Source organism: Bubalus kerabau, chromosome 15 (genome assembly GCF_029407905.1).
Source record: "Bubalus kerabau isolate K-KA32 ecotype Philippines breed swamp buffalo chromosome 15, PCC_UOA_SB_1v2, whole genome shotgun sequence".
In the NCBI taxonomy this organism is placed as follows: domain Eukaryota; kingdom Metazoa; phylum Chordata; class Mammalia; order Artiodactyla; family Bovidae; genus Bubalus; species Bubalus kerabau.
This window is the reverse complement of record NC_073638.1, coordinates 65371585-65597122: the sequence shown is the minus strand read 5'-3', so window position 1 is coordinate 65597122 and position 225538 is coordinate 65371585. Positions and strand designations below refer to the sequence as shown.

Below are 225538 nucleotides of genomic sequence, written 5' to 3'. Positions count from 1 at the left end.
AATTTCTGTTATTTTATGTGTTTCAGAGAAGTCCCGTCAACATTTACCTTGAATAAACAGGTACTGTTCAAGTTGGCATTTCAGATTTCCAAAAAGATGTGGCATAACTTTTGTAATAGAGATGTTTTTAAAGATGTACTTTTAATGAAACAAGTAATTCAGGAGTACTTTATTGTGTTAAAACATTCAAAACTTACAGAGATAACTAGTTTACAAAGTGACTTACAAGACAGTATGTAATAGTGATTTTTTTTTTTAATACGATAGACTAAGGAGAAGTTGTGAAATGTCAATATATTTAGGAGTGGAAAGGCAGAATAAAGTTTCCTGTTTCTTTTTTCTCCTTTCAGGCATCCAGTGGGCTCAATGTCCTTTGGCTTAGTGTACCAGCTAGAGTAGGTGACAACCGTTCATGAGAAAACTGTCGAGTAATTAATGTTCTAGTCATCACTCAAAAAAATACCTTTAAAAAAGAAGGGAAAACACCATCCATACAAAGTACTGAATGCTCGTGTGGAATCCAGGCAACACTCAGAAAGTGTATTTTGCAGGGGTAAAGGGGTTGGAGGGAGCAAAGCGAGAGAAGTGGGGAGACAGGGAAGAAGTGAAGGGTGAGGGGATCTGGCAGAAGCACAGCACCGGCGTTACTTCTACCGGCTGTCGAGCCAGTTACAGAGGAGACTTATAACACTCCTCAGTCAGGGATAAGGAGAACAAACTTTACTTTTGTCACTTGCCCAAGGTCACATGAACCAGAAGCACAAAGCCTGGTCTGATGTTATTCTCTTTATTATGAATCCCACGTGTTGGACTTGCCGGGTGGTCCAGTGGTCATGGCTCCTCGCTTCCACTGCAGGAGGTGCGGGTTCTGTCCCTGGTTGGCGAAGATTCTACATGCCACATGGCATGGCCAAAAAAAAAATTTACCCTGGCATTACTGCTCTATCATCGTTCCAGGCATGGCATAGCTATGTTTAATTCCAACAGCCCCATGAGACACATGCTGTTCTCAATTTCAAAGTTAAGGAATTGCCTCAGACAGGTTAGGCCATTTGGCCCAAGACCCCACAGTAAAAGAGAGAGCGCTGAGTAAACACGTGAGTGCAAACCTCTGCCCTAATATTTCAGTGTTTCTCGAACAGACCCTCAGAGTCTGTGAACCTGTTTTTAGAGGCCTGAACATCTTCTTCGAGAACTTTAAATTTTTTTTTCATTTTCAAGATAATATTTAAGATGTAATAGAAGCATATTTTAGATAGCTTCTAGGTTTAGATAGATAGAGATCCTTCTTAGGTTCTTTGGCTAATGTATTGACTTAGATGAACAGGAGAAGAACAGATTTAATTTCATACATACAAGAACCCCCCCAAATACAAGACTCTTCCCCTGCAGCCCGGGAATAGAGGCTTATAGGCCATCCTTGAGCTTAGGAGAGGAGTGTAGGGGTCTGGCACTTGAAAGGGAAGGATGGCAATTCGCAGAAAGATGGGAAGAGCAAATGTTTGGTAGACAAACATTTGTTGAATCATGCAGATAAGCCTCCCAATGAAAAAATTAGTGTTGCTAATGTCTCTCTTTCTCTGGTACAAGCCCCCTATCTAAATTCTCTAATGCAGCAGAGGAAGGGATAAAAAGCTCTTCTTGAGTCTGTTGAGCCTTGATTGTTTTCAACTGGAAATCATCCACATGCCAAAGTGACAATTCGGGGTAGCCTGCCAGAGGCCCCATCAAGTCATGCAGTGACATTTCAGTGCAGGCACTTGTGTTCACATTTATAATCATCATAACCTTCAAAGTCTTGGCAAACGTGGATTTGCCCCTGGATTGGTGTGTCCTCATGTCAAATGACAACTCTCCTTCACTTGTACCGAGAGTTTATTACCAATTATAAGACCATACTTCTATTCTGCAATGATAATTCCAACTGAAAAACTATGAACATTATTTGATATATCAAGACAGTTGCAGCTTTGGAGTTTCTATGTAGGAGAGACTTTAATGGCTCTGCTGAGTGCTAAGTTGCTTCAGTCATGTCTGAATCTTTGCAACCCCGTGGACAATATAGCCTGCTAGGCTCCTCTGTCCATGGATTTCTCCAGGCAAGAATACTGGAGGGCTTGTCATGCCTTCCTCCATGAGATCTTCCCGACCCAGAGATTGAAACTGCATCCCTTACATCTCCTGCATTGGCAGGAGGGTTCTGTACCACTAACACAGCCTGGGAAGCCCTTTAATGACTCTAGTGGATTGGCATTAGGAGCAACAGGAGCTGTCCTAAAGCTTTATTGACAAGGAAATGGTTTTCTAAAAATAAAATTGAGTCCTCTACAGAGCATAGCTCTCTCCAGGAAACTCTTTTAACATTTTCATAAAATGGTCATTTTTCGATTACTATGTAATGTCTTTCACTCCTGCATTTGTTTAAAATAAAGTTCATTTCCCCCTTAGCCTGATGTAATTCCTTTGCTCTAGTAACTTTGTGTCTTTTCTGATTGCTTAATTTAAATGTAAGAAACTCTGGAAATTCTTAACCAGATGCCATGTATATGGCGCTGATCACAGCTTTGCTCTCAGGAGTTAAACCAGCATTGAGTCTGGACTGCCAAATGACTTAGAAATAGTATAGATTTTTAATAGCTAAAATCACAGTTAGCTATGTAGACCTTTTGATTTCAGAGCTATAACATACAAGGTTCCCCTTGTTATCCAAATTCATTCACCAGACTCTCTGAACCCAGGAACTGAGTTCATTTGGATAGCAAAGGATAATTTTATAAAGAATAAAACATGTCCCCCAAAGTTCTTTGTCCTTAGAAGAAGTCTCACCCATGGAACCAAGAAACAATACTGACCGATGCTATTCATTCCATGAGAAAACAGAGATCAACATTTCCTCCACAGTTTCTTTTTGTTTCTCTTTAACTTGTCTTGAAAACAGAGTCATTTGGTCCTGAAGTGAGAGAAGAAACCATTTATACCAATGGCATTTAAATATAGTATATCTAGAAATGCAATTAAAATTAAGGATGATAGTGGGAAACCATATACATATTGAGATTCAAAAGGGGAATATTTCTCCAATACAAAGAGGAGATTTTAGCAATTAGGTGAACCTTTAATGGTGAATGATTGCATGAAAAAAAAATTGCAAGCTATGAAGACGCAGTCAATTTGAAGAAGTCTACTCAGCCTTGGGCTCTCCAGGTGTCTCACTAGGAAATAATCCACTTGCCAATGCAGGAGTAATGGGTTTGAGCCCTGGGTTGGGAAGATCCCCTGGAGAAGGAAATAGCAACCCACTCCACTGTTCTTGCCTGGGAAATCCCCCAGACAGAGGAGCCTGGTAGGCTACACAAGCCCATGGGGTCTCAAAAGAGTCAGACACAACTTAGTGACTAGACGACAACAATTACTTAGCCTTACCTGGTAAAGGGAAAAACAATTAGTATTTAAGAACTTAACTGTCCTCTCTTTCATCTGTAAGATTGTTTGGGGGGAGGCATAACTTGTATCCATGAATTATAAAATACAAATATCTTTATACTATACCCACCCCTTTGCAGAGAGTTACAGGGAAATTAAGTCCAGGGTTTAGCAAAAATATCATCAAGTCCTTAACTAAGTAAAGGGATCCTGAAGCTGAGTTTGGGGGCAAGAGAGTGAGCTGCATGGTAAAGCAAAAGAGATTTTAAGCTGTTGAGATCCAGTAATATGGAGGTCGGAAGGGAAGAGACCTAGAAATCACCAAGGAAATTTTGAAGAACAAGAGAATCTGATTCCGTTTTGTTATAGGCTTGGATAGCACTGCTGCATAATCCTCCTTGGCCCTTTCTCCAAATCCTCATCACACATTTGATTCCACAAATAACATTTTTTTTCTCATGGGGGATAATAGGAATCAAGAAAAACATGACCGAGTCACATGCCGGGGTCATAACCGAGGGAGAGGTAACAGCAAAAGGCAGTATTCTCCTTAAACTTGGGCCAGAGGGATCCAGCTTCAGACTCCAAGCCCCATTCTACAGCAGAGCTAATCCCACTGCGATGTGAATGCATCCCCAAATGGGGCTTGTTAGGTTTTCAAGCAAGGCTGAGATTCTACAGTTCCAACAAGCTTCTAATATTGATGCAGCTGGTCTGAGAACCACACCCTCCACCTTCCCAGACCATGCTCCGGTACCCTGCCCAAAGGACCCCAGCCCACGCTTAGGACCTGCACAAGCTTTATCGCTGGGTCCATCCTCCTAATGATAGCCCATCTTGCTGCTGTGCATGTCAATAGGACTAAGGTTTGCCCCACAGAGTTGCTATTTGAGGACCAGCACACAGAACTTAGACATGCTGGAATGTCCATGGCTACACATGAAACCTTTTCATGGTGTGAGATAGTGGAGGAGGGGGCACAGGAAAAAAAAAACTGGAGGATGGACAGGGAGCAGAGGGATTCAGTTGGCAGGGTTCAACTCTCCCTACACTGCCAAATTCCAGGGGTGAATCAGAAGTCCAAGAATTCTAAATTGTAATTCCAAATGGCAACCTGAGATTTCCCTGATGGGGAAGAATAAGTGGGTAAGAATCTGCCTGCCAATGCAAGGGACATGAGTTCGATACTGGTCTAGGAAGATTCCACATGCCGCAGAGCTGTTAAGCCTGTGTCCCACAACTCCTGAGCCCACACTCTGGAGACCCCCCAGCCACAACTACTGAGCCAGAGTGCTACAACTGCTGAAGCTCGTGTGCCTAGAGCCCGTGCTCGCAACAAGAGACGCCACCACAGTGAGAAGCCCCTGCACTGCAACGAAGAGCAGCCCCTGCTCGCTGCAACTAGAGAAAGCCTGCGTGCAGCCACAAAGACCCAGCATGGCCAAGATAAATGAATAAATTGCAACCTGGCCTTCTGTGTTGTTATGAAGACATATTTGTCAAGGTAGGAGGACAGTATTTTACTTAATAGTTTAGTATTTAATAGTTCATTAAATATGTAGACAACTGCCGTGTGAGCTTTTCTTATTATTTCTGCCCTGCCCTGGGCTTTGCAAATGTTAGGGGCAGGTTCCTGCAAAGGCACAGGCCTCAAGCCAAAACAAGAGTGGTGTGGGAGCTGGATCCAGCGCGATGGAAATTTCATCAGAAAAGTGCCCATCTTGGCAAGGAGGGGCCTTGGGAGGCTTGTGGTAACATCTGGGTTACATTAAAATGTTTGGAAGTTATCACAATACGATAAGGCTGTTCTCAATAAAAAGGTGGGGACCTCATTCCCAGAAAACTTACAAGAACCTTAGAGAACGTGTGAAAAAGGCAAGTAAGACCTTGGCCAGCTTATTTCATCTGTTGAAGTATGAGAGAAGCCAGTGACCACTCAATGAATTAAATTATATCTAAAACATTGAGAGTATTGCAGCATTTTTAGTTTTCCAGCTAACAGAGAAACGGCAAAAGCTAGAGAGAATTACCAAATATATTTCAGTGGTTCTGTACATGAACTTTCCACGTGAAGGGTTACAGTCAGTACAAAATTACAGGCACACTTCTATGGACACAGAAAATCACCGTGCTAACATTCTTTTCTTCACACGGCCATAGGAGGTCCTGACCAGTCAAATTCAGAGCATACTTGCATTTTCTGACTTAAATTATTTTGTACTGGAAAATAGTTGGTTCACAGAGTTGTTCTAGTTTATGGTGTGCAGCAAGTTCATCTACAGAACACGCGTGCTCTTAATACCCATCAGATTTCCTTTCCTGTTGGCTAAACTCAGTGTTATTAGAGACCAAGATCAGCAAGTTGGCTAGGGGCAGCGTGAAGTATAAACAGCATGGACCTAGGAATTGGAGATCTCTGGATTTTAGTCTCAACTCTAGACTCTTAGAGCTTGTAGAACCCGGGGAAGCCATTAAGCCTCTCTGTGACTCATCTTTAATTTGATTCTGTAGGCTTCAGCACACATTCTAGGGCATCTCTGAATGCATTCTTTATTTTTCCTCTTACAGTACTGCTCTTGATATTATTTTCTGCCTCTGGAAGAACCAACATATCACAAAGAATTACAGAGGAGACTACACATCAAATCTCATTTTTACTGGTGAGAACACTGAAACTAAATTTCAGAAAGAATGTATATCAGTTAAGGTCACTTAAACAAAAAGGGGGAATTTCCTGACTTGGAATCAGAAAGTCCAGGGCTAGGCAACATTTTCAGGGATACCTCTTCCCAGGTTCAAATTCAATGAAAGGAAATTGCAGGATGTCTCAATTGCCCACTCAGCTTTCTAGGATCTTCTTTTAATTTCCCAAGAATCCCTTGAGGCCGGTATTATTATTCACAGTAAATACAAATATCTACTTCATGAAGTTATGACTTTAAAAGAAAACCATGCATTTAAAAAGCCCTCAGGAGAAAAAAAAAAAAAAAAAGAAACCTCAGCACAATCCCTGGCACGGAGTCAGAACAAGAGATGTCAGCTACTTAATATATATTTACATATTTCATACTTTACTATACATAATAGATTACATATATTCTATTATCTACACTGGTCAGTTTTAAATTGTACTCCAAGGAAATAAAAGGTTGCACAAACAATGAAATATTTGCCACCAATAATGAGAATTACTGAATGAGGAGCTCGTTTCTTGATTTCTTAAAATGTATTTTGTATATTTATATGTTCCATGCAAGACTTTGCTTGAAAAATGGATTTCACTGCTAAAGATAGATTAAATGACCTCTGACATATTCCAATCCATTAATGTTACTGATGATAAAAATAAGCACAGAGAGATAAAATTCTTAAATTCTCATCTTAGAACATCTTAATATATCTGTTAGGATATATTCAGCTGCACATATGTAACACAAAATACATGTTAACTGGTCTAAATAATAAAAGGAAACAATCAGTCACATAATAACAGGAAGGCCCATAAATAAGCAGGGCCTATTTCAGGGCTGGTTTGATTCCACAGCTCAGTGGTCAAAAAAAGAGTAAAAAGACCAACACCTCAAAACAAAAAACTATGCACTTGCGAAGTTTGTTCTAGCAAACCTAAACTAAACCAGTTTCCCATCATTCTAGGTATAGAGAATAACAGAAGCAATGAGTTGGAGACAGGAAATATAGCAGACTGACGTGTAGTCTATTTTAATTGGAGCCCAGCTATTTTTAATGTAAGATTATTTTGAAGAAAGAAGCAATGTACTGATAACTGGACAGCAATAGAATTTCATTCTCCAATTATAATGGTTATCAAAGCATCTCTGCAGAAGGTGACAACCAGAGACTAGAGAAGGTGGGTCACCCCGGAACACACAGAGATCCCACCCTTGGGTGTCCACAAGGCACTAGAGACTCCAAGGTTTAGCACTTCACTCAGCAGCATGGAAAGCACAACAAGAACATTTTATGTGACCTCAGGGACCTGTATCCTCATTATGCCATGATTACCAGCCAGACAGCTTCCTTAGTGTTTCAACTTCCCTAATGTGAAACTCTGGGATTAGGCAGCCAATGCACAGGCAACCTAAATTCAGAAATGGCCCCATGCTATGCAACAAGTCAAGCTAGCACTAACCCATGTTTCATATAGCTCTCTGGTTGATGTCCATCCTATGTGATGAATTGTGTAACATTCCGCTTGTATGTTCCTCTGGGGTTATGTTAAATTACAAGACATTGTTCATGGATGATGTTTCAAAGTTCTGTAGAAATGAGGTAAAGGGTCTTGAAGGGTCTTACATCTAGAAAACTAGATTCGCCACTTCAGTATCGTTATAATTTAGAGTTAGATGATCAGAGAAACAGTGCTAAGGAATATAAAAAAATCCAAACCTGGAGATAAATATATATGAGTTCCAATCTCAGCTCTGTCCCTTCAACTGTGTCACTTGGGCTACATTTTATAAATGTAATATTTGGACTTGCTTCCTAGGGTTGTTGTGAGAATTATAGAAGCAATTTATCTGTAACACTTACACGATGCCTAGCACTTAATAAATTAAATTACATAAGCCAAATAAAATCATCAAATTAAGATGTAGCAGGGTACCGGTAGCAGTAAAGATCTAGGTTATTGAAGGAGACATCCTTTTATGCTAATTCTGGTAGCCATCCAGTTTTCCTCTGAGGAATCCCCTATATCCTGCCCTTGCCCCCATCCACATGCTTCAGGATAACTTGATGTCATCCCAGCTGCAGGACTGGACTCATGACTAAAACCTAAGCAATCAGGTCACTGTATTCCACTGGCTTAGTAATGGCTTTAGGGATGGGAACATGACCCAGTCACGTATAATGACAGTTTTGCTGGGAAAACGGAAAGAAAGAAGTCTAACCTTATTCTGGTAGGTCTTAAGCTTGAAGAAGATGCCTTGTAGCTTTTGGCAGTCATCCTGCCCCAGATAAGGGGGTGGGGCATGGGAAGCAGGGGAGCCAGTACAGAGGAAAGCAGACACAGTGGCAGCAAGAAACAGAGGCCTAATGACATAAGTGGACGCCTAAATTCACCTGTGCTAAAATTATCATTAAATCAAACAATAAGTTCCCTTGTTGGCTTACACTACTTTTGCAATCAAAAGAGCCTAAACTGATATACCTGGAGATACATATTTTAAGATATTTGTATTAGGAAATAGACTGGCAACTCATCCCGATGGCACTAGTGGTAAAGAACCCGCCTGCCAATACAGGAGACATGAGAGACGCAGGTTCAATCCCTGGGTCAGGAAGATTCCCTGGAGGAGGGCATAGCAACCCACTCCAGTGTTCTTGCCTGGAAAATCCCATGGACAGAGGAGCTTGGCGGGCTACAGTTCACAGTGTCTCAAAGAGTCAGACACAACTGAAGCAACTTAGTATACACACACCATATAAATGAATTAGAGGGGGGAAGGCCTAAGATCATTTCCATGGATGCAACAAAAGGAGGGACTTGATAAAATTCAATATCCATTGATGATTTTTAAAAAATAATAATAAGGAATGCTTTAAAATAGGAATAGAAGAAATCTTCCTTATTCAGATAAAAGGTATCGGGGGAAGAAGGCAAATAATTAACTGAGTGAATCAGTTAAATCTTTCCTCTGGAGGTTGCAAAGACAAAGACATTTCCAATCATAGCCTTTGCTTAACTTTGTTGGGTATGCTGGAGGCCCTAGATTGTGCAATAAAGGAAGAAAGGAAATACAAGATACAGCAATTGAAAAAAGAAGGGAAAAAAATGTCATTTTCAGATTATACAATAATGGAAAAAATCCAAAAGAATCTATTCATACATTATTAGGGCAGTAGGAGATCTTAGCAAGGTTCCTAGGATACAAAGTCCATACAGAAAAATCAATAGCATTTTCACACTCCTCCCAAAATTAGAAAATGAAATTTGAAAAGTGATACTACAGACAACAGCATTAATAATATTGAGTACCTAGAAATAAATTGTTTTTAAAAGGCATAAGAGACTTCTATCAGATCAGATCAGTCACTCAGTCGTGTCCAACTCTTTGTGACCCCATGAATCGCAGCACGCCAGGCCTCCCTGTCCATCACCAACTCCCGGAGTTCACTCAGACTCACGTCCATCCAGTCAGTGATGCCATCCAGCCATCTCATCCTCTGTCGTCCCCTTCTCCTCTTGCCCCCAATCCCTCCCAGCATCAGAGTCTTTTCCAATGAGTCAACTCTTCTCATGAGGTGGCCAAAGTACTGGAGTTTCAGCTTTAGCATCATTCCTTCCAAAGAAATCCCAGGGCTGATCTCCTTTAGAATGGACTGGTTGGATCTCCTTGCAGTCCAGGGGACTCTCAAGAGTCTTCCCCAACGCCACAGTTCAGAAGCATCAATTCTTCAGTGCTCAGCCTTCTTCACAGTCCAACTCTCACATCCATACATGACCACAGGAAAAAGAGACTTCTATAGGCAAAATGATAAAATAATATTGAGATACATTGAAGAAAGTCTGATTAAATGAGGAGTTATACTATATTCATTAACCAAAACTTTCAATGGAATTTGGGCAGTTTCGTGTTGTTTTGTTTTTAGAACTTGACAAGCTAATTTTAAAACATATGTGGTAATGCAAAGGGCCAAAAATCCCTAAGACATTCTTAAATAAGAAAAATGAACAAGGATTTATTTCAACAGATATCAAGATATCAAAGCTATGATAATTAAAACAGTGTGGAATTGATACAGTCATAGACAAAGAAACCAATAGATAAGAAAAGGATATCCTAAAAAAAAAATAGCACCCACATATATGTGGAACTTGATTGGACAGAAGTGGCAATACAGAGCATAGAAGAAGGACTGTATTTTTTAATAATGATGCTGAGACACTTAACTATATATAGGGGAAAAAATGAAATTGAAAAATACTGACCTCATTGGTAAACAGGAAAATGCAGTTTAAAAATCACAAGGAGATACTACTCCATACTCATCAGGATGCCTGAAATGCAAACATCTGAAGTACCAAGTGCTAGAGAGGGAGTGAAGTAACAGATATTTTCCTACACTGTTTGTGGGAGCATGAATTGGTTCAATTACATTGGAAAACAGATTGGAATGATCCATTAAAGGCAAACAAATGCACACCCTATGACCCAAACATTCAATTCCACTCCAGGAATGTGTCCATGTTCTCAAGCATCCAGCAACAGTAGAAGAGATGGGTTTTTTCCCAAGTGTGATGTATTTGTACAATGGAAAGTTGTCATTGTTCAGTCACTCAGTTGTGTCCGACTCTTTGCAACCCCATGGACTGCAGCATGCCATCCTTCACTATCTCCCTATATAGCAAGGAGAATGAACAAGCATTAGCTATCTACCACACAAGCGGGTGTTCAAAATAGTCAAGAAGCCAGACAACAAAAATACATGCTGTAAAATTACATTTTAAAGTTGAAACTAGGCAAAACCCAAAATGTATTGTTTAAAAAGTTTACAAAGGTTGTAAAATTATAAGGAAAAGCAAGGGTGGAATAAAAGAAGTATGATGGAGAAAGAGCCTCTGGGGACTCTGGGGACTGTCAATATTCTGTTGGTGCCATTCAGCAGGACTTCCTGGGATGACAGAAATTCTCTACATCTGAGCTGGCCAATACCATAGTCTTTAGTCATGTGTTGCTATCCAGCACTTGAACTGTGGCTAGTGTAATCGAAGAGCTGAATTTTAATTTTATTTCGTTTTAGAATCTAAAACTATTTCATTTAAAATTTAAATAGCTACTTGGGGGAGAATGGGTACATGTATATGTATGGCTGAAACTACCACAACATTGTTAAAAGTGGCTTTGTGTGTATGTTTGTGTGTGTTAGTTGCTCAGTCATGTCTGACTCTGCAACCCCATGGACTGTAGCCCACCAGGCTCCTCTGTACATGGGATTCTCCAGGCAAGAATACTGGAGTGGGTTGCTATTTCCTTCTACAGTTGGAGTGGGTAGCCATTCCCTTCTCCAAGGGATCTTTCCTACCCAGGGATTGAACCCGGGTCTTCTGCATTCCAGGCAGATTCTTTACCATCTGAGTCAACAGGGAAGCCCTGATTGGCTATACCCCAATACAAAATAAAAAAGTGTAAAAATGGCAAGCCCCTAAAAATAAAATAAACTTTAAATAGTTACAAGCTGTCAGTAGTCACTGTACTGGATCAAGTTTTCATTGGAAAACAGAGGGTTTACTCAAAACAGCATAATTTGAAGAGGGCTCATTAAAAAGACGATAATTACAAAGGGGCAGGTATAGGGAAGCACAGGAGATGCTTTCGCAACTGGAGTTAGTGGCAGCCACGCTGTTACCACCCTGAGCCTGAAGGGACAAGGGGAGGGCATAATCCCTGGGGCTGAAGGGGTAGAAAATTAAGTAGAGTCTACCAAGTTAAAAGGAGTGGAAAGACACAGCCAGCCTGAGATGACCTCCCATTAGGAGCCAAAGGAATAGAGGCCCAACTCCCAGTGTCTCTCCGAAGGGTTTCCTGCCATGGCTTCCCCTCGGGCAGACCCAAGAGACAGCCAAGAAGGCCAAATTGCTCACTGGTAACACAGGTCAGCCTCCAGGCAAACAGCAGATAGAAAGTGGATCTGTGGGGATAAACAAAAGATCTCCACCAGGTGACTCTTAAAAACAAACAAACAAACAAACAACTTTTTATTTTATACTGGAGTATAGCTGATTAACAATGTTGTGATAGTTTCAGGTGGACAGAAAAGGGACTCAACCATCCATATACATCATCCATTCTCCCCCAAACTCCCCTCCCGTCCAAGCTGCCAGATACCACTGAGCAGAGTTCTATGTGCTATACAATAGGTCTTTATTGATTATCCATTTTAAATATAGCACTGAGTACCTATCCATCCCAAACTATCTCGTCCCCCCATCCTTCCGCCTCAGCAACCATAAGTTCATTCTCTAAGTCTGTTCAGCACCTCAATCTTGACCTGTTTGCTTCGTTATTATTTATTACACTGTACCTTTATTTTATTTATTTATTTAGGCTACGCTTGTGGGATCTTTGCTCCTCGACCAGAGGTTGAACCCAGCCCTCGGCAGTGAAAGCTCAGAGTTCTAACCACTGAATTGACAGGGAATTTCCTGTATTTTTATATGCTATACTTTTTTTTTTCTGGTATGGGAATACAGTTTACCAAAAAAATTAAAAGAGGAAGAGAAGGAGGTGGGGAGGGGAAGAAATGAGGAAAGATAAACGAAAGATGAGTAAGAAAGAAAAGAACCAGGCCTGACCAGCTAGCACCTGTGTTATGCACTGGATTTAACTAAACTGAAAAATAGTAATCAAATATCTGAGTAAATTCACTTTATCAAATATTTTTATCAAGTCAGTAAAACAGCAGAATTTTTAAAGCTGTGTATAGTATTTCTGAACCCATGATGAGCCTTAGACAGTAGCTTCGATCTTTAAACATTAATATCTTTCTGTTTAAAGTAACCGCAAATTAAATAGACATGTAACATGCCCAGAAATGTTGTGGACAAACCCCACAATTGTGTGGAATTTTTATTCTGTTTGTCTTCCTACAATAGTGGGACTGCCCTTCAAGGTTCTGGGTAAAACTAGAGCTGTGAAATGGAACTGCGGTCTGTTTTTAAAGATGTGTGGATCAGTTAGGAATGCTTTGGCTGACAGAGAAAGACAACTGGTTAACTGTGGTTTAAACACATAGAGATTGTATTTCACACATTTAGACAAAAGTCTGGACTTGAGCAGCTGCTGGTGACGGTTCAGTGACTCAGTCATTTCTAGACTGGCATCTTCTGACCTTTTCCTTCCCATCACAAATGAGTAAAAAAAAGCTCCAGGTATCAAGTTGAAGGTACTTGTTGAGGGGTGAGAGGAGGCTTTGGAGCACACAAACATTAACCTTTTGCTTTTATCATAAATGCAAAATCTGGGACTTCCCTGGTGACCCAGTGGTTAAGAATCTGCCTTGCAATGCAGGGGACGTGGGTTCAATCCCTAGCTGGACAACCAAAGATCCCACAAGACCCAATAAAGATCTGCACTCAAAGAGAACTTGAAAGAAAGAAAAGAAAAATCTTTCCAAACCCCCAACAGACTATCACCTACAACTTACTGGCTAGCACTGTGCTGCCTGGCCACCCCTGGATGGAAAGAGGTTGGGAACAGGAGTTTTTCGCTTTTGCAAACTTTATAGGGAAGCTGACGGGGATGAGGGAACCGGAAACAGCTGTTAGCTCAGCCTGCTGAACTCTTAATGCCTGAGTTATGTCTCCTGCAATGTCCAAAATACCTACCAAGAAAATGAGAATTCTTTGGTTGCAGGAATAATTTCTAGAAGGCCTGTGTATGTACATGTTGCCTGGAAGGGTGACGTATCATCAACACATTATGTCCCTTATCCTATTAGCAATAATTGGTTTCTGAAGATTTGCTAGGAGTTGCTGAGTATGCCACCAAGTGCTAAAAGACTAGGGAAAGTAGGCTTTTCATAGGAGAAATCTATCAGGAAAACTCTTGACACTGAGAGTGAATCTTTTGTATCAATAATCAGGAGTAGGCACTACACCTAACCAGTGCGGCAAATAGGGCAAGAGGCAGTGAGAAAGTTTACCCATTGTTCCTTGCCTAGAGTCATTCTCAAAGTCAATTCCTAAAAGCAAGGCAGATCCTCTCCAGTATGTGCTCCTTCCAAGCTGCCAAGAATCAATGAGACATGAAAAACAGACATCATTAAGGTATGTCAGAAGAGAGACAGACACAGACCTAGATTTGTTCCCTCGTGGTAGGGTGTTCATTAGGAGGACAGACTCCAGAGTTAGGCTCGCAGGGACCAGATCCTAGCTCTATTAGCTCTGTGACTAATCATAGGGTGTTCAGGAGGATTAAACAGTTAATACATGTAACTTTCTTGAAATCATGAGTTGTGTATAGTAAGTGCTATATAAGAGCTGGCTTCAAAAAATAAAAATAAACCCTTTGTCCTTTGATCTTATTTGTATGATGCTTTAATATATGTATATTTTTTTCTGAAGTCTTTTTCTTTTTTTCTTATAAGAGCTGCTGCTGCTGCTAAGTCATGTCAGTCGTGTCCGACTCTTTGTGACCCCGTAGACGGCACCCAACAGGCTCCTCTGTCCCTGGGATTCACTAGGCAAGAATACTAGAGTGGGCTGCCATTTCCTTCTCCAATGCATGAAAGTGAAAAGTGAAAGTAAAGTCGCTCAGTCATGTCCGACTCTAAGCGACCCCATGGACTGCAGCCTACCAGGCTCCTCCGTCCATGGGATTTTCCAGGCAAGAGCACTGGAGTGGGGTGCCATTGCCTTCTCTGAGGTTTACTCCAAAAAACTTAGAAAAGAGAAAAAAAAGAAAATTTTGAGTCAGTAATCTCCCTCCTTCAGAGAAAACCATTACCAATTATATTTGATATACTTGTATATTTTCACTTATAAAAATTAGGTCTGCTTTGCATACTGCCCTATAATATGACTTATTTTTAAAATGTAATAACATACTAGACACATTTTTTCATACCTAGAAATACATTTGTACAGCATCTAGTATCTTTTTAGTTGTCATGAGTTATTCTTAACAGAATGCTAATGGGTGTTCCATGATTATTATCCTTGCCAGTTCTCTGCCATTGGGCACTGATACAGTTTGTTTTGTTGATTTTTTCCTGTTATAGATGGCACTGTGTTGAACATCCTTACAGCTACTTTTTTGTGCACATCCACGATAATTTCTGTAGGATAAATCCTCAGAAGTGAAATAGCCAGGTCAAAAGTTGTGCTTATTTGTAAGGCTTTTGATGGGTATGCTTTGGTTATCTCCAGAAAAAAAAATGCATCCAAGTATATTTTCATTTCCTTACCCTTTGGGGGGAGGTGTCAGTGCATAGTGAAGCATGCGGGATCTTACTTCCTTAACCAGGGATGGAACCTGCACGCCCTGCAGAGGAAGCTCCGAGGCTTAACCACTGGACCACCAGGGAAATCCCGCCTTTCCTTACCCTTGAAAGCACTGAGTATTATTATTGTTTGGTTTGCCATTTTCCAGCAATACTTCCTAAGATCCCCAAACCTGATATTCTTTGCTGTAGTACCCACAACACATATGTGTGATTTCTATGAATTATTTACCTTTAGCCCATGGCCCCTGACCCTTTCTGTTAACTTTGCCTCGAGGACTTCTGTGGTGGGCTAGATTTTTGCCTTGGTGATATTTACAGTTCTTTATGTCAAGCTCTGATTTGTTTGTTTGGGAATAGAGCTCCCACATATTTTTGATCATCATCTAAGTGTGAGAACCACTGCTTTTTTCAATGTTCTAATATAAATAAATACATTGACTACATTCCTAGGTTAAAGCAAGACAGATGGTGTGATCATCAACACCATGTCTTGGATCTAAAACTGAAATCTCTCAACACTCCTCAGTGTGCTGTTTACTCAATTATTCAACATTTACTCATCACATAATAGATTCCTGACCTATGTGCTAGGCACACAGTGATAAATAATAATAATCCCAGCTCTCGAGAAGCTTGGGCTGAAGCAGAGGCAGATAGGCGAACAGACAAATCACAAAGGGATGTGCAATATGCTGTTGAAACATATTCATTACATCTCAGCAGGGCACAAATTGCCATGTGGGGGAAAACTGAACATTCTATAACTTTTGGTTCATCTATTTACTTCCATAATACTTCCTAGAGTTCTGCCTTGTACTTTTTTAAAAAAACATCTTTTGGCCGCACTACAAGCATGTGGGATCTTAATAATAGCTCCCCATCCAGGGATCAAGTCTGTATCTCTTGCACTGGCAGCTCGGAGTCTTAACTCCTGGACTGCCAGGGAAGTTCAGGCCCCATACCTTCATTTTCCAAATGTATTGCTTTTATTGTAACAAAGTAATACATACTGATTTTGGAAGGATCAAATAATATAGACAAGGGCCCCTCCCAAAAAGATACTTTGAAACTGTAATTTCATCTACCTTTTTTTTGTTGTTGTTGTTTTTTGCCACAAAGCTTGTGGAATCTTCGTTCCCTGACCAGGGATAGAACCTAGGCCCCGGCAGTGAATGCCCCAAGTCCTAACCACTGGGATGCCAGGGAATTCCCAAACTTTAGTGTTCTAGGTTGCTTTCTGTTCTTTTTAAACAAAAGTAGGATCAAAACATTATAAACGTTTTTCATTGAATATATGGTAAACATATTTCAAGATAAAAGATATATTTCTACAGCACTATTTAAAATGGCTCCATATTCTACTATATGCATAGTCTATTATTTTAGCAATCTGCTTCTGTTAGACATTTATAGTGTTTCTATCTTTTCACAATCACTAACAGTACTACAACACACCTCATCCATAAGGTGGTTGGATGGCATCACCAGCTCGACGGACATGAGTTTGAGTAAGCTCCAGGAATTGGTGCTGGAAGGGAAGCCTGGTGTGCTGCAGTCCATGGGGTTGCAAAGAGTTAGACACGACTGAGTGACTGAACTGACTGAACAATACTATGATGAATTTTTTTTGTTCCTAATATCTGTGCTCATTCCTATTTCCTCAGCACAAACTTAAGAAGTAAAGTCACATAATATTTGAAATGCTTCACCTGTAGTCACATTTAGAGACAAACGGCCACATTAGATATCTCCCAGCTCAGTTGCTTTTTGCCCTCTTGGATTTTAGTCCTAGCTGCTGTAAATTAAACACGATCAAAGAGGCATGTACCATGGGCCAAAGTTCAGTGGCATTTACTGCCGCAGCAGGCTGGAGGGCATCACGTTGCTACAAAACATAGGAAGATGATTAGTTCTGAATGTAATGTTTTCCTGAAGCCTGATTGGCAAGTTGCCTAGGATAACTTGAAGGCTACCACCCCATTTGTTTGGGTTTCTTTTTTCCCAAGGTATCTTTTTTCTGATGTCAGTGTTTGTATCTCAAACTACCTAAGTGCACCCTTGGCAAGATTCTGCTTGGGCTACATTAAACTGTGGCTTGCCAAAACCATGGGTATATTTCCTGCTGTAAACTTGTATGCGATCTTGGTCCACTCCAAGCTGACTGTCAGCATGTTAACTTTGCTCAAATAAAGAGCAGCTTGCTCTCTGGGGCTCATCTTTTTATTAAAAGAAAATGAGAAGCAGAATAATGAGGTAGGAGATTCCTTCATTGAGAAGCATTGAGCCAGGAACTCTGTAGCGGGCACAATGTGGGCATGAGGGTGAAGTGAAGTGAAGGGAAGTGAGAGTAGCTCAGTCACGTCCAACTCTTTGTGACCCCATATACAGTCCACAGAATTCTCCAGGCCACAGTACTGGAGAGGGTAGCCGTTCCCTTCTCCAGGGGATCTTCCCAACCCAGGAACTGAACCCAGGTCTCCCACATTGTAGGAAGATTCTTTACCAAATGAGCCCCCAGGGCATGAGGTAGGATGATTCCAACACAGCTTATCTGGCTCTTCTAGTTTCCAGGGTATCTGAGGTGTTATTACTAGATGTAACACAAGACCCCAGTTATAAACTATGAGAAACAACCGAGGAGTCAGATTACAGAGAACTAAAAGACACGATCCCCAAGATTATGCCCCAAGAGTTCCACTGGGTCCTCCTAAGCCACCAGTTTCCAGACTAAGTCTGAACAAGAGCAAATTGTATTCCCTCTCCAACACTCCAAAAAGGCAGATGAATTTCAACTGCACAGCATTCTGGAAAAGGCAAACCTGTGGAGATAATAAAAAAAAAATCAGTGGCTGCTAGAGACTGGGGAAGGAGAATAAAGAACGAACAGGTGGAGAACAGAGAACTTTCAGGGCAGTGAAACTATTCTGTGTGATACTAAAGTGGTGGATACATGTGGGTTTATCCAAACCCACAGAACGTGCACCACCAAGAGTGAACTTGGATGTAAACTATGAACTCTGGGGGACGATGCTGTGTCAGCATTGTTGCTGCTCAGTCACTCAGTCATGTGGACTGCAGCACACCAGGCTCCCCTGTCCTTCACCATCTCCCAGAGTTTGCTCAAACTCATGTCCATTGAGTTGGTGATGCCATCCAACCATCTCATCCTCTGTCGTCTCCTTCTCCTCCTGCCTTCAGTCTTTCCCAGCATCAGGGCCTTTTCGAATGAGTCGGCTCTTTGCATCAGGTGACCTAAGTATTGGAGCTTCAGCATCAGTCCTTCCAAGGAGTATTCAGGGTTGATTTCCTTTAGGATTGACTAGTTGGATCTTCTGGCAGTCCAAGGGACTCTCAAGAGTCTTCTCCAGCACCACAGTTCAAAAGCATCAATTCTTTGGCACTCAGCCTTCTTTCCAGTAGCTATGTATGGATGTGAGAGTTGGACCATGAAGAAGGCTGAGCAAGGAAGAACTGATGTGTAAGTTCATTAATTGTAACATATACGCCTCTGGGGTGCAGGACATTGATAATGGGGAAGGAAGGCTGTGTATGCACAGGGGCAGGGAGTCTGCAGGAAACCTCTGTACCTTCCTGTCAGTTCTGCTGTGAACCTAAAACACCTCTTAAAAAAAAATTCTAAAAAGCAAAAGTGGATGATAGCAAAAACAGAGTCCCTAATCAAAATTATCAAATCAATTGTTCCTACAGAGATTTGGAAAGGTTGTAACAGATTTGTATATGAGTGGAAGAGTCGAATGATGTTGACTCTTGTTATTAAACTGCCAGAATGGATGCTAAGACAGTCACAATCTGAGTCATCACTTTATAAATTGTCACTTCAACAATAAGGAAGAATAAGGAATATTGATTCTATCTCATCTGCTCCCTGTAAGTGCAGATTTTGTGTGGGGTTGTAAGGTAATCGGAAGAGCTATTTCACTAAACTATTTTTCAGTTGTTGACTAAGAGTTTGTGGTAATTCATCCCAGCCACTGGCCTAAATGATGTTTCTTGTTATGATCCTGGTTTCTTTCTAGCTAATCCATCCTATCTTGAATCTTCTTTGCCTGAGAGAGAGTGTTTTAAATGTCCTACACTGTAGCATTTTGTAACTATTTACAAATCCTTTGCCATACAGTCTTAACAAGCAAAATGTGTTACAAGGAGATAGAACTTTCTGGTTTTGAGCAATGTGTGTTACATAATTCAGTGTAACTCAACTGAGTTTAATGCAACAAATATTTATTGAGTGCCTATTCGGGATTTAAACTTTGCTCTTGGGTGGAAGGGGAAGGGTTTGGAGATATAAATCAGAGTTCTTTATTTCCAGAAATAGGCAATGTAGTTGGAAAGAAATAGGCAATGTAGTTGGAAAGAAAAGACATACACCCATGAAACAATTCAATCACATTATTGGGCATACATGATGAGTGCCATTCATCAATCTGTTCAAAACAAAAATGTTGAATGTTTTCCATGTGACTAAGTAGTTACCCTGCTTATTTAACTTCTATGCAGAGTACATCATGAGAAATGCTGGGCTGGAAGAAGCACAAGCTGGAATCAAGATTGCCGGGAGAAATATCAATAACCTCAGATATGTAGATGACACCACCCTTATGGCAGAAAGTGAAGAGGAACTAAAAAGCCTCTTGATGAAAGTGAAAGAGGAGAGTCAAAAAGTTGGCTTAAAGCTCAACATTCAGAAAATGAAGATCATGGCATCTGGTCCCATCACTTCATGGGAAATAGATGGGGAGACAGTGGAAACAGTGTCAGACTTTATTTTTCTGGGGCTCCAAAATCACTGCAGTGGTGACTGCAGCCATGAAATTAAAAGACGCTTACTCCTTGGAAGGAAAGTTATGACCAACCTAGATAGCATATTCAAAAGCAGAGACATTACTTTGCCAACAAAGGTCCGTCTAGTCAAGGCTATGGTTTTTCCAGTGGTCATGTATGGATGTGAGAGATGGACTGTGAAGAGAGCTGAGCACCAAAGAATTGATCCTTTTGAACTGTGGTGTTGGAGAAGACTCTTGAGAGTCCCTTGGACTGCAAGGAGATCCAACCAGTCCATTCTGAAGGAGACCAGCCCTGGGATTTCTTTGGAGGGAATGATGCTGCAGCTGAAACTCCAGTACTTTGGCCACCTCGTGCGAAGAGTTGACTCATTGGAAAGACTCTGATGCTGGGAGGGATTGGGGGCAGGAGGAGAAGGGGACGACAGAGGATGAGATGGCTGGATGGCATCACTGACTCGATGGACGTGAGTCTGAATGAACTCCAGGAGTTGGTGATGGACAGGGAGGCCTGGCGTGCTGCTATTCATGGGGTTGCAAACAGTCAGACACGACTGAGTGACTGAACTGAACTGAAGTATTTACTGGGGATACACAGTTAAATGAAATAATCTCTGCCTTCAAGGTGCTGATAATAAAATGGGAAAACCGGATGAGTAAATAAGAGCTGCACTGCTTAGAGGAAAGATGGTTGCAGCAGAAATGGGATCAAAGAGTGTGTGGGGTCTGGAAAGTGATGGAAAGCTTCATGAAAGACATGGTTCCAGGAGACCCCACTAAAAGGCACTGGGGATCTGTGGAGAAATGGCTGAGCCAGGCCTGGAGCAGGGAAAGTATGAGGTGAGCCTGGGGGTGAGGGTATCAGGTCTGTTCATTAGCTACCTCCAACAAAGTATTGGGTTGGCCAAAAAGTTCATTCCGGTTTTTCTATAAGATGTAAAACCTGAATGGACTTTTTGGCCAACCCAATACATTGTTTTAAGAACTGTCACCTATGAAACAGGTAAGAGCACTATGTGGGAAATTAAAATAGGCTAGACTACCAGGGACAGTTTTATGGAGAAGCGGGGAGTAGGGACTCTGGTGAAAGATTTAGGTGGGAAAGTTCCTCGCAGCATTGTCTGTACAGCAAATAGACAAGGAGAAACAAAGAAAAGAAGAAAAGAAAGAAGGAAGGAAGGAAGGAAAGAAAAAGACAAGAGGGAGGGAGGGAAGAAAGGGGGAAATAAAGGAGAAAAAAAGAAAAAGTGAGAAAGGAAAAAAGAAAGGAGGAAGGAATGAAGAAAGAAAGAACACAATAAAAAGCCTCAATAAAGAAAAAACACAATAGAAAGCCTTAATAAAGGGCTAGCTGAATAAAGTAAGGCACACCATGCAATGGATGGTATTCAGTCATTTTAAAAGACTGCAGTAAAATGCACGACTAACTTGTAAAGATGACCATGATATTTTGCAGAACTTACTTATTACATAAGCCCATTTCTGTGAAAAGAGAAAAAGTAGTGAGTGTGCGTAGAGAGGTGTGTGTTAAGCTTAAGGAAAAATTCTGAATGTCCAACAGTTAAGAGGCATGAGCTTGAAAGAATAAACAAAGGACTTTCACTTCCTACTTTGTAAACTTTATGTAATGGTTTTACGGTTGTTACTTTCATTTTATTTTTCTAAATACAAATTTTACATATAGAAAAATATGTTAATATTTAAAAAGGCACTATCCTAAATTGCTAATATAAACTTTTAAGGCATCTTGCTTCTAGCTTTGCTTGGGGTGGTGATGACTTAAAAACCAAAACCCATGCACAGGAAAAAGAATTACTAGAGAGTGGCTCCCTTCAATATCCTATTGATAAATGTTTGGGTGTATTGGCTTTATATCAGAAATTAAGAAAACAGAGTAACAGTAATTGTTCATCCTGATACCATGGAGATTTTCATATCGGAGAGGAAGCGAGTACATAATAAAGTGTACTCTGAACCCCATAACCTAAGGAGAGCCCACATGTGAAAGTGTCTTTTTGGCATCAGAGATGTATTTTGTGACCCCAGGGGATATTTCTCAATGTGAAACTAGCAAGACTCCTAAGAATGGTCCCATTAGCACAGGGGATAAGAATCTGCCTGCCAGGGCAGGGGATACGCAGGTTCAGTCCCTAGTCTGGGAAGATTCCACATGCTGAGGAGCAGCTAAGCCCGTATGCCGCAGCCGCAGAGCTCTGGAGCCTGTGCTGCCAAGAGAAGCCACGACAAGGAGAAGCCTGCGCGTCACAACTAGAGAGCGGCCCCTGCTCTCTGCAACTAGAGAAAGTCTTTGTGCGGCAATGAAGACCCAGCGTAGCCAAAACTAAATAAATAAATAAATGGAGCAGCGTGAACATGTGAAGAAAAGAATGGTCCCTTTAGTGCTGTCCGAAACCACTGTGTCAGCCCAGCAAAGACTTAGATGAACATTACTCAGTGTCATGACACTTGAGATTTGCTTAAAAAGTACTGGAGATGGGGAAGTAGGTGACAGTGTAAACAAGGTTGATCATAAATGGAAAATTATTAAAGTTGGATAATGAGTACATGGGGGTTCATTATAAAATTGTATTTTTAATATATTTGGGATTTTCAATAACGAAAAGGTTCTTTAAAGTGTTTAAAGAAGATCACTCAAGTAGAGGTCACAAATCTGGGTTATTAATCTTGGTTATTCATCAGGTTTTTGATCCCGATTTGTTGACCAAATTGAGGCAAGAAATTTTATGTGCTTCTGGGTTCATCTATAATACAGGGGTCATCCCTAAAATCCAATAACCTCTTCAATTCTAAGTTGGTTTCTTACTTTGGTTCAGAGTGCTTTTAAGAGGACTCAAAAAGGGGATTCCCTGGCTGTGATTAGGCAATTTCACTGTCAAGGCCTGAATTCAATCTCTGGTTGGGGAACTAAGATCCTGCAAGTTGAGCGGTGAGGCCAAAAAATAAATAAAACAGACTAAAATAGAGGCTCAATTTTTTAACCCTTTGGTGTTAAGATATATTCCCATCATATTTGTAGCCTTAATTGTCTTAAAATGAATTCAGCATTAAAAAGCCTAAGGAGACCAGTCTGAACTCTGAAAATCATTTATTCCAGTCCCACCTACAAATCAGCTATCCCTGGGCTTGGAGTTGCCCTTTCTTAAGGGCAAACAGAGACATCTTCAAACTTTGGAAGAAATTCATCAGTAGGAATAGCTGTTTGGTCCCAGATCTACTCACTCAGGAGATTTTAAACTTAAAAAAATAAAATTAAGATCCAGTTCATGATTAAAGAACCAGACTTTTTAAGTGAAAGCTTTTACCAAAATGAACGAGAGTGCCACCTGCTGGGAACAGGAGAACTTCCTAACACGTATTGAAGAGTGAGTTTCCTGGGCCCCACCCTGTTTGAATCACCTGAGAGCCACTGGTTAAAATGGAATGTTCCTAGGCTCTAGACCTGTTGTATCAGAGTCCCTGAAGGTGGGGCTCAAACTTTTATATTTTATACAAGAGACAAATGCCTTAGTTTCCAAACTTGCCTGATAAGAATCATCTGGGGATGCTTGTTTAAAATACTTTCACCTGAATCACACTCCAGGCTTATGGAATCAGGACACGCAAAACAGGCCCTGATAAGAATCATCTGGGGTGGGAGGGTGAGAGCAATAGGTGGGGGAGATTAGGTGGTACAAGCATCCAGTTACAAAATAAATGAGTCAAGGGGGTGACATGCACAGCATAGAGAATACAGTCGATAATATTGTAACAACTTTGTATGGTGACAGGTGGCAACTAGACTTATCATGGTGATGGTTTGGTGATGTATAGAAATATTGAGTCACTAGATTGTGAACTCAGGACTAATAGAGTGTTATGGCAGGTCAATATACTTCAATTCAAATACATACCTACCTACACAGTATGGGGAATGGGAAATCACCTGAGAAAGCTTGTTTCAAATCACTCCAGGCTAACTGAATCAGGAACTCCGGGAAAGGCGACTGAGACTTTTAATGTGTAGTAAGAATGCCAGATGAATCTTAAGAGATGAATGTTTAGTAAATATCGCAAATTTAAGCATCATTTTCATACTGTTCATGGGAAAGAAAAGCTATGACCTAGACAGCATATTAAAAAACAGAGACATTACTTCACCAATGAAGGTCTGTCTAGTCAGAGCTATGGTTTTTCCAGTAGTCATGTATGAATGTGAGAGTTGGACTATAAAGAAAGCTGAGCGCCAAAGAGTTGATGCTTTTGAACTGTGGTGTTGGAGAAGACTCTTGAGAGTCCCTTGGACTGCAAGGAGATCCAACCAGTCCATCCTAGAGGAAATTAGTCCTGAATATTCATTGGAAGGACTGATGTTGAAGCTGAAACTCCAATACTTTGGCCGCCTGATGTGAAGAGCTGACTCATTAGAAAAGACCCTGCTGCTGGGAAAGATTGAGGGCAGGAGGAGAAGGGGACGGCAGAGGATGAGATGGTTGGATGACATCACCGACTCAATGGACATGAGTTTGAGTAAGCTCTAGGAGTTGGTGATGGACAGGGAGGCCTGGAATGCTGCAGTCCATGGGATCGCAAAGAGTCGGACACGACTGAGCGACTGAACTTACTGAAAAGTCCTACTTAACTGTAGATATTTTCCATGCCAAGACAGAAGGGCACGATTGCAGTTCATTGATAACTGGTGTATACAACATCCAGATGGGGATTTGGCAACAGTTCCTGGGTTTTCTGTTCTGTAGCTATAATTCAGCCTTGTAGCTTTAAGTTTCAGCCCATCCCTTAAAATTCTTGCCTTTAACATCTTAATGGCTGCGTCTCTAATAACAGCTATCACATCTAAGATACCAGCTGCCTAACAGGCAGAACTCCCTCTTGGAGAGATACCTCCCCGCATCTTGTTTACTCTGTGCACTTCTTACTCGCACCTGCACGCTCACGCACACCACCTCCTTTCCCTCCCTGTGGACCAGTGCCCCAGGTTTATATTTACCTTTGGAACAGTACTTGCGTCCAACAGAATCATCAAATTCCAGCTTTGTGCAGGGGTCAGATGAACACTGACCTGTTCTGGGATTTATCTGGATTCATTCCAAGGGCCTTGCCCTACCACCACTGCCTGAGCAGATACATAAACAATGGAGCTGTCTTTTCTGCTTCAAGTTAAATAAAAAAAAGTCCCAGTCCATTTAGAGCAACTCTGTAGGCAGGCTGGAGGTCTCTGCCCAGTTAAGCCCGGGATATACTAGGTCAAAACCATATAAACAGAGTCTTAAACAAAATATTGCATCATGAATATAGTAGAGGGAGAAACAGAGTGCAATATTTCCCAAGCTTAACCACTGAATCCTTTTTCACAGACCATCTCATGAGGCTCTTCAGCAGAACATGCTTTGGAAAAGTGTATTATTTTTCCCCTTCCTTAGTCAACTTGGGGTTCTTCATTTCAAATGATCTGTTTGTCTCTCTGTTTTTTGTCTATTTTATTTTTTACAAGTAGAACTTTTTATTTGGAAAATTTGGGCAATATCATGTACAAAAACACAAACTTTTTCTTAAATTGAAATACAGTTGATTTGTCAAGTTATGTCAGTTTCAGGTATACAGCAAAGTGGTTCATTTATATACACTTACATATCTATTCTTTTTCAGATCCTTTTCCCTTATAGGTTATACAAAATATTGAATATCCTTCCCCGTGATGTACAGTAGGTCCTTGTTGGTTACCTGTTTTATATAGAGTAGTATGTATGTATTAATCCCAAACTCTTTATTTACGCCTCCCTCACCTCTCCTTTGGTAACCATGATTGTTTCCTATGTCTGTGGGTCTGTTTCTGTGTTGCCTGTCTGTCTCTTTAGTACTGAGGTCCAGAAAAATGATACCTGAGTCAGGAATGGGCTACCTTGGGTCTCAAGAAATGGAAGGGTTACCTCACGGTTTCTACACCATCCGTGCTTTCTGAGTAACTGAGTGCTCTGCTTGAAATCCAGCTACCATAAGCTGTTCTGCTAACCATGGCACACTCATCTGTCTACCAGCATCTTTTTCAGCTCTTCTGGCATTCCGTGGGGGTATTTCCTTCCTTGTGGTTGTCCCATTCCTCCTTTAGACACATCAGTCCATGTGGTGAGTCATAAACTGGCAATGGCCCTTGGTGAGTGGCTTTTGAGAAGCACCGCAAAGCTTGTTATGCAGGAGAGTTATTCTCATGCGCCCATTTCTACATGTTAGCCATGTGTTTTTTTAATGGCAAGGACCTTGTCTAACGTAACTTCATGGTACTTAACACATGTCCAACTCTTTTGTGACCCTGTGGACTGTAGCCCACCAGGGTCCTCTGTCCATGGGATTTCCCAGGCAAGAACACTGGAGGAGGTTGCCACTTCCTTCTCCAGGGGATTTTCCAAACCCAGGGATTAAACCCAAATTTCCTGCAGTGGCAGGCAGATTTTTTTTTTTTTTTTACCACTGAGCCACCAGGGAAGCCCAAGAGAGTTCTCTCTGTATTTAAATAATATTAACCTCTTCTCTTTCAAGATAAATTCTACCGTATTTTGTCCCCTTGACCAAATTCCAGAAGATAATGAAGGACAGGGAAGCCTGGTGTGCTGCAATCCATGGGGTCACAAAGAGCTGGACACAGTGTAGCTACTGAGCAACAACAACCTTCACATTGTTTTTTTATTTTGTAAGAAATTGTGTAACAAATATGAGAGATTGCCCAAGGTAAAGTTTGCACACTTTATTTCAAGCTCTTGCCTTGTATAACTTTTGCATAGGTAATCCCAAATCTGTTTTCGAAGTGCTCACTCCACTGGAAATTCTCCCAATATTTGCTTTGGTTTCATCATGTTCTTTTTAACTTGTCCAGCCACATGACAGTTGTTTTTCTTTGAAGATTATGTTTAGGCCAGGCCTGAGTTAAGAACGTGGGTTTGCTTTCTCTTTTTCTGATATAATTTGCATTCCTAAGATTAAGCACATTACTACCAGATTGCCTTCATTAAACACACACGCATATATAAGAAGCCACATCCATTCTTTCCTTAGTCTGAAGTTTTGTACTTTATCTGGCTTGCCAACTCCCCGAAAGATTAACTGCAGTCAGTTGGTTCGTTTTTCAGAGGGTTCCGTGTACTTGTTCTCTATCAGTATCTTTCTTCCTCTTTTTCTTTCTCCTCCATCACATAGAACACAAACACAGACAGGGCTTAGTTTGTATCTCCAGTCCTCAAGAGGACTATAGAACTCCTTGGGGAATATATCAAAGACAAGAGATCTACGGTCTTAATCGTCTGTCCTGGCTTTCTAGCCCCTTTACCAGATGTTTCCAGAAAGATCTTTCTTTTTTGTCTTTGCTGCCCTGTGCAGACTTCGTTGCCCCTCAGCATGTGGGATCTTACTTCCCCAACCAGGGATAGAACTCACATCCCCTACATGGGAAGGTAGATTCTTACTCACTGGACCACCAGAGAAGTCTCTCTCTCTTTTTTTTAAAGGTGAAAATTACAAAACACATTTCAGTGTGTGTCTCTAAAAGATAAAAACATTTAATAAATATAACCATGCTACCATTACCACATCAAAAAACTAACAATGATTTCATAATAGCAAATATCCAGACAGTGTTTCTGATTTCCAATTGTTTCATAAGGTCAAATGTTTATTGATTTTTTAAAAATTACAAATAAATTCCACACATTGTGATTGGCTGATTGATATGTCTTCTAAGTCTCTTTCAGTATACAGGTTTCCTATCCATCTGTTCCTTTTAATTGACTAATGAAATTCAGTTGTTTGTCCAGTATCATTTCCCACCACTGAATTTTGCTGAACAAATCCTTGCAGTGCAATTTAACATTCACAGGATTCTGAAATTTACTGGTAGGCATGCAGTTTCCCTGGTGGCTCAGACTGTTAAGTATCTGCCTACCATGTAAGAGACCTGGGTTCAATCCCTGGGACAGGAAAATCCCCTGGAGAAGGGTCTGGCTACCCACTCCAGTATTCTTGCCTGGAGAACCTCATGGACAGCCTGGCAGCTACAATCCGTAGGGTAGCAAAGAGTCAGACACGACTGAGCGGCTAACACTTTCACTTTCATGCAGAGTTCTAGAGAATAGCAAGGAGAGGTAAGAAGGCCTTCCTAAATGAACAATGCAGAGAAATAGGGGGAAACAACAGAATGGGAAAGATAGAGATCTCAAGAAAATTGGAGATATAAAGGGAATATTTCATGCAAGGATCAGATCAGATCATATCAGTCACTCAGTTGTGTCCGACTCTTTGCGACCCCATGAATCGCAGCACGCCAGGCCTCCCTGTCCATCACCAACTCCCGGAGTTCACTCAGACTCACGTCCATCAAGTCAGTGATGCCATCCAGCCATCTCATCCTCTGTCATCCCCTTCTCCTCCTGCTCCCAATCCCTCCCAGCATCAGAGTCTTTTCCAGTGAGTCAACTCTTCGCACGAAGTGGCCAAAGTACTGGAGTTTCAGCTTTAACATCATTCCTTCCAAAAAATCCCAGGGCTGGTCTCCTTCAGAATGGACTGGTTGGATCTCCTTGCAGTCCAAGGGACTCTCAAGAGTCTTCTCCAACACCACAGTTCAAAAGCATCTATTCTTTGGCGCTCAGCCTTCTTCACAGTCCAACTCTCACATCCATACATGACCACAGGAAAAACCATAGCCTTGACTAGATGGACCTTTGTTGGCAAAGTAATGTCTCTGCTTTTCAATATGCTATCTAGGTTGGTCTTAAGTTTCCTTCCAAGGAGTAAGTGTCTTTTAATTTCATGGCTGCAGTCACCATCTGCAGTGATTTTGGAGCCCAGAAAAATAAAGTCTGACACTGTTTCCACTGTTTCCCCATCTATTTCCCATGAAGTGGTGGGACCAGATGCCATGATCTTCATTTTCTGAATGTTGAGCTTTAAGCCAACTTTTTGACTCTCCACTTTCACTTTCATCAAGAGGCTTTTTAGTTCCTCTTCACTTTCTGCCGTAAGGGTGGTGTCATCTGCATATCTGAGGTTATTGATATTTCTCTTGGCAATCTTGATTCCAGCTTCTGTTTCTTCCAGTCCAGCATTTCTCATGATGTACTCTGCATGCAAGGATAGGCACAATAAAAGACAGAAATGGTAAGGACCTAACAGAAGCAGAAGAGATTAAAAAGAGGTGGCAAGAATACACAGGAAAATTATACAAAAAAGGTCTTAATGACCCAGATTACCATGATGGTGTCATCACTCTCCTAGAGTGAGACATCCTGCAGTATGAAATCAAGTGGGCCTTAGAAAGCATTATAACAAACAAAGCTAGTGGAGGTGATTGAATTCCAGCTGAGCTATTTAAATCCTAAAAGATGATGCTAGTAAAGTGCTGCACTCAATATGCCAACAAATTTGGAAAATTCAGCAGTGGCCATAGGACTGGAAAAGGTCAGTTTTCATTCCAATTCCAAAGAAAGACAATGCCAAAGAATGTTCAAACTACTGTACAATTGCACTCATTTCACATGCTAGCAAGGTAATGCTCAAAATCCCTCAAGCTAGGCTTCAGCAGTAAATGAACCAAGAACTTTCAGATGTACAAGCTGGATTTAGAAAACAGAGAGGAACCAGAGATCAAATTGCCAGCATTCATTGAATCATAAAGAAAAGCAAGGAAATCAAGAAAAATATCTATATGGTTCAACTCTCACATCCATCCATGAATGCTGGAAAAACCATAGCTTTGGTTATATGGACCTTTGACTGCAAAGTAATGTCTCTGCTTTTTAATATGCTGTCTAGGTTGGCACCCCACTCCAGTACTCTTGCCTGGAAAATCCCATGGATGGAGGAGCCTTGTGGGCTGCAGTCCATGGGGTCACTAAGAGTCAGACACGACTGAGAGACTTCACTTTCACTCTTCACTTTCATGCATTGGAGAAGGAAATGGCGACCCACTCCAGTGTTCTTGCCTGGAGAATCCTAGGGACGGGGGAGCCTGGTGGGCTGCTGTCTATGGGGTCGCGCAGAGTCAGACACGACTGAAGCGACTTAGCAGCAGCAGCAGGTTTGTTATAGCTTTGACATCTTTTGAACCATAAAGAAGGCTGAGTGCCAAAAAATTGATGTTTTTGAATCGTGGTGTTAGAGAAGACTCTTGAGAGACCCTTGGACAGCAAGGAGATCAAACCAGTCAATCCCAAAGGAAATCAACCCTGAATATTCACTAGAAGGACTGATGCTGAAGTTGAAGCTCCAATACTTTGGCCACTTGTTGCAAAGAGCTGACTGATTGGAAAAGACCCTGATGCTGGGAAAGATTGAAGGCAAAAGGAGGGAGGTGGGGAGCATCAGAGGATGAGATGGTTAGATGGTATCACTGACTCAATGGACATGAATCTGAACAAACTCTGGGAGAGAGAGAAGGACAGGTGAGTCTGGCATGCTGTATTCCATGTGGTCGCACAGTCGGACACAACTTAGCGACTGAACAACAGCAACAAATGTTTTATTCTTTTTACACTTCAAATCATCAAGTAACTTGAATATATTAAGATAAATCCATTTGCTCTTTTCCTCCAAGATACATTCCAGATAGTTTCCTAGATAACCCTTCCATTCAGTAAGTTCCCTGTGTCAAATTTCCAGTTGTCATATTTGTTACTTTTTAAATTTAAAAAAATTTTTGTTTAATTTACAATGTTGTGCTGGTTTCTGCCATACAACAAGGAGAATCAGTGATAAATAAATATATACACATGTGTGTGTTTTCAGTCGTGACTGACTCTTTGCAATCCCATGGACTATATCCATGGAATTTTCCAGGCAAGAATACTGGAGTGGGTTGCCATTTCTTTCTCCAGGGAATCTTCTCTACCCAGGGATTGAACCCCTGTCTCCTGCATTGGCAGGCAGATACTTTACCACTGAGCCACCTAGGAAGCCCTTTAGCTTCATACAGGTAATGCATATTTGTTGAAAATTTTCTTCACCAACAATGTTGAAATCAAGACCCAAACTACAAAACATGATGGCAACTGATGCTTATAAAAAAATAATGCAAAGGGTTATGTTTCACAGATTTGTGCAAACGTCTTTCAAATCTCAGTCTGTCCTTTTATCAAAGAGGAGATTGAAGCATCTGTTATTCCTTGTGATTTAATAGTTAAAAAAAAAAAAAAAACACCGCATTCCATTGACAAAAAAGAAAAAGCTTTGCTTCCAAACAGCACTAGTCTTTAAAGTGACTTTTCCCCAACATAAATATAGAAAATAGCCTTTTTATGGAGCACATTCGGCTTGGTCAGAACCCCTTCCTCCCCAACAACATTTAGATGTCGCCTGAGTCTTCGGTGCATGCGCAGCCTGGGAGGTCTGAATATATACATATGCCCCCTCCCTCTTGATCCTCCCTCCCCCACTCTCCATCCCACCCCTCTAGGTCCTCACAGAGTTCCAGGCTGGGCTCCTTGTGTTATATAGCCGCTTCCCAGTCGTTACCTATTTTAGGGTTAACTTTTTATGGAGGAGCACAACAAAATGATTAAAAAAAAAAAAAAAAAAGAAAACCCGAAAAAAAAAAAAACTTGGCCGATTTTATTTCCTCTAAATGTCCATTAGAGGGAGACATTTGCTTTACTATTATATGACCTGCCTCTTGAGAAATTTGTATGCAGGTCAGGAAGCAACAGTTAGAACTGGACATGGAACAACAGACTGGTTCAAAATAGGAAAAGGAGTACGTCAAGGCTGTATATTGTCACCCTGCTTATTTAACTTATATGCAGAGTACATCATGAGAAATGCTGGGCTGGAAGAAGCACAAGCTGGAATCAAGATTGCCAGGAGAAATATCAATAACTATAGATATGCAGATGAAACCACCCTTATGACAGAAAGTGAAGAGGAACTAAAAAGGCTCTTGATGAAGGTGAAAGAGGAGAGTGAAAAAGTTGGCTTAAAACTCAACATTCAGAAAACGAAGATCATGACATCTGGTCCCATCACTTCATGGGAAATAGATGGGGAAACAGTGGAAACAGTGTCAGACTTTATTTTTTGGGGCTCCAAAATCACTGCAGATGGTAACTGCAGCCATGAAATTAAAAGACTCTTACTCCTTGGAAGGAAAGTTATGACCAACCTAGATAGCATATTGAAAAGCAGAGACATTACTTTGCCAACAAACGTCTGTCTAGTCAAGGCTATGGTTTTTCCAGTAGTCATGTATGGATGTGAGACTTGGACTGTGAAGAAAGCTGAGCACCGAAGAATTGATGCTTTTGAACTGTGGTGTTGGAGAAGACCCTTGAGAGTCCCTTGGACTGTAAGGAGATCCAACCAGTCCATTCTGAAGGAGATCAGGCCTGGGTGTTCTTTGGAAGGAATGATGTTAAAGCTGAAACTCCAGTACTTTGGCCACTTCATGCGAAGAGTTGACTCATTGGAAAAGACTCTGATGCTGGGAGGGACTGGGGGCAAGAGGAGAAGGGGATGACAGAGGATGAGATGGCTGGATGGCATCACCGACTCGATGGACGTGGGTCTGAGTGAACTCCGGGAGTTGGTGATGGACAGGGAGGCCTGGCATGCTGCGATTCATGGGGTCGCAAAGAGTCGGACACGACTGAGAGACTGAACTGAGTAAGATTTAAATCGTATCAAATTTCTTTTCACATTTTTAAGCAAATTGAATATCCTTACCTACTTTGACTTCCTATCTCTGTTATAGAAGATGTAGTCACATCTTGCGTCCTCTTTTGATTTGGTTCCTGCGGACTTAACATCGTTCATTAGTATCAATACTTCCAGCCTTGACGCCATTCCCAGTTGTAACCACCAGGCGGCGGTATTGCATAAATAAAGATGCGCTGGAAGGCAAAATTAAGTTAAAACCGCCAAAGCAAAAGGAGTTTCACCGGGAAAGGGCAATTAATTTAAGAAGGAGAGAGAGAAACCAGACATTTCTAGTTCATATGCAACTCACGGCCCAAGGTCAAAACCCTGTGAGATATAGTACAAAGCAGCTATTCAAGAGCGCAGGAGGAGGCTGACCTGGGGGAAATGCTTGCACAATCTCCTCCTTGCTTTTGTGGCTCCACAGGAGGAGGCGTGTCCACGTTCGTGCACGTGTCTGTGAATAGTTACAGGACAGCTGCCGGCCTGGGTAGGACAGGGCATGGATCTGCTGGATATACCGCCTCTGGACAAGTGCATGAGACAGGTTTACAACGGTGCTGCTTGGAGGTCAGCTCTCATTTTACCCCTGAAGGAAAGCGGGTCCTGAGCCGGGCAGAGAGCTCGCCTGAGGGCACACCGTTACGAAGAGGAGCGTTCAGCCAGATGTTCCAAGCGCAGGCCACAACTAGGGACGTTTTTCGTTTTCGCACACCCATTACGCACGTGTGTAATACCCGCCCCCCACCCCCACACCGCCCCCCCGCCCCCAGCACACACACTCGGACACTGAGGCACAAGAAGGATCCAACACAGCAAGCGGCGTTGTACAGTTTAACAGGAAAGTCACCGACTCCTGCAAATCTGATCAGTTACGGCCTTCTCCCTGGAGTAGTACTCAGACTACTGCGTGTGTTATATTTCAAGTGGCGGGGAGAGGTGAGGGAGGAATCGCAGCCCTCTGGAGGCTGTCCATTTATCAGATGCCAGATTAAGAATTTCTATTCTGATTGGAGCCTAGAAAACAACGTAAAGAAAACCGGACGGATTTGGGAAGAGAAGAAAACACGAGCAAACTCCTCCCTCCAAATACAACTGGAGTTTCGTCTCGGGAAAGGGGGAGGGGCTTAGCAGAAAGTCTTGAGAGAGAGGTGGGGCGTCTGACTTGGGTCCCCTCCCCCAGGCCTCGGTTCCCTCCTCTAGTCCCAACCCCTCCTGCTTCCCTACCCATACTCGCCTCGCTGGCTTTGGTGTTCGACACCAAAAGGGTTTGAAAAGGAGCTGCGGACGCCCAAAGCCTGGACGGCGGGAAGGTGGCAACGCACAGTGGCTTTTCCTTTACCTCTTTCTTTAATTCGTCAGCTTCCGAGCCTAACGTTTCGATCCCCGCTTTCCCACCCGCCAGGTCGCTCACTCGCCATCTCTTTCCCCCTCCTCCACCGCTCCCTCGGCGGCTCCTCCAGACCCTCCGCCTCCAGCCCCGCCTCTGCCTGCGCCGGGTTTCACCCGCGGCGGAGTGAAATCAGCAAAGTGACCGCCCCTCTGGGAGATCATTGGTGTAGCCCCTGCCCGTCGCGGCCGATGATTGGTGGGCCGCCCGGGTTATTTGCATGCTGGCGGCAGCCGAGTACCCAGCTGTGCAGGCGGCTGGCTCCGCGCAGAAGTTTGCAGAGAGCTTTCTCGCAGGTCGGTCCCGGACTCGCGCAACGCCGGGAGCCGCCTCCCTCGATCGCCGCCGCCCTGTTCTCTCGGGATCCCTTCTCTGCGGAGAATAGACGCTCTGCTTCAGGAAAGTTGAGGTGGACCAGGGGGGTTGCGGAGGAGGAGCAGCGGAGGATCGTTCCAGTGACAGCTCAGAGTCGGGACGCCGGGAGCGTGGGGCTCTGGCCGCCGCGAATCTCGCCCACCTTCCTGCGGCCGCCGGGTAGGCGGGCAGGCGATGCGGCCGCCGAGCCCCGCGGTGCCGAGAGAAAGGAGGGCGCCCCGGAGAGCCTAGAGCTTGTTTCTGCCCACTTGGGGAAGGGCGCATGGAGTTGTGAGCGCCCCTCGCTCGGCGAGGCCGCCCCGGGCAGGCTCCCCATGGCCGGGACGTACAGCTCCACTTTGAAGACGCTGGAGGACTTGACCTTGGACTCCGGGTATGGGGCCGGGGACTCGTGCCGCTCGCTCAGCCTCTCGTCCTCCAAGTCCAACTCGCAGGCGCTCAACTCTTCGGCGCAGCAACACCGCGGGGCGGCCTGGTGGTGCTACTCCGGCTCCATGAATAGCCGCCACAACAGCTGGGACACGGTGAACACGGTGCTGCCCGAGGACCCCGAAGTGGCAGACCTCTTCTCGCGCTGCCCGCGCCTGCCCGAACTGGAGGAGTTCCCCTGGACCGAGGGAGACGTGGCCCGGGTCCTTCGCAAAGGTGCCAGCGGCCGGCGGCAGCCCCTGTTCTCCGCCGAAGCGGTCAGGCGCCTGGCGGGGCTGCTCCGCCGGGCGCTCATCCGGGTGGCCCGCGAGGCGCAGCGCCTGAGCGTGCTGCACGCCAAGTGCACCCGCTTCGAGGTGCAAAGCGCCGTGCGCCTGGTGCACAGCTGGGCACTGGCCGAGAGCTGCGCGCTGGCCGCGGTCAAGGCCCTGTCCCTATACAGCATGAGCGCGGGCGACGGGCTGCGCCGGGGCAAGTCGGCGCGCTGCGGCCTCACCTTCTCAGTGGGCCGCTTCTTTCGCTGGATGGTGGACACCCGCATCTCCGTGCGAATCCACGAGTACGCGGCCATCTCGCTCACCGCCTGCATGGAGAATCTGGTGGAAGAGATCCGGGCCAGGGTGCTCGCCAGCCAGAGCCCCGACGGCGGAGGGGCCGGAGGCGGGGACGTGTCCGCTGAGGCCCTGGAGATGGTCATCAACAATGACGCCGAGCTCTGGGGCGTCCTGCAGCCCTATGAGCATCTCATCTGCGGCAAGAACGCCAATGGTAAGCTCGCGGGCTCCGGGCCCGTGGACCGGGTTGGGGGGGGAGTCCAACCTGGGCTACGCAGGGGGTGAATTTCCTAGGACCAAGGAGATTCAAGACCTGAGAAAAAGCGTTTGGTCGTTGGGTAGAGGAGTTCATTAAGGAGTCTTTCCCGAGGTGGTTCTTTCGGCGACTGACTTTCGGAGGGCAAAGTAGTGGTTGATCTTCTGCTTCCTGTTCTGCGTCGTGTTGTCGCTGTTGGGGGCCATTCACTGATTGAACCTCTTGATGAAGCCATCCCTGAACCTCTCTTGGCGCGAAGCGGACTGCCTTGTGGCCCTCTGCCTTGATGGGTCTGTAGTTGGCCTCTTTCCCCGACCACTGGGTAGATCAACTACGGTTCGGTCCTAATTCTGTCGAGTACAGTAGCAGCAGCCAGAGGGTCTGGGCTGCGAAGTCTTGGCTAAGTGGGATGGAAGGAGGGGAAGTGGATGCCCGGGACCTGGCCCTGCCACCTTGAGCTTTGCTGGGTTGAAGGATGCCTTTCAGGGCCCTCTGGGGAAAGGTGGAGAGGTAGTGGTGGGTTCTTGACTCTGAGCCCAGGGTGATGGAACATGGTGACTTCTGAACCCCCTTCCCGGTAAAGGGAATCACATGCCAGTTCCCAGACCTGACTTTCCAAGCTGTCGCCAACCAAGTGAGCAATTAATTAAAACCCTATGTTGGTATTAAGTGCATGACCTTCTAGACTTTGCTGAAAGAAAGTATGACCCCATAGTCATCAACCAAGCTAGGGGGAACTGGGGTGGGGGATGGGCAGACAGCACTGTGTCAAGTGCCAGAAAGAAACCTTTGGGTAGTTGCCTTTCTCTGAAAGAGGACATAGCTTCAGTGCAGAGTGATAGGGAAGCAAAGCACTTGACCTTTTCACTAGAAAGGTTACGGTGTGACCTGGGTTCAACAGTAAACTGCCTACCAGACTCCAACTTCGGGAGTCAGCAAACCATCAGTTCTCTAGAATGATACTTTGGCTAAACATCCTTACAGTCTGATCGGAGGGCGATTTTAGGGGCTGCATTCAGTGGCAAGTAAGTGGTACAGAGGAAGAGGCCAGGGGGTATGGAAAAGGCATAAAGGGAGTCATATTTAAGTGTGGTTCTACATAATCGTAATAGCGAAAATCTTAAATTAGCACTCAACAGTGTGTCAGTCTCTGTTTCTAGCACTTTAATATATAAACTTAAGTAATCCCAGCCCCCCTATTAGGTAGGTACCTATAGTATTATCCCCATTAGATAGATGGGGAAACTGAGGTACCCAGCAGTCAAGTAATTAACCCAAGCTTACACGGATATTAAGTGACAAGAATTCGAACCCAGTCAGGCTCCAGAGGTCAAGCTTTTAGCCACCGGAGGAGAGGAAGCAGCTTTGTTTTCATTGATCCAATTTCCAAGGGGAGCGGTTGACAACTAAAGACTTCATTTTGAAGACAGTCTGTCTCTACCAGCATGGCTGACTTTGACTTTCTTGGGTTTTGTTTTTAATTCTGGCACAACTGAAAGGAGATGCCAGGAATGGCAAGAAGAGCACTTGCCTTTTAATTTTCCTCCTCTTAGGTCAGAGTTGAGGTCAGTCCAGAATCTCAGCTGATGATGTCACAGCTGATAATTGTGCTTTGCCCTGCAGGTTTGTGGCATCAGCAGGGGGAACACAGGCTCCAGGAGAGGAAGTGGAGGGCAGGGGGATTTCCATACGGTTGTCAGAGCCCAGGGGAAGCAGCCTGAACTTTTGGCTGAGGGGAGGCCCAGTCTGAACTCAAAGAAGGAAGACTCCTAGGAGAAAAAAACAAGGCCCTAAGGTGGATAATAGGTGACAAACAAACAAAACATGCCCTTCACACAGAACTGGTGCCCCTCAGGTTGAGAGGCTTCTCGGTTTTTCTAACTGTGAATTGAAGCTGTTAAGAGCAGCTGCCTCCTCGGGGCCCTCTGAAAATTCAGAATGTGAGAAGTGGCTAGAACACAGGTGTTTTCCGTGAACGGGCTTATTTCCTATCTAGGGTCATCACTCCTTGGGATTTTCTTTACAGGGTGGGGTTTTGACCCCGTGATTTGACCTCTTCCCCTCCATCCGACACCCCAAACAATCCTTCTTAAGCCATGGTAGTTGAGACGGCAGGGCTCTTGTGTGACAGACGACACATGTCCAGGATGCCCCGAGCAAGCGTGTCCCTCGACTCACTCCTCAGTCTCCAGGGAGCTCTCCAGTGAGACAGGTGACCATTTGCTTCCCCTGAGTAATATGGATGCTCATTTTTTATACATGAAAACCTGAGGGTGGCCCCAGGAAACAATAACCAGGCTCATTTATTAAGTCCCTTTAGACAAAGTGAAATGAATGTCTAGTAGAGAGGCAATGAATTACTTATGCCTGAGAGCTGACTTCAGAGGGAAGCACAAACTGCTTAGGAAGGAAGTGGAGAGAACCTAAACCTTTGTTGTACCAAAATAAGCCAAGGCCAGCAAGGTTACCATCTACACAGCTGAAGTCTAATTGGCAGATGGCCGCACATGGGAGAGTTGCTGGCTCACAGTCTTGTCTTGCAGGTCTTCCCTTCAAATTATATATTTATTGTTGTTATGCCTGCTAATTATACAGCAAGGGCACACGCATTTGAGTCAGGTATATAGGGCTCTTAAACTTTTAATGTCTTCCAGCTGGGAATTCAAGAACCCTAATCCATCTAGTCCAGTCCATTACTCAGAGTACTGGGCAAATATGGTTTTGCTCAACCCCAGATGGATGATAAAAGTTCTATGGTGTTTATAAAACATGATCTCAGCTTCATAGCTCACCACGAGTTATATCTCGCTTGCTCATTTGGTATCGATGTGCCTGTTCCCAGGGCAGTGTCATTAAGTGATGCTATCTTCGTGGCTTCCTTAAGAGAGGTAGAGAAACCACTTTAATAGAGTGGTATTTATAAACAGGGAGCTGGCAGAAAATAGAAGCTTCTCTCATCCACACCTCCCTTCTTCCCTCCCTCGCTCATTGTTGTATGTCAGTTTGATGCTGAGTATCGCTTGGGGTTTCTCACTGGCCATTTTTCTTACTAAATGTTCACGAATGTCCATGGCCTTGGAGATAATTTCCTTCCATTCGGAGATGCTAGGTTAAATGATAGGGTTTTGATGAGAATATTCCTACTCCAAAGCAGTAACCAGGATGTACATGAAAGGAGCTCCATCATAATGGTAAGGAGCGAAAACTTTGGAATCGCAGTAAGGATTTGAAGCTCACCTCTGCTATTTCTATGAGTGACCTGGGCCATATTTCTTAACCATTCTAAGCCTCAATTTTGTTATCTGTAAAATGGGGGATAATAACAGCACTTAACTCCTCAGGTTGGTGTGAGGACTGGATGATATCATAGATGTAAATATTGAATCACATAGTAAATGCTTAATAAATAGTTGTGGTTCATTCAACAAATATTTATTGACCACGGACCCTGCACCACTATTAAAAGTACTGTGGATTAATTGGGGGAGGGGGAGGGTCCTCCTCTCATGAAGTGAACTAATGGAGGAGACAAGGAAAAAGTGAACAAATAGGGATTTACTTTTAGCAGTAACTGTTATTAACAACCACCAAAAGCAAAGTAATGGGATAGTATGACTGGGACTAATTTAAATGATGGCCAAGGAAGGCCTTTCTGAAATTTCATTAGGAATAGATAATATATCAATACCGCTGCTGTCTAAGGATCTCAAAGGAAAAAAAAAAAAAGTGAGGACCTTTCTGAATTATTTGCTTATTTATCAGGTGAGGCAAATCCCAACAATCTCATTTGCAGCGGAGAAATGAAAGGGCTGCATCTAGAAAGCTCTTCTAGTTGTGGAACTCATTTAACACCGAGCTTCTAGGATGGGTTTCCGTCGTGATAATCAACTCCAGGAGCAAGGGTTAATTGAGCCACTAGTTGCTGTTTAATCAGTTTCCACACCTGCGTAGTTTGGGGAGGGGGAGCAGCTACCCTCCTTTTTAACTGTTTTATTGAAGCCAAGAGAGCTAGTAAAACTGAAACAAAGCAAGCTTGTGGAAACACAGACTTTTTTTTACTCCCCCTTGAATGCCTGAGAAATGCAGCCCAGCTTTAAGTTGTTAGAAGAACAAAGTGGGGTTGTTCGGCCTCCTCCAGGAGGTTTACCTGCCTCCACACCAGTGGAAGGGCCACCTTTCTGTGAATTTCCCCACACCCAGGGCAGGTTCCTGAGTCGTTTCCTGCGCGTGTCACCCCATCACTCTGTGGGCTCATGGGCATCCGTGCCTCCCCTGTGCCTCCCACGGGGTCTGGCACACAGCGACACTCCAGGAGTGGCAGTCAGACAAATGATTGATCCCACCATGCAAAATGTTTAATTCCAGAACTTCATTTGAAATCCTTTGACGCCCTCAGAAGACTCTTCCCCGCTTTCTACCGTGGTGGAGAAATTCAAGTTCTCGGTGAAGAGAGGCAGCATTTTGGAGGGTACCCAAACCATGGGGACATCATTCAATCTTTTGATCCTCTAATCATGAGCAGGGTTCCCTACACTGTGATGAGTCAGTGTAAATAAGGATTTCGCGTCACAGGGGCTTCCTTCAGTGTGCAGCACCCACAGTGGGGGTTTCACAGCAGCCGTCTAACTGGCCACAGACAGATCCACAGGAAGACCGAGTTCAAAGAGGCACTCAGTTCCCCTAAGAATAGCAATACCAATCCCATCTTGCCTGCAGAGCTGCCCTAGAGGGCTGTCTGTGGATGGCTATTGCTCAAAGGGCTTCCCGGATGGCTCAGTGGTAAAGCACCCACCTGCTAATGCAGGAGACCCAGGTTCGATCCCTGGATCAGGAAGATCCCCTGGAGAAGGAAATGGCGACCCCATTCAGTATGCTTGCCTGGAGAATCCCATGGACAGAGGAGCCTGGTGGGCTATAGGCTATGGGGTCACAAAGAATCGTTCACAACTGAGTGAGCATAGCGCAGCACTGCTCAGAAGAGGTTGCTTCTGTGTTGCACCTCATCTGCCTCCAGTCTGAGGATGGCACTAAGGCATTCAACTACCTCCTCATCCAGGGATGCATGGACAATGTCTCAGGTCTGAAATAAGCCAGGGACACTGGGCTGCAAATCCTCAGGCTGGTCCTTACCCCATTTCCCCATCAGTACCTGTCCTTCCCCCAGCTGGGGCTGTGGGCGAGTGCTCTGTCTCTGTTGCCACACTCCTCCAGCTGTAATAACAGGCCTGACCTCTGCACAGCTCAGAAACCTTTTCATCTGGGATCTTGCCCACTGCCTATAAAAACCCATCGAGTGGGATGCTCTTTCACAGGAGGGTCTCTGGGAACACAGGATTCACAGCTTGGTGACGGCTGAGCCAGGGCCAAGCCCCATGTCACTCACGCCCTAGGCCTGTGAAGAGTCCCAGAAACAAAGGTAGAGAGGGACAGGGCAGTATTTGCCCCTCTGCCAGTGGAGGCGAGGGTCAGACTCACAGACTCAGTGGTCCCTATCGTAGATCTTGCTTGTTAATGGCCTGCTGTGTCCAGGCACTTTACATCCTTTAGGCCAGAGAATCTTCACAACCAAGGTGAAAACCAGGCATCAAGGCCCAAGAATGGATCTCCCTCCAGAAGATGTGTTATGCTGTTTAAACGCTGCTTGCTGGTGGGCCCAGAGTGTCCCGCAGGTGGCATCTATTTTAAGGCGCCTTTATTGCTACTCCTGAGGGGCAGGGAACTCTGCTGCCCAGGGAGGGCTTTACAAGTGTCAGCTGCTGAGTGATCAACAAGTTTAGCCGAATGGAAAAGCTGCTGCCTCCATCTTCCAAGAGCAGGCAGAGCCAGCTTGGAGGAGGACACCCAGCGGGAGAGAACCCAAAGGGAGCCCATGTTTAGGCCACTGGCCTCAGGACACGCAACTCATTTGCTCTGGAGCCGGCAGAAAGTCTTCTGTGAAGGGGCCTTTGATTTCCTCTGAGTCCCCTACAGTGTTGGGCCGTTGGTGAAACGTCAGAGCCGGGAGCACAGGGAGAGAAGGAATCGGCGTAGCAAGCGCGGAGATGCTCCGGCTTTGAAGTCTGAGCTGGGTCCCAAATTGCCTTGCCTCTTACCAGGGCCTGGAGCAAGTCACTTCAAGTCCCCGACTATAAAGCGTGGGGCCGGCTCTCATCCACAGGCGGTTATGCCCCGTGAATACTCACTGCTCCCAGGACGTCAGAGCTGACGCTGGGTTGAGCATTGAGAACTTGCCCAGGGTGGGGCGGCCTGGGTGTCATTCCTGGCTCCCTCCCTTGTGAGTTGCGTGATCCCAGGCAGGGTCACTGCTATGCTTTGGTTTCTTCCTCCATAACAGGATTTGGACCGCATCGCTTTTTTTTTTTTTTTTTTTTAATTTTGGCCTCACTGAATCTTGGTTGTGGTGCACGAGCTTTTCTCTAGTTGCCACACGTGGGGGTTTCTCTAGTTGTGACACAAGGGCTTTGTTACTGTGCAACATTTGGGATCTTTGTTCCCCAACCAGGGATCAAGCCTGCATACCCTGCCTTGGGAGGCGGATTCTTAACTGCTGGACCACCAGGGAAGTCCCTGGACTGGGTACATTGTGTTGCAGGGCTGTCTTGTGCCCTGAAGTATACTTAGCAGCATCCCAGCCCCCACCCACTAGATGCCAAGTAGCATCCTCCCTGCCCCACTCTCCCCACCCCAGCTGGCCAGTTGTGACAATCAAAAATGTCTCTAGACACTGACAGATGTCTGTTAGGGGGTGCAGAATTGCCCCTGGTTGAGAAATACTGCTCTGTAGTAGAGCTGAAAAGAGTACACAACTCGTAGGATGTTTGGGAGGATTTACTAAAGGTCTCTGCAAGGGACTTTGCACTGGGCCTGCACATAAAATAATCATTCTAATCACTGTTACATTTTTTTGCAAACTGTATTGCATGCACCCGTCGAGTTCACTTTTTGCCGAAGTGGACATTGGTAGTGCAGGGGAGGACCGTGACCCAAATCCCAGGGTGACGAGGATGAGTCACACAGCTTTCCTGGGTGACTAATTGGGAGGAGGAAGTCACGGAATCTGGAAAAGGCACCTTTGCACCCTGCTTGGTTATGGCTCCTCTTGGCCTCAAGATGAAGAGGGCTGGCAGTGAGAGCCGACCCTCCTTCCTGAGCTCCAGGCTGACCCTGCCGGAGGACAGTGATGGCGCAGGCTCAAAGCTGCGCGCGTTCTGCTGGGGAGTCACTCTGCTGTGCGCGCATTCTGCTGGGGAGTCACTCTGCTGTGTCTGGGACCCCGCCTCGTGCAGCTGCCAAGCCCTGAGCCACAGGACAGCAGGTGTTTTGTGTTTGCCGGCCTGTCATGTAAACATACTTTGTGGTCTTCTTGCTTGTTTTAAAAAAGGCCTAAATGGTTTTGCAACTTTGGCGGTAGGCTTGGAGCAGCTTCCCGAATTGGGAGGAGAAGCTTCAGAAACACCACCCGAGTAAGCCTGAGGAATGCCACGCCGGCCTCGTTAATCAGCTGCTTGCCGAGCGCCAGCTACATCCAAGGCCACGGAGACAGATGGGAGGAGGACGGGAATGGATCTTGCCCATCAAGAAGTTTAGAATCTAGTAGAGATGGCAAGGGGCTTCCCTGGTGGTCCATACGGTAAAGAATCCTCCTGCAATGCAGGAGACCTGGGTTCGTCCCTTGGGTTGAGAAGATCCCCTGGAGAAGGGTATGGCTACCCACTCCAGTTTCCCTGCCTGGGAAATCCCAGGGACAGGGGAGCCTAGCAGGTTACAGCCCATGGGGTCGCAAAGAGTCAGGCATGACAGAGTGACCATGCACACACGCCGGGAAAGCAAAGCATGTCTATGGATCCTTCCAAGGATGTTTAGGGTCCTTACATTCAAATGACAGGTGATGCTAAAGCCACATCTTCCCCACTTCCCATTAGGGGTGTTTTTCATAAGCCATTTTACTTAATCCTCCCAAGCCACTCTGTAAGACAGATATACTGTCCACCCCATAGATGGGGACCTTGAAGCTTTGGGTGACTGCAGAGCTCAAAGGGGAGAGGTGAGCCCTGGCTGGGTGGGAGGGAGGGAGTCGGGGCTGCTTTGTGGAGGATGTAGCATGTGGTCCAGGGGCACTTGGGCGGGCCGGGCTGTGATGGGGAAGGGGAAGTGGTGCTGAGAGCATGCAGGCTTCCAGGCAGAGGGAACAGTGTGAGCAAAGACCTGGAAGCCAGTGTGTGTGTGTTGGAAAAGTGACCCTCTTTGGCTGGAAGGTTCAGACGCATGACGAGGAGGAGCAGGGCAGATAACACAGCAGAGAGGAAAACTTTCCCACATCTTCTATCCAGATGTTAAGGAGCCTGCCAGAGCTCAGGAAGAGAGTTTTCCAAAACTCATTTTTATAATTCAGAAATGGAGTGTGTCTGCTCCCCAGCGCATCGTAACCACAGCCTCAGACCTCCCATTACCCTTCTTGTTGATTGAAAGCTTGACCTCAGAAATGCCCCCCGGCCTCTGTCCTAAGACTACAAGTAAGGAAAGAAGATGTTTACCCCAGCAGACCTGGTCTGAGAGGGCCTGAAGAGCAAGGCTGCCATCAACTTTACTTCCCTCATGCAATTTGACTTCTGACCTGGCATTTCTTGCAAGGCCCTGAATGTAGCATTTCAAGCCAAAGCAGTCCCAATAGGGAATGAAGATTGGGGCTGGCACACCTGTTAAATGAGGCTGTTGGCCTGACTCTTGCCAAGGCAGGATTCTCAAACATAGAGGCAGAGAGGGACAGAAAACAGGATAAGAGGGTCCCAGAACTTTAGATTTGTGCTTGGTATGTTCAGCTTCCAGATTGGAGCATATCATTTTGAAAACAACAGCTCAATTCTGAGAGATTTAGTCACCTTCTCATTCTTGCTGAAGGTGTTTCCAGAGCACTGATAATCAAGATTTCAGTCCTGTTAACTGTTTGATACTGTAGAAACCACCTTCGAGCTCAGTGCCACCTGGACTGAACTCCTAGAGTCCACCTGAAGTCCTCTGACAGTAGTGAAATGAGATAGATCAATGGCTTAGCCCATGACTCGGGTGTTAGACCTTTTCCTGACCCCAGTGTTACAAAGGAATTTGTCACTTGAAAGAGAATTCTCTTGAATATTTTGCGCACTCTCTCTGTGTATATATATATATACATACACACAATATATATATATACACACACACATACAATCATTTATGGTTAATGGTTTTAGTCCATTGTTTTCTAAAATTGAGTTAGGCAAGAGGTTAGGGGTAGGGGGTGGTCAGTTTCATGATGAAAAAATTACATAGGAGAGCTGAATTTGGAAGTACCAGAGGTAGAAGGTTAGGGGTGGGGAGAGATTAAAGAGGACCACGAGGAGAGTGAAACAGGTCTTTTAGTGCATGAAAATTGTCCCTAAAATTGAGGCAGCAAAGTTTTGTTGAAATTTTTACAACTTTTCTCCTGTGTCTTTTAAGATAGTGAAAGCATTATTTGCAGTGAGAGCTGTTCATGAACACACGTTTCACAGACCAAGCAAGTGTATACGCACAAGCATTGTGGACCATCCGGTTCAGAGAGTGAAGGCTGTGGATCCAGAATATTCTGGGTTGGAGCTTGGCCTCTCCATGACCTGGAGTGAATCACTCCATCTTCTTGGCTCTCTGTTACTTATCTGTGGCCTGAAGAGGTTGGACTAGATTCTCCAAGGGCCCCTCTGTCTCCGACAATGTTTCTAGACCCCACGTGGATATTGTGAAGTCACTTTCCTAAGGTCGAGCCCTGTAATTAGTATCCTTGGAAAAGAAATGGCCCGGGATGAGGCTGGCCAAGCTCTCGAAAAGACGGCCCGGGTAGTAGGACCAAACACCATCCTTTGTATATTAGGATTAACTGTGATTACTCTGCTTAGAGTTTTCTTCCCCCACTTTCTTCAGAAGGTGAGTTCTGTCTACTCTTGGCTGACCCACCCCTCCAGCGCTCGGCAGCTGCGTCCAGGTCCTGGCTGGCCTGCTGGGTGGTGGGATCAGCCCCGAGGTGACTTCATGCAGCTGGTGTCTGCAGCCTGCCTACCCGGCCTCAGATATTTATAGCAGGGAGCAGCTAGGGAAAAAAAATTAAATATGGTACACCCTTCTTTATACTGTGTGGGACAGAGACAGGCATTGTGAGGAATTTAGAAGGCAGGGCAGTATAATCCAGCAAGATATTTTTAAATGCTGTTTGTTGCCGTTGGCAGGGCCGGTTCTTCAAAGGCAGGGAAAGTGAGAGTAAGTGAGGATGACAGGCTGCCAGGAATTCTGAAATTGAGACGGGCAGCTCGGCAGCCCAAGGGGTACGGGTTCTGAACCCCAATTTCCTTCAGTCGCAGAGTTTGAGCAGGGCTTGGGGAGGTCCCCACCAGAGCCGGGTGAGCGGGGCGGCTTGTCCCTCTCCCCACCCCGGCCCGTCTACTCTATGAATTCCCAAGTTCAAGGTGAATCAAATGTGCTGGAGAAGCAGCAGTCATGACTGAAAAAAAGTGGCTCCTGTGAAAAGAGAGACCCGGTGCTGCTGCTTTAACTCATTTCAGCAGCCGGGAAAACACGTTGTATGTGGGGACACCATTTGGAAGCAAGTTGCTCACAGCTGTTCTCCTGGATGTGCGATCTCTCCAGGACAAGCCAGGCAGGCCAGGGCTGTGCCGAGACCCAGTTCAGTAGCAGGTGAGAGGGCCTCCGGGGTAGAGCTACCCCTGGAAAGATGACAGAGACGCCCCACCCCCCTGCCGCCACCACCTGTCCCACGGATGCTTGTAACTATCCTGGGAGAAGCTGCAATGGTTTCTACCGTGTTGGTCTTGCAGGACACAGGGTGGTTACGGTGGGAGGGTCTGGGGATTGGGATCCAGGAAGACGCTAAGAGTTCGGTTTCGAGTGCATCAACTTTTTTGTTCAGCATGTATGTATTGAGGATTTCCTGTGTGCAGTGTTAGAACAAATGAATATGAGAGACTCGAAGGAGGGGAGGGTGCAGGCCCAGAGGATCATGAGGAGGAAGAAAGCCTGCTGGAGGAGACCCAGTGAGGCCTGCCAGGCTGGGAAAGGCAGTTCTGGGCCGAGGGAGCAGCAAGTGTGGGGTGAGGCCCTGGAGGCCAGGGGACACGTGACAGGAGCTGGGTATATACGTATTAAGGAGATGTGATCAGAGATGGGAGGGAGGGAGTGGTCAGCCAGGTAGGGCCTTGGAGGCCACTGCGTGGCACCTTGGCTTCCAATTCTAAGTCTGCTGGGAGCCCCTGGAGGGGCCGAGGCCCAGGAATGACATGGTCTGATGTATATTTTAACAAGATCACGCTCTCTGCCATGTTGGAAATGAACTGGAGCATCAAGCAGGGGCGCAGCATGACTGCTCAGGACCCTTTGGTGGTGATCCAGGTGAGAGGATGGTGGCTTGGGTGTCAGTGGAGGAGGTTATTGATGTATGTTTTGTTTGTTTGTTTAAGATGTTTTTCATGTGGGCCGTTTTCAAAGTCTGTATTGAATTTGTTTCGATACTGCTTCTGTTTTATGTTTTGGGTGTTTGGCTGCAAGGCATGCGGGATCCTAGCTCCCTGACCAGGGACTGAACCCGCACCGCCTGTATTGGAAGGCGAAGTCTTAACCCTCGGACCTCCAGGGAAGTCCCTAGTGGTGCATTTTGAAGTCCGAGCCAGCGGGACTTGCCAATAGCTTGGATGTGAGGGATGAGTGAGGAATCCGTGTGACCCCCAAGGTGTATGGTCTGAGCAACTGAAAGGAGAGAGTGGCCGTGGATTGAAAGGGGAGCAGCTCTATACGGAAAAAGCAGGGCTGAGCCAGAGACCCAGGTGTGGTTTTGGTTGCTTGTCTCAAACTTGATACAGAGAGAGATCAAGCAGGAGGGTGGCCGCCTGTCCCCTTGACTGGGAGGAAAGGCCACGGCAAACATCTATAGTCACTGTGGATTGACTCGCTGCCCTCCTTTGCCTTCCCGGAGGATAGGCACTGCGCAGCAGGGCCGGTTAGGACGTCAGGCAGTGCAGATTTAATTTTCAGTCTTATCATTCTTTGGTTGATGGCTTTAAGAGCCCCCCTAAATTTTGTCTTCTAGCGTCTTCACAGGCAGCCAGCAGCCTTTAATGAAGATCGTCAGATCCATTGTTTCCTGTCATTAGTGTGAAGTCTGTTTAATTAGGCCCAGTTGTTCTATGGATTGTTGTGACTTTGAACATGTGTCCTTCGGTTCTGGGAAAGCGAGTTTCCATTTCCAAGCAGCTTTGGATTCCTGGAGGTCAAGTCTGGGTCAGAAATTTAGCCGGAAAGAGAATCACTGGGGGTGATTTGAGAGGGCACAGGGGCCCAGAGGGGTCTCAGAAAGACCTTGGGAGTAACCAGGTGTCAGTGAGATGACTTGACCCCTGCTGCTCAGGTGACATCGGTGGCTAAGAGATGGAATCTGAGAGTCACCATTGCCTGATAGCCAACTGGTTACTTCGTCTCTGAACCTCAGTCTTCCTCTTCTGTTTAATGGGTATACCATGGTTCCTAACTTAGAGTTGTTTCAGGGACTCTTAACCCTGGATTCACACTAGAATCACCTGAAGAGCTTTTAATAAGAAAAAGTGTGTGTGTGTGTGAAGGCCCCATCTCCAGAAATTCTGACATAAATGATCTGGAATAGGAACCAGACTGTGTGGGTGGTAGTTCTTGGGAGAGTCTGATGCTCTATGAGCACTCAGACATTACCTATTATTCGTGGTAAAACAAAATCATTGTTCTAGAGCATTCGAGTCTGCCCCACCCAGGATGGTGACTTCCCTTCACTTCCCAGCCATGCTGATTTGGCTTGCTCCTCTGGCGGGATCACCAAAACACACCCAAGAGAAGCTTGAGCTGTGAGGTCCGCATGAAAAGAGCACGGTTAGATCTAGAATGGCAGTGGCACCATGTAATGACGTTACCCAGCCCGCTGCTGAAAGAGGGAGATTAATCCCATCTTTCAGAGGAGGAAACCAAGGCTCAGGGAATTTCAGTCTCTTGTTCAAAGTCATACAGCTAATGACAGGTAGGAACGATAATCAAACGCCAGCATCCTCACCCCTGATTCCCCACTCAGTCACACCCTGTTGCCTCCCAACCCAGAGAAGCTGAGAAACTCAATGCTCAGCTCCGATCTCCAGCACATGCCTGCTACGTGTTGAGCCTTTACAAAGTCCCAGCCCTTGCCACATGCTTCACGTGTATGGTGTTGAGTAGTCTATGATTGCCCAGTGAGGTTTGTAGTCTTCTTAATCTCATTTGGGGCTTCCCTGGTGGCTCAGAGGTTAAAGCGTCTGCCTGCAATGCGGGAGACCTGGGTTCGATCCCTGGGTCGGAAAGATCCCCTGGAGAAGGAAATGGCAACCCACTCCAGTATTCTTGCCTAGAGAATCCCATGGACGGAGGAGTCTAGTGGGCTACAGTCCATGGGGTCGCAAAGAGTTGGACACGACTGAGCAACTTCACTTCACTTCACTAATCTCATTTGACAGCTGAAGAGACTGGGGCTCAGAGAGGTCAAGATAGCATAGCTGGCAGATCAGCTGGGCTCGGAGGTCTTCATTCACCAGACTGCCTCTGTCCTCAGCGGCAGCCCGGGTAGGGGTGAAGCACATGCAGAGATTTCCTGAGCCAAGAAATGAATGGGTTGGTCCACGAGGGCTAGAGGAAAAGCATCCCTCATGGCTTCCGAAGGACCGAGCCATTTAGGTGCCTTAAAATAGCAACATCGCTCAGAGGGGTGACCAGCCTGACCCGCCTGAGGGCTGTGGTGGAGATACTTGTTTCTCTGGGAGTTTAAAGCCATATTCTGCGAGGCACGGTACTTCTCTTCTGTTGCTGTGAATGAAATAACCTCTGAGAGATTGTGTGGGTTGCTTAAAATAGTTTCAGAGGAAGAGAGTTTGGAAGCGGTTAGCTTCTCAAGTCTATTTCCTCCTGATTTATGACACCTTAGAGAGTGCTGGGCCTCTTCTTGTTTACCCTCTGGTTTTTTCTTTCTACCATATTTTAGCTCTTGTGTCATCATAAGATGAAAGAGTTTGTCACCCAAAAAAGTGACAACCTTTCCTAAGTAATTTAATTAGAGGCTCAATACAGGTTTTTTTTTTTCTTTTAAAAGGAAAAAAATAAAAAATGAGGCGAGGCCATTTGTTTTCCAGTCCGTCATTTCTCTCTTCCAGCTGCAGAGGTTCCAAAATCATAGCGATGATGTTTATTCTGGGGCAGGAAGAATTTGTTTTATTCCTTCACACTAAGGTCTGCCCTGGGAAGCGCATGTTTTCTTACAGTCTTCCCAGCGTGGGGGCCAGGACACCTGACATACTGAGAGGGAGAGGAATTGCTCTACTCAACACAGCAGCCAGTAGACTTGTGAAGCTATTGAAATTTAATAAAATTCAATATGGTTAAAACATCGTGCACGTGACATTTCCAGTGATCACTGGTCATGGGAGGCAGGTGGCTATCGGATTAGACAAAGCAGGTATGGACCATCTCCATCACCGCAGACATTCCATGGGGCATGTGGCCACCAAAGTGGCCATTGGTTGGTCACTTGCGGCCAGCTGAGTTTTTACAGGTCTCAAAATTTTTACCATTATCCAGCCTCTCTGAAGCCATCTGTGTGCAGAAACAAGATTCATAGATGTGGAGAGTAAGGCCATGGAGTTGTGTGGCTCTAACCTCTAGACCCTTGACCACAGGGTCAGCTTTTATGATTTCCAAGCTGCCTGGCCTGGAGCAAGTTAGCCTCTGAAGTTATCACTGTCCCTTATCAGTGAACTGGTGATCTTAAAGTACCCTGTAGGGGTTTTGTGAGGGTTAAACAAAATTAAAAAGTACACATACAACCCTTAGCAGAATGCTTGACACATGGTAACAACTTACATGTGTTACAAAGTTGTTCATAGGTTTTCTCATTTGAGTCGTTGTTGTCATTTTCAACGACTCAAATGAGTTGTTGACTTCCCTGGTGGCTCAGATGGTAAAGCGACTGCCTACAGTGCCGAAGACCCGGGTTCAATCCCTGAGTCAGGAAGATCCCCTGGAGAAGGAAATGGCAACCCACTCCAGTATTCTTGCCTGAAAAATCCCATGGACGGAGGAGCCTGGTAGGCTACAGTCCATGAGGTCCCAAAGAGTCGGACACAACTGAGCGACTTCACTGTTATTTTCAAGACAACGAAACAGGCTTGGGGGAACACTATTGCTGCTGGCCCTGCTGGTGCTCCTAGTACCAAGCAGTGGGACTTGAACTTGAGGTCTGCTTTTTCTCCTCCAAGTCTCTTCTTTGCTCCAGGGCTGGTTGGGTAACCCTTTGTCATCAGTCAGAAGAGGTCTGTCTGAACTAGAACCTCTCATTCAGGAACTGCCTATTCCTTCTACCATTTGAGGTGAGCTCTTTTCAGAGGTGTTTTGCCTAAAGCCCACCCGTCATGTCCACTTGGAGAACTGCCACCAGGTGAGCTCCTCCCAGAGTCTTTGGCTTCTTGGAGGTTGACGTTTATCCAAGAGATTAAGGCTGTTAGTGCTCTACCTGCCCTGTGGTCCTTTTGTGCCCTTTGCTATATGAGGACTGGGCCTGAGAGAGCCCTCAGTGGAATTCTGGCCGAGGATGACTTTGAAAGGAACATCCCCTGTAAAGAGTAGGACCAGGAGAGGCCTCTCCGATGTGATGAATAGAACGGGTCTGAGAGGATGTTTGCTCACCTCTGAAGCCTGGGTTCAACCCCTGACTCTACTACTCACTTGCGCAAATCATATAGTGTTGGGACCAGATGTCTTTCCATGATGTACTTTTTACTGCTCCCAGCCCTTTGCTTGGGGGTGATGAGAAAGTCATTCTTGTTTTTCAAAGAAGCCCTGTTAATTATAGTACAGGCCTGTGCATAGCATATTCCCTACAATATAGCCCGTTAGTTAACCTTTCTGCACCTCAGTTTCTGCATCCTTAAAATGGGAACAGTGTACGAGTTTACCTGGCATGGTGGTGGTGAGGATAAAGCACCTAGCCTGGTGCCTGACACTGTGCGACCTCCAGGTGCCACGGCCGATGCCGCCCATCGCCATCTCTGCCGTCCTCATCCTCGTTGAGTCCAGGCAGTGGCATTTGGTGTGCTTTCACTTTAAGGGGCTGTTCGCATTTTCTGCTTGAGGGCGTATTAGCTGTCTACTCTGAAGTGGTCTTTAGGTGAATCTTAGCTCTTTGAGTGTCTTAAGTTAAATTTGCATACCATGGGTCTCTTTGTGGTCTTTTTCTCTTTGTATTTTTCTCACTCCCTTCTTGCCTCCCTCCTTTCCTTGTCTGTCTGTCTGTCTGTCTTTCAGATGGTAGGGGTAAACAGCATGACTCTGCAATTGTCATTTCTGTACCTCAGCTGCTACCCAGCAGCCTGCTTCCTTACTGCTGGTGGTATGACCAGCACCACCAGCCAACCGGTATAATCTGAGAGAAGTGGATTCTTTCTATAGGATTAATTTGTGGTGTGAAATGCCCAGGGAGTTATGCAATTACCACTCATTTGCCCACATCCAGCATGTGCTAAATCTGCCTCTTGTAACAAAATCCAAATGGCTTGGAACCGTATGTGGGGAATCGAGTAATTTTCATCACAATTGTTACAAGAGATGGGTTTAAAATCAGGGGGATCCAGATGCCACTAGCCACGGTGACATCCCTGCTTTCCTTCTGCTCATGGCTCTACTGGGGGAGGCACCACTCTCAACCGGAAGCTTCCAAGGGAAGGAAGTTGGGGGCCAGGATATTACATCACTGTGTTGACATTTCTTTAACATGGGCCCCATCGTGGGCCCTCCCAGGCTGACCGAACCCTTGTCCTTTGTGTGACTTCCAGGCACTGATAGATCACCTCTGGTTAATGGCTAACTCAGACTCTTCTTGGCAAATAGTGGCCTTGTTTGTTATCTGTACTGTGATGTCTTCCACTGTCCACTTAGTCACTCATTTGTGTCTGACTCTTTACGATCCCATGGCCTATGGCCTGCCAAGCTCCTATGGCCATGGAATTCTCCAGGCAAGAATACTGGAGAGGGTTGCCATGCCTCCTCCAGGGGTTTTTGCTGGCTCAGGGACTGAACCTGTGTCTCCTGCATCTCCTGCATTGCAGGCAGATTCTTTACCGCTGAGTCACCAAGAAAAGCCCTCCATTAGTACTGGGGCCCCTCAAACCTCAAAAGAACCCAGTGGGGTGTGTGTACATGTGTGTAAAGCACGAGTCCACACATGCTCCCCTCCTTCCTAAGATACAGAAACCACTTAAATCAGTCATTTCCAGGCCTGGCTTATTGCTGAAATACTTTAAAAATTCACCTGGAACCCACCTTGGATGTATTAAGTAAAAATCTCTAAAAGTGGGACCAGGATGTCTGTGTTTTTAAGATGCGCCTCAGGTGAATCCCATCTTCTGTCACTTAGACTTGGGTTTTGCCTTCGAGGCTCCTTTAAGAACATCCAGTGGGCAAATGGCAACCTGAGCAACAGACTGAGCAGCTAAACAACAACAGCAGCAACTGGGCCAAAGCTCCCTTAGAGCTGGCAAGTGAGGCTGCTCCTCTGGGAGCAGTGGGATGGAGATTTAGGTCCCTGAGCAGGAGGAGGTGGGGAAGGGTGTTGCCTTGGAAAAGAGAGCCAACAGTTGTGGGATACCATCTTGTTTAATCATTATCAACTGAGCTGTGAGGTGATGGAGATAAGAACACAGGCTAATAGTCATCTTAAGCTGATATTTATTTATCTTTGGCTATGAGACAGGACAATTCTAAATGATTTGCCTGGATTATCTCATGCAATCCCTACAATAGCCTAAAGGTGTAGGTTCTATTACTTATTTCCACTCTACAGATAAGGAAAACTGAGGCCTGGAGACAGTTTACATGACTTGGGCTTCCCTCTTTGGTAGCTCAGTTGGTAGAATCTGCTGCCATGCAGGAGTCCACCTGCAATGCAGGAGACCCGAATTCGATTCCTGCGTCTGGAAGATCCCCTGGAGAAGGAAATGGCAACACACTCCAGTTTTCTTGCCTGGATGATTCCATGGACAGAGGAGCCTGGTAGGCTGCAGTCCATGGCTACAGTTGCAAAGAGTCGGACATGATTGAGAAACTTTCAATTCACTTCACTTGACTTCCAGGGTCACACACAGCATGTGACAGAACTGGAGGTTGAGGTTAGTGTGACCAGACCTCAGAGCCTATAATTTCCATTTCTGAAAGCTGGCTAGAGTTTTAAACATAATCCTTAGGTTATTGAGAGTATATCGAATAAGAATCTTATAAGTAGAATGTCAGGTTTTCCATAGGGATTCTCTGTGCCATCTCTTTAAGACCCTGTCCTTTGGCCTTGCTAGCCCTGGTTTTCAGAGGTTGGTCATCAGCTGCCACCCCCTCCCCGCCACTCCCCCACCCCCATTTCCTTCTTCCCTACTTGGCCCCTGCATGCAGCTCTTTTGGGAAGGCGGCCTGGGGTCAGGGCCTGCCTCCATAGACAAGTCAGTCAGGTCTGGGTGTGCCATACTTACCACCCAGATGCAGACTCAGCACAGGCCCCTCTTTGCCAGCATCCTTCCTAGTCACTTGTACTCAGATGGCCATCCTCCTGTCTAGACTGAGAAGCATACAGCTTTGTGATTGAGGGCTTGGATGTACAGCTGGGCCGCCTGGATTCAAATCCTAGATCCACTGCTTCCTTGACAAATTGCTTCACATCTCTTTGCCTCAGTTTACTTGTCTGTAAAATGGAAATAATACTACCTACCTCGTGTGATAGGTGCAGGAATTAAAGGAATTCTACCTTCTAAGATGCCTGAAATCAGTGCCTGGCATGGAAGTGCCCAGTGCAGTGGCCATTATAATGCTGATGGCAGTGACTGTTTGGGTGAGACGTCTTTGGTGCCCCTTTCTGTACTGTGATGGGGAGCCCGCTCACCCATGAGCACATGCTGAGCATTATGGTGGAAAGATCAAGGGCTTGGGAGACAAATCTGGGTTTAATCTCAACTAAGCTGATTTTTTTTTTTTAATGTGAAGCCCCTCTTCCTGTTTATTTTGCTTTTTAATCTATAAAGTAGAGACTACAGTAGCTGCCTTGTGCTGTTGTAAAGGTGAAATGCAAAAATGTAAGCAAAGCTTCTGACAAGGTGCATGGGCTTAGCTGACAATAGGGGGAAACTCGGAGCTGAATGAACCTTAGAAATATAATAAGTGAAGATAAAAATTAGCCTCAAAAGATTACATACAGTCCGGTACACGTTTTACAAAGTTAAATTTTTAAAATGTAGTGGAGAAGGTCATCACAGCTATATAAATACTGCATAAAGCAGAAGTTGGTGCGTGCATACTTAGTCACTTCTGTCATGCCAGGCTCTTTGAGACGCTGTGGACTGTAGCCTGCTACATCCTCTGTCCATGGGATTCTCCAGGCAAGAATACTGGAGTGGGTTGCCATTCCCTCCTCCAGGGGATCTACATGACCCAGAGTGCAAACCTGCGGCTCCTGTGAGCCACCGGGGAAGCCCCAAAGGAGGAAGTGAGGAATGGAAAACACAGGTGATAGAATGATGGTCACACTGGGTCTAGAGAAGGAAAGGGATGAACTGATGGTGAGGGGGAGGGAAGCGATTGTTAAGGCTCTAGCTTTTGTTTTAGAGGTGAATTCACATTATTGTACCTCACTAAAAATGGTCATGAGCCAAGCATTAGAATACACTCAATTTGTGTAACTGAGGCTAAAATAATAGTGGGTTCTCAATAGGTGGTAACTATTATCCTGACCCTGTGAAGCACCTCATGGCACAGACCACCATTAATACCACCTGAGATTGCCTGTCATCTGTGCAAAATACCCCGAGAACCATGCTTTTCCGCCTCCAGCCACAGTGGCTTCCACATGGTGACACGGAACAGAGTGGGTATTTAAGCTGCCTTGCTTCTTAGGTTTTCTGGGCCGGTCTTGGACATGAGCTCCCATGTGTGTCTAAAGCAGCTGGACAAAGACAGGTTTGTTTCTGCCCATGCTATGCTAGATACAGAGGCTTTCACTGGAACCACTTGAGCACTCATGCTAGCCAGGAGATTTTCTTTCCGAGGGAAGGAAATGTTTGGGTTGGACCTCATGGTATTTGCCTTGGTATGATCTGAGACCTCTCTGCTTCCATTGCCACCCCTGAGCATCATGACCTTTGCCTGTGGCTTTTCTTTGCCTGTGGCTCCCTCTCTTAAGGGAAAGGGGAAGCATTGTCGGGGGGGCTTGTGAGACACCCCAGTCATGTGCTTGTAAGTCCCTGGCCTCTGGGCATTAAAGATCCTACGTCTTACCCCTCTCCTCTGAATCTGTGAAAGTGGAGGAGATGAGAGCGTAGGCTTTGGAGGTAAAGACACCTGGCTTCAATGTGGGGATCTTCACTGTGTGATTTGAGATTGAGGCATTCTGTTTTTCTCCCTAGTTTTAAATGGAGGTACATGAAGGGTAGAATCTTAGTGTACAATTTGATGAAATCTTTGCCAGGCACACACCTGTGTAGCCCATTCCAGGTCAAGATCAAGATTCAAGATGCTCCCACCCCAGGAGGTGCCTCTGGGACTCTTCCCTGTCAGTTTCTATTCCCTTCCCCGTAAGTATCCATTATTTGGACTTTTGTCACCATCCATGAGCTTGCCTGTTCTTGAACTTCTGGGGGGCTATGTACGTTAAGAAATCTTTCTGAGCCCCAGCTCAGTCTCTTCATTTTTAAAACTGAAATTGTAGAATTTGTGTTGTTGTTTTGAGTTTAAAGAATTAAATGAGGCAACATGTGTAAAGCCATTAGTGAAACATTTGTAAAACAGTGGACAGTCAGGTAGAGCTGGTGATGGTGGATTATTGTGTGGCTGACTTAAGCCTTTGCCTGTTCTTCACCCAGGGACATAGGCCCTTCCCTGGGTCTCACTGCAATTCCCGTGCTCCTTCTGCCCTCTGATCCATCACACCCTGGGACCACCCCCCACCCCCCCCCAACACACTTCTGAGATTGTGCCCTCTGCAGCTTTCAGCATTTCATAGTAAAACAAGTCCTTCTCGCTTAATAAGCAGAGGAAATGGGCAAGAAAGGGGAGTTCTGCTGCTTCTGCCTCTTTTTAAAAGAGGGTCTGTTTGCTCTATTAGCAAAATCAACAGAGGTGTTACTGGCAAGGGCTGCACTGGACAGATGTCCTTGGGTCCCCGGATGCCAGGCTCACCCAAGTGCCGGGAGTCAGGGGTCATCGGTAAGGTTTCAGAAGCAAGAGGAAGAGCCACCTTTTCCAGCTCATCTGTTAAAGAGCAAAGCACCCCAAACAATCTACCACTGTGACTACCTGAAATTCAACAATTATAATTTATTTCCTTAGTTCTAGGGTGGGGGACATGGAGGGAAGCAGAGGTGTCAAGGTCTGGGGGTGGGGAGTTGCGTGTTGTGGGGGTCATAACTTTAATGACGTATGATTCCATTTGATCTGAATGGTTTTTATTGTGTCATTTCCTCAGGGGAGGTCTTTATGAAGGAGGAGGTAGCACTGTGCAGTTGGTGGGTGCAGTGATGACACAGGAGGCAAAGAGAGCTTTGAGGGCAAATTCCCTGTACTTACGATGTGGTCTAGGGCTCAGTCTGGCCACAGGAACCTGTACACACATTTACAGGATACCTACATCACATCAAGTGTTGTGTCAGAAGGCAGGTGAAAAGTTACAGTCCCTGCCCTTCAGGGAGAAGCTTTGAGTTGGGTAGAAAGAATTAAAGGGGCATTTGTAACAGTTTGTTATGTACTATACTTGGAAGACCCTGGCCCCTAATCCAGATGGGGGTGGGGGAGCCACAGGGTTATTGCAGTTCTGGAGGTGGTGTCATTTGCATTGAGATCTGAAAGATAAACAGAAGTTAGCCCTCAAAACGCTTGACCCACATCAGTGCATCCTTGGGACTCTCAGGAAATACATTTCTAAGGGTAACTTGTGCCTACCCGATGAATGAGATTTTGTTTTTACTGAACTGTTTGACTCTTTTGCTGGTGGCCAGGCCATTGATTTTCTTTTTCCTGTCAGCAATCTTATAGCCCCTCTCTTCTGTGCTATAGAATTTTGCATCCACAGGTCTTCTGATTCTGCACAAGATTTTCATTTCCCTTCGAGGTGAGTGAGAAAGTCTGGGTGGGGAGATCCATCTGCAAACTGAAGACTTTATTAGTAAGGTTTTATGAGTAAGAGAGTAACCCTGCCACAGAACCAGATGAGAGATGTGTTTGTTATGGAAGAAGATACCCACTTGGCATCCCTCGAGGGGCCAGTCCTTGCGAACGGAGCCAACACGCCAAATTTCTCCAGTTACCATGGGACCCAGACTTAGACAGGAAATCATGGCAGGGTGGGAAAGAGTCCAAAATACACACGGCGGGTATACAGGCTGCAGTTAGAAAAGAGAGTCAGAGAACAATCTATCTATTTTCCTGAACGCGTACTGCAAAATCAAATGAGGTTGTTTTTCTAAGACTCCTTAACATTTTATGGACCTGATTTTCAAGCTTTAATTTTTTCCACATTAAGCAATACTTAGGTTATTTGCAGTGACTCTTTTGTATGTTCCTAGTGAGTACTTCTTAGGCTTGTTGTGTGTGTGTGTGTGTGTGTGTGTGTGTGTGTGTTTGAAGCTCCCAAACTGCAAAAGAACCAGCGTCCCTTTGGTCTAGGGGGGGAACTTGTTCCTCTAACACCTGAAAGGAATATCTTTCTGGTTTTACCAGGGCTGTCTCTTTTCTGTGAGCAGCCCTGGTATACCCAGCCCTCACTTGCTTTATGGGATGTGCCAGTGGAAAATGGGAGGGGTCCTCTGTAAGGAAGCCCTCCTCACGGTTGGGATTCTTGGAAATCAGTGCTGCCAAGACCAGCAACTGAAATTTCTCATTCATAAAGAAGCACATTTTCATCCCGCCCGTGAAGCTGTTAAATTGAAAAATCAGGAAGGGGATCTTGTTCTTTTTGCAGATGTAGTTCTGGAAAAGTTCAGCACAGGCCAGACTGTTTCTAGCCCGGGAACAGTTCCAGGCCTCCAGAGGAACGTTTAACAGGTCGCTATTGATTGCATTTTCCATGAACTGCCCCCATGTGTTTCTTGGGGAGTGTGCTACCCTGTTGACAAAATGACAGAGCAAGCAGTTGGCACCCTCAGGCCCCACTGACAGCACGCTCGCTCTCCCTCTCTTTCCTGGATCGGGTATAATTTATCAGTTGAATTCATTTTATTGAGTTTATTGCTTTTATCCCACACTGTGACCTTATAACCATGACTAGTTTAGGAGTGAGGGGACGTGATGATGATAATCCCTAACATGGGTATAGCGCTTAATGGTTTTTACAAAGTACTTCGCAGTCTTTCTCATTTGGTCTTACAGCTATTATAGCTAACACTTATTGAGTCTTTATACCAGGCACATTGCTAAACATTTCACAAACTTTATCTTGTTGTTATTCAGTTGCTAAGTTGTGTCTGACTCTTTGCGGCCCCATGGACTGCAGCACACCAGGCTTCCCTGTCCTCCACTATCTCCCGGAGTTTGCTTAAGCTTGTGTCCACTGAGTCAGTGATGCTATCTAAGCATCACCTTTTGCCTTCAATAGTCTCCAGCATCAGGGTCTTTTCTAATGAATCGGCTCTTCATATCAGGTGGCCAAAGTATTAGAGCTTCAGCTTTAGCATCAGTCCTTCCAAAGAACATTCAGGGTTGATTTCCTTTAGGAGTGACTGGTTTGATCTCCTTGCAGTCCAAGGGACCCTCAAGAGTCTTCTCCACATCACAGTTCAAAAGCATTTTACCTTATTTAATCCTAAAATGACCCTGCATAATAATACTGATTGTTTCCCTTTCACAGATAAAGAAACATCTTACCTGAGATCACTTAGTTAGTTGAGAGTGGACTGGGGATTTGAACCCCAAGCTTCCTGACTTAAAGCCCATGTTGTTAAGTACCAGGTAGCACTGCCTCCCATTCTCCTGGTGTTAGAGGCAGATGGCTTCATTCTCCATAGAAAAGGCTTGTTTGAGATCCTAGAGCCAAAAGCAACCCAGTGGGGACCAGAAGTCAGGTTTCCTGAGAGACCAGTGCTTTGTCATTACCCAAGGCCTGGTAACCTGAAATATATTATCCAATTGAGACGATCCTATTTCCAAGTCAGCCACCACTTGGTCAGAAATGGCCAGTCCTATATTCATTCTTCAGGGCAGGCAGATGGGAAGGAATTCTGGGAATCTAGTGGATTATGCTTGCATTCTAAGTAATTTCACTGATGCTAAGAAGTCATAACGCTGCTACTTATAAGTGCGCTTCCATTTAAAATTTCTACATCGGGACTCTGCAGGTTGCAGACACATTTCAAACCGATTAAAGCAAGAAAACATTTGCTGGCTTTTTTGAAAGTTCTGAAGGTAGCGTTGGCCACATGGGTGTGATTCAGGGCCTCAGTGGTGTCTTTGGGACCCTGTTTGCTCTTGCTGGCTGGCTCCTCTGGATTCTGCTCCTGGGTTGGCTCCATTATCCAGTCTCTTTTCTCTTGTGATTATAAACGGTCTGCAGCAGCTTAAGCTTCAAAGCCTAATAGCAAAGGGGACAGGGCAGCTTCCCCAACAGCTCAGACAAAACTGTATGAGCTTTGATTGGCCTGATTTAGGTCACATGCCCACCATTGAACCAATCACTGTAGTCCTGCCCCATGCTGGGCGCCGCCCCCGCCTCCCCGCCGCGGTCCAAGAACTCTAAGTGGGCTCTAGAGGAGGGAAGGTGGAGAAGGCAATGGCAACCCACTCCAGTACTCTTGCCTAGAAAATGGACGGAGGAAATGAAAATGCTTCTCCTGCCATGGACGGAGGAGCCTGGTAGGCTGCAGTCCATGGGGTTGCTAAGAGTCAAACACGACTGAGCGACTTCACTTGCACTTTTCACTTTCATGCATTGGAGGAGGAAATGGCAACCCACTCGACTATTCTTGCCTGGAGGATCCCAGGGACAGCGGGGCCTGGTGGGCTGCCGTCTATGGGGTTGCACAGAGTTGGACACGACTGAAGCGACTTAGCAGCAGCAGCAGAGGAGTGAAGAGTGGATGTAGTGGAGATGAGACATTGGGAGACCTGGGGGTACAGCAGGGGGAAGATGAGCAGTGAGATCCGGAGGGAAAAGTATAATGGAAAAAACCAGTTTTAGAGAGAAAGACATCTGCCACTTAAGGCTGGGAAGGGTAAATTTTTTATTTGGTGAGTTTCAACAGACCATTAATGAGAACGGGAAGCTTACAAGTAGCTTTTTGTTGCAGCTATTAGGGCAATTATTATTTATTATATCCACTGACTTCAGTATATATTTGTTCTAATGTAACCTTTCCTCTCTGGAAGAAAAGTGCTTCTTTGGAGTACCTCTTAAATATTCAGATTATAGCTTTGGGGGAGAGAGCCATTTAGGTCCTGAGTAGCTGGTGACTAGGCTTGTTTCTGTCTTAATGGTATCTTCAAATCATGCCAAATGAGTTGAGTGCCACTTGTCTGCTTCAGTCTGTCTCCAACTTGATGCCACCTTGCTGTGCTTCAAGGTCTAGTGAGAATGTTTGGTCTGAGTGGCTTGTTGTCAAGTGTTACAGATGGGTTCATCTCACAGATTGTTTTTAATCAGCTGCGGATGCAAATGGAAGGTGTGATAATATGAGAGACCACATGCTTTCAGGATCCTAGATGGCTTGGTGGCTCACTTGCTTTTCATTTCAGAACTAAACCAGACAAGTAGTAAAGGCGCTCAGTCGTGTCTGACTCGTTGTGACCCCATGGACTGTAGCCTACAGTGCTCCGTCCATGGGATTTTCCAGGCAAGGGTACCAGAGTGGGTTGCCATTTCCTTCTCCAGAGTATCTTCCCAACCCAGGGATCAAACCTGGGTCTCCCGCATTGTAGGCAGATGCTTTACCATCTGAGCCACCAGGGAAGACCAGACAAGGAGAGGTGTTATCAAATGTTCCTTTGGAAGTACCTACAGCTAACTGGATCCAGATAGTGGGAACGTTTAGCTGATGAGCGTTGCCTGAGTGCCTGTCCCTTGGCAGGCATCCTGTAGCCATCATGGTGGACACAGAAGGAGTGGTCTCTGCCCTGGAGGAATGAATGAGCCTGCTGCTGTTTATTCAACAGTTACTCTGAGAAGGCCCCATGCTAAGGATTTTGCATACATCATTTCTTTCAATCCTCATAACACCAATAGGAGAGCAGATGCTAAGTCCTTGGTTTGCAGAGGAAGCAACGTAGGCTTGGAGAGGTTAAGCCACCAGCCCCAAGTCACACAGCAAGCAAACTGCAAAGCCAGACTCACACTCCAGCTCTCTCCAGCTGCAAATCACACATCCCTCACCCAGTACTGTGGACGGAGACTGTCATTGCAGGATTTCTCACAGTCAAAAAACTGAGTTCTCCCCCGATAGCAGATTTCATCACTCGTGAAACTGCAGGCCTGGAAAGACAGAAGATTGCCTCACGACTGAGACCAGTGCCTTTCCAGAAGGAAGATACTGGGTGGGCCTCCTGCCAGCCTGTCTGACTCACGTGACACTTCCATCTGTCTGACTTTTGACTCTGAGCTGCCAGTCCAGCCTGTCTGCAGCCAGGACAGCAAGACCAGTCTGAGTACAAACTAAATCTCTATTTCTGGAATCGGGCGGAATCAGAGTTCTCCAGAGTGGCAGAGGCCCCCGTGATCTTCGGATTTTCGCACACGGGTGGATGACACATCTGAGGTCTCAAGCAGTCTGGGGATTGAAGGTGTTAAACAGACTGCAAGGGGTTGGGTCTGGAAGCCAGACGGCAGACAGAGCACACCCTGCCCGTGCAGCACGCTGCCGGGGGCTTGTTGAAACTAACCCTGCCAAGGTCTTGGAAGCAGAAAACATAATCCAGAACCCTTTCTCCTGGGCTGGATCAGTTGAGTTTTGAAGGTTTTTTTTTTTTCTTTCTTTCTTTTTTGCCCCCTGTCTAGTTTCACTTGGGAGAAATATATCTGGGAGGGGGGAAGAGTAGAAGTGAGGGAATTTTTTTGCCCCCCCCCCCCCCATTGTTATCAATAGGGATGCAGAGCCCTGTGAATAATATGATGCTATAGAGTTGAGAATTTACCGCTAGGAATGAGGGGATAGATAATTCTGGGAATGGGATGACTTTTTCAACAAAGCCACTGACTCCTATCCCTTTTGGCATTGCTTTCTCTCTAAAGGTGGGCTTCCTAGGTGGCTTAGTGGTAAAGAACCCATCTGCCAATGCAGGAGACAAAGAGGTTCAATCCCTGGATCGGGAAAATCCCCTGGAGGAGGAAATGGCAACCCACTCCAGGATTCTTGCCTGGAAAATTTCATGGATAGGGGAGCCTGGCAGGCTACAGCCCATGGGTTGCAAAGAGTCAGACATGACTGAGCACACATGCATGCATCCCTCTAAAGGTAATTGAGTTTGGAAGGGAATCTGGGGCAAGTGAAGATGAGTGAATGTGCCGGAGGCCGCAGAGGGAGAGCTGGCGTCTCTGCTCCTGGGTCCTCGGGGGGCTGGGAGTGTCCAATGGGGAGAAGAGGACCTTTCTGCATGCTCCCACCCCATTCTGTAGAAACTTCATCTTCTCTGATGCTTTATATAAACGCTAGAGCTGTCGTGTCCATCTCTGTCCCTAATAATTGTCTTTGCCCTGGTCTACTTTATCTGGTATTATAGCCACTCCCCTTTGCTCTTGGTACATGTTTCCCTAGTGTATTTTTCCATACATTTAATATTATTCGTTTATATAATTTACAAAGTGAGTTTCTGGTAAACAACGTAGAGTTGCATATTCTTTTTTTATCTACTCTTATAATCTCTTTCTTAATTGGTGCATTTAGGCTATTTAACATAACTTTTGATATATTTGGATCTAGCTTCTACCATTTTTTGTTTGTTCTGTTTTTCCTCTTTGATTGTATTGTGTAGGTTTTTTTTTTTCTTTTTAATTAGGTGCTCTAAGGTTTAAGAAGTATGTTTTCACAATCAACTTGGAATTAATATTTTCCTACTTTAAGAGTGGTGTGGAATGCTTACCACCATGTAGGTTGCTCCATATAAAATCTGTTTGGGAGGAAACTGTCCTAACCCATCAGACAGTGTAGAGAGGGGAGGCAAACCTGGAAGGAATGAAGTTTGTTTTTATCTCATTCATTCATTCATTTATCCAGCAGGCAACAGAATCTTCTCCCTTCTGGGTTGGGTAGTCTAGTATGTAGTTGGACTAGTATTAACAGTGAGAGTATTAATAATGTTGAAGAAAAAACTAATCAGTCAATCTAAGAAAGAAATGGAAAATGTTACTCAAGCCAAACTGAGGATTAAAACCCTGGAACAGCCTTTCAGAAAGCTTTGAGAACTGTTCTGCCTATTAGAGGTCAAAGCAATTATATAAGTTTTTGAAAGAGGGGAAGGTACATTAAATGACATGTTATTGACAGATTACACAATCCAGATCTACACGTACAGAGAGTAGTGGGTCATGGCCCCTTACAAAATTAAGAAGGAAGGTTATCTCTTAAAGGGTGGTGACCCCGGATGGGATTAAGAGGCAAGGTTATCTCCTAAGAAGGTCTGGTTAATACAGATGCACAATACATGCCGAAGGGGAGGGAGGAGGCCCAAACAGGCAGGGAAAAATTTTTTCTTGTCTTGCCATAAAATATGAATTTTATTTCATCAGTAGTAATAGCTAGCTTTGAGCACTTACTGTGAGTCATCAGTTCAGTTCAGTTCAGTCGCTCAGTAGTGTCCGACCCCATGACTCGCAACATGCCAGGCCTCCCTGTCCATCACCAACTCCCGGAGTTCACCCAGACTCACGTCCATCGAGTCAGTGATGCCATCCAGCCATCTCATCCTCTGTCATCCCCTTCTCCTCCTGCCCCCAATCCCTCCCAGCATCAGAGTCTTTTTCAATGAGTCAACTCTTTGCATGAGGTGGCCAAAGTACTGGAGTTTCAGCTTTAGCATCATTCCTTCCAAAGAAATCCCAGGGCTGATCACCTTCAGAATGGACTGGTTGGATCTCCTTGCAGTCCAAGGGACTCTCAAGAGTCTTTTCCAATACCACAGTTCAAAAGCATCAATTCTTCGGCGCTCAGCCTTCTTCACAGTCCAACTCTCACATCCATTCATGACCACAGGAAAAACCATAGCCTTGACTAGACAAATCTTTGTTGGCAAAGTAATGTCTCTACTTTTGAATATGCTATCTAGGTTGGTCATAACTTTCCTTCCAAGGAGTAAGCGTCTTTTAATTTCATGGCTGCAGTCACCATCTGCAGTGATTTTGGAGCCCAAAAAAATAAAGTCTGACTCTGTTTCCACTGTTTCCCCATCTATTTCCCATGAAGTGATGGGACCGGATGCCATGATCTTCGTTTTCTGAATGTTACTGTTCTAAATAAGTTCTTTACAGGCATTATGTTATATTCCAACCACCATATACTGTCGGTACTATAATTATTTGCATCTTATAAATGAGGAAACTAGGGCATCGAGAGTTTAATTTGCCCAGGGTCACCTAGCCAGTAAATAGCAGATTTTGGACCCATTGGTTTTATCCCATTATCAGAAGGTCTCATGGGGGAAGAACATAGCAGAAGGTATAGGAGCTCCTAATCTGTCTTGAGGATCCTGTACTCTCCACCATCTTCAGTCCTTCTGCTGGAGCCCACTAATGGTCCACTTCAGAGCCTCCTTTGTTTCCAGCCTGGTCCACTTCCCCATCCTCCTGTGAATGCTGATAGGAGACCTTCTCTTTGCCAGGATGCATGCCCATAATACCAAAGCTCTGAAAATGGACCTTGAATCTGAGGTTAGAACTATAAGGGTCTCCGACTATGGCCTAAGCAGTGCACTTTTCAGACATGGAATCCGAGGTGGGAGGTGGTGAAGCGGGCTCCCCGCGGGCACGCCAGTAAAAGCAGAGCCTGGGCTGGATGTAGGCCTCCTGACTCCAGCTTTTGGTCTTTGTGCCTCCGTGTGCTTTCTTGGCAGGAGGGTGTGGGAAGCCGAAGAGCAGCAGAGCTGGAAATTCTGATCTGTAACTGACAGGGACAGCCAGCGGTCCCCACGGGGAGCCCTTCCCTGCATGCCAAGCCTCAGAAGACTTTGGCAGCTGGGCTCTGCTATTTAATAACCTTCTGGAAGCTGATCCAGTGGTCTGGCAGTATTGCTTACCAAGGCTGAGGTTTAATTGGAGCCTTAGGTTTTGCATTTCCTGAATAGGCAGGAATGGACCCCAGGAAGAACTATTGGAGGGGCAACTCTGTCACACTGGCACCTGCTTTTTAATAGTGAAACCTAGCATGAGAGTGACAAGTAGATACCACTTCATGGGCCACACCTAATCAAAAGATAATCACTTCCTGGAGCCCTTGATGAATCCAGGCTCAGTGGAAAGAAAGTTCAGTGTATTCTTAGGAGAATTTGAGTACCTACTCTATGCCAGGTGCTGGTTTGGCACTGGGGAAAGATTATATAAGATATACAAGGTCACTCTTCTCATGGAGATTGTTCTATATGGAAGAAATAGACAATAACTAATAAATAGACAAGTGGGACGATTTCAAGTAGTGGTAAGAGTGTTGAAACACAGTGACTACAAAATCAGACTAAGGTAGAGAAGGAATGCAGAGCTGGTAAAATCAGAAGATGGTAAGTGGACCAAGTCCTGAATCTGAGGAGGAAGCAGTACAGTCATCCCTCGGGGTGTGCAGGGGACTGGTTCCGGGATCCGATTGGACACCAGAATCGGAGGATGCTCTGGATGACTGTAACGCCTAATACAATGTAAATGCTATGTAAATAGTTACCCATGTGGCAAATTCAAGTTTCGCTTTTTGGAACTTTCTGGAATTTTTCTTAATATTTTTGATCCATGGATACTGAGGGCTGACTAATGAAAAGATCTGGGCAAAAACATTCTAGGAAGATGGAAGAAAATGTGTAAAGGGTCTCAAGGACGAACAACGTAAAGGCTTGGTAAGCTTTCAGGAGGCAAGCTCAGAGATATCTTTCCTTACTTATGAAATACTTTAAAATTTTTTATTATGAAAAATTTTCAAACATTAAAAAGAGTAGAGGGATTTCCCTGGTGGCTCAGTGGTAAAGAATCTGGTTGCCCGTGCAGGAGACATGGGGTCCCTGATCTCACATGCGTCAGAGCAACTGTGCCCTAGAGACCTTGCTCCACAACAAGAGAAGCCAGCACAATGAGAAGCCCACTCACCACAACTAGAGAAAGCCCAAAGACCCAGCACAGCCAAAAATAAATAAGTTTAAAAAAAAGAGTAGAGATGTAAGTAATGAACAACTGTATATCCATCACTCAGATGCAACAGTTACTACCATTTTGATGCTTTCTTCATTGTTTCCTTTCTTTGTCTGAAATAGGTTAAAGCAAATCCTAGACGTTGTGGTATTTTTATCCCTAAATACGTCAGTATGCATCCTTTTTTTTTTTTTTAACTGGGTAAAGAAATTGTATTCATTCACTTTAACAGAGTAGGAAATTTATTGGAATATAGATATATTATCTATATAGATGTATGATATAAATATAATATGAAAGTGAAAGTATTAGTCACTCAATCATGTTTGACTCTCTGTGACCCCATAGAGTATAAGTTGCCAGGCTCCTTTGTCCATGGAATTCTCCAGGCAAGAATTCTGGAGTGGGCAGCCATTCCCTTCTCCAGGGGACCTTGCCAACCCAGGGATCAAACCCAGGTCTCCTGCAGTATGCATCCTTTAAAACAAGATTTGTTTATGTGCTAATGTAATTTCTCATGTTTAATTCTCACAATGCCATTGTCATACTAGTAATAATTCCTTCATATAATCTATAGGACCTAGTCCATATTAACATTTACCTGCTTGCCTCAGAAATATCTTAGATGAGTTGATTAGTTTGAATCAGATTCCAAAAATGTTCTTCACATTGTAAATCGTTGTTCATTTAGATGTGTTTTCATGATGAGCACAAAGGGAAAGGTATTTGACATCAGACCTGCAGGAGTGGGATGGTTTTTGCATGTCTTACTGGCTCAATATGTACTTTAAATTGTGAGGAGCCCCAGAGGACCTTGAACTACTGTAGATATCGTTGGATTGTCTCCAAAACCGGCATCAGAAGCCCCTGCTCCATCCTTTGTTCTTGCTAATGGAGCCGTGGCTCTGCTCCGGAATGAGAAGCCATGCGCCTTATGAGTCTGGGCCTTTGCTCCTGACCCAGTCGTGAGACCTGACTACCTTGGCAGCTGTGGCTCTTGTGCCCTTGATAGTGACTGACTGAAGAATGGGCCCGTGACCCTTGATAGTGACTGACTGAAGAATGGGCCTGTGACCCAGCTCAGGCCGTTGAGGGACGTCTGCTAGGTGGGGCTTCTTGGAGGACTTTCCTCTCTTAAAGGGGTGACCCGAGTTTGAGGTCATCTTTTCAGACTTCTGGTGTCGTGTGGGGCTGTCTAGAGCCGTGGCAGCAGTCATCTGATGACTGTGCAGGGGAGTTGGAGAAGCCATCATCCTGGGGCCTCCCTGGGGGCTCAGGCGGTAAAGAATCTGCCTCCGATGTGGGGGACCCAGGTTCAGTCCTGGGGTCGGGAAGATCCCCTGGAGAAGGGATGGCTACCCTCTCCAGTATTCTTGCCTGGAGAATTCCATGGACAGAGGAGCCTGGCAGGCTAGTCCCTGGGGTCACAAAGAGACACACCTGAGTGACTAACAGTTTCTCTTGCACTATCCTGATGCAAACTGAGGGGTCAAAAGGGGAATAACTTGAGTCCTTGATGACACAACTAACCATCTTGAAGCCACTCTTCCAGGGATGTCTTTTTATGAGACAGTAAGACCATTTTTTTGTGCTCAGAAGCATCCTATTCACAGGCATCTTTCTAGAAAAAGAAATATCATCTCCAAAATGTTTGATTTTCTTTGGATCAGAAAAGGGGGATTGACCTTCACACTCTATCTGTACCCTCCTGCTTAAGCCTATTTATTTACTATTTATTTTCAAATTGGTTGGTTAATGTTTCCCCTTTTTCTTTGAATTCCTGGCACATGGTGCTCTGTGATTTGTCCAGAAACATTTATGAAGGTTTGACTTATCTGGGAATGGGAAGTGTGTTCCTTCTCTCCTTGCAAAGACTTAACCCAAAGTGAAATATCTTTATATAGTGCAAAGTAAAACTTTATGGAAGATTTTAGCACAGATGGCTGCAAGAAAGATAAAATACCGTGTTGGAGATTGGTTAAACTAGCGTGTACCACTTGCCGATAGAGTGAGGTGTCCTCAGGAGACAGCAGGCAACAGTTAGGGCTTGTCCAGAGGAAATAAAGTTAGAATTTGGCAGCGCTCTACTGTGGACACATGGCGCTTGTGGAATAAGTACTTGGTGAAAGGAAGGTGAGTGAATGGGAAAGGCATTCAACTCAGTCTACCAAAAATGACCCCTTGGGTTTCTAGGTTGTACTCTGCTTTACAAAGAAAAGATTCTGCTGTAATGAGGCATGTCCATTCAAGTGACCTGTTGTCATAAATCTCTATATCTGTGCAGAGTTGCAATGGCCCATGGCCTTTCCAGTTGGGTAATCATCCAGGGAAAATTCATTTCTCATCATCTGCTAGAACTGCTTCAGTCACTGGGTACATTTCTATCTAAGACTCGGTCTTCTGACATGGCTTGTCCAGGAAATGCAAAATATTTAAATGTTAGCTCAAGTCTAACATCCTTAAGAAAGAAAATCTGTTCCTTCATCCAATGAAAACACCAGTGCCTTCCAAAGCTAGAACTATTAATAATTCCTGTTTGGGTCACCTATGCACACACACAGGGAGACTGAATCAGATCCAACTCTGTTGGTTAGAGATCTCCAGGAAGAAGCTAGGTATTAAGGATAAAAATAAAATAAGTAATGTGTTAAAGGCTTTCTATGTTCCAGGTAATGGATTAAATGTTTTATGCCTATTAATCCATTGTAATGTACTTGCTTTCTAAGATCAAGTGTCTCATTTTCCAGAGGACAAAACTGAGGCTTGGAGAAGTTAATTAACTTATCACAAGGTGATGAGTGATGGTGAGGGGATTCATGCCCAGGTCCAGCTAACTCCAGAACCCACCTTATTAACCACTTCCCAAAGATGGCAGCATGGCAACTACTTGGTTTGTGTTGGCCATTCCCTTCTTGCCCAAAGCCCATCTTTGGCTTGGAGCTGTCTCAAATTTAGGTTTTCCCTGCCCTACCTCCTAGACACTGACCAGCCCAGGCGTCAACTGGTCCTGATTGGACCTGCTCCTCTATGACAAGGTTGTAAGAAAGCTCAAATGAGCCTTGGCTGAGGACTCTGTGACTTTCTCCACTTGGCTGTGGAATGACCACCTGATGTCAGTGGGATGGTGAGAAAGATGGCTTGAATCAAGGCTTCCTATCTGCCGGGCCCAGGCAGTAGAGCTACACTGTACTGCCTTGCTCCTTGCTGTGTGCTCCTGGAGTTTGGGGTGATCTCTACTCCAGTGATGATCTGCTCCTCTGCGAGGCTGACAAGATGGCCCCAGCTTCAGGAGCCTTTGCTGTGCAGTGTCTGACTCTGGAATGAGAGCCTGGGAAGAGGTGCCTTTGGCAGCTGAGCTGACTCAAGACTAATAACTGGGACGGTCCTTTGAAAGGCGTGCCAGCTTTTTTCCTTGACCACAAGATACTTGGTATTCCTTCATCAAAGCATCTTGTTTCTCTAAACAGTGGGGTTTATGGATTTCTCAAGAAGACCTGAGAGCAGCTTGTTGGATCCTTATCACATTATGGGTCACCTCCCAACTCAGAACACTGAATTCTGACTCCTCAGCTGGCACTGAATGCAAAATAGTCCCCTGGGCTGTTGGACTCTCTATTTACTTGGTGACTCACAATCCAGAAAAACCACCTTCTTTCGGACTGCCCAGAAATCTAAGTTGGATTTTGATGACTGCTCCGTCCTGTTAGTGGCTGAGACTCAGAGTCATGTCCTGGCCCCACCACCAGCTGACTTGAGTGATCTCTACCAGTCCCTTGACCCCTCAGAGCCTGTGTTTCCTTCTTGGGGAAGTGTTGGGCTGTGACTTTTCTAGGTGGTCTCTGGTTACCTTTAAAATCAGCAATTCTTTTTTTTTTTTTTTTTTAATATTTATTTGACTGTGGTGGGTCTTAACTTGTGGCTCTCAGGATCTTTGATCTTCCTTCTGGCATGCAAACTCCTGTGGTATGTGGGATCTAGTTCCTGACCAGGAATCAAACCTGGGCCTCCTGCATTGGGAGCACAGAATCTTAGCCACTGGACCATGAGGGAAGTCTCAGTGATTCTTAATCTTGTTGATGAGCCCTTCTCCTTACTAGTGAGGGCTGCGTGTGTCCACCCAGTCAGCACCTCCCCATGGAGCCACCTGTGGCCAAGTGCTGTCCTGGGAAGGAAGAATACAGTATAGGGGAGAGGCCACATGTCCCAGCCCCCTTTCCCACAGGAAGACTGTAGTCTCTGGGGTAGACAGGGCTGTGAGCAATGCGGTAGTAACTCTGATGACCGTCTAAGCCGAAGGCAGCAGAATCAAAGGGTAAAGTTTCCCTGAGCTAGGCTGTGTCAAGCTGAGCTAGAATAGAAACCAATCTCATGGGTGACACATTTAACCTGCCCAAGACGGATCATGTTTTATGAAACACCTGAAAATCCACTCTGCATAATCGAGGATTCTCCCCTACACTCCTAAGTGCAGTTGCTCCAGCTCTGTTGGTTCTGGAATTGGCTGCTAGTGGCAGAGAAGCAAACAGGCCTTTATGCCTCTCGTGCCCTAAGCACCTCCTGCATAAGAATTCTGGAATTAATGCTGATTGGGTCTGGGTGTTCTGCCCAGATCTTTCTATCCCTTGTGCCTTTCTGAGCTTCTCCCAAAGAAGTCATTAGTGTATCAAGAAACTGTGGAAACTATGTCATAAGCTGCTCACCTATCCTTGGGCCCACTGCCCCATATCGGTCCTTGGTATACCCATCATAGGGGGTTCCCAGGTGGCTCAGTGGATGAAGAATCTGCCTGCAATGTAGGAGACACAGGAGACATGGGTTCAATCCCTGGGTTGGGAAGATCCCCTGGAGACGGGCATAGCAACCCACTCCAGTATTCTTGCCTGGAGAATCCTCATGGACAGAGAATCCTGGCGGGCTACAGTTCATAGGGTTGCAAAGAGTTGGACATGATGGAGCACGCTGCACATATACCCATCATATGGTCAGGTAGCAAAGGCCCAATCCAGCTTTACTTTTGGAAATGTTTTGTGTGTGGTTTTTATTGTTACAGTTTTGTCATATTTGAGCACACAGTGTGTTTGAAGAAACAAAACTACATCTGTGTCTATATATGTATATTCTGAAGCTCACAGATTATCTGTTAAGTTGGGTTTTAGCAACCCAGTACCAGTGGAGATAGTAGCTTGGCCTTGCTATTTTCACCACTCTGGCCTGCTGTGTCTGTAGTTGATGAAATATTTGTGGCAAACACATGTTTGCCCTTGGTCACTGACTTAAGCCTGTGGGTTTTAGGGGAGCAAATGAGAAGACTGTAGGAGTTAATCCAAAGAGTATCTTTGCTTCCCAAAAAGGATAAAAGGGAGCAGTTTGCAGCTTTTCGACTATTCATGTGACAAGTGGTCCTGTGAGGGGCAGGGTCTGGGGCTGACCGCAGAACACAGCCTCAAGTTCAGTGCCCTGGGTTGGTTTCACACCCTGCCCCAGGGCTCACCCTTTGGAGGCTGGAAGTCATTTCCATCCTGCTGGGCAGGTAAAACAGAATGCTGGTGACATTTTTAGCCCTGTTCTAACAAATCCGGCCACTTGGTCCCAGAGTTGGTTCTGATCATGTCAAGTTGTAGGATGAAGGAAGATTTTTTTTTTTTCCCTTCCCTTTGAACTTGAATTGCACGTGTTTACTTAGCAGCTGGACATGGGTTGGTTAGAAACTGCTGTGTAAGCTGGCCTGGGACAAATTCTCCTACGCCACTGCGAGTCCCTTCTCTGTAAAGGGGCTGAGCCCCTCGGGGGTTTGGGGGTTCTGCCTGTGTGTCAGGACCACTGAAATTCTGCCACGAAGGATGGTCTAAACCATGCAGGGGAGCTGCTCCTACCTGGAAAAGAGAAATTGAATTTGAGGATACCTGTGCACTTAAGAACTGAACTCTTGGTGAAGAAAAGTCTCTGGGCCAAGGCCAGCCAGGGAGTCAAGCCCTCACTTGGCTGTGGGAGGGCTGTGATCTGGGGTTTGGGGGAGGAGGATGGAGTAGGAGGGAGCTGGGTGGTGGAAAAAGGGGTGAACAGGAACCCAGAACTCAGCTCTGGAATCAGCCTAATTGTTTCCATTCCTCCTTCTGAATTTTGGAGCTGTGTTCCCCAGAGCTTTTTGGAGTTTATTTCAAAATTTCCCAGAGATGCATTTTTGAACCCCAGGGAGTCAAACTCCAGACCCCTCAGGGCCCGGGGTCAGGAAGGGCCCGCACACAGGTGATTTCCGATACTCATTTCTCTCCGTCAGCAGAAACCAGGCAACCCTGAACTGGGTGTGTTTACTCAGTGAACTCCAGCAACCTCAGGCCCCTGGTTTTAATCAGGACACCGCTCGCTTTGTGGTAACCGAGGCTCCTCAGGCCTCGAGGCTCTGGTCCCACTTAGGCTTCCAAATGCCAGGCAGGCTGGTTTTTACAGATAGAGTGTCTGCTGCTCACGTGGCCTCCTGTGAACGCAGACTCTCCAGAAGACAGACTCGCCCAAGTGCAAGCCTCTTCTTAATGTGGAATTTCCAAGTCTTCTGGCCGGGAATTTTCCAGTCTTCCCTTTTTCAAAGGAGGGTAAGATAATACGTGGCAGCCTTTCTGGAGAAGTCATTTGGAGAGATGGGCTGGAACTTGGCAAAATGAACGTTGGGACCATTAGGGGGTTCATTAGCCTTGTAAACTCCATGTCGCCCTCAACTTCTCAGCACCAGCACCAAGAGGCAGGGCCGGCCTCACGGGTATACAGCCTGTGGGGCCTCACAGGTCGTGCGCACTCAGCCCAGTGACCTGTCATTGCTGTCTGAGTTCTTGTGAAATACTTAATATTTGAATGAGGGGGATCCCCATTTTCATTTTGCCCTGGGCCCCACAGGCACATAGTCAGCCTTGTCAAGAGGGTTCAGGCTTCAAGGGTGGGTATCTGGGATGAAGGCTGGACTCTGCCATTCATCAGCCAGGTGTCTTGCGCTAAGGCAACCCTGATCTCTTTAGCCTCAATTCCCTCCTTTCAAATGAGAACCACCTGGCACCTCTGCCCTAGAGCTGCTGGGGGAGAGAAGAGATTGTACCCTGTAGCGCCGAGCATGGTGTGTGGCATAGTAGGCCCTGGAAAGCACATATTTGGCCTGCCTTTCTAGTTATTCCTTTCTCCATGCAACAAGTACTATTGAATACATATGCTCTAGACTGAACTGTGAGTCCCTCCACTCCCAGTGCATGTGCTGAAGCCCTAACCCTCAAAATGACTCAATGTGGAGATATGGTCTTGAGAAGGTCATTAAGGTTAAATGAGGCCATGAGGTGGGGCTCTCATCCAATAGGATTGGTGACCTTATAAGAGGAGGCGGGGGGTAGGGGGGTGAGAGAGAGCAGATGAGAGACAGATATGGAGAGAGAATGAGACGGAGGATAAGCGAGACCTGCCATGTGAGGTCACAGCAAGAAGGCAGTCATCTGCGAGGCAGGAAGAAAGCACTCATCAGAAACCAAACCCTGCTGGACTTTGATCCTGGATTTGCCAGCCTGCAGAACTGAGAGGAACTGAATTCTGTTGTCTAAGCCGCCTGATCTGTGGTGGTCTGTTATAGCAGCCCTGGCTGACTAATAAAGCACATGTGTGCCAGGCACTGGGTCAGACTCATTAAAGAAAACATACGTGGTCCTTGCCTTCATCAGGACTGAAGTATAAACTCAGACCCCACCTCCGTCTCTGAACAGATCGCAGAAGTCTCTGTTCTATCTCAATATTTCCAAGAAGAACAGCTTTGAAGTCTGATGGGACCAGCTGGTCCATGGGACCTCAGGGCATGCGGAACGGCTGTTCATCCAGCCTTCCCTAGCCCTCCAGGGTGCCCTTGCTGAGTTAGGGATGCTAGATATCCAAGAATTAAACAAAGCCATATGCGTGGGACCATTCCAGGCAGTGTTTTCCACCGTCACTCTGTCGCTGGCGTCAGTCGCCTTTGCTATTGTAGATTTGGGGTCCGCTCTGTTTCTGAGCATGTTGAGCCATTCATCCTTCCCCTTCTCCCTTTTACTCACCCTCCCCTGCACTGTGTGGCAACCAGGTCGTGCCCTTGTGATCTGCCCGCAGCTTGGAGGAGAACTTCCTGAGATGGTGCTGGGGGGAGTCCCTCTCCAAGGGCAGCAGGGGTTGCAGTTTTTCCATAGTGAATCTATAAATTCTTGCTACCCATCCCAAGGGTGATAAGAGTAGTAACAATTGCTAGCAACACTTGATGAATGTTATAGTAAACAGAGGCACTGTTCTGAGCGAGGGCTTAACACATTTTGCCACAGAGAGTGAAGCCTTACTCTTAAGCCTGTTAAAGAGGAAGAAACAGGTAGATGAGTCCTCCCAGTGGCATTGCTCTCACTTACATGGGATGGCTGATATCATCCTGTGTGTGCGGTACCAGCTCCCCTGTCTCTTTGGGTGTTTGAGATGACTTCTCCAGACATGCACCTGTCAGATGCTGCTGGTCACAATGACGAGCTTGTTTATGAGGGAAAGGAAGGGCCTTGGCTTAACCAGGAAACACTGGCCCCACTGGGGCAAGAGGTGAGTGAGTCTCCCAGTGACCCAGGCTGCCGCTCAGGTGCTGGCTCGCCTTCTGAGCCAGGTGGCCTGCAAGGAGCTACCAGACACTTGAAAGAATGTGGTCAGACCACATCCTCCCCAGGACACAGCTGGTGTGCCCAGGAGCCGGCCAACAGGGCGGTCGTCTGGGAGCCGGCCCTCGGAGCAGCGCCTGTGACGAGCGTCTGGCCATCCCTGCACTCCTTTCTCTGCCAGCTGCTTGCTCTCCAGAAGCTGAGCTCACTCCACAGAAGGCTCCAGAACCTCTTGAGCAAGAAATGCACGCGGGCTTCTATATACATTGCCCCGCTGACAATGACAAGCTGCTATTAACCCTTTTGGTTCCTGGCCTGTTTCCAAATCAAGGGTATAGATTTGACTTGATTGTGCATCTTTCACTAGGAGAGAGTTGGTTGTTTTTTTTTTTTAAGAACACGGATTTTATAATCACTTAAGCTTGTGTTTGTGGCCCCACTCTGCCACTTGCCTGCCCTGTAATCCAACACAAGTTCCATACTCTCTCAGAGGCTGTTTCCTCCCACAAAATGAAAATAATAAAAGCTATGAGACAGGGACTGTCAAGGGGACTGAATGTTATAATGCACAGAACACACCTACATAGCTAATGGCCATTGGTAAGTGCTCAGTGTACAGGAGTTGCTGCTGCTGCAAAGCATAGTCTGAGATAAAGGACTATTCTTGGGGAGGCTTATTTTTCTTAAATCAGTTGAGAGAGGAAAGGACAACAATGAGAACTCTGAGGATTGCAAACCACTTGGGAGCAGGGAGCGTTTTGGAGTGGTCTTTTTGGTCTAAAGTACCGAACACTGTACTGGAAACAAAAGCCAGAGACTTGGTTCCAATGTAGCAGATATTTGCTCAACCCTGTGCAGGCTAGAGAACCCCATGGACAGAGGAGCCTGGTGGGCTACAGTCCATGGGGTTGCAAAGGGTTGGACACACCTGAGCAACTCGGCACGCATGCATGTGCACTGTTTGTAGGTCACCACTGTCCCTTGCAGCAACCCCCTGAGGGCAGTCACTGCCCCCAGTTAGAGCTCAGCACTCTTGCCCCGTTTGCAGATTTGAACCAGAAGCTTCTGCCCCTCAAGTCCAGTGTTTCTCGCTTCCGAGCTCCTCTGAAAGTGGGTGGACAGTACAGGTTCTCCTGGGATGCCAGTGTTGAACCAAACAGGGGAGTGTTTACTGTCCATCTGGATGTGTACCGTCCATTTGAAGATGCCCTTCTGGGTGAGTCACTTTCTCTGAATGAACTGACAGAAGTCCTGTCTCAGCACAAGGTAGGGGTTGATTGTCCTTCCTTTATGCTTCCTCTCAAATGAGAAATTACCCTGAGACAGAAAGCTAGTAACTAAGGCTGCACTTGCTGAAGTTAAAGCTCCAATACTTTGACCACCTGATGCGAAGAACAACCGACTCATTGGAAAAGACTCTGATGCTAGGAAAGATTAAAGGCAAAAGGAGAAGGGGGTGGCAGAGGATGGATGGTTAGATAGCATCACTGACTCAATAGACATGAATTTGAGAAAACTCCAGGAAATAGTGGAGGACAGGGAAGCCTGGAATGCTGCATTCCATGGGATCACAAAGAGTCAGACACAACTTAGTGACTGAACAACAGTCACACCACACCTCTCAACACACCCTAAGTCATGTGTTTAAATAAATGCATCCTATTGGGAAAAAAACTTTAAAAAAATACTCAGCCCTGGAGAATGATGTCAGCTATTACCCTTAGAGAAACATTTTCTGTCCTCAGTTAAAATGTCACTGGCAGCTCCAGAATTTCTACTTAGGTGAGGTCTCGGCCTTAACTTGGTTTTAGGGTGTGATTGAGGGGTCGGTGTGAAGCTTGTGTGCATCGGGAGCCTATAGTTTTCTTTCTTGGTAAATCAGTATGGTTTGGTTTGGAGGTAAGGAGAACCATGAGGACTGAGGCCTTGTTCAAGCCACTCTGAAACTCACATGATTAAGCTTCGCCTTTGGTATTTTTAGACCTCTCAGCAGCAGATAAATTTGGGAGCACTTGCAGTGTGCCTCTCTGGGTTTGTAGCCTGGAAATACTGTGCTGCTGTCCAGCCTCACTTCACAGGTCTCCACTCTCAGGCACAAGGCAGCCCTTCTGGGGCCTGACAAACCAGGGTGTGTGTGAGGCCTGGCTGGGTCCACTGGAATGAAGACCAGGGTCCTGGAGCAAGCTGACAGGCAGAGTGAGGAAGCGATTTTTCTCGCAAGACAGGGGTGTGAGATGGGGGTGGGAGCAGCAGCTAGGGAGAGGAGCAGGTTTGGGCCATGTCCAGAGTCGGGTGTCTGTGACATATTTAAGTCAAGCTGTAACTAACAAGTTGAATCTGCAGATCATGCCTGGAAAAGCGTGAGCGTTTAGATGAGCCACATTTAAAGGTACTTCTGGAGTCCATCCTGGCTCTCAGCCCTTTCTGTGCTTTATCTCATTTCACTGACAAGCGTCAGGCACTCATTGTGCTTATCCCCCTTTTAGTAAAGAGAGTGGAGGCACAGTTCCGTGGAGGGAGGTACCTCTCACACCACATGGTCAGTCAGTCTCCGGGTCAGGCTCACGCTCTTCGACTGTCGGGCAATTCAGATTTTGTGAGATCTAAAGTTTATCCAGTTGAGAAAAAGAATCCAAAATTGCAATGCAAGGGGAGACGTAAAAGTAAATATTTATTTAGAATGAGAAAAATATTGCAACACACTTTCGGTTTTTTTTTTTTTTTTTTTTTTTGGCCTGGCCACATGCAGCATGTGGAATCTTAAGTTCTCCAGTCAGGGATCAAACCTGTGCCCCCTGCAGTGGGAGGGTGGAGGAGGGTGGAGTCTCAATTACTGATCCACCAGAAAATCCCCCAACACATTTTCAAAAGCTGACATGTGTCACAAAATCAAGAAAAATCATTTTATTAAACTGCATGGCAATTTCAACAATATTTTCCCCCTCCTTTTGGGGAGCTTTGGTCGCCTTTGTTATATGACAATGAATAGAATATACTATTGCCTAGACAATCAATAGAATTTACTGTTTTCCATGAGAATATATTAACTATACTTGGAAATGACTGCTTACTAACCACTAAACTCAACTCACTGTCTCCCCAGCTCAGCTTCCCTTCAAGCAGCTCCCAGAAACGCGTTCCTGATGTTCAGGGACATGTAAAGGAGGGTCAGTTGGAGTGGGGAGACATGGCAGCCCTAACTGATGTAGCTAACCTTATGTTACCTAAGCCCTAGTCTTACATTGGTCACAAGTTATGAAAGCACATGTTCACCTGAACACATTGCTAGACCCCCCTCAGGGTTTTGGAGGGGACTGCCACAAGTAGGTGCTGCCCGACGTTGAAGCTGCCTCAGCGTTGCAGTAAATCTTCCTCAGCTTGAAATGTCCACCCAGGAGAACATAAGCTAAGCTAAGCTAAGTCACTTCAGCCGTGTCCGACTCTATGTGACCCCATAGACGGCAGCCCACCAGGCTCCCCCGTCCCTGGGATTCTCCCGGCAAGAACACTGGAGTGGGTTGCCATTTCCTTCTCCAATGCATGAAAGTGAAAAGTGAAAGTGAAGTCGCTCAGTCGTGTCCGACCCTCAGCAACTCCATGGACTGCAGCCTTCCAGGCTCCTCCATCCATGGGATTTCCCAGGCAAGAGTACTGGAGTGGGCTGCCATTGCCTTCTCCGAGGAGACCATAGGGGTGCCCATCATCCAGGGCAACTGCACAGTCATGTCTTATAAGTGCCTGCACTTCATCGTTAATAGTAAAACTGCTTAACTCTTGAGGGCCAGAGGCTTTTTAAAGCATTTCACACAGTTTTGTTTTCTTGAACAGACTGAGCAGAGCAGATGTGAGTGTTCTCGATGACTCAAGGTTGTCGTATGAGTATTTGTACAGCCCTGTGCTTGCTGTAAGGGAGTGATTCACTCAGGCACCCCAAGATGTGACCTGGGGTTGACTCCAATACTAAACAGCCCCATATTCAGTCTTGTTTTACGTTTTTTATACTAGCTTTCTCATTTTTCAGCCTTTATAAAGCTGTTAGCTACCACTTCTGGCAGCTGTGAACAAGCTGTGGTCTGAGAAACAAAACCAGCCAGCTTCCTTTCAGTTAATAGACTCTTTTGAATATCTGCTATGTGTTGGGTGATAAGCGACTGGGAAGTGTACATGTACTGTGTACTAGTTGTTGTTTTTTAGTTGCTAAGTTGAGTCTGACTGTTTGCAACACCATGGACTGTAGCCCACCAGTCTCCTCTGTGCATGGGATTTCCCAGGCAAGAATACTAAAAAGAGTGGGTTGCCATTTCCTGTTCCTGGGGATCTCTGTGATCCAGGGATTGAACCCGCACCTCCTGCATTGGCAGGCAGATTCTTTACTGCTGCGCCTCCAGGGAAGGCCACATGTACTCACAGTGGTTAGTAATAGCATTCATTGATTGCTTGCTCTACACTAGGTGATCTCATCTCATCACATGTGTCCACTCAGGTAATCCTCATAGTCATCTATGAGGTAGGTGCTGTTATTATCCCCATCCTGCCGGAGAGGACGCTGAGGCACAGAGAAGTAAAGCGACTTGTCCAGGGTCACAGAGCAAAAGGTGCTGGGCTGATATTCAGTCCCCGGCGGGTAGTCTGGCTCCAGAACCAGTCTTAACCACAGTGCCCAGTGGCTCAGTGTATAATCTCTTATCTCACAATACCCCTAGAAGAAAGTTTTAGACTGTATTTGAAGAATAAAGAAATGAAAACTCAGAGTAGTGAAGTAACTTTCCTGACAACGTCAATTCCCAAAGACCCAGCTTTTTAATTTCACTGTGTTGTAATTCCTAGAGATTCGTCTCCTGTGGAGCCAGACTCATAACCATTGATAATCTAAGACTCAGACCCAGAGAGCATGATCTGTGTCCCCAAGGAAATCGCACTCTTGAACATATGTGAAAGGAAAGAATTGTGGTGTGAGTCTGAAGAGCTTTCTCAGAGCCATGAATGGGGGTCATGGCATTTCTAGAGTGTATGCTCAATAGTTATAGCACACAGGTTGAGTTGTCCCATGGTATGTGGAATCTTCCCAGACCAGGGATCAAACCCATGTCTGCTGCATTGGCAGGCAGATTCTTAACCACTGGACCACCAGGGAAGTCTGGTTATGGCATTTCTGTTGATAGCTTAGACTCTTTTCCATCGTTTCCTGATCATGGCTGGGTGCTGGGTGGTGAAGATTGCTGAAGAGCTGGGTTCTAGGTACGTGGGGTGTGGAGTTATGCAAGAGTTTTAGGGTGTAGAGGTAATGTGGGTCATGCACATGAGGAGATTAGGGAAGACAGAGGGATAAACGTGTGACCTGGGTGAGAGAACAGCATTAGTCATTTCTTGGTCCTGATCTTGTGGGTACTTTAGAGAAATGACCTAGTTGTTTTGAACTTCTGTTGGAGACCCTTTTGAAGCAGAGCGAGCATGGGATGCTGTACACTGTTCTGGCAGCACCAGGAGGAAGTCTGGGGGATGATACCTGCTGACTCGGGATGTCATTGTACGAGTTCTTAGGCTACCAAGCTCTGAATAAGTGGATCATTCAGGGCTGCCTACAGGAAAGTCAATCTCACTCTCAGTGGCCCCGTAGAGTCCTGATTAAAGCTTTGTTCTGCTTTTTCCTTTTTTTTAAAGTCCTCTCTCATCTTCTCATGCTATTAACATGTTAGTTGTCATTTATTGCTGTGGCTGGAAAACTAGGCACGCAAGCTGTGAGTCAGTCATGAGGCCCTTCTGAGTACTCCTATGTGTTGAGCTCATCCAAACTCTCATATAGCGAGATTTCCTAAATATTATAAAGTAATATTTATTTATGAAAAGGAAAAAAAGCAACAACTAAAGGAAACAGTTCACCTTCCAGTCTTATTTTCCCTGAAGGAGAAGTACTTTTGAACCACATGGCAAAAGGCAGGGACACAAGCAAAGGATGGAATGCCTTTTAAAAACAATCTCCCAGATGTGTGCTGGGGTCCAGGTGCGTTGAGCTTATCCCCGTGTGGGGTCTACAGTGTTGAATAATGAGAAAATTAGTTTAATATCATGCAAATATTTATCCATCGTATGAAAGTTATTTTACTCGCAGCATTGTTATACTTAGTGCGCTCTGGTACATTATAGAATTATTTTTCCCTCTAATAGTGAATCCAAGTTGTTTCGTTTTATTTAAATGAGATTTTACTGACTCTCAGAAGTAAATATAATTATATTCCAAGTACATATATTTACCTTATAACATTAATATATCATTAATTGTAATTGTATCACACGTCAACATAATGTAAAAATAAACATTAGATAACATTACTGTGTCAATATGCACTTTCTTGAGAATGGTGGTCTATTTTTCCAGCTGTACTGTGCAGCATGCGGGGATCTTAGTTTCTCAGCCAGGGTTTGAACCCATGCTTCCTGCAGTGGAAGTGCAGGTACTTAACCACTGGGCCACCAGGGAAGTCCTGGCAGTCTTATATAGAAGAATGTCTCTCATGTTAAGTGATACATGCTAAATTATCAGTAGAGGAAGCCGGGTGTCTTCACCTTTCAAATGGTTCAGCAAAAAAGGAAAAGTAAACATGGCAACCTATTAACAACTTGTGAATCTAGGTGAAGGGTATGTGGGTAAGTAACATTCTAGTCCTTTGCCCCGTCCTTTAACTGTCTCTGAAGGCAGAAATCATCATGAATGAAATATACTGAGATAGCAGGTCTTTATCATAAGCCTCATCTTCTTTTACTTCATTCATTTCCGGTGAAGCCTCAAAGCCACCAGTAGAATATTCATTTATGTGACTTGCAAGATTATTTTCTGCCAGGAAGGCAAAAAAAAAAACAAAACAACCAACTGCTCTGTTGACTCACTTTTTCAGTTTGCTGGAAAAGAGGTCCATGTGGTATTACTACTTCAGTGGTGATGCTTTTGTGAGTATCATGTCAAATGTTGCAGGGTGTTCTTTTTCGGAGAGAAGACAGCTAAGTGCGAGACAGATCAGCTTGTCTGATAAGGGCTTCCCCTCTCACATGTTTCAGGAAAACACTGCCATTAACCAATGGCCCCAGAGGTCTCTTGGGTGTGTCGCTGAGTTTAGTGTGGAGACTTAGACATTTTGATATTAACTTGCAGATGCAAGGAGCTCTTCCAGATCAAGTGCACCAAAGTCCACGTTTTCTTGAGCCTGAGATGTGTGTTCCGATATGGGTGCTCTGCAGTTAGTCCTAACTCTGCGATGGCATCCCACTCCAGTACTCTTGCCTGGAAAATCCCATGGGCGGAGGAGCGTGGTAGGCTGCAGTCCATGGGGTCGCTAAGAGTCGGACTGAGCAACTTCACTTTCACTTTTCATTTTCATGCATTGGAGAAGGCAATGGCAACCCACTCCAGTATCTTTGCCTGGAGAATCCTAGGGACAGGGCAGCCTGGTGGGCTGCCGTCCTTGGGGTCGCGCAGAGTCAGACATGACTGAAGCAACTTAGCAGCAGCAGCAGCAGCAGCAGCAGTAGATGTCTCAGATGCTCTCCCACGAGTCCTAACCTTACTCAGGGGTGAGGCTCCGATGTCAGTGGACACAGCAAAAATCATACGTGGCCAACATTTTTCTGCAGAAAATTTTTTCAGTGGCTTGGAATGTATACTACATGCTGCTGCTGCTAAGTCGCTTCAGTTGTGTCCAACTCTGTGCAACCCCATAGACGGCAGCCCACCAGGCTCCCCTATCCATGGGATTTTCCAGGCAAGAGTACTGAAGTGGGGTGCCATTGCCTTCTCTGGTATACTACCTGAGGCACCTGGAAACTGGACCAACAGGGAGCACAGGTTCATGGTCCTGTCCATGTTCACCCTGGGGCCTATGCCCTTTGAAGGGGAGGGCAGTGCAAACGCCTGTCGACAAGGGCCTCTGTGGCCATGTGGTTGGTTAAGAACCCTCTGCAATTGCATTGCTGGGTTCAAATCCTGGCCCCGCCACCTCCGATCTACGTGTCCATGGATAGGTTACTTGACCTCTATGTTGTTTTTTCATCTGTGAAATGGGAATCATGCCTACCTAATAAGTTATTAGGAAGATTAAATGAATTCACGTATAGGAAGTGCTTGGAGCAGTGCTGGCACCCCATTAGATTCATGTAAGTATTTTCCACTAGTGTTTTTTCCTTCACGTGTTTATATTTGCATTCATGTATGTTAAATGCGTTTAAAGTGCAACTCCACTGAAAAGGATAGAGTGTGCATTGGCGCTGGCAATTGAAAATGAAAGCATTTGATCTCTTCCTCCTCTCGACAGGAAGCTTGCACACCATGCCACTCACATCTTCCTTGCTGTCGATTCCTATCGCCTTGGATGTAGGGAGGCTGTTTCCAATCCTCTTATCATGGGGACAGTGCTTGACTGGTTGATAGAAAAGGAAGATGGAAACGTTTGTAAGCATCCTTGGTTGATGGTTGGCTGGCTGTGGTTGGGTGCCACTCCGAGGAAGCACTCAGCACAGGAAGTGACCTTTGTACCCCTTCCTGTGGCTCTCCCTCTTGACCAATGAAGTGAGTTGACACTGTCATATTCATAAATACCACAGTCCAGTAAGATTGTGGGAAAGGGGAGATGCTAAGTGTGTGGTCTGTCTATTTGGGAAGGACCTGAGAAAGTGTCCTGGGGTCTCTGCCTGAAATCAGAGGACAAGAATGTTGAGAGTGAAACCCATCAGGAATATATCTGCCAGAGACAGGAAATTGAATTGGAGGTGCCTTATCAGATGCCCATCTTAACCCTCAAAGAGAAGCACCAACAACCCAAGATACAGATCTGCAGATAAGGTTCCATTTACAACTGGAGGCTTGATAGCTCCAGACCCCTGGGTAGCTTAGAACCCCCTGGTGAATCTGTAATGTGTCTGGGTAATAAACCAACTGCCAGGAATGTCCCAGCTCTCCTGACTGGGGCTCTGGGTACCAGGCTTCAGTAGGTCTGGTTTCTGAGGGCTGGAGGCTCCATAGCATTAGCTGGTCACAGGGAGCATCTTGCTTTGCTTGCTGCACCCAGGTTTTTACAAACACTGGCACAAGTTGGTGACAGAAATAGCAGGCAGACCAAGTTGATTTCAGGCCTTGGTAATCTTTCTGGCTGCAGTCAGCCCCTCTCTGGGGCGTGGAGAATCAGCAGGCCTTCTCACGCCAGAGATGTTTATGCAGGAATGCCTGCTGTCAAGTTTCCCCGGTAGAATGTCCATTGACAGGTTTGAATTTATCTAGTCATGGGTTTCCGATAGGAAGGTAAGAGTTTAATTTTAGTAAAGTCAGGGAGAGATTTTGTATTTTTGTTATTGTAGTAAAACGTACATAACATAAAATTTAGCATTTTAAACATAAACATTTTCAGGTGTACAATTTGGTAGCATTAGGTGCACTCAATGATGTACAGCTGTGACCACCATCCATTAAAGATTATATTTTTGATGGACGCCGCCTGGCATAGGAAAATGCTCCCTGAATGTCCAGAGATGGGAGACAAGAGGGCAGAGACAGGACCCTGTATGCCGTGGTCCAGTTCTAGGAAATATACAAAAATATACATGAATGTCTTATGTATGAAACTAGGCCAAAGTGTTATCAGTGATTATCTCAGGATGGGGGAAACACACATAGTTTTTGTTTTCTTCCCTATACTTTCTGTGATTTGCCAAACTTTATGCTCTGAGCATACAAACATGTTGAAATGTTTTCTAATGTTAAGGGTTCCAGACTGAGGAGAAACGGAAGACTTCTGAATCCTCAGAGGTGGATCCCTCTTTGGGTTGTAGACAGAGAGATTGGTGCTAAACTTACGTGTGCAACAAAGTTCACAGGCCTTTCCCCCCTTCTCTCCCTTTCAGCTTTGAGGCTAGGCCTTCATGCTCTGCTGGTTGATGTGATTATTCCAATTTAAGCTTGTTTATGCTAACTTTTTTTCCCCTTTAGATTTTTTAAACTTGAAGTACAGTTGATATACAGTATTATATGTTACAGGTGTGCAACACGGTGATTTTCACAATTTTTAAAGTTATACTCCATTTATAGTTTTTGCAAAATACTGGCTGTATTTCCTACATTGTAAAGTATATCCTTGTAGCTTATTTTATTCTAGCTTTCTGATGGACAGGAAATGTACACAAACCAACTTGAAATGTTTATGATTCACAGTCATTTCATGAGAACGGAACATGCAAGAAAGGCAGAGCAAAGGAACGGAAACAGAAGGGTGGAAAGAAGCATTTAGTCCTCGTGGGGCTGTGGCAACCTCTTCTCGTTGGTTACCTTTGTTGAACACCCAGAGTTTGATTCCCCACCCCCAATTTTCTTTTGAAAGAAAGGATGAAAAAGCTATGAGGAGATGTATGAGCTCTGATTATGCCCAATTACATTTGGCAAGCCCAAGACCAGAATTAATGGGACCGGATTATTCTTCAACGCGAGATGCCATGTTGCCCAGCCTAACGATTTTAGCTCTGGCCATGCCGTAGATCGTCAAACAAATTAATAGCATGCTAATAGGTGCCTTTCAGGCTTCTCGTTTATATTAATGAGTTCCACTCCATCCGATAACCAGTGATTTATAGCTTTGGAACTTGGAGCCTGGCTATAAAGATTGTCTTTTTGTCACTGTTTCTGGGGTGGGGCAGCCAGCCTAACAAGCTAAATGGTAGGGTTTTGTAATTGAATTCTAAAACGCGGAACGCCTGATGCGAGAACATTTCATTCTGATCATGGCTTGGGAAATTGAAAAGCCTTGTGTCTCCCACCACCCAAAGCTGAATGCAGTCTGATTCGGGTTTCCGTGACTTGTGAAACAAGAGTGTGACATGATTCTTAATGTAGGGGTATTCATGCTGAGCTAGCCTGGCAGTTAGATTCAGTGCTCCTCTAAAGAAAACAATGTATTTTTAAGAGCCATACAGGAAACCCCTTCCTTACCTTGGAGGTGCAGGCATCCATCACCTTCAACTTCCATCCCTCCCTGCCCACCCCTCATGAATAAGAGGCAGGGAGCACTAACTGGGTGCCAGGCACTGCGTGTGCTAAGTCACTTCAGTCGTGTCTGACTCTGTGCAGCCCTATGGACTGTAGCCCACCAGGCTCCTCTGTCCATGGGATTCTCCAGGCAAGAATACTGGAGTGGATTGCGATTCCTTTCTCCAGGGGATCTCCCTGACCCAGGGATTGAACCCATGTCTCTTATGTCTCCTGCATTGGCAGCTGGGTTCTTTACTACTAGCGCCACCCAGGAAGCCCGTTGGGCACTGTACCACCTACTTTATTCTTGTCTCATTTAATCTTTCCAATGACTCTATGAAGTAGGAAGTAATATTATTCCCATTTAACAGAGACAAAGCTGAAACACAGGGGTTAAGTAGCTGACCCCAGATCTTTGAGCTGGTGAGTGGTAGAGCTAGGATGCCAACCTTGGCCATACTCTGCCACCCTGCCCAGATGGCCCTGCTTCTATCTTCCTTCTGATGGAAGAGCCATGCAGAGTGGGAGCCCCAGATGAGCCCACTCTTGACAGGAGGACCTAAAGTAGCTGCTGTCAGTTTGAGGCTGGGAAAAATAATGCCAGTTTCAAATGGAAAGGCCCATCTCCTAGGCTCAGGCAGGGTTCATTTGCTAGCCAAAAACTCCCACCAGGAGCAGTGGGCTGGCAGGTCCCTGGTGGACCTGCAGCCTCCCTGGGCTTTGCAGACTCGGCCTTCATTGTTTGCCATGAGGGTTACACTGTCAACTTCCCAAACACATGGTCCTTCTAAACCAGAGAACCCAATAATACCCTCAGAGATCTTGGCTTAAACATCACAGGAACATCTTGCTTAAAAGATTTTTTTTGACATCAATTTAGGTTCACTTTCTCTGGTCCATGGCCACTGTCTATAGCCGTGTCCTAGAAACAATCTGAAGACAGCTTCTTTTTTATAAGCAATCATCTGGAAATTTAATTGATGTGCCATTTCTGCCCCCTGGTCCAAACCCTCGCCCAATCTAGTCTCTTTACCTACTTTGATTCAAAGTCTTTTAGGTCTTCCTATTTTATAATCACCAGCCATTCCAGAAAAACATCTGCTAAAAAGATTCATCCACTGTAGTGGGAATTAAGTACATATTTTAACTTCAGACAATTTTACTTAATGTTTTCTACATTGCACAGAGCAGAGGATTAATGCAAACGTCCCTGAGAAGCTTCTATGAAACGTTAAGCTGCGTCTTCAATCACTCAAACCTTTCAAGGACCAGAATTTGAAAGAGAGTGAAGAAGCACCAAGAATAAAATTAGAACAAGGAGCTTTATTAACTTAAACATTTGTGCAGGTCCAGTTGTGTGTAGGAAACCCTATAAACTTTTTTGCTTTGGTGTACCCAAGCCGAATGCTGTGCTTTTTAATGGAAAGACCAGAAACTACAATGGTTTTTTAAAGTAATTGATTTAAAAGAGAAAAGAAGTGAGATTCCACCACCACCCCCCAATTTTTTTTTCTGTAATCTTCTGTATTTTAAAGGTAGAAATTAAGACCTGAGTTTTATGCCAAAGGTACACCGTGAGTGATTGAGTCTGATCGGTAATGTTGTGGTGAAATGTAAGCATGTGTTTTATGATGCATGTTGGGGTGGTTGGTAGCCAGGAGTCCTGGGTTCTGGTTCTATTTCTTACACACCATGTGTGATCTTGGGTAAGTCACTTAGCCTCTCTGAGTCTGAGTGAGATGATAAAAATAGGACAAATTGTCTATTTACACTCAGCTTGAAAATTCTCTAGTGTGGTTTTGTTTTCACACTAAGATATTCTTCTGCTCGACAGCACATGAGAAAAAGTTACCAGAATTTGGCCATCTGTCTTTAACTACTTAAAAGACTGGAGAGAAAGAATAAGCACAAGACACAAAAGCTTCAGAGGGGCGGGGACCTTTAAGGAAAAGCAAATATATTCCTAAATTCACAGAGCATTTGCTGTGTGCCAGGTACAAGGGTAACAAGTTGAGATATAAAATGAATGTATACACAAGTGGCTAAAGCTAAATCTTATTTTCCTTAGCTAAATACTTTTACAAAGTGCATTTTTTGTTTGCTTTTTTCTTTTCCTTCCTTTGCATAATATGCCATATACACAAAGCTAAATTGTATATATGAATAATAGCCTAACTTACTAAAAGTCTTCTTCAAACTCATTATGAATGGTGGTAAATTTTTCAAGGTCTTTGAGAAAGTTATCCAGAAATCTAGGGCTTAAAAAAAAAAAAGTTCCTTTTCCATCTTGCTGTATGGAAATCTGCATGAATCTGGAGTGCATTATTATCTCAACAGCCTTCTGAATTCATGGCTATTTCTTTCTTTCACAACCTGTATACAGAGTTTGGATACAGGTCAGGACTCTCCTTTGTTCCTTATTGTCATTTCCAGACCATTTCTCCCTTATTTTCTCCTGAAAAAGAAAAGAACATCCAGTTTCTTTGAAGCATATAGCACTTCAGGTTATGTCACCTGCTTTCCCTCCTTCAATTCTGTTCATGTCTTCAGACCCCACGCCAGCCTCACTGCCTCTCTCTTGACAGTAACTCCCGCCTCTTTGTGGGCAGCGTTAACATTCACAAAGGATGCTGGTTCCTTCACTCCCTCACTTCCAATGGTCTTGCCCTTTATCTGACTTCAGTCACCTGCTCCCAGGGTCAGACTCAGGGCTTTTTAATGACCAAGAATAACTACAACATCTTTGAAATTATCTTTTTAAGCTTCCTTCCCTCTGACCACCGCGTCCTGTCTTTCTAGCCTCATTCTCTTGGTCCCAACAACTCAAGTGATTCCTCCATTCCAGGAGGACCTCCAACCCATATTGACTGTGCTATGAACAGCCTTCACCCTTTTTCTCTCCCTACTCACCTTAGATTTCATCATCATAATTACTGCCTTTCCTTTCACTCTATCTTACACTCTCTGGAAAATTCGAACCCTGGTTGAACCCAAATTTGCCTTCTCCATGCCATCACCCAAGCAGCTGAACGTGGCTCAGAAGAACATGTACACACCATGATGATTAGATTCACGTTAAATTTATGGCCACATACTTCAGCTGAGCCTTCTGCTTTGCTTGGCACACCTACTACATTCCATAGTCAGTTCACTCTCTTATTTTCCCACACCTCCTCTTCTCTCTGAAACTTTAAACACCTGCTCTCTTTCATGTTCAACTGCTGACTTTGTTTTATACGTCACTGAGAAAATGGAAGTCATCAGGAGGAGATCTCCTTATTTTTCCTTTGCCAAATTGAAGATCCCCCTGTGTCGGAACCTCTGAACCCCCACACTCTGCCCCACCTCCAGTGGTTGACCTCTCTCTCCTCATAACTAGTGCCAACCCTCTGCTTGTAGATCAGCGCCCCACCCCCTGTAGCCTATGGAAGAGCTTTGCTTCTGTGGTTCTACCATCTCTGCTGGGTCATTCTCATCAGCAGACAAATACACCATCTTAGATAAGTACCACCTTTAATTTTTTTTCTCTGACCCCTTGCTCACTGTCCCCTTCCATTTCTATTTTCCAGTGTATAAGGAAACCTCTAGGAAGTGCTGTCTGTAGTTAGTGTTGTTAGTTTCTCAGTTCTCATTCTTTGTAGGACCCATAGCAAGCAAGATCAGAGAAGGCGATGGCACCCCACTCCAGTACTCTTGCCTGGAAGATCCCATGGATGGGGGAGCCTGGTAGGCTGCAGTCCATGGGGTCTCGAAGAATCAGACACGACTGAGCGACTTCACTTTCACTTTTCACTTTCATGCATTGGAGAAGGAAATGGCAACCCACTCCAGTGTTCTTGCCTGGAGAATCCCAGGGACGGGGGAGCCTGGTGGGCTGCCGTCTCTGGCATTGCACGGAGTCGGACACGACTGAAGTGACTTAGCAGCAGCAGCAGCAGCAGCAAGCAAGATTCCGCAGCAGCACCCCATTGGAGTTGCCTTGTTAAGGTATCAGCAACTTCTGCCTTGTCAGACTCTGATCCCTTCTTAGTCCTCATCTTACTGGCTCTCTCAGAAGCATCATTTTTTTTTTCTTTTAACTTTTATTTTGACAAAATTTCACATATAGAGAAAATGGCAAGAACAGAATTAAAAAATCCCCATACATCCTTCATCCAGATCTCCGGCTGTTAATTAATATTTTACCACGTTTCCTGTGTCCTTACCTCAGTCCATCTGTCACTGCACATGTATGTGCACGCACACACGCAGATTTCTTCCCCCACCTTTCAAGGGTGTCTCAGCAACATTTGATACAGCTGGTTACTCGTTCCTTCTTGAAACAGTTCCTTCCCATATGGCCTCTGGGGCCCCACACTCTTGCCTCACAGTCCCTTTCGTGAGTTCTTCCTCCTCCTCCCGAGGGAGCTCTCTGGCACTCAGCCCTGAGACCTGATCCCTGGGGTAATCTCATTTGGTTCTGAGATCTCATTTTATACCTGCAGCCTGGACTGCTTCCCTCACCCCGGACTCTCCTCCTTCCTCCATCAAATGTTCCACGCCCAAAACAGGTCCTGATTTCACCTTCCCAGACCCTGCTTCCAGCCCAGGGCCTCCCTGTATCAATGGCATATTCTGGTCTCACTGCCAAAACCCCAGCAGTGGTGCCCCATTCTTCTTTCTCATCGCACAGCCAGCCCATCAGCCAGCCTCTTGGCTCTGCCTTCAAAGGATCGTCTGTCTCCTCTGGTCTCTCTCAGCTACACCATGTCTTCTTCCTCCTCCGCTGCATTCTCCTAACCTGTCTCCCTGCCCCCACTCTTGCTCCCTGAAACCAGCTCAGACCATGGCCCTCCACTGGCCACAGGCCTCTCCTCACACTTTGAATAAAATCCAAAGTCCTTTGGTGACCTCTGTGCCCTTTGTGATCTGGCCCTTGCCTTCCTGGGTGACCCCTTTGTTACCACCCCTCAGGGCTGTGTACGTACTGTTACCGTCACTCAAGTGGCCCCATGCCAGGCTCCCCTTCTTGGTGGCAGGTCTTGGCTTCACTGCCACCTGCTCCAGGAAGCCTTCCTTGACCTCCCCTTAAGAGAGCTCCATGCTCTCATCCCTTCCATTCTTTGTCCGCTTAATTTTTCTTCGTTTCAGCAGCTGCTAACTGCCATATATATTTGCTTATTGTCTATCAGACCCTTGAGGTGGAATGTTGCTCTGTTTACTAGCAAATGCCCTGGCACATAGAAATATTCTGTGTTCCAGAGGAGTGAAGGCAAATGACTGACTGGTCTCTGAGAAGAGTAACGACCAGCGACCCTGGCCTGGTTGCCGTCTTCACAGACCATGACTAAAAATATCCTCAAGGAAACTGGCTGGTTTCAGTCGAGGCTAACGTTTTACCAATGCAGAGTCGGAAAGATCATCTTTGTGCCACAAGACATGTAGATTCTTGCAGCTGTTTTAAAAAGTTTCCAAGTAAGTCTTCACTAAATTGTTCCCAGTCCTCTCTCAGAACGCTGTGGCTTTCCCTGCCTTCATTACTGGGGAGGGAGTGGGGTTATTGGATGAACAGAAGGAATCCGGTGGACTTTAGATAAGGCTTCATACAGATTGAAGTATCTATTTGCTTTAAGGCCTTCTTAGATGTACCTCCCACCTTCCCCAGTTCATTAGATCTAGAAAATATATGGACTGGGGTTGGGACTCAGCAAATTAGTATTTATGGCCTAAGTTTTAGATGTATAAATCAGTCAAGCTCAGATTCCTACTGCATTCATTTCAATGTACCTTTTTGTTATTTGTGTAAGCCACTCAAAACCTTGGAAAAAACCCAACTCTAGTTACTAGTAGGGATGGTGCTGTGCAGACCATTTTGCCCAACTAAAAGCCCATTTGCATTAAATAATATTAAAAACAATTTTCGAAAGCAGATATAATCAAGATCAGCTAATGAAACAGTCTTCAGTCCAGTGTCCCCCCACAGAGAGCATGGAGCCATCTCTGTCTCAGCCTGTGATCTGACCAAGCAGATCCACCAGTTCTGCAGCCTGTGTGTTCAGCCAACAAAGGAGTCTCCAGCTCTGGCTCCCTCCAGGCTGACAGTGTGCTTACAGACCCCTCACCCGCCAGCGAAAGGCCGGCTGGGAAGCAGAAACGGGTCCACTCGGGATGAAGACATCAAAGCGGATTCTGATCCAATTAGAAAAAGATACTATTGTCCTCTGAATTCCCAAAGTTAGCAGGCTGTTATGAACACTTAGCCCGTTTCCTTGGGGATTGCTGTGGCATTGACTTAGATCCGAAGCTCATTGATATGCACACATCTCAACAGACCCCAGTCTCTGCTGTGTGCAGGGAGCCTGGGAAGCCCGGCACCACGGCTTCCTCTCCGCTCGCCAGATCAAGGTTTTCAGAGTTTGTACGGTGGCTGTAAAATGCTGTTTTTCCTCAGTTGGTCTTCGGCGAGTGTTAGTCTCTTGCGTCTTAGAAAGGAGAATATGAACACTTTATTAGAGAAAAAAATTTATAACTGTTTCCATTTATAGCACTTCAGAGAAGGAGCATGGGAAACAGTTTAAGCTGGTAATTTTAGCCGTTAGTCCTGACTGTGGAATTCCCGGAGACACTTATCCATCTGTGTTCAAGTCACAATTTTTCTGCCCTCTCTGGCACACACTTTTCTTTTGTTCTACTTTTATTTCCCCCTCTGAAGCTTTTCTGAAGGCCGCCTGTCCTTGATGATGTTTAGATGATTTTCATATCTGCCATGTGTGACTGATGAGCTGCTTAAAATATCTTTCTTTGTAATAGGCGGCCACCTATTATAGAGAAGGACTACACTCATAAAGTTTAGAAAGTGTTTTCCTGGGGTAACTTGGGTTCGTATCGATTGCTGAGGTCAGGGAGGAATTGGATATATTCTTGACAAGAGAAAGTTGAGTCTTCTCTGCTCCCAGTCCACTGTGTAACCCCTAACTCCAGCTGCCATCTTGAAAATGCAGATTATGGACCTTAAATGGGACTGAGCAAGGGAGGGTAGCTATTATATTTCCACCCAAATTCAATCTCCCTCTGCAAAGACACATGCCTCGTCCAGTCGTTTCTATACTTTAATCCTCTAATGATTTCACAATCATTTTGTCTATATCTAAATACCACATAACTACATTCTTCTACTCAATATTTCTATTGATATCAATTTTTTAAAATCCAGCTTTGTTCTGAGTAATACTATCCATAACACTGAGTTTTTGATGGGCTTATTGTTTTTTCCTAACACATTAAAATTTTCTGTTTCATGTTAATCCAAGTACCACTAAATTTCTTAGCACTGCAATTGAAGAAGTATTTCTTTAGTATATGAGCTGTTTTTCTGAAATAATGATTTATATATTACTTGGGGGAAATCAGAAAGTCTATGTTTAGACTATACCTAGATGATAATCTCCATTCTGATTTCAGAAATGCAGAAACTCAAGGAGTCATGTGCATAAACACAATATCAGTTCAGTTCAGTTCAGTCGCTCAGTCGTGTCGGACTCTTTGCAACCCCATGAATTGCAGCACGCCAGGCCTCCCTATCCATCACCAACTCCCCGAGTTCACTCAGACTCACGTCCATCGAGTCAGTGATGCCATCCAGCCATCTCATCCTCTGTCGTCCCCTTCTCCTCCTGCCCCCAATCCCTCCCAGCATCAGAGTCTTCTCCAATGAGTCAACTCTTCGCATGAGGTGGCCAAAGTACTGGAGTTTCAGCTTTAGCGTCATTCCCTCCAAAGAAATCCCAGGGCTGATCTCCTTCAGAATGGACTGATGGATCTCCTTGCAGTCCAAGGGACTCTCAAGAGTCTTCTCCAACACCACAGTTCAAAAGCATCAATTCTTTGGCACTCAGCTTTCTTCACAGTCCAACACTCACATCCATACATGACCACTGGAAAAACACAATATGGTTCTATACAAAAGTCAGGAATTTGCAGAGCCCTCTCTAAATATAAAAAACAGAGCTTTTAGAAGCATGGTTCAAGAGAGAAGCGTTTATATGGGTGTTTTTGGATCTCTCTTGCTCACACTCTGTTTCAAATAAGCATAACTTCAATGGCCAGCACCCTGGCCCAGATATCTCAGATGGAGCCTTTTTGCCAACTATTCTAGAGTAGTACATCACCCAGGTAATTCTTATTAATGAATAATCCCATATCCTATCCTTGCTGCTGCTAAGTCACTTCAGTCATGTCCGACTCTGTGCGACCCCATAGATGGCAGCCCACCAGGCTCCGCCGTCCCTGGGATCCTCCAGGCAAGAACACTGGAGTGGGTTGCCATTTCCTTCTCCAATGCATGAAAGTGAAAAGTGAAAGTGAAGTCGCTCAGTCATGTCTGACTCTTAGCGACCCCATGGACTGCAGCCTACCAGCCGCCTCCGTCCATGGGATTTTCCAGGCAAGAGTACTGGAGTGGGGTGCCTTTGCCTTCTCCGATCCTTAGAACCCTGTTAAACATGACATTCTTTCTTTTTATTTTTTTTAAAGCGTTATCTCTACTTATTTTTGTCTGATAATATCCAATCATTGTTAAAAGGAAAGAAAAAAAAATTAAACCAACCCTGAGGGTACAAATTTGGCAATAAAATGCCAAATTTGTACCCTCAGGGTTGATTTGACTGTGTGGATCACAATAAACTGTGGAAAATTCTGAAAGGGATGGGAATACCAGACCACCTGACCTGCCTCTTGAGAAACCTATATGCAGGTGAGGAAGCTACAGTTAGAACTGGACCTGGAACAACAGACTGGTTCCAAATAGGAAAAGGAATACGTCAAGGCTGTATATTGTCACTCTGCTTATTTAATTTCTATGCAGAGTACATCATGAGAAACGCTGGGCTGGGAGAAGCACAAGCTGGAATCAAGATTGCCAGGAGAAATATCAATAACCTCAGATATGCAGATGACACCACTCTTATGGCAGAAAGTGAAGAGGAATTAAAAAGCCTCTTGATGAAAGTGAAAGAGGAGAGTGAAAAAGTTGGCTTAAAGCTCAACATTTAGAAAACTAAGATCATGGCATCTGGTCCCATCACTTCATGGGAGTTAGATGGGGAAACAGTGTCAGACTTTATTTTTTGGGGCTCCAAAATCACTGCAGATGGTGACTGCAGCCATGAAATTAAAAGACACTTACTCCTTGGAAGGAAAGTTATGACCAACCTAGGTAGCATATTGAAAAGCAGAGACATTACTTTGCCAACAAAGGTCCGTCTAGTCAAGGCTATGGTTTTTCCAGTAGTCATGTATGGATGTGAGAGTTGGACTATGAAGAAAGCTGAGCACCGAAGAATTGATGTTTTTGAACTGTGGTGTTGGGGAAGACTCTTGAGAGTCCCTTGGGCTGCAAGGAGATCCAACCAGTCCATTCTAAAGGAGATCAGGCCTGGGATTTCTTTGGAAGGAATAATGCTAAACTGAAACTCCAGTACTTTGGCCACCTCATGCGAAGAGTTGACTCATTGGAGAAGACTCTGATGCTGGGAGGGATTGGGGGCAGGAGGAGAAGGGAACGACAGAGGATGAGATGGATGGATGGCATCACCGACTCGATGGACGTGAGTTTGAGTCAACTCCAGGAGTTGGTGATGGACAGGGAGGCCTGGCGTGCTGCAATTCATGGGGTTGCAAAGAGTCGGACACGACTGAGCAACTGAACTGAACTGAGGGTACAAATGGGTTCAATGATCCTACCTCCAGGGACTCCCAGACATGAGCAGTATTCATCCTTCTTATCGTCTGTAATTGCTTTTTTCATTTTTAATGTTTTTTAAAGTGTGGTAAAAACCTAGCGGAGAAGGCGATGGCACCCACTCCAGTACTCTTGCCTGGAAAATCCCATGGGTGGAGGAGCCTGGTGGGCTGCAGTCCATGGGGTCGCTAAGAGTCGGACACAACTGAGTGATTTCACTTTCTTGCCTAGAGAATCCCAGGGACGGGGGATCCTGGTGGGCTGCAGTCTCTGGGGTCGCACAGAGTCGGACACGACTGAAGCGACTTAGCAGCAGCAAAAACCTAGCATTTGCCTTCTTAACCAGTTTTAAGTGTTTAATTCAGTAGTGTTAAATATATTTGAATTGTTGTAAAACATATCCCCCCAATTTTTCATCTTGCGTATCTGAAACTCTGTACACATTAAACAAGTCCCCTTTGCCCTCCTACCTCCAGCCCCTGATACTCTACTTTCTGCTTCTATGAATTTTACTGCTTTAGATACCTCATGTAAGTGGAATCACACAGTATTTGTCTTTCTGTAACTAGATCATGTCTCTCAGCATGATGTCCTCAAGGTTCGTCCATGCTGTAGCATGTGACAGAATCCTTCCTTTTTAAGGCTGAATAACATTCCATGGACGTGAGTCTGAGTGAACTCCGGGAGTAGGTGATGGACAGGGAGGCCTGGCGTGCTGTGATTCATGGGGTGGCAAAGAGTTGGACACGACTGAGTAACTGAACTGAACTGAACATTCCATTGTATGTATGGACCATAGCTTGTTTATCCATTCATCCATCGATGCACGTTGGGTTGCATCAGTCTCTTGGCTATTGAGAATAATGCTGCTGAGAACATGGAAATGCAAATAGTCTCTTCAGACACTGCTTTCAGTTCTTTTGGCTACATACTCAGAAGTAGGATCACTGGGCCACATGGTTGTTCTGTTTTTAATATTTTGAGGCACCTCCATGCTGTTTTCCACAGTGGTTGTACCATTATACAGTCCCACCACAGTGTGCCAGGGTTGCAGTTTCCCCACATCCTCTCCAACACTTGCTATTTTCTGATTTTTGCATCAGAGCCATATTTTGATGAGTGTGAGGTGGTATGTCGTGTACCCTTCCTGTCTTTATGTGTCTGTATAGATGCACCTTTGAAACATAAACGTGATCATAATTGTATGTACTTTGTCTGTAGAAAATGGCCTCTCTCTCCCACTATATTTTTGTAGAAACCTATTAACTTACGTAAATATTTTGCGTCAAATGAATAACAGAAGCTAAAGCAGAAGACTAGGTTGGATTTTGTTTTGGTTTGTGACCAGGTATTTTTTTTAACCACAGTTATAATGGATCCATTTGAAATCATCTTTTAATTCCATTTTCAGGTATGAAATTTTTTATAATAAAAAATTTTAACACCCCAATGTTTTTATTAATTCACATTTTTTCTGACTTTAGGAGAACAAAAATTGGAGTGAGCTAGTGTCTGCTTGTTTGAGGACTTTTGTTGGTTTACTTACTTGGGGCTTCCCAGATGACTCAGTGGTAAAGAATCCACCTGCCAATGCAGGAGACACAAGAGACGTGGGTTTGATCCCTGGGTCAGGAAGATCGCCTGGAGGAGGAAATGGCAAACCGCTCCAGTATTCTTACCCAGACAGTCCCATGGAGGGAAGAGACTGTAGGGCTGTAGTCCATGGCATCACACAGAGTTGGACACGACTGAAGCAGCTAAACAGCAACAACAATTGGCTTACTAGAGAAGTGTTAGCTTGTGAGCTGACATAGAAATTGGTGTTCTGAGAAAGTCCAAGGTAGGAGCTTTGGGATATGTAGAATTCAAGACACTAAGAGGAGCATTTGGAGGCCTGTATCAGATTTCCATGGTAGGGTCAATACAGCTGATTTGCTGTGATTTAGCAGTTCCATTCAAATGTCTTTTCAGGGCTAGGACATTCATCTCTGTTGATTTGTTTTAATGAAGATGTTGGAAGTGAGGCAGTTGGGAATAGTGGGGACTGCAGTCAGTTGCAGGTCCTGCCTGAAGACTGTTCAAACTTCAGGTTTAACGAAAGCAAAGCTGTGTGGGCCAAACAATATACATCTGGTTTAAATTGGGCTCGTGGGTGCAATTTGACATCTGCTGTGGATTGTGGTTCTTTATGGGATATAGTTTGCCTTGGGGGTTGGTTCACCATCTCTCAGGTCTTAGTTACCTGCCCCCAGGCCTCCCTTGTTTAGGCCCTAGGCTGCACTCCTGGCCCATGGCCCGGGCCCCACACTGCCCCCTGCCAGAAGGACCATCTCATCAGTTGACCTTAGTAAGCCATCTGGATGGGAAGGAAGAGTTGAGGCCAGGGGTAGCTGCAAGTTATGGCCTGAGCAGAGTTGGTTTATGGGAGTCTCCAGATGCCATGAGTGTTGTGGTTCTAGAGTCAGGTTTGGGTAGGTTCCAACTCAGTCACTTACCAGTTTCTGGGGTTTGTGTACCAGTTCTACCAGTTCGTGTTTCTAGGAGGCTATTGCTTTGCCTATCTAAGCCTCATGATCTACCTCTGAGAATGATAGAATGATAAAAGATGTTCGTGAGACTGAATAAGACAATATAGGAAAAGCATCCAGCACATGGTCATATCATGCTACATTAGCCTTAACCATGACTTTGGGGATATAGAGGCCTCGCGGATGTACCATGGTGAACCCTAAAAGTAATTGCAAAATGTTGTGTTGTTGAACACTTTATTTCTCCTGGAGAGAAGATCCATTACCTTCCATCAGATTCTAAACTTCAGCCATGGTAGAATAGGGACCCCCGATGCTCAGGGATGCTGAGGAAAAGTCACAGAACTTGGATGTTGGAGAACTGGCATGCAGGTCCTCCTGGGCCTGGAAGCACAAAGTCGAGTTTGATTCGCTCTTTCCATCGCTGTCAGGCAGGGCTTGACTGATTTATGCCACTGACCCACTTTCTCCAAGGGCAGAGCCAGTTTCCAGGCAGTGCCGATGCCAAAACTGGAAAAGCAGATTCTCAGTCAGCCAACGTGACCTCGGTAAAAACGGCCGTGGGGCTGGGTTTCCATTTGAAGGCAGGGGTAGGGGTGAGGGAATGGGACGAATAACCCCAGAGGGACTGTGATGGTCACTGCTGATGTTGGGACCAGATGCAGGAGTGTCCAGCCGAGGAAGGCTGTGCTGCATGTCGGGCCAATAAGGTGGAACTTCTCGCAGTACACCCTTGCCTCAACACCTCTCTCCGCCTTCCTCATGCAGCTGGGGACAAGTTTCTGCAGCAAGATGGAAACCTGGCTTTCTAGGGTAGGGTCTTGGCTATGTGACTGGGGCCATTCTTCACTGGCACCCCTGGTGGACCTGTGAGTCCCTAACCACCCCATCCTGCACCCCCCTCACCCCCCAGCTGGAAACACCACTTAAAAGATACATGAGATAATGGGATAATGACACATCTCGTGCTCTGTCCTTCTGTCTTGTTCTTTCAGATCCAGTTCAGAGCACTCATGAAACTTGGGAGGGCTGCCCGGCTTCTAGGGGAGCCGTTATTGGAAATCTTGGATGATTCTTGCGCTTAGGATTGCCTCCAAGAGTGTCCTCCTCTCTGGTTTGTTTACTTTGATTATGCAATGGGCGTTTTTAGATGACTGAATAGAAATTGGTGGAGAAAGGATGGACAGTGAGACAGACAGATGTCTAGATAGGTGATAAATAAGAATAGCAAAATGTTAGTGATAGCCTCTAAATGGTGGCTATACAGGTGTTCACTATAAAACACTTTCAGTGTTGCAGTCTGTTTGAAGATTTTAATAGTTAAGTGTCATGGGAAATGAGATGAAGTATCTGAGTATAAAACCTTTGGAAAATGGCATAAGAGAATTCATGGATTTGGAATTCCACCTCTCCCTTTACTCCCCCGAAATGGTTTTCTAATTTTTTTCAAGCTCATTCTTCATGGCCTGTTCACTCCGTTTGGGGCGTTCAGGGGCCTGTTCTTGGTGATGTGGATTCAACAGTGAGCAAGGTGTTCCTCTGACTGTGGAACACACACCCTTTCATTCTTTCACGGGGAGGTCAGACAAGCGAGAGTAAAAAGTTCTATAAAAAGAAAAAATGTTAAAAACAGCCGTGGAAACACAGAGGAGCGAGCAGAGCTGCTGTATACTGAGGGCTCAGGAAGGCCTCTCACCTCTGAGGAGGCATCTGAGCTGAGACCCCAGTGAGCCGAAGGCTGTGCAAGGATGAAGGAAGGAGCAGTTCTGGTGGGGAGAAGCTGCCACAGGCATGGCAGTGGACAGACACTGGGTGGATGGGAGGAAAGGAAAGAAAGCCAGTGCATGAGATATGGAGTGGCTGAGAGGCAGGTGGGAGGGTGGGGCGTAGCCAAAGTCTTACAAGATAGGCCTAGAATGTTCCTCTGATTGTAAGAAGCAGTCAAGATGGGGGAGGCATCCTGTGGGGATGTCTACATCTACATTACATATGATGAAAGGGGGTCCCCAAAAGTCAAGTCATGCATGCAGAGGCCCTGGCTTGGGCAGAGAGGCTGTGCGTGTTGTATACAAGCTATCTTCAGAAACTGGAAGAGTTTTGAAGAAGTGGATCTATTTGGTGACTAGGCTCAGTTGATCATTCATAACTGCAGAATGTTCCCACCCCCATCCCAGGAATTCAGTTCTGTTGATGCATGTATATAATATATATCTGTAATTATAGTACAGTAAAATCAGCTTTGGGCTTCCTTGGTGGCTCAGCGGTAAACAATCCGCCTGCCAATGCAGGAGATGCAGGAGACATGGGTTCAGTCCGTGGGTCAGGAAGATCCCATGGAGAATGAAATGGCAACCTTCTCCAGTATTCTTGACTGGGAAAGCCCATGGACAGAGGAGCCTGGCAGGCTGCAGTCAATGGGGTCGCAAACGAGTCGGATACGACTAAACGTCTGAGCAGGCAACATCAGCTCTGCGGAATGTTTATACAGTTCTGTTGTACACATTTGAGTAACCACTGTCACAGTCAAGATATAGAGCAGTTCCATCACCCCAAAAAGCTCCCCCTGTCTATACTTAATAGTCACTCATCCCCTCCCCCACCCCCTGACAACCACTGATCTGTTCTCCATCAGTATAGTTCTGTCTTTGAGAGGATCATACACATGGAATCTTGCAGTATATAACTTTTTGAGACTGGCTTCTTTCATGTAGCATAATGCCCATGAATATGTTTTTAAGCTTCCAAGAGGACATGTTGAGAATAGTAATCAAATGGCTTTTGTTTTCCTGGGAGTGAGAGAAGGGGGAGGAAGCAGCATGAAAATGGCAATGGATGGAGAAAACTGAGGACAGAGTGGGGGACAGAAGGCGGGCTCAGGGAAAGGATGGTTAAGGAATTAACCGGGTATGTAAAGGGAGATCGTATCGAGCTATCTTCTATAAACGTGCAATGTAAATCGCCTTTGATTTTCCCCAAGAGACCTTCAGTACTGGAGGTTGGGCTATAGAGTTGAATTTATTTGGGGCTTTTTGGCTGACTCCTGCCAGGTACACATGGATCAAGGACAGACGCTGCCCACTGTGTTCCAAGCTGCAGGGGGGCAACTTTCGGCTTAAACAGGAAACAGTGGAATAAAAGGATAGGGGAGAGGGTGTCTCACTGTGTCCTGGGTCCACGTTCCTGAAGGCAGTGAGAGGCAGGCTGGCTGGACGCTGCAGTCTCAGGCAGGGAGAGGGGCTGGTGCGCTCCGCCCAGTTCTTGACAAAGCCTGCATCCCCGAATAAATGAAGCAGTTTGTGCACACGTGTGATGGGGTGAATGTAACAGGACCCAAGGGCAGGGGCATGAGCTCCTGCCTTCTCAAGCATCAACCCTTCCCTGGCTTCTCTGAGATCACCTGTGTAGAAAGACTTTGTAAACTACCAACCTATTGTGGCCTTTTCATTGTTACTGTCCATTTCTGCACCTTCATGGATAAGAGGCATGCCAGATAATTAAAGGGGGGGAAGTGGAAAAAAAGGCCAACCTGTTTTTCCATTAGCAAGGATGCATTGCCATGTTCCTCTGGTTACCGCCGGAGCAAAGCGCACACTGGGTCATGCTGCATAATGACGAGCCCCCAGAGACTCCCGATAGTGATCGATAGCGCCCGCCTAGCTCCAGGGCTCGCATAATGAGCTGCGCAGCCCCACCAGAGTCACCGGCCAGTCTCAGGGAAACCTCCCCTCCCCCAGCGTCCACTTCTACAGCAAACGTCCCCTCCCCACCCGCCACCCCGGTCGCTGTTCCCTTTGATTGGCAGAGGCCCTGTTATTTCCGCCTGGGCTGCCTGACAGACTCTCAGCCTGGTCTAATTATGCTAGGCCTATTCTCGGGCCATGGCGACCCCAGGAAGGCTTTATCAGATTGTCCAACTGACCGTGACCAGATCTCCAGCACCTGCCTTCCTTGCTGATTGAGGATGGAAGGTGTTTATACACAGGGCTGATTGACTGGCCAGGGTCCTGGGCTGGGAACAGCCTGTCTGAGTGTCAGTGATGAAAAATGGAGTCAGCCACACCACCCAGCCTCATTAACGCCCCTCGGGGTCCAGACAGTATCAAGTGGGATGTGTGCAAGCTGAGTGCCTGCTGCCATTGTACACGGCCCTTGGGGACAGGTGTCCAGCTGCAGCAGTGTTCTCGGGTCCATCTCTTAACGTTTTCATTGTCCTCGGCTTTCTCCACCTTTCCTGTTCCCATTACCCATTCTCCGCTTCCTTTTCATCCTTCTCTAATCCATCCTACCTGTGACCTTTCTCCTGCCACAGGAGAAGTTGGTCTTTCACCCCCCTACCTTCCTTCCAGTGTCAGCTCTCAGAGCAGCCAGTCAGAATTCCTATTTGGGGTTGATTCACTGGGGTCATGAGCCTTCTGTTTCTGAAGGGAACTTTGGGGTTGCCAATCTTTTTCAGGCACCCAAGCCTGTTTCTGGTTAATCACAGAGTTCCTGGAAGGCAGCCCAGACACTGGGGCTGCTCTCTCTGGTAACTGTGGTAAATGACCTGTTTTGATAGGAACATTGAATCACCAAGGTCTTTTAGGGTTCCATTTGCTAATTGATTGCTAGTATCCTGAGAAGGTAAGAGTTTTCCAAAAGCCAGGCCATTTCTCCCCTCTTGAGTGATGGGGTTTGTCGCTTAACTTCAGCTTCCCTGGGCTGAGCCAAGTTCTCCTATGTGAGAGGCACGGCGAGGGCTTTACTGCTCCAAACGTGATCTCTGGACCAGTTTCAGCCTCACCTGGGAGCTTGTTAGAAATGCAGAATCTCAGGCGCCACCCCAGACCTCCTGAGTCAGAGTCTGGGTTGTGACAAGACCCGTAGGATTGTGTACAGTGCAGTTTGAGAAACTCTGTACCAGGACATGAATCTGAGAGGGAAACCCTCCTGTGGATTTGCCAAGAAGTAAGAGAACTCAGCAACATCCATCAAGCCAGCTCGTGAAACAGTCTCCCTTCCTTCTGGCCTGGTGAAGGACCTTGTCAGGAAATAAGAAAACCAGTTTAAAGCATGTTTGCCAAGACTAAGAAACTAAGTGTGGGTCTTGGGCCCCTGGGACTAAGTTTCTTGGCAGCAGCCTCTCCTTATTCTCAAGGAAATATTTTGGTATTGAAAGACTGAAAAAGTGTCCTCTCAAGCCACCTTGGATGGTACCCTCTAGGTTGGCTAGTATTTAGTGACAGTTTTTCTGTCTTGATCTGTGCCCTAAATTAACTACTGCTTATCGTGGGTCAAATTTGAAACTTTGAAGTTTGGACTTATGAGATTTTTTTTTTTCCCTTCAGTGTATATTTTTACATTTGCTAAGTGAACACATATTGCTTGCTTCTTGAATCAAGACAAAATGTTTTTATAATTTTATTGTACAGCCAATATGTTTAATGTAGACATAATTTTTAAATATGGGTCATCAAAAAAGAAGATAAAACCGTCTGTATTCTTATTGTTTGGAGATTATATCTTCAAGATGTTGATTCACGTATTAAGAGCTTTGTTTCACATACAGAGATTTCTTTTCTTTTCCACACAATTGGGCTTCCCTGGTGGTTCAGACAGTAAAGAATCCACCTGCAACGCGGGAGACCCAGGTTCCATCCCTGGATTGAGAAGATCCCCTGTAGAAGGGAATGGCAACCCACTCCTGTATTCTTGCCTGGAGAGTCCCATGGACAGAGGAGCCTGGTGGGATACAGTCTATGGGGTCACAAAGAGTTGGACACGACTGAGCCACGAACACTTTCACTTTTTCACGCAGTTTATAACCTGCTTTCAATTCAATAGTTAGTGATATCTTTCCAAGTCAGTAAATAGAGCTTTTCTACATATTCATTTAAAATACCTTACAAATTATTTCTTATGGAATGTTCTGTATAATGAATTTATGTAATCCATCACCTATTTCTGGGCATTTTCATTTACAGTGTTTGCTGTTATATCAGCATTGCCATCTGCAGCTATTTATTTGCACATGGTGTTAATGACTTATATAGAATAACTTTTCAAATAAATATAAAAAGAAAGACAGTGCTCCAAGAATGAGAGGGTGGACTGTGAGTCTTGACTCCGTCCTGGGATGTAGCTTTGTGTCTTAATGGCGACATCGGGTGATAAGCCATCAATATGCCAAAACAATGTGGTGCAGCTTCACTGTGGAATCATCTAGCTTTTCTTTTTTTGTTTCTTGGGTATTTTGTGTGTTTTTTTGTTTTGTTTTTTTGGCCACGCACCTTGTAGCACGTGGGATCTTAGTTCCCCTAGCAGGGATCGAACCCGGGCCCTTGGCAGTAAGTGCATGGAGTCCTAACTATTGGACCACAGGGGATTCTTTGGGTTTTCTGAAGAAAACAAATTATTTGGGCTCTGCAGTGCAGTGGGCCACCTACCAGGCAGCCACAGAAGGCTGTGCTAGAATTCCGAAGTCTGGTTGGCAAGGCATTGGTGATAGTCTCAACAGAAAGACGCAGGGGAGGTATGGAGGCTCCTGCGAGTGAGTGGGAAGCATGACGCTGTATGTGTATATTGGGGCCACACCCTGGATTTTAGCAGGAGCCAGAAGAGCTTGAGGCTTGGGTGTGGGCAGCTGTGCTTAAAAGGGGAACTAGAGGTAGTTTCTAGCCAGGATGGAGCTGGGAGCCAGCACTGGAGAGGGGAGTGGCCTCAACACCAAGGGGCAGATAAGGATTTGCCAGGCAGCCTGGGTAGAACCAGGATACGCTATCTGGGGAGCAGGTGTTGGAGATCTCCTGTCAGATGAATGCGCAAGGGACATCGGAAACTTGGTGCATACTTCTGGCGTGGGAGACAGTCTGCTGGGTGTCATGCCATAGCTGAGACTGTGGTTTGGGGTGGAGGTTCTTGTTCCTGGAGTGCCAAGAACTTAGCTGTTCAACCCAGCATGTTCCCCTGTGAGAGGCAGCTGCAGCCACTTCAATGCCACCACCTCCTCCTGGCTGGAGGCAACCTCTCCAGTGTTGCTTTATCTGTGTCACTACCAGGGCCTTTCCCATTTTCTCCTTTATGGTGTAGTTAGTTTCATGCATGTCTTGGGAAAAGCAGCACCATGTGGTGGGATCTCCCAGGGATTACAAATCCCCCAAGCTTTTTACTTACCATTTTGCCTCCTGGGTCACCCTTGGGTGAGTTACTTCTCTAAGCCTAAGGGTCCTATTTATAAAATAGGGTGATTGTAAGAATTAGAAGTAATAACATAGAAAGTATCCCCCTAGTAGCTAGCTGGATAGTAAGTGCTTAAATTGCCTGTTTTTATTGAGGGCTTAACATAGTCTGTAAGGGTTGATGGATCATTGTCTGTGGGCAGATCGCACTAGACATGCCTGTTAGGTTAGTAATAGGGGCCTTGAGGTCAAAAGGCTTAGGACAGGGCTGGGGAAAAACAATCACTGCCAGCAGATGATTGAGCTGTGCCTTTCTGACAAGGCAGAGAGAGAGGAAGAGGGGCCCTGGGCCGGGTGGTTGAAGCTTGAGAAGGGCATTCTGACCTGGCACAGAGTCTCCTCTCTGACCTGGATGACTGCAGCCAGAACAGCCTAGCAGGCAGGCTGCAGAGCCACTGTCCAGGAGCTTGGCCTAGTCTCATCAGCTCAGCTCCAGGCTTGCCCCTGGCCTCTCTTTGCTATGCCGAGTAGTGCAGTGGTCAAGTCCACACGTGCCAGGGTCCCATCCCAGCTCCATCCTTTCTGTTTGTGTGACCTTGGGCAGGTTCTTAACCATTTTGTAACTCAATGTTCTCATCTGTACAATGGGAATAATAGTACTCACCCCATAGGGTTTTCATGAGGGTCAAATGAGTTTATTTATACAAAAAGATTTAGAATAGTGACTGGATACAGAAGGCATTTTGTTTATCAGTGTTTGCCAGTGACTCTGTCGGCCTTGGGCCTTTCATCTTAACCTCTTCTTTCTTCCTGAGAGCAGAAGTCCTGTCTGATCCATTTAACCCCATCTTAATAGGGATTCCTAAATATTCGTTGGATGGATGAAGGGGAGGCTCAAGCTATGATACCAGATCAACCCAGCTTCACATTCTGACTTTGCCCCATCTGTGGACCTCTGACTTTGCTGACCTCATTACTTCATTTGTAAAATGGGATAGAAGAGGCTCGTCCTAGGACTGTATAAAGGATTAAAGAACACATGCAAAGCCCGTGACAGCATGAGCTTTCCGGAAACGGTGGCACCGATGCTGATGAGTGAAGTAGTGCCTCAGTAAGGCTCATTCTACCACACTGAGTAGGTGGTTCCTGCATATTTTCAGGTTTCATTTTGAAGTAGGAAAGTGATTTCTGGTTTCTGTATCGTTTTCCCCAGTGACTGTCAGACGCAGGAAGGAAAACAGGACACCAGTGCATAGGCACCCTTTCCCACCTCCCACAGCTGTACCCATAGACCTGCTTTTCTGGATGCTCTTTCCCTACACAAGCCAGTATCAGACATTAGACCACCCTGGAGGTTCACTGTGGCCTTCGGAGTCCACTCTGTCCATAGTGGCCAAGATCACTGGGCATCTTCCCAGCCTCTCCGTGGTGGTGGCCTGGCGTGGAGCACATCTCTGATTTCCTAGCTGGTGCTTGGACATGCTAGCACACGGCTTTGTGTGTATAGTGATTTAGTTCTCATGAACTTGGCCATATCCATTCCCAGAAGGATATTGGAAATTTGGGAGACTTAGCCGGCTTCCCCGGAGAAGGCAATGGCAACCCACTCCAGTACTCTTGCCTGGAAAATCCCATGGATGGAGGAGCCTGGTAGGCTGCAGTCCACTGGGTCTCGAAGAGTCGGACATGAGTGAGCGACTTCACTTGCACTTTTCACTTTCATGCATTGGAAAAGGAAATGGCAACCCACTCCAGTGTTCTTGCCTGGAGAATCCCAGGGACGGCGGAGCCTGGTGGGCTGCCATCTATGGGGTCGCACAGAGTCGGACACGACTGAAGCAACTTAGCAGCAGCAGCAGCCGGTTTCCCTGGTAGCTCAGTGATAAAGAATCCGCCTGCCAATGCAGGAGGGGTGGGTTTGATCCTTGGGTCGGAAAGATCCCCAGGGTCAGGAAGAAGGGAATGGACAGAGGTGCCTGGTGGGCCATAGTCCATGGGGTCGCAAACAAGTCAGACACGACTTAGCGACTAGACAACCACAAACGGCAACTAGTAAGCTGTGTTACTGACAAGCTCAGACCCTACAGGCTGCTATAGGGAGTCAGAAAGAAGACATAGTTCTGTCCCCCAGGGCCTGATGACACTCAGCCATTCCCTCAATGCATCAGAATGGAAGCCAGCACACTGGACAGCTTTAGTTTCCTTATCTGTGAGCTTAGGATGATGATGATTAAGTAGAGGACTTACTTCAGCCTCAACTGATCCCCAGAGTAATTCTCAGAATACTGGTCATGTGAAACAGACCACAGGAAAAGGTTCCACGGCCAAATATGTTTGGGAAATGAATTGCTTGGCCTTTCCTTCTTGGCATTTTATTAATGTTAGCATCCCTAGAGGCTAGGTAAAAACACTGAAGATATCTAATTATCCTACAAGAGTTTATAACAAGCAATTATATGAACATTAAGAAAGGAGAATCTGTTATTTTTTAAATAAGACATTTAGAAAGTGGTAGAATTAAAAGTACTTGGCAAAAGTATTTTGTTTTGGTAACCGGTCACTTTTAGATTTGAGCATAAAATACTCAGTATTTCACCGACCCACGGCCCTCTTGAAATAGCAGGATCATGACTTGCTAGGAGATGCCTCCAATGGGAGTAAGACTTTAACTTGAGTGATGGAGGTAAATTCTGACATTTCAAAGATGCTCTTTATGAGACACTGGATTAATTAGGGCTGTTCATTCGAGTAGCTTCTTTAACTTTAAACACATATTTTCAGACAACTGAGCATCTCCTGAGCCTGCCCTTGGTCTAACTGTTTCAGCTTGATCCAGAAGTATGAGACTGGAACACTATGAAAGATCTGGAGTCATCAATTTATCCTGAAAAGTGTTTTTCATATACTTTGTGTCTTTGGAGGATAGCATTCATCCACAAAACTGCCTCACAATGGAACTGCTTTAACAAGAATCATTTGAAAATGTCAGTGTCCTCACAATGCTGGACCATGGAAATCAGGATGGATGACCAGACCCCCCCTTCCCCTGACCCCCACCGTCAGGCCTCCCTGAGCCTCGTTGCTTGCTTACTCTGATTGTTCTGGTAAGAAATGGAAGTGTGGGCCTGCAGATCACCACGATCCTGGATCTGAGAGTTGATTAGGTCACCTCTGAAACCTCTGCGCCGGCCCAACAAGAAACAGTGGATCCATTGCAAGCTCTTGTTTGTTTTTACAGTTCTCCAATCGTCCATCCTTCTCACTCCCTCACTCCTGTGGCTGGTCAAGCTAATTTGATTTGACGTCCTGGCATTCGAGATTTGTCAAGTATTGTAACCCTAAGCGGTACTAATATTGAAAACCGTACTTGAAATTTATATAATCCAGATGTGCCTGCCAATAGAGCAGAGATGAGATGGCAGGCTTGGGTCGGAGTGGGTTGGGAGGTGGGGGAGTGTGTGTGTGCATGCGCGGAAGAATCTTGTTGCTCTATATTTTTTCCACATGGTATATAGCCAAGAAGGATTTTATGCATTAATATTTTCCCTTAAGAATAATAACTGGATTACGAAGTATAGCTTTAAGTAAGTCCCACCATCGGTTTTATTCACAGCCAAGAATAACTGATTAAGTTTGGGGGAGCAGGAAGGTGATCTATTTTAAGTGCTTTTTAAACACTCTTAAATTGGTCAGGACCCTTCAGCAGTGTGGTCTTGAGAATGGTTAGTCACACCGAGTCAGGATTTTTGACGTGGCTCTCTTTAGCGTCAAATGTTTTCTATTTTAATGTACTGTTTTTCTCACTGGAGGGCCTTTGGCCATTTGGAGGGGTAATTCGGAGTCCCCTGCTTAGACACAAGGGCTTTGACCCCTGAGTTGTCAGTTCTGAGCCCCCAACATTGGTAAGGCCCAGTTGCCATTTCTATTTTCCGGAATCTCATTGAGTAGCTGAACTAAATTGTAGAAAGGTCTCTGTTCAGATGTTTGATGGTGGGCTTGCTTGAAGTGCTTGTCCAGCATCTCCCTTCTCCACCCCCCATCAGGGGCCCTTTGTACCGTCTCCAGCAGAACAGGCACCTTCCCTAACCACAGCCTTGCCCACCTGTGCAGACCACCGTGGGGTTTTGTCCAGCTGATAGAACTACTTCACATTGCTCGCCTGACAGGGAGACCTGGGGTGTAAGCTTTAGTGTTCTAGACACGGAAGGAGAGTAGAACGTATTGTTAGTCCTATGCTCGTTGTGTGTAATTAACATCTGCCCTTAACCAGAAGCCCAGGGAGAACTGGTCATGCCAGCTAGTAGCAGATGACAATGATACAGAGAGGGAAGCAGAGAGCTGGGATCCACGTTAGTGGGGTGGCTTCCGGAGGACCTGGATATTCATGGAAACCAAGGCTGCGGTTGGTACCCATGCCATCTGTGGTTATTTCTAGGTGAGAAATCTGAGATCCGGTTGTTCTTTTAGCTCCCTTTGAAGGCAGAATAAAAGGAAAACAATGTCCAAGATTCAGGGGGAGCTTGTGGCCTGCTGCTGCTTCCCCCTCACTGAACGGCTCTGGAGAAAGGCTAGTGGGTACTGTCCCCGCAGCAGGAGTGGAACATTCTCCACTGGGCGCACCAGCTTTGCTTTGGCCATAACTTAGAGCCCTGGTTCCGGGAGGGCTGGGAGGACGATGCCTGCCTCTGGGGCTCTCCCGAGCTGAGCCTCGATCTGTGGGCTGCAGCCCCGTTCTGACTCAGGTCTTGGGTAAGGCATGCGGCCGTGGCTCCAAGCCAAACAGATTCCAAATGATGGAATCTGATTTTTCCCGTTGGGTTTTGAAGTAAAGGAGTCAGTGTGGGATGTGATCAGGCCTCCATGGTTTGTTTATCTGACGTTCAGGTGCAGACTGGGGCTCCGGACAGAGTGGGGCAGAGCCGTGAGCGGGACCAGCACGGAGCGCAGGTGAGTCATCGCAGTTCACTCTGCGAGGCTCAGCAGCCTGGGAATGGGGCCCAGGCAGGAAGTAGACGGTCAAAGCTGCTGGTTCAGTTCTCTCCACTGGCGTCATCACCTCGTGTAGTTCTAGAAGGACGGGGGAAGAGAGCAGACTGGAAGTGGAGAAGCAGGAACTTCCGGGACAGGAACGTTTCAAGGCAGGTTTTAAGGCACGTTTGTACAGTATAGCTCCAGGCCCAGCCGATGTGAACTGACCCACGTATCTAATGGGATCCCAGGACAGAAATGGGGTTCTGCAAAGCCACTGGTCTGATTTTGTACCTCTCAGCTTGCAGACTGAGACCTGCTTGGCCAGAAAAGAAAATATTCTTCTTCCTTTTCTTAATGTTATCTGAGGTGTGCATTGTTTTGTTGTTGTTTATTCATTTTAAAGATGTAGTATAACCATTTCAATGCACTAGTTAATGCAAAGATGGATGCATAAGGTCATTGTAGAAAGGCTAACCAGAACGGAACCATAGCATTAATAAAGGACAAAATGAGAGCCCAGCCAGGAGGAGCTGTGGTCATGAAACAGGGAGTGCAGCCTGGTGGCTAAGAGCTCCAGTTTGGGAGTTTGTGATCCCGGGTTTGGATCCTGGCCCTGCGGCATATTTAGCTGTGACCTTGGCCTCTCCAGTCTCCTGTTCTCTTCCTATAAGATAGGAAGGTGGGGAGGGATAATACAGAGGTAAGGGTAAGAGGTACAAACTATTAGGTAGGAAAATAAGCTATGAGGATATATTGTACAGTGTGAAATATAGCCAATATTTTAAAATAACTATAAATGAAGTATAACCCTTAAAAACTGAATTCACTGTAGTGTACACCTATAACTTCTGTAACATTGTACCACAACTATACTTCAATTGAAAAAGATTTTTAATACAGAAATTAAAAGATGGGAAGATGGTAATACACCAAAAATTGGCCTGAGAACTGAGTGCTTACTAAGTGGGAGGTGTTAGCATGATGGTTGTCATCCCTTCGCCCATAGCAACAGCCTGTTTTGGGGTGAAGCCCTCCATGCAGCTGGATGTGTGTGATTTCCTTCCTCTTTTCTACCTCATTGCTCTAATACTAGTGCATAAGGGGATGTAAGTTCTTAGGGACTTTGACCTTGAAGCCAGACCTTGTGGCCAGGACCAGTTCCCCTCCCATGGGAGCTGTTTTCAGGATCAGGTCCTATGTCATCAGTCTCCTCTGAGGTGGGCTAGTGCTGCTCAGCTGTAAAGCCCATCTAGGGGACCACCATCCAGATGGATGAAGGAGTCTTTAAGAGGAAGCGAGAGCACTCTGCGTTGGTGTTAATCCAGGGTCAAGTGCTGGCCTTTGCCGGCTCTGCCCCTCCCACGTCCCTTGCCAGTTTACCCTCCAAAGCAGTGAACCTGGAGTCAACCGAGGCTCCACAATAGAGACCCCACCCTTCCAAAGGCAGGCTCCTCAGGCCCGAGTTTTCTATTCAAGTTACAACATGGGTTTATTCCAAAATAACAAAAGCAGACCCCTGGTGTTTCCTTGGCTCACTTCTGTAAAGCATCGTGACCATTAAACAAAGGAAAAAAAGATCTGAGGCTTGCAACAGACAGACGTTAGACCAAAATTATTCTTCCCACTCCCTTCCTGGCTCCCAGGAATGGTGAAACTAGTGAACGTAATAGTAGCTTAAAGAATCGTGGAGTTTTAATTAAGTGCCTGTCTGCTACTGTTTAAGCATGTTACATATATTAGGTTATTTAATCCTCCTAGTAACCCAGTCAGAGAAGTACTGTTATTGTTGTTTCCCTTTTACAGAGAAGGGGACCCATGGCACAAAGCAGTGAATTAACTTGCTGAAGGTCACACAGCTGGGAAAGGCCAAATCAGTCTGAGAATCCAGCCTGGCGTTGGATGCTTCACACTACCCACAGTCCTCTACTGCCTCTCATAATAGTTAAAAAAATAGTTGTTATTATAAAAATAAACTATATACATGTGTGATAATATGGCCTAAAACTGTAATACTTTTCCAGTGTTGGTTTCCTAGTTTTGCTGTTGCACTGCAAGACATAACCATCTAGGAGAATTGGGTGAAGGATACATAGGATCTTTCTGTATGATTTTTGCAGCTTCCTGTGAATCTATAGTTGTTTCAAAACAAGAGGTTCCAGCAAATAGACTATGGCCAACATTGTATTGAACTAGGATTTTATGCCAAGCACCATGCTAATATGCACTTTACACTCACTGTTTAATCCTCCCAGCAGCCCAGTGAGGTACAGGTGCTTTTATTATCTTTAGGTACAGATGAGACAATCAAAGGATGACAAAGTTAAATAAGTTGCATAAATTCAGGAGAAAGCTGCAAGGCCCCTGAGTCTTTCTGACTTCAGAGCATAAACTCATAATGCTTTTTTGGATGTAAGAATACTTAGAAGGCGTGTGATGTGGGGGCCTGGCTCTGTGTCGAGCTCCCCAGGTGACAGCAGCCTTGCAACCTAGTTTGGTCTGTGGCAGCCCTGTAAGGAATCACACCTGTCGGTCGCCATCATCTTTTCTCTTTCCCCATCATCCCTTCCTTTCCATGAAGGAGCCATATGAGCTCAGCCACCCTAGATGTATGTTTTAGGATCTGAATTGCAAGTGCTCTTCACATCTCAGTGAGAGAGCAGGCTTTGGGTTCAGACCTGGATTCACGTTCTAGTCTGACTTCCCACTAGCTTTTTTTACCTTAAGAGAATTAAACTCCTAGAATAAAACAGGAATAATAGCAGTCCCTTCCTCCTTGTTTTTTGTTTTGCAAATATCAAATGAGATAAAGTACCCAGTGCACGGGTGTTCCATAGTGTTGATTTCCACACGCTTGCTCAGCAAACATGGAGCCCTGCCAGGTGCTACAGAGTGTGAACTGGGGAGAGGGTACCTATCCAGCCTAGAATGCCTTCCTCTTGATCCAGACAGAGTCTGGGTATTGGACCCAAGCCAGGCACCTTCCTGGGACTCAAGGACATTGCTGTGATTTGGAAGAGGGAACATTATCAATCACCATGTTGGAGGGCATCTGTGATTATCATCTTCATTTCCATCAAAGGTGTCTTGTGACAGGGGATCGTCAAGTTCAATTTAGTCTGAATCAGGATCCAGCAAGGATATATTTTTTATTTCTGCCCTGGGCTGAACCTGTCTTGAATAATTCAGTCTCTATCTATTCTAAGCTTCCACGCCTCCTAGCTTCCATCCTGCTTTATTCAGGGTCATGTGGTTGCTTGTTTCTCAAAAAAATGCATGCATCCTCCCCTCTCTGGCTGCCAGTAATGAGTGTTGTTAGGAAAAAGAATCATCTTCTTATATGTACTGCAAGATGGCAATAGCTGCTCAAAGTCTAGAGACCAGCCTCAGGGCAAAGGATGCACACGGTGGCCTATGGATATCTTTCGACCTGATACTCTTAAAAGAAAAATTCGTATGCTATCATTAAAATATTAGATTTCCAGATCTGGCAACCATTGGCTAAAGCTGAGTAGCATCTACCTCCTTTGGGTGGAGCAAGGAGCAAATGTTATCCAATTTGCTGTAAGCCTCCACCCCTCCCACCCCCACCCCCCCACCAAGGTCACTCATTTACCTTACATTCTCAGTGTTCACAAGCATCTAGTTGTCAACTCTTGACGTAGATGAAGGAACTCTGTTTCCAAAGGTGCAGCCTATTGATGCTTTGGGAGTTAATTGGTCCACAGTTGATCCCGAGACTCTGCTTCTTACTGTATGTGGATACAGTAGAAGCAGTAGGCAGCTGCTCATTGTCCTTTCTTCTGTGAAGTCAGTGTCATGTCTGACCGTCTTAGGTAGGAAGCTGGAATTCTCAAGGAGAATTCTCAGCACTGTACCAACTCCCTAATTGTGGAAAGATTAGGAAAAGTGATCTGAAGGATGACACACACAGACTTGGGGAGTTGTGGGTGTGTACTTGTATCTGTGGGGAAGTAGCTGACTTGGAGTATAGTTCTATGATGTGAAATATTCATAGGGGTACCAGACGAGGAGTTGGAAGACATAAGTTACAGTCTGGCTTTACCACTTGCTAACTGAGCACTTGACTTCTTGGAGTCTGTTTTCTCATTGGTGAAATGGGAACAATGTCAAGTGTGCCTCGCAACAGGGTAGATAAGAAGATCAGGTTACGTGATCCTATGAAAATGTAAAACTGTATTGAAAAGTCAGGTGATATGACAGAATGGTGTGCTATGGATGAACGCACAGTACACAACCTCTATTTGTAGAGGATTGTGCTATTTGTAGATCAGGGATCAGCAAGCTGTGACCCACAGGACACATTCTGCCCTCTATATGGAAAGCTTGAAAAATAATCGAAAGACAAATAGCATTTCACGGTGGGCAGAATTTCTATGCAGTTCCAGTTTCTCTGTCCATATCAAGTTTCACTGGAACACAGCCACACCCATGGGTTTAGGTATTATCTGTGGCTGCTTTCTGCACGCATTGGCAGAGCTGGGTAGTGACGACAGTGACCAGAAGGCCCTCTGACTCTTTACAGAAAAAGTTGGCCACCCCCTACTGTAGATGGTGGAGGGGCGGTGACTCAGACCCTCCTCCTCTTTCCCTCACTTCTTCTCCCACCCAGACGCAGGTGCTATTGCAAATGGGTGGCCCAAGGATATTTTCAGATGTAAAACCAAGAATTTCTCTCCATTTAACTGCCATAGAGGAACACTTCCATCTGGGCTCCAGCTAGGGGTACTTCCTGGTGAAAACCACAGTATTTTTCTTAAACCAATCTCCGTTTCAGCAATAACCGCAAAAAGAGAATAGGCTGTTCCTGTCACAGTGGGCATTTCTCCAGCGTATGAACCATCCAGCAGGCCTGGTCTGCAGAGTTTCCCTCAGCCTGGGACTGACAGGACGCAAAGAGGGCAGCCACAGCTCTGATAGGCTCGTGAGGGTAGTGTTAGGGACGAATTGCTCATGTGCTCAGCCGTGTCTGACTCTTTAAGGCGACCCCATGGACTAGCCCACCAGGCTCCTCTGTCCGTGGAATTTTCCAGGCAAGAATACTGGAGTGGGTTGCCATTTCCTCCTCCAGAGGATCTTCCCAACCCAGGGATAGAACCCAGGTCTCCTGTGTCTCCTGCATTGGAGGCAGATTCTTTACTGTTGAACTACCTGGGAAGCCCAGGGCTTAAGTCCCCCAAAAGATGGGTTGAAATCCTAACCCCTGTCGCTTCAGAATGTGACCTGATTTGGAAATAGGGTTGTTGCAGATGTAATTAAGTAAAACAAGGTCCTACCAAAGTGGGACCAGCATCTTTATAGTAAGAGGGAAATTTGAACCTTTGAAAGTGGAGGCAGAAATTACAGTGGTACATCAGTACACCAAGGAAGGCCGAGGATTGGTGGCCACCAGCAGAAGCTAGGAATGAGCCAGAAAGACCTCTCCCCAGGGTCTCAGAGAAAGCATGGCCCAGCTAATACCTTAATCTCCAATTTCTAGTCTCCAGAAGTGTAAGAGAATACATTTCTGTTGTTTAAAGCCACCCCATGTGTGGCATTTTGTTACAGCAGCCCTAGGAAACTCATGCAGGCAGCTCACCCACCCTTGGTGCCACCTTCTAATGCCATTCAAAGCTCTTGGCACTATCCACATTCTACAAACGGGGCTGTAGAGGCACTGCAGGTTTCAATGACCTGCCTGAGATTTTTCCTGGTGGCAGAGCAGGATACAAACCCAGGCCTTCTGATTCCAAGCTTCTGGGAATGGCCATCCTCTGCCCGGTCCACAGCTTTCTAGTGGAGGGAAGGGCAGGTCCTCAGAATCATGGAGCCTCCTGCCTTGCGTTTCTCATTCCAGGAGCTCTGCAGAGAGTATTTCTTTACTGGGTTATCCGAGCTTGTTCACTTGGGCTCTCAAATGGGTAAGAGGAAAAATGAGTCACTAGCTTAAAAAAAAAAAGGAGACTTCCTTGGTAGTCCGGTGGTTAAGACTCCATGTTTCCAATGCAGGGGGTGCATGTTCAACCCCTGGTTGGGGAATTTAGATCCTATCTGCCTCATAGCATGGCCAGTAAATAAAATGAAAGTGAAGATATGTTTTGCATGCATCTGTGTGCTTTTTACAGTTGTAAAATTGGAAGAAGAGTGAATTATCATTTTCATAACCAACTTTCAGAGCATCTGAAGAATGTGCCTGAGAGATCCCTGGGGAGATAACCCACATAAAACACCGGTGAGGAAGGCGATTTAATAAGGGAAGTCTCCAGGGACCTCCTGGAAAGCATAAGAGCACTGATACTTCCTTCTTAGGTAGCGTCTAGTTGGCCAAGCTCGTTTGTATGGCAAACAAATGAAATCAGCACCCAAAGCTCCCGAGATGCTGGGCTTCTCTGTACAAGGGTGATTGCTTGAAAACGCGCAGCTCACACAAAGAAACTCAGGTTGAGAAGGAAATCTTACTGTTGAAAGTCTGGGATTTGTTTAAGATGGTCTTTGTCTCTATCGTGACTATTTTCAAATGTACAGAGAAGCGTCAAGAGTTGTATGAAAAATTCCCCATGTTCCCACTGCCCAGGATCAAACTCCCATTTCTCCTATTTTTTACCCACTTCACCTATTGCTTTGTCCTTGTTGTTGCTTAAGTATTTGAAAGCATGTCCCATATCATGCCATCTTTCCCCCTCCTACTGGAGTGAGCATCTCTTTAAAAAAAAATCGCCATTTTTATAACTACAATTTCATCTTTGTGCCTAATCATATTAACAGGGATTCTCTGGAGCCAGTGTTACCCAGGTCATGTCCAGAGTTCAAGTCAGTAGTTTTTAAATTACGTGAATGGAAATGTGGGCTGAGGGGCAGGGAGTGATGCCCATGGGACAGGTAGGAGGCAAGTCCTCTTGGACTGCAGGGGTTTTCAGAAAGTGTGCAAGACTGAGGCCAGGCAGGGCATTCCTGGCCATTGGGTGTTTCCCACTTGGCCGTGGTGACCCAGGTTTCTCCGTAGAGTTCTGCTAGCGCTGGCTGGCTCTCGTGAGGGTCACTGCCTCTTGGACACTGGAGAGTTAGTTGCCCAGCTTCAGCTTTGGAGGGCTTAGCATTCGTGACCTATGGCTGTGGCAGTCCCTGTGCCTTCTGGCGGCTGCACTGAAAGAGAATTGTTTCTTTCTCCGAACGTGGTTTTTTAACATCAAGAGAACTTTTCTCTCCTACCTCTACCATCCCACCTACCCCCCGAAAAGGAGGAAAGAGCTTTTCTGGAATTTGTTTTTAGTGGACTCACTCAAAAGGAGCCTTCTGTTTATTTTTTGAGTGGCTCTCTGGACTGTTGTGTCCATTTATCATGCCTCCCTCCCAGCGCTCCCCCGGTCTCTCCTTTACTCTGTGAATCTAAACTTCATCAAACTGTTCCTAACGACTACCACATGTCCGCAGAGGGCGCAGGGGGCAGGGAGAGGGGGAGCTGAGAACTGAAGGAATCCTCCAAGGAGCACAGTAGCATATTAAAATTCAATGGCTTAGTCATCAGAGTTTTTAGCCCCAGCACCGAAGAAAAATAAATGAATGTTCTGTAGCAGTCTTGTGGATCTCAGAGGAAGGGGGTGGCCGTGGGGAGGGAGGGAGGGGAGAGGTTGTGGTTTTGTGATAGAGGAGCTCATGCTGCAGAGAACAATTAAGGCCTTTGCTCAGAAACAACAAGACACACTACTGTTTTCCTGCCCCATAGAGGAGCGCACAGTGTCGGCAAGAAGGGACCGCTCTGATCAAATAGCTCGGCTCTCAAATGGGGAAACTGAGGCTGGGTAGGGAATGTGACTTCTGCACAGTCCTAGAATGAATTAGTGGCAGAGGTAAGACCAGATCCCAGGCCTTGGCACCTCATGGTCAGAGTATCCCCCCTGCCCCCTCCATTCAAAGAGTATTTTCCTAACAGTATAGAGAAAAGGGAACCTGCCTACACTGTTGACGGGAATGCAAATTGGTGCGGCCACTATGGAAAACAGTGTCGAGGTTCCTCAAGAAACTAAAAATAGAGTTGACATTTGATCCAGCAATCCCTGGTCTTCCCTTGTGGCTCAGATGTTAAAGAATCTGCCTGCAACATGGAAAACCCGGGTATGATCCCTAAATCGGGAAGATCCCATGGGGAAGGGAATAGATACCCACTCCAGTATTCTTGCCTGGAGAATTTCATGGACAGAGGGGCCTGGCAGGCTGCAATCCATGGGGTTGCAAAGAGTCAGACACAACTGAGCAACTAATACTGTTACTTTCCAGCAGTCCCACTCCTGGGCGTATATCTAGATAAAACCATAGTTCAGAAAGATACGTTCACCTCAGTGTTCATAGCAGCACTCTGAATGATTACTGACAAGCCAAGACATGGAAGCAACCTAAATGTCCATTAACAGAGGGATGGATAAAGAAGATATGGTGACTCACTTTATTAAGATATTTACTTTATTGCAATGACCTGGAACTGAACCTGCAGTATCCTCAAGGTATGCCTGGTGTTGTTTAGTTGTTCATTCATATCTGACTCTTTGTGACCCCATGGACTGCAGCATGCCAGGCTTCCCTGTCCTTCACTATCTCCCAGAGCTTACTCAAACTCATGTCCATTGAGTCAGTGATGCCTTCCAACCATTTCATCCTCTGTCGTCCCCTTCTCCTGCCTTCAATCTTTCCCAGCATCAGGGTCTTTTCCTGTGAGTCAGATTTTTGCATTGGGTGGCCAAAGTGTTGGAGCTTCAGCTACAGCATCAGTCCTTCCAATGAATATTCAGGATTGACTTCCTTTAAGATTGACTGGTTGTATCTCCTTGCAGTCCAAGGACTCAAGAGTCTTCTCCAACACCACAGTTAGAAAGCATCAATTCTTGGCACTCAGCTTTCTTTATGGTCTAACTCTCACATCCATACATGACTACTGGAAAAACCATAGCTTTGACTATACTCTTGATGTGGTTTCGATGTACTGCCATTTAGTCGTATGGGCAGCAGAAATCGAAGCACTCATTTCACAGAGGGAGAAATTAGGACAGAGAGCCAGAGAGGATGGTACCAAGGGAGAGTTGAGGTTAGAATCCCAGCCTTGGGCCCTGCTCACTGGGCTCCCCATCCAGTGCTTCCCTCCAAGCTGTTCCTCAAAGACCAGGTGGGCCTGGGGACCCTCCTAATGGAGCTGGGACTCCCTCCCATTTTGTCCTTCTGGAGAAGCCAGGTAAGGCCTGCCTGGATCGCTTCCCTCAGAGGAGATGCTGGGAGACTTTCTCTGACAGACTGTTGATCTTACAGAGCAAAACCAATCAACTGACAGAATCTATAAAGTTGTCAATGTGGAAAGGAGAGCTGCCTGGGCCTGCAGCAAGCCCCGCACCAGCCTTACTGGCAGGCCGTTTCGAGGTCTACCTCCCAGGCCCCCAGATCACAGCCCTCCCCTCCCCCACCTCCCTCCACACACACACACACACACACACACACACACGCACGCACACACACACGTCAGCAGGAAGGCTGGGGAGGAGCAGAGTGGCGGCTGTGTTGTGCATATTAGATGTGCCTCTAATTTCTGACTAAGATCTCACCCTTTGGACTTGGAGGACTCCTGAGGTCCGATGTAGGCGCGTGTGTCTTTGTTTCCCCACTGGGCCTGGAGGGAGATGAGCTCTGTCCACAGCAAGTGCTCATTCATAGGGAACGAGTGGGAGTATATTAGTCTTGGGCAGGTGTGTGCCCCGCCCGCCTGCCTTCCAGCCTCCTCAAGAACACGCCAACTCACACCTAGGAGACCCTCAGGGAAGAGCAAAGCTCTTCTGACTCAGATAAACTTGGTTACCTGGGCCTGTCCCAGGTGACAGTAAAAGCAAAGCATGAGGAGACCTTACGTTTGTCAGCGCGAGAGTGGAGGTGAGTACTGTCTACAGTGCTCATACAGAGCTATGCTCATCAACAGTTGAGTACCTGTGAAAGAACTTTTGTTCAAACCCTCCCCACCCTTCACATTCACTCTGCCTCCTTCTGCTGGTGGCCTTCGTGGCTGTAAAAGCCTCTGGTTTCCCCCACTGAGCCTGTATTAATGAATTTCTAGTAGAACTCCAATGATTCTCTCTGAAATCTTGAGAACACAGGCTCTCGTGCAAATGTGCACATGGGGCCTCCCACACGGGAGCCCCGATGCGCAGTGGTTGCCCTCTGTGTCCTCTCCATCAGCACAGCTTCTCCAGAGATGCACCCTTGTCATAGATGCCGCTGGCCCAGGTGTCTAATGCAAACCAGAGTTCCCCCAGAGCGTTCCTGACGCTCAGCCATCCCAGAGCCGTTCAGCGCTAGGCCCTGGGCTGCACGTGGGCTCAGTTCAAACAAACCGGGGTCGCATTATCTCCTTGGCCTGATGCTGTCCCCGCGGCTGCCTCGTCCATTCCTCTGCCGGGCCTCTGGCGTGCTGTGCTGGGCCCTTCTCTCCTGTCAGGGTTTCAGGGCCCTGGAGAACCTGTAAAGGTGTAGTTCAGGCAATGCCACGTGGAGAGGGCCGCACTGTGTAACAGGGCCCCAGGCAGCTGAGGGTTTGCAGATGAGAACCACCAGCGAAAGGCGGTGGGGAGCGGCCTGGCGCTGGTCTGGCCGGCCCTCGCGGAGGCCCTTGAGAAAACAGTATTGCGTTATTGTCACTATTAATAATGGCCCTTTATTTGAGCCTTGCTAGGACAATGCTCCAAACAAAGCTGAGAGGAAGAAACAATCCCTGCTGTGGGGCCTTATAATTTATCAAGGCTGGTGGAGAAAGACAGATCCGCTGGGGCAGCTTGTGGGGGTGGGGTGGATAGATTCTCTAGTTGCTGGAGGTGTAATTAGACGATGCCCCTGGCCGTACTGTGCATCCCGGCCACTTTGTCACAGGAGCGTCTCCAGCCCCTCCTTTGTCTTTATTTCACTAGATCTGAGCCCCTCCAAGGCTTTGAGAAGAGAGAGGATAACACTGAGCCAACTCAGGTCTACGTCTTGCCTCTGATACAGCAGGGTGACCTTGGGTAGGTTCCTTTATTTCTCAGTCTGATTCCCACCTTCAGGGGGGCGCCCCGATTGGAGATTATGCCTCGCTCAGGGAATACTAGCTGCCCAGAGCCGGTGGCAAGAGTGGTACAAAAGAGGACTTGCTGGAAGTGCCTTTGCACCCCTAAAAGAGAGACCCCATTTGCAGTGCTGACAGCTAGCTAACAGCACCGTTACTGAGAGCCGTGTGCCAAGCGCCGAGCCTGCTGCATTGCTGGACTCATTTGCTTCTTGGTGAGAGAACGGTCTTGACAGTGATGGCCTTCCCGCTGTTCAGACGGCGATGTGAGGCCGTGTTGTTTTCTTGCTGGGTGCTGCGCTCACCGTACCAGGGGGTGTGGTGGCATTTGGGGACTGGACGGGCTCTGTGAAAACCAGCAGACCACCCTGCCAAGTCGGAAGTCCCGCTGTCCCCCAGAGATGCTGGCAGCCAGTCGTTGCAGCTGTGTGGCAACAAGTCTGATTTAATTTGGGGGGTGGTACAGACAGCACTGTGCAGTGTTTGTTAAAAACCAGAAGAATGCAGCTTATTCACCAATCTGTGAAAATGGCTGTGCCTTGGGTGGGTGGGGAGCCAGAAGAGAATGGGTGAGAGCATTTTAAAAGAGTGAAAATGCTGATAATTATAAATGTATCATAATGCCCATTCTGCATGAGGTCTGCGTGGATTAACTCATTACAGCTAAGTAGGCTCCAGGTTTCCGTGAGACCTCTCTTCCGGGGTTTATAATTCTCTTCAGACTTCTCTATTAATCTAGAAGATGGGAATCGAATCATTGTTGTCAGTAATCATCACCTTCCTTCTAAGTCCTTTTATCACCACCTTGGTTTCTCAGAAATAAAAGCCAGGCAGGAGAAAAATGTACATTTTTCACATAATACACTTGGTATAAACCCAAAAATGTTGGAGGGAGGAGGGTTTTGTAGGTAAATCCTCTTTCAAGTGCATGAGAAAAACAGGCCACTTATTAGAATCCTATGGTAAATAGTTTCATCAAGCAAAGAAGCAAATGCATATTTATCTTTTAGGTAAATCTGGATTTTTCACATCCACAGTTGCTACAGTGTGTACTCAAGTGGCTATCCATTCCAAGCAGCATTTCTCTTTTCCTATCAACTTGCATCTTTTCTGTGAAAAAATCTTTCAGGTTATTAAACCTAGGTGAGGGTAACTGAAGCAGAAGGTATGAATGTGCCTTATGAAGTATCATTTAAATGTAAAGATGCTGTGAAGCCAGACAGGACAGGAAAAGGCATTTGGAGGACGTGTGGCTGTGAAGAGGGTGGTGGGAGGCTTGGAGAAGAAATTCTGAGCTTCAGTGTCCCCTCGGCTCTGCCATCACTTTTGGCTGGCCTTGGGCAGGATGCTCGGTCTCATTGGGCATCAGCTTTTATATATGTAATAAAGGGATTTGAATATTTAAGAAAAGATGAGATAAGAAACTATTGTGGAGTTCTTCCTATGAGGCAGTGCTGGGCCAAATGTCAGTTTAGAAAAAAACTGTGTTATTCCCAGTTATCAGTACAGGTTTATCCCTGGAAGATACAGGCTTGTTTCTAGACAGAGGTCTGGGGAGAAACTTGATCTGGGAGTTCTGCCTTCTTGAAGCACCAGAACCTCAGCGCTCAGTGGCGTGTCCTCTCCGGAGACCCCTCATTGAATTACACCGTGATCAGCAGTGGGGACCTCGTGCATGGATTATTCAGGAGGCAGCACACCGCTCCATGAGGGCAGGTGCTTTATCGGCTGGGATCAGGTGGGTTATGGCGTTCAGAAAATCCTCGTTTTTTATTTGGCTTGTTTCTCCCTGTCCACTCGACCAGGTCCTCATCCTCGGCTCTTGGTGCCTCTGGGGAAGCCTCAGAGGCTTTCTACAACCAGGTGTATAAGCATACAGTTATGTTCCCCACACATGTACACACACACATACCAGCCTTCTCACCAAGAACAGACGCCTCAGTAGCGCTTTCCCTGTGCTGGGCGCATGGCCGAGCAGCGTACATACTCTGACTCACAGCGATCCGAAGGGGCAGGCCCTGTGGTTCTTCCCCTTTTACAGATGACTCGGAAGCAAGAAGAGGTTCAGTGACTTGCCCAGAGCAACCCGAGACCATCCTCAGTGTTTCGCTTGGTCGTTAACTCCACCTCTGTGAACCCTTGACAGGTGTGCTTAAAACAGGTGTGATCTTACCTCCCTCTGCCTCTCTCATTGTGAGGATCAAATGGGGGAAGAAAATAAAGTGAGACAGAAATTGGTAAGTTTCCCTTTATTCAAATGAGCTGCAGGGAAAGCAGGTGAGAGGTATACTGTAATGATCAGTAACTTCTGAAATGAGTGGCATAAAGCTTATGACAATCCATAAAGTATGCCATGGGACTTCATCTTGGAGGTTTTTGTGGGGCAAAACAGGTTGGGTTTCTGATGGACAGTGGAGTTTTGGGGCTCATTAGAGCACTCTGCCTGCAGACCCCAAAAGGGAGCTGGGGTACTGCCTTTATTCCAGCCTTGTCTCCCAGGGACTCTGGGGTGAGGGGCAGAAGAGAGCCAGGCAGCATGGTCCATGGCTGGGATGAGCTCTGGAGAGATTTGGCGGTGTCAAGTGATTGATAACAACCCTCAAGTGGAGAATGTCTCCTCCAGGGCATGCTTAGGTGTCCATTATGGCTAGAAGATGGTTTCTCCCTAGTCAGCCTCCTGGGTGTTGTTGCTCTGTGTCCTGGCGTGAGAAGATGTGATTTTGAGAGGCCCTGAAGGGCCAGGGGCTATAAAAAGGAAAGAAAAAGAATAACCGTCAGATAACTTTGCTGGAGACGGTTCTTGGACTTTTCCATAAATAGTGCTTCGTGATTTGATCTTACTGTGCTGCTCAACTTGCAAGACTATCTAAGTTTACATTTTAATTAATAGTAAATTAAACTTCAGTTCTTCAGTCCATGAGTTGCATTTCAAGGGCCCAGAGTCAGATGTGACTAGTGACCACTGCGTAGGGCAGCACAGGGATAGAGCATTTTCATCGTTACGGAAAGTTCTAGCAGTTACCTGCTTCTTCTGGGTATATGTCAGCAAGTCTGCTCTTTCCCAGGCTGAATTCTGTGGCCCCTTTTAGTCTAAAAGTGAAGTCAAAGGCGCTCAGTCGTGTCCAACTCTTTGTGAACTGATGGACTATACGGTCCATGGAATTCTCCAGGCCAGAATACTGGAGTGGGTAGCCTTTCCCTTCTCCAGGGGGTCTTTTGAACCCAGGGATCAAACCCAGGTCTCTCACATTGCAAGTGGATTCTTTATCAGCTGAGCCACCAGGGAAGCCCTTAGACTAAAAACTCTTCTTTATGTCTTACAGTCCAGAAATCCCTTGAAGACTTGGTTGGTCTGAGTTGCTTTTGACCGGTTCTAAATGTTTCAGTCATGTGTTTTTTTTCTCTGGTGCTGTAGAACCAGGTCTTCCTGAGCCTCACATGACTCCCAGCTTCATTTTCTTTTCATTTCTTCATCCCATGTTGAGGGATCAAGGGATATTCATTCATTCTGGAGCAGTTGTCCTCTGCATGTGCTCAGAACAGACTCCATTTATTCAAGTCAGAACGGACAGGTCAGAGGTCAATGTCAAGACCTATTTTCATGAGAAGTCAACTTACGGGACCAGGACTTGCTGCCCTTCATAATTTCATATGTGAGGAATAATGGATTTTATTGCATAGTTAGAATTTTTAAATATGTTCTTGTTTAAGCAGCTAAACACCTGAAAAGGCATTTGAGTCTAATGAGTGCCCTGTATCTGGGTGAACCGTGGTATGTTAGTAATTCAGAGCGACAAGATATGTGGGGCTGCAGACAAGGCAAATTCTGTCTCACTCCTGCAGCTGTGCAACTGGGACAGTCCACAGAAATGGAGAACTCCCCAGCTAGGTTCTGCAGGAGATAGTTTTACTTTGGGGTAGCCCAGGGCTCTCCTGGACCACCCTCTCTCAAGTGACTGAGTGTGTATGTGTGTGTTGGGGCCTGACACCGAGAAAAGAGACTTCTTGAAACCTTTTTCACTAGGGAAAGAAAAAACAAAAAAAGAATCATTGGCGATTTTGCCTTGAGTGTCTGGAACCTGACACCAGCCTCGTTTTCCTCCACTGAGCCTCCACATGTCACACCGTGCAGGTTGCCGACACCGTGTCTCATTACTGACTTGGTCCTCCCCACACTCGGCCTCCTTTCCCCAAACAAACCCCTTACATCGTGAAGGTCAGAACCCTGGACAGATTTTTATGCAGCCACCAGATGGTGTTTGCTTTAGCATAGATCCACAAACGATGTGTTATTATAGTAGAGGTGCCGAAAATCATATGACAAGACTGGGTCTGTTCCTCTGCTAGAAACCCAAGGCTGAAATACTGCAGTATGCCTTCAAGCCTGACTCAGAAAACGAAAAGGAGCCTTTCCCAGAATTAGGGGGCATTCACCAGGGACCAGAGGGGAAAAAAATAACATTGCACTGGTCACCAGTGGCTGGGCTGATGGTTTATTTTCTGTCTGTGTTTTATTAAATTTGTGTTTTCCATTTGACTTTTCCTTGTGTGATTTATTTCTGCTTCTAGATTTTCTCCAGCCCTACCCCCACCAAGAGATTATAAGCTATTGATAATGTAGGCGTCACAGTTAGCTAAGACTCATCAGTTGGATTTCACGAAGGAACAGGAATGGGAATGAATATTAGTTTAGTGCTGGGGTGTTTGGTAAGGACCGAATGCCCACCCAGTGCATTATACCATTTTTGATGAAATGGCCATATCCTAAGGATTGGATTGATCCTAAAGGAAATGATCAGGAATTTAATTTCATTTAAGGGGGCTTTGGAGGCCAGCACAGGGTCATACTATTGGGACAAGACTATTGGAAGAGGGAAAATAATTAATCTAATTTCTCCCTCCCTATCCTCATTTTTAGAAAAGTCACTTGGAACCACACAGCAACTTTAGAAGGATCTTGAATCTTGACCACCTAGTGGTCCCTCTGGTCTGAGGAGACCATGCCCCAGGCTCTCTGAAACCCTCCATCCTGTGCCTCTCAGTACAGAGAATGGTGCAGAAGTGACTTGTCAGGTTAATGATGGAGCCAGACTGGGCCTCCATCAGGACCATCCCACTGGCCCTCAGGTCAGAGGTCAAGTTTGGGTATAAAGGTCATGTAATGGAAATAGTTTGGGAACTTAGAGGGTGAAGGATTCAGCTTCACTTGAGCAAATCTCGGTTTGAGTTTTCTCATCGGTAAGTGGGGTGCATAGCACTTACCCTGCTCACCTGAAAATTGAATGTTATGATATGGATGGAAGTACTTTATACAAAATACAATTCTATGCCTGTGTTCTCCAGTGTGGTAGCCACTAGCCACATGTGGCTATTAAAATTAAATAAAAGTAAATACGTGGTTCCTGATACTCACTGGCCTTATTCTAAGTGGTGGGTGACGACCACATTCACTAGTGCATCGTAGAGGAATGTAGGGAAGGGGTGGAAATAGAAGCTTTCCTTCACTCTGGGATCAGAAGAAATAGGGGCTTGGGAGCTTGTAGTCATGAGGAAAGTTCAGCAAGGGAGGAAGGGGTTTGATTCCAGTCTCTGCCAGGCACCAACCATAAGCCATGAGAGGCTACCTCGACTATCTGAGCCTCCACTTCCTCATTATAACACAGAAAACATAACAGTCCCTTCCTCCCAAGGTGCTTGTGGGGGTTTCATGAAACCGTGTCTGCCTAGCAGTCAGCTCAGTACCTGGCGTGTCCTAAGTGCTCGGATAATTTCTTGAATCATTGACATCATGACTTGTTGAGCTGTGGCTGCTGCTATCCCTCTAATGCTGTAGCATATGGGAAAATACAGGTCAGCGCGTTCACTGCCCTTACACCTTCCCCAGGGGAGAACGGCACACTTCACTGTGGGAGATTGAAAGAGGGGAGTGGTAGTTTTAAGCCCAAGGGGTGACGGCCAGACAAGGTGGTTTTGTCTCAAGTGCCCTGAAGCAGAGAAGGAGCCCATCCTTCGGGCACAGAAGGTGGCACTGAGCTCCCTTCCAGGGTGGGTCTGGGAGGAGGGCCCTGATCCCAGGTAGGAAGAGGCTGAGATAACTGGGCCTTTCACCGGGGCTCCTGTGGAGTGGTGGCTGCAGAGGGTGGCGGTTAGGTGGAGGGGCTGGGCAAGGGGAGGGCTGTATCATGAGTGGTACCCCTGGTCTTTCTGAAGGAAGGAAGTGAAAAATCCCAGTTACCTGGGTCTCCTGGCCCAGGTGAGGCCTCTAGGCATGCAAGTGACCCAGATGCAGATACTGAGATGAGAGAGGTGATGAGAGAGGTGGAGGTGATGCTCCCAGCCTGGAAGGGACCGGGGTGTTTGACTTAGAGTGAGCAAGTCCTGATGTCATCAGGGAAGAATGCTGAGGAGATAACAGAGCTGAGTCTTCCCCAGGGTGGACCTGGGGATTAGCGGAGGGGTGGGCAGGGAGCACAGGGCCGGCACTAACAGGTGGTGGTTTTTCTACTCAAGGCAGCTTGTGGAAGCAGCTCTTCTCCTGTGGATGGAGGGATGGAGTCAGGCCTTGAGCTGGGCCCAGGCCAGGAGAAGGCCAGATGTCCAGTCGCCTTATGGCTCCTGGAGACCACCCTGCCTCCTCTAGCCCAGTTGGTAGTTTCATTGGCCCTGGCACTAGGTTAGGAAGGACTCTTGTGGTTGCAAGTTATAAGAAACATACTGGAGTATAAGGTGGAAATTTAAAAGGAGGTTTATTAGAAGCAGGTGGAGCCCAAGGGCAGGAGATCTGAGCCTCGGGACAGTCCTGGGACCCAGGATTGGGAGGATAACGCCCCCTTTCTCCTCTGGCCTCCTCTTCTCCTTTCTGCTTTCCTGTCTTCCAGAGACAGCTTCTTCAATAACAAAGGGATCGACTGCAGGGTGGGGTCAGGGAGTGCTCTAAACACACTCTTAGGAACCCAGTCACTCTCCCTCGCTCAGCCCTGTTCTGCGTTCTCTGGGAAGGAGTCGGCAGCCCTCCCGTGGTCCAGCGGGGCTGGGGTCCCGCTCCCCATACTCCATCTTCCCACTGTGATGAGGAGGACTAGTTAAGCAGTGGTCACTACGAGCTGCCCGCACACCCCAAAATGTGCTACTCCTGAGGGGGGTCTGCCTAGCAGGGGCACAGATGTGGCCGTTTCAAGGAACAAACCAAAAACAAGCGGGGAAACGTGAAGATTCAGGAAGGGGCCTGTGCACCTGGCCCCTCGCTGTGGCCCCAGCTGTCACCTTCCCAGGTGTGGCATCGTAGGGCTCCGGCGTGGGCACCAGGCCATGTCAGGTGGCTCACCCCCCTTTTCTGAGCCCCGGAACCTGAACTCAGGCTTTCCTTCTCTCAGGAAAGTCTCCTTCTCCCCAGCTGAGCTGGGAGCTCCTTGGGGGAAGAGGCTGGGGCAGGAGGAAGGGATGACCCGGGACTCTTAGCTCTGCAAGCGCCCTGCACACCACACTCCGGGAGCACTCCGGGTGGGATGGGTGAGGAGAGTCCTCCGTCAGCTCCCAAGTTCCCTGAACACAAGCAGAACGACGGTAACCAGGAGCCTGCACACTCTTCTTCCATCTTCCCGACTACAGCTAACGCTGCTATGGGTCACTTCTCATTTTCCTGTCAATACCCTTGTGTTGTCCTTTAGTTACTTCACGAGGGACAGTTGTGAGAACTCCATTATAGTTCCTTTGCGTATACCTTGTGTCTGTCTGGGCAGTGGTCTGACTGGAAGAACATTTTAACCTGTTAGCATTGCGCTTGGTCCCAGGGGCGGCTGGGGGTGGTGGTGGAATGCTAAGGATTCTTACAGAGATGTGTGTAATATGAGATAAAAGTAAGTGAAGAATTCTCCTTTTATCCCTCCAGTATCTCTTGCAACTCACGGATGGTATGTGGCTCCCCCAGCCCCAGCACCTAACACCCTGCTGGGCGTGGCCGTGGGCCCCTGGTCAGCAGTGATGGAGGGGAAAGAGGCGGACAGGGTCTTCCACAAAGCCAGTCACCCCAACATCCCTTTGGTGCTTGGGGGAGGGGATGCCGTATTTCTCTATTTAACAAAGCACCTGCCTCTCACCCTCCAGCCCTCAGGCTGGCAGAGTAGAAATAGTGTCTACTGTCTGAGCAGCACCTCGCCCTTCACAGGCATGATTCACTTGGGAGCGATGCGCTCCCACGCCCCCAGCAGCCTCTCCCTGTCTATTTTGGTGTGGTTGTCATAGGAGAAGGGAGGAGCCACCCTCCTTGCCTCTGAGAGGCCTCTCCTACCTTCTCTGTCCCACAACCAGGCTGAGCCCTGCTCCTAAGCCAGTGGGAATGTCCACCTCTTTGCCGCCAACTTCTCCTTGCCAGTGCTCGGGCACCTGCCCTCCTTCCTTTCCTCTTTGGTGTAATGTCAGAGATTCAGGAGGGATAAGTATAGCGATCCAGGACATGTACTTTGATGTCAGACCAGTATTAGTCCTGCTCTGCCCCTAACCAGCTGTGTGACCTTCAGAGTTACTTTAACCTCTCTGAATCTCAGTTTTCTCATCTGTAAAATGGGGATGTGGTGCCTACCTCTCTGCATCATCCTGAGGGTTAAATGAGCCAAAACTGGTTTGCATAGTGCCCAACATATGGTATGGGACTTCCCTGTAGCTCAGTCAGTCAATAATCTGCCTGCAATGCAGGAAATGTGGATTTGATCCCTGGAGGGACAATCCCCCGGAGGGAGGGCATGGCATCCCAGTCCAGTATTCTTGCCTGGAGAATCCCATGGACAGAGGAGCCTGGCAGGATAGAGTCCATGGGGTCTCAAAGAGTCGGACACAACGGAGCAGCTAACACACACTACTGCCACGTGGCAAGGTCGCAGTAACGGCAGCTGCAGTTTCATTAAAGGAGACACCTGATCCACGTGCTGCAGAAAGAAGTTTGGAGTTGATGCCGTCCCTCTTGAGAGGGAATTTCAGTCAAGGCTGCTGAGGATGTGGAAGGAGCTGGTGTGGAGACTGAAAGATTGTAGTTTCTTTGTGCCGTGACTGTTCACTTTCCGCATCCATCTGTCCTCTCCCTGAACTGAGTTTCATCTCACTTAAGCAGAGGGCTGACCCTCCAGGTCATTTGAGGAGTTGTCTCAGTTGGCCAAAACCTTGCCGTGTCTCTTCCGCTCTGCTGATGGTGTGAAGAGACGGTGCTGAAGAACTATCTTCCTGACCAAGACAAAGCTCTGAGCTAGGTTTCAGGTGGGGTCAGATTCAAATGGCCTTGCCTTTCTCAGAAGGTCATGGAGTGACCTAGCAGGTGGCCTGCCCTCTAGCCAGTGTTCTGGGCCTCAGCAGTTAAGGTCTTGTGCTATTAGGGGATGATGCCAAAGTGCTTCTGACTCTCTGAGAAGCCTCAGGGATTTTTCTGGTCAAAGATGGTTTAAGCTGTTTGCTTTTGTAGAATCTGATTTAAATTTCCATTCAATTATGGTTAGTTTGGGCTTCTCTGGTGGCTCAGTGATAAAGAATCTGCCTGCCAATGCCGGAGATGCAAGAGACATGGGTTCAATCACTGAGTTGGGAAGATCCCCTGGAGGAGGAAATGGCAACTTACTCCAGTATTCCTGCCTGGGAAAGCCCATGGAAGAAGAACCTGGTGAACTACAGTCCATGGGGTCTCAAAGAGGCAGGCATGACTTAGCGACTGAGCATGCTTAGTGTTTCACCACTTCTTTGCAATGTTTTCAATTGCTCTCTGATACCTATGTGATAGTATCAACACATCCACTGTAGCTCAGGGGCCAGACTCAGACTTGTCGCTAAGGGCACAGTCCACACACATGCAGGGCACTGCTGAGCTCCCATCACTGAGTCAGCGCTGGTCCTTGGGTCCCACCTCTGGCCAGCATCCACAGAAATGCAGGTCATGGTCACCTTTGCAGTGGGTTTGTGTTGCAAGCGTCATTTCTATAATACATACAAAGTTTTAGGCCTTAAAATAAATGTCATATCATGATTTAAGTAAACATGATATGGGTGGATTTTGCAGTTGAAATCCTGCCCCCAAACTCAACATATCCTTCTTTTTAAAAGTTGTACGTTTGGATTCATTGATGAAAACCACACTCGTGAACTAATTCACTCTTTTTACACACACTTAAGTGAACTGAGGAGAGGGTGTGGTGATCACGTCAGGAGCCTGAACGATCCTTCAGGTCCTTCTCCAAAGGCGGAGCCGCCTCTGAAGCAGACTGGGTGGAAATCCTGCTTCACAAATCCTTCCCGCTTTGGGTGACAGCTGCCCTGGAGTCTAGGAAAGCAGAATGAGAATGGAGTGGTAATTAAAGATTGTGAGGAAGTCTCTTTCTTAAATAGGAGACTTGCAATTAACCCTTTGAAAGAATGAACCATTACTCCGTGGCATTCCTCTGTGTAAATGTGGGTTTTTCCACGGTGGGTTCCCAGCTGAGCGGGACCCCAGCCCCGGTGTGGCCCTTTCTCCCATGGCCATGTATACACTAAACACACACATGTCTTTCACCCAACATAAAGCCCTGAGATACTCCAATTTAAGTTTCGTTCTCCCCTACACCTCTGGACCTAGTTCTTCATGTAGAAAATAGTGCCCATAATAGCTTATCTCACAGAGCTGTCGGGAGGTTAAATGATAGGATGCTTGTGAAGTTTTTAGCAGGGCGTCTGGTTTGCAGTAAATGTCCAATCGCCACCAGCCTTTGCTGACACAAGAGGTGAAAGTGGCTGGTTTGCTGAGACTTCTGGGCCTGCTCTGTGGCCCTGGTGGTCCTTGGTTCCACAGTGGATAGATCTAGAGCACTTCTTTCAGAGTTGCTGAGGCAGAGGCAGTGGTGGGGGGCGAAGCCCACTTGGCAGCCTGTTGGTGCCCACAGCACCAACTGGTCAACAGGCCAAGGCAGATTCATACAGGAGACACTGGCCCGACTTTTTAAGAAACAACTTCTGACAAAAAGTGATCTGTTGAGCCTTTCTAGCCCGAATATAAAGAAATTCATTTGTGTAAAATCAATATGAACTTTATTTTTTTTTAAAAAGCATGAACCTATAGAAATAAGTAGGGTTTTCTGTTGTACGAGGGTACAGAGCAAGTTGGAATGCTGGGTGTGTAGATATTGAGAAGAAGGTTTAGGGAGGCCAGATTCATCTTCTAAATAACCAACAGAAAGCTCTTTTGTCACAGATTGGACAAGAGGCTGCCTAACCTTGGCCACTCTTGCTGAACTTAAGAAACCCACTTTATGGCCTGACTGGTTTCTTGTTTGGCTGAAGAGCCTTCATTTGAACAGAATTCTCTCCATTTAGGAGGGGAGGTAGGGATTGAGAACCAGATGGTGGCTCCTGTGGCTTGGGCTCTCAGTCCCGAGTGGTCCCGCGCACCCTGCCCACAGCCCTCAAGTCCTCCTTGGGGCTTGTGCCAGTCCTGCTGGGGGCATTGGGCCAAGGGGAAGGCTCACTCGCACCTGGTTGCCAGTGTGTCTGGTGGGGAATCGTCCACACCAGGGCTGACCCTGAGGGTGTGGATATGACCAAGGCAGCCTTAGGAAGGAGGTGCTCCGGGAGTTGCAGGGGCAACTGACTAAGGTTGTTGGGGATAGGGGAGCAAGAAACTCAGGCTCCCAGCCAACCCCACAGCCCCTCCACTGGCATTTGTATGGGGCGCTGCTGGTGGACACATATTGCCAGGAACTGACAGCAATGACCAGTCCATAAATGACGGACATCTGTGGCCCCAGGATGAGGAAGACCTCTCTCCTCTGCTGGGGTTTGTGTGTTTCTGTGTCTGCAGCATTGAGGGCTAGGATCCATCCTCAGTGTACAATACTGTCCAGAACAGCACTCTGGCTCTAGACACTAGGAGAGGACAGCCTTGGAAGCAGCTGGTGGGTCCTGGGCATCTCAGCCGTACCTAGCTGCTGGATCTTTTAGCCAACTTCCTACAAGTAAGGGCAAGCACAATTTAATTTTCAGGAAAAAAAAAAAAAAAAAAAACTCTGCTTGGAGGACCCTCTCTTAGGAAGAAGCATTCTGTGAGGACCCTGTGATACAGGCAGAGTATCAGCCTTGAACACAGACGGCTAGTGTTTGGATCCGGCTTGGCCTCTGGGTAGCTGGCAAGATTGGTCCAGGTTATGTCATCTTTCTGTGCCTCAGTTTCTCACCTGTAAGCTGAAGATAGTGCTGGAGTGTGTGTGTGTGCTCAGTCATGTCCGATTCTTTGTGATCCCATGGACCATAGCCTGCCAGGCTCCTCGGTCCATAGGATTCTCCAGACAGGGATACTGGAGTGAGGTAGCCATTCCCTTCTCCAAGGGATCTTCCTGACCCAGGAATCCAACCCGCATCTTTTGTGTCTCTTGCATTAGCAGGCAGATTCTTTACCAACAGTGCCACCTGGGATGGAGTAGCAAATAGTTGAAGAGCACTTTCTATACGTTCTAAGTATTATACTTCATACTTTAATTCCTGCATTGCTCACAATCACCTTGTGAGGTGGGTCTACCTATCACCATATTGAAGGTACACAATTTATCAGCAATTAAGCAGGTTAACAATTTATAATAGTGCCTGGGTCAAAATGTGCTTTCAATAAATATCATTTATTTTTAATTTTCTGTTGGGTGCTTCTGTTCTGCCCTTCAGCCTCATAGCTAGGGTTAGACTATTTCTTAAGAAACCTCAGCAAGGATTTGACTGATAAGAACTTTTAGAGATCCAGGCTTCAGAGAGCAGCTGTCTCCGATGGAGTCTTCAGACTGAAGTGGAGATGCTCAAGGCAACCAGTAGTACCTGGGATGGCCATTGTCAGGCCTAGTGACTCCCGCCCACGGGTGGGATTATCTCTCGGGGGAGGGGCCGGCAGCATCGCATTCACCCTCCCTCAGGCAGGATTGGTAGGAAGCCATTCCCTCCCCTCTTCTCCCCCATCTGGGGTGTGAGGAGAGAGGCTTTCCCTGACTCCCCAGATGGAATTAGCTCTTCTTCTGAGTGCTCGCAGCACCTCTGCCTCCCCTCTCATGTGTTCATTCATTCTTTCACCCATTCAGTAAATATTTACCAAGTGCCTGTGAGGTGCCAGACACTTTTGGGTGCTCAGGACATGTCAGGAAATAAAACACATACATCCTAGGGGGGCTGGGGGGAGACGGGAAGATGGTACACCGTGACACAGGAAGTATACACCAGAAGGCGGAAAGAGGGAATGAGCAAGCTGAGGTGGACGGGGAACAGGGGCGGTCACAGGGGTTCATGGAGAGAAGTTGGAGTTTGAGATAGGTTGCTCAAAGTGGGTCTTATGACTGTTAAAACGCAGGCTGGAGGGAGAAGAGAGATTTTTGCACTTGGAAAAATGGAAGAGGAATATTCCAGGCATAGAGGACAGCCTGTCTGACAGCCCACAGGCCTGATGAGTTCCAGTGGGGACACGGGCAGTAAGATCTGGGGCGTTTCAGGGCAGCCCTGTAGGGCCTGAGAGGACATCTTCAGGCCTCACCTTTGACTCAGAGAGATGGGGGACCCTCCGAGGGCTTTGAGCAGAGGAGTGACATCATCTGAGGTGTTTAATGAAAGATTATCTCGATAGGAAGTGACTTCATTGGCATTTCTTTTTTAAAATATTTGGCTACACTGGGTCTTAGTTGAAGCATGCGGGATCTTTAGTTGCAGTATGGGGGATCTAGTTGCCTGACCAGGGATCAAGCCCAGATCCCCTGCATTGGGAGTGTGAGGTCTAGTCACGCAACCACCCGGGAAGTCCCTCACCGGCATTTCTTGATCCAAATCTCTTGCCACTTGGATCGTACACCCTCTGTGGGCACAGGCTGTGGTCTTGTTGTCCTGCTCTAAGCCCAGTAGACCATCATCTGTTCTCAATGAATGAATCAAGGAAGGCTGTACTGGGGCCTTTGGTCCCAGGTGTGATAGCATCGGAGGGAGGCGTGGGCTTTCACGCTTAAGATCAAGGCTCTGGCTGGGTTCTGCCAGTGGCAGCCAAGCTATGGCCTCCAGCTCAGAGTAGAGGAAGCAGTCCACCAAAAAGCATCTGTTTGTCTTCATTATGAGACTCGGCGTGTTGGAAAGGAGCCCAGGGTGTGCAGACGTGTATGAAGAGCCACAGGGAGGAGGTGGGCTGTGGCCAGAAGACAGCCTCCCTGTGAGTAACCCCGACGTCAGCTCCTGTTCACCCTGCCCTCTCCCAGCCCACTTTGGATCAGAGGAGGAAACAAACAGAAACCAATACAGCCGGAGACAAATTGCTCTCAGATACCACTGGCTCCTCAGCTGTCTCGGCACCTCGGGTCTGCCCAGCACACGTTTCCAGTGATTGGTTTGCAGTCTGCTTCCACAGACCCCAAAATGCATTCCTATTCAGGAGGTGATTTCCCAATGGGAAAACCCAAAGAATCTACAGGCTTCTGGCCTTGAAGCAGGTTTTGGGGGAGGTGGCCTCAGTGGTCTCGCCCACTGTCCCCAGGGAGGCCGTGTGGTGAGCAGGGTGCGAGCGTCAGGAAACTACACAAATGTGAGTTGGTTCTGACCTTAGGAAGTTTCAGTTGTATCACGTGTAAAATACAGAGATGACACATAGCTTGTCATCGGGCTGTTTGCAGTCATCAGAATAATCGCAAAAGCTAATATTTTTGGAGGACTGTGTCCCAGATCCTAAGTTGAGTTCTTTATTTTATAATGGATTTATTTATTTAATGTTTAGAACAATTTTATAAGTTCTAGTATCCCAGTTTTACAGACAAAGAAACTGAGGCCTAAAGAAGTTATTAAACAAGGTGCCCAACATCACCCCTGGTGGCTCAATGGTAAAGAATCTGCCTACAACGCAGGAGTTGTCGTTAATTCTCTCGGTCGTGGCCGACTCTTTGTGACCCCTGTGGACAGCAGCCCACCAGGCTTCCCTGTCAGGTTCAGTCCCTGGGTCAGGAAGATCCCCTGGAGAAGGAAATGGCAACCCACTTCAGTATTCTTTCCTGGGAAAGCCCATAGACAGAGAAGCCTGGCGGGCTGCAGTCCATGGGGTTGCAAGAGTCGGACACGACTTAGCGACTAAACCACCACCACCAAGGTCGTGAGGGTGGGGGTGGGGAGGGTGAATGGGGGTGAATATTGAGAGTAACACAGCTAGACTAGCTCTAAACCCAACTTGGCCTTTACAGTGAAAACTTGATAAGTTTAAATGAGATGATCTGCTTGAAAGGCTTAATACAGCCAGCCTCACTTAGTCCTAAGGAAGGCTGTCCCTGATTTCTGCAAGCTTTATTATCCTGCATTTGTGCTAGGGGCCCAGCTGTGGATTATTCTAGTCACATGCTAAAAATGTGCAGGATTTTCAGTCTCTTTGTTGCTGGTGAAACTGCTGGTTATCTGCTTTTCCCTCAGCCAGCCAGCTGAGGCTTCCTGGCATTTTCACTTTGAGCTGTCAAAGGTCAGGCAAGTCCTGATGGAGTGTCGTCTTATCTCCTAAGTGTTTTAGAGCTGTTTATTTGTTTAACGACTAGAAGTGATTTTTAAAAAGAAAGAAAGCACCTCTTTTAGCCAACAGTGACATCTCCAGAGGTGAGCATCTAAGTCCCCAGGACAGGCCTGCTGTGGCCTGCCAGTACCCAGGATGGCTGCTCAGAGAGTAGCCACTCTGATTTCTCTTTGTATCTCCAGGGCTAGTGCAGGGCCTGGCATGGCATTGGCAAGAAGGAAACAGGTGATTTGCAAATTATGACCCCAAATAGCAGCATTAGACTCAGGACCCAAAGCTTCAAATTCCATCCATTCTCCAGACACGTCCACTCATCTCCTCTAGTAATAAAGGGTCTTGGTCGCAGGCAGGTGGGGTTTTCCAGTTTCCTATCAGTAGTAGAATGCCCTCCTCTGAGTCACTGCACTTGGGGCATGGGGGGCTCTTGAAGAAAGAGCCCCTTGGGGCTGTAACCTGAGGGGCTCTGTCTGTACCCTCTCAGGGCTCCATTCTTGTCCAGCCTGACGCTTGACCTCAGGGCTGTCCCTGGACTTCCAATTTTCACCTTTCAAACACTGAAGTCTGTGCTAAGTGCGTTCCATGCAAGATCTTATCAGGTCTTCATGGTAACCATCTAAGAGGATCAATATTTCCGCTCTCATTCTTATAAATAGTAACCATCTGTAATATAGGGGCTTCCCTCATAGCTCAGTAGGTAAAGAATCTACCTGCAATGCAGGAGACCCAGGTTCGATCCCTGCGTTGGGAAGATCCCCCGAGAAGGAAATGGCAACCCACTCCAGTATTCTTGCCTGAAGAATCCCATGGACAGAGGAGCCATGCAGGCTACAGTCCCTGGGGTTGCAAGAGTTGGACACGACTTAATGACTAAACCACCACAATATACGATTAAGGCTAGGATTATTTTTAAGGATTAAATGAGATACTTAACAGGGCATATTGAGCAAGAGTTCTAGAATGGACTCATCCGGAGTTGGTGATTTCTGTGGTTGGAGGTGGAGGGAGAGAGTGGTGGTTATGGATGAGGTTATGAAAGTGGGATCTAGAAGGGTTAAGTGACTTGTCCTCAGCACAAACAGGATTTGACAGGGGCTATGTCTCACACGTCTCCTTTCTTTCAATGGGCAGTGACAGCCTCCCCTCCTGCAGCTGCAGAGTGTTCTTGAGAAGCCGAGGTTATCTTGGGTGTGATAGGAAAGGTGGAAACTTCCACCAACAGCCATTTCCCCTCCTCAGTCCTCTGCTTCTTCTCAGCAGGCTGCCTGTGAGCCGGGTAGAGGAAGAGAGATGGTAAGGGAAAGAGGAGGGCTAAGAGGGGTACTTTGGCCACCTCTCGCGAAGAGTTGACTCATTGGAAAAGACTCTGATGCTGGGAGGGATTGGGGGAAGGAGGAGAAGGGGACAACAGAGGATGAGATGGCTGGATGGCATCACTGACTCGATGGACATGAGTCTGAGTGAACTCCGGGAGTTGGTGATGGACAGGGAGGCCTGGCGTGCTGCGATTCAAGGGGTCGCAAAGAGTCGGACACGACTGAGCGAGTGAACTGAACTGACTGAAGAGGGGTAGGACAGTCTTGTTTGAAGATCAGCTTTGATGATCTTCATCAAAGATCATCAAGATGATCTTCATCAAAGATCATCAAGATGATCTTCATCAAAGATCATCAAGATGATCTTGTTTGAATATCAATTTGAAAACTGCATAATTCTTAAGAATTCTTAACAGTCATAAGCCTGGGAGTTCCTACTAGTAGGAAATGGTGTACTCTTGGCCCCCTTGGTTCAGTCATAATTCTTGGTTCACCTGGGGCCATGCCTGGGGTAAACCCTCAGTAAGCACTTGAAGTTCTCCACTCAGGGGCCAGGAAGTGGGAGGGTTGTTTGACCTCCAGGCTCCAGTTCGCTCTTCCAGAAAGTGAAGACACTGTGGTGCCTGTCCTATGGAGACTTTGGTGAGGAGTCACTGAGGGGACGAACCCGAGAATGGCTCAGCTCAATGCAGAGGTGCTCAGAAGCCTGCGGGGACTAGCTAGCTCCACCTAGCTCCACCACACCACATGCGTTAGGACAGAAGACCCCACCTGGCCATTTTTTCCCACAAATCCACACTCCCCCAGGACACCAATGCCTCTCTTTCCTCAGAGTTAAGACAGGAACACCTGGGGAATTCTTTGGAAGTTCAGTGGTTAGGACCTCATGTTCTCATGCTGAGGACCTAGGTTCAATCCCTGGTCAGGGAAATAAAATCTGGTGAAAGTGAAGTTAGTTGCTCAGTCCTGTCCGACTCTTTGTGGCCCTGTAGACTATAGCCTGCCAGGCTTCTCTGTCCATGGGATTCTCCAGGCAAGAAGACTGTAGGGGGTTGCCATTTCCTTCTCCAGGGGATCTTCCTGACCCAGGGATTGAACCCAGGTCTCCTTCATTACAGGCAGATTCTTTATCATCTGAGCCACCAGGGAAGTCCATAAGCTATTAAAAAAAAAAAAGTACAAGTACACCTGCTACAGAGTCCACTTACTGTCCCTACCCCTCCTGCTACCTCGTCCCCCAGAAAGAAAAGCCACAGTCCAGCAGGAGCTTCCACTCACTGAGGGCTGTGTGCAGAGGTGTTTGCAGTGGGCAGGTGTCTGCCTCACCACCCATTGCCTTAGGGACAGTGTGTCAGATTCTGCGTATCAGGAACCTGAAAGTCATCGTCTTGTTTGAAGATCAGACCACATAATTCTTTGAGTCATAAGCCTGGGAGTTCCTACCATTGGGAAAGCATAAGCCTGGGAGTTCCTACCACTGGGAAAGCGTAAGCCTGAGAGTTCCTACCATTGGGAAGCAGTGTCCTCTTGGCCCCGTTGGTTCAGTAATAAAGCCTTAGTTCGGGAGGGCGTGGCAAGGTCTGACTCGTGGGTGACACCGAGGCACGTCACAGCCCTGCAGTCCTAACCAGGAGTCAGTAGCCAAGCCCCTGTGGATTCCCGTTTCATGTACAAAAGCCAAGACTCACTCTTTCTGCACAGAGTCGTTGTGCAGTCTTGGCAGTTGAGTAGGGAGGAGGGTGGCAGGGGGCCCCAAGAGGACAGTTAAGGTGAATAGTGACTCTGCAGAGAGATTCAGATGCCAGTGTGGGTAAGTTCACTCTGCTTTGTGATTCTCTGGTTTGTTAAAGCAAACGAGGGCCTGGGAGGTAAGATCAAGGTAGGACCTTCATCAGACACTGCAGATGGGTTTAACTCCCACAGCAGCCTTGGATCCTAAAAGTTTGCCATCAGTCAGTGGTTCTTTTCGCCTCTCAGTCCTAGACTCCCAGAGACAGCTGTGTGGTTCATGGTGTCCTTCCAGTACCTTCCCATTTCTTCACCCCTTTCGTGGTTCTTGGGCAGCACCGATGTCAGCTGGCTGGAAATCCAGAGGATGAGGTGGACAGCCTTGGACTGCCCTGGGCGAACGCTGCCTCCTGTCTCCACCTTCCTGCCTCATTCCAGAAATGCCTAGTTAGATTCTCTGTCCCCCACCCCTGTTATGCTTTAGAAGCAGAAGTGTTAATCCTCATAACACTCCATGAAAAAGTGTTACTCACTGCTTGTACAGATGAGGAAACTGAGGCATAGAAGGATTAAGTAATTTGCCCAAAGTCAGATAGTAATTGGTAGAGCTGAGACTGAAACTCAGCTGGCTGTCAAACCCTTTTAACCACCATGCCATAATGCACCGCTTCTAGAAAAAGGGCAACTCTGACCTGAAAAGTCTCCAACTCCCTCCCCCTCCTATCCCCCAAACCTTGAGAACTTGGCCTCCCTGAAGATTTCAGCCCAAATAGTCACGGGCAGACTCCTCTGTTGGGATGGGGCAGGGGAGAGCCGGGAACATCAGTGGTTGCGTTATTCGTTTATTATGAGAAAATCTCTCCTATCTCTGATTACCTAGTGCTGATCCGGGGGGCCCCTCTTTGGGAGCTGGTTGGCAATGAAGAAAGTGAAACCCTTTCTTGGGACCCCCTCAGTGATGAGATCACCCCTTATGCCTTGGCTGGGTTGGATCATCAGAAAGTCCCTAGAATTGTGGTTTCCAGCCTTTGAGCTGTTCCTGTCAGCAGCTTGGCTTCCCTGCCGGCTAATGGAGTCAGTTCATCAGATGGAGACGTTTTGGAAACTGTGAAAAGGCAGATGCTCTTTAAGAGTTCACTTGGCTTTAGGATGGGGGGTCAGGGGGAGTCACACACACGCAACCGGAAAGGTCTGTAATGAGTAGCAATTGAGGTTATGATGATTTTCATATGAATTGTCAGATCTTCTGTGTCCATTAACTATCTTTTGTGGTGAGGAAGTTGATTGTGTAACTGGAAGAAGAAACTCCAGAGGACTGTTAAATGATAGCTCAGTCCCCCAGGCTCTTGGCTCTTTATGCCGTGGAGGGTGGGAGTGGGAGTGGGCAGTGTTCATGACAGTAGACAACTTGCTTCTCTGGAAAAATGGTCAACTCAAATTAGAATGCCGTCCTGCTCCTCGGATGGCGGTGGGTCTCTGGTGGATCCTTGCCAAGTGGTTGGGAGGTGATGGGGGAGGGGGACAGGGCCAGAGGAGAGGAGCAACTGCAGTCAGCCGCCCAAAGGTCAGTTCTTCCCATAGATTTGTCAAAGGGACTTACCTTGTACTACTGCAAAGTCAGAGTTACAGCCTGTCTTACAGTCTGTTTGGGTAGTTGTTCTTTGCTGGCAGAGAGCCCAGGGTGGGGGTGGGCAGGATAGGAAAGAGGTAGAGGCCTGAGAGTGAATTCTTGGCTTGGCTCAGCCTCAGGGTAAACTGCTTTACATGCTGCTGAAAAACTGTAGATAGGAAGGGAAACCCAAGGAGCTGGCAGTGAATCCCCTCCACTCCTTATCAAAGGGATTCATTCAGATACTTCCTGAGTGCCAGAGATGGACTGCTGAACAGGCCAGATGCAGCCCTGGCCTTCATGGAGCTTCAAATCCAGCAGGGAAAATAGATGCCAGTGATCACAAGGGAACATAATGAGTAATGAGATCAGATGCAATGGAAGAGAGCAGCCCAGCTCAGGCAAGTCACTTAGCTTCCACTTGTCAGTCTCATCATTTATAAAGTGGGGGCCAGATCTCCCCTCACAGGCTGTTGCAAGGCTAACTGGGATTGTAGATGTTAAGTAATTGCTGTATGGTAGGTACTGGATTAATATTTATACAAACCCATGGATGAATATCCAGGCTTTCCTGGTGTCTCAGTGGTAAAGAATCCGACTGCCAACCAGGAGACGCAGGTTCCATCCCTGGTCTGGGAAGATCCCCTGGAAAAGGAAATGGCAACCCACTCCAGTATTCTTGCCTAGGAAGTTGGACAGAGGAGCCTGGTGGGCTGCAATCCATGGGATCACAGAAGAGTCGGATACAATTTAGCAACTAAACGGCAACAACAATGGATGAAGATGAATATGGTCATAGCAAATCTCCATTCAACAGCTTCATTCAAGCACCTCCTATATTCCAGGCATTGTTCTGGATGTTTAAAATATGAATTAAATAGATAAAAGCCCTGCCTCTTGAAGATTATGCTGTGTTCGGAAAAGACAGATAAAACAATACAATAATTAAGTAGAAAGCATAGTATGCTTGGTGTTATGGCGACAAGATGTGAAGAACTGACTCATTAGAAAAGACCCTGATGCTGGGAAAGATTGAAGGCAAGAGGAGAAGGGGATGACAGAGGATGAGATGGTTGGATGGCAACACCGACTCAATGGACATGAGTTTGAGTAAGCTCCGGGAGTTGGTGATGGAGATGGAAGCCTGGCATGCTGCAGTCCATGGGGTCGCAAAGACTTGGACCTGACTGAGTGACTGAGCTGATGGCAACAAGTACTACCAGGAATGTGAACAGGGGGAGACGGAAGCGGGCAGATAAAGGGCAGGGAAAACCTCACCGAAAGGCAGCTTTTGTGAAAAGTCCTGAAAGGGGTGAGGGAGCTAGCCAGTGCAGATCCCTGGGAAGCATTTCAAGAAAAGGAACAGCAAGTTTAGCTGCCCTGTGACCATAGCATGCCTGGTGTGTTTGAATACAGCAAAGAAGCCAGTGTGATATGGCCAGAGAGGTGGGGGTATGGAGGGTGACAAAGAGTTTTGAGGTCAATTTAAAGACTCATTGAGAGAGCTGTGCTGGGTGAAGGGTGGACATGCAGAGGGTGGGGCCCCCGAGGGCTTTGAATAGAAGAGTGCTGTAATCAGACTTGGCTTCTTGGGTCTGAGCAGGATCCCTCTCTTGGGAGTGGAGCACAGAGAGTGAAGCAGGGAGATCAGCTAGGCTATTACAGAAAGCCAGGTGAGCAAGAATGGTTTCCTGGACCACGTGGCATCAGGGAAGGCTGGAAGAGGGAGGTTGGCCTCATAGGGGAGGAGAGTACATTTCTGGATAGAAGTGTCTGCCCCATCCCGTCCCGACCTTCCTTCTTAGATGCCAGAGGAAGTTGATGATAACCACAGTGCCCTGACCCTAGGGTGCCCTGGCTTCCTGCCAGTTTGCCTTGAGGAAACCAGAGGAGCTCAGAAAGTCAAGACCAGACTTTTTCTCCCCAAAAAAGAAAAGAGCTACAGAAATACAGGTGGGCTGGACCAGATCTGGCCTCGGAAAGTGGGTGTTTCCAGGATTTCGTTCCTTTGGCTGGGGCTTTGTTTTCACTGAGGTATCTTTGAGCCTTCACAGTTGTTTATGCCTGTGGTCCTGTCCTTTCCCTACCAGTAGCTGTCCTCTCTAGAAGGGGATGCAGATCCTGAATTATCCGTACTTCTCTGAGCACCGCTGGCTTCTTTACTATGTGGCCTCAGGCTCTTCTTGAGTTGGGGCCCCCTTTCACAGTGTTAAGTGGGCAAGTTCACATTTACACAAATGATAGTTCAAAGAGTAAGAAGATTCTTCACAAAGAGCAGATTCTAATCACAATAGCAATTACAAGTAATCTGGCAGAGGGGTTTTAGAGATAACAGGAAATCAATTTGAAATCAGAACATGCAGAAATAGGGCCTTTCCTGGTGGTTCAGTGGTTAAGACTCCACACTTCCACGGCAGGGGGCATGGGTCCGATCCCTGGTTGGGGGACTATTAATAAGATCCCACATGCTTCTAGGTGCTGCAAAAAGGAAAAAAAAAAAAGAACGTGAGGGTATAGCCAGGGTAATGGTTAAAAAACGGCTAATACTGAGTGTTTACTTTATCCATTAGCCCATTTACTCTTCATAGCAACCCCATAGAGGTGGTGTTGTGGACTCTGTTTTACAGATGGGGAAAACCACACACACAAATGGATACACACAAGGAGACACACACACACACACACGGATTCAGTAAAACCACACACACAAATGGATACACACAAGGAGACACACACACACGGATTCAGTAACTTGCCCAGAATAATTCAGAGGTAGATGATCTATCCCCAGAGCCTATGCTCTTGGCCACAACTCCTTAAGATACCTCTAAACAGCTTGCTTCCTTCTTACAACTTAAATGATGAATTTTGTCTTTGTGTTTACATTCAACTTTATCATAAACTTGAGGATCACAGATCATAACTGCCAAAACATTCCCAGGGAACCGAGAGTCCGGATCCCTGAGGGTTCCCAGATGGCTCTGGCGGGTCCGAGATGCCGAGGCCATCCAGAGTGATTAGGGCAGAGTAAGGGGCTCATCCATCAAGGAGAGGCACTTTGCCGCTGATGTGAATTCGTTTATCCCCCTTCCTCCTCTTTGTCTCTTTATCCTGCCTCCTGCTCCCAGCCCTGCACACAGGCCTGATGTATCGGCATCTCAATCACTTCTGCTTCCCCTAGAGATCAAGGCCCGGCCTTGGGCCCTGAGGCCTCCCAGAGTAAATCAGTAAATTGGGAGGAGAAGGGCAGAGAAGGGATCAAAAGAAAGTGGGGTCCTTTCTGCTGCCAGCTACCTGTCATGTGCCGCTTCTCCCAGGCGCGGGGGAGGAAGAGAAGGAGCTGCCCTCGGGAAAATCTGGAGGGAAAAGGTCCTTCTCCAGCCCTAGAAATTAGGTCTCTGAAACCCATCAGACGAAGAAACCCAAGTCAGGGAGAATTCTGTTCTTAAAAAGCATATTAAACTGAATCCTGTGTTTTCCGCCCTTTACACAAGGCCAAGGTGGAAGGCAAGCGTGAATTTTCTAAACTTCAACTGTCAGAGCTAAGGAAGGAGAAAATTTCCACATTTTCTCAGCTGTTTCAAAATGTATTTTTAAGCATTCAGATGAAGGGATTGTTCCAAAGGACCTCTTCTTTCAAGGGATATAACTTGCTCTGTTTTGATTATTTTTCCTCCCCCTTTTTCTCCAGCCTCTGTCTTTTTCCACTTTTCCCTCTCCCAACAAGAGTCGCCAAGGATTTCCCAACTGGAAGCTCTCCTCTCCATGGCAGAGCAGTCTCCTAGCCCTCATCTCTCCCTGCAGCTCCTCTTTCCCGTCCTGGAGATGGACCTGCCCTGGGTCTGGGCAGCTGAGAAGACAGGTGCTGCGTTTGCCTCGACCAAACCTCTCTCTCGGTTTAGGGCTTTGCTACCTGGAAAGTTCATGTCAAGGGGAGACGAGTTCCACTCTGCCTTCCTGTCTTTGTTATCTGGGGCACAAAGATTGTTAAGTTAGCTAATGGCTGGCCTCTTGCAGCTGATTAGTGCTGTTAACCAGCCTGAGCAGCCTGAATCAGGACAAGCTTTGTGACAATTAGTGATGGATTGCCTGTTGCTGCTTCCTAGGGGTCGTGTCAGCAGGACCCATGACTTGTGGCTCACCAGCTTTGGGGCCCCCAAACTTTGGGGTCGCCCCTCAACAGAGTCCTGGATGACTCTGATGGGCAAACCCATTTAGGAAGGTGGGATCCCAGGGACCAGGTCCTTTTGATCTTTCACTTCCTGTGTGGCTGGTTGAACAAAGACTAGCTCATTAAATATTGGAAACGTGGCATATATTGAAGGGGCCCAGATCTGTTCCTTACCTCTGATGATAATAACAGAACAGAGCCCACTTATTGGCTCATTGGCAAACTCTTGCCACGTGTCAGGCATTAGGGCTTTGTGTGCATTTGCCCTTTTTAGTATTCACCCTAACCACTAGAGAAGAAACCACCTTCATTTTACAGAGGAAGAAACTGAGGTCCTAGAGGTCAAGTAGCTAATGCAGGGTCATGGTCAAACAGCAGGTTGATGGCAATCATTCCCCCCCCCCACCCCGAAAGTGTTTATTGAACATCTACTATGTACCTGACATTGTTCAGGTAACCCCTGCCGGAAGGAGTTTACATTTTGGAGGGAAGCACCAGACATTGAACAGCTGAGCAAATACTCAGACACAAGAAGCTCTGTGTAAATGCTTCCGGGGAACTAAAAGGACGGCAGAGTCAGTATCCCCAGAGCTCTCAGGCTGAGAAGAGCAGGCAGCATCACCTGGTAATCTCAAGGCAGATTTAATTCACAAGGCAGACTTAACTCACCTGCATGTCCACAGTGCTTCGCCCTCCCTGGTAGCTGTGTGTTTGCATTAGGAAACGATTGTGTGCCTTGTTTTGTGAGAGGCAGAGCCAGAACTGGCATAAAAAGTGAAGTTCTCATGATGCTGGCACTCTGAATTGCATCTCTCCTCTGCGAGTCTGGAGTCACACTTACCAGCCTCACCCTGGACATAGATGGCCTTGTTCTCAGTGAAAGTAACCCAGGAATCCCCCTGATGGGAAAAGCCTGGGGAATTTACTGTGGTTCTGAAGTTCTGGTTACAGCCTCTGCTCTAGGAAGGGCAGGGAGAGGTGAGCCCAACAGCTCTCATTCTCAGCTGATACCTGTTCTCGCCTGACGCCGAACCTCCTCCATTCACTCCTGCCTTTCTGAGTCACACTCAGCTGGCCCTGCTGGGTGTCCACAAATAGCGCCTCAGTGTGACTTCACACCGGAAGCTCATCTGCCTGACTCATGGCCTGCTATGGGCATCTCCCTGGGGAGAGGCTCCTGGCTCTGCCCTACCCCCGCAGGGGAAGAGCCAGGAAAAGGGGAAAATCCCTCACTAGGGCACCTGTTGTGGAAAATACCTGCAGCCCCAGCTTGGCTCTGCTTCAGGTGCCCTGGAGCTGGCAGCTTCACTAGATGCCTGTGAGATTGGGGGCAGGGGGTGGCGGGCACAGTTCAGATTTGGGGAGGCATTTACAGCAGAACACTGCAGATCTTATCTGTGAGATTCCTCCCTGGCGCTCCAGTAGTTAAAGACTCTGAGTTCCCAATGCAGGGGGCACAGATTCGATCCTTGGTCTGGGAACTAAGATCTTACATACCGAGGGGCATGGCCTTAAAAAAAAAATCCCATTTGTGGTGAGAGGAGGGAATATTGATATGGTTAATTTATGCACCAAAAGAAATGCTATTTGAAGGAAAAAATATACAGCAATTATCTATGGAGGTAAGAGTACAGAAAACTTTCTTTTTCTATATTTGTTTGCCTTTCTAGTTTTTAAATAATAATCATATTTATCATTATAATCAGAAACAAAGATCTGGAGGAAAAAAATCCAAATAAACCAAACCCAAGTATCCTAAAACATAACAGCCTTGTTAAATGCCTAACAGTGAGCCAAGGGTGACCATTATATGCAAGTGACTGGGGTGAACTTAACATTCACCCAGCAAGCTTCAGCTGCCTCCCTAGCTACAGAAGGACCAAGTCAGTTCCCCAGGGCATCTCCCCTCATGGTCCCAGCAGAGCAGAGAGAAAAAAACACCTGTTCTCTGAACCAGTACATCCTCGAGGCCCAGCACGGTGCCTGGCCTCCAGTAAGGGCTCAGTAGAAATGTTTTATTTGGAATGGACGCATGAATAAATAGTGTTTAAAAAAGGATTGAAGAAGACGATTTAGCTAATACAAACTTTAACGCTTGATGAAGTGGACGGGCTCCTTTTGGAGAACTGCAAAATAGGGTGGAAGGCAAGAGCTTTTATGGAATAAAGAACAAGGAGGAGGGGAAGAAAAAATAGCTGATTGGCCAGAGCCACATGGTCAGCCTTGTTTGGGTGGAAAAGCCCAGAGTTGGCTTGGCACTTGGGGATCAAATGACTGGATCCATATTGCATTTCTGATCAAGTGGAGTGTTGAAAGGGATGTAAAAGTTATCAAAGTTTCAGTGTGCTGATGTGGTACTTTGGGCTGGAGTGGCTACATCTGGGGCCCAGAAAGTTATGTCAACAATAGATATACTGTGCTAATTCCCTGTCAGTCCCGTAGTTAAGACTCTGAGCTTTCACTGCCAAGGGTCTAGGTTCAATCCGTGGTCGGGTAACTAAGATCCCACAAGTCTCATGTTGCAGCCAAAAAAATTAAAAAATCCCAGCAGATTCAGTGCTCTTCCCCTCACTAGGAATTAGGGAAGTCCACATGATGCCATTTCTGGGACATTCCTTTTGTTGTTTGTTTGTAGGATTTACTTATTTATTAACATTTATGGTGTTCATTGGAAGGACTGATGCTGAAGCTGAAACTCCAGTACTTTGGCCACCTCATGCAAAGAGTTGACTCATTGGAAAAGACCCTGATGCTGAGAGGGATTGGAGGCAGGAGGAGAAGGGGACGACAGAGGATGAGGTGGCTGGATGGCATCACTGACTCCATGGACATGAGTTTGGGTAAACTCCGGGAGTTGGTGATGGACAGGGAGGCCTGGCGTGCTGCGATTCATGGGGTCACAAAGAGTCGGACACGACTGAGTGACTGAACTGATCTGAACTGAATGAATTTTAAAGAATAGTTTTAGATTTAGAGAAAAGTTGCAGGAATATTACAGTAAGTCCCCAGATGCCTCAAACCCAGTTTTCCCTCTTATCATCTTAGGTTTGTCACATGTACATTTGTCTCAACAAGTATCTCAGTTTGATACAGTGTTATTAACTGAAGTCCGTACTTCGTTAGTATTTCCTGGGTTTTCACCTGTTGTCCTTTTTCTGTTTCCAGGACCCTGTTACTACATTTAGTCACCCTATCATCTTAGAGTCCTCTCCGCTGTGATAGTTTGGCATCTAAGCCTTTCCTTGCTGCTGTTCTTAGGTGTTTTTTAGAAGGTCCCTCAGTTTGGGTTTGACTGAGGTTTTTCGCATAATTAGGTTGGGATTGTGGGTTCTTGCGGGGGAAGACCACAGAAGCAAAGTGCCCTTCTCATCACATCGTGCCCAGGGTACGTGCTGTCAACATGACTTACCACTGATGAGGCTCACCTTGCCCCCTGGGACGTTTGTCAGGTTTCTCTGCTGTGATGTAGTGGAAGGTCTGTCTGTTTTCCCCTCAATTATCCATTCGATCATTTGTTCAATTATTGTTAATCATATGATACACGGATATTTAGTTTACACTTTGGATTGTAATCCTCAATTGCTGAAATTGTTCCATCCTGGGTCATTGAGAGCTCTTTTCTTTGGCCCCTGCATCCCTTTGACATGCCCCATCATTCTGGCTTTTGGTTTTTTTTAGCACTGTCTTACTTTCCGGCATTACAAGATGCTTCAGTTTCATCTTGTGTATTTCCTGCCCCATTCCTAGAATCTGCCATTTCTCCAGGGAGCTCTGGGTCCTTTCGGTGGTATTGGCAACCAGGATCTGGGTATGGGATGTACTGGTTGCTACTGGGGAAATAACAGCCAAATCTGTACAATAGTTTTGTGATGAGAATAACAGGGAAGGGGCTGGAAGAGGTGGTCACTAACTAAGCCTTCTGCCAAATCAGCAGCTTGAGGTAGACACTGCTGCTGCTGCTAAGTCACTTCAGTCGTGTCCAACTCTGTGTGACCCCAGAGATGGCAGCCCACCAGTCTCCCCCGTCCCTGGGATTCTCCAGCAAGAACACTGGAGTGGGTCGCCATTTCCTTCTCCAATGCATGAAAGTGAAGTCGCAAGCCAGTCCCATTTTACTGATGAAAGACTAAAGACTTGCCCAGCATCCCAGGGAAATGGGAAGGCCGTGTGTGTGTGTGTGTGTGTGTGTGTGTGTACTCTCGGGCATGTATGTGCACTCTCACACAGGTATGTAGCTGTCCATCCCATGAACTCTCCAGGGGCAACCAGAGGCTCTGCTTTGTGAACTGAATATTGGGAAGTTTTACAAGAAAGTGGACACAGGTAGAAGAGCAAATGTCAGGCAAAGTAGTAGAACCTGAAGCAGGTGGCAATTACTGCGTAGACACTTAAAGACTTTTTCAAAGACATTTAATGTCAAGAAAATAGTGTGTAGTAAGTAAAATGAAGCAACACTGTATATTTAAAAAATATATCAGTACCTCTAAGTGATGGGATTATGGGTGATTTTTATTTTCTACGTTAGACCTGATTGTATTTTCTGTATTTTTCTGCAGTCAACATGCATTGATTATAATGATAAGAGTAATTTAATGTGAATCCAGTGAGTGAGTTTCATTCTTAGGGTCATCTAATCTCCCGTGACTGATTTTTTGTTGGCTATGTTTGTCTTATGTTTTAGGTGTTTCTTTCATGTCTTTTGTAATGGCCCTCAAGGAATTCCATTTTGGCATGGAATCACTGTCAAAGAATAAATAATTTTTTAAAAGATTATCACATAATGAGATGCTGCTTCATGCACCCTAGTAACCAAACAGACAGTAACGAGTACTGGCCAGGACGTACAGAAATCGAAACCCTCACGTACTGTTTGTTGGCAGAAATGTAGTGATGCAGGCAATGTGATAAAATATTCTGGTACTTCCTCAAAAAGTCAAATGTAAAATTACCATATGACTCAGCAATTCCACTCCTGGGTGTAGATGTACAAGAAATGAAAATACATGTGCTCACAAAACTTGTAAGTACATGCTCACAATAGCATTATCTGTAATAGCTGAACAGTGGAAAGAATCCAAATGTCCATCAACTGTTGCAAAGGTAAAGTGTGGTCTAGCCATACACCGCAAGATCGTTGAGCCACAAAAGGAAGTAAAGCACTGATACAGCATGACGTGGATGACCCTTAAAAATACTGTGCCACATATGTAAAAGAAGCCAGGCACAAAAGGCTACATGTTGTATGATACCATTAACATAACCTGCCTAGGGTAGGCAAATTTATAGAGACAAAGTAGATTACTAGTTGCCAGGGCTGGGCAGGGGTGGGGAAGACAGGGAATGGGGGTGTCTTTGGGGGGCTATTAAAAATGTTCTGGAATTAAATAGTCGTTATGGTTTTACAATTCTGTGAATATACTAAAAGCCACTGAGTTGTACGTATTCAAAGGGTAGATTTAATGATATGTGACGTCTTCAGTTTTGATTTATCAGTGCTGGGCCCAGACTCCCTACAGTGGAGCAGTGTAGAGCGTGGATCCTGTTGCTTCCTGGCTTGGAAGTAGGATCCTGGGCAAGTTGCTTAACCTCCTGCAGTGTCGGTTTTCTTTTATTTATTTATTTGTGGTTGTGGTGGATCTTCGTTGCTGTGCAGCCTTTCTCTCATTGCTGCGAGCTGGGGCACTTTTCATTGTGGTGCACAAGCTCCTCATTGCGGTGGCTTCTCTTGTTGCAGGGCACAGGCTCTAGGTGCCCGGGCTTCAGTGGTTGCAGCATGTGGGCTTAGCTGCCCCACAGCCTGTGTAATCTTCCTGGACCAGAAAGTGCGTCCCCCGCATCGGCAGGCAGATTCTCAACCACTGGATCACCAGGGAAGTCCCAGTGTCAGTTTTCTTAGAGTAAATGGGGCCCGTTACATTACCAAGGGGTCTTGGGCATTTTGTGTGGACCCCATACTCCCCTTCCATATCCTCTTCTAGTCTGCCACTGTTAATGACTCCCTAAGGAGACAGGGTCGTCATTCATGTAAGGGGACCTTGGGTTTTGCTTCCCATTTCCCCAGGAAAGCCCCTGCATTAAAACTACCTCTTTCAAGAGACGGGGCTTCTAGGTAGGGGCCAGAGGGATGGCTTATCCTACCAAGCCGTTTCCGTTTCCGGTGTTTGTTTGAAGAAATAAAAGTCATCTACGTGTAGGTGACTTCTTCTGAAACGTCACGGGGCTTCTGAGCTCAAGGCACTCATATAGCTCATGTTTATTTTTCAGACACACTTTCTTCCCTCCCTTTCTCCCTCTTCCCTCCTTTTCTCTCTCTTTCTAAGGGAAGGGAGTAGGAGAACCAGGAGCTGAGGGTGGGCTCTGTAGTCTGCACACACAGCGTGGAGTCAGAGTGCTGTTAGAGCTATGATGTCACTATGACCACCCAGAGCCTCCGAACCCGCACCTCCGTGCTCCCCTCCAGCTTGTCTGTGGACCAGGACCAGGACCTGGAGTGGGAAGGTGGAGGGCAGACTGACTTGCCCTCTCTCTTTCCATCCTGCTTGAGTGCCTGGGTCTGCAGTCAGCGCCCGACCCTCTGACATCTGTCCCCAAGACAGCCATCTCCTAACAGACCAGGCAAAGGGAGGAGGCGCAGTCAAGAGAAAGCTATTCTGAAGCCAAAGCTATTCTGTGGTTTGCTTTACTAGTGAGAGGGTCCAATGTTTTCACTAAGGCTTAAAGTTAAAATAAATTCGTGTTCTCTGAACATGGGTTTTTCCTACTTATGAAGCATCGATCATGTTCTTGGAACTGCAGAGATGACAGAGGGAGGGAAGTAGTAAGGCGAAAAGCATAGCCTCTGCCCTTTATAAGCTTCTGGTAAAAGGGTTGTCGATATCACAGTAGCTCCTGTGGGAGCCTGAGAACCCTGGGAGAGGGCCGAGGGCGATGGTAAAAGGCCACATCCTCACTGATGGGGACGATGGCACAGACAGGGACACTGTCCTTGTATCACGTGCCCAGCACTGTGCATTCCTGGGGCCTCAACTGACTGTCATGGGTGCTCTCTGAGAGCAGGTGTTATCCCCATTCTACAGATGGGGAAACTGAGGCTCTGACAAGGTGTCATATGTCCAAGGCCACAGGGTGAGTAGGTGATAGAGCCAGATTTGAGGCTGGGTCTGCCCAACCCGTAAGCTTCTACTCGTGACCACTGTGCCATGGTCTGCAACAGCTCTGGGAAGAAGGTGTTGAGCAGTCACTGGGTAGAAAGAGGAAGGACAGGAACGGGGGTTGCCGCCAGTGCAGAGACTGCAATCATGAGTATTTCAGAATCTGGAAAGAGGGGAGTGGACCATCCTCTGCTCTTCTGAACCAGTCGGGATAGACGCATATAACCTATTCCGGGGGTGTGCTTGAGTCCTGGGCTCCCAGATCTCAATGGGCTAGAATCACACCAGGTGAGGACCTGTGATGGAGGGAGGGGCCCCCGCATGGAAAGGGGAGTCAGTTTACTGGTGTGGACACAAGACAAGAGGCGGAAGCTGCAACAAGACAGGTGGGATTAAATGAAAACTTTCTAGCAGCTGGGGCTGCACACGAGCTCCTGATCACCAGAACTGAGTCCTCAGGCAGCTACTCAGGGTGTCGTGTGGGAATGTCAAACATCAGGGACTGATGAGACAGGGCCATCTGTACTGGGGGGTGTGGTGAATATTGATACCATAGTGGCAGCATATTAAATAAAGACGAATCATGGGGATGTGCAAAATGAGAGGCTTTGTGGTTTCTGTAGTCCTTTCCAGCCTTGGCTGTTAATAAATACATGTCAGGCTCTTCTGAGTTTGGAAGGAGGAGATGCCATGTGTGTTATAGTAAAGCCCAGGGACAGAAAAGTGATCTTTTGAAATTTTAGTCTAGGCAGTTAAGATTTTGATGCTTTCTCACCTCGACCATCTGGCAGGGAGCCTGGGGGTGGACAGTAAGGTCTCTAAGGTGACATTGCTTCCACCTCAGAGTCATCTGCGGCATGCTGACTGGTCAGTGACTCAAATAATGAGGTTGATGCTGGGAAGCAGGAGTCTACTTTTCTCTGCCCTCCATTCACTGCAGCCTTCCGCCTGCAGGGCACAACCCCTCACAGGGGCATGAGCTGCAAAGCAGATCTGCCGGAGCTAGAACAGGAGCCCACCGGAGCCACCCAGGCAGGAGAAACACCCCCACAGAAAGATAAGGTTAATCTGCTCAAGGCGTGAGTGAGAATGTGGGGAGCTATGTTGTTGGCAACCACCTCTGCCTGTAAGAATGATTATAGGGGTTTGGACGCAGACTTGGGGTGCTGCAAAGAAAGTGAGAAAAAGCTGAGAGCCGCAGAGGGTGTCAGAGAGGCAGTTCTTTCCCTGCTGTTAGTTATGTTGCTCAAATCCAAGTGCGATCCAGCCCAGCTGGCCGGGAAGGCCGTCCTTGGCCTGCCTCTTCTCTGGCCGGTGGCTGACACAGCCTTAGTGGAGGAGGGGGTACTGCCCGATCAGGCTGATTCACTGTATCCACCAGGTCCAGGCCATCGTGGTGGGCGGATCACTCGCCAGCCTTGTAAACTAACGCTCTGTTTGTCTATGTGACGTTTATAGCCCCTTGGGGAGCTGGCTTTTTAATGAGCCTAATTTGAAACTCTGAGTAGGAGTTTGTAAAACAAACAGGGAGGGACTCCGGCCAAAGCCTGAAGAAGTGCACAGGGTCACCTCCAGCTCTGCAGACGGGCCACGGCTCTAGGCACCCAGGGCAGCGGACTAACGCACTCCCCAAGGACAGGCCTCTCTTCCCAGGCAGCATGCCGCAGAAACCCCTGGGGGCTTAGCAAGACCTTCCCATTTGGCTTCTGCGTGGAAAGCACAGAGGGTCCCAGCTTTCCTGGCAGGAGGAAAGGAGCGGGCCTGTGGTGCACCTCCAGAGCTGGATGTCGGTAGACCAGATGGCCTGGTTGCTCCCTGACTGAATGACAGACCCATAGTCAGCCCTCCAAGGCCTCTGGAAGCCAGAGTCTGCAACCCACAGACACCTGTGAGGAAATGCCACCTTTTCCTGCTGCTTTAGTTCAGTTTTTGTGACACCCGGTCCTCAAATTCAGAATGAGATGATGCCGATGTCTATTATGAGGCTGTTAGAGTCACCTCTCTCTGGCAGGTTCCATGTGGATATTCGGGGCTCAGTTCTAGGGCTGGGACCACAAGCAGGGGTCCTGTCAGTGCTCGAGCGCTGGGGTTTGATGTGACAGGAGGCCACTGCCCACGGTGAAGTCATATTGTGGGACTCTCCTGACTTGCCTAAAATAACAGCACTTGGTACTGTGAGCCTTTAGAATGGAGTGTGCTGTAGCCATTGAAAGGGATAACGTGAAACCATATTTGGGGCCTTGGAAAGATGTCTGTGAAATATTAAGTGGAAAAGGGTGATTAAAATATTAACTTCTTAAAAGTATGCAAGCATGCAGAAAAATATGCACGCACACTCCAAAGCAAAGTGCGAAAAGATATTAAACTATAATGTCAATGGTGATTATTTCAGGGCGGTAAAATTACTATTTTTATTCTCTTCCTTTGCCTTTCTGCATTTTTTTTAAATGGAAATAAGCTGTGGGGATTCTGCCGTGGTAGGACTCCATGCTCTCATGCCCGAGGGCCCAGGTTCAATCCCTGGTTGGGAAACTAAGATCCCACAAGCCATGCAGCATGGCCAAAAGAAAAGAAAAAAAGTCTGTGAGTGGCGTTCTGCTGATAGATGGTCTGCCAGGAAGATTCCCCGGTGAAGGGAGATGCCAGCCCTTATGCTGAACAAAATGAGAGCTCAAGTTGCTGCAGTCATGTCAGGCTCATGGGGAACTAGACCACTAGACCACATGGGCCAGAATACTCTGTTCTTAGCAGAGTTCCTGTCTGGCATGTGCACGGTCAGTGCCACAGAGAGGAGGCGGTGAGCTCACATTTTCAATCTCTATAGAGATGCAGGGGCCCTGGGAGTGGGGAGATGGCTTTATCATCAGACTCACGATATGATTTCATTTGAACAAACAGTTCCATGGTTTAAAAAAAATTTTTTTTTGCAAACTAATGATTTGCAGAAACCATCTGTACTAGAAAAGTTACTTCATTTGCAAGTCAGAGAAAACTACTATGGTGATCTGAATTGTGACCCTCCAAAATTCACTGGGGCTTCCCAGGTGCTAGTGGTAAAGAAGCCGCCTACCAGGGCAAGAGACATAAGAGACACAGGTTCAATCCCTGGGGCGAGAAGATCCCCTAGAGGAGGGCTTGGCAACCCACTCCAGTATTCTTGCCTGCAGAACCCCACGGACAGAGGAGGCCTGGTGGGCTACAGTCCATGGGGTTGCAATGAGTTGGACATGACAGTAGCGACTTAGCACACACGCATGCACACAAAATTCATAGGTTGAAGTTCTATCCCCAGCACATCAGAATGTGACTCTATTTAAGGTAATTAAGGTAAAAATGAAGTCCTGTGAGTGGGCCCGAATCCAGCCTGACTGGTGTTCTTATAAGGGGTGATCAGGGCACAGACACACAGGGAAGACCACATAAAGACCCAGGGCGAAGACAGCCCAGGAGAGAGGCGTCAGAGGAAGAAAGCAGCCCTCCCCACACCTCGATCTCAGACGTCTACCCTCCAGAACTGTGAGAAAACAAGTTTCTGTTGTTCACGCCACCTGCTCTGTGGTATTTTTCTCCTGTAACAAGTTCAGAGATTGGCAGTTGCTGGTGGTAGCTAGCTTGCTCAGCGAGATGGTCAGAGACCCAGGCTCTTTCTACTTTCTGCTCTGCCATCCTCAGCACGTAGGCTCTGGTCTTGTCCCTTCCTGTAGCTCCACGCCCTGCATGGTGGCCTGCCTCCCGGAGGCATAACGGCTGCTGCTGTCCTTCTTCAGACAGCGTGTCATATTTAAGACCAGGAAAAACACGAAGGTCCTGCCGGCTGGACAGCCTGTCCTTTTAGATAAGGAAAAGCAGCGCTCTCCAGAACCCCTGATGTCCTGAGTTTGTGTCTCATTGTCCAAAATCATGTTGCACAGCTGTAAAGGAGTCTGGGAAGGGGGCCCCCAGGGCTTGTACTGCAAGTCATCCTGGGCAGTATCAGGGTTCTCTTAGCCAGGGAGAAGGACAGCATTGAATAGGTCACTGAGAACATCAGGCAATTTCAAGTATCCGGATAATAAGCTGAAAGTTTTCATGCATCTTGAAGATAGGAAGATCATGGGCTCCTGGGAGAGAGCCAGTGAGGTCTGGGTGTCCCCATCCTGAGAATGAGCATTCTGTGGGGACATCCTTCCCTGCACCTCCTCCCCACCTTCAGCCCACCCCGTGTTGTGTGATGTTGCCCAGACACGAGATGACCAGGGACTGTTTGCAACTCATAAAGTCTGTTCAGTGCCTTTAGGGTTCTTGGAGTAAGCAGGGGCTTTGTGAAACATCCTGTTATTTTTCTTCCCTTGCTGATGATGACGGCACATAGCAAAAGCCCTCTCTTCAAATTCCTTATAAGCTTCTAGTACCTACTGCAGAGCCCTCTCCTCTACCATTTATTACGGTGCCTTTTGCTATCTGTCTACATGTTTTTCCTCTCCTCTAGCGTCAGGGACCTGGGTCTTACCTCTGTATTTCTAGCACTAAGCTCAGTGTAATTAATAGACATGTGATGAAGGTTTGAGTGGGTGAATGAGTGATGGGAAAAGCACAGTGCTAACATGCCCTGAGCCTACTTAGATACTTGTTCCTTATTTGAAGTCATCAGTCCACCTTGGGACAGAAGGTCCCATGGCCTTAGAGTATGTGTTCTCAGTCTGTGGGTTTTAACTACCTGCAAGCTGCCCTTTCTGGGGGCGGGAAGGCAGGGTGGTACATGGGTATGTCCATTTGTGCCATATATGAGCTGATGAAGGGAGTGACTTCAACTCTGGGCTCTGGTGTCCCCAACCCACTTGGCATGGGGATGTCTTTTGTTGGCCCAGATTTTAAAGCATGTGTTGAATTCTCTCATTCTTTGTGAATTACCTTTTGGAGCCATAACAACTGAGACTGAAATTTGCTAACTGGTTTAATTTCATCCGGAAACATCACCAATTTTAAAAGTAGTCCAACATGTTTTTCACTTCTCTGGTCTTAAAAATGATTCCTTAATGAATTTTAGTTCCAAAATTTTACCTCCGTCTTTGATGTTTAAGTGCTTAGTGCGAAAGCTTAAAAGGAATGAGCAGCTTTGTTGAAATAAGAGTCAAAGCAGTAGCCCAGGTGGATTTTTATACTGTGAATTCCCTGACAAAGAAGATGTCTTCAGCCTTCAGTGGGGTTCTCTAATCTAACTCCTTCCCACCCCTTTCCACACTGCTGCCCGATTTATCTGTCTCACTGTGTGTATGACCCTATCATTCACTTGGTGAACCCCCTTCAATGAGTCCTCCTTGCTCTCAGGACAGAGTCCCAGCCCCTTAGATTCCTGGTCACTGGAGGTGACCAGTGTCCACCTCCCTGGTTCCTCCCCAGGAGGCCTGTTACACTCGCCCATCCCTTCGAGTTACCCTCTGCATCCCTCTGAGGGGCTCTGGATTAGTAGTGAGGTGGACAAGCGCAGACCTGGGCCCTGATCCCACCTGACACCTGTTTTTTTGTATAGCCTGCAAGCCAGTAATTAGTTTTATATTTTTAAATGTTTGAAAAACTATTAAAAGACTAGTTTGTGACACATGAAGGTGATATAAAATTCCACATCTATGCCCATGTGGAGACTTCCCTGGTGTCCAGTGGCTAAGACTCCACACTCCCAAATGCAGGGAGCCCAGGTTGATCCTTGATGAGGAAACTAGACCCCACATGCCACAACTAAGAGTTTGAATGCTGCAACTGAGGCCTAGAGCAGCCAAATAGGTTTTTGTTTATTTTTTTTTAATTACTTCTTTTAAAAATCTGTGCCCATCTGTTTATGTGTACGCGCATTACACTGGCAGAGTTGAGCGGTTGTAGCCGAGACCCGCACAGCCAAAAATATTTACTCTCTGACCCTTTGTGGGAAAAGTTCACTGATCCCAGCTTCATATTGGCTCCAAGGGTGGGTGGAGGGAGGACAGTGATCTCCCTTAGCCACCTCCCAGGCTGCCCCAAATAAACACATAGTCTAAGTATGAATAACGTGCTGACTCTACAAATACAGCCTCATGACAAGTCCCAGGGGACCCCTCCCCAGCCTATCACTGCCCCAGATCCTCCCTATACAGGCCCTTCCTCTGCTTGAAAGCCCCATCCAACTGATGTCTACTCACCAGCTATGTCTCTTCCTTCAGGAAGCCTTCCTTGACTACTTGGCCTACATAGTCCACTTAGATTCCCTCCTCTGGGCTCTTTGGTCCAACTCCATGTAGCCCTTTTCACATATTATTGACTTGGCTGGTTTACTGTCTGCCCTTCTTCACTAGACTGCAAACGTCAAGAGGTCGAGACAATGTCCTGTTTACTTTCCAATCCCCAGAACTTAGCCACTTCTGGCAGATTATTAGGTCATCAGTAAACAGAAGAAGGGAGTAGATGAATGCAGAGTAAATGATCCATCTGTGGTGAGTAAAGCATGACTCTTTATCAGCACAGGCCTTTAGGAACTTAATGGGATAGGTTGGCCTCGGGTCCCTTACTTCCTGCAAATAGTGATATTGCTTTTATATGGAATCTGATGGCTTTATCCCAAAGCCGTTGGCCCTGGGAATCAGTGAAGTCTTTTATAAGAATATTCCCATTTATTACATGTTTGCTATGTTTCAGGCATTTTGCTAAATTCTTACATAACTTCTAATTCTCAAATAATCCTGTGAACTAGGAGCTATTATTAGGCCTATATCAGTTCAGTTCAGTTGCTCAGTTGTGTCCGATTCTTTGCAACTCCATGGACTGCAGCATGTGAGGCTTCCCTGTCCATCACCAACTCCCAGAGCTTGCTAAAGTTCATGTCCATCTAGTTGGTGATGCCATCCAGCCATCTCATCCTCTGTTGTCCCCTTCTCCTGTCTTCAATCTGTCTCCGCATCAGGGTCTTTTTCAGTGAGTCAGTTCTTCACATCAGGTGGCCAAAGTATTGGAGTTTCAGCTTCAGCATCAGCCCTTCCAACGAATATTCAGGGTTGATTTCCTTTAAGATTGACTGGTTGGATCTCCTTGCAATCCACAGGGACTCTCAAGAGTCTTCTCCAACAGCACAGTTCAAAAGCATCAATTCTTTGGTGCTCAGCTTTCTTTATGGTCCAACTCTCACATCCATACATGATTACTGGGAAAACCATAGCTTTAACTAGATGGACCTATATACAGATGAACAAATTGAGGCTCAGAGAAGTTAAGTAACTAGTCCAAAGTTACACAGTTAATAAGATTCATAGCTGAGTTTTAAACCTCTTCCCTCTGATTCATGTTCTTAAATCACCTGAAAGATCTAAACCAAAGCAGGTTATATTTTTAGAAGGACTCTAGCAACAGTACGTTTCTGACTAATGTGCTCATGTTCTATTAATAAATATCTTGGCCATCTGCCCTGGACTTTATGATGCTTGCCTCTTTTTTCTTAATCCCCAAGGAATGACTTGTGCTCAGGCTGATTTATCCCTCTCCTTCCTTTGGACTGACACATGGAGACGTCTTCCACCCGCCTCTTTTACCTGCTGCAGGACTGCTCTCGCTGGGGATGTAGCTCAGGGATCACTCCCAGGAGGAGCTTTGCCTTCCCTCCCATCCGTGCGCCCGCCTTTGCCCCCACCCCAGCAATGGCAGTGGCAAGCCCCCCTTTTCACGCTTGGTGATTCCTGTGACATTAAGATTTCCCCCAGCTCTCCCCCCAGCTCTGGGACCTCTCAGTCCCGGCACATTGCAGCTTCTACTGGCGGCTGAGGCCACTGTGTAGGTAGGTGCGTCATGATCACACAGGTTCAGTGTGTACACGGCTGGACCGAGTGTCAGCAGGATGCCACAGGAGATGGCTCCTCCGTCACCACCATCTGGCCAGGTAAAGGAGCTGGCCTTTAGCGAGGCTGATTCTTGGAATGAGACTTGCAGACAAAATCTCACTTCCTGCTTAGGCATATAGAACAACTTCTGAGTTTCTTTTCCTTATTTTTTTTATTAACATTTATGTAAAACAATTAGGTTTTTTTCTATTTGCTTTTTGTGCCTCCATGAGCTCACAACAGTTGTAATAATGGTTTTATGTTTATTAAAATATGTATGTTCATTTTTTAATCAGTAGAAAAAAAAGTATGATGACTAATGGAGGGAAAAAAACCACCTCAAATTCTCCCGTGCAGGAATAACTTTTACGTTAAATGACCTTTGTTCTGGGCTCTTTATAAGTAATTAGATCATAGTTTTGTTTTTTTTCCAAAACATTCATTTGTTTTCTTATATAAAAACTTAATTTCTGTTAACTTTCTGCCATATTTGAAATTATAGATATTCCTGTACTCAGAAGAAATGATCTGTCATCCTTCTCCTTCTATCTCCCCCATCTTGTCCCCTATTTCTCTTATAACAGTCACTTTTTACAACACCAATAAATCAAATTTGTATAAAGTTTAGAAAGTGTAGTAGTTCAAAACATTTTTATAGCCCTAGCATAGAGAGAACCACTCTCGCCGTGGTGGTGTGTGCGTGAGCTGGGGGAAGGGTTGATATTTCAGGGTGATGACTGTGTGTCTGCATGTTAAATGTGCTGTTGCCTTTATACAAGTGTGGATGGATGTTGTCCTTGGCTCACAGGAACTGGCGTGCTCAGTCACCATGGGTCAAGGATGGCATTTGACAAAGGACCATGGTCACGTGGTGGGTTTTCCTTTTTTTTTAAGAGGCGGCAGTTGCAAGATTCAGGCTTCCTGGGTCACTCAAGTTCTTGATGGGTTACATCAATACTTTGGAGATAGGCCACCCAGAATCTCTTAAAAAGTACTCTAAACACCACAGATATCTTATTCCACAGGAAAAAGCTCAGTGGTCCGCGTGTGAGTTCTGCGCTCCATACTGCCCCGTGTTGTGACTGGTGCTGAGTTTTCCAGAGTTCACCTTTAGGTTTAATTTCCTGAAATTGATCTGCTCGGTTACTCTGGCTTTACTCTCTTGCAAAGGAGGGAAATGGCAATGAACAGGCTGCATTTTGTTACATCTTTACTTCAAAACAATTAAGCAGCCAGTCATGATCTTAACTCGTTCTTTTAGAGGCATATTCGTCCTCTGGGTCTGGGATGGAACTGATACGAACTTTAATTAAACAAATCACCAAAATGCCTGTGAGGTGGCATTCCTAGCGGAGATTTCAAGTTCTGCCCCCGCACCCCGCCCCGCCCCACTTTGTTGGTCTGTTGTTTTTTTTCTCTGGTGGCCCCTCTCTCCATCTAAATCTTCACCCCGCTTGGAGCCGCCTGGGAATTGGGTGAGCCAGTCCTGAGTTCAGAGGTGCTGCTGCCAACTGGAGGGAAGAGAGGCAGCCCAGGGCCAGCTCCCCAAGCTGGAGCCCCACCAGCAGGCCCAAGACTGTCAAGGATTCCAAAGAGAGATGAATTCCAGCCCAGTATTCACTGTGAGGTTTGCTTTTTACCATTTTTTTTTTTAATCATCTTTTTAAAGAGAATTTGGTTCTGGCAACAAGCATGTTGCACTTCATCAGCCTTTGATCTTGCCCTGGGTCCTCTGGCCCCTGGCTCCCTGGGCAGTCATAAACCGTTATTATTTCATGGTTTAATGGCAAGCTCCCAGCCCTCTGGGCCTCTCTTAACCAGAAGACCACCTTCAGCCCTGGTGGCGTTCTGATAACTTAGAGTGGAGTGTTAACCAGAGCACGGCTATGTTTGCTTTTAATTTCCTGACCTTGAGGAAGAAGGGGAAAGGGCAGTCCTAATTGGACTGGTAAGTGGTGAAGAAATCTCCTGTCCCTGAGCTTGTGGACGGAGCCCGTGGGAGAGGCAGTGTGGACTCGAAGGATGGGCAGGCTGAGTCTGAATCCCACTTCTGCCACTAACTTGGTGACCTTCGCCAAGTGACCAGTGCCATCCAAACCACAGTGTCCCTGACTGGTAAAAAGGGGCGAGTAACAGTACTGGCCGATAGTAATGAGACCACTCCCAGGGTCTTCACAGGGGCTCAAATGCTGCTTCATCTGAGTGGTAGTGCTGCCCAGTGTGGGGTCAGCCATCTCCATTACTACCTCGTGGTTCAAACCTGCTTCCCAAACTCAACTGGGACCCGCACTCTTCTCTCTTCCCGTCTCCCCACCTTTGCTCCTCACTTGAACTCTTGGGTCTCACAGTATGGTGCTCTCATCTTTAGGTGGGTGCTGGCTGAGAATGACATGAGTATTTGATTTCTCTTAAGGAACCATTTTTACAGGGAAGACTGATAGTTCATCAAGTCAGCAGATTTCATTCCAGTTCTAGGTTTTCCTCCTTATTTCCTTCATCTTTCCCCTTTTTCAATACTCCTCCCCCAATCTCTTTGAACTTGGACTATCAGGAGAGACACCATTCCATGAAGTGGGTTGTTTCTTTTTAATCAATTGTCCTTATATTCCATTTGGGTCTCTCTGGAAAATATTCCGGCTTTAACTCTTCAGCACTTTGTTCAGTGTGACTAATATACAAAAACTGGGCATTAAACGTACTATATATAACATTCCAGATCGGAGAATGGAAACACTTTTTAAAAAAAATAAAAATGGCTGGATTATGTGAGCTATTTGGGAACTGTTCAGTGGGGCAATATAATTTTTATTTTCAGAAGCTTATGGATCGAACCCCACCCAAGCTTCCAGCTCCTAAGAAAACTGGCAAAAAGATGCCCTGCCAAGTTTCCTCTCAAGGGCAGTAAAAGAGCAATCCTCTGCATCCTGGGTTTCATTTTAAAGAAGCAGGAGACAGACGGTGGCCTTTGCTGTCTTCACAAATAAGCTTCCCTGAGGCGGCTAGCGAGTCAGGGGACGTGTGTAGGAGCCGGGGACAGGACAGGGTGCTAGGCACACGGGCTTGCACTAGGCACACGGGCTAGCACTAGGCACACGGCGTGCACTAGGCACACGGGCTTGCACAGGCCTCTGGCTGCACCAGAGTCACAGCTCCCTGGAAACAACATTCGCAAGTCTGCACAGAGCTCTAGGAATGCAATGTCGAGTTGAGGGGACAATTCAGTTACAGTCTTGATGGCCTTTTAAAAATTTTCCCACTTTTAATTTTATTATTATTATTTATTTTTAATTGATTCCATTCCAATATTGGTTTGATATCTGTCATACATCAACATGGATTAGCCATTGGTGTCCCTCTTGAACCTCCCTCCCACCTCCCACCCTTTCCCACCCCTCTAGGTTGTTACAGAGCCCCCGTTTGAGTTCACTGAGTTATACAGCAAATTTCTATTGGCTATTTATTTTATATATGTTAGTATATACTTCCGTGCTACTGTCTCCATTCATCTCACCCTCTCCTTCCTCTCACCTACCCTTGTCCAGAAGTCTGTTCCTCTATGTCTGCGTCTCCATTGCTGCCCTGTGAATCGATTCATCTTGATGGCCTGTTGATGACTGGTCATAAAAACTGAACTGTAAATCTATCTGGTTTTCACCAAAAAAGCTTATTTTTACATTACAATTTTGTGTGTATATGTATGTATGGGGAGAGAGTGTTGTTATAACTGGGGGAGAATGAAATCATAGGAAATAATGCTATCAGGGCCTATTTGTTTCCACTGTTGACAATTCAGAAGTTAAATAGTGAAATGAAAGTAGGGGAAAAGGTTTTGAAGTGTATACTTGAGTGCTGCATCAGACTTAAGAGGCCATCCAACTGACCACCTTATCTTACAGAGAAGAGAATGAAATCCCCTTTGATTTGGTGTTTGGGCTGAGTCCTGCTTCTGAAAATCCTTAGCACTGCAAGTCTGGTCTGTCAACCCAGTGTGCAGTCCACTGGCTTCTGCCTTGTTGCTTGCTTGCTTGGAGGAACCAGCACCTCTGCAATCTGAAACCCAGCTTGAATTCCTGGTTGACTACCAGAAAGAAGGCAGGACTCGTCTTCTAGGCCCTGGATTTCCCATCTGACTCTATGGCGCCCTCTCTGGGGACTGGTGGAGAATCATCTGGGAAGGAACCTGAGACTGAAGCAGAGCCAAGTGACCAAACCCGGAAAACAGCTTGAGAAACCAGGATCAGGTGTGCGTAGGCTTCTTAACTCTGCTGATTTCTTGAGAAGTGCTGGGAATTTCCCCCTTTACTGGCAGAATTATTTTCATGCCTAAGTATCATAGAGAGAAGAATATTATCTATTCTTATCTGTGGAAAGGCCTTTGAACCTATTCAGGAGCTGGGGAGTCATTGAAGAGTTTAAAGCCAGAGAAGAGAAGAGTGTGTATCCAGAGTAACGCTAGTTACTTGGGCTTTCCAGGTGGCGCTAGTGGTAAAGACCCCACCTGCCAGTCCAGGAGATGTTAGAGACACAGGGGATTCTATCCCTGGGTCGGGAAGATCCCCTGGAGGGGGTATGGCAACCCACTCCAGTATTCTTGCCTGGAGAATCCCATGGACAAGGGAGCCTGGTGGGCTACAGTCCATGGGGACATGACCGAAGCGACTTAGCACCCACGGCCAGAGTGAGGGATGTCAGGGTGAGATGGAGGTGGAAGACAGGGGAGGGGCCGCTTGCAGGATCCAGAGGGAAGCCCGAACCAGCAGTGACAGAGTTTTAAGATAGGAAGGTGTGAGAGCAGCAGGGCTTGGTGGTTGGTTGGATGTGTGGGGGAGGAGGGAGAGAGTTGATAAGAATGACTCATAGGTCTGTCCTTGGGCAACTGGGTGGATGCTGTGCTGTATTCAGAGAAGGGACTGACAGCTTTGGGGAATGAGATAATGAGTTCTGAGATTCAAGGGTTGGGCAACCTGCTTGAGAAAAATGGAGTGACAGAAGATTGTGGTTGTGTGTGTAGATTGAGAAACCTAGAGGCTTCACATAGAGCCAAAGCAGATGGGGTGGAACCTTGTTTCAACAGAAATGCTGATTTTGGAGAAGAGAGAGGCAGCGGATGCTTGGATCTTGTCTACTTCTTCCCTGGTTCTCACGCAGTAGTTCATTTCACGGCAATGATCTGAGCCATGCATGTGGGTTTTCTCTGTAACTTTTACAGTGTTCAATAGGGATTGATTTGGGTGTCCTTATTAACTAGTAAAGGAATAAAGATTTTACTCGGACTTGCTTTCTTTTCCATCATGACTGAAATAAACAGTTTTTTCTAAGGATTTTAGTAAAGGGAAGGGGGATGCTTTGCCTTTCTTTTGTTTTGTTTTTTTTGTTTTGTTTTTGGAAAGCCCTTTTTCCAAAATAACCTTGCCCCAGGCCCATGTCATAAAGCTGGGAATTTCTGTGGGCAAAGAAGGCACAGTATTGAGAGAACTTAAGGCAAACGTTTTCCATCTCCAGTGAGAACGGCTGAAGAACAGGCTTGTGTGGGAGAGAGAAGAATTTCACATTGACCAAAAAAAAAACCTTTCTTAGGGGACAGACTCAGCAGATTCAGAAGGCAAGCTGTGGAACTGCATCCTGGAAAAATCAAGGGGAATGAGAGATGGCCTTCTGTCCGTAGAGCTTCATGTGAGGCCTCCGGGGATCCTTGGCAGGTGGTGCCTGGAGACACATTAAAAAAAGAAAGTCGTATTTCCGGATCTTTATATTTCCTCCTCTCAGACTCCAGGCCCAAACAGAACAGAACCCCTTTTCTCGCACACATCCTCATTCTCTAACTAAAGGACAAGGTGGTCAAAGTTAGGACATCGTTTTTATTTCAACATCTTGAGACTCAAGAGATTGACATCTAGCCCCAGTTCAGTTCCTGACCCTCAATAACCTTGGGAAGATCACTTAACTTTGGGGGCGGGGGCCTTGGTTTTCTCATCTATAAGATGGGTGCAAACATTACCTCATAAAGCCTTGGGAATTGAATGTGATCTTGCATACAAAGTTACCACAATCCTGGGTAGCGAGCCTGCTATAAAAGTCAGCAGTGGCTATTACTGATAATGACCACCCTACCTCCCTTGCAAGGAGAATAAATTACGTACTCGGTGTTAGAAGTCTCTTAAAAGCAAAAGGTACTATGCAAAAGCTGTGATGCCATCAGTTACTATTATTAATAAGAGGCTTGTAATTACCTTTGCCACAGTATTAAGTGAAAGCCCCTTTGGGTGGGTGATGACTGGGAAAGTGGGAACAATTATTAATGGAGCTGCCAGCTCTTGTTACTAGATCCACTGACATAATATTTCTCTCTGGGAATCCTTTGACAAATCAGCTGACCTTCCTATTCCCTTGCCCTAAGCACTGTAAATTTGATCCACATGTCCCAGGCATTGTTTCTGTGGATTAATAATGAAGAGAAGGGGGAGAGTGAGGCCTGCATTAGGACCTCTCGTTGCATAGAGACCCTCCCAAATGTTTGGGCTGTCCGTGGGGTTGAGCTTTTTTAGTTGAGGGGGTGGGTGGGTGGGGGTTGTCTTTTGTTTTACTTGTTTTAATGCCCAGAGCCAGCCCTTCCTAATGTGTTTGGGTCCTCAGCTGTCAGGGAGAGGTTCCGCTTTGGGGACCCAGTCATACCCTCCTCCTCCCACTGGAGACAGAGCTTTGAGAAAGTGCTTTGACGCCCGGCTTTGCCAGGCCAGTCACCACTGCCATCCTGGAAGGGTCGAAGGGAGACTCAGGGCGCAGGTCTCAGGCACACAGCAGGGCAGAGAGGGAGCACAGAGGCGGCTTGGAGGCGGGGTTGGGGGAAGGGCAGGCTAGTGGGGCAGGGCTGCACAGCAGCTGAACCTTGAGACTGGTCAAAGTCCGCTGCCAGGATCTGGGCAGGAGGAAGACTGCTCTGTGTGTGAGGCCCAGCACAGGGACTTCTGGAGTGAACCAAGCAGGGATAACAGCCCTGAATCAGGACAGCCATAGGTGAGCTTGGAGGTGTGAATCTGGGCTCACAGAGGGATGAAATGCATATATTCTAGGGCCAGTCAGACCTGGATTTGAATCCCAGCTCTGCCACTTGGTAGAGCAAGTTATTAAAACTCTCTGCACAGTATCTAAAATGGAGACAGAGGTCCCTACCTTGTTGAAAGAATAATACATGAAGTCTGCGTTCCCAGCACATAGGAAAAATACCTGTAATAGCAACTGAAGAGCCTTTAACTCTGAACCACACAGCAGTCCAAGCATTGACATTCAGCAACTCAAGTCATTTCTCACTGCCACACTGTAAGCTCAGTAGCCTTTGTTATCTGTAGTTACATGAGGAATCTGAGGCACAGAGAAGTGAAGTAACTTGCCCAAGGTCACACAGCTGGTTCAGTGACAGAGCCAGAATCATGAGCCCAAAGGCTCCAGCTCCAAGGCCCTGTCTTGAGCTCTCTGCTGGGGGCCCATGGCTGTTGTCATCCTTGTGACAATTTCTGTGGGCAGGATAGGGAATCCTAGCCCGGATTTGGCCACATTCCAGGGGCTCTCCCATTATCTCAAGGAATTTTAAGAGATTTTTCCCAAAAGTGACTGATTAAATTCCTGTGGGTATTTTGCTTTTTCAAAAAAAAAAAAAGTTCAAGGGGGTTGGACAAAGATGCCTTGATCAAAGAAATAGTGGTTATCAAAAACTGGGAATCTCTGTGGCTACATGCCTCAACAACCAACGCCTCAATTTTAAGCCAGTCTGATTTTGCTTCTCTGGTGTTTTCTAAGAAGCCACACAGAGAGTTGAAGAAATTTACACGCTGTCATCCTCTGGGATTGATTCTGACAGCTCGGCTCCTCTGTTGTTGAAGTGCTAATGAAAAACACTAATTGGCCTTGGCCAGTGGCTGGAGTGGGGGAAGCCAGCATCCTTTTTTCTGGTTTCTCTTAGTCCTGTTCTTGGCTTGGAGAAGGAGAAGGGGGTGATGTGTGGGCAGCATGAGGAAGTGAGAGGACTCCGGGGGTGATGCTGGCCTTTGGGTGGGCGGGGTGGACCTTTGTATCTGATGCCCCATTCCCTGAGCAATGTGAGGACAACGCCAGTCTCTTTGTCACCCTGGAATCCTGAAGACTGCACAATGCCTGGGAAGCACTCTGAATATTCAGCGAGTGAAGAGGGGAAGGAATGAGTGAATGCTTGTGTGGCCCACGGGTGTCTGGAGGCCAGTACCTTGTGCAGCTTCAAGAAGGGGTGGTCTCCACCGCTTTAAACCACATATACAGGTGGGCCACCCCGCATTCTGGCTCTCACAGCACCGGCCACAGTTAAAAGTCAGCTATCCTAAGTGGAACCTTGCAATTGGCCCACTCCACCAGATGGGAAACAGGGCTGTGGTTTTCCAGCTTTGCTTCCTTCCTTAGGCGACTTGTTGATAAAAGACATTTTCACATACTGAGATATAAGGAAGTCATTCTGGCTTATACATGAGTTAATTTGATTTTTTTGTTGCTGTTTGTTTATTTATTTGGCAGCTCTGGGTTTTCATTTTGGCATGTGGGATCTTTAGTTCTTGCAGCATGCAGGATCCAGTTTCCCGACCAGAGGTCAAACCCAGGCCCCCTGCATTGGAAGCTTGGTGTCTTAGCCACTGGGCCACCAGGAAAGTCCCTAACTTGAATTTTATGCTAACCAAAATAACCTGTGGCCTATCAAACATACACTGTACATCTGCTTTAATTGCTGAAGAAAAGGGCACATTGACCAGAAGCAAATAATGTCTATGTTAAAAATAAAGTTTAAGGACTTCCCTGGCAGTCCAGTGGTTAAGAGTTCACCTTCCAGTGCCGGGGTGGGGGTTCGATCCCTGGTTGTGGAACTAAGATCCCACATGCTAAAAAACTGAAACATAAAACGGAAGCAGTGTTGTAACAAATTCAATGAAGACTTTAAAACTGGTCCACAGCCAAAAAAATCTTTTTTAAAAAATGGAAAAATAAAGATGAAACGCCCCTCTTCCTGGGATGCTGCTACTGTCTCTCCCTGGATGATAAAGATTCCCTTCCCAGGTGCGAAGGCCTTAATGACTCTCTGTGTACGTGCTGGTCTGTTCTTTTCTTTTTCTTTTCAAACTTTGAAAAGATGTAACACTGACTTGTTTAATATTCTTTATTCTGACAAGATACAAAACTGTGCTGAAGACTGCTTCTCTGAAGCAGTTTCTCAGAGTAATCTGGGCAGCACACTTCTAGGCTAGTCCTCCATTTGGCTCAAATAAAACTATTTTATTCTTATCATCGATTGTTTATTGATTATACTCACTGACATCCACCTTGTCTCCCCACAGGTGTCCTCTCCCTCCCCGCATACTTCAGCCCCTACAACGGGGGGTCTCTGGGCCACGACGAACGAGCCGATGCCTATGCGCAGCTGGAGCTCCGGACCCTGGAGCAGTCCCTCCTGGCCACCTGTGTGGGGAGCATCTCTGAGCTGAGTGAGTGGAGCCCCCACAGCCCACTGGCCCCGAGGGAGAGGTGGGGAAGAGCCCACCTTCTGGGTCCTGGCTTCCTCCTCCTCTGCCCGTGTCCTGCCTTCTCTGAAAACTGTCCATCCTTTAAGGCCAGAGGTTGCAAACCAGTGGCCCACTCACATGCATGGATTGACCAGCAGGTACCTTTAATCACATCCAAACCCAGATCTCTGGTTTCTCTAGAGAAATCAGACCATCTGACACCACTGTGCCCCAGCCCTGAATGCCGGTGATCAGGGGAGCTGAGCGGCAGCTAAGGGGACAGCAGGCGTTCCCTTCATTGTTACATACCTTGGTATCTCATAGCTGACCTGTCTCATGCATTTATTTTACCTGCCTGGCCCCAAAGACTCTGAATTTATAGCCAGTGTTAGAAAGAACTCATGTCCTGAAGCCTCAACATAAAAAAAGAAAGAAAAAAGCAGAACTTCTCTGGCTGCAGAAGGCGGGTGTGGTCTGCGGACTCAGCCCTGCAGCGCCCTGGGCATCCCCCAGGACCTCAGGGCTCTCTGAAACACACTGGGAAACCCCTGGGTCTAGGTCATTAGCGCTTGACAGCTGCTTCAAAAAAGTGTGTTAGGAGGCCAGAGATCCCTGTGCCCCCAGTCTCTCCCTCTCGTTATCCCGATTATTTGAGCAATCAGACTGCACTCTCAGCCTCCTTAGTTCTCCCTTTCTGTGTCATAAGCCCACCCAGCAGAGGGTGGGCACACCCGCCCGGGGTCGTAGCACACAGCGTGGAAACAGATGGAGTTTCACTCTGCTCCCGCCTTTTCCGCTTGTGATTTCTCTGAGGTTTCTGGCCCCTGAATAGTGAATGGCGAGCCTTTCTGCTTCTTTAGGACACAGCTTCCTCCCTTCCTGCCCCCAGCCTTCCTTCCCTCCCCAGGACAGGAAGTGAAGGTGCCTGGTTCAAGGTCACAGAGCAGATTGGTAAAAGGGCTGGTTCAGAAAGCGGGACTTCAGGCTCTTTGTCTCCTAGGGGCATTCCAGCATGGCCACCTGGGTCCCCTGACCCTTGGGGCCCCTGCAGGAAGTGGGCTTGGGTGTGTGGGCTGTCTTTGGAGCTACGCAGAGTCTGTGTGATGAACTCTCCCGGCCCGAGGACAATGGGGAACATATGTAGGCTACAGTCCACTGGAGAGCACTTGGGTTTTGTTTGCATTCAGAACATTGTGAGCACTTAGTGTATGCAAGGCATTGTATAAAGCACCTTAATCACGTGATCTCATTTACTCTGCAGAACAGCTCAGCAGTCCTGGTGAGGGAACCGAGGCTTAGAGAGGAAAAGTCATTGCCCCGATTGGAAGAATCCAAGTGAGGGCTTGACTCCTGCTGTGTCTAGCTTTAGCAAAGCTCTGAATTACTTAGGGCTATGATTTGCTACAGCCCATAGGGTTGCAAAGAGTCGACTCAAGTGACTTAGCACACACTCACGCATGGGCTTCCTAGACGTGGCTAGCAGCCCAGCCACCAGCATCTCAAGGCAGCTGAGGTCAAGATTGGAATCTGATCTTGACTTTTATCATAGAGCCTTTTATTGTAGTAGTCTCCATGCCTGTTACAAACCACAGTCAAACTCAAGGGGGGCATTCAGAAACTACTCTCAGGGGACAGGCTTGTCATCTTTCTGTCCTTGTCACTCAGCCCAGGGACCAAGTCCTGTTGTTTCTACCTTCTAAAACTATCCCGATTTTTGGTTTTCTCCTTTCACCACCGTCACTTCCAACAACTCAGCCCAAACCAGGGCTATTTAAAACCCAAATTGGATCATGTCACTCCGCTGCTCAGTATCCCCTCCATTCTCCCCATGGCTTTCCAACACACTCATGAAATCCAGGACTGGAGATGTCATCCATCTGGCTTCATCACCTACTATTCTTCTCTTGCTGACCGCCCTGCAAACCACCCTGGTCTCCTGGCCAAAATCCTCCTACCCCAGGGCCTTTGCACTAGTCATTCCTCTGCCCGTGACCATTTCCCCCAGGTGCCCAATCATGGCACGTTCTTCAAATTTCTGCCAAATAACACTTACTAGACAGGCCTTCCCCACAGACCCTGCAGAGACTCAAGGTCCCACCCTCATTCCTCTGTGTCCCATCTTACGGCTTTGGTTTATTCCAAGCACTAATGGACACTTGGCAGGTGAATAGTTGGTCATCTCTCCCATGTGATTAGAAAATCACCATCACAAGAATGCAGACTTTCTCTGTTGTACCCCTGGAGTACATATCACTAGTGTTGAGGACAGTATCTGAGCCCTGTGTTTGTGTGTGTGTAGAAATGAATTCGCTGCATGCTGAGTCACTCCAGTTGTGTCCAACTCTTGGCGACCCTATGGACTGTAAACCACCAGGCTTCTGTGTCCATGGGATTCTCCAGGCAAGAATGCTGGAGTGGGTTACCATGCCCTCCTGCAGGAGATCTTCCCAACCCAGAGACTGAACCTGTCTGTCCTGTGTTGGCAGGCAGGTTCTTTACCACTAGTGCCACCTGGGAAGCCCAGTGAATCGTCTGTCATCCAGTTTTTGCCTCCTAAAGCCCACCTAGGATTGGTCCTTATCCTGGCTCAGCCATTCCTCAGGCCAAAAGTAAGAAGGATGCCCAGAGCATCTTTCACCAGCAACCCAACTGGCTGTGTCATGTTGCACAACTCCCAAGCTCTCTCACTCTGAAACCAGTGTTTTTGCTAATCATCATGAAAGAGGAAGAAGCTGAAGGTGGAGGCAGATACTGCAGTTTTTCCCTCCGAGACTAAAGAACTTAATGAGGCTAGTGATACTTGGCACTGAGTACCTTGTCCCTGAGAGTTTAGCCCGGGTTTCACATGCATCCTCTCACTGCACCTTGCCAGGACCAGCCTGCCAGGTAGGTCAGGAAGTCTCACTCTTGTATCTGCTGCACAGGGAGCTCCAGCCACTTGTCTTTTCCTCTGTCCCTCTCTACTTATGAGAATGTAAATGGGAGGGAATAAGAAAGAAATGAAACACTTTTTTAAAGGGAACCAGGTGGTGTGGGCCTCATTTTGGAGACTGTTAAATCCCAGGTTACCCCTGCTCTTTTTTTTTTTTTTTTTTTTTTTATTGCACCAGATCTTAGTTGCAGCCTGTGGGATCTTTAGGTGCAGTTTGCAGACCCTTAGTTGTGGTATGTGGGATCTAGTTCCTTGACCAGGGGTTGAACCGGACCCCCTGCATTGGGAGTGCAAAGTGTTAGGCACTGGGCCACCAGGGAAGTCTCTCCCCTGCTCTTTTTATCCAGTGGCTCCAGAAGGGTGTTAGACAGCCCAGAGGGAACCCATAGCACCTCTGATCAAGGCTCTCATGACTAGCAAGCAGAAAGGGTGTTTCTCCCTGCTCCTGGGTGTTCCTGGGTGTTCCTGGGCTTTAGACTGAAGTCTCATCAAGCTTAGAGTCAATTGATTCTCTAGTACAAAGACATTTCAGAAGCAGCTCTGAGAGCCCAGTTGTGCCAAACCAATAGCACAGCCCCGTCGGGCTGCAGCTTCTCAAACTCACTGTGGTGATGGGCCAGGAGTGGTATATCCTCAGCTCTGTTGGGCTTCCCAGGTGGTACTAGTGGTAAAGAACCTGCCTGCCAATGCAGGAGATGCAAGAGATGTGGGTTAGATCCCTGGGTTGGGAAGATCCCCTGGAGGGAGGGTATGACATCCCACTCCAGTATTCTTCCTAGAGAATCCCATGGACAGAGGAGCCTGGCAGGCTACAGTCCATGGGGTCGCAGAGTTGGAGATAACCGAAGCAACTTAGCATAGCTCTGTTGCAAACTGAAACTTTTATAAAATAAAAAGGAATGTCTAGAAACACAAAATAAAGTGCAGGTCAGATGCAAGTCATCTTATTTTATTATTAGATTAAATAGGTATAAAAATCACTCTGTCAGACTGCTCTGGAAATTTTTTCAAGCTCACTGTCAGTTTCTGAATTGAACTTCTGAACCAGTAACCACCAGTTTCACAGACCTGTTCCAGTCTGCAGACCGCCCTTCGAGTAAGCAATGTTGCAATGCTCAAGAGCATGTGTTTGGTACACAGGCACCACAGTTCAAATCCTGGCTGGTCCCCTTGCTGCTTGTACCCCTGGACACATTTAACTTGTGTAAGCCTGTGTCCTCATCTGTGAAATGGAAATGCCTCACTGATGGGGTGGTTGACTAGAGATTTTGTCGTATCTTTTCATGTCTGTCACAAAGCCTAGAAAATAGAAAGTGGCAGGGAGGACAGTCTCTCAGGGAGAGCATCCAGAGCATGCGGCTATCTTTGCCTGTTAACGCAGCTTAAGTCTTTAGATGCCTGATCAGAGTTGTCTGCAGGCATCTGTCTTTTTGGTCTTTGAGAGAGACTGGTCGCCTGCAGCTTGGCTTGGAGCGAAGTATCCAGGGTCTCCATCTCTAGTTCCCATGCCTTCATGGTTTTCCGAACTTTCGGAAAGCCTCTCTCTTCCTGGCTTCCCTTTTAGGGAACCCTTAGGAGGCACCTCTGTCCCTTCCTTGACTTTCTTGCCTGCATTCTGGCTGGAAACGTGCTGCCACGGGGTCTACACCAGTAACAGCGCAATAATCTTAAATGTAATGAATGGTAACGACTTCTACCTTATCAAACTTTGAAATGATATTTCACCAAGGTTTCTTTGATGCTATCAGGGACTCTGAATTCTCCTCCTCATGGTCCTGTGGTCGTGCCAACGGTTATGACATTCAGACCTGGAGATACGGGAGCCAGGTTTCAACTTATTGCAGCCAACGTAGCTCTGCAACTAGCTTCTGGGAGGTGGCTTGGCCTGGGGTTATTGGGACCAGTTTCTACCGCCCAGGACCTGAGGGCAGAGCTGGGATCCGACATTGCAGGGCTGGACTCCTCCTGTCCTGGGAAAGGTGGAGCAGCTCTTGACTGCAGGCAGAGGTCCCAGGAGGAAGAGCATGACAAGGTGGCCTGTAGTCTAGAAGAATAACAACAACAAAAGACAGTAATAATAATTGTGATGTTTTTAACTTTACCAAGCCCTTTGTGCCAAGCATGATGTTAAGTCCTTCACATTGGTTATTTATTTGAATTCTCAGAACTTCTGGTTAGAAGCAATTATTTTACAGATAAGGAAACTGAGGCTTTGATAAGTAACTTACAGAAGGCACACAGTTTGAAACCCAGGCAGGTCTGACTCTGGAATCTACGCTTTTAATCCACTTACCTGATGATTCTCAAATCTGACTGGACATTAGATTCAGCAAGGGAAGTTTTACAAAAGATAGACACCTGGGTCCTGCCCCAGGCCAATTAAGTCAGTTTTGGGGATGGAACCAGGCAGGTATCAGGGACTCTGTGCTCTCAGCCCTCTTGGCCCTGGGATCTGGCAAGAGGCACCCAAGCTACAGCTGTGGGCTGAGCAGGGTCCGCTGTATATAGAGGAGTGAGGACCCAGGGGTGAGGGGGCATGGAGGGCTCTTTCCATGCGTGGAGGGCTCTAGTTCCAGGACTGTCACTGTCCCTGCTTGGAAACCAAATGTTGTCACTCTGGTGGTCATGGGAGGACTTGGCATCTGATGAGCTCAAGTCAAGTACCACCAGAAATGTTTCAGAATGAAGTGAATGTGTAAGGCTACGTTTTCATTCTTCAAATGTTTGCTGAGCACCTATTGTGCAGTAGAACCTGTACAGGGCCCCAGGGATACATGGAACAGGGTACTGGACCCAGATGCTCCGCAGGGAAGTTTAAGGGAATAAGTGAATGATTTATTTGGTCCTGCCAACATCAAATGACACTTTTCCTGCCATAATAAAACCTGCTGGTTTCTCCCTCCATAGGTTCAGCTTTGCGCAGAGGCTTTCTATCCAAGGGGCTATCTGTGAGGAACTGCATGGGGGTGTAGGAAGCTGACCCGCAGGGGACGCTCCTCTGAGTTCTCAGGCCTGAGAAGAACGGAAGGCGCCACTTCTCCTAGAGCGAGGGGCCTGCGGGTGCCTGGGGTTGTTTCACCATCCTTTCTCAGCATTGTGGCCTCACACAATGATGGGATGTTTCCTGTCCTAAGCTGGTGGGGTGTTGAAAAGACTTGACTGGGGAAGAATCACAGCACAGGATATAGGAACCTGAGGACCCCACAACCTTCAGGAAGGCAGGCTATGGCCTGGGCCTCCTCTCAGTTCATGGACTTTGGAGACACACAGATGTGGATTCAAATCTAGACTCCACCATTTACTTAACCTCTGGACACCGTGGCATCCCTGTGACCAGGGAAATGCATGAGATTAGTAAATATTTACTTACTAGATGAACCTCAGTTTCTTCATCTGTAAAATGGGGATATACTTGGACCCCAGCAGTGTACAAATCAAATTAAATCCTTTTTCTAGAAAAATGGAACACCCAGCACATAGTAAGCATAGTGGACAGTGGTGGTAAGAGTTTTCCTTGGGGCCATTGGAAAGGGAAGCCCTTTTCTGCAGAAGAACCTGCACTTTGGGGACTCCCTTGGTGGCTCAGAGGGTAAAGCATCTGCCTGCAGTGCAGGAGACTGGAGTTCAATCCCTGGGTCGGGAAGATCCCCTGGAGAAGGAAATGGTAACCCACTCCAGTATTCTTGCCTGGAGAGTCCCATGGATGGAGGAGCCTGGTGGGCTACAGTCCACGGGATCACAGAGTCAGACACGACTGAGCGACTTCACTTTCACTGGTGGTCTGGTGGTTAAGAATCCACCTTCCAGTGCTGAGGATGTGGGTTCCATCTTTGGTCAGGAAACTAAGATCCTACATGCCACGGGGCCGCTAACCCCTCACTCCTCAACTACTGAGCCCATATGCTGTAGAGCCCATGTTCTGCAACAAAAACCCGAGGGCCGCAACTGGAGAGAAGCCCCCCATTGCATCTAGAGAAAGCCCACACACCACAGCAAAGGGCCCACGCAGCCAAAAACTTTAAAAATCATTAACAAAAAAAGAAGTACTTGAACTGCCCCAGACAGCACGGGAAAGAACCACCACACAGCCTGGCACGGGAATTAGAGGCTGAGAGGAGAGGCCCAGAGAGATTCCCATGGTCGGAGCCGGGAGCAGGCCCGTGGGATGGTGGAGAGAGTGGGGATGTTGAAAAAGAAACTGTTTTAGCATAAGGTCTGGTGGGGCCGGGCCCTGCCAAGTGTTTCATTGAACTGTTAGGGCAGGACTGCAAGTGAAAGGGACTCTAGATCGCTATTGTGCGTCTGGGTGACAGTTGCCAGCTCCGCCTGCTGCCTCTGGGTAAACAGTAATTATGCATGCCGGCTTAGGCACTGTTCCTCTAGCCAGCAAGGATCCTTGGAAGAATGTGCACTGGCCACTCAAACGTTTTCTTTTTCTCCCGCTCTCTCCTGCCCTCCTCCCCGCCAGGTGACCTGGTCTCGCGCGCCATGCACCACATGCAGGGGCGCCACCCGCTGTGTCCAGGCTCCAGCCCCGCCCGCCAGGCCCGCCAGCCGCCCCAGCCCATCACCTGGTCCCCCGACGCCCTCCACACACTGTACTACTTCCTGCGATGTCCACAGATGGAGTCCATGGAGAACCCCAACCTGGACCCCCCGAGGATGGCGCTGAACAATGAGCGGTAGGGCTCTGCTTTGGGCTGCGTACCTGGTGGGCCACGCGACCCCGTGTGCGTGTGGAGTGACCGACAAGGTGGCCGAAGAGCCCTGACCCTGGCCTGTTTGCCTGTGGGGAGGTGGCCTGACACGGCGAGGACTGTGCATTCAGATGGAGGAAGGTCTGGCCCTGGAGTGCAGCGGGGCTTGTTGACCCTGGACTGATGTATTGTGGGTTGCTGAGGCTCCAAAGTTGGGCTTTGGCCCCTCTCAGCTCTAGCACTCATCACCTGGGCTCTCAGAAATTCATTTGCCTCTTTTATAAAATGAGGTATTCACTCCTACCTAGAAAGGTGGGTGGTAAGACGCGCATGAGCTCATGCTCTCAGAAAAAGCACTTAGGACAACGTCTGGGTGGTAACTGGCCCTCCATCAGTGGTAGCCGTCACCTGTTGATGACCGCGATGTCACTGTTACCATAATCCTTGTTAGAAATCTCAGGCATGTTTTGCCCCGTCCACTCATTTTACGGATGGGAACATCATGGCTCTGGCGGATTATCTGATCTCCAGCAACTTAGTGGATGAACAGCCTGAGGGCCCAGGCCTGCTGGCTTCAGTCTAGTGCTCTCCCGTAGGGGCCCAGCCCTTTCCCAACTGATGGAATTGGATCATCATCATCTTAATCCTCTGGGAGCTATCTAGCGAATGCAGGGCCGAGGCAGGCAGGGCCTGACACAGAGTGAGAAGGTGGCAGGTGGAGGCCCCTGCTTCCCTGAAGGAAGCACCAGCAGGGAGGTGGGGTCAGAGCACGGGCCCTCCGCCCCAGCTGTTTCTGCTTTGCGGAGAAATTGTTGTGGTTGTCAGAGCTTGGCTGGGAGGGCAAAAGGGCCAAGAAAACATCTGGAGAGGGTGGGGATGGGGAGAGAGGGGGCTTGCTTATTGGTCGGTGAGGTCCCCAAGGGTGCCTGAGGCTGGGTCCAACAAGCAGAGGTGACTGGGAGAGGAGGCGGAAGTACCTCCCTGGGACCCGCTGCCCCAGGCTGGGCGGCTTGGCCCTTGGGCTGTGACCATGGCCATTGGCTGCGGCGTTGGCCGGGGAGGTGCTCTTCTGCAGGCACTGTGCCCAGAATCCCTGGGATGTCTTTGTGGCCACCCTCTGGCTTTCCTCCCGGGAGGATTCCCAGGGCCTGATGTTCCGAAACATGGCATCAGGGTTCCTGTGTGACCCAAGCCGCTTGTCTGCGTGTGATGGTCGCAGCTGTGCTGGAGTGGTAACACACACACCAGTGTGTGTTTAGATAGCCCATTATTTACAAACCGCACTGTCTGTGGCACAAAGAAATTGGACGCAAAGGCATTTTTCCATGAATCATTTCAAATGAGTGTTAGACACATGGAAAATTGGAACCACCAGGAGGCAAAAAGAATCCCCAAATGTCAGATTTGGGCACGGTAAGGAGGACACCTTAAGAATACCCAGGCGGGTGGACGGCCCAACAGCTCTCTGATGGCCCACCTCGGGGCTGCTAAGCAGTCCTGCTGGACTTGGGCTCCCTCTGGGAGCCCTGCCGCCCAAGGGAGGCCCTGCCGCCCTTGGAGAGCCAGGCTGGCCTTCCCGCCGCAGGCCAGGCCACATGTCCCTGTGAGGCACTGCCGCTCTGACACCCTCAGCAGAGCTCTGGGGACCCTCTTCACTCCTGTGCACAGAGGCTGGAGCTTGCTAGGGCTCCAGGGAGACACCCTTTGCTTCTGTGAGTCTGGCAGTGTCTCTGTCCTCTCCCGTCCCCCACTTCATTCCCTTGAGGTTCCTCCCTCTGTCCCGGGTCTGGAACATGGGGTCAGGTCTTGCAACCAGAATAGGGCAGAACCTCTGGGTCTGCTTGGGGATTCAATGGTTTGGGGATGTCTGGCTCTGTTGGGATTAAGGGACCTCTTCCATGACCTCGCACGCGTAGGCTAAGGAGCTCAGTTCAGTAACTTGGGTTTGGCCCATGACACCATTGATGGTACCACTGCAGCCGGTGCTCGTAGGTTTCCGCTTTGAAGAAACTGCCCTTCTGCCTTCCCTCTGGGTGCTGTGTGTGACCACGATGATGCTGACAAGGGCCGGGTGGGTCATGCACTCATCTGTCCACGAAGCTCATCCTGGGTCCCTGCTATGCCACAGGCCGCCGCTACACCAGTCGATGGGGCTCCAGTATCTCTCCATGAGGACCATCCTCCCCATGGCCTCCTGCTCTGGGTTTGGAGGGAGGAGGGAAGTAGGGACTGCAAGGAGGCAGCTTTGCAGGGGCACAAGGAGGCACTCTTACGTGCTTGCATCTGCCAGCGCGGTGAGCCGGGAAGCAGTGGGGAAGGGGGCACAGGCTTCAGACAGAGCCTGAGCTCAGATCCAGCCTCCCACACAGGCCCCTCCATGCCTCAGGCTCCCTATCTGTAAAATGGGGCTGTGAGATAACACACGTGAAAGGAGCCGCCTCTTCCCTTTAAAGGGGCAGCTCTACCTACTTCTGCTACTTCCATGCTCACAGTGAATCAGCAAGGTGCGTGCTAACATTACAAATGGGGGCACAGGGCTGGGGGGCACCGAGCTGCTGAGTACCCGGGCAAGGATTCAAATCAGGTCTCTGATCTGAAGGCCCTCACCCTCCACCAGCCAGGCTAAGCATTCCCAGCCCCGGCTGAAAGCCAATCCTAAAGCTCTAAGAAAATCTAGGTGGGTCCCAGCCCTGGGGACCCACCTCCTCCAGGGCTGTTCAGCCCCACCAGCCTCTCCTCTCCCAGGACACCTTCCTCGCCTCCTGGGGAGGGCCCCTGCAGCTGAAACCTCCCTGCACCCTCCCAGGATCCCTTTCTTGCTGGCAGCTTTGCATCACAGGCACCAGCGAGGCATACGGCAGGGTCTAAAACACAGGATTAGTCCCAGCTGCCACCCTGCAGGGCACATCATCACCCGTGACCAAGCTCAGAAAGTGAAAGCACTTGCTGTCAGAGATCCAGGGTTACCCAGGGAGATGGGGGGAGCCTGCTTCCCCCCGCTCCGTGGTCTGGAGGAGAACGGACTGCCATCTGGCTCAGCATGGTCCTCGCTCACTGTGCCTGGAGGCAGAGGGACGGGGAGCCAGGACAGAGGGCATGGTCCTCCTGGGAATGAGGAGTTTGGGGAAGTGGGGAGGGGGGTTGTGGAGACATGCAGGAGCGGAGGGAGGTCTGCTGTCTCACCAGTGAGTTGCTGGACGAGAACGTCATATAGCAGAGCACATGGAGGGAGACAGATACAGCTAGAGAGGCAGAGGGGGCGGAGGTGGAGGGGGGGGCAGAAATCTGGCTTTCTGCCTCAGAACCTTGGGCACTGGGGGTGCTCAGACTCCCCAAGAAGTGCTGCCAGCAGCCTGGAGAAGCCAGACACCTGCGGAATACTGGGAACGAAGGTGGGCCGCTTGTCTACACCCCAGTTCATTTGCTTGAGCTTCACGCCCTGGCCCCTGGCTCCCCTCTCCCCACCCCAGCCCTGCACGGTGCCCCTCTGTGGAGAGAAGCACGCTCCAAAGGCTCAGGCCCTGCTGGTGTTCAGGACACTGAGCCAGGAGGAGCGTCTGATTTTGAGATGCAGCTTAGAAACATCTGGTGTCCTGTTTCTTAGCCAACGGAGTGCAATTGGAGGGGAAAACTGCAATTCAAAGAGATCTCACTTCTCACTGTCTGATTTTAGAACCTTCAACCTGTCCCTTAGTCTCTGCAAAGTGTGAGTTCTGTAAACAAGTAACATGTACGCCTCACAGCCATCCATAAGTTATGAGTGCTAGGGAGCTAATGCAGACAGGACTTTTTTAGAGCAGGACCTGGACACCGTGAATGCTCAGTATTAGCTACTATGATGATTAGTATCAGGCAGAAGGAACAAGTGAATGCCAAGACCATGTGGCAGGAGATAGAGGGGGGACCTGGGGGTGAGAGAGAGAAACTGTGTAAGAACAAAGAAATACAGTCCAGAATGATGCCCGAGGGGGCTGGGACCTCAGGGGCCAAGGCAAGCGGAGGGCTGAGCCTGTGGCCTAGGAAGCCCTGCCCAGCTGTCTGGCTCCATGGTTTCGGGATCAACTGGTTTCCGTTTGCCTCTCCCCTACATCCCCTCTCAGCACCTGTACTGCTCTGAGAATGCAGGTGCTAGGAAGCCCTTCCCATGCTGCTATGAGGAGAGGCCCTCCTACCAGCAGCCACCCCAGAGCTGTCTGGTACGTGGTCCTTCACCCCCCGCAGGGCCAGAAGTGACATGGGGCCCGGAATGCTGGTTTGATACCAGACATAGTTCCCAGTTCCCATGGAGCTATTTTTGCTCAAAGTCTTTTTCCAGGTGGGATCCCAGAAGAAGGTACTCTTTGTCCAGCCCAGCCCTTGGGTGCCCTAATCCATGTCTTGCTGGCCAAGGGGGTTCCTGAAAGTATGTGGACAGAACTCAGAAAAGCTGGAGTTAGCAAAGATGTGAGCCCACAGGGTTCTGGCCAACTCTACTTAAAGTGCATACTATGACCTCAGGTACTGCCCAAGGCTGGGGGCTCCACCAGCCTCCAGGGTCATCCTGGAGGTGTCATCTCTCCTATGTTCTTGCAGCGTGACATGTCAGCCCATCTTTCTAGGCCTCCAGTTTCCTTAATGGTAAAATGGTGAAGATAATAAGATCTACTGGGATTAAATGAGTTGAGTGCAGTAAAGCTGTGCCTGGTCCATAAGAATAAACAGTGGCCGTCACCCTGCCCGCCCTCCCCCCGCCCGCATTATGGTCATCAGCATTCTTAGATGACATGGTTGACATTGAGAATAGTCTCTCTTCATTGATGATGAATGTTTCTTTAGGATGATGTCTCTTTAAAAGCAGTTCTCAAGCAGCATCTGGGTTAGTAATATGACTACAACTCATACAGTTAATACTACTACTAACTACTATTGATACTACTAAGATAACTACTGCCACTACCAATAATAATAATAATGCAACTCCTAATATTACTCCTACTTACAAACACCCCTACTGATTATAGCTAGCATTATAGAGCAAGTATTAAGTGACAGATACGATACCATCTTAAGCACTTCACTTATTAACTCACATTTCTCGCTATACTTCTGTTGATCAGCAGGGAAGGGATATAAGAGAATCACAAAGGAGTGCCTCATGTGATTGAGTCTCTTGCCTAATAAGAGAGGCAAAAACAAGGCAAGGGGGAAAAACTGAGCATGAGCCGGCAGATAATGTTACAGGAAGCTTGATTGTCTGGTACTTCGTTAGGTCAGCTCTCAGGCCCTGCCACTGGCCTGGATTCAATCCCAGCTGTGTTACTTATGAGCTGGTGGCCTCGGTCATTTAGCCTCTATGCCTCAGTTTCTTCTCAGCACAGGACCAGGAGTGCAGACTGCATAGAAGTGTCGTGGGGATTGAGTTAGTATGTGCAAAGTATTCATGCTTGGCACACAGTATGTGTCAGTCATCATCATGTTCTTTTCCTTCTTCTTTTTCATCATACTCAACATCCTGTTCCAGAGGATCTTGGAGAAGGCTGGCATCCTTGGAGTGGGGTGGGCATGTTAGAACAGACTGGGCTTCTAACTGGGCCTTAAAGACCAGCCACAAGACACTGGGACAGATGGGGTGTGAGCAGCAGAAGTCACAGAGGGATTTTGTTGCTTCACAGTGTGTATTTTGTGACCGACATGGATCTCCTTTTTTTTTTCCCCTACACTGGGCTTTCACTGCTGTGTGTAGGCTTTCTCTAGTTGCGGCACATGGGGGCTACTCTTCGTTGGAGTGCGCGGGCTTCTCGTTGCAGTGGCTTCTCTGGCTGCAGCCACAAGCAGTAGGTGGGCACACAGACTCAGTCATTGCAGCCCTCAGGCTCTAGAGCGTGCTAGCTTCAGTAGATTTTGTGCACAGGCTTAGCGGCTCTGTGGCGCATGGGATCTTTCCAGACCAGGGATCGAACCTGTGGCCCCTAGATTGGCAGGTGGATTCTTAACCACTAGGACCTGGACAACCAGGGAAGTCCAGATCTACATTTTTTTCAAACACAGAATAGGTGTATGTGTGTGTTTTTAAGTCATCACTGGTTGTTGTTTGTCTAGGTAGATGCTTCTAAGTGGGACTTGAGTGGTTTTCCCATGGAGACCTGCCTTCTCAAAGGTGTATGAGGCTCAAGCCAGCCCTTCCTCCTCCAGCCACGTGATCCGAACACGTCTCCTTACCTTCTGAGCCCTGGTTTCCTCCTGTGGAGAGTGAAGATCCCAGCAGTACTTGCTTCCTGGGGGAGCCTCAAAATCCTGGGGCAGGGCTCCCAACACACATGAAACCCACAGTGAGGAGAGGCCCTTCTTTGTTCCAGCCCGGATGCAGGAGGGGGCTGTTCCCCCTCGGATGAGCACTTTACATAAATAGGAGGCACCCGCAGACAGGCTGAGTGTTCAGTCTGAAGAAATGGGCTCATTAATCTTTTGCTCAGCTTGCGAAAGTGTTTTCTTATCAAATAATAGAGATGACGGCAGTGACGGCTTTGTACTCCTGACTTGTGGCTCCCTTAAATACCATTTCAAGAAGATTTGCAGTGTTAAGCTCTTTTCTTTCTACTCCCCCCTTTTGTGCATTCAATTTCCATCTGTTTACCAGAATGGAAGTAAAAGAAATAAAAATAGCTATTGGGTGGATTAAGTACTTTTTTCCATGCACTCCTCAGGCTGGTGTGTCCAGGGACCTCTGAAGCCACTTGTCTGTGGTCTGCAGTGCACACAGGGAGCCATCCCGCCCACCCCTAGTCATTCCCCATCCTTCTATCTCCTTTTTATTTTCCTCCAAGCACCCTCCTCTGTCTGAAGCTACCTTGTCTATGGATTTGCTTACTTCCTTTTCTGCCCTCTTCTCACCCCTCTAGAAGGTAAACGCCAAGGGTCAGTGTATCCAGTGTGACTCCACATAGAACATTCCCTGGCACAGAGTAAGCAGTTAAGTATTTTGTTCAGTGAGATAGGCTATAGAGCCTAAAGGTTGGACTTACGGAGTCAGAAAGACCATCCCTGGGATCTCTGCTCTGCCGTTGATGGGCTGTGTGACTATGGGCACGTTGATTTATCAGGCCTCAGTTTCCCCAGATTTTCATGAAAAATGGCTTGATCTTCTCGCCAAGGTTTTTGTAGGGATCAAATGAGGCAATCCATTGAAAGGACTGAGCACAGAATAAGCTCTTCATACATGGTAGCTGCTATTAGCTGTGTAATTACTGTTTTCATAAACCTGTGAAAGGACTCATAACGAAATCGTGTTTAATGCTTAAATAACCCAAAACAATGGTGATTTTAAAAATCACATCAACTCAAAATGCTTGTTTTCTTTTTCTCTCATATATACCTCCTTCAGTCTCTCCCTTTAATTCCATCTTATCTCACCCTGACAGTAGCCAGCGAACCAGGCAAGTGACAAAGATTTGGTAGACCAGATGGACCAAAGGACTAGCTCAGTGAAGACCATTTTGAACAGAAATATGTACAAACTTTGGATTTATCACAACCCACCATCCAAGAATCTCAAAGAACTCTAAAAACTGGATTTCATCCACCCATTGGTTCGCAAACCGAGCAGCAAGTCAAATGCTCCAAAGTCAGTGGTGTGCTTGTGTCCCAGGCCCCTCGCTTGCTGGTTTGGTCCAGTGTTAAGTGTGGGAGTGGTATGAACTGATATATATTTACATGGGCTGTAAGCATCTGGGGGCTTCCCTGGTGGCTCAGCTGGTAAAGAATCTGCCTGCAATGCGGGAGACCTGGGTTCAATCCCTGGGTTGGGAAGACCCCTTGGAGAAGGGAAAGGCTACCCACTCCAGTATTCTGGCCTGGAGAATTCCATGGACTGTGTAGTCCATGGGGTGACAAAGAGTCGGACACGACTGAGTGACTTTCACGTCACAAACATCTGGACAAAAGTTTTTTTTTTTTTTTTTAATCTTTATTATTTTTGGCTGCACTGGCTCTTTGTTGCTATGTTCAAGCTCTCTCTAGTTGCGGCAAGCCGGGGCTGCTTCTTGTGGTGGTTTCTCTTGCTGCAGAGCACAGGCTCTAGGGTGTGATGGGCTTCAGTAGCTGCAGCTCACAGGCTTAGTTGCCCCATGGCATGTGGGATCTTCCAGGACCAGGGATCAAACCTGTGTCCCCTGCATTGGCAGGCAAATTCTTAACCACTGGACTGCCAAGGAAGTCCTGGACAGTTTTATGGCTTATAAAGCACTTTATAACCACAGCTGTCTAGCAGTTCCTCACAAGCTCTCAAGGGAAGCTCTCGAAGGAAGGCGCAGACTGAGGCCTTCTCCCACAGCAGAAAGCAAGACGAACACCCAAAATCACCCAAAGTCACAGCTAGAAAGGGACAGCTCAGAGCTTAGACAGGGAAAGCCAATGATACGGCTACAGTGAATTCACGGTGTCACAGGCAATACCTCCCTCCCGCCTTCCAGGGGAGAAAGAACAAGACCCTGGAAGCTGGTCCCTCCATCAGCACCTCCTGTGACTTGAGCTGCTCGCTCTCAATTTCTTGGGGCCTCTTCCCCCACAGGCTTGAGTTTGCTGGCTCTGGGTGGCCAGCTCAGGTGGGCATCCATCCAGCTTTTGAGAAGGAGTGAGCCAGGGGGCAAACAGAGGAAGTAGCAGTGCCAGATAACAGAGGCTGGAGACAGGATCCCAGCCCAGCCGTTGACAAGCGCCCCGGGGGCTGCCTGTTGCGTGTGACTTCCTGTCCCATTGTTGCGCCCACCGGTCCCCCCGGGAAGGAGAGGACCGGGAACTGCTAGGCCTGGGGATGTTTTTATAACACATAGCCACAATCCCCTTTGTCTACAGCATCGCCAGGCTCCCAGAGAGAGCCTCGGTGCTGGGAAGTCCCAACTCCAGGGAATGGAGTTTGCTTTCTCAAAGAAGGCAGCTTCCGAGGCTGAGTGTGGACTTTCCAGACCCCTGGGGATGGGGCAGGATAGGAGCTCAGGCAATGTCTACAGTCACATGGGCGGGCTCTGGCCTGCTCCTACTTGCCTGCCAGCCAGCTCCCAGACCTCCCTCCTCCCACAAGCCCAACGCCTCTGACTGCCGCCTCCTTGGCTGTTTTCATATTTCTGATTTGGGGACAGAAGGCTCTTAAGGGGTCCAGAGTGTTCCCTTGGGGCTTTGGGCCCCAGCCCAGCACCCCAGTCCCTCCTGCCTTCAGTGTTGATGAGGCGGTGGGCACAGAGGCTGGAGGTGGGCACAGCAGGCCTGCGGGCACACTACAGTAACTCTTTTCTCCCTCGTGCCTGCCTTCCAATTCTCTACCAGCCAGGGGCTCAGAGCATTTCATGCATGACAGTTTGGTCTCTGGAAAGACCCTGGAGTCTTTCACTTTAGAGCCAGACAGCTCACCACTGGCTAGCTGTGTGACCTTGGACATGTATCCAAAACTCTCAAAGCCTTGGTGTCCACATTTGTAAAACGCAGACTAATAGTTATACCTCCCTTACAGGGTAGCTGTTAAAGGGTAAAGTTTGCTTACTTGGCACATAGTAGGCCCTCAGCAAATCTTAGCAATGTGGCTTTACTGCTTTACTACCCAGGCCAGCATCTTCCCTGAAGCTGCAGTTGGGCTGGGGGTACAGAAAGGATGATCAAGTGCTGGGAACCTTTTTCTCTGACTGAGTTGGAGTCCACTGCCTCTACAGTACAAGTCAAATTCACTGGTAACCCTAACCCTTACACATGTGCTTCTCTGCCAGGCCTCAAGAGACATGCCCCTACCTCCTCCTAGAAGTTTCTGTAAACTTTTTTTTTTTAATCCTTTCATCACGTGCTCAGTTGCATTCAACTCTTTGTGACCCCATGGACTGTAGCCGACCAGGCTCCTCTGTCCATGGGATTTTCCAGATAAGAATACTGGAGTGGGTTGCCATTTCCTCCTCCAAGAGATCTTCCTTACCCAGGCATCAAACTCTTTGTCTCTTGTGTCTCCTGCGTTGCAGGTGGATTCTTTACCACTTGAGCCATTGGATTGATTGATTGATTTGGGTGTGCCGGGTCTTGGTTTCAGCACTTGGGATCTTCATTGCTGTGTGTGAGATGTTTTAGCTGTGGCACGTGGGATCTTAGTTCCCTGACCAGGGACCCAACCCAGGCCCCTGTATTGGGAGCATGGAGTCTTAACTAACCACTGAGCCACCAGGAAAGTCCCTTCTGGAAACGCTTCACCCGACTGTGTGAATGGGTCCCCTTTCTGCCTTAGACTTTGGGGTATGGGAGAAGGCAGATGCTGTGTGATGATAACCAGCTGAGTCCAGACAGGAATACCTATTCAGAGACTAAATAAAAGACCCAACCCCCACCCCAATGCTCAGCAGTTATCCACAGGATAAATGGAGCAGGACAGCCAAGCCATAGGCTCCTCTCCAGCCTGACTTGTTGGCCGAGGTCCATGAGTATTGACAAGCACCCTCACCATGGTTTGAAAGCGTTGTGTTCAAAAGAAGGAGCTTGTGTTTGAGCAGGCTAGAGGCCCTTGCCGGCCTGACTTCTTTCACATGGTGAAAGAACTATGGTCTCTTGTCAGCCATCACAGACGCTGAGCCGGCTGATTCTGCATCTCTTACACCTTCATGCAGCAGTGAGCCCCATGGGTGAGGTGTGGCCGAGAGGCCAAGGGAGCCACACCCTAGCCAGGTGGAGAGAGGCCTGCTTTCAGCCCGCTGCATTCCAGGTGTGTGGGAAGCAGTGATACTCGGCTGGCTGGGCCAGCTGCTGACCAGCCAGGCCACCATGTGGGAGGGCCTTGGCCTGAGAGGCCAGATAGACGCCTTGAGGCTCGCGGCACTGGGAGCCCTCCCTGCTGGGTGGGAGAGGGTGGAGGGGTGCAGTCTCCACTGAAATCTGTAACATCCACCCACATAAGAAGCCACCCTGGAGTCAGGCCCAGTTATCAAAGATAGATGGCTGTGTCCCCTGAATCGCGGCTCAAGGCCACATGGACATCTGCTGAACCGCACCTGCCATTGCCTCCCTGGGACGGCTCCACCCTCCCAGAAAAACCGCCTTAGCCCCAGTCAGCCGAGTTCCCCCAGGAAGCGGTTCCTGGGTAGAAAATTCTGTGAAATGGTTATCTTTTTATCAGGGCAATATTTTCTTTCTTTTCTGAAGAGAACCATTTGTTAATACCCAAGTCAGCTCAGGCCTCCAAGCATGGAAGACGAAGTGCTTCCCCATTTCATGAGCTCATCTGGCTGACTTAGAGCTCAGGGACCCTGCGAAGAGCACTAGAGTAAGAGCAGACCCCTGAGAACATGTTTGCAGCTTGAGGGCTCTGCCTCCAGGAGTGAGAGGCGTGCTGTGCATTTCTAAATTCAAAAGTTGAGTCTCTTACGTGGGCTTCTGTCCTGAGGGATGGACAACAGCAGTCTCTGCCTTCAGAGAAATTTTAGTCTGAGGAGAAAGCAGGCAATGCCAGCTAGCAAAATGATTACAGCTGGTGTATGTTTGGGGGCTTCCCGGGGGGCACTAGTGGTAAAGAACCTGCCTGCCAGTGCAGGAGACATAAGAGATGTGGGTTCGATCCCTAGGTCAGGAAGATCCCTTGAAAGAGAAAATAGCCACCCGCTCTAGTATTCTGGCCTGGAGAATTCCATGGATAGAGGAGCCTGGCGGGCTACAGTCCATGGGGTGGCAAAGAGTCGGACAAGAATGAAGCGAGTTAGCATGCATGTGCCGTGCAGGAGCAGAATGGAGACCAGGCTCGGGCGGGTGGGCAGAGAGGGCCTCCCACTGCTGCAGGGGACCCACGAGCCAGGCGAGGTGCTTTACCCAAGTGCTAAACACTAGGGAGGCCGGGAGTTCGTGTTTGCCTGAGACCCTTGTCTCTTATGCCTGCTGTCCCAGAGCTATTGGCAGGAGCACTCCTCTTCCTTCTCAAATGTGGTCCGGCTTGGTGACAGATTACACAGTTACTGTGCTTAATACTCATCGTTCCCAAGATGAAAGCGGTGGCGTAGGGTCCAGAAAATGGGAAGCCAGAGTCAACTTACTAAGCTAGGTGGCGGCGGAGTACACCATTTGGGAGCTTGGATCTTGGGGGTACCCTGCCTGGGACTACCTCCCCGCTCTGCCACTTACTAGGTGTGTGACCTAGAGCAAGGTACTTGACCTCTACAGGCCTCAGTTTCCCCATGTATAAAGTGGGGACAATAATAATACCTGTTTCCTAAAGTAGCAATGAGGATGAGATGAGTCAATAGATGTAAAGGGCTTAAAACAGTGCCAGGTGCTTAGCAGATGCTCTGTACACACTAGCTGTTTGTGTTTCCCGAGTAATCCTGACTGCCTGAGGAGCTGGGCTAGGATACCCCTATTGCCACACTATTGGCCTCCCATCCGTAGCTCATGTTGGGGTTCCCTGATGGGCAACCAATAGGAAGAGGCAGGGAAGTCGTTCACAGCCAATCATGACTGGGTTGTAATCTAAATTTATATCCATATGCATATCTGAGCAAGTAGAGGTTTTTCTGATGCCTCTAATCTGTACCAGATGGGTTTTAATAAGAAAAGCATATTTCCCCGAAGAAAGCCCCAAGCCCTGCCTCTCACAGAAGTCACCTGACCCCAGGTGGAGATTCTGTTAGGGGTCAGCTGCCAGGTCCGAGGCCAAGGGACTGTGGGGGCAAGATAGTCCTCAGAGTCAGAAGAGAGATGCCTGCTCAGCTCTGACTCCAAGCTGAGCCAAACCACTCTGGTTTACCAAGCCATTCTAGAAAAATAATTAGTCCAAGATGTGAGCCAGACTAGAATCGCGTCCTTTGTGCTGGGAGTGGAATCGGACTTCATTTGGGACAATGTTGGTTTCATTCTCCATGGATGTTTTGGCTTGGTGTTAGGCCACCGCAGCCCTCCAGAAATCTTGCGGGATCTGGGGTTGAGGGCCTCAGAGTTGGCAAAGTAGAGCCAACCTTGACTTACCCAGAGCAGTCTCTGCTTGAAGAGCTGGCACTTGATTGGGAAAAGGTTGGCATCTTTGCAGGTTCTTGACTGTGCCACTTGCCAGGCCCAACCCAGGCAGCATGGCAGGGTGGGGTGCAGAAGCAGTGTGCTTCCGAGCAAGGTCCTGAAGAGAGAAGGATTAGAGGGAAGGTCACCCCATTCCACCCTAGGGCTCAGCAGTGACCCTCACTAAAGGCAGGGCAAAATCAGTGCAAGAATTTAGGGCTGAGGGTGGGAGATCTCCTGGCCAGCCCCTCCCTTGACCATCATCTGTGTGGCTGGTCCTTGTGAGAGTCCTTTCCTAGACTAAGGATCCTTACCTCGGGGTGGGCTGACCTTAGATGGTGATGAGGATATCTTCTTATGGAGCTAGCCTAAGGCATTGTGGGCCTCCCCAAACCCTCCCAGCTCCAGGAGCCAGGCCTGTGCCCCAAGGCCCCATCTGCTCCCAGTCAACAGTGGAAGGCCCAGGTTTCCCTGGGCTGAGCTCAGGCCAGGTGTCGAGGGCCTACCCAGCCAGTGGGCACCTCCCAGACCCACCTGCCTGAATACTTGAACCCAGTCCTCATGGGTGGGCACAGAAGGGACAGACCCAGACTTGGCCTGCCCGGTGGGGACAGAGGCACAAGGTCTTATCAAGCCTGGGCCTCCAGTTCCAGGCTTGTGCCCCATCTGCCAACCTGACTCTCTCCCCAAGGACCCTGCCCACCTCAAGGAAGAACAGAGCCTGCTTTGAGCTGGAAATCGGAGGCGTTTCCTGTTTCATGTTGTTAAGACACCGCTTATGGGACTGTAATCCCAATAAATCATACGCTTGCTGAGTGGGGCAGGGTTTGTTTTTTTTTTTTTTTTTTTCCGGGCTGCAGGGACCTCTTAAAACCAAGGCCTTAAGAAGTTTATTCCCTTTCATTTCTTTTTTAATGGGAAAAAATGGCTTTTGCAGGCCTGGTCCTGGTGAGGGGCCTTGTGAGCCTGTTAGCTTGATATACTCAGGCTCAATTGTTTGATTAAAGAGGGAGAAGAGAAACTGAGTCACGACACTTGGAGCTGGTCTCCCTGTTGCTGCTGAAGGGTTCTCTGACCTTAGGCGAGACACTGGGCCTCCCGGGGCCTCTGTTTCCTCCTCACCCCACTTCCTGTTAAAGGCCCACTTTCTTTGCTATATTTTACGAGTTCTCCACATGACATGAATTGCTATTTTATGCGCACAAAGACAAATGCTTGGAGTCGGTGACCCTTTTAAGTGGCCTTGTTTGTCGCAGTAGCAGCCCAACCGGATGTGTTTGCAAGTGTATGTGTGGTGTTTCCGAGGTTAAGCCGCCAGCAGCCCTCAAGGACTGCGGGTCCCTCACAGTATCCCATGCCCACCCCCTCACACCCTCGCTTGTTCATGACCCCAAAGTTCCTGGGTCTGTGTTGTCCTTGCCCCTTCCCCGGTCTAGGGTTCTTGACGGCCAAGGCCCTGCACCACCAGAAACAGTCTCCAGATCACACTCAACATAGTGGTTGTGTTTGTTGCTGTGTTTTATGAGCTGGGGTGGAGTGGGTGGTGGGCAGCTCGCTGGCAGGCTTTTGCAAGCTTTACATGTTTATACTTGCAGGAAGGTTGGGGGGTTTGGAGAGGGAATTGGCTGGGCTTGATGAAGGCTGGAGCTGAGGCATTTAATAGATTCTTGCAGCCTTTTCTGCTATTATGTATTTTCTCTATCAACAGACACTAAAATGATAGTAACAGCTAACCTTTACCAAGAACTTACCATGTGCTAATAAGCACTTTATGTACATACTTCTGGCTGGCTTGTGAGGTGGCCCTATTATCGATACCCATTTTGTTGATGGGACAGCTGAGTCTAGAGAGAGAAGATAACTTGCACAGGATTATAATTTAATTCATCAAGAGTGCAGTGGATTGCAACCTAGGGCAGTCTCCCTCAAGAGCCCGTGTACTTGACCTCTGTACAGAAGGTACAGCTTTTATCTTATGGAGGCTGTGAAATAACAGCAAAAGGGTTTCTCATGATGGTAAGTGTCTAGAAACCACCAACCTAACCCCATGTTTAAAAGAAAAACAGGCCCAAAGAAGGTAATGATATGCCCAAGGTTATAGACTCAGTTCAGTGGCTTCTAGAAACTAGGACTTTCTCCCAGTGAAGATTCGGTGTGGAATCCTCAGATCCTTAAGCCAGGAGTGTGCATGTTCACCACACACCATTCTAGAATTGACTGGACTGGGGGGGGATGCCAGCCCCACGCCTGAGAGCAGCATTGCCCCAGGGCAAGGCTGCATTTGCCTGAGGCAGCAGTTCTCAAAGTGTGGTCTGGGGACCCTCTGGGTCCCAGAGGCTTCTCAGGAGGCCCCAGGGTCAGCATTATTTTCATAACAATGAGATGTTATTTGCCTTTTCACTCATTTTCTCACAAGTTCCTGGGGAGTTTCTGAGAGACTGTGTGACATACAAGCATAGTATCACTCTGATGGCTGACAGAATGTGAACCTGTGTATTCAGAGGTTTGAAGTTCTCTGTTTTAATTTCAGATACAGTAATTAGCGATAGAACAACACACATAAACAAAAGCTCTTTGAGGGCATGAATAATCTGTAAGAGTACAAAGGGGATCCTGAGACCAAAGCACTCGAGAACTACTAGTCCAAGGTGCCAGGCCCAGCACAGGACAGGCAGTGGCTTGCGGCCAACCACAGCCTGGCGAAAAGGCAAAAAGAGGGAAGCGGGCCTTTTTCTCTGGAACCAGAGAGACCCTGGGGATGGTGCATAGCCAATCATTCCCAGCCTTGCTCCTCTGGAGCGCTTTCACCCTGTGTTAGAACACAGCCGTGGCCAGTACAGATGGGAGTTTTTATAGGGATTTTCCAGAATGTCCAGTAATGAAGGCCAGCTTCTCAGCATGCCCAATGGGCTAGATGAAATAACCTGAAGGGAAATAGTAGCCTGGAGCCCACAGGCCAAGGGAAGGATGTTACTGAGAAAGTCCATGAATTGCACGTCATTTTACTTTCCTATGGGCCACAGGTCAGCCGGTGGGTAGGCCCAGGAGAAAGGCCCAAAAGGATTATTTGGGGGGCTGCAATGGCCTTGGATGTGCACAAGTGGGCACCAGTCAGAGGCATAGTGATAGCCTTAACCCTGGAGTATTTTTGTATGTTGAGAATATTAATCAGTGTGCAATTCAGGGAAGAGAAAACACCTAGGATGTTTTCAACAGGAAGGGATTTAATGCAGGGAATTGTGTGCCAAAAGAATCATTGTGTGGGCTCAAGGAGCAGGTCTAAGGCTGAACCTCCAGGAGTGACTCCAACCAAGAACAATACAAAACTTGCTATTGGGGGCTTCTCCCTCTGAGGTAACCCCAGAAACTGCAGTTCAGGATTGAAGCTGGAGTCAAGAGGCTTTGCTGTTGTCTTCAGTAGCAATACTGCTGTCTCTGAAGCACTCAGGAAGTCGGGAAATGGACACTGGAATGCTCGACAGGGGGAAAGTAGTACCTCATGTTTTATGACTTGGTCTACTAGTAGAACCAAGCAAAGAAGACACAAAGGGGACCTTCGCCTCACGTCCATTTATCAGATCTCATGCAGCTATATCTTAATGGTGAAGTCTAATTACAAAGGAATCTGGGAAATGTAGTTTTCAGTTTTCCACCTCTCCAGCTAAGTTGGTAAATTGGAGGCTTAATGAACCAGTCTCCAGTATCTGCCCACCAGTTACCAATATTCTATCTTTTCACATGCCGAGTTGTAAGAGGCACAAGCCTGGGGAATGAATCATGACACCATCTGATTAGGCTTCATGGTTTCCTGAGTTCCCTCTCGGATTTCCCGTAGGGCAGCTGGGACACACTGCTGAGAGCGTTTGTGGCCACACTTGGCTCTTTGTTTTGGCTGTTGGCCACAATAGGGAAGAATGGCTGGCACATCCGTGAACTATCTTTTTGTTTACGCTTCAGTCTCCAGTGCTGGTGGATTAAATAAAGCCTTCCCCTTGAATCAGAAGGACTAATATGTAGACGTAGCTTCTCTAAGCTTACCTTGCAGCACTGTGGTATAAGAACTGTAAAATTCCAAAATATTTGGGGGGAATTCAAATGGGCATTCACAACCAAGGAAGATCTTAATAAACAGGAGGGTAATTCAGAAATGAATTACGATTCCTTCCTGGATTCTACAAGCTCCCCATTAAGGGTCCTGGCTTCCCACTCTTAACTAGTCTACACTGTGCCCTTGAAAAGTATATGTCTTTTTTTTTTTTTTTTCTGGGCAGAAAGAGGACTTGGTCCAGAACTGAAAACTTGGGTGTATTCTGTCACATTCCTAATGCTTAGCCATCCTTTCAGTATTCAACTTAACTGAGGATCTGCTGTGTCCAGACCCTGTGCTGGGTATACTTTGGAGAACCAGGGATGGTGGAGGCATCATTCTTGTCTAAAGAGAAATAGTCTAGTCAGGAACATGAGACATATTTATTCTAGAGTAGAGTTCTAAGGGATCTTGGAGAAGGAGAAGTATTTTCATTGGAGAAGGGATGTGGGAAGGCTTCTAGAAAGAAGTGGCATTGGAACCAGTCCTTGAAGGATAAAGAGGATCTGGATGGGCAGAGGTGAGAGCTGGTTCATTCTTTCAAGGAGGTGGGGACAGCCAGGGTGGGCTTGAGAACCATGAGTGCCTGGTGGTCTGATGTGTCCTGATGAAAGGTTTGGGTCAGGGCTGGAAAGTCAGTTGGGGTGATGATCTGAGCATCCCTGAAGGCCAGGGCTACAAGCCTTTCCCAGCCTTTGGCCACCGTGTCATCACAGCAATTGGTACAGTAAGCGCACTTTGGGCTTCCCTGGTGCCTCAGACGGAATCCGCCCAAAACGCAGGAGACCTGGGTTCGATCGCTGGGTTGGGAAGATTCCCTGGAGGAGGGTATGGCAATCCACTCCAGTATTCTTGCCTGGAGAATCCCCATGGACAGAGAAGCCTGCTTGGCTATAGTCCCTGGGGTCACAAAGAGCTGGACACGACTGAGTGACTAATCACACAGTGCACCAGTGAAATGATTCAAATCCAGGTGTATTTTCAGAATGCCAGAACCAGGACACCAAAATAACTTCCACATGAGCCGCTTTTACAAACCCCATCTGATTATCTTATTAAATAAATAAATCAAAGGCATCCTTTGCCCTCAAGGAGAGAAGCTTTGAAAACTTCGAAGATGACCTAAGCTTTTGGAAACCTTAGAGAAGTCTCGTGAGGACATTCCCTGCAGGTGGTTTACTCAGAAGCTGAGGAGAAAGGATGGAGGTCTTCCTCCTGGACAGAATACCTCTCTGCCTGTCTGAGGGAAAGACGGTGACGGCAGGGACCTATCGCATGAGGAACCCAGGATATCAGAGGAAGTGGTGGGGGGTGGTGGAAGGGGGCGGCAGGCATGAAGCCAAGACCAGCTGTCAGGGCCCCTCTGCAGCGTGAGGTCTGCTAGGCTGTGGAGCGTTCTGAGGTCTCACTGTTGGAGACCAGAACAGGCAGACAACAGACAGACAGGAGTCCAGCTTGGTGGGGAGGGCAGGGACCGGCCCTGAGGGGCAGAGCCGCCATATTGCTCCACCAGGGGGCTGTAGTCACCTTCCTGTGAGTGGCGCCCCCTGGTGGCCCACAAAACACCCGCGGTAGGTGCCCCTTGAGTTTGTAGCTCCGAAGCCTCGCTGAGCTGCCTCTCCCGGCCTCCTAGCTGCCTCACACCATGGCCATGGGTTCTGGGTGCGACACAGGCCCCGGGACTCCCTCCCTGGAGGACCTGGAGCACCAGGCCGGGGCCGCCAGCCTGCCACAGAAAGGGACTAGATCCACCTCAGCCCAGGGGTCAGTTGAGGGAGCGGCTGTTAGCCGTGCATGTATAGTGTGATATGCGTCATCTCACTGGGCCTTCCAGTAGTCCTGAGAAGTGGGGATCACCTCGTCTCACAGGTAAAGAAGGAAACAGCCACGGGGTGTTGTCTGTGGTGATGAAGGGGCTCAGCAGCACACCAGGGTCTGTGGGACTCTTTCCTCTGCCCCCGAACACCCTGGAGAGCCCGCCTTAATTCTGTGGAAGGGGCAGGAGTCTCCAGTTCCTCTTGGGCCACCCGAGGCCCTCAGGCTCTGCTCGTGGCCCATGACAGGAATTCCTTCCAAGCCCTGACAGAGCTCCTGTGGAAGGGGACAGATCGGGGTCTCCCTGAGGAGGAAGGTCAGGTCCCCTCCACACCTCATGACTCTCTATGGGGGGTGGGCCCAGCCTCCATGGCTGTCGTGAGAGGGGCTGCTCAAGGGGGTGCCTGACCCTCTCTCTCTCTCTGCTGCCCCCCCAGGCCCTTCATGCTGCTGCCACCGCTGATGGAGTGGATGCGTGTGGCCATCACGTACGCGGAGCACCGCCGCAGCCTCACCGTGGACAGCGGTGACATCCGGCAGGCGGCCCGGCTGCTGCTGCCCGGCCTGGACTGCGAGCCCCGGCAGCTCAAGTATGGAACCGGGGAGGAGTGAGGCGGGGAGGGCCTGGGTAAACCCGCTGCTCCCTCACTGTCTTGGATCAGGAGGGAGCCGAAAGCAGGGGCTGCAGTCCACTCGTTGGATCTGCTCTAAGGCGCTCTCTTCGTGACCCCGCCTGTTAGAACTGATCTGTTCTGGACCTGGGCTGCTCTCCAATGTGTCCTCCGCAGCACGGGTCTGGCACAGAGCAGACTCCCATTTGCATTTTGGGTGAGAGAGCGCTCACAGTGGGGCTATTGGGGTACACAGCAGAGTGGGCCCTCCTCCCTGCGATTGCCACCACTTTCTGGAGCACTTCCTAGGTGCAGGCCGGTGCTGAGCTCTCCTATTTTATGTGCATTTTCTTTCTGTTTTATGTGCATTTCCTTTGACAACCTCAGAGAAGAAGGAGCTTTAATGCCCATTTTACAGATGGAAAAGCTGAGGATCAGGAGGAGCAGTAACTTGCCCACAGATTCTCAGCTAGCAAGCTGACCATGCCCGAATTTGAAGCCAGGCCCATGTGGCCCCAAGCCTGGGTCCTTAGTTTCCTTCCCAGTGTGCCTCTGTTGTGTTGGACTGGGCTTTTGAAGTTGTTCCAGAGGAACAGTCCCCTGGCCATCCTTGACCTCGGAGAGCCTCGCTTTGCCCTCCCCTTCTTCTCTCTCCATTGTAAATGCTATGACCTCGTCCTATGACACGTGTTTTCTACTCTGGCCCAATCAAGGCTCCAGGCAAAAGCCAGCTATCAAAAGCCCATGGCTCACCCTCTGCAGACCATGGTGTCCTTGGTAGGATGGCTTGGCTGCACCTGGGAGTCTGGTCCACTCTCTGCCGTTTCTTTGGTGCTTCTGGGCCTCACCAGGAAGCACACAGGGGAGAGGATGGAGCATCGAGGACTGGAACTTGGCCTCGATGACCATTCTCGAGAACGAGTACAGCCTACTCCATGCAAAAAAAATACACAACCAAGTACTACTGTGTGTGGCCCAAACCCCAACCAGAGCTTCTTCCGCCTCAGAAAGTCCCCTGAGAGATCATTTTGTGGGGGATTTCATTTCTGATTGTTGACAGCTCCCAAGAGCTCAGAGCACTTCTTTAGCATGTTTATAGAAAAGCTAAAGCATGTGCTCTTCCTGTCACCGAGCATGACAAGGCCAGTCACAGCTGATTAGATGGTAATTCCCCGTCCTCCCCGTCCATGCCATCCTCACGCCTCACATCGGCCTAGCGCCGCAGAGTCACCTCTCGTAGCGAGGCCATGTCCTAGCAGAAACAGCCAGGCTTGAACACCTGATCTCCTCTGCGCAGACCCGAATGCTGTTTCAGTTCCTTCCGAAGGCTGGATGCCCGAGCGGCTACTGAAAAATTCAACCAGGACCTGGGCTTCCGCATGCTCAACTGCGGAAGGACCGACCTCATCAGCCAGGCCATCGAAGCCCTGGGCCCCGACGGGGTGAACACCATGGACGACCAGGTGCGTTCCGAGTGCTCCGCCAGGCAGGCTCAGGACCAGAGTCCGCAGTGATGTGCGACTGCGGTAACCGGTGGTTCAGTCTGTTCTGCCCCAGGCCTGAGACCCGCCCACTCAGCTGTGTTTCTAAGAAGCGGGTTCCTCCCGAATCACACTCTGCCGTCTACGTAGATGACCAACTCAGAGACTTCCCAGGCACCCCTTGTAAATCATTTGTAACAGGCATTCAGCTTCCCCTCACTGGAAAGCTGGAGGCTGTCCCAGATGGTGCAGGGCCGGGAGAACGTCCAGAGAAATCAGCTTGATAGCGAGCTAGGGATAATGATCACTGAGACTTGTATTAGGGCATCCTGTGTGCCATGCTCCAGTAGAAATCCTTGCCTTCATGAGTTAACATGCTAGAGGAGGAGACAGATGCTAAGAAACATAAAGTCATGAAATGCAGAGTGTGTTAGTGAAAAGTGCTGATGCATTAAATGAAGCCAGAAAAGGGGATAGGAAGTGTTGGAGGCGATGGAGGAATTTTAGACAGACTTTGACCGGAGTTTTTTGACCTGCTTTCGTTTTTGTTTTTGCTGTGAATAGCTGGCATTTATACAGCACTTCCTGTGTTCCAGGCACTGTTCTAAGCACTTTGCACAGATTAACTCATTTAACCTTGACCACAGCCCTGTGAAGTAGGATTCATCCCCATTTTATAGATAGGGAGCCTGGGGTACAGAGCTCACACAACTAATGAGGCGCAGAGCTGGGATTAGAAGAATCCAAGCAGGCCGACCCCAGGCCCTTCCCCACCTGTGGGAGATGCAATTTTTATCTGATGCAGTTGCGTGAGCTTCCCCAGGGTAATGGCACTGTAGTTTAGAAGTCCACAAGAAAGGTTGGGAGAAGTTAAACAGTAGCTGAGAGGTCACATAGAGGTCACGTAGGTCACATAGAGGTCACGTGGCACCCTCGGATGAGATGGTGACACGGCAGAGGCTGTGATGAGGTGCCTGGTGAACCCAAGCCAGAGTGGACTTTGGCAAGTCAGGCAGGAGCAGTCAGAGAAGGATTCTTCCTGAGTCATGCTGGAGGGAGGGGGTGGGGGGGTGGGTGCAGCAGAGAGGAGTTGGGGAAGGCATCCCAGGGAAGGGAGATGCTGGGAGCCAGAGCATGGGGCGGGACAGTCAGGCATGTGCTGGGACAGGAAACCACGAGGCTGAGAGAGTTGCTGCAGGAGAGCTCCGGGAGGTGACAGGCTGGGTGTCGTGTCTCCCCAAGGTGCCTCTGTTGACGTGAGCTCCGGGGCTTTCATCCTGGGGGAGATGTCTTCCTCCTCCAGCAGCAGGGTGGGGAAGCCCATGGACGCCAGCCTCACAGGGCTGGAGTTTAGTCCTCCCATCGTAGCTGTGGCAGCTCGGACAAGCTGCTTTACCCCTGAGCCTGTCTCCTCGCCTCCAACTTGTGGGATAATAGTGTCTGCCCCCTAGACTTCTGCATCACACCTAGTAAATGCTCCATAAAGGTGCCTCCACATCTGTTGGTGTCGATAGGATGATTATCCCTGAAACCTGTTCATCAGTGTCTCTTGATTCAACCTCTTTAGGGGGAGGGACCACATGCAAAAAAAAAGTAGCTTCTCTTTACAGGACATGTCAATGGCTTATAGTCTGAATCACATACAGACCTGTGGAGAAAAAAGAAGTCAAGCTTGTGCCGAGGGGAATAAAACAAAGTCAGGTTCTCATTCAGTGGCTTTTCTCTCAATGCCCCAGTCCTGTTTGTTCCCTCAGCCTCGGTGTTTGTAGAATGATCTGTGGGGTAGATAGACCTCTCAGCCATGATTAATCTCAGGCCATTTCTTTATCTCTGGGCGCTAGGCAAGGATTTATGAGGTAAGGAGATCTTGTCTACACACAAATAACCTAATAAATAACATCGCGGGGCTCCAGACAAACGCTTGCCAGCATCCAGCTGTGGAATAGTGCTTTCCACTGCGGCCTTTGCTGTTACTGGCCACAGAGGAGATTCCCGGCCAGGGGGTGGCTCCGTTAACCGCCCACCTAAATTTGGGTAGGGATTGGGCCTCAGCTTTCAGAAAAGCTCAGAACTGCTCACAGCAAGAGACGTTCACGTCAACCCCTCCACCCTGTGTGAGACGCCTCAGGGAGAAGAGCTTCTGGGCTCATGCAGGCCTGGGTTCCGTCTGAGTCCATCCTCTTACGTATTGTGTGACTGTGGGGCAAGTCAGTCCCCATCTCGGCTCCTCATCTGTGAAGCGGGGATAATAGCAGAACCTCCCCAATAGGGAAGGTATGGTCATTAAATGAGATGATGCATGTAAAGCACTTCACACGGTGATTTACCGGCGCAGGGCCTGGGGTGGATGTGGATATGTCAGTGTAGCATGGCAGCCGTGATGGTGGTGTTGTGTTATTTTAATTAGTTAGCTCATCCTTAGTTAGCTGGGCCAAGCACTTTATACATAGTAACTCATACTCTTTACAGCAACCCAGTGAGGTAGATACTGTTGTTATTCCCATTTTAAAGATAAAGTAACTGAGGCAGAGAGGAGTACAAGTAACTTGTACAAAGTTTACAGCAGGGGTTGCCTTTGTACTGGAGTCTGGCTGTAGGGCCTGTGCCCTTTGCCCCTCTCACCTGTAGTGCTCATGGAAATGTCCCCTACTCATCCTTCAGGTGTCATATGTCCCCTGAGCCTGGGAAGGGTAGGCCCAGCCCCTTCTGTCCAGCACAAGACCCAAGATTGTTCCAGATGAGCAGCTGGTCAAGCAGGAGACCTCTATCTGGTTTCCAGGGCAGACACCTATGGAACACGTGTCCTCATGTTCTATTTCCAGACAGCTTAGCATCTGCGTTTGCCTCACATAGGGTATGACGCCACTGATGTATGCCTGTGCTGCTGGGGATGAAGCCATGGTCCAGATGTTGATTGATGCTGGAGCCAACTTGGACATCCAGGTGAGAAAGCCCCAAAGGGCCGCCCGGGGCCCCCAACCCAGTGAGAGAACACCCCAAGGTCTTCATCATCCATGCTGGCTGTGATGATTTGGACAACAGAGTAGATGTGTCTCAGAGAACTGGAAATATAAGATACACAGAGATCATAGTTAGCAAAGACGGTTTTTTCTCAAGATTCGGGCTTTCTGCCAGAGAAGTGAGCTCAGAGGGGAGTCCACTGGAGAGAATGGCCATGATTCTGTTACTGTAGCCCTTTTCCCCTGGTATCAAATTAGTCCCCAGCCATCCCTACCATCTCCAGACACTTCTTGCTCTACCTCCTTCCGAGGCATAAAGTGTTCCCCTTCTGCCATCTCTCTGCCCAGGGCAGACATCACTAATTGAACATCCTTTTGAGCCTTGTCCACAAGGTACTCCAGGCAGACGTTGCCAATCGAATATAAAAAGCACTTGAGTTGACTCATGGCCACCATCCCTGCAGGGCTCCCCCTTAGCTCAGGCCCTGTGTCACCCGCCCAGGAATGTCACTCACCTTGGAAACACTGATCCCTTGTGGCATTTTCCCAGGTTCCAAGCAACTCTCCCAGGCACCCCTCCATCCACCCGGATAGCCGGCACTGGACCTCGCTGACGTTTGCTGTGCTGCATGGACATATCTCTGTGGTCCAGGTGAGCTCCTGCCAGGTGTGCCATGCGCCCCCAGCTTTCCAGATGGGCTGAACCCCAAGCGTAGCCCCAGCCTCACATGTCTTGAGTGGGATCAGAGACACCAGAGACACTGGTTAAGGCCAGCTCACTGGGTCAGCAGGACAGAGACTCAACTGGTTTTCCCCAAGGAGCAGGCTCTAGTGAGCAGGATGTGAGCAGGCTCTAATGTGAGATTTTAGGGAACAAGATGCAGGTCCAAATGATACCAGGCCTGCCTGGCCTCTCTGCATCCGTGGGTGAGTCTCGGGCTGTGCTGGAATCTGGAATCTGTGCAGATGTGCTCAGATCTGCACAGATGTGTTTCTTTCCTCCAACCATCCTTCCAACCCTGAGCTGTTCTTACTCCTTCATGAATTCTATGGCTTATACCATGCGGTCCTTCTGGTTCTGCCCCTCCCCGTTAGCAGCCATAGTCTCTCAGCATTTCAGTTCCTGAGAGAAGACTCAGATTGACACTGCTCGCCTGTCACTTGACACTGCTCAGCCAAGTCACACTGTGCCCACCTCGGCCCCGGTAGCTGTGGCTGGCCGAGGGTCAGGGCAGGCCTGGAAGTGGAAGCTATGGACGGGGCATGGCAACACTGCCACTCGGCTCCTAGACGCCTTCTCTCCTGAGGCCTGCAGGGTTCCAGAAACTCCTTCCTGGGAGTTTGCATGACACCCTTGCCATCTGCTGGATTGTGGGTCCCTCGAGGCCAGGGGTCATGTCGACCTGTTCGCTGTCCACATAGTCCTGGCCTATACGAGAGATTCCTTAGCCGGTGGTCAGTAGGTTGGCTGCCATATCCTGCCCGCTTTTTGGTGACTGTCCTCTTGAGACCTTGAGCAGAGTTCCACCCTGGCCCAGACCGGCCTGCAGGGCTGTGCCCTGGGCTTGTCTGGACTGGTGCCCAGTTTCACCCTGTCGGGCAGGTCTCTCTCTTCCTCTGCTGCTTTGGTGCTCTGGCTCAGACAGCGCTGCCGCAGCTGCTGTCTGACTGATGAGAGCCTCCCGCCAACAGCCACCCCCACACCCACATTGTGGGGAGACTGAGAGGTCAGCCTGGACCCTTCACACCTGGTCCCAGGTGAGGGGTGGGTAGGATTGGCCCAATTGCTCAAGCGCGGTCTCTGAGGAGGCTCAGTCTCTGGAAACCTGGGAGGGTTGGAAAGGCGGCTCCCTCCAGAGCAGCCAGTCAGGAAAGGTGAGATGGACTGAAGTCACCTGGTGGTGTGCTGACACCACCCCCGCCCAAGGCAAAGCCAGCCAGCCCAGCGGGCACCGCTTGGTATCTGTTAGCCCTGCTCTGTCTGTCCCCTGCAAGGCCTGCCCTTGCCAGAACCAGGAGAGGCCACCTGGTGTCCCAGACAGCCAGGTTCTGTTCCAGCCCTGCACTGCCCAGCCTTGGGCAGCTCATAGAACCTCTTTGAAGGGAGCCCTAGAAGCCACTGGTTACTGAACCCCTATGGAGAATTGAGCACCTCTTCACTTAATCCCCAACAATGTTGCAAGACAGGCCTCTCTCCCATTTTCTAGATGAGGAAGACGGAGGATTGGGGAGTTGAGATACCTGCCCCAGATCACCCACTCGCTGGCGGCCAGCACTGCCACTCAGCTCTGACCCTACTGGCTCTGTCTTTCCCACAACCTCTGCTGTGTCAAGAGCCTCAGATTCCCCTGGTTGATTGGACGGTGTTGCCTTCTATTCTTGGGCTCCCCGGGTGGAGTTAGTGGTAAAGAACCTGGCTGCCAATGCAGAAGACGTAAAGGATGTGGGTGTAGTCCTTGGGTCAGGAAGATCCCCTGGAGGAGGGCGCGGCAACCTACTCCAGTATTCTTGCCTGAAGAAGCCCATGGACAGAGGAGCCTGATAGGCTATGGTCCATAGGGTCACAAAGGATCAGACATGACTGAAGCGAGTTAGCACACACCTACCTTCTATTCTTCACTGCAGCCAGTTTGTAGGAAACTGTTTGAAAGGGGGAGATAGCTCAGAGGTCCCTATAGCTCAGGGGCTTGGTCCAAGACCACAAAAAGCGGAGGGGAAGATTCTGAGCACTTAGAGCCGTGAAGGTAGCCAGGAGTTCTACAATTCTGGATGCCTGAGGGAGCTGGCTCTTGGTCACATGCCAGGAGGAAACTAAAGGTCACTCCCCGAAGCCGCCCCTGCACCCGACCCAGGTGACACTCCCCTCCATGCTCAAGTGCCCTTCCTGTGCCTTGGCAGTTGCTCCTGGATGCTGGCGCCCACGTGGAGGGCTCTGCAGTGAACGGCGGCGAAGACAGCTATGCGGAGACGCCCCTGCAGCTGGCCTCTGCGGCCGGTAGGTGTACCGCTGCCCTGCCCAGCCAGGGTCCCTGACTGCCCTGCGGTTCCACCTGGCCCTCCTTACAGTGTCACCCTGCCTGGCTGAGCCACATACAGAGACCCCCATGGCAAGCCTTGAAACCCCTGCTTCAGGTCACCAGGGGCTCCCCCTCACTCCATCGTCAGTGTTTCTATGGTGCTCAGTGTTCAGACAGGCCCAGCACAGGGGCAGCGACATGGGTGGTGGAAGCATTCCTGGCCCGTCTCTTTCAGGGAACTACGAGCTGGTCAGCTTGCTGCTTAGCCGGGGCGCCGACCCCCTCCTCAGCATGCTCGAAGCCAACGGCATGGCCTCCTCCCTCCATGAGGATATGAACTGCTTCAGCCACTCGGCCGCCCATGGCCACAGGTACCCACCCGGGGCTTCCTACCCCGTGTTCTGTGGAGCATGAAGCAGGCTCTCAGGAGCAGAAGAGCTAGGCCTGGAGATCTTTCCAGAGATGGAGGGGAGGGGTGGATAGAGGGTAGCTGCCTGCACACCAGCCAGAAAGAAGATACAGGTCTTCAGGCAGCATGTGGGCCCAGAGGGTGGAGGCCTGGAAACACAGGGTGGTGGGTGCCCAGGGCAGGCCCTCCCATTCCCCCGTAAGACCCTCCACCTGCAGCCACCCAGGGCTGCCCCAGGACCCCATCTGTTCCTGTGCCTGGGCTGCTTCTCCACTGCCCGCCACAGCCTGGAGCGCTAGGGGCTTCCACCCAGACTTCAAGCCCACCATGAAGATGCTCCTGATGGCTCTGCTAGCAATCGCACCCTGCTCCAGGAGCGGGTGGTGGACCCTGCTTTTTAGGGGCCAGGCCTGCTGGGGGTGTGACAGGGCAGAGGTGAGACCAGAACAGCTGGTCTCACCTAACCAGAGTTAGGCTGCTCTGGGGTCAAAGGGCAACAGGGAAGAGGTGAGTAGAAGACAAAGAGGGACTCCCTTGAGGGACCTGGGTCATCCCGCTGTTGCTCTGTCAACTCAGCGGGTTAACAGAGTACCCAGTGTTGCACAGCCCAGCCTCCATCACAAGGTGGGGAAGGGGTTGGGGAGGGGCAGGCAGGTCTGCAGGGAGACAGCCCCACCCCCAAGTGGCCTGGGGCCTGCCCATGAGACAGCCATCTGGAGCCCCAGGCCACAGGATGCGACAGAAGAGCCTGGGGCTTGGAACCCCCTCTGAGTCTGCATCCCACTCAGTGTGACATGAGCAAGATGTATTCATCACCCATGAATACTGAGGTTCCTCTCTCAGGGAGGGTAAAATGCACTGGTACCTGGCAACATCAGGATTGCCGGGAGAAACATCAATAACCTCAGATATGCAGATGATACCACTCTCATGGCAGAAAGTGAAGAAGAACTAAAGAGCTTCTTGATGAAGGTGAAAGAGGAGAGTGAAAAAGCTGACTTGAAACTCAGCATTCAAAAAACTAAGATCATGGCATCCAGTCCCATCACTTTATGGCATGTAGATGGGGAAACAATGGAAACAGTGAAAGACTTTATTTTCTTGGGCTCCAAAGTCACTGTGGATGGTGACCGCAGCCATGAAATTAAAACATGCTTGCTCCATGGAAAGTGTGAAAGTGCTGCACTCAATATGCCAGCAAATTTGGAAAACTCTGCAGTGGCCATAGGACTGGAAAAGGTCAGTTTTCATTCCAATGCCAAAGAATGTTCAAGCTACTGCACAATTGCACTCATCTCATGGCACCCCCGGAGAAGGCAATGGCACCCCCCTCCAGTACTCTTGCCTGGAAAATCCCATGGACGGAGGAGCCTGGTAGGCTGCAGTCCATGGAGTTGCGAAGAGTCAGACATGACTGAGCTACTTCACTTTCCCTTTTCACTTTCATGCATTGGAGAAGGAAATGGCAACCCACTCCAGTGTTCTTGCCTGGAGAATCCCAGGGACGGGGGAGCCTGGTAGGCTGCCGTCTATGGGGTCGCACAGAGTCGGACACGACTGAAGCGACTTAGCAGCAGCAGCACGCTAGTAAAGTAATGCTCAAAATTCTCCAAGCCAGGCCTCAGCAATACGTGAACCGTGAACTTACAGATGTTCAAGGTGGATTTAGAAAAGGCAGAAGGACCAGAGATCAAATTGCTGACATCCGCTGGATCATCAAAAAAAAAAAAGAGTTCCAGAAAAACATCTACTTCTGTTTTATTGACTATGCCAAAGCCTTTGACTGTGGATCACAACAAACTGTGGAAAATTCTGAAAGAGATGGGAATACCAGACCACTTTACCTGCCTCCTGAGAAATCTGTATGCAGGTCAAGAAGCAACAGTTAGAATTGAACATGGAAAAACAGACTGGTTCCAAAACTGGGAAAGGAGTATGTCAAGACTGTATATTATCACCCTGCTTATTTAACTTATATGCAGAGTACATCATGAGAAATGCTGGGCTGGAGGAAGCACAAGCTTCATCAAGATTGCCAGGAGAAATATCAGTAACTTCAGATATGCAGATGACACTACCCTTACGGCAGAAAATGAAGAACTAAAGAGCCTATTGATAAAAGTGAAAGAGGAGAGTGAAAAGTTGGCTTAAAGCTCAACATTGAGAAAACTAAGATCCTGGCATCCTGCCACCTCATGGCAAATAGATGGGGAAACAGTGGAAACAGTGGCTGACTTTATCTTTTTGGGCTCCAAAATCACTGTACATGGTGATTGCAGCCATGAAATTAAAAGACGCTTACTCCTTGGAAGGATAGTTATGACCAACCTAGACAGCATATTCAAAAGCAGAGGCATTACTTTGCCAACAAAGATCTGCCTAGTCAAGATCTGGTTTTTCCAGTAGTCATGTATGGATGTGAGAGTTGGACTATAAAGAAGGCTGAGTGCCAAAGAATTGATGCTTTTGAACTATGGTGTTGGAGAAGATTCTTTTTTTTTTTTTTTTTGGAGAAGATTCTTGAGAGTCCCTTGGACTGCAAGGAGATCAAACCAGTCAATCCTAAAGGAAATCAATCCTGAATATTCATTGAAAGGACTGATGCCAAAACTGAAGTTCCCAATACTTTGGTCACCTGATGCAAAGAGCCGACTCACTGGAAAGATGCTGGGAAAGATAAAAGTCAGGAGGAGAAGGGGACAACAGAAGAAAAGATGGTTAGATGGCATCACCGACTCGATGGACATGAGTTTGAGCAAGCTCCTGGAGATGATGAAGGAAGGACAGAGAAGCCTGGCGTGCTGCAGTCCATGGGGTCGCAAAGACTTGGACACAACTGAGCAACTGAACAACAACGTGGGAATATGCACGTCAGCTGCTATTAGGATGATTGTTGTGTATCAGGCTCTGCATGTGATGTCACTTGAGCCTCACATTAACTGGGAGAGGATGATACTGATTTCCCATGCTACAGTGACAAACCCATCAGGGCTCAAAGAGGCAGAACAGCCTGTCAGATCACACAGGATGGCAGAGCCTGCGTAGCCCCAGAGCTCATGACTTCTCAGCAGTACCCGGATGGCAGAAGGGAGAGGTCTTCTGCACCTTTCCCTGGCTCACCTGGGGGCCCAGCCTGCCTGGGAAGGGAAGACCATGAGCCCTTTTTGCCCGAAGATGCCCCGTAGTTGGCCCGTCTGGGCCACAGGACACTGAAAGGCAGCTCGGCAGGCACCATCCATGGCGGGAGCCTTGGACATCACCCTTCTTTGTCCGTTTCCCTGCAGGAACGTCCTGAGGAAGCTCCTGACGCAGCCACAGCAGGCCAAAGCAGACGTGCTGTCCCTGGAGGAGATCCTGGCTGAGGGCGTGGAAGAGAGTGATGCGTCCAGCCAGGGCAGTGGCAGCGAGGGGCCCATGCGACTGAGCCGGACGCGCACCAAGGCCCTCCAGGAGGCCATGTACTACAGCGCAGAGCACGGCTACGTGGACATCACCATGGAGCTGAGGGCGCTGGGTGAGGCCACGTGGTGTGCGTGTACAGACACAGGCACACACACACAGAGACACACACACATGCTGTGCTGCTCCTCAGTGTGCATGTACACACACACACACACACGAGAGGGCCAGGCCCACAGGCCAGACAGGCCAGGAGGCAGTGGAGTGCAGGGAGGGCCTCCGTCCTCTCAAACCAAGACAGGTGGTGCCCTGAGCCTCAGACAGTCCTCAGTGGGGACATATCAAAAGCCTCACCCAGCCTTGTGCCCTCAGGGCCCCCAACTTCCCTGGTCGAGGCCTGGGCATGTGGGAGCATCTAGAGCACCAGGAGTCCACATTTCTGGTCAATGAGATGCTCTCCAGTCCATCAGCCCGCCTTCCCCGCTCCTTGGCCTGCAAGCTTGCAGACTTCTTTCCTCCCAGGCGGCTGGTCGGACAGACCTGGGGGAGATCCCAGCCCTGCCACGTTCCCTAGTGCTCCTCCCCTACGGATGTGAAGTTGTCACACACAGCACAGGGCCCAGGCCCACTAACCGTGGGTGTTCGGTGCATGACGCCAGCATCGCTCCTCTCCCTGGGGGCCATGACACAAGAACACCAGCGCTGGGCCAAGGAAGCGGGAGCCACACGGCCCTCTGGGGGCGGGCTGGCCTCAGTGCTCTTCCCTATGAAATGGGACTATCACTCCTGCACACAGTCAGTAAACCAGGGATGCTGACGCTACCCTTGGCACCATGTCCCCAGGGAATGCCGTCAGACCTTTTTAAATCCACAGTGAGGCTGGGGAGTAAGAAACAATCTCTAATTATCGGAAACATCACTAGTTTTTGTCATGACCTTTACAGAGCAGTTTTGGATTACTCTGCGGCCCCAGTGACACACTCCAGGGAGCTGGTAAACAGTAATTACACGGCCCTGCGTGTGCACAGACACACCAGGGAGCCAGGCGCTGGGAAAAGCCCTCGGCGACAGAACAGGGCTCATTTCAGGCTTCTGGACAGGCATGGGGTCCTCTTGTCCCCAGGGTCCCTGCATATCCTCCGGGCGTTCGAGTCTCCGGGGCCACCCCTCCTAATTATAATGGTTCCTCCCCAGTAGGTAATTCCGGGGCCTGACAAGCCAGTGGGGCCAGTATGGGTGCTAGGCCTGCACTTGAAGGCTCCCAGGCTGAGCCGTGGATTTTCAGAGCTCAGGCTCCCTGCACTTGGCCTGAAGCCATTCCTCCCCCTCATCTGATGGGAACTTTGAGACCCTTTTATGTCTCAGGGAGGCCCGTCAGGGTGAACGAATGCTTTCCTTACTGGCTGCGCTGAGCTGGGGAGAGGGGGTGCCCCCGGTTGGGCAGGCATCAGGTGCATTAGCCTGCCAGAAAGGGGGCTGTCATGAGGTGGGCTCAGTGGTCCCTTTGGGGAGCACTCTGCCCGGGGGGTGACTGCCCTACCTCTTCCTGGCCCAGGCGTCCCCTGGAAGCTGCACGTCTGGATCGAGTCTCTGAGGACGTCCTTCTCCCAGTCTCGGTACTCAGTGGTGCAGAGCCTCCTGCGGGATTTCAGCTCCATCAAGGAGGAGGAGTACAATGAGGAGCTGGTGACCGAGGGCTTGCCACTCATGTTTGACATCCTCAAGACCAGCAAGGTGAGACAGCCCCGGAGGCGCTGACAGCCCATAGGACAGACCCGGAGACTGGACAGGCAGGCAGACCTCAGGACGCAGACAGACCACAGGACAGACCCGGAGACTGACACCTAGGCAGACAGACCGCAGGACGCAGACAGACCACAGGACAGACCCGGAGACTGACACACAGGCAGACAGACCGCAGGACGCAGACAGACCACAGGACGGACCCAGAGACTGACACACAGGCAGACAGACTTAGGGACACCCCCCTCACAGGGACGGAAGGACACAGGCACCCCGCAGGTGGACGTCCAGCCCTCGCCCGGACCCTCGTTGCCTGACTGCAGAGGCCGGGGGTCTGTCTGGGACGGAGCCTGGCCAAGAAAGCAGTCTGAGGAGTCGGTGTGGAAGGACCGGGCCTCCCTCGCCAGACCAGATCCAGGCGGAATGAAGGGCAGTGCTGCGCTGATCCTGGCCTGGACTTTTGAAGCCAGCCTGGCGTACCTGGAGCTGTAAACACACGGCCTCCAGATGGGGGTCCAGCTGACGGCCCTCCCCACCTCTCCCCCCACAGAACGACTCGGTCACGCAGCAGCTAGCGGCCATCTTCACGCACTGCTACGGCAGCAGCCCCATCCCCCGCATCCCTGAGCTCCGCAAGACTCTGCCGGCCAGGCTCGGTGAGGCCTCCCGCCTCCTCTCCCCTCTCCCCTCCCTCTCATCTCTGTCCTCCTTTCCCCTCCCAAGTGCCTGGGCGGCGGGCGCCTCCATCATCCCCTTCTCCTTCCCCACCGACAGATCCTCACTTTTTGAACAACAAGGAGATGTCAGATGTGACCTTCCTCGTGGAAGGAAAGCTGTTTTATGCACATAAAGTCCTGCTGGTGACGGCTTCTAACAGGTAGGCAGCCCAGATAATGAATTCTCTGCCCCCCTGGGAAGCGGGGTGGGGGGGGGGGTGGGTGCAGCTTCATTTAGATATGAGGTGACGGGTAGGCTGGAGAAGAGCCTCTACCCCAGAGAGGGTGGTCACAGAGCAGGGGACCCCACCCACCCACAGGGGACAGAAGGACAGTCACGAGAGGACCCAGAGTTCTCCAAGAGGAGCTGAGTCGTTGTTCTGGTCAAGCCATTGCTTTTGATGATTAGAAATCATGAGTGTTCTAACGTGAAGGTCAGTTTTCCAGCCACAGGTGTTACGGTCACTAAGCTAGAGGGCAGCTGGGACAGATCGGGGCTCAGCCCAGCTGTCTGTCAGCCTAGAACGATGTAAAACGTCACTTGCCCAGAATTCTTTTGCGAGCACAGCAGTGATTTTTAAAATGCTCCTGTCCCCTGGTGACCGGTCAGGCGATGGATGGGGCCTTTGCCACACGGTGATGGAATAAAAGTCACATTCAAGCCCCTCCTTGTCTCATCTCCTTGGCTCCAGGTTCAAGACGCTGATGACCAATAAATCAGAGCAAGATGGCGACGGCAGCAAAACCATCGAGATTGGCGACATGAAGTACCACATTTTCCAGGTGTGTGTACCTCAGCGCTGAGGGTTTTTCTAGGGGTGCTCCTCCCCCCCAGGACCCCGACCCTGGCTGGTCCATCTGGGCGGGGTCAGCTGTGAGTCAGTCATAGTCTTCCCCTCCATCCCTAATGCCTTCTGTGTTTTGCTGACTCAGTGGTCAGGTTGGAGCATCTAGGCTTTCCCCAGCCAGGGTAGCCTTTCCCTTGTGAGTTTGCAGCTTCAGAGTCTGTTTCATGGGCCCTGAGCTCTAACCACTGGGTGAGGGGTCTGGGCAGCCTGACGGGCATGTAAAGACAGGCGCACACCACACATGCAACCTGTGAGCCCTTGTCCTGAGTGAGCTCCCAGTGTACAGACTTGCCTGAGCACTTGTTGGGAATGCAGAGCCTCAGGCCCCATGCCGGGACTCCCCACAGTTTAACAAGACCCCAGGTGGGTGGAGAGCGACGTGCACGTGCACTGGTGTAGGCCCATCACTCTTCCCCGGCATCAGACCCTAGCCGTGCCGGCTAAGCAGAAAGAGCCACGGGGAGCCCATCCTGGTCCTGAGAGATCATCAAGGTCAGGCCTTGAATGTCAGAGGTTGCGTGATGGAAGCTCCACAGGCTGGCCGCCGGGAGTGGCAGGTGAGGTCTGGAAGGGACTGGCTGGGGCCTAAGCTGATCCCCAGTGGGGAGCTCCTTTCTAGAAAGTGATCTTCAGGCTGTAGGGGTGACCCTTAGGGGCTGAGACGGAGGCTAAGAGGCAGTTGGTATGTGAGCCCAGGACCTGGCCTTGCCCGGGACAGGCTTGTGACCTAATGGGGAGATCACAGCCTCACAGAAGCGTGAGGAGCCACCGTCTAAAAGGGTTTAGTCCCTCTCTCTCGTTCCCGGCAGTCATCTGTTTAGCATTTAGTCACTTATGGGTACCATGGAGGCAGCAGTAAACAGGACAGGGACCCTGGCCTCCAGGAGACAGGATTATGAATGAATGTGACTGGAAGTGGTGGGGGAGGCAGCGGCAGTGCAGGAAAGGGCACTGAAACTGTGGAGGAGGAAATTTCCTGGGGACCAGGGTAGTCAGCCAGGTATCGGGAGCTCCAGGTAGACAGAGCAATGCATGCAGAGACCACGACCACCAGAGACCACAACCTGTTCAGGAAATGCTCTCTGGTCAAGTCGTGGCAGCCATTCAGAAGAACATCCAGAAATGAGGCTGAGGCTGCCCCCGAGGAGCCATCGCATGAAGGGCTTGCGCTTTAACCCAAGGATAGTTAGAAGCTGCTATGAGGTCGCCACCATCGCTGACACTTAGCCAGGCATGGTTCTAAGTGCATTTATCAGTCACAGCACAGCCCAGAAAGGTGCACACATGTTATTATCCCCCTTGGTCCATGAGGTGTCGCAGGCACGGATAAGTTCAGTAACTTGTCCAAGGTCACACAGCTGGGAGATGATAGAGCCAGGGTTCAATCTTAGGACGTGTGGAATGGTCCAGTTTGCGTGACCTCGTGCACTCTGGAAGGTGAGGGGAGGATGGGCAGGACTGCAGCCAGGGGAACAGGTGAGAAATCCAGCTGAGTGATGATGGCGACTGGTAGAGGCAGCAGGGTAGAGGGGTGTGGATGAGGGGAGAATGGGGGACTTGGCAGCAACTGATGACAGGCGTTGGAGGCGGCCCAGGGTCGGGCGTAGGGTGTCCACCCTCCCCTCTTCCCATCCCTTGAGCCAAACTCCCTGGGGAGGGGAGCAACTCTAGAAAGTTGCTTGGCCAAGAAGCCCAAAGTCCAGGTGAGTTGGAGCATGAGGTGGGTTCACGACCCGACCCAGGAGGCGGATCTGAGAAGGGCAGAGGGGATTGGGCGGGAGGTGGGGTGAGGGTGCACGTGGGACAAGGGTGACCCCCCTGCCATCGAGGCAGCATCTGCTCAACAGGGGCTGACGCCCGAGGCCGGGGAGGCTGGGCAGCCCTTGATGACTTCTCAGGGTTGTCACGGGGTAAACAGAGACAACAGGTCTAACCTCAGGGCACACGTGGGCCTGGGGCACGTTAGCCACTGGCCTGGCCCTGTGGGTTCTCTGGGAACAAAGCTCTGCCATCCCGCAGTGTTCGGGGCGGGGTGTGGGAGAGGGGGGCGGCGGCGTGCGGCTGAAGCCATCGATCCAGGTCCGAGGCCTCCTAAAAAAGCCTAAGTTTCAGAGCAGCCCCCAGACATCTCATTGGCTCTCACGACACAAAGAGAACTTGAGATCTTTGTTTTCTAAAACAGGAAACAGAGGCCCAAGGAGATCTAAGCAATACTATCTCTAATAGAAAGATAATGCTGGGCACAGAGGTTATGTAAAATTGCTTAATAGATGAAGGAAAAAGTAAGAAACAGGTGAAATTAATTTTATTCTTATTTAGCTTAATGTAGCCAAAATGTTTTATTCTTTTCACACTAAGTGTTTGCAATGCAGTTTTGACACAGTACGTATTAATTCAGAGCAGCCATGTTTCAAATGCTCAAAAGTCACAGGTAGCCAGTGGCTATGATTAGACATCACAGGTGTAGACTCTTGCCAGGGTCACTGCCAACTAAACCTAGGCCTTTGGGGGATAGCCCTGCCGTTCTGATATGGCTCTTGGCCCCAGTCCTGGCCCTGCAGAACTGGGGGCCTTCCTGTGGTCATGCTCCTTCCTGGTGGCCCACTCTGGGCAGAAGGAAGCGAGGCCATCCCTGCAGCTGGTCCTGCCTGGGGCCCCGCTGGGAGCAGCCCTTTGCCCGCTCCAGCCCTGCAGGCTGCCTGCTTTGGATGACCCACATCCTGCCTGGGGGCTGCCGGGCTGTGAGAAATTAATGTCCACAGCTGCCTGCTAGCAGCCCGGTTCCCCCAGCGAGGCTCCAAGAGAGCAATTCTGGTCCCACTTCTGTGGGCTCATCTGCATTCAGGTGCCTCAGGGAGATCCACGTGCCACGAGAGTTGGGCCTGGCCCAGACCAGCTCCAAAAGCGGCAGGAGGCCTCTTCTAGGCCAGGAAGAGGAGCCGCAGGCTGGGCCCCTTCTCACCTCGGGGCTGCCCTGAGGCTAACACCTAGGAAAGAATCCCTGGAGATGGGAGCTGTCCCACTCCCAGTCCTGGGGACTCAGCTCCCAGGGTGGGGGATGGCGGAGGAAGCCAGACGTGGGCCCACCCGAGGCACACACTGCCTGGAGTAGGGGGACACAGGTACATCCGTGTAACTGTAAGATCTCCACCTGAGCTCCAGCAGGGGCCTCTGGGAGCCCATGCTCCTCTGAGGGGAGGGGGCGGGCTGATGCCTCCTGGACAGGCCTCGGGCCTGGACGCGGCTGGCAGGCCTCTTCCCTCCCCCGCCCTGCCCCAGCGCGGGCTCCTTTCCTCTAGACCCTCTGGTGCCCCTTCCAGCCTCGGGGCCAGTCCTAACAGAGCCCAACTGTGCCGGCTGGAGCTGTGTTTACTTATACCCTTGCCAGCTCCTTGCTGGGGCCGTTTCTTCAGCCAACCAGGGAGAATCATTTTTCTTCTTCCAGCTGGAAACTCCCCAGTCTCCAGCATGATGGCAGAGCTTGTAAGTCAGACCTCAGCAGAACTAAACATAGCCCCCTCCCCAGGCCACCTCATGTGGTGCCGCAGGGCCCCCGGGGTCGGCAGGGTGACCTCTGGGCCAGGTCCCGGGCCCTAGCGCGGCACTGGCTTCCAGGAGGAGGTTGGGGTCTGGCTAGCACGGATGGGGAGGTCAGGAGTCAGGATTCTGAGGGTGGACAGTCTCCCCCTCAGAGCCCCACGTTTAGAATTTCGGTAAGAAGAGAAAATGAGTCATGAGGTGCCTGGTATGCTGGAAGGGTTCTGAGGAGGCGGGTCCGCCTCATCAGCCTCCCTGCCTGGCCTCAGTTTCCCCAGCTGTGAAGAGTATCCGCCCTCCTGGGCTCACAGGGCTGTTGTGAGGATTGAAGCAAAGCCTCTCTGTTGAAGGCAGCTTGCCATACGCGTTCCAGGGGAAGCACAAAAATGCCTGACGAGAGTCGGGTGGTGTGCAGATGCTGGCACACAGAGGTCGTGGGGCACCAAGGGGCGGGCAGCAGCTGGAGCGGCACTCCAGGGGCGCTGGGTGGGGACATTGGTGCTGTGGGTCACCTGGCACTCACATGGGGCCTTTTTCCTGCAGATGATGATGCAGTATCTGTACTACGGGGGAACGGAATCCATGGACATCCCCACCAGTGACATCCTCGAGGTGAGGACCTGGCCTGTCGGGGAGAGGAGCGGGGAGCCCCTGAGGCCATCTAACATGCCTGTGCCCAGCAGAGACATCTGCCAGGTCTCACCCACCCCACTCTCAGAAACACATCATTGGAGACAGGAGGAGGGAAGGAAGGGGTCCTCTGCAAGGACCCCCTGCTTCCCTGCAGGTCCTTGCTCTTCTGAGCACGTGGGAAATGGTGTGCCTGTGGAACCCAACCTCCCAGGCGACACCTCAGGGTTAGAAGGGCCACCCCTGAGGATGGAAAGCCCGGGAGGATCAGAAGGCAGCAGGTACCCCCCCCCCCCCCCACCTTACCAGGTTACTGCTTAGAGAACGGACCCGCTGCTGGCCATGCGCCTGCCTAAAAGGTCGTGCAGATGAGCAGGCAGCTCGTAGTTGAAGGCTACAACATGAGAAATTCCAACCAGTGTCTGTCACCTGTCGGATACCTCCCAAGGTATCCTAGCAAATACCTAGATGGCCTGGGGTAGAAATAAATCAAGGCCATTGGACTTAACTGGCAGGTGGGCAGGGAGGGTCCTGGGGGTCAGGGGCTCTCTGTTCCGTGATGCCAGGGCCACGGGCCTGGCCCCGCTTACCCACGGCCTGTCTTCCTCCTGCCAGCTATTGTCAGCTGCCAGCCTGTTCCAGCTGGACGCCCTGCAGCGGCATTGTGAGATCCTGTGCTCCCAGACCCTGAGCGTGGAGAGCGCCGTGAACACCTACAAGTATGCCAAGGTGAGGGCCACCGCTGCGCCCCCGCCCCCCATCACTCACCCTGCTGTGCCCTGGAAGCTTTGAAGGATAGTGTCACCCTCTCAGTGGCCTGAGGTCATGGCCGCCCAGTAGGGCGGCCCCGCAGCTAGGGAGCTGAGCTCTGAGCCGGGTGGACCCCAGGTCCCGTGCCAGCTGTGCCGCACTGGGCAGTGAGACCTGGGGCAGCAAAGAGCAGAGCCCCTCCAAGTCAGATCAGTTCTCAACACTACTCGAGTTTCTCCCCAGCTTGGTCCTCCTTAGTCTTCCTCCTTGCAGCAGATGCCACGGTCACCTCCCACACCCGCAATGCATCCGCCACCCCTCCCCGTCCCGCTACCTCCACTCTCCCTGCTCTTGGACGATCGCGTTGGCCTGGCCTCCAATACTTCCTGGCTTTCGCCCTGCAGTCCACAAGGCTCTTTGAAAAGTGTGAAGACCCTGCCACTCCCCTACTGAAACTCTTCAAAGGTTTCCCATTGCAAAGTAAAGACCCAGCCCTTATCTGTCACCCCTTACGAGGCCCCCAGGACCCTCTCCCATCTCCCCTTCCAATGCCTCCCTCTCTCTTCACCGGCCACATGGCCCCCATCTCTTTCTCGTTTCCACCCCAGGACTGCTGCAGTCCCCCAGCAAGTCTCCTCCCCCAGCTGCCCCCAAGTCACACAGCTCTCTGCCCCATACCCACTCCCACTGCCTCAGAGCACTGACTACTGTCCATGGTCACCTGGCCTGGTTGGTTCCTTGGCTTCTCTTGTCCCCCTGATCTGAACATCAGCTCTGAGCGAGCCTCACAGACCTGGGCCTCAGGGCCTGCACCCGGTGCCTGGCCCAGAGAGGGCACTCAGTGCTCAGTGAGTGCTTACCACGTGAACACTCGTGTGCTGGGCCTTATGCTGCACATCCCACCAGGACAGCCCCTGCCCTTAGGGAGGGAGCTTCCAATCCCATGGGGATGACGACCGCCCCTCAACAAGCCGTCACCAGCAGGACCCAGGCCGAGAACAAGATGCCAGGATGTTCCTGGCAGCACAGCTGGGATTTGAACCCAGATCAGTCTAACCTGAGGAGATGCTCATGGAAGGACTTCAGATGAGGAATTCACTTGCTCTAAGATGCAGAGATAGGGCCTGCCTGCCTCCCCAGGTCTGGGGCTTGGAGCTGGACCTTTGCCCATGAGAACTGCTTGGGGGTAGTTTTGGGCAGGGCTATGCTGAAGCTGTGGGTCTCACCCCTCTCCCTGCCCCCACAGATCCACAACGCCCCCGAACTGGCCCTGTTCTGTGAGGGCTTCTTCCTCAAGCACATGAAGGCCCTGCTGGAGCAGGACTCCTTCCGGCAGCTCATCTACGGCCGCAGCAGCAAGGTGCAGGGCCTGGACCCACTGCAGGACCTGCAGAGCACCCTGGCCGAGCGCGTGCACTCGCTCTACGTCACCTCTCGGGTGTGACGTGTGGGGGCGGCTGGCTCTGTCACTAGGCCTCCCGGTGGGAAGGAAGGCTGGGAGCTTCCTGGGGGTGTCTGGGTCAGCACATAGCCAGGACCAGTGGACACGCTGGGGCCCTGCTGGGCTGAGACTGGTTACCGGCACTCTTGGAGCCAGACTCGGGCAGGCCCAGAGCCTAACCATTTGCTCAACCAGTGATGAGCCAAGGGCAGGTGTGGCCACAAGTGGCCCTTCCCCACACCTGCCGCCTGCTTGCACCAGAGGGCTGCCGTGCACTCACCCTCGTGTGCCCCTCCCGGAGGCCCGCGCTGATCCCGCTCTGCACAGCTTCTCGTCATGCCCTCCGGGCTCTAACCAGCCCACCCCCAGGGCCTCGGGCAGCTCAGACTGTCCTAAGTGGGGCTCCTGGGGGGGTGTGGGCATTCTTATGAATGTAGAGAGTGTATGTTCTATCTGGGCCCCAGGCCATTTCAGTCAAAAGCTGGTGTTTGTTTTTCCCTCAGTGTCATGACAGACAAACCTGAACTTAAGGCTGTGCCTTTGAAAGACCCGATGTGGCCTCCAGGGGGCCTGGGGATCCTGCGAAGAGGGTCATTTTCAGTCTATTTCCTTGGTGTCTGGGCTCCTTTGGGCAGAGGGACCGCCGGCCTGCTCAATGAGTAGTAGTGAAGGCCGTTAGTTCCCCCCGCCAGCGTCTTCAAAGCTTTGGTCTGAGCCAAGGGTGGCACGGCCACAGTGGAGGAGCCTGGTGGCCTCAGCTTGTGTTGCTGCTGCTGTTTTCAGGGGCCAATGTAAAAGGGTTGGGCAGAGCCCTAAACATCCCGCCAGTCCAGTCTCTCCAGTGAAAGAAAGAGTCCTTTAACTTGGACTAGAGAGCAGGGCCCAGACTTCCCACTGGGAACTTAAAGGTCGGGGCATTGGTAGACGGGAAGGACTGGGAGAAGAGGTCCTTCTACTTCCCTGCTACCTGACCCTGCCATCCTGTAGGCTCCAGGCTCTCCGGGGTGGGGACGCATCGCTGGGCCTGGGCCCTTGTCGTATTTATGTACCAGACATCCGAGGCGTCTTCCGGAACAGCTTGTGCCGGATGTCCCCTTTGGCTGTCTGGCCGTACCTTAGAAACTATTTATTCACCAGAAGCCCCAGGCACTTTAGGAGGTGTCCTTTCAGTCACCTTGAAAAACCCTGGGGGTTTACAACCCTGGAAAATATTTTCAACTAGCTGCTTGAGCTGGATGTACAAAGGAATAGGTGTTATTTTATTGCTGTAATATTGTATGATACTGTAACTATACATTAATGTTGTCACTTATTGTAAATGTACTATGGTTTTATTAACAATAAACACTTGTTAACAATGACCTTGGCCTCATGGCTCCTTATAGAGGGTTACCCAAAGTTCAGAGCTAGGGAGGAGCCCTTAAGGACCAGGAAGAGAACCCAGAGCTGATTCCCTGTTACTTGAGACACCTGTGTCTCAGAGGGAACAAAGCCTCTACCGGAAGCTGTGCATGGCCAGCCGCTAACCCCTGCCCTGCCCCACCCAGGACTTGAGCCTGGATCCAACCCTCACTGGGCCTGAGTCTTCCTGTTCTGTCAAATGGGGTAGGTGTGTTCCCATTCGTTAAGTACTTACATGGCGCTGAGCTGGACTGGAAGGACGGGAGCCCAGTGCCAGGAAAAAGCTGTCAGATTTTGTGGATATCCGGACATCTAGTTCACAGAACTAGAACAAATAATCCTAAAATTTATAATGGAACCACAAAAGACCCAGAATTGCCAAAGCAATCCTGCAAAAAAAGAAAGCAGGAGGCAAAACTTTCCCAGACTTCAGACAATACTACAAAGCCACAGTAATCAAAACAGCACAGCACTGGCGCTTATCATATAAACAGACATATTCATCAGTGGAAGAGGAGAACTCAAACAAACCCACTTACCTATGGTCAATTAATCTTCGTCAAAGGAGGCAGGAATAATGGAAAAAAGAAAAGTGGAAAAATGATCGTCTCTTCAACAAGTGGTGGTGGGAAAGCCAGACAACCACATGTAAATCAATAAAGTTAGATCACTCCCTTCCAACATACACAAAAAATCAAAGTGCCTTAAAGACTTAAATAAAAAATCAAAGTGCCTTAAAGACTTAAATATAAGACATAACACCATAAAACTCCTAGACAAAAACATAAGCAAAATATTCTCTGACATAAATCATACCAATGTTTTCTTAGGTCAGTTTCCCAAGGCAATAGAAATAAAAGCAAAAACAAACAGGACCTAATCAAACTTACAGGCTTTTGTAAAGCAAAGGAAACCATTAACAAAAGGACAACCTACAGACTGGGAGAAAAATTATTTGCAAATGAAACTGACAAGGGCTTAATTTCCAAAATACAGAAAGAGCTGTCACAGCTCAACATCAAAACAAAAGCAAAAAAACCCAATCAAAAAATGAGTAAGACCTAAAGAGACATTTCTCTCAAGAAGACATAGGCACAAGAAAAGATGCTCATCATCACTCATTAGCGAAATGCAAATCAAAACTACAATGAGGTATAATATACCACCTCACCCCAGTTAGAATGACCATCAAAAAGTCTACAAATAAATGCTGGACAGGATATGAAGAAAAGGGAACTCTCCTACACTGTTGGTAGCAATGTAAGTTGGCACAATCACGATGGAAAACAGTATGGAGTTCCTCAAAAAATTAAAGAGAGTTGCCATATGATCCAGTAATCCCACTCCTGGGCATATATCCAGACAAAACTTTAATTTGAAAAGGTACTTTCACCCCCATGTTCACAGCAGCACTGTTTACAACAGCCAAGACATGGAGATGGCCTAAACGCCATCAACAGAGGGACGGGTGGGGGAGATGCAGTGCACGTATGCAATGAAACGCTACTCAGCCATAAAAAAGGACGAAATAAAGCCATTTGCAGCAACACGGATGGACCTAGAGATTATCATACTAAGTCAGTCAGAGAGACAAATACCATATGATATCACTTACATGTGGAATCTAAAATATGACACAAATGAACATATTTATGAAACAGAACAGAACTGTGGCTGCCAAGCAGTGCAGGCGGGGAATAGATTGGGAGTTTGGGATTCCCAGATGCAGACTATTATATATAGAATGGATAAAAAATTAGATCCTACCGTATACCACAGGGAACTATATTCAGTATCCTATGATAGATCATAATGAAAAATATGAAAAAGAATATATTTAAAACTTAATCACTTTGCTGCATAGCAGAAATTAACATAACATTGTACAACTACAATACAATTTTTTAAAAGACAGCTGTCAGGGACTTTCCTGCTGTGTCCTGGGCCCCACCGCCCTGATGTGCAGAACTACTGCTAGGCTGTCAGAAGTTGTTTGCAAATCCTTCCACGATCCAATTCTGTGTGGCCCAGCACAGGGCGGAGGGGGGCCTGATGAGGGCCCCCCTGCCTGTGATGGCTGCCGCCTTCAGGCCCTGCTGAGCGCTTGCTGGCTGTGTCACCTGTTAATGGACAGAAGACCGGAAGCCAGTGACTCAGGCCCAAAGGCTTTCTGGAGTAGGTGGTAGTTTGTCTTAGGTGCAAAGTCCAGGTAGAAATAAAGGTTTTTAAAATGTTTCCCGTCTGAAGCAGGAGGAGAAATTCAGGAGTGGCTGTGGTTCAGTGACCAACAGGCCAGGACTCTGGATTTGGGGGACAACATGAAGACAGACCCACTGTGGGCTTTGCTGGATGGGGGCTCAGGGGTGGCAGCCTGAGGCCCAGGCTGGGGCCCTGGCCTCTGTGGGGAGAGGGCTCGCCATGGACTCATGGCGCCCTCTGGTGGCCTCAGGTGGGAGGCACACCCCTTGGCACCATCCTCCTGGGCAGAGGCTGCTGCGAAGGTGGTTTGGGGTGGGTTGTCCCTCCCAGCACTCACCATCTCCAGGGGCTCCCCTTAAGAGGTCTGTGCCCACCCTCCCTACAAGCTCCCCCATCCCTGCAGGAGATGCCTCAGTCAAGTATACAGCCTAAGAAGCAAGGTCTAGTCACCAGCTGGCTCCATACAGGAGCTCAGCCGTATTTTCTCTTTTTAGAGGGCAGAAGATTGAAGGGAAGGTAACATAAGAGGAGCAAGGCCTCTTCAAGCCTGCGTGTAGCAGAAACATGTTCAAAGCAAGCACTTAAATAATAATTAGAAAAAAAAATCATTCTCCAAGGAGCCAGGAGAAACTAGCATGGAAACAGGACTGTCTTGTCACCTTACCTTGCCCCAGTGACCAGGCTTCCTCCTCCAGCCACCGCTCAGGAGCATGGGGGCTTCTCTCCTCTGCTGCCCACTTCAGGCTGTTAGCAGCCAAAGGCAGGCTGGGGAGAGGACGGTGAACTTCTCCTTAGCAGGGGACCCTGCTAAGGGAAATGAGGGGGTGGTTTCCTTCTACTCCAGTTGCCCTGCAGGCAGTTGAGAAGCTGGGCTGATTCGGCTGGAGTCTCCACAGGAAACTCATCCCGACAGGCCACCAAGGCTAAAGCCGAGTCTGCCCCCAGCTCCTGATACTTTCCTTTCCCTTCTGCTCCTGTCGGTTGGCCCACAGCGGCCAGATGTCGGGATTATAACAGCTTTCTCCTCAGCTGAACCACTGAAAGCCCAAGAAAAACCTCAGCATCTCCCTCTCCCGCCACCCCCTGCCTTCTGCAGAATCTCACACCTTTCGGCTTTCACCAGTTGTTTAGAGAATGGAGGGCAGCGTCTGGAGTCGCCTATTCAGGCCCCAGGGAGGCCAGTCCCACCCTCTCCGGGCCAGGGGACTGGCGGCTGGTGTGATGGCCTCAGATAATGAGCCTACATTTATCCAAGGTGACGGTCACTCCTCTCCTCCCCTCCCCCAGCCTCAGCAGCCCCCTTTGTGTCACTCCTGGTCACTCGGGGGTCCTCTGGGACTGTGGGGGACAGATGAGCAGTGGAAGCACTGAAGCGGGCCAGCACCGGCCCCCTTGCGGCTCGGCGGAGTGGCGGGGGGATGAGACCATTGAGGAATCTTCTTTGTTCAGGCTTTTTCGGGCCCTTCCTCAGCCTGGTGACAGCATTCATCGGCGGCCTATCTGAATTCATTTTGCAAGTGAGATTTCCTGAGACAGCGAGCTTTACAGATGTCACTCTGTCTGGAGGCCAGATGGTGAGGTCTGGGGGAGGCGTGCTTTTTCAGGTTTGGAGGAGAACCCAAGATCACAACCACCAAGGGCAGAGGCCTGTTCAGGAACACACACTTTGCACATAAGCACCAAGACTGTACACAGTAGGTGGAATGCTCACTTCCTTTTCATGCGCACAGAGAAAGGCCAGAGCACAGGCTGTGGTTTTAGAACAAAGCCCGGCCTCATTCAGTCCATCGTAGTGCTTGTCGGTAACAGAGCAGCTCCCCCGGGTTACACGTGCCACAGAACACAGAGAGCCGTGGTGAACGCCTGCTCCTCACCGCAGCCCTTCCAGGGAGGTGCTGTCATTACCACCTGCAGTTTACACACATGTGGACCTGGGTGGAAGAAGTGTGCTCCAGGTCACAGCAAGGGCCAGGCAGAGCCAGCATCAAGGCTAGAGCGAGTCCACGGAAGAGCAGAGGACAGGCTTTGACGCTAGAGGTGCTGAGCCAGGACTAGGCCAACCTGGGTCCTGCACCTGTAAGATGATGCGGCTGGAGAGGTTTTCACACACCAGCCAGCTCAGATCGTTTTGGGCTGTGCCTGCATTTTAGCCACTCTCTTTAAGAAAACCCTCTTTGATGGGCTTCCCTTGTGGCTCCATGGTAAAGAATCCACCCACCAACACAGAAGACGTGGGTTCAATCTCTGATCTGGGAAGATCCCACATGCTGCGAAACAACTAAGCCCATGCATCACAACTACTGAATCTGCTCTTCTCGAGCCCGGGAGACTAAAAGCTCACACGCCTCGAGCCTGAGCTCCGCAACGAGAGACGCCACTGCAATGAGCAGCCCTTGTACAACTAGAGGAAAGCACTCACTGCAAGGACCCAGCACAGCCAAAGAAATTAAGTTTTTAAAAAATCCTCTCTAAAAGGCAGGCTCAGGCACTCACCTGAGAAAAATGGATCAAAAAATTTTTTCATCTCATTGAACTTTCCTGTAGGGAGAGGGCATGGTGGTCCCAGGCACAGGCGGTCAGAATCTGCTCTCCTCCCTGTGGCCATCTGTCCTGGGAGCTGCACATTTAATCCTCTTTGCTCCAGAAGCTCCTCTCTTCCTTCCCTGTCCACAGACTAGACTTCTAGGAACCAGATAACCTACCAGGGCTGAGGAAAGGATCTATTTGGATTCACAGA

General features: G+C 48.1%; 1 protein-coding gene and 2 long non-coding RNA genes across 3 annotated transcripts; 1 reads left to right on the top strand and 2 right to left on the bottom strand.

Moving 5' to 3' along the window:
• Nucleotides 1-26944: 26944 nt before the first annotated feature.
• Nucleotides 26945-33526, bottom strand: LOC129628336 (uncharacterized). The gene is made up of 3 exons (XR_008702783.1): nt 33261-33526; nt 32910-32977; nt 26945-27385 (listed from the first exon to the last, which is right to left on the bottom strand). It is a non-coding gene; the product is annotated as an uncharacterized LOC129628336 (long non-coding RNA).
• Nucleotides 33527-34331: 805 nt separating this feature from the next.
• Nucleotides 34332-220562, top strand: ABTB2 (ankyrin repeat and BTB domain containing 2). Its single transcript, XM_055549291.1, has 17 exons — nt 34332-35844; nt 170986-171132; nt 178551-178764; nt 198097-198249; nt 199568-199733; nt 202605-202694; nt 203262-203363; nt 205610-205706; nt 205964-206099; nt 209422-209651; nt 211092-211270; nt 211830-211935; nt 212054-212156; nt 212688-212778; nt 216924-216992; nt 217626-217739; nt 219007-220562. Exons 1-17 carry the CDS (start codon nt 34464-34466, stop codon nt 219202-219204), a joined length of 3576 nt encoding a protein of 1191 aa, XP_055405266.1. The 5' UTR covers nt 34332-34463; the 3' UTR covers nt 219205-220562.
• LOC129629304 (uncharacterized) lies at nt 144381-146401 on the bottom strand. Its single transcript, XR_008703132.1, has 2 exons — nt 145791-146401; nt 144381-144974 (listed from the first exon to the last, which is right to left on the bottom strand). It is a non-coding gene; the product is annotated as an uncharacterized LOC129629304 (long non-coding RNA).
• Nucleotides 220563-225538: the final 4976 nt, after the last annotated feature.

Bases quoted from the DNA above. Each gene is read 5' to 3' on its own strand.
- ABTB2 (XM_055549291.1), top strand. From the start codon at position 34,464: ATGATTGGTGGGCCGCCCGGGTTATTTGCATGCTGGCGGCAGCCGAGT. The intron at 171,133-178,550 runs GTGAGTGGAGCC...CCTCCCCGCCAG, and splicing joins GGGGAGCATCTCTGAGCTGA to GTGACCTGGTCTCGCGCGCC. The intron at 212,157-212,687 runs GTAGGCAGCCCA...CCTTGGCTCCAG, and splicing joins CTGGTGACGGCTTCTAACAG to GTTCAAGACGCTGATGACCA.